This window comes from Rana temporaria, chromosome 8 (assembly GCF_905171775.1).
Source record: "Rana temporaria chromosome 8, aRanTem1.1, whole genome shotgun sequence".
NCBI classification, from domain to species: Eukaryota; Metazoa; Chordata; class Amphibia; order Anura; family Ranidae; genus Rana; species Rana temporaria.
Window position 1 is genome coordinate 176,760,602 of NC_053496.1, and position 278,652 is coordinate 177,039,253.

Here is a 278,652-nt window from a genome sequence, read left to right on the forward strand (position 1 = left end):
CCGAGACCAGGGCCAGGACCAGGAGGAGGAGGAGGAGGAGGAGGATGATGATGAAGAGGAGGAGGAGGTGGTTGCTGGTGTCGTCCCGGAGTCAGGGCCTGGTCAGGAGGGAGAGCCGGTGTTGGGGGCACCGATAGTCCGGGGGTTGGGCATGTCTGAGTTTGACCAGCAGCGCCTCAGGGAAGAAGAGTCGCACCTCATTAACCTGGCCAGCATTGAGGAGTCACAGCGGGCTGTGCTCTTCCCCATGGCTGCCCACATGCTCAGATGCCTCAGGAGGGACCCCCGGGTTAAGACCATCAAGACGAGGGATGATTTCTGGATGGCCACCCTTTTGGATCCCAGGTGCAAGGGGAAACTGGAGCAGTTCATCCCAGCCAGCCGGAGGCAGCACCGGATGGAGGAACTGCAGGCAGCCATTGTCAGACGGTTGGAGCAGGCAACTCCCCGGCCTCCAGTTGTCCCCCCTCATCTCACCCAGCAGGTGGCTGCACCCAGCTGCAGCCGAGCAGGGGACCTAATGGAAGAGATGAGGATGTTCTTCCAAACCGAGCGACCCAGTACCACCACCAGCAGCAGCAGCAGCAGTCACCACCAGCGGCTGGCCCACATGGTGGCAGACTACATGGCGTCCGTCGGTGCTTCTGACAGTATGAGCACCGACGACCCCATGGAGTACTGGGTTGCCAGATTGGACACCTGCCGCGAGCTCGCTCAGTATGCGCTGGAGTTATTGTCTTGCCCCCCCTCCAGCGTACTATCTGAGCGGACATTCAGCGCGGCAGGTGGGGTGGTCACGGACAAGAGGACCCGTCTGTCCACAGAGTCCGTGGACAGACTCACATTCATAAAGATGAATGAGTCCTGGATCGGCGGTGACTTTCTGGCACCCGTCGTCGGTTCAGGGCGCTGAAGGGTCCCTTGCCATGCATTCCCTGATGAAGCCCCGGACCTGATGTATTTACAGTGCTGAATATAACTATTTCAACATCAGAGAAAATCAATGTTAATATTTGGTACAGTAGGCTTTCTTTGCAATTACAGCGGTCAAAAATTTCTTGTAGTTTTACACCAGCTTTGCACACACTGGAGGAGGGATTTTGGCCCACTCCTCCACACAGATCTTCTCTACATCAGTCATGTTTCTGGGCTATCGCTGAGAAACACGGAGTTTGAGCTCCCTCCAAAGATTCTCTATTGGGTTTAGGTCTGGAGACTGGCTAGGCCACGCCAGAACCTTGATATGCTCCTTACAGAGCCAATCCTTGGTTATCCTGGCTGTGTGCTTTGGGTCATTCTCATGTTGGAAGACCCAGCCTCGACCCATCTTCAAAGCTCTAACTCAGGGAAGCAGGTTGTTGCCCAAAATCTTGCAATACATGGCCCCGGTCATCCTCTCCTTAATACAGTGCAGTCACCCTGTCCCATGTGCAGAAAAACACCACCAAAGCATGATGCTACCACCCCCATGCTTCACATTAGGGATGGCGTTCTTGGCATGGTACTCATCATTATTCTTCCTCCGAACACGGTTAGTGAAATTATGATCAAAAAATTATATTATAGTCTCATCTGACCACATGATTTTCTCCCATGACTCCTTTGGATCAGTCAAGACAATTATGTCAGCAGTTATTTCACACCCTATATACTCTTATTAAGACTGCTGTACATCATGGCAACTCCTGCCCATGTGATATGACTCTGTATCAACTACTACTGTTAATACTACTACTGCTGCTTCTGCTGCTGCTGCCCAGTCAAGACACCTATGTCAGCAGTTATTTGACACTCTATATACTCCTATTCCTACTGCTGTTCATCATGGCACCTCCTGCCCATGTGATATGACTCTGTATCAACTACTACTGTTAATACTACTGCTGCTTCTGCTGCTGCTGCCCAGTCAAGACACCTATGTCAGCAGTTATTTGACACTCTATATACTCCTATTCCTACTGCTGTTCATCATGGCACCTCCTGCCCATGTGATATGACTCTGTATCAACTACTACTGTTAATACTACTGCTGCTTCTGCTGCTGCTGCCCAGTCAAGACACCTATGTCAGCAGTTATTTGACACTCTATATACTCCTATTCCTACTGCTGTTCATCATGGCACCTCCTGCCCATGTGATATGACTCTGTATCAACTACTACTGTTAATACTACTGCTGCTTCTGCTGCTGCTGCCCAGTCAAGACACCTATGTCAGCAGTTATTTGACACTCTATATACTCCTATTCCTACTGCTGTTCATCATGGCACCTCCTGCCCATGTGATATGACTCTGTATCAACTACTACTGTTAATACTACTGCTGCTTCTGCTGCTGCTGCCCAGTCAAGACACCTATGTCAGCAGTTATTTGACACTCTATATACTCCTATTCCTACTGCTGTTCATGATGGCACCTCCTGCCCAAGTGATATGACTCTGTATCAACTACTACTGCTAATACTACTACTGCTGCTGCTCAGTCAAGACACCTATGTCAGCAGTTATTTCACACCCTATATACTCTTATTACCACTGCTGTTCATCATGGCACCTCCTGCCCAAGTGATATGACTCTGTATCAACTACTACTGCTAATACTACTACTGCTGCTGCTCAGTCAAGACACCTATGTCAGCAGTTATTTCACACCCTATATACTCTTATTACCACTGCTGTTCATCATGGCACCTCCTGCCCATGTGATATGACTCTGTATCAACTACTACTGTTAATACTACTGCTGCTTCTGCTGCTGCTGCCCAGTCAAGACACCTATGTCAGCAGTTATTTGACACTCTATATACTCCTATTCCTACTGCTGTTCATCATGGCACCTCCTGCCCATGTGATATGACTCTGTATCAACTACTACTGTTAATACTACTGCTGCTTCTGCTGCTGCTGCCCAGTCAATACACCTATGTCAGCAGTTATTTGACACTCTATATACTCCTATTCCTACTGCTGTTCATCATGGCACCTCCTGCCCATGTGATATGACTCTGTATCAACTACTACTGTTAATACTACTGCTGCTTCTGCTGCTGCTGCCCAGTCAAGACACCTATGTCAGCAGTTATTTGACACTCTATATACTCCTATTCCTACTGCTGTTCATCATGGCACCTCCTGCCCATGTGATATGACTCTGTATCAACTACTTCTGTTAATACTACTGCTGCTTCTGCTGCTGCTGCCCAGTCAATACACCTATGTCAGCAGTTATTTGACACTCTATATACTCCTATTCCTACTGCTGTTCATCATGGCACCTCCTGCCCATGTGATATGACTCTGTATCAACTACTACTGTTAATACTACTGCTGCTTCTGCTGCTGCTGCCCAGTCAAGACACCTATGTCAGCAGTTATTTGACACTCTATATACTCCTATTCCTACTGCTGTTCATCATGGCACCTCCTGCCCATGTGATATGACTCTGTATCAACTACTACTGTTAATACTACTGCTGCTTCTGCTGCTGCTGCCCAGTCAAGACACCTATGTCAGCAGTTATTTGACACTCTATATACTCCTATTCCTACTGCTGTTCATGATGGCACCTCCTGCCCAAGTGATATGACTCTGTATCAACTACTACTGCTAATACTACTACTGCTGCTGCTCAGTCAAGACACCTATGTCAGCAGTTATTTCACACCCTATATACTCTTATTACCACTGCTGTTCATCATGGCACCTCCTGCCCAAGTGATATGACTCTGTATCAACTACTACTGCTAATACTACTACTGCTGCTGCTCAGTCAAGACACCTATGTCAGCAGTTATTTCACACCCTATATACTCTTATTACCACTGCTGTTCATCATGGCACCTCCTGCCCAAGTGATATGACTCTGTATCAACTACTACTGCTAATACTACTACTGCTGCTGCTCAGTCAAGACACCTATGTCAGCAGTTATTTCACACCCTATATACTCTTATTACCACTGCTGTTCATCATGGCACCTCCTGCCCAAGTGATATGACTCTGTATCAACTACTACTGCTAATACTACTACTGCTGCTGCTCAGTCAAGACACCTATGTCAGCAGTTATTTCACACCCTATATACTCTTATTACCACTGCTGTTCATCATGGCACCTCCTGCCCAAGTGATATGACTCTGTATCAACTACTACTGCTAATACTACTACTGCTGCTGCTCAGTCAAGACACCTATGTCAGCAGTTATTTCACACCCTATATACTCTTATTACCACTGCTGTTCATCATGGCACCTCCTGCCCAAGTGATATGACTCTGTATCAACTACTACTGCTAATACTACTACTGCTGCTTCTGCTGCTGCTGCTGCCCAGTCAAGACACCTATGTCAGCAGTTATTTCACACCCTATATCTGACTCTGTATCAACTACTACTGCTAATACTACTACTGCTGCTTCTGCTGCTCAGTCAATACACCTATGTCACATTTTTAAGTTTATCAACATAAATTTCATATCGATGCGTTCACAAGGGCCGTGTATTTCAAACGGTGTAGTCGTTGTATCGATCGCATGTACGGTTGAGGATTTATTAAGCTTTGTTTGGAGGCTTAAATCATGTATTTGATCTGTGAATTAAAAGCGTTTGTAATGTTATTTCTTTCCATAAATAACTTTCCTGACCTCAGTGCAATATTCCTCCTCACTGACCTGGGGGGGAGGGGAAACCTCTTGAGGGGGGAGGGGCGACCAGGAAGTCAGCATACTCTATACTTTGCAGATAGAGAAAGAAGCTGTGTGTCCTAAAGATAGTGTAGTGGTTATGGTGAATGTCTTTGGCAAGGGGCTCAGCAATTAAGCTATTCAGCATTCCCACTCGCATTTTCCTCAGGAAATGCATTGTCTAGTTACATTATATTTTAATACTACTGCTGCTGCCTCCATGCTGAGTAAAGCTTCATGACCTCTCTGGCACAGCGGATCCACCAACAGCCTCCGCTACAAGCTACCAGACCGGATCTAAACAGCAAGTGTAACTATAACAATGAACCTTATGTTAAACCCTGTTTTGCGGCATTTATACTGCAACCATTGGGCTGTCTGCAAGAGCTCATCTGCATTCTCTCTCTCTTTCTTGCTCTCTCTCTCTCTCGGTATATATATATATATATATATATATATATATATATATATATATATATATATTGTTGCTTTTGTTATGTTCATTTTTCAACAGTTTATTTTGTGTTCGTCGTGTCTGTGTCCGTGTGCTTTAGTTTGTCCTAGGTTTGTGTTAAATAAATTAATAGTATAAAATGTTGTTGCTTATTATGAAGTTAGATGTGTTGATGTTGATTTGTTCGATGTGAAGTTAGATGTGTTGAAAAACCTAAAAATCTATCTCAAAAAGAAATGAAACATTTCCAAAAAATAATATTTTTTATTATAAAAAAAAAATCAAAGTGATTGGCTCATGCGCTTTTGCAATTTTTCCAATTCACGCATTTCTCTCATTTGTTGCTCCTCCAGTTGCTTGTTTTGATTGGCTAAATAGCACATTTTCCTCTGGTTAGCAATAATTAATTCTTGCCTTTTCGTTATTGCTGCTTGTCTCTGCATAATCTCTTTTACAGCTGTTATGATATAAGAAAAAACAATTTGATTACAAAGACCGTTAACAAATACATAAAATATTTTTTTTGCTTATTAATCAATCATTATCATGTCTATACATTTGTTGTGTGTCTAACACATACAGGGAGTGCAGAATTATTAGGCAAATGAGTAATTGGACCACATCATGCTCTTTATGCATGTTGTCTCACTCCAAGCTGTATAGGCTCGAAAGCCTACTACCAATTAGGCATATTAGGTAATGTACATCTCTGTAATGAGAAGGTGTGTGGTCTAATGACATCAACACCCTATATAAGGTGTGCATAATTATTAGTCAACTTCCTTTCCTTTGGCAAAATGGTCTAAAAGAAGGACTTGAGAGACTCTGAAAAGTCCAAAATAGAGAGATATCTAGCAGAGGGATGCAGCACTCTTAAAATTGCAAATCTTCTGAAGCGTGATCATCGAAAAATCAAGCGTTTCATTCAAAATAGTCAACAGGGTCAAAAGAAGTGTGTGGAAAAAAAAAGGCGCAAAATAACTGACCATGAACTGAGAAAAGTCAAGCGTGCAGCTGCCAAGATGCCACTTGCCACCAGATTGGCCATATTTCAGAGCTGCAACATCACTGGGGTGCCCAAAAGCACAAGGTGTGCAATACCCAGAGACATGGCCAAGGTAAGAAAGGCTGAAAGACGACGACCACTGAACAAGACACACAAGCTGCAACGTCAAGACTGTGCCAATAAATATCTCAAGAAAGATTTTTCTAAGGTTTTATGGACTGCTGAAATGAGAGTGAGTCTTGATGGGCCAGATGGAAGAGCCCGTGGCTGGATTGGTAAAGTGCAGGGAGCTCCAGTCCGACTCAGACGCCAGCAAGGTGGTGGTGGAGTACTGGTTTGGGGTGGTATCATCAAAGATGAGCTTGTGGGGCCTTTTCGGATTGAGGATGGAGTCAAGCTGAACTCCCAGTCCTACTGCCAGATTATGGAAGAGACCTTCTTCAAGCAGTGGTACAGGAAAAAGTCACCATCCTTCAAGAAAAACATGATTTTCATGCAGGACAATGCTCCATCACACGTGTCAAAGTACTCCACAGCGTGGCTGGCAAGAAAGGGTATTAAATAAAAAAAAGTAATGACATGGCCTCCTTGTTCACCTGATCTGAACCCCATTGAGAACCTGTGGTCCATCATCAAATGTGGGATTTACAAGGAGGGAAAACAGTACACCTCTCTGAACAGTGTCTGGGAGGCTGTGGTTGCTGCTGCACGCAATGTTGATGGTGAACAGATCAAAACACTGACAGAATCCATGGATGTCAGGCTTTCGAGTGTCCTTGCAAATAAAGGTGGCTATATTGGTCACTGATTTGTTTTTGTTTTGTTTTTAAATGTCAGAAATGTGTATTTGTGAATGTTGAGATGTTATATTGGTTTCACTGTTAAAAATAAATCATTGAAAAGGGTATCTATTTATTTTTTGGTTAAGTTGCCTAATAATTCTGCACAGTAATAGTAGTCACCTGCACACACAGATATCCCCCGAAAATAACTAACACTAAAAACAAACTAAAAACTACTTCCAAAAAAATTCAGCTTTGATATTAATGAGTTTTTGGGGTTCATTGAGAACATGGTTGTTGTTCAATAATAAAATGAATCCTCAAAAAATACAACTTGCCTAATAATTATGCACTACCTGTATACTTCTAGCATCAATACCATATTATGGTTCTACAATCTGACAGGTGCGCTTTATATGTTGTCCATTTTTATATCTACATTTTGTTGTTGAAATGTTATTAATCATTGTGCACATATTTACCTTCCTGAGCGAGGCTCACAGGAACGCTCTCTTCCTCCTGCTCTTCCGCTTGAGAAGTTGGGGTGGTGGGGGGGGGAATCTCCTCAGCTTGCTCCTCAACAGGAGCTGGGGTTGGGGAGTGGGAGGGCCCTGGCTGCTCCTCCTCATCCATGTCCTCCTCTGCCGCATCCTCCTCTGCCGCATCCTCCTCCTCCTCCTCATCGGCCTGGCGCCTTCTGCGCTTGGCGCGGACAACTGGCATTGGAGCTCCTATAATAACACAATGTTCATATATTATAAAAATGTTTTCTAATGACGTATGCAAATTCTGTGTACTGTGCTGTATTGTATATGAATACAAATTGATTTATATAGACAGTTAACCAATGGGACAATGTTATATTAAAGGGTCTTGTGGGCACTACAGGGGACTGAGCGTGAGCTGGGATGCAACCATGTTAAAATGAGCTGTTTTTGTCTCCTTTGTTTTGTTCAGACCATCTCATGTTAAAAAAAGGGCCTGATGGAGCACACGGGATTACTATAACAACCCCACTCCTAACACAGGAATTTAGTGGTAATCTATATATATAAAACTCAACGTGTGTGTGTGCATAAATGTATGTATGTATGTATGTATGTATGTATGTATGTTCCAGCATCACGTACAAACGGCTAAAGATATTTATATGAAACTTGGCACACAGGTTACTTATATGTCAGCCACAAACATAGGATAGGTGGTTTAAACCTTACCCACCCCCACTTGCCATGGTCGGGGTTTTTCTTTAAAGTCCCATGCAAAGCAATGGGAAAATTATGTTCCCACATAACTTCTGTGTTCCTGTCTGCTGCCCCATGTCTTTTTTCAACAGTACTATGAATACCTTGGCCGGTGGTGATATATGTTAGCACAACATGGCATCTTGGTTAACAACATCTGACCTTACATGAATTACATATGACCTTACATAACTGTCACCAAAGGAGCTGCGGTGGCTCCACGCGATTGCCACTGCACTGACAACTGATTCACCTCTGCAGCTAGGGGTTCGGATCCCGCTCTCGGCTACCTGTGAATTGAGTTTGGTGGTCTCAGCCCCGCCACTGGTGGGTGTGCTATGCGAGGTTGGGTTGGGAGGACCCCCTCACACCCGCCATTGCCAACCGGGGCATGGAGAAAGGTGGCAGATTGCCTCTGGGGGAGGCCTCCCAACTCCTGCAGGCCGGCTCCTCTCTCTTTCGAGTTCACGCACAAAATACACTTTTTTTAAAAAAAACATAACTGTCAACAATAACTTACCTGGATGATATTTAGCCCGAAGACGTCTGACATTACCCATTTGGCGCCTCTTGAGGTCAGACCACTTCTTAACAATGGCCTTGTGGTCATGTTGGCCGCCAAAGTCAGCGATTAGGGCGCTGACCACAGCCCTTTTCTGTGGCTGCCGCCGCAGGTCATCATATCCTGTTTCCAGGAACTTCTGCAAGATGAAGAACAAAGTATATTGTAATACTTCTGTTGACAGCCTTATGGATATATGACGTAAATGTATGCTATTCAACAATTGGAAGCATTCTCGCCTTATTAATCAATGACAGGGGTAACATGAAAGATTTTATATCCTGCCATTTCGGTCGCCACCTTTTTTGCATAAATATAGCAGCCATTATCATTTGCATAATTATGAATATATTATTAACAACACAGGATACACGTATAGGGGAGATATGCGTTGCTAACTCTTTTCCCTGTCAGGAGCCTAACGCCCCGGGGGGTCAGAGACGGGACCTTTTTCGGAGGACCACTGACGTATGTACCAGTCGCAGTTTTTTGTGATGTCACTCTTTAGGTGTGTGCACATTTTTCACTGCATCCGGGTGGAGTTTTTGGGTTGTGTTTTGCACGCCACAGGCTTTTCAACAGGAAAAATACAGCTGGAGGCAGAATGGTTGCAAAACACTACGTGTTTGTTACTTAACTCTGGGTTTCAAGACCAGTCCACCTCCAGCTGTTGCAAAACTACTACTCCCATCAGCCACGGTCTGTCAGTGCATGCTAAGAATTTTACTTTTGCTGCATTTAGGGTGCCACAGTTTAGAGACCCGTGCATAAAGGCCTGAAAAATGGGGGCCTGCAGAACTTACAATACTAGAAGTGCCAGCATTCCCAGGCATGCTGGAAGTTGTAGTTCTGCAACATCTAAAGGGCAATATGTATTCGAACGTCCTTGGGCCTTGAGGACACTGAAGTCAGGACGTTCGCATACGTCCTATGTCCAAAAAATTTTTAAATTCATTATGCTAAATAACAAGGAAAAGTGCCTAAATACACATTTGCCAACCAGGGTGTCTGCAGCTGTCCAGGCATGCTGGGACTTGTAGTTTTGTAAAAGCAGGAGACACATTTTTTGTGAAATACTAATATATGATCATATATACTAACTTTTAAACTAGACTAAAATGCTGGGCTGGGCTGGGACTTGTAGTTTTGTAAAAGCAGGAGACACATTTTTGGTTAAATACTAATATCTGATCATATATACTAACTTTTAAACTAGACTTAAATGCAGTTGAAGATGATGAAATAACAGTGGTCAAAATACTTACACAAATCAGCAACTTTTCCTCAGACTTAGTGAAATTGCTTCCAACCATGTTGCTGTGTGATTGCGCTGCGATCATAAGTTGGAAACTGGCAAGGCTCCAGGAAATGGTCGCGTGTTGTTCGCGTGTTGATTGCGCTGCTTGGACCGAGATGGGTCCATATGGCTTCGGCTGTATGGACCACAGTAACTCTTTTCCCTGTCAGGAGCCTAGGAGCCTAACGCCCCGGGGGGTCAGAGACGGGACCTTTTCGGAGGACCACTGACGTATGCAACCGTCGCAGTTTTTTGTGATGTCACTCTTTAGGTGTGTGCAAATTTTTCCTTGCACCGGGTGGAGTTTTTGGGTTGTGTTTTGCACGCCACAGGCTTTTCAACAGAAAATAACCAGCTGGAGGCAGAATGGTTGCAAAACACTACGGGTTTGTTACCTAACTCTGGGTTTCAAGACCAGTCCACCTCCAGCTGTTGCAAAACTACTACTCCCATCAGCCACGGTCTGTCAGTGCATGCTAAGAATTTTACTTTTGCTGCATCTAGGGTGCCACAGTTTAGAGACCCGTGCATAAAGGCCTGAAAAATGTGGGCCTGCAGAACTTACAATACTAGAAGTGCCAGCATTCCCAGGCATGCTGGAAGTTGTAGTTCTGCAACATCTAAAGGGCAATATGTATTCGAACGTCCTTGGGCCTTGAGGACACTGAAGTCAGGACGTTCGCATACGTCCTATGTCCAAAAAAATTTTAAATTCATTATGCTAAATAACAAGGAAAAGTGCCTAAATACACATTTGCCAACCAGGGTGTCTGCAGCTGTCCAGGCATGCTGGGACTTGTAGTTTTGTAAAAGCAGGAGACACATTTTTGGTTAAATACTAATATCTGATCATATATACTAACTTTTAAACTAGACTTAAATGCAGTTGAAGATGATGAAATAACAGTGGTCAAAATACTTACACAAATCAGCAACTTTTCCTCAGACTTTGAGAAATTGCTTCCCACCATGTTGCTGTAATATTGGGAAACTGGCAAGGCTCCAGGAAATGGTCGCGTGTTGTTCGCGCAATTGCGCATGCGCGATCGAAAAATCGCAATCGCAATATGTATTTTGGTTAAAATATCATACATATTCGATTTCAGAGTGCTGCTACAGCAGTTTTCGAAATATCTGCAATAAATTTCGCATTCGCATGTTGCGATATTTCGATAAAATATCAGGAATATTCTGAGCCAATCAGAGCGCTCCTCCAGCATATCTCGAAATTGCGCAATAAATATCGCATTCGCATGTTGCGATATTTCGATAAAATATCAGGAATATTCTGAGCCAATCAGAGCGCTCCTCCAGCATATCTCGAAATTGCGCAATAAATATCGCAATCGCATGTTGCGATATTTCGATAAAATATCACGAATATTCTGAGCCAATCAGAGCGCTCCTCCAGCATATCTCGAAATTGCGCAATAAATATCGCATTCGCATGTTGCGATATTTCGATAAAATATCACGAATATTCTGAGCCAATCAGAGCGCTCCTCCAGCATATCTCGAAATTGCGCAATAAATATCGCATTCGCATGTTGCGATATTTCGATAAAATATCACGAATATTCTGAGCCAATCAGAGCGCTCCTCCAGCATATCTCGAAATTGCGCAATAAATATCGCATTCGCATGTTGCGATATTTCGATAAAATATCACGAATATTCTAAGCCAATCAGAGCGCTCCTACCGCAGTTATTAAAAAAATCGCAATTATTTTCGCATTCGCAATAGCGAAAAATCGCATTCAATTAATTTCGATAAAATATCACGAATATTCGAATTTAGCGAATATATCTCGAATATTCGAATATATATTCGAGATATATCGCGAAATCGAATATGGCATATTCTGCTCAACACTACTGCCTACATCTGTACATGATCACCTGCGCCCATCTGTCCGTGATCACAAAAAACAATTGTTATATACTTAACAGCAGGGTTTGACAAATTTGCTTGGAATCTAGGAGCCAGCTAAAAAAGTTAGGAGCCAGAAAACGCGCCCGGTCCCGACGAGCTCGCGCGCAGAAGCGAACACATACGTGAGCAGCGCCCGCATATGTAAACGGTGTTCAAACCACACACGTGAGGCATCGCCGCGATCGTTAGAGCGAGAGCAATAATTCTAGCCCTAGGCCTCCTCTGTAACTCAAAACATGCAACCTGTAGAATTTTTTAAACGTCGCCTATGAAGATTTTAAAGGGTAAAAGTTTGTCGGCATTCCACGTGCAGGCGCAATTTTGAAGCGTGACATGTTGGGTATGAATTTACTCGGCGTAACATTATCTTTCATAATATTAAAAACAAATGGGGATAACTTTACTGTTGTCTTATTTTTTAATTAAAAAAAGTGTAATTTTTTCTCCAAAAAGTGCGCTTGTAAGACCGCTGCGCAAATACGGCGTGACAGAAAGTATTGCAATGATCGCCATTTTATTCTCTAGGGTGTTAGGATAAAAAATATATATAATGTTTGGGGGTTCTAATTAGAGGGAAGAAGATGGCAGTGAAAATAGTGAAAAATTACATTAGAATTGCTGTTTAACTTGTAATGCTTAACTTGTAATACCAAGGGCCACCACCAGATGGCGCCAGCTCACACATCTGGTGGTAATAACTTGTAATACCAACAGCTCACCACCAGATGGCGCCAGCTCACAATTTTTTTTTTATTTTTTTTTGCCCCCCTTCCAAGCCAAGTCGCCAGGATGCCATTTCTAGTCGCCATTGGCGACCTGGCGCCCGGTATTTGTCGAGTCCTGCTTAACAGGATTTTTTTTACCAAAGACATGTAGCAGAATAAATGTTGGCTTAAATTTATGACAAAATTGGATCTCTTTTAAAATAGAAAGAAGAAAATATTGTTGTTTTTTTTTCTCCAAATTTACGCTCTTTTTTTCACTTATATCGCAAAAAAAACAACAACAAAAAAAAAGTAGTGAATAAATACCACCAAAAGAAAGCTCTATTTGTGTGCACAAAATGATGAAAATCTCATTTGGATACAGCGTTGCATGACTGCGAAATTGTCATTGAAAATGCGAGAGGGCTGAAAGCTGAAAATTGGCCTGGGAAGCAAGGGGGTGAAAGTGTTCCGGTATTGAAGTGGTTAAATGATAGAGACAGAATATCAAAAATCCCGAAAACACACGATAGAAATGTTATAAATTGAGTTGCAGTTCAGTGAGTAAAATAAGTATTTGATCCCCAAGTACTTGGTGGAGAAACGCTTGTTGGGAAGCACAGAGGTAAGACATTTCTTGTAGTTCGTGTCCAGGGTTCTGCACATCTCAGAGCGATCTTAGTCCACTCTTCTTTACAGATCTTCTCTAAATCTTAAGGTTTCTTGGCTGTCTCTTGGCAAGTCAAATTTTCAGCTCCCTCCGTAAATTTTCTATTTGCTGGATTCACGTAGATGAGCCTAACGTTAGGCAGGCGTAGCGTATCTCATATACGCTACGCCGCCGTAAGTTAGAGAGGCAAGTGCTGTATTCACAAAGCACTTGCGTCCTAAGTTACGGCGGCGTATCGTAAATGTGCCGGCCTAAGCGCGCCTAATTCAAATTGTGATGAGGTGGGCGTGTTTTATGCTAATGAATCGTGACCCGATGTGATGGACGTTTTGAACAAACGGCGCATGCGCCGTCCGTGGACATATCCCAGTGCGCATGCTCCAAATTACGCCGCAAAGACTTATTGGTTTCGACGTGAACGTAAATTACGCCCAGCCCCATTCACGGACGACTTACGCAAACGACGTAAAAATTAAAAAATTAGACGCGGTTCCGACGTCCATACTTAACATTGGCTGCGCCATCTTTTTGGTGGAGTAACTTTATAACTTTAGGCCTGAAAACGCCTTACGTAAACGGCGTATCTTTACTGCGACGGGCAAGCGTACGTTCGTGAATAGGCGTATCTCGCTGATTTACGCATTCTAGGCGTAAATCAGCGTACACGCCCCTAGCGGCCGGCCTAAATAGACAGCTAAGATACAACGGCGCCCGCGGTCTTATCTTAGCTAGATTTAAGTGTATCTCCATTTGAGAATACACTTAAATTTACGACGGCGCAGATTCAGAGTTACGACGGCGTATCTACTGATACGCCGGCCTAACTCTTCCTGAATCTGGCTATATAAGATTAAGGTCTGGAGACTGGCTAGGCCACGCCATGACCATTAATGTGTTTCTTCTTGAGCCACTCCTTTGTTGCCTTGGTGTTTTAAGTCATTATCCTGCTGGAGGACACATCCACAACCCAGTGGCGGCCGGTGCTGTATATTTTCGGGGGGGATGGCAAACATGACACCCATCACCAACACCCCCCGTGATCGGTCCATCCAGCAGTCGCTCGTCCTTCCCCCCCACCTGCCCTGCATTTAGCAACTTTGGCTTCTTCTTGCTTCTCCTCCTCCATGGCGGCGGCTATGTCTTCGGCAGCTTCCCGCCTCCTTCACTCGGCGGCCAATACAATCGCTTCTCTTTTTGGCCAATCGGGTTAACCCAGGCATCATTCAGATATCCATCTTTTCAGCTGGCGATCCTGTGCACCATAAGAACGATCATAGCGGCAGTTCCGCCGCTTGATCGTTCTTATAGGAGGCGGGAGGGGACGTCACCCCCCCTCCTGCCGCCATCCGGTGCTTATCCGGGCTCTCCCTTGCCATCGGAGACCCGGAGAAACGATCTGCCGGCGCCAGAACATGAAAACATGAAAAATGCCAAGGGGGTGAATACTTTTGCAAGGCACTGTATATTTCAAGACAAACTTGTAGGTGAGGTGGGGTATGGCGTGACGGCAATACAATTTTCTTAAAAGAAATATCAGATACTAAAGACTGCACATGACCCGAAACAACAAATAAGAAAGCCTTTGTCGTAGGAGAATTTTCCTACATTTTTTCTATCCTCGGTTCCGCCTTGCTGTGAAACATCATGGAAAACCAACTGGTCGTTCGGCCAATTTTCTCAGAGTGTATACGAGCTGTCACAGTACTGAGATACAACACAGGCTGCAGTTTTTATATTCTCCACAGAGGGTGACCCTACGCATTGTAGGTGGAACGCACAGACAGGAAGTTATGGGAGATGCAGACAGGAAGTGATGTCATCTACAGACAGGAAGTGATGTAGAGGTATAACCAGGAAGTTCTAAGTGATAGATGAGTTTGGAGGAATTAGAGAGGAGACGTTGCTGGAACTGGAGGAGGTAATAAGATATTTTTTTATATTTACACCCATGTCCATCCTATTCCTCCATTTTCTTTTGTCACCAGCAACTGCCAACACATACAAATGTATTCAAGAGAAAGGGTCGGGTGGTTGTGGAACTCGAAAACATCGAGCTACGAAGGTACAAGTTAAGTCGGAGGATGATTATGGCTTTTAGATCATATTTCGGTTGACAAATATCAACATCTGGCTTGTATATACCGACGTCCAACTGCAGTTCATCCATTCGCTCCGGCGTTACCAGATAATAATACTAGTAGTACTCCAACAGACACGCTTTCAATTGCACCCAAAAACCCATCAGATTCGGCATTCACCGGAAATGCCTGACCCGCATTTCTTGTTTTGCAGCCTCCCGATCATCAGTTCTCCAGGTAATCGCTTGTGGTCTTCTTCCTCCTAGACCAGTGGTTATTAACGTTTTTTGAGTCACATACCACTTTTAGAATCTGATGAAAGCGATGACTGTGATACAAATTTAAATGGTAAACATAGGCCAACATCGAGTCAAGAGATGCTTAGCGGTTGACGATATAGACAGAGGCACGGTGTGCTTTCTTTAATTTGGAAAACCATTGATTGAGACAAGGGGAGGGCTGTATAGTGAATGTAAATGTTATGCTTTGTCCGACCCTCACAGGTCCCCTTGAAACCCATAAATGGACTACTTAGGGGTCCATGGACCCCAGGTTAAAAACCTGTGTCCTAGCCTTCTGGTCACTCTTGAGCTCTACAACAGGGATAACAGCTTCAAATCACCTAAGAGTTTCCACCTATCTGGCAGGAATTTTATACAAAGTAATTTTTTATCTGATCCTCATGGACCCCCCTGAAACCCATCCATGGACCACTTAGGAGTCCATGTACCCCAGATTAAAAAACCCCTGTCCTAACCCTCTGGTCACTCTTGAGCTCCACAACAGCACCCCAAAATGCAATTACAACTTCAATACACCTGGGACTTCACCTCTCTGCTTGTATAACAGGCAGGAACTTGATACACAGATTTTTTTTTATCTGACCCTCACGGACCCCCTGAAACCCATTCATGGACCCCAAGTAAAAAAAAAACTGTCCTAAACCTTTGGTCACTCTTGACCTCCACAACAGCACCCCAAAATGGGATCACAGCTTTAAATTACCTAGGACTTTTCACTTATCAGGCAGGAACTTTATACGCAGTTATTTGTTATCACAGACCCCCTGAAACCCATTCATTGACCACTTAGGGGTTCATGGACCCCAGGTCAAAAACCCCATCCCTGGTACTTTGGTCACTATTGAGCTCCAATACAGCACCCCGATAAGGGGAATAGTGTGTAGGAACCTAATACACAGATTTTTTTTTTATCTGACCCTTACAGACCCCCTTAAACCCATACATGGACCACTTTGGTTAGAAATCCATGTTCTAGACCTTTGGTCAATCTTCAGCTCTACAACAGCAGGTGTTTTACGGGATTACAGCTTCAAACCACCTGGGACTTTCCAACCCTCCTCCAGTATATCAGTCAAAAAGATTGCTGCCCTATGCACGCTAGGCGTTTAGGCCCGATGCGTGAGGCTCCTCTGGATTTGGTGCAGGGGGAAGGCATAGGTGCACTATCCAGCCCCACTGCCGGCCTTGCTTTCACCCGAACTTCCTAGAAAACAAATGGAATATAACATTTGATCCTACATAGTTTCATAGTCAGGTTGAAAAAAGACACAAGTCCATCTAGTTCAACCATAAAAAATAAATAAAAATATCGGAAAAAATCCCATATACCCAATTCTACAGACTTGACTCAGATCAGTGCTGGAAAGTTAGGCCATATTTACTCACCTAGACAGTCCCACAGATGGCAGTACAACAACTTACATAAGGATAGGGCTGTGCTCCCCATAAATATTCTCAGTTTTTTTGTTGGGAACCCAACCAGGTTTCCCAGATTTTGTTGTTAGAGTTGTACATTAAAGAGAGTCTCTAATTTTCACTTAGTAAAATTAATAAGTAAGACTATTAATATAATATTAGAAGCAGTCTGAGATGTTAGAATTCTGTGCAGACAATATTCATCCGAGTACAGTCCAGATAATTCTCAGTTTATTATCCGTCTACAGAGAGGAGAGTCCCGTATATGTCACATGACCACATCAATGAAGATGGATGGGGACCAAACCCATGTGACTGAGGGGATATTGAACCTCACCCTGGAGATCATCTACCTGCTGACCGGAGAGGTGAGGAGGATCCTGGGAGGTCACATGACATCACTCTTATCTCTAATAATAAAACACAGACCTGACCGGAGAGGTGAGGAGGATTCTGGGAGATCTGTAGTGATAATTATTACTTTCTCCCTATACACAGGATTATAAAGTAGTTAAGAAAATATCTGGTGGTCCATTAACACCCAGCAACCGTCTTTCCAGGACATCACCCATCACAGTGCCTCCACCTCACTGTCTGACAACAGAGGTAACCAGTGCCAAGAAGATTCTAGAAGTCACTAAGAAGATCATTGAGCTGCTGACAGGAGAGGTGAGCGGTGCCGGGAATTCTGGGACATTATCCAGTAATAGACAAGGGATGTGTCTGGATGGTGACTGTATCATTGTGTGTGTCAGGTTCCTATAAGGTGTCAGGATGTCACTGTCTATTTCTCCATGGAGGAGTGGGAGTATTTAGAAGGACACAAGGATCTCTACAAGGACGTCATGATGGAGAATCGGCCTCCCCTCACATCACCGGGTAAGAGGAGACTTTATTGTAAAGGAGAGAGCAGTACGGAGGCTCCACCTAGATCCCCCATCATCTGATAAACACATAGAAACAATGTATTCAGTCAGTGTGTGTGTTTCCTACAGATGGATCCAGTAATGGGAACCCACCAGAGAAATGTCCCCATCCTCTGTATTCCCGGGATTCCGAACAGGAAGATCACACCATCCCTCGCCATCATCAGGTAGGTGGGACTGAGCATGTAGGCCTAAACATTTCTAAGCTATGAGAGGACATCTGTGTAATCTCTTGCTCTTTTTAGAAATCTATTCTAACATCTTTGGGGTTTAGGGTGAAGAACTAAAAGACATCAAAATTGAGGATACAGAGGAATCAGAGGAGATTTTGGTGAGTGGAGATCAGCAGTCTATGGAGGAGGGCGGTCCTCTTTCCTCTTGGGATTTCCTAAATGAAGATCACAGCTATTTACACCATGATCAGGTAGATTGAGGACTGAGACAAATGAATTATGAAGTAATTCTAAACTTTGCTATTATTCTACAATATGTAATCTTGTATCTTTTTATAAATGTATTCTGTCATCTTTGGGGTTTAGGGTGAAGAACTGAAAGGAATCAAAGCAGAGATTAAAGAGGAAGAAGAAGAGAGGTTGGTGAGTGGAGATCAGCAGTTTAAGGAGGAGGGGGAGAGAATTGTGGAAAACAACCAGGAAGAATATTCTCTACTAATGGACACAAGTAAGTAACATTAAGGACTGTATTTTAAAAAAAAAAAGGGTACAAGGGTTAGAAAATGGTTGGGCAGTGTACAGGGATCATGTTTCCAAAAAAATTAGATGGAGGTCTTGTAGACAATATAGTAAAGAAATCTCTGATATTCATAAAATAATGTAATCAGTGTATTTCCACACTACCCATCAAATGATATCAAAGATACTGTACATCATATGAAAGATCCATCTCCATTCCTCAATATAACGTCATGTTCCCAACAAATGAGGAGGAGATACTGAGATTGCAGGCTTGGCAGGCTTAAATCAGGTTTGGTCTCCACCCAGAGACTGGCCACATTAATCACCTTGCAGGTGGACAGACAGACATGGAGAAGGCCATATGAAAGGTCCATCTCCATTCCTCAATATAGCGTCATGTTCCCAACAAATATGGAGGAGATACTGTACACCATATGAAAGGTCCATCTCCATTCCTCAATATAACATCATGTTCCCAACAAATGAGGAGGAGATACTGTACACCATATGAAAGGTCCATCTCCATTCCTCAATATAATTTTATGTTCCCAACAAATGAGGAGGAGATACTGTACACCATATGAAAGGTCCATCTCCAGTCCTCAATATAACGTCATGTTCCCAACAAATGAGGAGGAGATACTGTACACCATATGAAAGGTCCATCTCCATTCCTCAATATAACGTCATGTTCCCAACAAATGAGGAGGAGATACTGTACACCATATGAAAGATCCATCTCCATTCCTCAATATAATGTCATGTTCCCAACAAATGAGGAGGAGATACTGAGATTGCAGGCTTGGCTGGCATTAATCAGGTTTGGTCTCCACCTAGAGACTGGCCACATTAATCACCTTGCAGGTGGACAGACAGACATGGAGAAGGCCATATGAAAGGCCCATCTCCATTCCTCAATATAACGTCATGTTCCCAACAAATGAGGAGGAGATACTGTACACCATATGAAAGGTCTATCTCCATTCCTCAATATAACGTCATGTTCCCAACAAATGAGGAGGATATACTGTACACCATATGAAAGGTCCATCTTCATCCATTGAACTTACCATGCCAGTCTTTTTAAACTGTTGAGTGCTAAAGCAAATTTTACTGTGTGGCTAAATTAAAAAGAAAAAATACTTACAATTTTTACAAAAAACTTGCTTCCCAACAGATGGACACTATATTCCGAATAGGAAAAGCTCTGATGGACATTTTATTTTATCTTCATATTATAATGCCGAAAACTGCGATATCGCACAATATTCTCAAGAAGTAAATCTCAATACTCAAAGTACACATCACAGACCTTACCCCTTAGAGAGATCAATGGATCCCTCTAATCCTGAGGAATCTTCTGATCAATCGCATACTGTTACTCCGGATATCCTTCTGGGATCTCACAGAACTGGTCCATCTTTTCTCAGTGAATCTTCTTTGGGCCCTGAAGGAGCTCACACAGGAGCGAGCTCATTGTCACCTTTAGAGTGCAAAAAATCTCCTAATGAATGCAGAATATTTGTAAAAAATAAGAGAAATCTGAAGAACGAACATCCTTTCTCGTGTTCAGCATGCGGAAAGTCTTTCACTGTGAAAGCAGACTTCCTCACACACCAGAGAATCCACACGGGCGAGCGTCCTTTTTCTTGTTCAGACTGCGGGAAATGTTTCATTTCGAAAGAACTCCTTCGTAAACACAAGAGAATTCACACCTCTGGAGGTTCTTTTTCGTGTTCGGAGTGTGGAAAATGTTTCAACATGAAAGGATACCTTCTCAAACACCAGAGACTTCACACGGCTGTGCGTCCTTTCTCTTGTTCGGAGTGTGGGAGATCTTTCACCATGAAAGGAGACCTTCAGAAACACTGTATTATTCACACCGGTGAACGTTCTTTCTCATGTTCGGAGTGCAAAAAATGTTTCTATCGCAAAGGAGACCTCTTTGCACACCAGAGAACTCACACAGATGAGCGTCCTTTTTCTTGTACAGAGTGCGGGAAATCTTTCCTTGCCAAGGGACACCTTTATAAACATCAGAGAGTTCACATGGGCGAGCGTCCTTTTTCTTGTTTAGAATGTGGAAAATGTTACAATCGGAAAGGAGACCTTAATACTCATCGGAGAATTCACACCAGTGAACCTTTCTCATGCGCAGTGTGCGGAAAATCTTTCACCGTAAAAGACAGCCTTCTCGCACACCAGAAAATTCACACGGGTGAGCGCCCTTTCTCCTGTTCAGAGTGCAGGAAATGTTTCATTAGAAAAGGAGACCTTCGTAGACACCAGAGAAGTCACACGGGCGAGCGTCCTTATTCATGTTCAGAGTGCGAGAAATCTTTCACTCAACAAGGATCCCTCGTTATCCACCAGAGAATTCACACGGGCGAGCGCCCCTATTCTTGTTCAAAGTGTGGGAGATGTTTTACACATAAAGGAAATTTAACTAAACATGAGAGAACACACGTACATGCCGATAGTGCTGAAAATTGTAGATAGTCTTTTTAACGGGTGGAAATGTTCAGTAGACATGTGCAATTTCGTTTAGTTCCAAATTCTTTTTTTTAACGAATTTTGACAAATTAGTTCATTCGGAAATATCCTAATTAACGAAAACACGTTTCTTTAAAAAATTAAAAACAGTAAAATGCGAGCACTCACAAAGTGCAACTCTCATCAAATGGTAAAACTGACATGTTTTGGGGGCGCACCCACTTCCTTTAGAGCTAAGCTTAGTTCTAAGAAAGTGGGGTGCACCCTGAAAAGCGTCAGCTTTTACCCCTTGGTGTGATACAGCACCTGTGTCCACACTATCCCACACTGTGTGGTTTTATGTCTTATTGAGAGTTGTACGCATTCTTTACTGTTTTTGTTATTTAATAAATGTCATTGGTAATGCACTAGGTGTGCTCACCTAACAAACAGAAAGCCTAACTAACTATATACAAATGGGGAACACAGAAAAGCGGGGGAAAACTGGAGTTGCAGGGAGCATATAGGAAGGGGGAATCAAAAATGGGGTCAGGAACAATGGGGAGCAGGGACAAGGCAGCAGGCTACAGGATACAGCGTACAGGAACAGGATAACTGCTAGTGGTATCTGGCAGTAAGCAAAACACTGGAGCTAGAAACAGTAATAGGGGAGGACCTAAATACCTTCCCAGCAGCCAGCAGATCTCGGTTATCAGTTTCCACCTGATGCTGGCTACTGGAAGGGTATTTAGGTCCTCCCCTATAACTGCTTCTAGCTCCAGTTTTTTGCTTACTGCCAGGTACTGCTAGCCGTTATCCTGTTTCTGTACGCTATGCCCTTCATCTTGATGCCTGGTGGACGCTGGAATTACAACCCTCCTTCATCTGGATGCCTGGTGGACACTGGAATTACAACCCTCCTTCATCTTGATGCCTGGTGGACACTGGAATTACAACCCTCCTTCATTTGGATGCCTGGTGGACACTGGAATTACAACCCACCTGCATCTTGATGCCTGGTGGACACTGGAATTACAACCCTCCTGCATCTGGATGCCTGGTGGACACTGGAATTACAACCCTCCTTCATCTGGATGCCTGGTAGACACTGGAATTACAACCCTCCGCACATCCAGGTCCTGACAATTATAGTGATATGTCCCCTCACGCATGTAAATGACACAACACGATCACACAGGTAACACAAAAGCACTGAACCCACAAAGATGGGTAACCCTGAAAATCGTGACTATCTATAGGGCAACAAAAGAGAAATTGTGACTGCATGAAGATCAACCTTTTCAATATGTGGCCAACAAATAAGCAATGGTAACAGTTTATAGCCAACACAAATACAGGAACATCTCTTGCATCAATGGACCTTTTTATAGGTCGCTATGGCTGCACTACCGCATTGTTCTTTTCATGGTCCAGCCAATGTATAATCCTTAATAAATATACATTTTTTTTTATATAAAAAAGAATGCATTAAACATCTTTTAACAATAATCTGTTATGAGTTCCTTTTTTTTAAGAAATTAGCGTAATTCCTAGATGATTGGGGAAATAATTTCCTTTAAGATTAATAAAGTATTCTGAATATGAATGTAAATCTGAGTAATGAAGGTGGGGACTATGAAGTGGCAACACGTGGATCCGGATCAGTGGGGACGGTGGCCAGGTGTCAGCTGGGACTGTGGAGCAGGAAGCAGTGCCAGGACAAGGTCATATAGAGCAGTGGTTCTCAACTCTGATTTAAAGCACCTTTGCAAGATAAAGAAAAGTCCAGCCCAGGGCAAACATGCCAAACTGCACCCCATCCCCCGCCCCCCAAGATGTATGAGATTTATGTGTCAGTAAAAATCACTATAGTGGGAACTATGGAGTGGCAACACGTTGATCTGGAGCAGTGGGGACGGAAGCCAGAGGTCAGCTGGGACTGTGGAGCAGGAAGCAGTGCCGGGACTAGGTCATATAGAGCAGTGGTTCTCAACTCTGATTTAAAGCACCTTTGCAAGATAAAGAAAAACCTGCAAACATGGCCTGTTGGGGGTACTTGAGGACATGGTTGAGAACCGCTGATCTGGAGCTCAGGTTAACAATGACAAACTGTGCCCTCACCCCCCCCAGGATGTATGAGATGTATGTGTCAGTAAAAAACATAAAGGTAGGAACTATTAAGTACCAACACCTGGATCTAGATCAGTGTGGCTGGTGGCCATGTGTCAGCTGGGACTGTAGAGCGGAAATTAGTGCCGGGATAAAATCTTCTAGAGCCCAGGGCAAACACGCAAGACTACACCCCCCTAAGATGTATGAGATTTATGTGTCAGTAAAAATCATAAAGGTGGGGACTATAGAGTGGCAACACGTGGATCTGGATCAGTGGCCAGGTGTCAACTGGGACTGTGGAGCAGAAAGCAGTGCCAGGATAAGGTCATCTAGAGCCCAGGGCGAACACGCCAAACTGTGCCCGCCCCAAGAGGTATGGTATTTATTGTGGTTGGCTGGGTGTCAGCTGGGACTGTGGAGCAGGATGTAGTGTCAGGACAAGGTTATCTAGAGCCTATGGTGGACAAGCCAAACTGTCCCCGTCCCCCCCCAAGATGTATGAGATTTATGTATCAGTATAAATCATGAAGGTGGGAACTATGGAGCGGCAACACGTAGATCTGGATCAGTGGGGACGTTGGCTGGGCGACAGCTGGGATTGTAGAGCAGGAAACAGTGCCGGGACAATGTCATCTAGAGCCCAGGGCAAACCTTTCAAACTGCCCCCCCCCCAAGAGGTATGAGATCTATGTGTCAGTAAAAATCCCGCCACAAAAAAAACTGAGTACTTATCTGCATGCTTATCCCGTATGCATAAATGCCCCCTCCTTCCAGTACAAATCCACCCCACTGCTGAAATCCCTCCTAGCACAAACGTTTGCCCCGCCATTCCCCAAATCCCCTAGCTTAAATGCCCCCCCTCAACTCCAACCCCCCCCCCCAGCACAAACTCTCTATTTATAAAATATCCCCTCTTAGTACATATTGCCCCCTCCCCACTCCAAATCCCCCTTCCCAGCACAGATTCCACCGTAATTCACCATCCTAGCACAAATCTTCTTCCCCCATCCCCTCTCAGGGATTGGGCTGCTGCCTTTTCTATGCGACCTTAAGGTTGTTTCAGCATGTAGACTTAGCTCAGGGGTCTCCAAACTATTGCCCTCCAGTTATTCAGGAACTATAATTCCCATTGTGCGTAGTCATGTCTGTGAATGTCAAAGGTTTACAATGCCTCATGGGACATGTAGTTCTCCAACAGCTGGAGGGCTGTCGTTTGGAGATCACTGACTTAGCTAGACCGAAAGGTGCACCCGGTGTCCAGAGAAATGTGACTTCCAAAAAATGGTTTGCAGATGTTTATGAAAAAGTAGCAACATGTACATCAAGCCAAAGTGTTTGGGGGGAATAGACTCCTCCTTTCTCAGGTCTGTTGCTGCGTAATATTTGGTGGAAACAATTTGCATGAGTGGTTATGTTGGATCAAGGTTTCAGAAACCAGGATACCGGCTTTAGTTGTATGGGCAGCAACAGGGGCGGACTGACAACTCATGAGGCCCCTGGGCAATAGGAGATTATGGGGCCCCCTGGGCAATAGGAGATTATGGGGCCCCCAGGCAATAGGAGATTATGGGGCCCCCATGCAATAGGAGATTAGGGGGCCCCCAGGCAACAGATTATGGGGCCACACAGACAGTATGCATATACACACAGACACACAATATACAGTATACACATACACTGAAACGGTACTGGAGAGGCGGGGCAGCTATAATCTTGGGATTTTTGTTTTATTTGTATTTAGTGTCACGTAGTTATATATTTTAACAAAAACAGTCAAAAGGTTTTGATGGAGTTCTAACTCTGGTGTAATATATGCAACAAAACTGATATCAAAGTATTGAAAAACAATGTACGTTGCAGTTTTTATATTCCCCACAAGGTGGTGGTGATCTGACTTAGTGGCGGTGGAACGCACACACAGGAAGTGATGTTAGGTAAAAATAGGAAGTGATGTCACACATAAACAGGAAGTTCCGGGTGAGAGGTGAGTTGGGAGGAAGTAGAGAGGAGAGATTGCTGGAACTGAGGGCTGAGGAAGTAATAAGATATTGATAAGACTACAGAAGGCAGGTAAGTCTGCCGGAAAAAAAGTAATTGGTGCTGACCTTCCCACAGCCCGGGAATTGAGAGTCAGGAAACGGGAAGAGGAGGTCCGGGCAGACTTCTCACGTCCCAGACTTTGTCTGTTTCTGCTGCTCCCCTCCGGTAAGCGTTAGAAATCACTTTACGTCAGGAGAACAAACTGACTTAAAACGGAGTTCCACCCAAAAGCGGAACTTCAACTTTTAGGAGTCCTAACCCCCCGGACATGCCAAATTTGGCATGTCATTTTTTATTTTTTTTTGTGGGGGGGGGGGGGGTGTTACCTAGTTTTGACAAGTACCCAGCTCACGCTTCTGCTTGTGCCGCCTAGGCTACTCCTCCTTGCCCCCTCCCTCCCTGCAATCTTCTGGGACACGTCACAGGTCCCAGATGTTTGCCCGGCCATTCAAGATGGTACATATCGGAGAAATCCCCTCTGAGCAAGCGTATTCCACTTAGCAGTGGCACCTGTGTGCAAGGAACCTAAGGTGGCGTGAGTGAGTGAATAACTTATATAGTGCTACAAATGCGAACTGAATCGCCTCAAGGCGCTTGGCATCCATTTTCCTTCTATTTAGCCTTCAGAAAAGATGGGTCTTGAGTTATTTCCTGAAGGCCTGGTGATTCACTTACGTTCGGATATGAGTTGGTAATGAGTTCCACAGTCGAGGTCCTTGAGTTATTGGATCTCCTATCACCCCCACCTTGCTACACTGTCCTTCCCTAGTGAGCCACTGCCCATCACATCAAGCCTAGTACACATGGGCCGAATGCCGGGCAACATCGGCCAGTTGAATAAAAACTGGCCACCATTCAGCCTGTGTGTATGGCAGCCAGTCCGCCAGAAGCTGGCCATTCGGGATGCTGGAAAAAAAATGGCTCCTAACTTTTCTGGCTGGCTCCCAGATTCCAAGAACATTTGTTAAGCCCTGCGCTATAGGAATTCTTCTCCTTCTACTCTCTTCTATTTCCCTCTTTTCCTTCTCTCTTCTTCTTCCCTCTTCTCTTTCCCTCTTCTCCTTCTTCTCTTCTTCCCTCTTTTCCTTCTCTCTTCTTCCCTCTTCTCTTTCCCTCTTCTTCCCTCTTTTCATTCTCTCTTCTTCCTTCTTCTCTTTCCCTCTTCTCCTTCTCTCTTCTTCCCTCTTTTCATTCTCTCTTCTTCCTTCTTCTCTTTCCCTCTTCTCCTTCTTCTCTTCTTCCCTCTTTTCCTTCTCTCTTCTTCCCTCTTCTCTTTCCCTCTTCTTCCCTCTTTTCATTCTCTCTTCTTCCTTCTTCTCTTTCCCTCTTCTCCTTCTCTCTTCTTCCCTCTTTTCATTCTCTCTTCTTCCTTCTTCTCTTTCCCTCTTCTCCTTCTTCTCTTCTTCCCTCTTTTCCTTCTCTCTTCTTCCCTCTTCTCTTTCCCTCTTCTTCCCTCTTTTCATTCTCTCTTCTTCCTTCTTCTCTTTCCCTCTTCTCCTTCTCTCTTCTTCCCTCTTTTCATTCTCTCTTCTTCCTTCTTCTCTTTCCCTCTTCTCCTTCTTCTCTCTTCTTCTCTCTTTTCCGTCTCTCTTCTCTTTCCCTCTTCTCCTTCTTCTCTTTCCCTCTTCTCCTTCTTCTCTCCTCTCTCTTTTCCTTCCCTCTTCTCCATTTCTCTTCTCCTTTCCTCTTCTTCTGTCTTCTCTAACTTTCTTTTTCTTCTCTCTTGTCCTTCTCTCTTCTGCTTCGTCTCTTTTCTCTTCTATGTGTCTCTCTTCTCCTTCTCTTTTCTCTGTCTCTCTTCAATCTTCTTCTTTCTTCTCACTCTCTCTCTTCTCTGTCTCTTTTCTTTGTCTCTCTTTTTCTTCCATCTTTTCCTTTGATCATTGTATTAGCATATGTACACCTACAGTATATACTGAACCTAATGCAAAAGTGGGCAGTTTTTTAATTAATGTACATACAGTAGGCCATTCACATTTAATATGTTGATAAAGTAACAATTATTTTCCTTCTCATGCTCTATTCTTCTTCCTTCTTCTCCTTCTCCTCTCTCTCGTCCTTCCCTCTTCTTCTCCTTCCCTCTTCTTCTCCTTCCCTCTTCTTCTCCTTCCCTCTTCTTCTCTCTTCTCCTTGACTCTTCTCCATCACTCTTCTCCTTGACTCTTCTCCATCACTCTTCTCCTTGTCTCTTCTCCATCACTCTTCTCCTTGTCTCTTCTCCATCACTCTTCTCCTTGTCTCTTCTCCATCACTCTTCTCCTTGACTCTTCTCCATCACTCTTCTCCTTGACTCTTCTCCATCACTCTTCTCCTTGTCTCTTCTCCATCACTCTTCTCCTTGTCTCTTCTCCATCACTCTTCTCCTTGTCTCTTCTCCATCACTCTTCTCCTTGTCTCTTCTCCATCACTCTTCTCCTTGTCTCTTCTCCATCACTCTTCTCCTTGTCTCTTCTCCATCACTCTTCTCCTTGTCTCTTCTCCATCACTCTTCTCCATCACTCTTCTCCTTGTCTCTTCTCCATCACTCTTCTCCTTGTCTCTTCTCCATCACTCTTCTCCTTGTCTCTTCTCCTTGTCTCTTCTCCTTGTCTCTTCTCCATCACTCTTCTCCTTGTCTCTTCTCCATCACTCTTCTCCTTGTCTCTTCTCCATCACTCTTCTCCATCACTCTTCTCCTTGTCTCTTCTCCATCACTCTTCTCCTTGTCTCTTCTCCATCACTCTTCTCCTTGTCTCTTCTCCATCACTCTTCTCCTTGTCTCTTCTCCTCTCTTTGTCTCTCTTCTCTGTCTCTCTTCGCTCTTCTTCTTCTTCTTCTTCTCTCTCTCTATTTTCCTTCTAAGTCTCTCTCTTCTCTGTCTCTCTTCTCAATCTCTCTTCACCGTCTCTCTTCTTCTCCTCCTGTCTTCTCCTCCTATATTCTCCTCTCTTTTACTTCTCTCTTTTACTTCTCTCTTCTATCTCCTTTTCTATCATCTTTTTTTCTCTCTTCTCCATCTCTCTTCTTCGTCTCGCTTCTCCATCTCTCTTCTTCGTCTCGCTTCTCCATCTTCTCTTTTCTCTCTTTTTCCCTACTACTGAGGGCAGATGAATGTCCCTTGCAGTGCTGGGACACTGGATTCACTAGGCTGTAGGTAGCACAATCCCAACTGATTGGAGTGCATGGAAACAAACAGAGGTAGGAAAGAGAAACACAGACTGGGAGTGCACCGGTGGTGGTAACAAGGCTGGCTGGAACTCACAGGGAATCATCCTGGTACAGAGGAGCAGGTAGAAGACTTGAGTACAGAGGGGGACATAGTGGTGAAGGAAGACTGGATGCTGGCAGGATTTCACGGGGGTCACTGTAGCAGTATACAGACTGGGGAACACAAGGGCCAGAGGAGCAGGCTCAGGGTCACATGCACAAGGTACAGGCTCAAGTACACAGGGGTCACAAAGTTGGATTCAAGGTGGAGTACACAGGGATCATTAGGCTGGAATGACTGACGGCACTGGGGATTGCTGGAGTAACTGATGCAATGCCCAAATGCACTAAGGAACACAGGGGGTCTGGCTGCTATTGTGTGGATGTGTTGCTCAAACACAGAGCAACCTGCATGCTATCTCTTAAAGACAGTGCCCCCTCTGTGATCAGCTGTAGTGCCGCAGGAAGCTGGCGCCATGCAATATAGTCTATAATGATAGCTCCTGATGACATGAAAATCGGGTCACCACCCGTCCGTGATTCACCCACCTGGGACAGTCCAGGTTTTGAATCGTGTGTTCGGGTTTCAGACCATCTAAAATCCGGACACAATATTCAGAATGGACTTTGGCTCCCCAATTAACCAAGTACCACAACCGCCAGGTGCATTGGTGTGCACATGGGCCCCATGCCCATACACAGATAGGAGAGGAGAAAGGGCTTGATCTGCTCTTCCTCCTCCCACTCCTACCTCTCTGTCTGCCCACCCACACTACAATCCCTGATGTTTTCTGCCTCACGGGATCTGTGGGCTGGAAGTTTGAAGCTCAGCAACCGGTAGATGCATCGTGAATGAAATATGTCGATGTCTGAGCCTGCATCTTCGGGGGAGTGAGCTCCCCATCCAATGTCTGTGACTAAAGTCTCTCCTCTCCCTCCCTTCTTTCTCCTGCCTCCAAGCGAGTGAGTACACTAAGGTAAGGGTGACTTAGATGTAAGGGGTGCCCTGTAGACTCTGATGTCAGGGGAGCTTTGGGAACCCTAACTTAGGGGGGAATGCTGGGAACTTTGATGTAAGTGGGAGGTTTGGTTAGCAGAAACCCCCTAACATCAGAGTTTCACTTTACACCAGAGTCCACAGTGTTCCCTCTTTAAAATAAAACGTTGCCGTGCGTGGCTAAAGTGTTTGGGTTTGGCTTGAAGAAAAGGTGGCATCCTTAGATGAACAGAAAGTTGAATATACGGTAGTGCTGTGATGGCAAAATGATGCACTGTAGCACAAGAAACTTTCTTGCGAAGGACCATGTGGGACTTCTAATCCAGCCGTTGTAATCTAGTATAGGAAGCAGTCTGAGACTGCGGAGAATCATTATTCATCCTGAGACAGTGCAAATAATTCTAAGTTTACTATCTCTCCACAGAGAGAGGTTCCCTGTATAAATCACATGACCATATCAATGAAGATGGATGGTGACCAAAGTCGTGTGGGTAAGAGGATATTAGACCTCGCCCTGGAGATCGTCTATCTGCTGATAGGAGAGGTGAGGAGGATTCTGGGAGGTCACATAGCATAATTTTTATCTTCCATAGTGATAATTGTTACTGTATCTCTTTGCACAGGATTATGAAGTAGTGAGGAAAACATCCGATAAGCCATTGACACCCAGGAGCCGTCTTCACAGGACATCACCCTACACAGTGCCTTCCTCTCTCTGCCTGACAACAGAGGTAACCAGTGCCAAGAAGATTCTAGAAGTCACCAAGAAGATCGCTGGGCTGCTGACAGGAGAGGTGAGCGGTGCCGGGAATTCTGGAACATTATCCAGTAACAGACAAGGGATGTGTCTGGATGGTGACTGTATCATTGTGTGTGTCAGGTTCCTATAAGGTGTCAGGATGTCACTGTCTATTTCTCCATGGAGGAGTGGGAGTATTTAGACGGACACAAGGATCTCTACAAGGACGTTATGATGGAGAATCAGCCGCCCCTCACATCACCGGGTAAGAGGAGACTTTATTGTAAAGGAGAGAGCAGTACGGAGGGTCCACCTAGATCCCCCATCATCTAATAAACACATAGAAACAATGTATTCAGTCAGTGTGTGTGTTTCCTACAGATGGATCCGGTAATGGGAACTCACCAGAGAGATGTCCTCGTCCTCTGGATTCCCGGGATTCCACACAGAAAGACCACACCATCCCTCACCATCATCAGGTAGATGGATCCAGTAATGGGAACCCACCAGAGAGATGTCCCAGTCCTCTGTATTCCCGGGATTCCACACAGGAAGATCCCACCATCCCTCACCATCATCAGGTAGATTGAGAGTAAACACTTAAAAATGTATTTCAAGCAGTTTGATGACATTCCTCTGGCTCCTAAATATAAATCTTGATATATTATCTTTGGGGTTTAGGCCGTAGAGCTAAAAGACCTCAAAATTGAGATTAAAGAGGAAGAAGAAGAGACGTTGGTGAGTGGAGATCAGCAGTCTATAGAGGAGGGGGCGTCTTCGCTACAAATGGACACATGTAAGTAATAAATGCAGAAACAGTTTCCATTTTCAATTTAAATCTGGATAATATATTTAAAGAGACATATATGCCTAGAGTTCATCAGCCCCCGCAAAAAAAAAAAATTAAAATGCTAATGCATCAAAGAAAGTCAAAAAACCCTAAAAAATGGCTCAATTTGCTCTAGCAAAGATAAAATAATTGCTTCCTGTTGCCAAAAGAGAATAAGATCACTCCCTGGATCAACACATTGTTACAATTTTTTGGGGAACAATTATAGTAATGTATTATTTACAGGTAAGAACTATTTTTATATTTAAAAGTTTTACCTTTTATTCTTGTAATTCTACAGAGTGTGTGCTGTCTTTGAGCAAGATTGAGAACTTCTCATCCTTCAGAAGGGAATTTTAACTGTTGACACTAAAAACATCATCGATATACCTATTACAATTCTCAATGTTCCAAACAAATGAGTTGCAGGTCTTGTACACCATATGAATTTCCATTCCCCTCTATAAGAATATATTTGGTATATTTTCCACACAACCAAAGGTCCCTAGCAAATGAGGGGGAGATACTGTACACCATATGAAAGGTCCATCTCCATTCCTCAATATAACGTCATGTTCCCAACAAATGAGGAGGAGATACTGTACATCATATGAAAAGTCCATCTCCATTCCTCAATATAACGTCATGTTCCCAACAAATGAGGAGGAGATACTGTACACCATATGAAAGGTCTATCTTCATTCCTCAATATAACGTCATGTTCCCAACAAATGAGGAGGAGATACTAAGATTGCAGGCTTGGCTGGCTTGTATCAGGTTTGGTCTCCACCCAGAGACTGGCCACATTAATCACCTTGCAGGTGGACAGACAGACATGGAGAAGGCCATATGAAAGGGCCATCTCTGTTCCTCAATATAACGTCATGTTCCCAACAAATGAGGTGGAGATACTGTACACCATATGAAAGGTCCATCTCCATTCCTCAATATAATGTCATGTTCCCAACAAATGAGGAGGAGATACTGTACACCATATGAAAGGTCCATCTCCGTTTCTCAATATAACGTCATGTTCCCAACAAATGAGGAGGAGATACTGTACACCATATGAAAGGTCCATCTCCATTCCTTAATATAACGTCATGTTCCCAACAAATGAGGAGGAGATACTGAGATTGCAGGCTTTTCTGGCTTAAATCAGGTTTGGTCTCCACCCAGAGACTGGCCACATTAATCACCTTGCAGGTGGACAGACAGACATGGAGAAGGCCATATGAAAGGTCCATCTCTGTTCCTTAATATAATGTCATGTTCCCAACAAATGAGGAGGAGATACTGTACACCATATGAAACTAAATATAAAATTAAATAAATTAAATTAAATGTATTTATAATTTTTTTTAAATTCCTTTACAACAGATGGATCCTTTATTCAGAATAGGAATAGCTCTGAGGAGCTTCTTATTTTATCTGGAGATTGTGATGCAGAGGACAATAGTGTTGCACAATATTTTTCAGAACTGAATCCCATTACTGGAAACGCACATCACCGATTTTACCCCTTGGAGCAATCAATGGATACATCTAATCCTAAGGAATCTTCTTTGGACCACATAGGAATTCACACAAAAGTGGGTTCATTGTCTTCCTTGGGGTGCAATAAATCCCACGCTGTATACAAAACACTCCTAAAAAAGGAGAGAAGTCACAAGAGTGATCGTCCTTTCTCATGTTCAGAGTGCGGGAAATGTTTCAGCAGCAAAGAACAGCTTCATAAACATTGGAGAATTCACACAAGAAAGCGTCCTTTCTCATGTTCAGAGTGTGGGAAATCTTTCCTTTACAATAGGGAGCTCATCAATCACCAAAGAAGTCACACAGGTGAGCGCCCTTTCGCATGTTTAGAGTGCGGGAAAACTTACCTTCAAAAAGGAGATCTTCTTAAACACCAGAGAACTCACACAGGCTCTTTCCCTTTTACATGTTCAGAGTGCGGGAAATGTTTCAATAAGAAAGGGACGCTTCGTGAACACCAGAGAATTCACACGGGTGAGCGTCCTTTCTTGTGTTCCGAGTGTGGGAAGTCTTTCACTATGAAAGGAGACCTTGTTAAACACCTGAGAATTCACACAGGGGAGCGTCCTTTCGCATGTCTAGATTGCGGGAAATGTTTCACGATGAAAAAAGACCTTCTCAGGCACCAGAGAATTCACACGGGCGAGCGTCCTTTTTCATGTTCAGAGTGCGGGAAATGTTTTACACAAAAAGGAAGTCTAATTAGACATGAGAGACTTCACACTGGTGAGTGTCCTTATCCATGTTCGGAGTGCGGGAAATGTTTCATTAGGAAAGCAGAGCTTCTTAAGCATCAGAAAAGCCATGGGCGTGAACCTCCTATTTGACATACAACGTGTGAGAAATGGTTCATTAGGAAAGCAGAGCTTCTCAAGCATAAGAAAAGCCACAAGGTAGAGCCTCCTATTTGACATACAAAGTGTGGGAAATGTTTAATTAGGAAAGAAAAGTCTCTTAGATGTCAGAAGAGCCTCCTATTTGATGTACAAAGTGCGGGAAATGGTTCATTAGGAACGCAGAGCTTCTTAGACATCAGAATAGCCACAGGGTAGAGCTTTCGCAGTCATGTTGGAACAGGAAGGGGCCATCTTCAAACTGTTCCCACAAAGTTGGGAGCATGAAATTGTCCAAAATGTCTTGGTATGCTGATGTCTTAAGAGTTCCCTTCACTGGAACTAAGGGGCCAAACCCAACCCCCACACCATAATTCCCCCCCCCCGTCACTAAATTATTTGGACCAGAGCACAAAGCAAGGTCTATAAAGACATGGATGAGCGAGTTTGGGGTGGAGGAACTTAGCTGGCCTGCACAGAGTCCTGACCTCAACCCGATAGAACACATTTGGGATGAATTAGAGCGGAGACTGCGAGCCAGTATTTCTCGTCCAACATCAGTGCCTGACCTCACAAATGCTCTTCTGGAAGAATGGTCAAACATTCTCATAGACACCCTCCTAAACCTTGTGGACGGCCTTCCCAGAAGAGTTGAAGCCGTTATAGGTGCAAAGGGTGGGCCAACTCAATATTGAACCCTACAGACAAAGACCGGGATGCTATTAAAGTTCATGTGCATGTAAAGGCAGGCGTCCCAATACTTTTGACAAGATAGTGTATGTTCTTAAAAAAAAAAGCAACAACCGGGCAAATTGCACATCTCAGTTCAGGATGGAGCCTGGTGGGCTGAGTCACCTTCTGGAATCTTCTCTTTGGTGGAGCCTCCAGTGGTAAAATCTGCCTGCTACAGATTGTCTCTCTTCTGGCCCACATTTGGGGTCTCCTTTCCTCATCATAGTAAAAAACTAGAAATCCAACGTCGGGGGGCACCTCGTAATAAATATGGCATTAATGTAGAACTAGGAACCCAAAAGATCTAAGCACATCGGAGAAAAATTGTTAGTCCTTCGAACCTCGTTCTCTGGAGAAGGTGGCAGAAACAACACAGCAGCCCTCAACGACCAAGGTGGAGAAATCATGGCAATACAAGGGGCAACGGATGGGCAACAGAAATCATGACAATACATGGGGCAACGGATGGGCAACAGAAATCATGACAATACATGGGGCAACGGATGGGCAACAGAAATCATGACAATACATGGGGCAACAGAACTCATGACAATACATGGGGCAACGGATGGGTAACAGAAATCATGACAATACATTGGGCAACGGATGGGCAACAGAAATCATGAAAATACATGGGGCAACGGATGGGCAACAGAAATCATGACAATACATTGGGCAACGGATGGGCAGCAGAAATCATGACAATACATTGGGCAACGGATGGGCAGCAGAAATCATGACAATACATGGGGCAACGGATGGGCAACAGAAATCATGACAATACATGGGGCAACGGATGGGCAACAGAAATCATGACAATACATGGGGCAACGGATGGGCAACAGAACTCATGACAATACATGGGGCAACAGAACTCATGACAATACATGGGGCAACGGATGGGTAACAGAAATCATGACAATACATTGGGCAACGGATGGGCAACAGAAATCATGAAAATACATGGGGCAACGGATGGGCAACAGAAATCATGACAATACATGGGGCAACAGAACTCATGACAATACATGGGGCAACAGATGGGCAACAGAAATCATGACAACACATTGGGAAACAGAAATCATGACAATACATGGGGCAAAGGATGGGCAACAGAAATCATGACAATACATGTTACAACAGATGGGCAAAAGAAATCGTGACAATACATGGGGCAACGGATGGGCAACAGAAATCATAGCAATACATGGGGCAACGGATGGGCAACAGAAATCATGGCAATACATGGGGCAACGGATGGGCAACAGAAATCATGACAATACATGGGGCAACGAATGGGCAACAGAAATCATGACAATACATGGGGCAACGAATGGGCAACAGAAATCATGACAATACATGGGGCAACGGATGGGCAACAGAAATCATGACAACGGATGGGCAACAAAAATCATGGCAACGGATGGGCAACAAAAAACATGACAATACATGGGGCAACGGATGGGCAACAGAAATCATGGCAATACATGGGGCAACAAATGGGCAACAGAAATCATGACAATACACGAGGCAACGGATGGGCAACAGAAATCATGACAATACATGGGGCAACGGATGGGCAATCGTGAACGTACAAGGAAAACTCTTTCGATATGCGGGCAACAAAGAAGCAACAGATCACAGCTATGGCAAAGACAAGGACGTGCAATCGGTGTTTGGACCTTTTTATAGGTTGCTATTGGCTGCAGCACATTCTTGCTCTTTTATGGGTCTCGCCTATGTATAATTCTTAATAAAAACATTTAATGTCAAAATGACTATTAAACTCAAACCTAGATTTTTTTTGGTGCGTTAAATTTGACATTGTGACTTTCTAAAATAAACAAGAAATCTCGAAATTTCACAATATTCTGTTATGAATCTGCTTTCTTTATCGAATGACGATAATTCTTCGTTGATGGGTGATGCAGGGGAAGCGGAGTCATGAAGGTTGGAGGGACAATGGAGGCAATGCAGGGGCAATGTGTGGATGTGCATCAGTGGAAAGCGTGGACAGGTAGCAGGTGGGACTGTAGAGCGGGACCTATGGTCGGAATGAAGACTTAATTCAGATGGATTCCCCCCTTCTTAAGCTCACATGAATGAAGCCCCCTGCCCTCCTTAAGCTTACATACAATGTAACCCTCTGCCCCCCTTTTTAATCTCACGTACAATGTAACCCCCTGCCCCCCTTCTTAAGCTCACATGCAATGCAGCCCCCTTTCTTAAAGCGGGGGTTCACCCAATTCCTTTTTTCTCTTTTCCCCTTAGATGGATGCTCGTTTTGTCTAGGGGAATCGGCTATTTGTTTTAAAATATGATCCGTACTTACCGCTTTCGAGATGCATCTTCTCCGTCGCTTCCGGGTATGGATCTTCGGGAGCGGGCGTTCCTTCTTGATTGACAGTCTTCCGAGAGGCTTCCGACGGTCGCATCCATCGCGTCACTAGTAGCCGAAAGAAGCCGAACGTCGGTGCGGCTCTATACTGCGCCTGCGTACCGACGTTCGGCTTCTTTCGGAAAATCGTGACGCGATGGATGCGACCGTCGGAAGCCTCTCGGAAGACTGTCAATCAAGAAGGAACGCCCAGTCCCGCAGCCCATACCCAGAAGCGACGGAGAAGATGCATCTCGTAAACGGGTAAGTACGGATCATATTTTAAAACAAATAGCCAATTCCCCTAGAGAAAAACGAGCATGAAGCGAAGGGGAAAATGTGTAAGGTATGGGTGAACCTCCGCTTTAAGCTCACATATAATGCAGCCCCCTCCCCCCTTCTTAAGTGCAGGTACATTGTAGCCCCCTGTCCCCTGTAAACTCACATACAATGCAGCCCCCTGCCCCTTTCTTTGACTCGCATACAATGCAGCCCCTCTCCTTAAATGCACATATAATGCAGCCCACTCCCCCCTTAAGTGCAGGTACATTGTAGCCCCCTGTCCTCCTGGTGACCAGATTTTTAAAATGAAATCCGGGGACATATTATTATTTTTATTGCCAAAATGGTAAACACATTTTTAAGCATGTTTTCCTCAAATGATATATGCAGTGTATGTGCAGAATGATTGTATGATTTATATACGTTATTTCTCAAGTTTCGGCCATAAATAAAGATCTAAAAAAATATACTTTTTCAGATATGACTACCAAATGTAATGAAGATAAGACCGAAAAAAACTGAGTGCAGAATTCTGGAGTGCACTACATAAAGAATGCAACCTCATCAGTGCCCATCTATGCAGCCTCACCAGTGCCCAGCACTGCAGCCTCACCTGTGCCCAGGAAAGCAGCTTTGCGTGTGCAGTAGGGTGACCACATTTCCAAACTACCATTCAGGGACACCCTCGTCCCAAAAATCAGATTGTGCTGTAACGAATCACAGCACAGTGATTGGACACAAGAGGCGGGATTTATGATTTCTCCAATCACAAGCAGGGGGCGGGGATTGTGCTCCTCCAGGCATTCCCGGCCAGGGCAAGTACTGTCAGTGAGTAAAGCAGTGATGTGGCGTTCTTTTTTGGGGGCATCAGATTGGCCTGGAGGGTGGCTGTGTCAGTTTCATTCCGGGGACACTGTATTGTCCTGGAATGAAGGTGCTTGTGACAGACCTGCAAAATGCGGGACTGTCCCGGGCAATCCGAGACACGTGGTCACCCTAGTGCAGGGGATCAGAAAGGAGAGGAGAGCTGATCATCATCACACAGATTCTGGGCGAGTGCTGAGGCAATGGGGGGCGCGGTACGCCCCGGGTCCCACACACTGGGATGGGGGGGGGGGGGGGCTGGCGTCTCCTGCTGTGTCAGCTTTAATTTGAATCGCCGGGTGCCCCTGTCACACAAATCCCGCCTCCCAGACCAGCACTTACCCATGAGAGACAGCACATGTCAATTGGACAAGTGTGCTGTCTGTCAAAGAAGAAAACCAAGAGGTGGGACTTGTATGATGGTGGCTGACACAGCAGGAGATGTCGGCCTGACACACCCCCCAGTGTGTGGCACCCAGGGCAGACCGCACCTGGCGCCACCCCTGCAATCCGGGGACAGACGGGCACTGGGGACAGCGCCCTCAGTCCGGAAACCGGAGACCTCTGGTCACCCTATTTTAGAGAGTTGGGGAAGATGCCAGAAGAGAGGGAGAGGTTGAAGATGAGAGTTAGGGCCCTTTCACACTGGTGTGTTTTTGCCGCGTTTTCACTGTAAAAATAGCGCTATTAAAACGCTCATAAAATGCTCCCCATGCCCCCTCCATTGAAATGAATTAAAAACCGCTGTAAAAACGGAGCGTTAAAATCGTGGTAAAACACCGCGTTTTTACCACATTTTTAATTCATTTCAATGGAGAGGGGCATGGGGAGCGTTTTAATAGCGCTATTTTTACCGCGAAAACGCGGCAAAAATGCACCAGTGTGAATGGGCCCTAAGAGAGTATAAGATAGAGCTAGGGGGAGACTGTAGCATTTGAGAAGGAATAGAGTCCAGGGGGCAGATGGTTAGGTGGGTGTTAGAAAATACACAAAAATACACATTGTAATATACAATCAAATTATTTTCATTGCTTATTTAGTCTTGCATATGTATGAGAATTTTTCATACCTTTTTTATTATTTTTTTAACTTTTTCGAGTAGACAAAACAAGACATCATCTGTAGATACGTAAAAAAAACAATGCTGTCCAGATTTTACATGGGTATGCTTACACATTTAGGAGACACGGTGGGCAGATCATGGCCAACATGGCCAACTATTTTCTTTGCTTTTTTAGTCACATATTTGTTAAAAAAAAGGTTATAACGTTTTTCATCGTTTTTCTTACTTTTTCGAGTAGACAAAACAACATCTGTAAATATATTTTTTTAAAAAGACCAAAAAACAATGCTGTCCATATTTTACATGGGTACATTTACGCATTCAGAAGACACGGTGGGCAGATCATGGAGTATTTAGGAATTTTAATAAACAATCAAATTAATTTCATTGCTTTGGTTTTAACGTTGGTTCAAAATATGCAATATAATAGAAGGGCGCGACAAGAAGTAACTGCCAACGGTATTGAAACACAACGAAGGCTGCAGTTTATATATTTTCCACAAGATGGTGGCATGCAGAGACAGGAAGCGATGTCAGGTAAAGACAGGAAGTGATGTCAAGTATAAATAGGAAGTGATCTAAGGCCGCAGACAGGAAGTTCCAGGCAAGAGGTGAGTTTGAAGGAAGTAGAAAGGAGACATTGCTGGATCTGGCAGCTGAAAATCATCTCATGGTAAGTACAAAAATCCCATTATTCCCTTGAACCCAATATTTACTCGGAGCATCTTCTTCTTTGAGTCCGAGTGTTTTTTTTATCATTGATGAATAAGGCCTCGTACACACGATAGGTTAACCAGAGGACAACGGTCTGAAGGACCGTTTTCATCGGTCAAAACCGATCGTGTGTGGGCCCCATAGGTTAAAAAAAAAAAGCCAACTTGCTTTAAAATTAACCTATGGATTGCTAACCGATAGGTCAAAACTGATCGTTAGTAGGCACAACCATGCTCAGAATCAAGTCGACGCATGCTTGGAAGCATTGTGCTTCGTTTTTTTCAGCACGTCGTTGTGTTTTACGTCACCGCATTCTGACGCGATCGGTTATTTAACCTATGGTGTGTAAGACCATCAGTCAGCTTCATCGGTTAACCTAAGACAACGGTCCTTTAGACCGTTGTCCTCTGGTTAACCTATCGTGTGTACAGGGCTTTAGGGTTAGAACCTCTGTCAGATTAGTATTTGTCTGTGTCCCCAATGAGCTGATGCCTCCTCACGTCCTTTTCTCTTTGACGCTAATCACCCAGACAAAAAGTGAGGGAAAATCTCACCAGCCATGACACAGACAGAAGACTTTCTCACAGTTGGGTTCTCTCTGGCTGGAGAAGGGTAAGAACCTATTATAAAAGGATTTGGCTAGAGTTTAAGGGGAATCTCAGGTGGCAGAACCACGGAGGAACTCTGTGCAGACATTATTCATCCCATTACAGTCCAGATAATTCTTTGTTTATTATTCGTCTTCAGAGAATATGACTAAAGATCACATGACCACATCAAGGAGGATGGAGGAGGACCCGAGTCACATGACTGAGAGGATATTGAACCTCACCCTGGAGATCATCTACCTTCTGACTGGAGAGGTGAGGAGGATTCTGGGAGGTCACATGACATCACTCTTATCTCTTATAATAAAACACAGAGCTGACCGGAGAGGTGAGAAGGATTCTGGGAAGTCTGTAGTGATATTTGTTACTTTTTCTCTTTACACAGGATTATAAAGTAGTGCAGAAAACATCTGGAGATCCAATTACACCCAGCAGCCGTCTTCACGGGACGTCACCCATCACAGCGCCTCCACCTCACTGCCGGACAACAGAGGTAACCAGTGCCAAGAAGATTCTAGAAATCACCAACAAGATCACTGAGCTGCTGACAGGAGAGGTGAGCGGTGCCGGGAATTCTGGGACATTTTACAGTAACAGACAAGGGATGTGTCTGGATGGTGACTGTATCATTGTGTGTGTCAGGTTCCTATAAGGTGTCAGGATGTCACTGTCTATTTCTCCATGGAGGAGTGGGAGTATTTAGAAGGACACAAGGATCTCTACAAGGACGTCATGATGGAGAATCAGCCGCCCCTCACATCACCGGGTAAGAGGAGACTTTATTGTAAAGGAGAGAGCAGTGCGGAGGGTCCACCTAGATCCCCCATCATCTGATAAACACATAGAAACAATGTATTCAGTCAGTGTGTGTGTTTCCTACAGATGGATCCAGTAATGGGAACCCACCAGAGAGATGTCCCCCTCCTCTGTATTCCCAGCTAACAATGGGGCCCAAACTGTAGGGTGGTGCACATATTGTAGAGGATAGAGCAGTATGGAGAGTCCACCTAGATCCTCCATCATCTGATAAACACATAGAAACAATGTATTTAGTCAGTGTGTTTGTTTCCTACAGGTGGATCCAGTAATGGGAACCCACCAGAGAGATGTCCCCGTCCTCTGTATTCCCAGGACTCAACACAGGAAGGTCACACCATCCCTCACCATCATCAGGTAGATGGATCCAGTAACAAAATCCCACCAGAGAGATGTCCCCGTCCTCTGTATTCCACACAGGAAGATCTCACCATCACACTTAAGGTTTACTAGAACATTTATACATAATAATTGATCAATTTTGATAAAAATTATACATTTTCACATGCTCATGTTTTCAGATAATCTCATTTTTATTGAATACTCCAGGGTATAAACCAGAGTGATTGGAAATATGCTGTTAAGGAAGAGATAATAGAGGAGGATAAGGAAGAGATAATAGAGGAGGATAAGGAAGAGATAATAGAGGAGGATGAAGAGGTTGGTGAGATGGAGAAGTTTTCAGAAGGAAAGAAAAAACCCTTCAAGGTTGTCGTGATGGAGCCGTTCAGTGATACAAACTCTCCAGAGAGATGTCTCAGTCCTCTGTACTCCCAGGATTCCACACAGGAAGATCACACCATCCCCCACCATCATCAGGTATGTGGGTTTGAGTTTAAAGAACTCCTAATTTATCTTGTCCACTTCAGGTCTCGTACTTCTATCTTCTACTTCTACATAATCTGCTATTTTTAAAATCCTTAAGTGATTAAACTGTAAGACAACATGTACAGTGGAACCTCGAATGGCGAGATAACGAGCGTTTCGCAATACGAGCGCTGTATTTAACCACTTAAGACCCGGACCAAAATGCAGGTCAAGGACCCAGCCAGTTTTTGCGATTCGGCACTGCGTCGCTTTAACTGACAATTGCGCGGTCGTGCGGCGTGGCTCCCAAACAAAATTGGCGTCCTTTTTTTTTCCCCACAAATAGAGCTTTCTGTTGGTGGTATTTGATCACCTCTGCAGTTTTTATTTTTTGCGCTATAAACAAAAATAGAGCCACAATTTTGAATTTTTTTTTAATATTTTTTACTTTTTGCTATAATAAATATCCCCGAAAAATATATAAAAAACATATTTTTTCCTCCGTTTAGGCCGATACGTATTCTTCTACCTATTTTTGGTAAAAAAAAAATCGCAATAATCGCAATTTATCGATTGGTTTGCGCAAACTTTATAGTGTTTACAAAATAGGAGATAGATTTTTACTACTAATGGCGGCGATCAGCGATTTTTTTTTTTTTTTTTTTTTTTTTTTTCTTGACCTCAACATTATGGCGGACACATCGGACAATTTTGACACATTTTTAGGACAATTGTAATTTTCACAGCAAAAAATGCTATAAAATGCACTGATTACTGTGAAAATTACGATTGCAGTTTGGGAGTTAACCGCTAGGGGGCGCTGAAGGCGTTAAGTGTGACCTCATGTGTTTCCAACTGTAAAGGGGCGGGGCTGGACGTGTGACGCCATTGATCGTGCTTCCCTATATCAGGGAACACACGATCAATGACAGTGCCACAGTGAAGAACGGGGAAGCCGTGTTTACACACAAGGTGAAATGGGTTAAAAAGGGGGGTTTGTACAAATACTCACGCTAATAGAAAAGAGTGAGAACTCATAAAAAAAAATCAATCAGACCAGATTGATACTGTATGGTACCAAAACTAGATAAATATCAGTAAGGTAAACGTGAAATAATAATAAATGGTGATAAGTGTCCCATAAAACAAGTGAAAAATGGGTAGAAGTAAATAACTCAGGAATGTCCCATAAACAAGTGAACAATAGGTTCAATGAAGATGGAAATATGCGATAATTGTCCCATACAAAAAGGAAGGGTGTTGGAGGGTTGAAGTAAATAACATAGCCAAATAATGGGGCTAAAAGTCCACTAAGCCAGGTGTATGTAGATGACAATGATGGTTAAATCCACAAAAGGGCTCCCTGGACTCTCACCTCAAAGACAAGTCTGAAGCATCAAAGATATCCTTCGGTCATCCACCTCCTTACAGCAAAGGAATCTTCCCACCTGTCACACTTCTCTGGCGCCTCTCCAGCTGTTTACATACAGCTCTCCTCGTTCTTCAGCTCCGGGGGCCTATCGCGGGACTCCAGCGGCGATCGGGTCCGCGGGTCCCGCGGCCGCGGAGCTTCGGACCGGGGCGCGCTTGTGCCCAGCCGTGCCATTCTGCCGACGTATATGTGGTTAAAGAAATCCTAACTCAGTTTGCAAAACGGTGTGCAGTACTGCATTTGGCCTGAGGTGGGGGGTGTCGGAGATGAACGGCGCCACTCAGGAATGCTAGGAAAGACTCGGAAAGAGATGAAAACAGGGCCGATCCTAGGGTCACAGGTGCCTGGGTGCAGAAATATTTCTGGCGCCCCCACATGGGCGTCATCATTTTACTAACTCCTCCCCATTACAAATGTTTCTATGGCAATGACTCAACCACAGAGCTGCTCCCCCACAAAGTCTTCATTAACCTGGGATCCTTACATGATCTCTTAACAATAAACAAAATACAGAAAAGAGAAGCAGAGTACTTTATTGGGACCTGGAGAAGGGCCTCTGTGATGGACACAGAGAGGACTTCTGTTAGAGAGTCTGTTAGATGTTTGGCACCCCCACCTCTGCAGGCGCCTGGGTGCAATGCACCCTGTGCACCCTGCCTAGGATCGGCCCTGGACGAAAGTACTCCTGATGTCAGCCGAGCTGTCCTCTGGATTTTCCGAGGCTCTCCAGCGCCCCACCCCCACCTCTGGCTGCATGCAGTATTGCATGCCATTGAAGTCAATGCAGAACAAATTTATTTTCGTTTCCATTGACTTCAATGGGGAAACTCGCTTTGATATGCGAGTGCTTTGGATTACGAGCATTCTCCTGGAACGGATTATGCTCGTAATCCGAGGTTCCACTGTATCCTATAATTGGCACTTATTTATTTCCTAATCATTTTATTCTATCTTCTTTGGGGTTTAGGATGAAGAATTGACATACGTTAAAGCTGAGATTAAAGAGGAAGAAGAAGAGTTGTTGGTTAGTGGAGATCAGCAGTCTATGGAGGAGGAATCTTCTCTACTTATGGACACGGGTAAGTAATAAACACTGAATGCAGAAACAAATTACATTTTTATTTTATTGATAAGTATAAGTATTTAAAAAAAGGCCCATCCATCGTGTTCAACATCCCAGGGTTTCCAGGGAACAGAAACTGGGTAACGAGTTGCCAGAGCCGTACTGTCCGGGTCAATCCCGTACAGGGGGGGGCAACCCTACTGCGAGCCAGGCCTTCTAGTCCAACAAGAGTGCAATTTGCTTCTGAAAGAACGGTCAAACATTCCCATAGACACACTTCTAAACCTTGTGGACGGCCTTCCCAGAAGAGTTGAAGCTGTTATAGCTGCAAAGGGCGGGGCCAACTCAATATTGAACCCTCCGGACTAAGACTGGGATGCCATTAAAGTTCATGTGCGTGTAAAGGCAGGAGTCCCAATACTTTTGTTAATCTAGTGTATGACTAAAAGGGGGGAAAAAAAAAAAAGTATAAACTTAAAAAAGATTCTTTCCAACAGATGGACACTATGTTCAGAATCGGAAAAGCTCTGATGGACTTCGTATTTTACCTCGGAATTGTAAATCAGAAGATGACGGCCTTGCAGGAGGAAGACCCAACACTCAACGTCCTCATCGCAGATCTCACCCTTTAAAGAGAACAATGACTAGGTCTAGATTTCGGGAACCTTCTGATGCCTCGCACACTGTTACTCCCGATATACGTCTGAGATCCGCAGACCTCTATAACCCCATGACCTCTGAAGGCGCTTGCACAGCCCAAAATCCGTTGCCACTTACGGAGTGCGAGAAATCCTTCAACGACTACATATCCCTTCTTAAAAAGCAGAAAAATCCCAAGGCCGAGCGTCCCTTTCCGTGTTCAGAGTGCGGGAAACGTTTCTTAACCAAAGGGACCCTTCAAAAGCACCAGAAAATTCACAGCGGCGAGCGCCCCTTCGCCTGTTCCGAGTGCGGGAGATGCTTCATTTACAACCGGGACCTCCGCAATCACCGGAGAGGTCACACCGGCGAGCGTACCTTCTCCTGTTCAGACTGCGGGAAAACGTACATTCAAAGAGCAGACCTCCTGAAGCACCGGAGGATCCACACAGGCTGTTATCCCTTTTCCTGTCTAGAGTGCGGGAAATGTTTCCACCGGAAAGGGAAACTTCTCGAACACCAGAGGACTCACACAGGGGAGCGTCCTTTCTCATGTTCGGAGTGCGGCAAATCTTTCTTTCGCAAGGCCGACCTTCTGATCCACCAGAAAATTCACACGGGGGAGCGCAATTTCTCGTGTTCGGAGTGCGGCAAATGTTTCATTAAGAGGGGGGACCTTGTTATACACCAGAGAACTCACACGGGCGAGCGTCCTTTTTCGTGTTTGGAGTGCGGGAGGTCGTTTACGCATAAGGGGAACCTGACCAGTCATCAGAAAACGCACGCAGCTGCTGTTGAAAAATGTACGTAGGGCTCTGAAGGGGGGAAGACTGTTCAGTCCGCGGAACAAATGTGTGATAGAAACGAGCTTCTGAGGAGGAACATGCTGGACAAATGGCCTTTTATTTAACCACTTCCTTACCGGGCACTTAAACCCCCCTTCCTGCCAAGACCAATTTTCACCTTTCAACGCTCTCACTCTTCGAATGACAATTGCGCGGTCATACAACACTGAACCCAAATGACATTTTTATCATTTTCCCCCCACAAATAGAGCTTTCTTTTGGTGGTATTTGATCACCTCTGCCGTTTTTTATTTTTTGTAAAAAAAAATACAAATAAAAAAAATACAAATAAAACCGTATTATATTTTGTTATAACATTTTTCAAACGGGTAATTTTTCTCCTTCATTGATGAGGCGGCACTGATGGACACAAGTTGTGTTTTATCCTCTGTGTTGTGAGAGACACAAGACTGTGGTCTGGAACAATGGATGTTTATTTCAGGTCATCTGTACACTGCAACATGCATCTAAGGACAGTACATCTTATCTGCTTCCTACATGTGCTCTCCAAGATGGCTACTATGCCCCTTGACCCTTGTCATCACTGCTGGGTGGAGCCAGCCTTAAAGTGCCAGTACATGTGGAACCCTTCAGGTATAACAAGTTGGCACTGATGGGCTGCACTGGTGGGCACGGATAGGTGGCACTGGTGGGCACAGAGAGGCGACAAAGAGGTGGCACTAATGCCCTGTACACACGACGGGTTTCCCCGTCGGAATAAACTCCTCTGATTTTTTCCGACGGAATTCCGCTCAAGCTGTCTTGCATTGTCTCCTTCATTGATGTACTCTGATGAGGTTGCACTGATGGACAAGTTGGTACTGATGGGCTGCACTGATGGGCTGCACTGGTGGGCAATGATGGGCTGCACTGGTGGGCATAGAGAGGGGACACTGAGAGGTGACACTAATGCCCTGTACACACGACAGGTTTTCCCCGTCGGAATAAACTCCTGATTTTTCAGACGGACTTCCGCTCAAGCCATCTTACATTTTCTCCTTCATTGATGTACGCTGATGAGGTTGCACTGATGGACACAAGTTGGCACTGATGGTCTGCACTGGTGGGCATGGAGAGGTGACACTAAAGTCTGATGGGGCATACACATGGACGGAATATTCGATGAAAAGCTTCTGTCTGACTTTTTCTGTCAGCAATTCCGCTCGTGTGTACAAGGCATGAGAGGTGGCACTGATAAAATTTGACAGTGATGGGCACTGATGGGTGGCAATGATGGGCACTGAGCAGCACTGGTAGCTGAGACTGATGGGCAGCACTGCTAGGTGGCACTAATGAGGCACTGATTGGCACCACCGGTGGGCATTGATAGATTTTGCACTGGCAGGGGGTACTGGTTGGCACTGATGAGGCGGATGTGCCTCTTCCACTCGGGACCGATGTCCCTTACACAGAAGTCGGTGATCGGCTTTTTTTTCCTCCTCACTCTGTTAGCGTGAGGAGGAAAAAAAAACGATTACCGAGCTTTCGTTTACATCACGTGATCAGCTGTCATTGGCTGACAGCTGATCACATGGTAAGGGGCCGGGACCGGGCTCCTTACTCGGATCTGTGATCACCCGAGTCTCAGTGATCACAGCTTGTGCCCTGCAGGAGGAGCGTGCAAAGGGGAGGACGTCTATTGACGGCCTCCCGGCAATTCAGGTCCACGCTGTAGCCGCCATTCGGCTATAGCGTGGGCGCCATGTGGTTAAAGGTGGAGTATGGTGGCCTGGGTCTCCTTTTGACATCTATTTCTTGGACACAGTAGTGGTAAAATTAGCTACAAGGTGTTTCTCTCTTCTGGCCCACATTGCATGGTCCCTATTCATCTCCATAATATATAGCACAAGTGGGGGCCCGATAACTCGAAAGCTCACTAGGGAACACCTGTGACCGCACAAACAAGCGTCTACAAAATAGGGGATATATTTGTGGCATATATATATATATATATATATATATATATATATATATATATATATATATATATATATATATATATATATATATATATATATTTTTATTTTTTTCTAGTAATGGCAGTGATCAGCAATTTTTTGCAACGCAGACAGATCAGACACTTTTTTGGGACCATTGACATTTAAACAGCGATCAGAGCTAGAAAAAGCCACTGATTACTGTATGAATGTCACTGGCAGGGAAGGGGTTAACACTAGGGGGGGCGTTTAAGGGGTTACATGTTCCCTGGGAGGTGTTTCTAACTGTGGGAGTGTACTGACTGGAGGAGAGGGATCGCTGTTCCTGATCCACTAGGAACAGCAAATCTCTCCCTACTTCCCGGACAGAATGGGGATCTGTTTGTTTACATTGACAGATCCCCGTTCTGTCACTCTGAGGAGCGATCGCAGTTCGTCGCCGGCCACGCGCATCGGCTCTGGCGTGCACGCCCCCTATAGCCCTTAAAGCGGCCGCCATACAGCTACGGCGATTCGCACAGGGGAGCCAACCTGCCACCGTATAGCGATGGTGGCTGGTCGGCAAGTTGTTAAAGGAATTGTAAAGGAAAAAAAAATGTTGCCTAAAATGAATGTGTGCAAGGTAGACAGACAGAATAGTGTAATGATTCTGTTAAAAAACGAGTAAATACCTATTAATTTCCTTCATCTATATCACCTCCAGAGTTCTAGTTTCATTTCTCTCATTCACTTCCTGGTTTGCGGCGCTCGTTCATGTAAGAACTACATTTCCCAGTATGAATTGCGGCACGCCCAGTAATTCACACCTCCTTGAAGTCTCTAACATGTAGAGAGCGTCCTGCCGCACAGATGTAGTTCCCAGGAGGGGGTGAGCATGTCACTGACCACCGCAGTAAAGCCTCCCTTCACGGTGGTGAGTAACAATCAGACAAGCAGGAAGTGAACAGAACAGAGAAGAAATAGAGCAACTTCTGAGCAAAAACGAACAATGAGAAGGTGAAAAGAGGAATGTCTGCAGGTAAATGATGCTTATTATAAAAAAAAATGTTTTCCTTTACAACCCCTTTAAGGTCATGCCACAGCATCTCAATCGGATTTAAGTCTGTACTTTGACTAGGCCACTCCAAAACCTTCATTTTTATTATTATTTTTTCCTGTTACAATAGTTTTTATTGAGTTAAACAAAGCCAAATTACAGGCTTGAGGAGAGAAAAAAAAGGCAGAATGGTCCTGCGCAGGGAAACAAAACATCAAATGACTTGTGAATACAAACAAAACACTTTCCCAATGTTTTAAAGCGAATAGTAAAAGCAACCAGCATTAGTGTCGGAGGTGATAATAATTAACTGGGCACAGGGGCCTGAGACCTGGTTGTCCCATGGTGGAGAATAGGGGGAAAGGGAGAAGAGAGAGAGAGAAAAAAAGGGAGGGGTGGAATAGGGAGGTACAGAGAAGCAGGGGGGGGGGGTGAAGGACGAGGAGAAAAGGTGAGATCAGGGGAAGAGAAGGAGATGGTCAAGACAAAAATAGAAAAAGGAGATGTAGGCTTAGACAGGAAGAGAGCCTGGGGGGTTAGATGGTATACTAGCGTGGTCCAGAATATCCAAGGTGGTCGGGGGCAGAGTGGAGAGAGCATAGGACCTCAAGGGTTCCACACTTAGCATGAGAGTCATGAAGTATACTGGTCATCATCTCATGCAGCAGAGGTTAGTCAGAATGCTCTTCACCTCTGCAAACCCAACCAATGGCTTCCTCCAAGTTCTGGCAATAGCACACTTTGCGGCAATGAAGAGGTAGGTGGCCAGCTTTTGTTGGTATGAGAAGAAGCCTGGGAGGGGGCAGTGGAGAAGTGCATGCTGGGCGTCTGTAGAGGAGGCTGTAGACCTTGGACCAGAATCCCACCAAACGTGGGCAAGTCCACCAAATATGGATCTTGTCTCCACGTTGGCCACATCCCCCTGAAGCATCTATCATTTGTATGATGGGTTCGAATGGGATTTGAGGGCCGGGACCCAATACCAGCGGAATTATAGACCGCCTCCGTGGTGACTGTGTTCAAAGAACATTTGGCTTATGATGACCAGGCCCTGTTCCATCTATAGAGACTGCCATGTCTCATTCCCATTTGGAGATGTTTGGGTTGGAACAAGGTGAACCCCCCACGGTCAAGGAGGAGTAAATGGAGAAGGTTCCCCCAGGTTTGAGGTCAGTGAATGACCGATATGTGCAAAGGTCGTCATTTCAAAAAGGGGAAGAGGAATTGCAGAGGGGTTGAAACCCATTGTCGGAGTTGTAGACTTTTGGGCAAATATTCTGTAGACCAATGGCACAACAACTTCAGTTTTTGTGTCATTGGTCCACAGAATATTTGCCCAAAAGTCTTGGGGATCATCAAGGTTTTTTTCGGCAAATGTGAGATGAGCCTTTGTGTTCTTTATGGTCCGCTGTGGCTTTGGCCTTGGAACTCTCCCTTGGATTCCATTTTTACCCAGTCTGTTTATTATTGCTGAATCATGAACACCGATCTTACCTAAAGCAAGTGAGGCCTGCAGTTCTTAAGACATTGTTCTGGGTCCTTTATGACCTCCTAGATGAGTCAATGTTTTGCTTGAGGAGTAATTTTGGTAGGCCGGCCACTCCTGGGAAGGTTCACCACTCTCGAAAGTTTTCACCATTTGTGGATAAGCGCTCTCCCCGTGGTTCACTGGAGTCCCAAAGTCTTTAAATTGGCTTTGTAACCCTTCCCAGACCGATCTATGTCAATTACTTTGGTTCTCACCTGTTGACTTATCTCTTGAATTTCTTTAGATCCTGGCAGGACTTGTTGCTTTTTAAGATCTTTTAGCGTGCTTCACTTCGTTGTCTGTACGATTTTGTTTTGTGTCATCTATGTGAGTGAAATGTAACGAGAATTGAAATTGACGCGCCACACCACTGCGAAATAGTACAATGCAAAATAGTAGACAATGCATTTCAGGGTCTCCGCACCCACTTTTATCATGGCCAAACAAGCTCTTGCTAATGCCTTGTACACACGATCGGAAAAAGTCAGACGGAATATTTTCACCGCCCCATCAGACTTTTTCCGTCGGAAATTCCAATGGAATTAGATGGAGAACATGTTCTCAATTTTTCCCTTGGAAAAAAATTCGATCGGAAATTCTGTATGCTTTTCCGACGGAATAAACACCACGCATGCTCGGAAGCATAGAACGTAATTTTTTCGGCCAGTTGGAGTTTATTACGACGGAAAAAACAGTTGTGTGTACGCGGCATAAGGCCCGTGCTTGTAATTCACACTGGGAAAAAATACCATCAGGGGTCTGGTTCACTTCTGGTTTGTTCACATTGTTGCCAATTAATCCCTGATGAAAGCGCTGAGACTTCCGAAATGCGTTGGATTTTTTTTTTTGAAGCGTACCCCTGACTTTTAATTGGAATAAAGTTGAATTTGGGCTTCTTAGCAGTGGTGTGGTGCTTCAATTTCACATCTTGTTACAATACACTGCAAGCCGAGACATAGACGAGGAAAGTGGATCTCCATGTGAGTGAGGGATCAAATTTTATACAGTAATGTGAAAAAGTATTTGCTCCTTCCTGATTTATTTATTTATTTATTTTGCATATTTGTTACACTTGAATCAAATAAATGTTAATATTACACAAAGATAACTGGAGTAAATACGAAATGCTGTTTTTAAATGATGATTTCATTTATGAAGGTTAAAAAGCTGTCCAAACATGCCTGGCCCGATGTAAAAAAGAAAAAAGTAATTGACCCCCCCCCCCCTTTGCTAAATCATGAATGGATTGTAATTAACCACATTTTTTGGAAAGCTGAGTAAAATTTCACTTGCCACACCCAGGCCCGATGCACGTCTCTGTACATACATATTTGGAGATGTGCCATGAAGACCTGTGTAGTTGTCTAGGCTGTCATTCATTTTAGCAGGCCAGCTACATGGACCACCTGAGCCTCCCAGGTAGATGGGCACGGTTGTACGGATCTATGGGCCCCGTGTGGAAAAACCCGAACACATTCACAATCTTTACAACAAATGGTGCAAGTACAACCATTCCGATGTGCAGAACAAAGAAAAACCCCATTCTTCGGACAAAAAATACATCAATGGAGTCCTCTTGGCTTTGCTTCCATCTTGAAGGAACGGTAGTTTGGTTGCAACTCTTCTATGAAGGCCACTTTATGATAAGACTCCTCCACACTGTGGATGGGTGCACCAGAGTCTCAGAGGGTTTCACCAATTCTGACCTAAGAGCGAAGCCAGACATCTTCCAGTTTCAAAGAAAAGCATCACTGAAGACGATTGTTATTTGAAGTGCCCAGGACTTTCTCCCAGGAATGTGTATATGATGAAATTTTGTGGTTTAATAGGTAGATTCAGTAAGAGTTAGGCCGACTTATCAGTAGATAAGCCGGCCTAACTCAGAATCTACGCCACCGTATGTTTAAGCGTATGCTCAAACAGAGATACGCTTAAACATATCTAAGATAGGACGGCGCAAGCTTTGATTGCAATTTTTCGGGTGGCCGCTAGGTGGCGCTTCCATTGCGGTTGGCGTAGATTATGTAAATGAGTTTGTACGCCGATTCACAAAGTACGCCCGGCCGCCGCAGTCGATTTAAGCCGTTTCCGTAAGGCCTTAGGAGGCCTAAAGTTATTCCACCTATTAGGTGGAATAACAATGTTAAAGTATGGCCGCCGTTCCCGCCGCAAGATTCAAAATGTTAACGTCGTTTGTGTAAGTCGTCCGCGAATCGGGATTTACGTAGTTTACGTCCACGTCGAAATCAATAGGCCCGTGCGGCGTACGTAACCGCAATGCACACTGGGAAATGTAGTCGCCCGGCGCATGCGCAGTGACAAAAAAACTTCAAAAACGTGAGGTCAAGCCTCATTACCATTAAACACGCCCCCCCCCAACCCATTTGAATTAGGCGCCCTTACGCCCGCCGCATTTACACTACGCCGCCCTAAGTAAGGAGGCAAGTACTTTGTGAATCATGTACTTGCCTCTCTTACTTAAGGCGGCGTAGTGTAAACACGCTAGGCTACGCCGACCTAGTTTTGCGCGCCCCTACCTGAATCTACCCATAAGTTTCCAAAATATATTTCCAATGTCAAAATTCAGTCTGTGTTTTTTTTAATTATTTAATTTTAATAAAATAATTGAACTTCATTGTGTTTGTTCATAGTTTCAAAGTCGTTGTCAAACTAATGAAGAAGAAAAAAAAAACATGTAGGGCCAGATCCACAGAAGAATAACGCCGGCGTATCTAGTGATACGCCACGTAATTTCAAATTTCCTGCGTCGTATCTTTGTTTTGTATCCACAAAACAAGATACGACTGCATTTGGGATCGATCCGACAGGCGTACGTCTTAGTACGCCGTCGGATCTAAGGTGCATTTTTCCGCTGGGCGCTAGGTGGCGTTTCCGTCAAAATCCGCGTTGAGTATGCTAGTTAGCTAGATACAGCGATCCACGAACGTACGTCCGGCCGGCTCATTTTTTTTCCGTCGTTTGCGTTTAGCTTTTTCAGGCGTATAGTTAAGCCTGTTATATGAGGCGCAGCCAATGTTGGTATGGCCGTCGTTCCCGCGTCGTATTTTAAAAATGTTACGTCGTTTGCGTAAGTCGTCCGTGAATGGGGCTGGACGTAATTTACGTTCACGTCTAAACCAATACGTCCTTGCGGCGTACTTTGGAGCAATGCACACTGGGATATGTACACGGACGACGCATGCGCAGTTGAAAAAAAACGTCATTTACGTTGGGTCAAGACGTATTTACATAAAACACGCCCCCATCACATCCATTTGAATGGCGCGTCCTTACGCCGCCAAAGATACACTACGCCGCCGTAACTTACGGTGCGAATTCTTTGAGGATTTGAAATAAAAGTAAGTTATGGCGGCGTAGTGTATCTTAGATACGTTATGGCGGCGTAGTGTATCTTAGATACGCTACGCCCGGCGGTAATATGCGCCGCTGTACGTGGATCTGCCCCGTAGGCTGCAGTTGTTCTATTCTCCACAAGGAGATGATCCTACGTATTGTCAATGTAACACACAGACAGGAAGTGATGTCACATATAGATAGGAAGTTTTGAGCAAAGGGTCAGTTTTCAGCAAGTAGAGAGGAGACATTGCTGTAGTTAGCAGCAGAGGAGGTACAGTGAAACCTCAGATTGCGATTAACGAGCATTTTGCAATACGAGTATTTTTTTAAAATCCTGACTCAGTTTGTGAAACGAACAGGATTCAAGCCGCTGTGGTGTGCAGTACCGCATTTGGCCAGAGGTGCGGGGGCGCCGGATCCGATCAGAGCGGAGCCGTTCGGAAACACTTGGAAATTCTCCGTTCCAGAGGGTTTCCGAATTCAGCTGAGCTGTCCCCGAGTATTTCCGAGGCTCTCTGGCACCCCCTACCTCTGGCCACATGCGGTATTGCACGCCATAGAAGTCAATGCCGAACAAATTATTTTAGTTTCCATTGACTTCTATGGGGAAACTCGCTTTGATATGCGAGTGCTTTGGATTACGAGCATTCTCCTGGAACGGATTATGCTCATAATCCAAGGTTCCACTGTATTATTTTACAAGATTTATATAGTACCGACAGTGTACGCAGCGCTTTACAACATGAGGGCAGAAAGTACAGTTTCAATACAGGAGGGCCCTGCTCATTAGAGCTTACAATCCAGTAAGATATTATTTTATCTCTAGTCCTAAAAATTACCTATTTTATCTTTAGCAGATACTGCTACACACATACCGATAGAGATAAAAACTACAAATACATTTATCCAAATTTTACTCCAGAGCCTCTGGTTTATAGACTGGATACATCCTAAATATAGAACCTTTTTATCCAACTGTCCATCCAGAGCCTCTGGTTTATAGACAATATGGGCCAGATTCACAGTGGAGATATGACGGCGTATCTCTGTTTCTATCTATGTGACTGATTCATAGAATCAGTTACGCATAGATATCCCTAAGATCCGACAGGTGTAATTGTTTTACACTGTCGGATCTTAGGATGCAGTACCGCGGCCGCCGCTGGGGGGAGTTTGCGTCGTAAACCAGCATCGGGTATGCAAATTAGGAAGTTAGTCGTCGTTTTTGGTGCCCTAACTTTAGTCAGCAAGCATATTGCTGTCTAAAGTATGGCCGTCGTTCCCGCGTTGAAATTCAAAATTTAACGTCGATTGCCTAAGCCGTCCGGGAATACGGAATTACGCTACGCGGGTCGCCGTTCGAAAAATGCACAACGGGAGTTCGGAAACGGAGCATGCGTGGTAGGTCCGGCGCGGGAAAGCGCCTAATTTAAATGGCACATGCCCATTTAAATTGGCCCGCCTTGCGCCGTAGGTTTTCATCGCAAGTGCTTGGTGAATCAGGCACTTGCGATGAAAAATTGCGGCGGTGTAACGTATCTACGATACATTACGCCGCTGCTCTTCTATGTGAATCTGGCCCTATAAATCTAAATATAGAATCTTTCCATTTTTGTAGACATGAGCTGATGTTGTCTGTTTTGTCACTCCTATTTATGACTGTTTTTAGGCAAGAAATATTTTTTTTTTACGCAAAATGGAAATGTGAAAAACTGATGTTTTGTGATGCAACTGAAGACGGATCATTGAAAGGAATGTTACTCTGCTCCTGCTCTTCTTCTTTTTACCCAGAAACTTAAATATACATGCAAAAATTCTTATAAAAAAGAAAAAAATGTGTATAAGTGTAGAAAAAAATGCCTGCATAAGAGATTTTATAAGCGCTTATTATGCGTGAATAGAGACTAATTGTGAGCAAGACAGGAAGTGATACCAGATAGAGACAGGAAGTAATACTGCTGAACACAGGAAGTGATGTAACACTCCTACAGGAAGTTCCGGGTGAGAGGTGAGTCGGGAGGAAGTAGAGAGGAGACATTGCTGGAACTGGCAGCTAAAGAGGTAATAAGATATTATTTACTATTTACACCCCGTAACCCATCCCCCTCCCCTGTCATGCTCTATTTGCCTCATGCAGATTGCAGCTGTCAAATGGCAGGCGTTCAACTTTCCTTTTTTTTTGTCTTTTCTGCCTCTAAACACCCCTCCATGTTAGCTTATGTGTCCATGTGCACATAGGGTTTAGGGGCAAAAAATATAAACACACCAAAATATCGTTCAGGAGAGGAGCATTTTGGGAGAAAAAAGTGATGGGTGCCTCTAAACACTAACAAAAATAAAGCCAGTGTCTCCTTTAGCTCACACACCCAGTATGCGGACTTCTAGGACCAAGAGGGAGATTTCGGCAACGCACACTCAGTCTCAAGGATCCCTTCAGGGTCCGTACTCACAAAATGTCCAGGGACAGCTGGTAGCCTCCTTCCAACTTCCAAGCAAAACTCTATTCTAGGGTTGTTCCGATACAGAGCATTTGCAGGAGTGCTTGTACCCAATGCCTAGTCCGATACCTGGGGAAAGTTATAATCACTGATCTCCCTGTCTGGCTTTCAATAATGCGGCTGACAGCCGCTTCTCCTACTCTCCCTTCTGTGGCTTTCAGCTGCTTTATTGAAAGCCACACAGGGAGATCGATGATTGTAACTTCCCCCACCGCCGCACCGATCGTTCCTGGGTGTCCCCTCCAGCTCCCCTCTGTGCTCCTCTGCGTGCTTCTCCGGTTTCCCCCATTCTCCTCCTGTCCCCCCTCTGTGGGCTCCTCCCTCCGGTTCCCCCCCATCCTCCGGTCCCCCTCCGTGTGCTCCTCCTACCCCCCCCTTCCAATCCCCCTCTGTGGGCCCCTCCCATCCTCCTCCAGTCCCCCCTCCCCCAGTCCTCCTCTGCTTGCTTCTCCGGTCCCCTCGTTGGCCCCTCCCTCCGGCACCCCCATCCTCCAGTGTCCCCCCTCCTCCGGTCTCCCTCTGTGGGCCCCTCCCTCTGGTCTCCCCCCCCATCCTCCTCCAGTCCCCCCTCCCCCAGTCCTCCTCTGCTTGCTTCTCCGGTCCCCCTGTCCTCCAGGCCCTCTCGTTGGCCCCTCCCCCTGGCACCCCCATCCTCCAGTGTCCCCCCCTCCTCTGCGTACTTCACCAGTCTCCCTCTGTGTGCGTCTTTGGTTGTCCCCCCCATCCTCCTCCAGTCCCCCTCTGTGGGCCCCTCCCTCGTCCCCCTCCACGTGCTTCTCCGACCCCCGACCCCCTCCTCCTCCTGTCGTCCCCCTCTGTCTCCTCTCCATTCATCTCCAGTGCAGCTGGGGCTGCAGAAAAAGAGACTGGGGGATCTCTGTCCTCAGTCCCTTTCCCTGTCTCAAAAGGGAGATGTCAGGGGTCTGTTTAGAAGCCCCCCCCCCCCCGAACAGGGTTATACAGGACACTCATCCATGTCCATAAAGACATGGATCAGTGAGTTTGAAAGATTAGTGCTTTCATTCATGCTTTGTTATTCAAAGTAAAAGATAAACTAACAATAAAAAATCCCTAAACCCAACATGTTTCGCCTCTAATTGAAGCTTGCTCAGGAGTGCAAACTGTAATGTTTTGTAAAACAGAGTGCATGGCAAATGGTCTGTGTATATTCCCATTGGGTGATTTCTCCTCATATCCTGTTCTGTTGACAGGAGGAAGAGAAGTAAATGGAGATTTCCCCAACTGGAACACAGATGTAAGAATGCAAGAACAGTGGATTTAATACATCTCCAATCAAGGAAAACCTAGAATAGGTTAGATCATATTGCACTTTAATAAGAGTCTGGTTTTTACTAGGGTTGTCCCGATACCACTTTTTTAGGACCGAGTACGAGTACCGATACTTTTTTTTATGTACTCGCCGATACCGAATACCGATACTTTTTTTAAAATGTGTCCCCAAATGCAGCCATGTCCCCCACATATGCAGCCATGTCCCCCACATATGCAGCCATTTCCCCCCACATATGCAGCCATGTCCCCCCACATATGCAGCCATGTCCCCAAACACATGCAGCCATGTCCCCAAACATATGCAGCCATGTCCCCAAACATATGCAGCCATGTCCCCAAACATATGCAGCCATGTCCCCCATACGCAGCCATGTCCCCCCATACGCAGCCATGTCCCCCACATATCCAGCCATGTCCCCCCACATATCCAGCCATGTCCCCCCACATATCCAGCCATGTCCCCCATATACGCAGCCATGTCCCCCACATGCAGCCATGTCCCCCCACATGCAGCCATGTCCCCCCCATATCCAGCCATGTCCCCCCCATATCCAGCCATGTCCCCCGTATATCCAGCCATGTCCCCCGTATATCCAGCCATGTCCCCCGTATATCCAGCCATGTCCCCCGTATATCCAGCCATGTCCCCCGTATATCCAGCCATGTCCCTGTACCTACTGTGATGCTGCCGCCGCCGCGTTAAAGCGGTCCTCCACCCTAAAGTGGAGTCCCGCTGATCGGAACCCTCCCCCCCTCCGGTGTCACATTTGACACCTTTCAGGGGGGAGGGGGGTGCAGACACCTGTCTAAAGACAGGTATTTGCACCCACTTCCGGCCACACGCTACGGGCGAAAGACGGGCATTCCGTCACATCCCGTCTGTCGCCCGTTGTGTGCTGGGAACACTCGGCTCCCAGCACACAGCGTGTGAGCCAATCGGCGGGCGCAGCGCGACTCGCGCATGCGCCGTAGGGAACCGGGCAGTGAAGCCGCAGCGCTTCACTTCCTGGTTCCCTCACCGTGGATGGAGGGGGGAGCAGCAGGGTGACGAGCGATCGGCTCATCCTGTGCTGCGATCACCGCTGGACTCCAGGACAGGTAAGTGTCCTTATATTAAAAGTCAGCAGCTGCAGTATTTGTAGCTGCTAGCTTTTAATATATTGTTTTAGTGGCACATCCGCTTTAATCACCGTGCGGGGAACATTACAGCCAGCGTTCGTTTGAATAGCTGTTTTCCCTGCCGCGCTGTGTATAGAGACACTCCCCCTTGCTCGCGATTGGACAGATCCGTCCAAGGGGGAGTGTCTATGCGCAGCGGGGAAAACAGCTATTCAAACGAACGCCGGCTGTAATGTTCCCCGCGCTGCGGTGATTAACGTGGCAGCGGCGGCGGTTGTGGCGGCGGGGGGGGGGGGAGTATTCTATTTTAGTATCGGCGGTATTAGCGGGAGTACGAGTACTCCCGCTAATACTCGGTATCGGTCCCGATACTGGTATCGGGACAACCCTAGTTTTTACTCATAAGATTGATAAGTGAAACCATTAATATAATATAAGAATCCAGTGAGGTGTCAGAACTATGGAGGAACTTTGTGCACACATTATTCCTGGTATCCCAGTACAGTCCAGATAATTCTCAGTTTATTATCCATCTACAGAGAGGAGAGTCCTGTATAGATCACATGATCACATCAATGAAGATGGAGACGGGCCAAAATCACATGACTGAGAGGATATTAGACTTCACCCTGGAGATCATCTACCTGCTGACCGGAGAGGTGAGGAGGATTCTGGGAGGTCACATGACATCACTCTTATCTCTATTAATAAAACACAGACCTGACCGGAGAGGTGATGAAAATTCTGGGAAGTCTGTAGTGATATTTGTTATTTTCTCTCTTTAATCAGGATTATAAAGTAGTGAAGAAAACATCTGGATATCCATTAACACCCAGCAGCCGTCTTCACTGGACATCGCCCATCACAGTGCCTCCACCTCACTGCCTGACAACAAAGGAAACCAGTGCCAAGAAGATTCTAGAAGTCACCAAGAAGATCATTGAGCTGCTGACAGGAGAGGTGAGCGGTGCTGGGAATTCTGGGACATTATCCAGTAACAGATGTGTCTGGATGGTGACTGTATCATTGTGTGTGTCAGGTTCCTATAAGGTGTCAGGATGTCACTGTCTATTTCTCCATGGAGGAGTGGGAGTATGTAGAAGGACACAAGGATCTCTACAAGGACGTCATGATGGAGAATCAGCCGCCCCTCACATCACCGGGTAAGAGGAGACTTTATTGTAAAGGAGAGAGCAGTACGGAAGGCTCCACCTAGATCCCCCATCATCTGATAAACACATAGAAACAATGTATTCAGTCAGTGTGTGTGTTTCCTACAGATGGATCCAGTAATGGGAACCCACCAGAGAGATGTCCCCGTCCTCTGTATTCCCAGGATTCCACACAGGAAGATCCCACCATCCCTCACCATCATCAGGTAGATGGATCTAGTAAAAGAAACCCACAAGAGAGATGTCCTCCTCCTCTGTATTCCCGGGATTCCACACAGGAAGATCAAACCATCTCACAGGTTAAGTAGAAAGCTAATTAATTCCTGATTTTTACATTTTGACCTGTTTAATATCAATGTGGTTACAGCTAAAATTTTTATAAAATATTCAGGTTATAAACCAGAGTGATTCCAATAATGCTGTTAAAAAAGAGATAAAAGAAGAGGATGATGAGGTTGGTGTGATGGAGAGGTTTTCCAAAAGACACAAAGACCCCTTCATGATGGAATCATTCAGTGACACAACCCCACCAGAGAGATATCCCCGTCCTCTGTATTCCCGGGATTCCACACAGGAAGGTCACACCATTCCTCACCATCATCAGGTAGGTGGGATTGAGTGTATAGAACTAAAAAAGTATTTTAGTTAGGCCACAGCGTTGTACCTACCATCATCTAGACAACCAGTCTATGGGTCTTCGGTTCCTCTCCAGGAGATATATAATTTACAATCGGTCGGAGGTTACACCTCTATTAATGTTTTTTCATTATTTATATACTATTTTCGTGTGAATATGATTGTCTACAATTTCCTGGTGGTCCTCTATGACTATCTCAACGCTGTGTAATTTGTTACTGTGCGATTCTGAGTGTACTGAGATCCTCTGTTTTATAACTGTATAGTATTTTTGTAATAAATGTTGTTTTTTAGAAAAATCCCCTTTTTCTCTCGACTATTATCCTTACCAGACCACAGTGCCCTTAAAGTCCATGACTTGCCCCTAGGTCATTTCCTTGTTTAAAAAAGTATTTTGACCACTTCAGGTTTCGTGCTTGAAAATCCCCTATAGACCAGAGCAATTTTTGCAGGCTTGGCTGGCTTAAATCAGGTTTGGTCTCCACCCAGAGACTGGCCACATTAATCACCTTGCAGGTGGACAGACAGACTTGGAGAAGGCCATATGAAAGGTCCATCTCCATTCCTCAATATAACGTCATGTTCCCAACAAATGAGGAGGAGATACTGTACACCATATGAAAGGTCCATCTCCATTCCTCAATATAACGTCATGTTCCCAACAAATGAGGAGGAGATACTGTACATGATATGAAAGGTCCATCTCCATTTCTCAATATAACGTCATGTTCCCAACAAATGAGGAGGAGATACTGTACACCATATAAAAAGGGCCATCTCCATTCCTCAATATAACGTCATGTTCCCAACAAATGAGGAGGAGATACTGTACACCATATGAAAGGTCCATCTCCATTCCTCAATATAACGTCATGTTCCCAACAAATGAGGAGGAGATACTGTACATCATATGAAAGGTCCATCTCCATTTCTCAATATAACGTCATGTTCCCAACAAATGAGGAGGAGATACTGTACACCATATAAAAAGGGCCATCTCCATTCCTCAATATAACGTCATGTTCCCAACAAATGAGGAGGAGATACTGTACACCATATGAAAGGTCCATCTCCATTTCTCAATATAATGTCACGTTCCCAACAAATGAGGAGGAGATACTGTACACCATATGAAAGGTCCATCTCCATTCCTCAATATAATGTCACGTTCCCAACAAATGAGGAGGAGATACTGTACACCATGTGAAAGGTCCATCTCCATTCCTCAATATAACATATAAATCTAACAGTACTATTCCCCTCTCCTCATTATGACGGTCAGTAATTGCAAGCACAAGCAACATGGGGGAGCTCCGGAAGGGGCAGAGAAGCTGCTGTTGAAATTTTTTTAGGCGTCCTACCTTAAAAATCTTCAAGTGGCAAAACTATAGGAGAATATGTTTCTATGTATGTTATTGCCACTCAAGCTTTCCAGATGTTTTTTTGGGGTTTAGGGTGAAGAACGGAAAGACATCAAAGTTGATATTAAAGAGGAAGAAGAAGAAGAGAGGTTGGTGAGTGGAGATCAGCAGTCTATGGAAGAGGAAGGTCCTCTGTACTCCAGGGATTCAACACAGGAAAAACAAAGCACCCCTCACCATGTTGAGGTAGAGGGCACTGAACTCATAAATGTATCTAAACTATGAGATAACATTCTTATATATAATCTTTCAATATTGACAGTTCATTTTTTTTCTTGATATTCTATTATTTTGGGGTTTAGGGTGAGGAACTGAAAGACATCAAAGTTGAGGAAGAAGAAGAGAGGTTGGTGAGTGGAGATCAGCAGTCTATGGAGGAGGGGGAGATGATCATGAAATGTAAACAGGAGGAATCTTCTCTACATATAGACACAAGTAAGTAATAAGTACTAAATGTAGAAAAAGTTCACATTTTTATTTTACTTCTATGAATATAAAGTATGTGCATTTAAAAAGACATGGCCCCCCTAAAAAATTCTAGTGCGACAACTGATACAGAGGAAGGTAGAAAACCCTGATAAAACTTTCACCAGCAAAGAAAATAATTCTTTATTCCAACGTCCTCTGGCAGCAGATACAACTCTTGCACTCAAGAACTGATTCCTCAGCTTTCAACACCCAGCCCAACCTTCTCATGGAATGCCTGCTCAATCTGTAACAAGCTCACCTCTGTCATCTACCTTTCTATCGCCAACTCCTTTAACCTAATAGCTGTTACTAAGATCTTACTTCAGGAATCTAACACTGCCTCTCCAGATGCCCTTTCCCATAGTGATCTCCACTGCACTTTACTCACCCAGAACCAGTGGATGAAAGGGAGGTGGAGTTGGAATCCTTTTGTTCCCACAAAGCACCATTCAAGTCCTTCCCAAACCTTCCTCTATATCCTTCTCTCAATATAACATCATGTTCCCAACAAATGAGGAGGAAATACTGTACACCATATGAAAGGTCCATCTCCATTCCTCAATATAATGTCATGTTCAGGGGCAGACTGACAGCTCATAGGGCCCCCGGGCAAAAGGAGATCATGGGGCCCCCTGTGTCTCTGCCCATGTGTCCCCGCCACGTTCAAGCTGCATCCACACAAATCCTACCTACATATTGCACTGCCCATATTGCATGCATTCAAAGAATTTCTGGATGCTATGTTCCAAATAAATGTTTAATATAGGAATTAAAGAAAAATAAAATGTACATTAAAGTGCAACAATGGTACATTTTCGAAATTAAGGTTTTCATAAATTAGCACAATATTGCCGCATAGCTTTCCAATCGGCTCTTCATTGGTTAGATTGATAGCAGCGCAGCCATTGGCTCCCACTGCTGTCAATCAAATTAATGTCGTTGCACGACAGGGGGTGGGGCTGAGTCATACCCTTATCGGGTATGGCCGCCAAGTGTATCACACAGGAGTGCGCCCGCAAGGTAACCCACTCGGGAGAGAGCTTCCCAGAGGGAGTTAGCTCTTGCGGGGAGGAACCGCGAGAGCCTCCGTGGGACCCCAGAAGATGACGATCGGGGCCACTTTGTGCAAAACAAACTGCACAACTAACATGTTTGTTATTAAAAAAAAAAAAACTGAACCCATACAACCCCTTTAACTATGATATATGGCCCTAGAATTGCTCTCACTCTGATGTTCTGGTGGATACTATACATGTATCCATTATTGTTTACATATATATGCTCATCCTACATAACCCTTTTTATATAGAGTGTGTGAAGGGATTATGGGTGTGTTTTACATTTTTTTTAAATAATTGTATTTACTTTAAATCATTTTCACTGATCACCAATGTAAGGGACATTCTTCCCACTGATCACCAATGTAAGGGACATTCTTCCCACTGATCACCAATGTAAGGAACATTCTTCCCACTGATCACCAATGTAAGGAACATTCTTCCCACTGATCACCAATGTAAGGGACATTCTTCCCACTGATCACCAATGTAAGGGACATTCTTCCCACTGATCACCAATGTAAGGAACATTCTTCCCACTGATCACCAATGTAAGGGACATTCTTCCCACTGATCACCAATGTAAGGGACATTCTTCCCACTGATCACCAATGTAAGGAACATTCTTCCCACTGATCACCAATGTAAGAAACATTATTCTCACTGATCACCAATGTAAGGGACATTCTTCTCACTGATCACCAATGTAAGGGACATTCTTCTCACTGATCACCAATGTAAGGGACATTCTTCCCACTGATCACCAATGTAAGGAGCATTCTTCCCACTGATCACCAATGTAAGGAACATTCTTCCCACTGATCACCAATGTAAGGGACATTCTTCTCACTGATCACCAATGTAAGGAACATTCTTCTCACTGATCACCAATGTAAGGGACATTCTTCCCACTGATCACCAATGTAAGGGACATTCTTCCCACTGATCACCAATGTAAGGGACATTCTTCTCACTGATCACCAATGTAAGGAACATTCTTCCCACTGATCACCAATGTAAGGGACATTCTTCTCACTGATCACCAATGTAAGGAACATTCTTCTCACTGATCACCAATGTAAGGAACATTCTTCTCACTGATCACCAATGTAAGGGACATTCTTCCCACTGATCACCAATGTAAGGGACATTCTTCCCACTGATCACCAATGTAAGGGACATTCTTCTCACTGATCACCAATGTAAGGAACATTCTTCCCACTGATCACCAATGTAAGGGACATTCTTCTCACTGATCACCAATGTAAGGAACATTCTTCTCACTCATCACCAATGTAAGGGACATTCTTCCCACTGATCACCAATGTAAGGGACATTCTTCCCACTGATCACCAATGTAAGGGACATTCTTCTCACTGATCACTAATGTAAGGGACATTCTTCTCACTGATCACCAATGTAAGGGACATTCTTCTCACTGACCACCAATGTAAGGAGCATTCTTCTCACTGACCATCAATGTAAGGGGCCTTCTTCTCACTGATCACCAATGTAAGGGACATTCTTCTCACTGATCACCAATGTAAGGGACATTCTTCCCACTGATCACCAATGTAAGGGACATTCTTCTCACTGATCACCAATGTAAGGGACATTCTTCTCACTGATCACCAATGTAACGGACATTCTTCTCACTGATCACCAATGTAAGGAACATTCTTCTCACTGATCACCAATGTAAGGGACATTCTTCTCACTGATCACCAATGTAAGGGACATTCTTCTCACTGATCACCAATGTAAGGGACATTCTTCCCACTGATCACCAATGTAAGGAACATTCTTCTCACTGATCACCAATGTAAGGGACATTCTTCCCACTGATCACCAATGTAAGGAACATTCTTCCCACTGACCATCAATGTAAGGGGCCTTCTTCTCACTGATCACCAATGTAAGGGACATTCTTCTCACTGATCACCAATGTAAGGGACATTCTTCTCACTGATCACCAATGTAAGGGACATTCTTCTCACTGATCACCAATGTAAGGGACATTCTTCCCACTGATCACCAATGTAAGGAGCATTCTTCTCACTGATCACCAATGTAAGGAACATTCTTCTCACTGATCACCAATGTAAGGGACATTCTTCCCACTGACCACCAATGTAAGGGACATTCTTCTCACTGATCACCAATGTAAGGAACATTCTTCCCACTGATCACCAATGTAAGGAACATTCTTCCCACTGATCACCAATGTAAGGAACATTCTTCTCACTGATCACCAATGTAAGGGACATTCTTCCCACTGATCACCAATGTAAGGAACATTCTTCTCACTGATCACCAATGTAAGGGACATTCTTCCCACTGATCACCAATGTAAGGAACATTCTTCCCACTGATCACCAATGTAAGGGACATTCTTCTCACTGATCACCAATGTAAGGGACATTCTTCCCACTGATCACCAATGTAAGGAACATTCTTCTCACTGATCACCAATGTAAGGAACATTCTTCCCACTGATCACCAATGTAAGGAACATTCTTCCCACTGATCACCAATGTAAGGAACATTCTTCTCACTGATCACCAATGTAAGGAACATTCTTCTCACTGATCACCAATGTAAGGAACATTCTTCCCACTGATCACCAATGTAAGGAACATTCTTCCCACTGATCACCAATGTAAGGAACATTCTTCCCACTGATCACCAATGTAAGGAATGTATATAGGGAATAACACTCACTTAGGCTGGATTCACACATATGGCATGTTTAGTGCTTTTTGTATTTTGCAGATTTGCACTACAGAACGTGTTCCATAGGAAACCATGTTAAATGGACTGTTGTGCAAAATGCAAAAAGCACAAAAAATGCCATAGATGTGAATCGGGCCTTAGTGCAGGTTCACACTGACAGCGGGAATAAAATTGTGTGGGATAGTTCAGCTAAACTTGCACGATTTCATACCCGCATGTCAGTGTGAATTTGGCGGGTGATTTCAGAGACGTCTGTGCGGGTTCCATACACAGATGTCTATGGAAATTGCACCTAGAAGTTGCCAAAAGTTACACAAAAACTACTTTTGGGAATCGGTGCGGCGCCACAAATGGGGCATCGCACCGATTCGGGTAGTGCTATTGCCAAATGATTTGACATGTCAAATCACATGGTATATTGCTTCAATGTAAATCAGGTCTAAGTGCTATTCCCTATATATAACACTGATATCTATACACTGAGTGGCATTCAGTGTACCAGATATCAGTGTGCAGGGCCCGGGCCGGCTCAATCCGCCCCTGGAGGCGCCTGCAGCAGTGGCAGCTTATCATACACAATAAAAAAAAACTAGTCTGTACCCCCGAGAAAGCAGTGCCTTGAACCATTAAATCCTGCTAGCTAGACAGTTCTCCGCGACAGTGACTTACGGCCCCGCCCCCTCAGCTGAATTCCACAGGGGGGAGAGGTGGCCGAAAGCGCCTGCCACTGTAAATCCCCGCACGGCTCACCGCTCTGATGAGCCATCCATCTCCAGCTCACACCTCACGAGCCTCTCATACAACAGCGCAGCCACATCAAACTAGCTAGAGGGATCCAAGGCACTGCTTTCTCTGGGGTTTTTTTTATTGTGTAGAAGCTGACGCTGCTGCGGGCACCTCCATGGGCGGACTGAGCCAGCCCGGGCCCTCCCACCACGGGGCCCTCGGGCAGTGCCCGACTGACCGAATGGTCAGTCCGCCCCTGGTCATGTTCCCAACAAATGAGGAGGAGATACTGGGCCGGATTCAGAAAGAAGATACGACGGCGTATCTCCTGATACGCCGTCGTATCTCTGAGTCCGGCCGTCGTATCTATTCATAGAATCAGGTTACGCATAGATATGCCTAAGATCCGACAGGTGTAAGTGACTTACACCGTCGGATCTTAGGCTGCAATTCCAGGCCGGCCACTAGGTGGCGCTTCCGTATCTTTTACGCGTCGAATATGCAAATGAGCATTTATGCCGATTCAGAAACGAACGACCGCCCGGCGCTTTTTTTTTTTTACGTCGTTTGCGTTTGGCTTTTTCCGGCGGAAAGTTACCCCTGCTATAGGAGGGGTAAGTGCGGCGTATCCTATGTTAAGTATGGCCGTCGTTCCCGCGCCAAGTTTTGAATTTTTTACGTCGTTTGCGTAAGTCGTTTGCGAATACGGCCGGACGTAATTTACGTTAACGTCGAAACCAATGACGTCCTTGCGACATCATTTGGAGCAATGCACGCTGGGATATTTTACGGACGGCGCATGCGTCGTTCAACTAAAACGTCAAAAATGCGGGGTCAACATAAATTTAAATAAAACACGCCCCCTACATCCCCATTTGAATTACGCGGCCTTACGCCGCAACACATACGCTACGCCGCTCTAAAAAAGTTAGAGCGGCGTAACGTATCGGAGATACATTACGCGGGCCGGACAGATACACCAATGTATCTAAATCCGGCCCACCGAGATTGCAGGTTTGGCTGGCTTAACTCAGGTTTGGTCTCCACCCAGAGACTGACCACATTAATCACCTTGCAGGTGGACAGACAGACATCGAGAAGGCCATATGAAAGGTCCATCTCCATTCCTCAATATAACGTCATGTTCCCCACAAATGAGAAGGAGATACTGTACACCATATGAAGGTCCATCTCCATCCCTCAATATAACGTCATGTTCCCAACAAATGAGGAGGAGATACTGTACACAAATATGAAAGGTCCATCTCCATTCCTCAATATAACGTCATGTTCCCAACAAATATGGAGGAGATACTGTACACCATATGAAAGGTCCATTCATTTTCGATTCCAGAGCTTTAAGACCATTCATTGCTAGAGCAAATTGTTTTATATATTTGAGTGAGCGAAATAAAAATTACAAAATGTTTTACAAAAACAATTGCTTTCCAACAGATGGACACTATGTTTGGAATGGGAAAATCGCTGAGGGACATCGTATTTTATCTCCACCTTATAATACAGAAGACAATGGAATTGCACAATATTCTCCAGGATTAAATTCTATTACTGAACATACAAATCACAAACCTTTCCCTTCTGAGGGATCAATGGATCCTTCTAATCCTGAGGGATCTTCTGATACATCACACACTGTTCCTCCAGATGCCCTTCTGAGATTTCACAGTACAGATCCATCAACAGATCCATCTAATCCCACAAAAATGTCTTTAAGCCTTAAAGGAGTTCACACAGGAGAACATTCTTTCCCATGTTTGATGTGTGGGAAATCCTTCACTGAAAATGAAGCCCTTCTTATACACCAGAGAAGTCACACAGAAGAGCGTCCTTTCTCGTGTTCAGAGTGCGGGAAGTGTTATAGTAAGAGAAAAGTACTTCTAATGCACCAAAGAATTCATAAGGGCGAGCGTCCTTTCCAATGTGCCGAGTGCGGGAAGAGCTTCATTACGAACGGAAGGCTTCTTGAACACCTGAGAATTCACACGGGTGAGCGTCCTTTCTCATGTACGGAGTGTGGGAAATCTTTCACTATGAAAAGAGACCTCCTTCAACACCAGAAAATTCACACGAACGTACGTCCTTTCTCATGTTTAGAGTGCGGGAAATGTTACTATCGCAAATCTGAACTCCTCATACATCAAAGAATACACACGGGGGAGCGTCCTTTCTCGTGTCCGGAGTGTGGGAAATGTTTCTATCGCAAATCATGCCTATATCGACACCAGAGAAGTCACACAACTGAACGTTCCTTCTTATGTTCAGAGTGCGGAAAATCCTTCACTGACCATGGTAGCCTTCTTAGACATTGGAAAATTCACACTGGCGAGCGCCCTTTCACATGTTCAGAGTGCGGGAAATCTTTCACCATGAAGGCAGATCTTCTTAAACATGAGAAAATTCACACAGATACGCGCCCCTTCTCATGTTCAGAGTGCGGGAAAGGTTACATTGACCAAAGAGACCTTCTCAATCACCAGAGAAGTCACACGGGCGAGCGTCCTTTCTCATGTTCGGAGTGCGGGAAGACTTATGTTCAAAAAGGAGACCTTCTTAAACACCAGAGAATTCACACAGGTAAGCGTCCGTTCTCGTGTGCAGAGTGCGGGAAAAGTTTCATCGCCAAAAGAGACTTCCTCAGTCACCAGAGAAGTCACACAGGCGAGCGTCCCTTTTCCTGTTCGGAGTGCTTGAAATCTTTCTCTATGAAAGGAGACCTTCTTAAACACCAGAGGATTCACACCGGAGAGCGTCCCTACTTATGTCTAGAGTGCGGGAAAACTTTCACTATAAAAAAAGACCTCCTTGGACACCAAAGAAGTCACACGGGTGAGCGCCCTTATTCGTGTTCAAAGTGCGAGAAATGTTTTATACAAAAAAGAAGCCTAACTAGACATCAGAGAGTCCACATACCTGCTGACTCTGTTGAAACATCTACGTAGGGTTACAACACAATTTTCCAGGCCATAGAACAACCAGGGGAATTTTCCGGGCCACAGAACAACTGGGGGAAATTTCCGGGCCACAGAACAACTGGTGGACTTTTGGACTCTTTTGTCTTGGAGACTCCAGTGCTAAAATCTCTTCCTGCCCACACTGGGGTCTCCTTTCCTTTCCAAAATATAAAATACAAGTCCAGCAGGGAGAGGGCCCCTCGTTTTGGGCGTGGCTTTAACGCAGACCTGGGAACTCGAAAAATCGAACATACTAGAGAACAGTTGTGAGTGAGGGAGCCTCGGGTTCTCCAGGGGTGAGATTGTGTAAGGGCCCATGTAATGCATTGTGCAAGTCAAGATTTTTGCAGGTAATAAAAGTTTTGGGTGTGCGTGCCTCAGATTATAGTAATATAGACCCCCACTCATATAGATAACACAACAGCGCTGACCCCACAAAGGTGGGTAACACACTAGCAATATTGACCATACATAGGGCAACAGTTGGGCAATCGTGACAATAGGTGGGGCAACAGTTGGGAAATCCTGACTATACATGGGGCAACAGTTGAGAAATCTTGACTATACATGGGGCAACAGTTGGGCATCATGACTATACATGGGGCAAAAGTTGAGAAATCTTGACTATACATGGGGCAACAGTTGGGCAATCATGACCATACATGGGGCAACAGTTGAGCAATCTTGACTATACATGGGGCAACAGTTGGGTATTATGACTATACATGGGGTAAAAGTTGAGAAATCTTGACTATACATGGGGCAACAGTTGAGCAATCATGACCATATTTTGGGCAACAGTTGGGCAATCATGGCCATACATGGGGAAACAGTTGGGCAATCATGACCATACATGGGGAAACAGTTGGGAAATCATGACCATACATGGGGAAACAGTTGGAAAATCATGACCATACATGGGGCAACAGTTGGGCAATCATTACCATACATGGGGCAACAGTTGGGCAATCCTGACCAAATACATGGGGCAACAGTTGGGCAGTTATGACCATACGTGAGGCAAAAGTTGGGCAATCATGACCATACATGGGGCAACAGTTGGGCAATCCTGACCATACATGGGGAAACAGTTGGGCAGTTATGACCATACATGGGGAAACAATTGGAGAAATCATGGCCATACGTTAGGCAACAGTTGGCCAATCATGACAGTTCAAGGGGAAACTCTCCTACAATGCAGACAACAAAGAAGCAACGACAACGGTAAATAGCTAAGACCAATAGGGGAACATCCAATCAGAATGTATCTTTCATCAATGGAGTTTTTTATAGGTTGCTGTTGACTGCTATTTTAATGATCCAGCTAATGTAGAATTCTTAATAAATGAATATTTTTTACCTCTGTTTTACAATTTTTTATTTGAATAAATTCAAACTTTGTTGTATCGTAAAGAGCTGGGATCCCCACTCTAGGCTCAAGAGGAGACTTCCTCAGGAAACAGGGCGCCGGCTTCTTAATGTACTTCACCAAAAAGTAACAGACAATGTGGGAAAAGAATAGACGCCGCTCTCCCCCGGCCAGCCCCTATAGGATAGACGTAAAGAGCGCCCTCACCCTTTGCACTCTCCCCGACGCGTTTCACCACACCCACCTTGGCTTAGTCATGCAATCTTATGCATTTCACTCCACCCACCGGGGCTTAGTCCTGACACATGTCGGCGTCGCACCAATGTGGACAGTTCTATTGCAGACAATAGGGGTGCGACTTGTCATGCGACCATAAATGTATAGAAAGTCAAAACTGAATTAATCAACATTGTTGTGTTTATTTCGTCTGATTCCGTGCTCCGCCCCAAAACGTGTAGTGTTCCGCCCCAAAACGTGTAGTGCTCCACCACCGATGGGAATGCTCGCTCACCTTGTCAGTGGACATATAAAAATATACAGTTCACAATGCGCTTTGTACAGTCGTCTGGTGGTATCTTCCATCAACAAAGACTTCAGTATCTTCAATAGGTAATAATAAGGCAAGTCCCCTTTAAATCGCAGTCATCCTTTACTTACGCTATATTGCCAAAAGTATTGGGACGCCTGCCTTTACACGCACACGAACTTTAATAGCATCCCAGTCTTGGTCCGTAGGGTTCAATATTGAGTTGGCCCACCATTTGCAGATACAACAGCTTCAACTCTTCTGGGAAGGCTGTCCACAAGGTTTAGGAGTGTGTCTATGGGAATGTTTGACCATTCTTCCAGAAGCGCGTTTGTGAGGTCAGGCACTGATGGTGTATGAGATGGCCTGGCTCGCCGTCTTTGCTCTAATTCATCCCAAAGGTGTTCTATTGAGTTGAGGTCAGGACTCTGTGCAGACCAGTCAAGTTCCTCCACCCCAAACTCGCTCATCCATGTCTTTAGGGACCTTGCTTTGTGCACTGGTCCAAACCATTTAATGGAGGGGGATTATGGTGTGGGGTTGTTTTTCAGGGGTTGGGCTTGGCCCCTTAGTTCCATTGAAGGGAACTCTTAAAGCTGGGGTTCACCCGTACAATATACTTTTTCCCCTTAGATGGATGCTCGTTTTGTCTAGGGGAATCAGCTAGTTGTTTTAAAATATGAACCGTACTTACCGTTTACGAGATGCATCTTCTCCGCCGCTTCCGGGTATGGGCTGCGGGACTGGGCGTTCCTATTTTGATTGACAGTCTTCCGAGAGGCTTCCGACGGTCGCATTCATCGCGTCACGATTTTCCGAAAGAAGCCGAACGTCGGTGCGCAGGCGCAGTATAGAGCCGCACCGACGTTCGGCTTCTTTCGGCTACGAGTGACGCGATGGATGCGACCGTCGGAAGCCTCTCGGAAGACTGTCAATCAAGAAGGAACGCCCGCTCCCGAAGACCCATACCCGGAAGCGACGGAAGAAGATGCATCTCGAAAACGGTAAGTACGGCTCATATTTTAAAACAACTAGCCGATTCCCCTAGACAAAACGAGCAGGAATCTAAGGGGAAAAATTGTTTTATGGGTGAACTCCCGCTTTAAGGTGTCAGCATACCAAGACATTTTGGGCAATTTCATGCTCCCAACTTTGAGGGAACAGTTTGGGGACGGCCCCTTCCTGTTCCAACATGACTACACACCAGTGCACAAAGCAAGGTCCATAAAGACATGAATTAGCGAGTTTGGGGTGGAGGAACTTGACTGGCCTGCATCCAGCCAGGGAAAGACCAGATCCAGCACTCTGTGTGGTAGGGAGTCAGCACTGGAGCGGGGAGGTGTGCAACGAGGATGTGCGAGGAGGAGACAAGGCTGGTGGTGGTGTTGTTGGGACATGCGGCCTGGTGGCCTGACCACAGCCTTCTCAGTAGGGTGACCACATTTCCAAACTGCCATTCAGGGACACAACCCCTCTCTCACCTTTCCCCAAAAAAGATGGGGGTGGGGGGTATTGTAGTCTCGGGGTTGATGGGGAATTTGGCGGCTGGTTATTTGTCAGGTGAATGTGCCACTTGTCACTAGAAGCAGTGCCGCTTGCCACCCATAGCCTGTCACCAGCTGCAGTGCTGCTGTCACTCCCTCTGCATGAGCCATGTGCGTAGAAGGAAAGGAGTGGCGTCACTGTCTGTAGAGTGAAGATCACACCATTCCCTGCTGGGTGCCAGAGAAGGAGGAGGTGCCGAGGTGGGTGGGGACAGCAGTGCTGCACTAGACGCAGGCCTCGCTCCCGGCCTTACTGTCTGAGAGTAAATTGTCACTGGTTGCAAGATACCAGGCAGTGCTGGTCCTAGCAACCAGTTTCGGAAATGTAGTTGTAAGTAGGGGGTGGCTGTGTCCTCTATTTCATTCTGGGACACTGTATTGTCCCAAAATGAAGGTGCCCGGGACCAGGGACAGACATGTCAATTGCAGGACAATCCCGGGCAAAAACAAAAATGTCCCAGGAGCAAAACAAAAGTGTCCAGGGAGCAATACGAAAGTGTCCAGGGAGCAATACGAAAGTGTCCAGGGAGCAAAACAAAAGTGTCCAGGGAGCAAAACAAAAGTGTCCAGGGAGCAAAACAAAAATGTCCGTGGAGCAAAACAAAAGTGTCCCGGGAGCAAAACAAAAGTGTCCCGGGAGCAAAACAAAAGTGTCCCGGGAGCAAAACAAAAGTGTCCAGGGAGCAAAACAAAAGTGTCCCGGGAGCAAAACGAAAATGTCCCGGGAGCAAAACGTAAGTGTCCAGGGAGCAAAACAAAAGTGTCCAGGGAGCAAAACAAAAGTGTCCAGGGAGCAAAACAAAAGTGTCCCGGGAGCAAAACAAAAATGTCCCGGGAGCAAAATAAAAGTGTCCAGGGAGCAAAACAAAAGTGTCCAGGGAGCAAAACAAAAGTGTCCAGGGAGCAAAACAAAAGTGTCCCGGGAGCAAAACAAAAATGTCCCGGGAGCAAAATAAAAGTGTCCCGGGAGCAAAACAAAAGTGTCCAGGGAGCAAAACAAAAGTGTCCAGGGAGCAAAACAAAAGTGTCCAGGGAGCAAAACAAAAATGTCCGTGGAGCAAAACAAAAGTGTCCCGGGAGCAAAACAAAAGTGTCCCGGGAGCAAAACAAAAGTGTCCCGGGAGCAAAACAAAAGTGTCCAGGGAGCAAAACGAAAGTGTCCCGGGAGCAAAACGAAAATGTCCCGGGAGCAAAACGTAAGTGTCCAGGGAGCAAAACAAAAGTGTCCAGGGAGCAAAACAAAAGTGTCCAGGGAGCAAAACAAAAGTGTCCAGGGAGCAAAACAAAAGTGTCCAGGGAGCAAAACAAAAGTGTCCCGGGAGCAAAACAAAAATGTCCCGGGAGCAAAATAAAAGTGTCCAGGGAGCAAAACAAAAGTGTCCAGGGAGCAAAACAAAAATGTCCCGGGAGCAAAATAAAAGTGTCCCGGGAGCAAAACAAAAGTGTCCCGGGAGCAAAACAAAAGTGTCCGGGGAGCAAAACGAAAATGTCCCGGGAGCAAATCAAAAGTGTCCGGGGAGCAAAACAAAAGTGTCCGGGGAGCAAAACAAAAGTGTCCCGGGAGCAAAACAAAAGTGTCCGGGGAGCAAAACAAAAGTGTCAAGGGAGCAAAACAAAAATGTCCCGGGAGCAAAACAAAAGTGTCCCGGGAGCAAAACAAAAGTGTCCGGGGAGCAAAACGAAAATGTCCCGGGAGCAAAACAAAAGTGTCCGGGGAGCAAAACAAAAGTGTCAAGGGAGCAAAACAAAAGTGTCCAGGGAGCAAAACAAAAGTGTCCAGGGAGCAAAACAAAAGTGTCCAGGGAGCAAAACAAAAGTGTCCGGGGAGCAAAACAAAAGTGTCAAGGGAGCAAAATAAAAGTGTCCCGGGAGCAAAACAAAAGTGTCAAGGGAGCAAAACAAAAATGTCCCGGGAGCAAAACAAAAGTGTCCCGGGAGCAAAACAAAAGTGTCCGGGGAGCAAAACGAAAATGTCCCGGGAGCAAATCAAAAGTGTCCGGGGAGCAAAACAAAAGTGTCCGGGGAGCAAAACAAAAGTGTCCCGGGAGCAAAACAAAAGTGTCCGGGGAGCAAAACAAAAGTGTCAAGGGAGCAAAACAAAAATGTCCCGGGAGCAAAACAAAAGTGTCCCGGGAGCAAAACAAAAGTGTCCGGGGAGCAAAACAAAAATGTCCCGGGAGCAAAACAAAAGTGTCCAGGGAGCAAAACAAAAGTGTCAAGGGAGCAAAACAAAAGTGTCCAGGGAGCAAAACAAAAGTGTCCAGGGAGCAAAACAAAAGTGTCCAGGGAGCAAAACAAAAGTGTCCGGGGAGCAAAACAAAAGTGTCAAGGGAGCAAAACAAAAGTGTCCCGGGAGCAAAACAAAAATGTCCAGGGAGCAAAACAAAAGTGTCCAGGGAGCAAAACAAAGTGTCAAGGGAGCAAAACAAAAGTGTCCGGGGAGCAAAACAAAAGTGTCAAGGGAGCAAAACAAAAGTGTTCAGGGAGCAAAACAAAAGTGTCCAGGGAGCAAAACAAAAGTGTCAAGGGAGCAAAACAAAAGTGTCCAGGGAGCAAAACAAAAGTGTCCAGGGAGCAAAACAAAAGTGTCCCGGGAGCAAAACAAAAGTGTCCCGGGAGCAAAACAAAAGTGTCAAGGGAGCAAAACAAAAGTGTCCAGGGAGCAAAACAAAAGTGTCCAGGGAGCAAAACAAAAGTGTCCAGGGAGCAAAACAAAAGTGTCAAGGGAGCAAAACAAAAGTGTCCGGGGAGCAAAACAAAAGTGTCCGGGGAGCAAAACAAAAGTGTCAAGGGAGCAAAACAAAAGTGTCCCGGGAGCAAAACAAAAGTGTTCAGGGAGCAAAACAAAAGTGTCCAGGGAGCAAAACAAAAGTGTCCAGGGAGCAAAACAAAAGTGTTCAGGGAGCAAAACAAAAGTGTCCAGGGAGCAAAACAAAAGTGTCAAGGGAGCAAAACAAAAGTGTCCAGGGAGCAAAACAAAAGTGTCCAGGGAGCAAAACAAAAGTGTCCAGGGAGCAAAACAAAAGTGTCCAGGGAGCAAAACAAAAGTGTCAAGGGAGCAAAACAAAAGTGTTCAGGGAGCAAAACAAAAGTGTTCAGGGAGCAAAACAAAAGTGTCCAGGGAGCAAAACAAAAGTGTCAAGGGAGCAAAACAAAAGTGTCCAGGGAGCAAAACAAAAGTGTCAAGGGAGCAAAACAAAAATGTCCCGGGAGCAAAACAAAAGTGTCCTGGGAGCAAAACAAAAATGTCCAGGGAGCAAAACAAAAATGTCCAGGGAGCAAAACAAAAGTGTCCCGGGAGCAAAACAAAAGTGTCCAGGGAGCAAAACAAAAGTGTCCAGGGAGCAAAACAAAAGTGTCCAGGGAGCAAAACAAAAGTGTTCCGGGAGCAAAACAAAAGTGTCCGGGGAGCAAAACAAAAATGTCCCGGGAGCAAAACAAAAGTGTCCGGGGAGCAAAACAAAAGTGTCCAGGGAGCAAAACAAAAGTGTCCCGGGAGCAAAACAAAAATGTCCCAGGAGCAAAACAAAAGTGTCCAGGGAGCAAAACAAAAATGTCCAGGGAGCAAAACAAAAGTGTCCCGGGAGCAAAACAAAAGTGTCCAGGGAGCAAAACAAAAGTGTCAAGGGAGCAAAACAAAAGTGTCCGGGGAGCAAAACAAAAGTGTCCCGGGAGCAAAACAAAAGTGTCCAGGGAGCAAAACAAAAGTGTCAAGGGAGCAAAACAAAAATGTCCGGGGAGCAAAACAAAAGTGTCCGGGGAGCAAAACAAAAATGTCAAGGGAGCAAAACAAAAGTGTCCCGGGAGCAAAACAAAAGTGTCCAGGGAGCAAAACAAAAGTGTCCAGGGAGCAAAGCAAAAGTGTCCGGGGAGCAAAACAAAAGTGTCCGGGGAGCAAAACAAAAGTGTCCCGGGAGCAAAACAAAAATGTCCGGGGAGCAAAACAAAAGTGTCCCGGGAGCAAAACAAAAGTGTCCCGGGAGCAAAACAAAAGTGTCCGGGGAGCAAAACAAAAGTGTCCGGGGAGCAAAACAAAAGTGTCCCGGGAGCAAAACAAAAGTGTCCCGGGAGCAAAACAAAAGTGTCCAGGGAGCAAAACAAAAGTGTCCAGGGAGCAAAACAAAAATGTCCAGGGAGCAAAACAAAAGTGTCCCGGGAGCAAAACAAAAATGTCCCGGGAGCAAAACAAAAGTGTCCAGGGAGCAAAACAAAAGTGTCCCGGGAGCAAAACAAAAGTGTCCGGGGAGCAAAACAAAAGTGTCCCGGGAGCAAAACAAAAGTGTCCGGGGAGCAAAACAAAAGTGTCCAGGGAGCAAAACAAAAGTGTCCCGAGAGCAAAACAAAAGTGTCCAGGGAGCAAAACAAAAGTGTCCCGGGAGCAAAACAAAAGTGTCCAGGGAGCAAAACAAAAGTGTCCCGGGAGCAAAACAAAAGTGTCCCGGGAGCAAAACAAAAGTGTCCCGGGAGCAAAACAAAAGTGTCCCGGGAGCAAAACAAAAGTGTCCCGGGAGCAAAACAAAAGTGTCCAGGGAGCAAAACAAAAGTGTCCCGGGAGCAAAACAAAGTGTCCGGGGAGCAAAACAAAAATGTCCGGGGAGCAAAACAAAAGTGTCCGGGGAGCAAAACAAAAATGTCCCGGGAGCAAAACAAAAGTGTCCGGGGAGCAAAACAAAAGTGTCCCGGGAGCAAAACAAAAATGTCCGGGGAGCAAAACAAAAGTGTCCAGGGAGCAAAACAAAAGTGTCCAGGGAGCAAAACAAAAGTGTCCAGGGAGCAAAACAAAAATGTCCAGGGAGCAAAACAAAAGTGTCCAGGGAGCAAAACAAAAGTGTCCAGGGAGCAAAACAAAAATGTCCAGGGAGCAAAACAAAAGTGTCCAGGTAGCAAAACAAAAGTGTCCAGGGAGCAAAACAAAAATGTCCAGGGAGCAAAACAAAAGTGTCCGGGGAGCAAAACAAAAGTGTCAAGGGAGCAAAACAAAAATGTCCCGGGAGCAAAACAAAAGTGTCCCGGGAGCAAAACAAAAGTGTCCGGGGAGCAAAACGAAAATGTCCCGGGAGCAAATCAAAAGTGTCCGGGGAGCAAAACAAAAGTGTCCGGGGAGCAAAACAAAAGTGTCCCGGGAGCAAAACAAAAGTGTCCGGGGAGCAAAACAAAAGTGTCAAGGGAGCAAAACAAAAATGTCCCGGGAGCAAAACAAAAGTGTCCCGGGAGCAAAACAAAAGTGTCCGGGGAGCAAAACAAAAATGTCCCGGGAGCAAAACAAAAGTGTCCGGGGAGCAAAACAAAAGTGTCAAGGGAGCAAAACAAAAGTGTCCAGGGAGCAAAACAAAAGTGTCCAGGGAGCAAAACAAAAGTGTCCAGGGAGCAAAACAAAAGTGTCCGGGGAGCAAAACAAAAGTGTCAAGGGAGCAAAATAAAAGTGTCCCGGGAGCAAAACAAAAGTGTCAAGGGAGCAAAACAAAAATGTCCCGGGAGCAAAACAAAAGTGTCCCGGGAGCAAAACAAAAGTGTCCGGGGAGCAAAACGAAAATGTCCAGGGAGCAAATCAAAAGTGTCCGGGGAGCAAAACAAAAGTGTCCGGGGAGCAAAACAAAAGTGTCCCGGGAGCAAAACAAAAGTGTCCGGGGAGCAAAACAAAAGTGTCAAGGGAGCAAAACAAAAATGTCCCGGGAGCAAAACAAAAGTGTCCCGGGAGCAAAACAAAAGTGTCCGGGGAGCAAAACAAAAGTGTCCCGGGAGCAAAACAAAAGTGTCCGGGGAGCAAAACAAAAGTGTCAAGGGAGCAAAACAAAAGTGTCCAGGGAGCAAAACAAAAGTGTCCAGGGAGCAAAACAAAAGTGTCCAGGGAGCAAAACAAAAGTGTCCGGGGAGCAAAACAAAAGTGTCAAGGGAGCAAAACAAAAGTGTCCCGGGAGCAAAACAAAAGTGTTCAGGGAGCAAAACAAAAGTGTCCAGGGAGCAAAACAAAAGTGTCAAGGGAGCAAAACAAAAGTGTCCGGGGAGCAAAACAAAAGTGTCAAGGGAGCAAAACAAAAGTGTTCAGGGAGCAAAACAAAAGTGTCCAGGGAGCAAAACAAAAGTGTCAAGGGAGCAAAACAAAAGTGTCCAGGGAGCAAAACAAAAGTGTCCAGGGAGCAAAACAAAAGTGTCCCGGGAGCAAAACAAAAGTGTCCCGGGAGCAAAACAAAAGTGTCAAGGGAGCAAAACAAAAGTGTCCAAGGAGCAAAACAAAAGTGTCCAGGGAGCAAAACAAAAGTGTCCAGGGAGCAAAACAAAAGTGTCAAGGGAGCAAAACAAAAGTGTCCGGGGAGCAAAACAAAAGTGTCCGGGGAGCAAAACAAAAGTGTCAAGGGAGCAAAACAAAAGTGTCCCGGGAGCAAAACAAAAGTGTTCAGGGAGCAAAACAAAAGTGTCCAGGGAGCAAAACAAAAGTGTCCAGGGAGCAAAACAAAAGTGTTCAGGGAGCAAAACAAAAGTGTCCAGGGAGCAAAACAAAAGTGTCAAGGGAGCAAAACAAAAGTGTCCAGGGAGCAAAACAAAAGTGTCCAGGGAGCAAAACAAAAGTGTCCAGGGAGCAAAACAAAAGTGTCCAGGGAGCAAAACAAAAGTGTCAAGGGAGCAAAACAAAAGTGTTCAGGGAGCAAAACAAAAGTGTTCAGGGAGCAAAACAAAAGTGTCCAGGGAGCAAAACAAAAGTGTCAAGGGAGCAAAACAAAAGTGTCCAGGGAGCAAAACAAAAGTGTCAAGGGAGCAAAACAAAAATGTCCCGGGAGCAAAACAAAAGTGTCCTGGGAGCAAAACAAAAATGTCCAGGGAGCAAAACAAAAATGTCCAGGGAGCAAAACAAAAGTGTCCCGGGAGCAAAACAAAAGTGTCCAGGGAGCAAAACAAAAGTGTCCAGGGAGCAAAACAAAAGTGCCCAGGGAGCAAAACAAAAGTGTTCCGGGAGCAAAACAAAAGTGTCCGGGGAGCAAAACAAAAATGTCCCGGGAGCAAAACAAAAGTGTCCGGGGAGCAAAACAAAAGTGTCCAGGGAGCAAAACAAAAGTGTCCCGGGAGCAAAACAAAAATGTCCCAGGAGCAAAACAAAAGTGTCCAGGGAGCAAAACAAAAATGTCCAGGGAGCAAAACAAAAGTGTCCCGGGAGCAAAACAAAAGTGTCCAGGGAGCAAAACAAAAGTGTCAAGGGAGCAAAACAAAAGTGTCCGGGGAGCAAAACAAAAGTGTCCCGGGAGCAAAACAAAAGTGTCCAGGGAGCAAAACAAAAGTGTCAAGGGAGCAAAACAAAAATGTCCGGGGAGCAAAACAAAAGTGTCCGGGGAGCAAAACAAAAATGTCAAGGGAGCAAAACAAAAGTGTCCCGGGAGCAAAACAAAAGTGTCCAGGGAGCAAAACAAAAGTGTCCACGGAGCAAAGCAAAAATGTCCGGGGAGCAAAACAAAAGTGTCCGGGGAGCAAAACAAAAGTGTCCCGGGAGCAAAACAAAAATGTCCGGGGAGCAAAACAAAAGTGTCCCGGGAGCAAAACAAAAGTGTCCCGGGAGCAAAACAAAAGTGTCCGGGGAGCAAAACAAAAGTGTCCGGGGAGCAAAACAAAAGTGTCCCGGGAGCAAAACAAAAGTGTCCCGGGAGCAAAACAAAAGTGTCCAGGGAGCAAAACAAAAGTGTCCAGGGAGCAAAACAAAAATGTCCAGGGAGCAAAACAAAAGTGTCCCGGGAGCAAAACAAAAATGTCCCGGGAGCAAAACAAAAGTGTCCAGGGAGCAAAACAAAAGTGTCCCGGGAGCAAAACAAAAGTGTCCGGGGAGCAAAACAAAAGTGTCCCGGGAGCAAAACAAAAGTGTCCGGGGAGCAAAACAAAAGTGTCCAGGGAGCAAAACAAAAGTGTCCCGAGAGCAAAACAAAAGTGTCCAGGGAGCAAAACAAAAGTGTCCCGGGAGCAAAACAAAAGTGTCCAGGGAGCAAAACAAAAGTGTCCCGGGAGCAAAACAAAAGTGTCCCGGGAGCAAAACAAAAGTGTCCCGGGAGCAAAACAAAAGTGTCCCGGGAGCAAAACAAAAGTGTCCCGGGAGCAAAACAAAAGTGTCCAGGGAGCAAAACAAAAGTGTCCCGGGAGCAAAACAAAGTGTCCGGGGAGCAAAACAAAAATGTCCGGGGAGCAAAACAAAAGTGTCCGGGGAGCAAAACAAAAATGTCCCGGGAGCAAAACAAAAGTGTCCGGGGAGCAAAACAAAAGTGTCCCGGGAGCAAAACAAAAATGTCCGGGGAGCAAAACAAAAGTGTCCAGGGAGCAAAACAAAAGTGTCCAGGGAGCAAAACAAAAGTGTCCAGGGAGCAAAACAAAAATGTCCAGGGAGCAAAACAAAAGTGTCCAGGGAGCAAAACAAAAGTGTCCAGGGAGCAAAACAAAAATGTCCAGGGAGCAAAACAAAAGTGTCCAGGTAGCAAAACAAAAGTGTCCAGGGAGCAAAACAAAAATGTCCAGGGAGCAAAACAAAAGTGTCCAGGGAGCAAAACAAAAGTGTCCAGGGAGCAAAACAAAAGTGTCCAGGGAGCAAAACAAAAGTGTCCAGGGAGCAAAACAAAAGTGTCCAGGGAGCAAAACAAAAATGTCCAGGGAGCAAAACAAAAGTGTCAAGGGAGCAAAACAAGTGTCCGGGGAGCAAAACAAAAGTGTCCGGGGAGCAAAACAAAAATGTCCGGGGAGCAAAACAAAAGTGTCCGGGGAGCAAAACAAAAGTGTCCAAGGAGCAAAACAAAAGTGTCCAGGGAGCAAAACAAAAGTGTCCAGGGAGCAAAACAAAAGTGTCCAGGGAGCAAAACAAAAGTGTCAAGGGAGCAAAACAAAAGTGTCCGGGGAGCAAAACAAAAGTGTCAAGGGAGCAAAACAAAAGTGTCCCGGGAGCAAAACAAAAGTGTTCAGGGAGCAAAACAAAAGTGTCCAGGGAGCAAAACAAAAGTGTCCAGGGAGCAAAACAAAAGTGTCCAGGGAGCAAAACAAAAGTGTTCAGGGAGCAAAACAAAAGTGTCCAGGGAGCAAAACAAAAGTGTCAAGGGAGCAAAACAAAAGTGTCCAGGGAGCAAAACAAAAGTGTCCAGGGAGCAAAACAAAAGTGTCCAGGGAGCAAAACAAAAGTGTCCAGGGAGCAAAACAAAAGTGTCAAGGGAGCAAAACAAAAGTGTCCAGGGAGCAAAACAAAAGTGTCCAGGGAGCAAAACAAAAGTGTCCAGGGAGCAAAACAAAAGTGTCCAGGGAGCAAAACAAAAGTGTCAAGGGAGCAAAACAAAAGTGTTCAGGGAGCAAAACAAAAGTGTCCAGGGAGCAAAACAAAAGTGTCAAGGGAGCAAAACAAAAGTGTCCAGGGAGCAAAACAAAAGTGTCAAGGGAGCAAAACAAAAATGTCCCGGGAGCAAAACAAAAGTGTCCCGGGAGCAAAACAAAAATGTCCAGGGAGCAAAACAAAAATGTCCAGGGAGCAAAACAAAAGTGTCCCGGGAGCAAAACAAAAGTGTCCAGGGAGCAAAACAAAAGTGTCCAGGGAGCAAAACAAAAGTGCCCAGGGAGCAAAACAAAAGTGTTCCGGGAGCAAAACAAAAGTGTCCGGGGAGCAAAACAAAAATGTCCCGGGAGCAAAACAAAAGTGTCCGGGGAGCAAAACAAAAGTGTCCAGGGAGCAAAACAAAAGTGTCCCGGGAGCAAAACAAAAATGTCCCGGGAGCAAAACAAAAGTGTCCAGGGAGCAAAACAAAAATGTCCAGGGAGCAAAACAAAAGTGTCCCGGGAGCAAAACAAAAGTGTCCAGGGAGCAAAACAAAAGTGTCAAGGGAGCAAAACAAAAGTGTCCGGGGAGCAAAACAAAAGTGTCCCGGGAGCAAAACAAAAGTGTCCCGGGAGCAAAACAAAAGTGTCCAGGGAGCAAAACAAAAGTGTCAAGGGAGCAAAACAAAAATGTCCAGGGAGCAAAACAAAAGTGTCCGGGGAGCAAAACAAAAGTGTCCCGGGAGCAAAACAAAAGTGTCCAGGGAGCAAAACAAAAGTGTCAAGGGAGCAAAACAAAAATGTCCAGGGAGCAAAACAAAAGTGTCCGGGGAGCAAAACAAAAATGTCAAGGGAGCAAAACAAAAGTGTCCCGGGAGCAAAACAAAAGTGTCCAGGGAGCAAAACAAAAGTGTCCAGGGAGCAAAGCAAAAATGTCCAGGAGCAAAACAAAAGTGTCCAGGGAGCAAAACAAAAGTGTCAAGGGAGCAAAACAAAAGTGTCCAGGGAGCAAAACAAAAATGTCCAGGGAGCAAAACAAAAATGTCCAGGAGCAAAACAAAAGTGTCAAGGGAGCAAAACAATAGTGTCCAGGGAGCAAAACAAAAATGTCCAGGGAACAAAACAAAAATGTCCAGGGAGCAAAACAAAAATGTCCAGGGAGCAAAACAAAAATGTCCGGGGAGCAAAACAAAAGTGTCCGGGGAGCAAAGCAAAAGTGTCCGGGGAGCAAAACAAAAATGTCCCGGGGGCAAAACAAAAATGACCAGGGAGCAAAACAAAAGTGTCCATGGAGCAAAACAAAAGTGTCCATGGAGCAAATCAAAAGTGTCCAGGGAGCAAAACAAAAATGTCCCGGGAGCAAAACAAAAATGTCCAGGAGCAAAACAAAAGTGTCCAGGGAGCAAAACAAAAGTGTCAAGGGAGCAAAACAATAGTGTCCAGGGAGCAAAACAAAAATGTCCAGGGAACAAAACAAAAATGTCCAGGGAGCAAAACAAAAGTGTCAAGGGAGCAAAACAAAAATGTCCAGGGAGCAAAACAAAAATGTCCGGGGAGCAAAACAAAAGTGTCCGGGGAGCAAAACAAAAGTGTCCGGGGAGCAAAGCAAAAGTGTCCCGGGAGCAAAACAAAAATGTCCCGGGGGCAAAACAAAAATGACCAGGGAGCAAAACAAAAGTGTCCATGGAGCAAAACGAAAGTGTCCAGGGAGCAAAACAAAAATGTCCAGGGAGCAAAACAAAAATGTCCAGGGAGCAAAACAAAAATGTGCAGGGAGCAAAACAAAAGTGTCCACGGAGCAAAACAAAAGTGTCCAGGGAGCAAAACAAAAATGTCCAGGGAGCAAAACAAAAGTGTCCAGGGAGCAAAACAAAAGTGTCAAGGGAGCAAAACAAAAGTGTCCCGGGAGCAAAACAAAAATGTCCAGGGAGCAAAACAAAAGTGTCCGGGGAGCAAAACAAAAATGTCAAGGGAGCAAAACAAAAGTGTCCCGGGAGCAAAACAAAAGTGTCCAGGGAGCAAAACAAAAGTGTCCGGGGAGCAAAGCAAAAATGTCCAGGAGCAAAACAAAAGTGTCCAGGGAGCAAAACAAACGTGTCAAGGGAGCAAAACAAAAGTGTCCAGGGAGCAAAACAAAAATGTCCAGGAGCAAAACAAAAGTGTCCAGGGAGCAAAACAAAAGTGTCAAGGGAGCAAAACAATAGTGTCCAGGGAGCAAAACAAAAATGTCCAGGGAACAAAACAAAAATGTCCAGGGAGCAAAACAAAAGTGTCAAGGGAGCAAAACAAAAATGTCCAGGGAGCAAAACAAAAATGTCCGGGGAGCAAAGCAAAAGTGTCCCGGGAGCAAAACAAAAATGTCCCGGGGGCAAAACAAAAATGACCAGGGAGCAAAACAAAAGTGTCCATGGAGCAAAACGAAAGTGTCCAGGGAGCAAAACAAAAATGTCCAGGGAGCAAAACAAAAGTTTCCAGGGAGCAAAACAAATATGTCCAGGGAGCAAAACAAAAATGTCCAGGGAGCAAAACAAAAGTGTCCCGGGAGCAAACAAAAGTGTCCAGGGAGCAAACAAAAATGTCCAGGGAGCAAAACAAAAATGTCCAGGGAGCAAAACAAAAGTGTCCAGGGAGCAAAACAAAAGTGTCCAGGGAGCAAAACAAAAGTGTCCCAGGAGCAAAACAAAAGTGTCCGGGGAGCAAAACAAAAATGTCAAGGGAGCAAAACAAAAGTGTCCCGGGAGCAAAACAAAAGTGTCCCTGGAGCAAAACAAAAATGTCCCGGGAGCAAAACAAAAGTGTCCGGGGAGCAAAACAAAAGTGTCAAGGGAGCAAAACAAAAGTGTCCCGGGAGCAAAACAAAAGTGTCCAGGGAGCAAAACAAAAATGTCCAGGGAGCAAAACAAAAGTGTCCCAGGAGCAAAACAAAAGTGTCCGGGGAGCAAAACAAAAATGTCAAGGGAGCAAAACAAAAGTGTCCCGGGAGCAAAACAAAAGTGTCCAGGGAGCAAAACAAAAGTGTCCAGGGAGCAAAGCAAAAATGTCCAGGAGCAAAAGAAAAGTGTCCAGGGAGCAAAACATAAGTGTCCCAGGAGCAAAACAAAAGTGTCCCGGGAGCAAAACAAAAGTGTCCACGGAGCAAAACAAAAGTGTCCAGGGAGCAAAACAAAAATGTTTTCGGAGCAAAACAAAAGTTTCCAGGGAGCAAAACAAAAATGTTCAGGAAGCAAAACAAAAGTGTCCAGGGAGCAAAACAAAAGTATCCAGGGAGCAAAACAAAAATGTCCAGGGAGCAAAACAAAAATGTCCAGGGAGCAAAACAAAAATGTCCAGGGAGCAAAACTATAATAAGGCATACCTGTAGGTATAAAGAATATCTTCTAAACGTGTACGGTTTAGGAGATATTCCCCTCGCAATGCGCCGCTGATTGCAACGGCACATGCGCAGGAGGGAATCCACGGCGAAAGGACCGGCAGACGCCGACTCTTGCCGATTTTAAATCTCACGCGTGCACGCGCGGGAGTGACGTCTTCGCTGCTCCAGCCAATCACAGCGCTGGAGCGGCGATACCCGGAAGACACGCCGGAGCAAGATGACATCTCGCTCGGCGTGGACCAGGTAAGTGTTCTTCACCTCGTTCCGAGGTAAGTATTTCATAATCAGCTAGTATGCGGTGCATACTAGCTGATTATGCCTTTTGCCTTGCAAGTTTGAAGAAAAAAAAATTGTTTATGCGGTTTACAACCACTTTAATTCTGCTCTCTGGCACATCTACTGTGTAATTTGAGCTTACCTTCACTGTCACACAAATAAATGATTCTTAAAGGCATATTTTTTCTTTTGCCTCTGAACACAACACACAACTATTATATGACATTCAAGCATAAAATCACAGTGAATAACTTTGCTTCTGTCTCTCACATATAAACATGTGCACTACATTTAGGTTCTTAGCAGGTTTAGCTGTATATACATGTATGTTAAATTAGCTACCTAGGACAGGTTCTAGCTGGCCAGCTACACGCTGTGTGAAGGGTTAAGGGAGTGCGCCATGTGCGTCGTGCAGGGTTGAGGGGGTGCGCTGTGTGCGGCGGGCAGGGTTGAGGGGGTGCACTGTTTGCGATGTGCAGAGTTGAGGGGGTGCGCTGTGTGCGACATGCAGAGTTGAGGGGGTGCGCTGTGTGCGACATGCAGAGTTGAGGGGGTCTTTCTTGTGAAAAAAAAGAGTTGAGGGGGTGCGCTGTGTGCGACGTGCAGAGTTGAGGGGGTGCACTGTGTGTGGGGTGTGCTGTATGCGACGTGCAGAGTTGAGGGGGTGCGCTGTGTGTGGGGTGTGCTGTGTGCGGCATGCAGGGTTTAGGGGGTGTGCTGTGTGTGGCGTGCAGGGTTGGGGGGGTGCACTGTGTGGGGGGGGTGCTGTGTGCGGCGTGCAGGGTTAAGGGGGTGCACTGTGTGCGGCGTGCAGGGTTGAGGGGGTGTGCTGTGTGCAGGGTTGAGAGGGTGCACTGTGTGCGACGTACAGAGTTGAGGGGGTGTACTGTGTGCGACGTGCAGAGTTAAGGGGGTGCACTGTGTGTGGGGTGTGCTGTGTGCGGCGTGCAGGGTTAAGGGGGTGCACTGTGTGCAGGGTTGAGGGGGTGTGCTGTGTGCAGGGTTGAGAGGGTGCACTGTGTGCGACGTGCAGAGTTGAGGGGGTGTACTGTGTGCGACGTGCAGAGTTAAGGGGGTGCGCTGTGTGTGGGGGTGTGCTGTGTGCGGCGTGCAGGGTTATGGGCGTGCGCTGTGTGTGGCGTGCAGGGTTGGGGGGGTGCGCTGTGTGCGGTGTGCAAGGCTGAGGGGGTGTGCTGTGTGCAGGGTTGTGGGGGCGCGCTGCGTGCAGCGTGCAGGGTTGAGGGGGGGTTCTGTGTGCGACGTGCAGGTTTGAGGGTGTGTGAGGGGTTGAGGGGGTGCTCTGTGAGGGGTTGAGGGGGTGCGCTGTGTACATCTCCCCCTCCCCCAAATACAAAACTCTCTTCCCCTCAGCTCTCCTCTTAGGCTCGGTTGCCACCATGCAGTACATACAGAGCGAGTACTCACAGTGTCCGTGCAGGCTGACAGTGAGGAGGGGGCCGGGATTCTGTCTCTGTGGATACTGCATCTTTTTCCTCCTGGACTGGGTTTCCTCCAGACAGTCCTGGGGTGGTCGGTGCAGAATGAGAGTGCCGGGGCACCGTAGCAGCACAGTGACAAGCAGGAGTCAGACTCGTCACTCAGGAGAAGCGGCGGCGGAAGTCCGGGCTGTGGGGCGGGCTAAGAGAACGCAGGCAGAGCGAGCGGGGATCCTGGAGGACTCAGAGTCACATGTATGGAGATGGAGGATGCCGCCCTCGACTGCCCTAAATTCCCCCCAGCCCCCACTCTCCGCACGCTGCAAGTGCCGGTCACCTTCCCTGGCAATGCTGGCATCATCGTCTTCACTCACTCTGCACTGTTCAGTCACTCACTGCGGACACCGTAGTGAGTGACTGAACAGTGCAGAGTGAGCGAAGACGATGATCCCGAAGAAGAAGTGTTCAGTGTTACTGCGGGGCTGAAGCCTAAGCCGCACCACATCGCAACTGTTTTCTTATAGCTCACAGCTGCTAATCTTCTGATAAATCTCCTGCCTGTCACTGCGCCCCTCCAAATGTTGCGCCCAGGGCAATGCTCCCCCTGGCCCCCCCCACGCTACGCCACTGCCCCCCAACAACCCAAAGTTCAGTTCACCCATTCCACTCATAGAGTAGTTTTAACCGGAGAAAACAACCCCATTAAATACTAAAGCCTCATACACGCGACCGGTTTTCCCGGCAGGAAAACTGCCAGGAGAGCATTTGGCTGGGAATCCCGGCCGTGTGTATGTTCTGTAGTGGTTTTCCCATCAGGAAAACAGCTGGGGATCTAGATTTGAAAATAGAGAGCCGTCGGGATTTCCGGCAGTGTTTCCTGCCGAGAAAACCGGTCGCCTGTAGAAAAACCGTGCATGCTTGATAACACTTTGACGCGTGCACAGTAGCATACAACGTTAATCTGGGGTGCAGCAAGATGGCGGCGACGGAATCGAATGTAACCAGACACCGGCTCGTCGTAGTCGATGACGTCACCGCGTTCTTGCCATTCAAAAGAACAGCAGGTTTTTGTGTGGCCGTCTGTATTCACGGCGTTTCAGGGCAAGCCTGCCAGGAATCCCGTCGGGAAGACTGACGTTTTTTTTCCCTGACGGGATTCCCGGTCGTGTGTACAGCTCTTAAGACATTGAGTAGCTCCCACCCCTAAAAAAAACAATAAGGGGATGAAATCTTATGCCGCGTACACACAATCGGAAATTCTGACAAGAAAAGATCGATGTGAGCTTTTGGTCGTAAATTCCGACCGTGTGTGGGCTCCATCTGACTTTTTCTGTCGGAATTTCTGCGAGCCAAAGTTTGAGAGCAGGTTCTCAATTTTTCAGACGGGAAAAAAATCCTATCGGAAAATCCGTTCGTCCGTATGGAATTCCGACGGGAAAAAAAGTTACCGGAGAAATTACCGTTTAACATGGGAGTCTATGGAAGGGGTGCCAGATTTTGAAAAATCAGTGCTCCCCGGCTGTTGGCCCTCCGGAAAACAAACTTTGCACACTTATAGAGGAAGAGTGTGTCTATACTGTATGTGTGCCAAGATTGGGGTCCAGGGGACCTACGACCGGCCAGTACCGGGTCCCCAAAATCCAGGAGATCAGGCGCAAAAAGGTGACTCAAGTATAAGCCGAGGGGGGCATTTTCAGCACCAAAAACTGTGCTGAAAAACTCGAGTATATACGGTACTCGGCGTAACTTCATCTTTCACATTATGCAAAAAAATTGGGCTAACTTTACTGCTTTGTTTTTTTAAAGCCCAAAAAAATGCCCTTTGAAAAATTGCTGCGCAAATACCGTGCGAGATAAAAAGCAATGACGGCCATTGTATTGTCTAGGGTCTTTGCTAAAAAACATATATAGTGTTCGGGGGTTCTATGTAATTTTCTAGCAAAAAATGATGATTTTTACATGTAGGAGCGAAGTGTCGTAATTGGCCCGGGCCTGAAGTGGTTAAGTAGATTTCTATGCGCTCGAGATGGAACCACCTCCTCCTCCGGGCCTAGTAAACATACTCTAATTTTTTATGGAATTGCCACTACCAGGACCTTTGCAATTCATGAGGTAACCTCAGTCCAATAGATTTGGATCTGGGGACACCCCCAGAAGACGTGGTCCGCAGCCATCGGTGAAAAGGAACACCTCCAGCAGTCCGCCTGAACAGACGGATAATAAGCCGCTAATCTGGCTGTTGTATAATATATTTTATGCATGTAGCGCCTGGTTACTTTCAGGTACAGGTGCTATTCTAAATTTAAGGGGGGATGAGAGAGTTAGTTCGCTCTCATCCAGTTGATTTGTTCAAATTGGGTCTCTGCTTCGGCTGGGCTGTGGGCTCTCTCTGTTGTTGCTGGGGTGTTGTACCACCCCGGGCTGACAGGTGGCGCCAGTGAAGCCCAGGCTGGGGTGCCTCTTGCCAGCAGCCAATCAGGAGGGGGTTTCTCTTGCGGGGCAAGCTGGGAGAGGGTACTTCTGGAGCAGACGCCATGAGGCGGAGTTCTTGTTCCTGGTGTGGCGCCCACCTTTAGGGTGACCACACATCACGGCTCTAGGGTGACCACATTTTCAAACTGCCATTCAGGGACACACCCCTCTCTCACCTTCCCCCAAAAAAGATGGGGGGGGGGCGGGGGAAATGTAGTCTCTTGGTTGATGGGGAATTTGGCAGTGGGTTATTTGTCAGGTGATTGTGCCACTTGCCACCAGATGCAGTGCCGCTTGCCACCCATAGCCTGCCACCAGATGCAGTGCTGCTGTAACTCCCTCTGCATGAGCCACGTGCGTAAAAGAAAAGGAGTGGCGTCACAATCTGGAGAGTGAAGATCCCTGCTGCTTGCCGATGGGTGCCATAGAAGGAGGAGGTGCCAAGGTGGATGGGGACAGCAGTGCTGCACTAGGCGCAGGCCTCGCTCCCGACCTCACTGTCTGAGAGCAAATTGTCACTGGTTGCAAGATGCCAGGCAGCGCTGGACCTAGCAACCAGTTCTGGAAATGTCGTTATTAGTTAGTAGGGGGTGGCTGTGTCCTCTATTTCATTCCGGGACATTGTATTGTCCCGGAATGAAGGTGCCCGAGACCTGGGACAGACATGTCAATTGCGGGACAGTCCCGGGCAATCCGGGACACGTGGGCACCCTACACGGCTCCCTGGCGAGATGGCCTACCAGGCCGGGGTGTGCGTGCCACGCGGTGTTCCTGGTTCCGGGACCATGTTGGCCCGGAACATTTAAAGCTGTGGCGGGGCTCCAGTAATCGACTGGCCCCCAACTCTGAGGAGATCCCAAGCAAGTGTAGCTATTCGGTGGGGAGTCCGTCTGAGGAGCGCCAATGAGAGGCTGGTGGTCCAACAGGGCCTAGACAATCCACCGGGGATCAAGGTAGCCGGACACTGAGGGGGTGGATGTTGGCCACCTGTCAGTCGATGACCTAATTGGAACTACCTGAGGAAGATCTAGGCAAGAAGAAGTCTATTGAGGAGAATGGTCTCCATAATCTGAGTTCTAAGGCCAGGTCTGTGGCAGAGGCCTGTTCCTCTCAAAGTTCCGAGTGAAATTCTGGCTGCCAGGTCGGTGTGAGAGGCCTGTCCAGGTACACTACACCCCCTCCGGCTGGAGTGGCGACAAAAGCAAAGTGTTATCGGAAACCAGATTGTTTCCGCACCGTTACGCCTGGATCTGCTTTTCCTTATCCTACTACTTCTCCACTCTCGCCGTGTTGGGTAAAATTAAAGCACAAGAAAAGACACCTGCTATGTGGACATTCCATTTGCTAAAGCTCTCATCATCTACCCCTAGACGCTCACAGGGGTAACACGCCATCCCAATCTATAACCAGCGGCTCCTTCGGGGGTGAGTGCTACATGCAAAAATGTTAAATGCATCAGTCTGTCTTTTGTAGATACAAGGTGCTGAAAGGGGTGATCCCACATGTAACCTCATTCCTCCCCTTGGATGTCAGACACCTCAGCCTCCCAACACTTCCTACATTTTGTTACAGCTAATGGTTTCTTCTTAAATCGTTTTTTATACGTCACCGGGAGCATTTTAAGGAGTTCCTCAACCATGAGAAGGTTTTCTAAATCAGAAGGAAGGGACTCAACGCTCCTGTCCCTAAACTGGGCCTGGAAAGCATGACGAAGCTGTAGGAACCTGAAATAATACTGATTTTATTTTTCTTGCTCTTTTGAAAAGCCTGTGGCGTGCATAACACAACCCAAAAACTTCACCCGGGGCAGGAAAAAATGTGCACACACATAAAGAGTGAAACACAAAAAAACTGTGATGGGTGCATCGTCAAGTGGCCCTCCGAAAAGGGCCCAGCTCTGATCCCCCGGGGCGTTAGGCTCCTGGCAGGGAAAAGAGTAAACTGTGGCCCAAGCAGCCGAAGCCACAAGGACCCAACATCCTCAGAGGGTGTGCCAAAACAGAACCATCCTTGGTGAGGCTCCCCCGAAGGGAGACCCCATGAGAGCAGGCGAACTAAGCCAGAAGGCCGTGCCCGCCCACTCCCAAGACTTTCAGAGCAGGCCCGAGGACCAGCACCAACTCATCACACTAAAAGTGCAGTGCACCAAACAAAAAGAAGACAAAACGTGACAAACGGGGGTAAAATAAAAAAGAAAGTGGGGGAAAAGGAAGGTGGGAATGGTGAGTGGAAAGTGGCCACCGTGCAATACGATGGCCGGCCCTCTGGCCAGGAACAAAAATTCCTCTGGTCCTAGCCAAAAATAATACTGACGTAATACTGATAGCTGATCAAAGGTTACCAATACCCCGTCCCTAGTAATATCCTTTAGACCCCTTTCACCCTGGGGCGGTTTGCAGGCGCTATTGCGCTAAACATAGCGCCTGCAAACCGACCTGAAACAGCCGCTGCTGTTTCTCCAGTGTGAAAGCTCCGAGGGCTTTCACACTGGAGCGGTGCGCTGGCAGGATGGAAAAAAAGTCCTGCTAGCCGCGTCTTTGGAGCGGTGTGTATACCACAGCCCGCTCCTCCACCGATCCTGCCCATTGAAATCAATAGGACACGGCGGCTATACCGCCACCAATGCACCTCTGCAGAGGCGCATTGCAGGTGGTTTTAACCTTTTCTCGGCCGCTAGCAGGGGGTACAACCACCCCGCTAGCGGCCGAATAGCACCGCTAAATTAGCGGTAAAGCGCCTTTAGAACTATCCTCAGTATCCTCGCACAGTACTATGGATATAATTTTTTTTAAAAATCTTGATTTACTTTAATTTTCTAAAAAACACTGTATCTCTATTTGACTTTATCTTGCATAATCTGAGCAGCAAAAATTAAGAATGCAATGATAAAAGTTTGATAAACAATGTAGGCTGCAGTTTTTATATTCACCACAAGGAATAGATCTCACTTCTTAGCAGTGGAACGCACAGACAGGAAGTCATTGACAGGAAGTGATACGCTTTCCAAACAGGAAGTGATGTCAGATAAATAGGAACTTCCAGGTCACAGGCAAGTTAAAAGAAAGTGGAGAGGAGACATTGCAGGAACTGGCATCAGAGGAGGTAATAAGATATTTTATATTTACACCCAATAACCCTCCCGTCATGTCCGTCCTCTTCCTCCATAGTCACTGTGACGTCTTTTATCTCCGGCAGATGATGATACACACATAGGGCCAGATTCAGAAAGATCAGCGGATCTTTCTGCTGGCGTAATGTATCCCCGGTACGTTACGCCGCTGTAACTTTGGGCGCAAGTTCTGTATTCAGAATTTGCGCCCTTATTTACGGCGGCATAATGTATGTGTTGCGGTGTAAGGCTGCGTAATTCAAATGGGGATGTTGGGGGCGTGTTTTATTAAAATTTGACTTGACCCTGCGTTTTTTCCTTTTTTTTTGTCTGTAAAATATCCCAGTGTGCATTGCTCCAAATTACGTCACAAGGACGTATTGGATTTGACGTGAACGTAAATGACGTACAGCTGTATTCGCGAACGACTTACGCAAACGACGTAAAAAATTCAAAATTTGACGCGGGAACGACGGCCATACTTAACATTGAGTACGCCTTGTAATAGCAGGGGTAACTATACGCCGGAAAAAGCCAAACGCAAACAACGTAAAAAAATGCGCTGGCCGGACGTACGTTCGTGGATCGCCGTAACTAGCTAATTTGCATACTCGACACGGAATTCGACGGAAACGCAACCTAGCGGCTGGCGTAAAAAATGCATCTACGATCCGACGGCGTACTAAGACGTACGCTTGTTGGATCGATCCGAGATGCAGTCGTATCTTGTTTTGAAAACAAAGATACGACGTGGGAAATTTAAAATTATGCGGCATATCAACAGATACGCCGGCGTAATTCTTTTGTGAATCTGGCCCATAGAGTAAAATAATTTGTACATCAATACACCCTAAATATAGAACCATTTATCCAACTGTCCATCCAGAGCCTCTGGTTTATAGACCAGATACATCCTAAATATAGAACCATTTATCCAACTGTCCATCCAGAGCCTCTGGTTTATAGACCAGATACATCCTAAATATAAAATACTCTTTCAGATTATTATTTATTTTTTTCCCCATTGGGCTGATTTTCCTCACAACTGTCCTTTTTGACAGCAGTCACATGGACAAAAAGTAAGAGGAAATCTCAACAGCTGGGACACAGACAGACAGACCTGACCGGAGAGGTGAGGAGGATTCTGGGAAGTCTGTAGTGATAATTATTACTTTTTCTCTTTACACAGGACTATAAAGTAGTGAGAAAACATCTGGAGATCCATTAACACCCAGCAGCCGTCTTCACAGGACATCACCCATCACAGTGCCTCCACCTCACTGTCTGACAACCGAGGTATTTAGAAGGACACGAGGATCTCTCTACAAGGACGTCATGACGGAGAATCAGCCGCCCCTCACATCACTGGGTAAGAGGAGACTTTATTGTAAAGGAGAGAGCAGTACGGAGGGTCCACCTAGATCCCCCATCATCTGATAAACACATAGAAACAATGTATTCAGTCAGTGTGTGTGTTTCCTACAGATGGATCCAGTAATGGGAACCCACCAGAGAGATGTCCCCGTCCTCTGTATTCCCAGCTAACAGTGGGGCCCAATCTGTAGGGTGGTGCACATTATTGTAAAGGAGACAGCAGTACGGAGGGTCCACCTAGATCCCCCCCATCATCTGATAAACACATAGAAACAATGTATTCAGTCAGTGTGTGTGTTTCCTACAGATGGATCCAGTAATGGGAACCTACCAGAGAAATGTCCCCGTCCTCTGTATTCCCGGGACTCCAAACAGGAAGGTCACACCATCCCCCACCATCATCAGGTAGGTGGGACTGAGCATGTCCATCAAAAAAGTCTTCTGGACAAGCAATCTCTTATTCCATTTTACAAATGTATTTTGTCATCTTTGGGGTTCAGGACACAGAATCGAAGGATATCAAAGTTGAAGTTAAAGAAGAAGAGGAAGAAGAGCAGTCATTTGTGTGGGGAAATCAGCAGTCTAATGAGCAAGGAAGTCCTCTGAACTCCACATGGAAAGATCCCAGCATTGTTCACCATGATGAGGTAGATGGGACTCGGCAATACAACACAAACATTATTCTAAGCTATAAGCTGACATTCGATTGAATCTCTTGCTCTTTTTTATGAATGTATTCTATCATCTTTGGGGTTTAGGGTGAAGAACTGCAATACATCAAAGTTGAGGTTAAAGAAGAAGAAGAAGAAGAGAGGTTGGTGAGTGGGGATCAGCAGTCTATGGAGGAGGGGGAGATGATTATGGAAAGTAAACAGGAGGAATCTTCTCTACATATAGACACAAGTAAGTATAAACACTAAAGGCAGAAACAGTTCAGTTTCATATTTTTTTTATGAGAAGTAGATGTTTGCACCGTTAGGCCTCGTACACACGATAGGTTAACCAGAGGACAATGGTCTGATGGACCGTTTTCATCGGTCAAAACTGATCATGTGTGGGCCCCATAGGTTATTTAACCATCGGTTGAAAAAAAGCCAACTTGCTTTAAATTTAACCTATGGATTGGTAACCGATAGGTCAAAACCGATCGTTAGTAGGCACAACCATCGGTTAAAAACCCATGCATGCTCAGAATCAAGTCGACGCATGCTTGGAAGCATTGAACTTCATTTTTTTTAGCACGTCGTCGTGTTTTACGTCACCGCGTTCTGACACGATCGGTTATTTAACCTATGGTGTGTAGGCACGACGGACCATCAGTCAGCTTCATCGGTTAACCGATGACAACGGTCCTTCAGACCGTTCTCATCGGATGGACAGATCGTGTGTACGAGGCTTTACATGGGCTCATCAAAGACAAAATGGTTCTCCCTAGAAAATGTGTATTATTTGTATTAACATCACAAACCAATGTTCCCAACAAATGAGGAGGAGATACTGTACACCATATGAAAGGTCTATCTCAATCCCTCAATATAACATCATGTTCTCAACAAATGAGGAGGAGATACTGAGATTGCAGGCTTGGCTAACTTAAATCAGGTTTGGTCTCCACCCAGAGACTGGCCACATTAATCACCTTGCAGGTGGACAGACAGACATGGAGAAGGCCATATGAAATGTCCATCTCCATTCCTCAATATAACGTCATGTTCCCAACAATTGAGGAGATACTGTACACCATATGAAAGGTCCATCTCCATTCCCCAATATAATGTCATGTTCCCAACAAATGAGGAGGAGATACTGTACACCATATGAAAGGTCCATCTCCATTCCTCAATATAATGTCATGTTCCCAACAAATGAGGAGAAGATACTGTACACCATATGAAAGGTCCATCTCCATTCCTCAATATAACGTCATGTTCCCAACAAATGAGGAGGAGATACTGTACACCATATGAAAGGTCCATCTCCATTCCTCAATATAACTTCATGTTCCCAACAAATGAGGAGGAGATACTGAGATTGCATGCTTGACTGGCTTAAATCAGGTTTGGTCTCCACCTAGAGACTGGCCACATTAATCACCTTGCAGGTGGACAGACAGACATGGAGAAGGCCATATAAAATGTCCATCTCCATTCCTCAATATAACATGTTCCCAACAAATGAGGAGGAGATACTGTACAGCAGGGGTGCCCAACCAGTGGCCCGCGGAGCACTCTAATGTGGCCCGTGACCTCCTATTCTGGGATGGTGGGTTGGCAAGCACAGATCGCAGGTTGCCATCCCAGAACATCAGCGTTGTAGATTAAGCCGGAGGTAGAGGAAGCAATTGGCTGCGGAGAGGAGCCGCATAAGCCGATGCTGCCTGTATAGAGCCCCGGCTCCTGTCACAGGAGGAGTGATACCAAATACGCTCTGCTTGGGACAGTAACAGCCTGCGATACCTGAATGGAAGACTGTTATTAAAGGTAAGTTTATTACTTAAATCACAGTGTATATTTGGGCATAGCGTTTTTTCAGTGGTGACTGGGCTGCTGAGCCAGACTTCTGTTTTTACCTGGGGGTTTGGTGCACTTTCAGAAAGTCGACTACATCTGCAAGATATAATATAAGTCCATGACAAAGTGCAGCTAACCCACAGGAAAGCCAAAGTGTGTACTGCACTGCACCCATGGTGTAGGTAAAGCCCTAGGCTCCATTCACACGATAAGTTTGAGCCAATCAGACCCTCCATTCACCTCTATGGAGCGGCAGATGTAAATGGACTTGTGCCCATTTACACCCATCTATCTCAAATTGTCCATCATTGGAGAACTTCATATTAAAGGTGTCTGGAACCATGAATCAGACCGAGACAGAAGCACAATTAAATTACAGGTGTTTAATAATAATACAAAAAAGATAAACAGAGTAAATGTAGTCAAAACATAGCCAGAGTTCAGGAACCGGATCGGATAGTCAGCCAGGCCAAATGCCAGACATATACTTAATATAACAGCAAGCAGGATCTGGAGCCAGAAGGAACGTCAGCCAAGCAAGTCTTCAACAGGAATGCAGGAGATAGTCTCTGTGATGTTGACCAAGGCGAAGGCAGAGAGCAACTGAGCTGGAAGGCTTAAGTAGGCAGGACTGATGAGCAGGATCATCAACCTGTGACTCACTGTGGAGAGATAGGAGCTGCCAATTAGCCGACCAAGAAATGAGGTGGAGGAAGGTCCATCTCCAGTTTCCTGGAAACAATGTCATCAATGTACTAATGCTGTTACAGTATATTTTATGTATTTTTAAGCCCTGAAGAAGGGAGATTTTGTGCAACCCCTTGAAACGCATTGACTGTTTTGTGTGTTTCTGCTATGAACCATTATTTATTCATGAAACGTTCTGGAACTCTTGGGATCCCCTATATCATGTCCACACTTGTTTAATAATAATAAAAAGATAAACAAAGTAAGCGTAGTCAAAACATAGCCAGAGTTTAAGAACTGGATCGGATAGTAAGCCAGGTCAAATATAAGAGAGCCATCAGAGAGCCAGAGATAAACGTAGCAGAACAGCAAGCAGGATCTGAAGCCAGAAGGAACGTCAGCCAAGCAAGTCTTCAACAGGAATGAAGGAGATAGTCTCTGTGATGTTGACCAAGGCAGAGAGCAACTGAGCTGGAAGGCTTAAGTAAGCAGGACTGCCGAGCAGGAGAGATAGGAGCTGTCGATAAGCTGACAGCTGAGCGGCCACCTCAGAGAAGGAAGGGCTGACAAAAGGTTTATATCTCTGTTCTTCAGTATGTTGAGGTGTTTCCAAAAAATGAGGTGGAGGAAGGTCCGTCATTTTTTGGGGGGTGGGGGGTGGAATGGGGGGGCTTTTGGGATATCAGGAGTCACACTTGAGGGATCCCTATATCTCCAAAATTGTCCATCATTTGAGAACTTCATATGAAAGGTGTCAGAAACCATGAATCAGACCGAGACAGAAGTACAGTTCAATCACACTTGTTTATTATTAATAATAAAAAGATAAACAGAGTAAGCATAGTCAAAACATAGCCAGAGTTCAAGAACTGGATCGGCTAGTCAGCCAGGACAAATGTCAGAGAGCCAGAGATAAATGTAGTAGAAGAGCAAGCAGGAACGTCAGCCAAGCAAGTCTTCAATAGGAACGAAGGAGATAGTCTCTGTGATGTTGAGCAAGGCGAAGGCAGAGAGCAACTGAGCTGGAAGGCTTAAGTAGGCAGGACTGACGAGCAGATCATCAACCGGTGAGTCACTGTGGATAGATAAGAGCTAGCAATTAGCCGACAGCTGAGTGGCCAGCTCAGAGAAGGAAGGTCTGACAAAAGGTTTATATCTCTGTTCTTCAGTTTGTTGAGGTGTTTCCAAGAAACAAGGTGGAGGAAGGTCCATCTCCAGTTTCCTGGTAAGAATGTCGTCAACGTACCAACACCGTTAAATTTTATAGTTTATATGTCCTTGATGTGGCTTGTATATATATTTTTATGTTGTGACTGCAACCGATTCCATGCCCGATCTCTGAGAAACTGTTGAAAGCTGTATCGGGATTTATGACTTCTGGTGTGAGGAACACTTCTAACACCTACATTTTGGTTTCCAACAGGTGGACACTATGTCTTGGATAATTCATCTTCAGAATATAAAGAAGATGAGAATGCCGCCGAAGAATGTTCTACGGGAGTAAATCCCAGTACACATCACACACCTTCCCATTTGAGGAGACGGATTGGTCCCTCTAATCCTGAGGAACCTTCTCGTAAATCGCATAAGGTTCCTCCAGATACCCATCTGGGTTCTCGTAGTACAGCTACATCAACAAACACATCTAATCCCAAGAAATCCCTTTCTTCGGCGTGTGGGAAAACTGGAATACTTGGACCCCAGAGAAGTCAAAAGAGTGAGTTGGCTTTCTCATGTTCAGAGTGCGGGAAAAGTTTCGCTCAGAAAGCTCATCTTGCTAAACACCAAAGAATTCACACAGGCCAGCGTCCTTACTTATGTGTAGATTGCGGGAAAGGTTTCATTCAGAGATCCGACCTTCTTATACACCAAAGGAGACACACGGGTGAGCGGCCCTTTTCTTGTTCAGAGTGCGGAAAATTTTTCTCCATGAAAAGAACCCTACTTAAGCATCAGAGAATCCACACAGGAGAGTGTCCTTTCACCTGCTCAGAGTGCGGGAAGGCTTTTACTCAGAAAAGATACCTTCTTAATCACCAGAAAAAGCACACAGGTGAGCGGCCCTATTCATGTTCAGAGTGCGGGAAAGGTTTCATCGATAGAAGAAACCTTGATCATCACCAGAGAGTTCACACGGGTGAGCGTCCCTTTTCATGTTCAGAGTGCGATAAATGTTTCACTCGGAAAGCAGGCCTTGTTGCACACCAGCGAGGTCACACAGGTGAGCGTCCTTATAAATGTTCAGTGTGCGGGAAGTGTTTCACTTACAAAAGAGAACTGAATGCACATCAGGTAATTCACACCGGTGAACTTCCTTTTTCATGTTCGGAGTGCGGAAAATGTTTCACTGAAAAAGGGAAACTACTTATACACCAGAAATATCACACGGGAGAACGTCCTTATACATGTTCGGAGTGCGAGAAAAGTTTTGTTCTGAAAGGACACCTTATAATTCACCAGAGAAGTCACACAGGTGAGCGTCCACATGCATGTTCAGAGTGCGGGAAATGTTTTGTTCGGAAAAGAGAACTGATTATACACCAAAGGAGTCACACTAATGAGCGTCCTTATTCCTGTTCAGAGTGCGGGAAATGCTTTGCAGAGAAAGGTAAACTTCAAAAGCACCAGAGGATTCACAAGGGCGATCGTCCCTATGCATGTTCAGAGTGCGGGAAATGTTTCACTCAGAAAGAAACTCTTGTTACACACCAGAAAACTCACACGGGTGAGCGTGCCTTTTCTTGTTTAGAGTGCGGAAAATCTTTCATTTCTAACGCCGTCCTCCTTAAACACCAGAGAAGTCACACGGGGGAGCGTCCTTACTCATGTTCAGAGTGCGAGAAATGTTTTGCCAAGAAATCAAGTCTTGTTAATCACCATAAAATTCACACAGGCTAGCGTCATTCATGTCCAGAGTGCGGGAAGGGTTTTGTTCAGAAATCCAACCTTCTTGCACACCAGAGAAGTCACACGGGTGAGCGTCCTTATTCTTGTTTAGCGTGCGGGAAATCGTTCATTTTGAAAGCAAGCCTTGTTAAACATCAGAGAAAACACACAGGTGAACATCCTTATTCATGTTCAGAGTGCGGGAAATCTTTCATTGACAAAAGATGCCTTCTTAATCACCAGAAAAGCCACACAGGAGAGCGTCCCTATTCATGTTCAGAGTGCGGGAAAAGAAGCCTTCTACATCACCAGAGAATTCACACAGCTGAGGTTCCTGTTTCTGTTGAGGGTGCAGGAAATTTTTCAAGGACACACAAAGGCTTAAGGCTGGGTTCACACTACTACACTACTTTCATCCTACTTTGCTCTGTGTTCAATGTTTCCCTATGAGAGCGTCTTGTAGCGTCCTACACAAGTCCGTCCGACTTTGAAAATGCTCCCTGTACTACTTTTGGTCCTACATTGATCCTACTTCAGGCCCATTGAATATCATTGAAGTCGGACCAAAGTAGTATCCTGTTCATGAAAGTAGGATGGATGTAGGACCAATGTAGGATAAATGTAGGACCAATGTAGCAGAGCAAAGTAGGATGAAAGTAGTGTAGTAGTGTGAACCCAGCCTGAAGCGGGAGTTCACCTGAATTTTTTTTTTTACTCTTAGATTGAGGCTCATTTTGTGAAGGGGAATCGGGTAGTTTTTTTTAAATCGAAGCAGTACTTACCGTTTTAGAGAGAGATCTTCTCCGCCGCTTCCGGGTATGGTCTTCGGGACTGGGCGTTCCTATTTGATTGACAGTCTTCCGACGGTCGCATACATCGCCTCACGAGTAGCCGAAAGAAGCCGAACGTCGGGGCGGCTCTATACGGCGCCTGCGCACCGACATTCGGCTACTTTCGGAAAATCGTGACGCGATAAATGCGACCGTCGGAAGCCTGTCAATCAAATAGGAACGCCCAGTCCTGAAGACCATACCCGGAAGCGGCGGAGAAGATCGCTCTCTAAAACGGTAAGTACAGCTTCGATTTTAAAAAAACTACCCGATTCCCCTTCACAAAATGAGCCTCAATCTAATGTTAAAAATTAACTTTTCGGGTGAACCTCCACTTTAAAGAGAAGGTCCGGGAAAAAAAATTAAAAGCCAGCAGCTACACATACTGCAGCTGCTTGCTTTTAATAAATGGACACTTACCTGTCCTGGAGTCCAGCGTTGTTGGCAGTAGGGTTCCCGGCGTGAAGCCGAAAGGCTACACTACCGCCGCCATTGCAGGTAAGGGAACCCGGCAGTGTAGCCTTTCGGCTTCACGCTGGGAACCCTACTGCGCATGCGTGAGGCCCCGCTCCTCTCTCCTATTAGCCCGGCGGCCAGGGGAGGAGGAGGAGGGAGCCCCGTGGTGACGTCACGGCCGGACTCCTGGAAATGGGAAAGGATACCTGTCTAAGACAGGTATCCTGTCCCCCCTCCCCCCCCGAAAGGTGCCAATTGTGGCCTTGAAGGGGGGGAGGAATCCGATGAGCGGAAGTTCCACTTTAGGGTGGAGCTCCGCTTTAATAATCCCCACAGCACTCGCACAGGTGAGCGTTCTTATTATTGTTCACAGTGTGGGAAACCCTGCGGTCTGAAAGGACACCTTGTTAAAAGACAAAATAATTCACGTGAGCGGGCGTCCATATTAATGTACAAAGTGCGGGAAAGGTTTCATTGATCAAAGAAAACCTTCATCATCGCCAGAGAATTCACACAGGGGAGCGTTCCCTATTCATCTTTGAGTGCGGGAAAGCTTTCAGTCGGAAAAGGAGGCGTTGTTACACACTAGAGCCGCATGATTAATCGTTAAAAGTTTGTGATCCCCCCCACGCGATCTTAATCCAGCGTTTCCACGATTCATGTAACAAATGCAGAGTAGTTCCCGGCTCACAGCTGTCCAAAAAAAACAAACAAACAGCCGGCAATGTTTGAGAGAGAGAGAGAGAGAGAGAGAGAGAGAGATGAAAAGAAACATTGGGCCAGATCCACAAAAAACTTACGGCGGCGTATCCGCGTAAGTTCTACGATGCGCCGTCGTATCTTTGTTTTGTATCCACAAAACAAGATACGACTGAATGTGGGCTAGATCCGACTGACGTATGTCTTAGTACGCCGTCGGATCTCAGGTGCATATTTATGCTGGCCGCTAGGTGGCGCTTCCGCTGATTTCCGCGTAGAGTATGCAAATTTGCTAGATACGCCGATTCTCAAACGTACGTCCGCCCGGAGCATTTTTTTACGTCGTTAACGTAAGGCTTTTTTCGGCGTAACGTTACCCCTGCCTCTATGAGGTGTACGCAATGTTAGGTATGGACGTCGGGACAGCGTCAAATTTTCCGTCGTTTGCGTAAAACATTTGCGAATAGGGCTTTGCGTAAATTAAGTTCACGTCAAAAGCATTGACTATTTGCGACGTGATTTCGAGCATGCGCACTGGGATACCCCCACGGACGGCGCATGCGCCATTAAAAAAAAACGTCATTTAAGTGGGGTCATACCAGATTACCATACAACACGCTCACTCCAAGACTGCTTTGAATTACGCTGGCTTACCCCTGGAGATTTACGTTACGCCGGCCCGCATATGGGAGCAAGTTCTTTGTGGATACCCTAGGAGCCACTCTTATTTACGGCGGCGTAGCGCATATGAGATGCGCTACGCCCGCCTAAATATACGCCCGTTTTTGTGGATCTGGCCCATTGTATCTTCTTATCTCTCCTTCTGTTTATTCATTTACAGATCAAAGGGATGAACTTCGGTCTGCAGATGAGGGCAGTTTAAGGCAACCCTGCTGTAAATAAAGATACCAGCTAGCATAGCAGAGAGGCGCATAAAGGCACATCAAACTAATGACGTGAAAGTGGTTTAAAGCGGGGTTCCGGGCATAATTATTATTTTTTGCAAGCTAAAATGAATCACATTAAATAGTCCGTAAAACATATTAATAGCTCCCTAATCGTTCCAGAAATCATTGCATACACTTGCCTTATATCCTCCGGCTCATGTTGTGGGCGTATCCATTATATGTGTGGGCGTATCCATCATATGTGTGGGCGTATCCATCATATGTGTGGGCATGTGAAGCCCAGTTCCTTTTTCTTCCTGGTTTTCAGGGAGAGGTGCATGCTCAGTAATGCCCAGAGACTCCTGGGAAATGAGTGTCATCATTTCCCAGGAGGCAATGGAGTCTTAGGACAGGAAGTTGAACCACCTGGGATCAGGAACTAGGCAGATTACGAAATCTGCCTAGTAACAGCCAGATAGAAGTAAGTAAAAATAATTATTTTTTTTCATTTTTTTTTTTACATTAAAGGCAAGCTGTTAATAGATCATTTTTAGTGTGGAACTCCGCTTTAAGCAACCTTATCAAGTAAAAATATATATATATATATATATTAGGGTTGTCTCGATACTAGAATCGGGACCGATACTGAGCATTTGGAGTATAGGGTATGGAGGAGAGGAGACCTGCTGCCACCTAGTCCCCAAAGTGAAAGCCAAGCCCCCCCGCCGCTGCCGACATCTAGTTGATTTTGAATAGCTGTGTGTTCCCCGCCGCGTCTCGTCATGTATAGCCCCTCCCCCTTGTCCGGGCACTTTGATAGACATATCACCTTTCCCAGGATTGGACGGTGATCTGTCTATCAAAGTGCCCGAGCAAGGGGAAGTGTCTACATACATGCATACATACATGACGAGGCGCGGCGGGGAACACACAGCTATTCAAATGAAAGCTGTTATGTTCCCCAAGCGCTAATCAACTAGATGTCGGCAGCGGCGGGGGGGCTTGGCTTTCTCTTTGGGGACACAAGGCTGCATTTCGGGAGACACGGCTGCATTTGGGGACACAAGGGTGCATTTGGGGAGACACAGCTGCATTTGGGGACACAAAGCTGCATTTGGAGACACGGCTGCATTTGGGGAGACAAGGCTGCATTTGGGGAGACACGGCTGCATTTGGGGAGACAAGGCTGAATTTGGGGACACAAGGCTGCATTTGGGGAGACACGGCTGCATTTGGGGAGACATGGCTGCATTTGGGGACACACGGCTGCATTTAGGGACACAAGGCTGCATTTGGGGAGACACGGCTGCATTTGGGGACACGGCTGCATTTGGGGAGACATGGCTGCATTTGGGGACACACGGCTGCATTTGGGGACATGGCTGCATTTGGGGACACAAGGCTGCATTTAAAAGAAAAAGTATCGGTATTCGGTATCGGCGAGTACATGAAAACAAGTATCGGTACTTGTACTCGGTCCTAAAAAAGTGGTATCGGGACAACCCTAATGTATATATATATTATTAAAACATTTCTGGGGGTGGGGTTATGCAATTGTTCCTCTGTTTAACTCTTTTCTAACCCTTAATTTACTTGTATCAGCCTTATTAACTCCTTCTTCTCCTTCTCCATTTACAGTAATTAATATTTTCCTGCTGATGTTTTCTTTTTTATTTACTTCTATTTTGTAAACTATTAATACCTGTAATTTTCTCGTTAAAAACTATTAACACCTGTAATTAAAACTTTTTTTTTTTCTCGTTTTCTATGTTCGTTAATATTTTTTACACATTTAACACATATTTACAGAATTTCCATAAAAAAAAAAAATAGAAAATGCAAAAATGTAAAAAATTTCATTTGTAAAAAAACTTCTCAATGCTTTGTACCATTGCTGAAACGTAAACAAAAAAGTTGCGGTTGGTATCGGTAATTGGTATCGGCGAGTACTAAAAAAAAAATTACTTAATTACTTTACACATTACATTATTTTTCATGAAATTTCTTTCAGTTTGATTAAAGCAAAGAGTATTATGTCTTATTTTATTGCCATCTTGTTTGATAACCTAATGTTGTCGGGTTGTAAGTCTTTCAAATAAAAAGTTCTTCAGAATCGTGATCTTTATTCCCAATAAAAATAAATCGTGATCTCATTTTATCCAGAATCGTGTATCTCTATTCACACCGGGGAAGTCACACAGGTGAGCGTCCTTCTTAGAAATGCAGGAAATCTTTCACTGAAATAGGAAACCTTCTTCTTATACAGCGGTGAGCGTGTGTATCCACCTCAATACCGGCCACTTTCACCTTCTTTCTGCTTAGACTCCGCCCCTCGGTTAAGATGTGTCATCCAGTGGCGGTGCGTCCATAGTGGGCGCAGGAGCGCCGCCCCCTCTCTCCTGCACCCGTCACTCAACAATACGTAGATTCATGCATTGCATGAATATATCTATTGTCGCTGCCGCCGCCCCCATTTCAGGCGTCCGGCCCCCTGTTGAGCGCCGGCCACTTGAATAACAGCAGAGGCTCTAATCGGCTTCCAAATGGCTAACCAGAGGGCGCACAGGCTGTGCGTTCTCTGTTTACACAGTGCTGTGTTAGGGAATCGCTTCCCTAACACTGACCTGCCTCTCAGCCAATCAGGTGCACCGGGTCTGGTTACCGGTCACCTGATTGGCTGAAGCGACAGGCGAGCAGAGATGACATCAAGGGAGTGTAGAGGAGGACGGCTGACCCAAGAAAGGTAAGTGCCGGGTGGGGAAGGCAAACTGGCTGCATTTGATGGGGCAAACTGGCGGCATTTGATGGGGCAAACTGGCGGCATTTGAGGGGCAAACAAGCGGCATTTGATGGGAAAACTGGCATCATTTATGGGGGCAAAGTGGCTGTATTTGAGGGGGCAAACTGGTGGCATTTGATGGGGCAAACTGGTTGCATTTAATGGGGAATTGGCATCATTTATGGGGGCAAAGTGGCTATATTTGAGGGAGCAAAGTGGCTGCATTTGATGGGTAAACTGGCATCATTTATGGGGGCAAAGTGGCTGTATTTGAGGGGGCAAACTGGCGGCATTTGAGGGGGCAAACTGGCTACATTTGATGGTGAAACCGTCATCATTTATGGGGGAAAAGTGGCTGTATTTGAGGGGTCAAAGTGGCTACATTTGATGGGTAAACTGGCATCATTTATGGGGGAAAAGTGGCTGTATTTGAGGGGTCAAAGTGGCTACATTTGATGGGTAAACTGGCATCATTTATGGGGGAAAAGTGGCTGTATTTAAGGGGGCAAACTGGCGGCATTTGGGGGGGCAAACTGGCTACATTTGATGGGGAAACTGACATCATTTATGGGGGCAAAGTGGCTGCATTTGATGAGGAAACTGGCATAATTTGAGTGGGCAAACTGGCTGCATTTGATGGGCACAGTGGCGACAATTGATGGGCAGAGTAGCTGCTTTCAATGATGGGCACAGTGAGGCTGCAATTGATGATGTTTTTTGTTTTGTTTTTTCATTTTGTTTGCGCCCCCCCAAAAATTTTGACCACCAGCCGCCACTGGTGTCATCCACCAGGGTGACCTTCTGCTGCATGTATCCAGCTAATCAGTGGAAATCTCTGTACTGCTCTAGCTATTGGTCTCCAAACCTGACCACTGACAGTGACACGTCCATTAGTGTTTTATTAGTGAGACGGAGGGTACAGAAGGCCCAGTTCCACACATGTATATCAGCTGATATTCCAAAGCTACATGGAGCCACCACTAATTCCACACACAATATTCCCATTGCTGCCACCTTGGTTATCCTCCTCGGGGACTCGGTGATAGAGAGGTCTTAGGCTCAGTGGCTTACAGAGTACAGTGGAACCTCCGATTGTGAGTAACGCGGTTAACGAGCGTTTCGCAATACGAGCACTGTATTTTAAAAAATCGCGACTCGGTTTGCGAGTGTTGTCTTGCAAAACGAGCACGATTCAGGCCAAAGCGGTGTGCAGTACCGTGTTTGGCCTGAGGTGGGGGGGGGGGGGTGGATGCCAGAGCCAAAATGTACGGAAAGACCCGAGGACAGCCGGCTGACCTTGGCAAGTCTTTCTGAGGTTTGCCGAGGTCAGCCGAAGTATCCTCGGGCCTTTTGGCCCATTTCCAAGGCTCTCCGGCGCTCCCTGCCTCTGCCCGCATGCGATATTGCATCCCATTGAAGTCAATGCGAAACAAATTATTTTAGTTTTTATTGACTTCAATGGGGGAAACTTGCTTTGATATAAGAGCACTTTGGATTACAAGCATTTTTCTGGAATGGATTATGCTCATATTCCAAGGTTCCACTGTATGTCTATGTAATTGTATTCTTGTCAAGGACACACGACCACGACGAATCACAAGCCGGGACAAGGACCTTGTTGGGTGGAAGAGGAAAGAAGAGAGAGCCTCCTTTGAAAAAGTAAAGCCATGCTACGTCTAAGCACAAAACAGAATACACTACACGTGTAGTACCTTGATGTTTAGGCTGGGTTGCTACCAAATTTAGTCTGCCAGGTAGTAAATGTCCTGGCTAATTGCTAGAAGATCCACTAACTTCTCCCTAAATCTGGGTTTGCTGTGCTTCTCTCTTCTGTCACTGGGTGGCATTGTAGCCAGTGATATTGGATTGACAAGGGCATAGCGAAGTCAAACTATGAGTGGATGGGGTGTCTCAGCCAACTGGCAGGGGTCTCTTTAGCCCTTGGCCCGCTGGGAGAGCCAGGTGATCGGGGTTCTATTTCACCTGGGCGGCTGTCTGGGTGGACATGTGTTGAGATGTTCTGCGTTGTTAGGCCAAAAGCCTGAGGCCTATCCCAGGAGTACCTGGGTGCTAGGCTGCCTGAGGCCTATCCAGGAGTGGGAGGGTTGCGACTTCAGGCTTGGAGTCCAACTGAGTTGCAGAGGTTCAGCTGAACGGGGAACCAGTCGTTGTTATGGGTAAAAGGGAAGCAGTCACCACTAAGGGACCATCCCCCCTATTACCAAAGATTACATTGAGAAAGTTTGAAGTACCAGAGGAGTCTTCTCACCAGCCGTGGAAGTTGAAGAAGGGGGAAAGCTTCAGCAAGTGCCAAGCCTTTGACCCAGTGGGTTAGTGGCGATGACGCTTGAGGAGTTTACAGCAGGTTAGCTGTGGAAGAGCTCAGGGGATCCAGTGATGACTGGGATCTGGAAGTCTAGTGAGAGACTGGGAGCTTGGTGAGTGAAGATCTACCATGGCACACTGAGAAGTGAGAGAAGATCCGTTCTGTGTTGAGTTATGTGTGAAGAGCCCTATTGACTGTTACCATCTGAACCCTGTCCTGGCCCTGGCCCTAACCCTCTCTGAACATGGACAGAGAGGATAGAGGAGGTAGAATGGTGACTGAACAACGACAGGGAAGATATAGGAGTTTGAATGGTGACTGAACATGGACAAAGGGATATAGGAGGTAGAATGGTGACTGAACATGGACGAAGGGATATAGGAGGTAGAATGGTGACTGAACATGGACGAAGGGATATAGGAGGTAGAATAGTGGCTGAACATGGTTGGGGGGATAGAGCAGGTTGAATGGTAACTGAACATGGACGAAGGGATATAAGAGGTAGAATAGTGACTGAACATGGACGAATGGATATAGGAGGTAGAATAGTGACTGAACATGGACGAAGGGATATAGGAGGTAGAATAGTGACTGAACATGGACGAAGGGATATAGGAGGTAGAATAGTGACTGAACATGGTTGGGGGGATAGAGCAGGTTGAATGGTAACTGAACATGGACGAAGGGATATAGGAGGTAGAATGGTGACTGAACATGGACGAAGGGATATAGGAGGTAGAATAGTGACTGAACATGGTTGGGGGGATAGAGCAGGTTGAATGGTAACTGAACATGGATGAAGGGATATAAGAGGTAGAATAGTGACTGAACATGGACGAATGGATATAGGAGGTAGAATAGTGACTGAACATGGACGAAGGGATATAGGAGGTAGAATAGTGACTGAACATGGTTGGGGGGATAGAGCAGGTTGAATGGTAACTGAACATAGACGAAGGGGTATAGGAGGTAGAATGGTGACTGAACATGGACGAATGGATATAGGAGGTAGAATAGTGACTGAACATGGACGAATGGATATAGGAGGTAGAATGGTGACTGAACATGGACGAATGGATATAGGAGTTAGAATCGTGACTGAACATGGACGAATGGATATAGGAGGTAGAATAGTGACTGAACATGGACGAAGGGCTATAGGAGGTAGAATAGTGACTGAACATGGACGAAGGGCTATAGGAGGTAGAATCGTGACTGAACATGGACAAATAGATATAGGAGGTAGAATCGTGACTGAACATGGACGAATGGATATAGGAGGTAGAATAGTGACTGAACATGGACGAATGGATATAGGAGGTAGAATGGTGACTGAACATGGACGAATGGATATAGGAGTTAGAATCGTGACTGAACATGGACGAATGGATATAGGAGGTAGAATAGTGACTGAACATGGACGAAGGGCTATAGGAGGTAGAATCGTGACTGAACATGGACAAATAGATATAGGAGGTAGAATCGTGACTGAACATGGACGAATGGATATAGGAGGTAGAATAGTGACTGAACATGGACGAAGGGATATAGGAGGTAGAATAGTGACTGAACATGGACGAAGGGATATAGGAGGTAGAATAGTGACTGAACATGATTGGGGGGATAAAGGAGGTCGAATGGTGACCGAACATGGATGATGGGATATCATAGGTAGGATGGTGACTGAACATGGATGGGGGGATAGAGGGGGCAGAATGGTGACTGAACATGGATGGCAGAAAAAAGGTGAAGGAATGGTGACTCAACATGGACAGGGGGGGCTAGAGGAGGCAGAATGGTGACTGCATGGAGGAAAGAGGAGGTAGAATGGTGACTAAATATGGACAGCGGGATCAAGGAAGTAGAATAGTGAGTGAAACGTGGACAGGGGGGATAGAGGAGGTAGAATGGTGACTAAATATGGACAGCGGGATCAAGGAAGTAGAATAGTGAGTGAACATGGACAGGGGGATAGAATAGAGGAGGTAGAATGGTGAGTGAACGTGGACAGGGGGGATAGAGGAGGTAGAATGGTGAGTGAACGTGGACAGGGGGGATAGAGGAGGTAGAATGGTGAGTGAACGTGGACAGGGGGGATAGAGGAGGTAGAATGGTGAGTGAACATGGACAGGGGGATAGAATAGAGGAGGTAGAATGGTGAGGGAACATGGACAAAGGGGATAGAATAGAGGAGGTAGAATGGTGAGGGAACATGGACAAAGGGGATAGAGGAGGTTGAATTGTAACTGAACATGGACAGGGGGGATAGAAGACAGAGAATGGTGAGTAAACATGGAGAGGGGGATAGAGGAGGTAGAATGGTGAGTAAACATGGACAAAGGAGATAGAGGCGCTTGAATGGTGAGTGCACAACAAAAAAACAGAATTGCCCTTGGGACTTTTTAAAGAGTAACACCTCAAACAACTGTTGGTCCCCACACGTTTCGCGAGAAGGATCTTGCTTCTTCGGGAGAAACACAGAAACATGCGCTTGGTAAAAAATAGGGGTTCTAGCCTAGTGGCGCCCCATAAGCGAAACAGGAGGTAGATGTATTTGATGGGTGTAACCACGCAATATCAGAAAAGACTTTAAAAGAAAACAAGGATAAAAAATAATAATAAATAAATAAAATGTTTCCAGTTTCACCAGTCTTCCCCCAGGGGCTGTGAGGGGGCAGGGAGATGAGATCCAATGAGACGCACACAAAAGCCGGAGCCTAGGCAATGGATGTTGATCCCACAATATAGAGCCTCTGGTTTATAGACCAGATACATCCTAAATATAGAGCAATTTATCCAACTGTCCATCCAGAGCCTCTGGTTTATAGACCAGATTAGGGATGACCACTTAAGCCCCGGACCATTTCGCTGGTCAAAGACCAGAGCACTTTTGGCGATTCGGCACTGCGTCGCTTTAACTGACAATTGCGCGGTCGTGCGACGTGGCTCCCAAACAAAATTGGCGTCCTTTTTTCCCCACAAATAGAGATTTCTTTTGGTGGTATTTGATCACCTCTGCGGTCTTTATTTTGTTGCGCTATAAACAAAAATAGAGCGACAATTTTGAAAAAAAAATGCAATATTTTTTGCTATAATAAATATCCCCCAAAAATATATAAAAAAAACATATTTTTTCCTCAGTTTAGGCCGATACGTATTCTTCTACATATTTTTGGTAAAAAAAAAAAATCACAATAAGCGTATATTGATTGGTTTGCGCAAAAGTTATAGCGTCTACAAAATAGGGGATCGAATTATGGCATTTTTATTATTATTATTTGTTTTACTAGTAATGGCGGCGATCTGCAATTTTTATCGTGACTGTGACTTTATGGCGGACACATCGGACACTTATGATACGTTTTTGGGACCATTAACATTTTTACAGCAATCAGTGCTATAAAAATGCACTGATTACTGTGAAAATGAAACTGACCGTGAAGGGGTTAACCACTAGGTGGCGCTGAAGGGGTTAAGTGTGCCCTAGGGAGTGCTTCTAACTGTAGGGGGGATCGGCTGTGTGTGACGCGACATTGATCACCGCTTCCGATTATAGGAAGCTGTGATCAGTGTCCTGTCACTAGGAAGACTGAGGAAATGCTTGTTTACATCAGCATTTTCCCGTTATTCCTCAATGTGACACAATTGCGGGTATGCCTGTGGACATCGAGTCCGCGGGACCCGCGGTCGCAGTCACGGAGCTCGCAGCGGCACGTGCGTCCACAATGCCGCTTCTTAAAGGAGACGTATTTATACGTCCTTTTGCGCAGCCGTGCCATTCTGCCGACGTATTTAGTTGTGCGGCGGTCAGCAAGCAGTTAATATCCAAGGACTTTCACATATGACACACCATCACCACCAAGTCAAAAGAATCTTGGAACTGTCCTCAGTGCCTAATGCCGCGTACACACGACGGAAATTCCGACAAGAAAACCAGGGATTTTTTCCTGACGGAATGTTGGCTCAAACTTGTGTTGCATACACACAGTCACACCAAATTCTGACCGTCAAGAACGCGGCGAGAAAAATAAAGTTCAATGATTCCGAGCATGCGTCGAATTGATTCAGACGATCGGAATTTCCTCCAAGAACTTTTCTTGTCCGAAAATTTGAGAACCAGCTCTCAAATTTTTCTTGTCGGAAATTCAGACAGAAAAAGTCAGATGGAGCCTACACACGGTTGGAATTTCCAACCAAAAGCTCACATCGAACTTTTCTTGTCGGAATTTCCGATCGTGTGTACGCGCCATTAGACTATTTTTGCACATCGCTGTGTTTATCATAGATATTTTTTTTAACTGATGTACCGTATTTATCGCGGTATAACGCGCACCCGCGTATACCGCGCACCCCTAAAGTTGCCCGAATCCTGTGGAAAAAAGTTTTTTGTGTACTTACAGTTTTGGTGTCTTGCGCGGCGTCCATCGGCGGCCTCGTCGGGTCCGGTGTCCGTCTGCGGCTTCGGGTGTCCTCTTCGTCGGGTCCGGCGTCCTTATGCGGCTTCGGGTGTCCTCTTCGTCGGGTCCGGGGTCCGTCTGCGGGCTTCGGGTGTCCTCTTCGTCGGGTCCGGCGTTCGTCTGCGGCTTCGGGTGTCCTCTTCGTCGGGTCCGGCGTCCTTCTGCGGCTTCGGGTGTCCTCTTCGTCGGGTCCGGGGTCCGTCTGCGGGCTTCGGGTGTCCTCTTCGTCGGGTCCGGCGTCCGTCTGCGGCTTCGGGTGTCCTCTTCGTCGGGTCCGGCGTCCTTCTGCGGCTTCGGGTGTCCTCTTCGTCGGGTCCGGGGTCCGTCTGCGGGCTTCGGGTGTCCTCTTCGTCGGGTCCGGCGTCCGTCTGCGGCTTCGGGTGTCCTCTTCGTCGGGTCCGGCGTCCTTCTGCGGCTTCGGGTGTCCTCTTCGTCGGGTCCGGGGTCCGTCTGCGGGCTTCGGGTGTCCTCTTCGTCGGGTCCGGCGTCCTTCTGCGGCGCCCTCCCCGCTCGTTTCCCACGCCGAGTTTGAATACTGCGCCGACATATACAGAGCGCAGTACACTCGTGTATTGTCGGGCAGGCTCGGCAACACTCGCGCTCACGTCCTGTACGTCCAGGACGTGAGCGCAGAAGGAGCCGAGACTGGCCGACTATACCCGAGTGTACTGCACTCGGTATATGTCGGCGCAGTATTCAAAACTCGGCGCGGGAAAGCGGGTATCGGCGTATACCGCGCACCCACGATTTTGCCCTGATTTTCAGGGCAAAAAAGTGCGCGGTATACGCCGATAAATACGGTATGTATTATCCTTTCTCATATTACACTGCACTGTATAACGCACTTTATTTTGACATATTTCTGAATTTTCATAAGCAGGTTTTCATCGTTTGACCTATAACCTGCATAATCTGTGCATCAAAAATGAAGAATGCAATGATCAAAGTACAAAAAAACAAGGTAGGCTGCAGTTTTTATCTTCGCCACAAAGAGGTGATCTCACTTATTGTCAGTGGAACGCAAAAAAAAAAAAATGGAAATCATGTGAGATGCAGACAGGAAGTGATGCAGGGTTCCAAAGAGGAAGTGATGTCAGATATAAACAGGAAGTTCCAGGCTAGAGGTTCGTGAACAGGAATTAGACAGAAGACATTGCTGGCACTGGGAATGAAGAAGGTAAAGATGTATTATTTTAGATTTACATCCAGTAACCCCGTCATGTCTGTTCTCTTCCTCTATAGTCACTGTGATGTTTTTCAGTGTCTTCAAATGCTGTTATGCACTGAAAATCCAAATATAAGGATGAGCTCCGGCGTGTTCGCACACCCCACATGCAGAACCTGCCAGGAAGTCGGCACTGCGCTAATCACAGGCAGTGAGACATTTCCCGATCTCTGCAGCCGCACATCGGCACAATGATTCACTGAATGTGATTAGCGCAGCGCAGTGCCGACTTCCTGGCAGGTTCTGCACGTGGGCGGTGCGAACACGCCGGAGCTCATCCTGATCCAAATATAATGAGCTATATTGAAAAATGTACAAATTTTAGAGCAATTTATCCAACCATCCACAAAGAGCCTCTGGTTTATAGACCAGATACATCCTAAATATAGAGCCATTTATCCAACTGTCTATCCAGAGCCTCTGGTTTATAGACCAGATACATCCTAAATATAGAACCATTTATCCAACTGTCCACCCACAGCCTCTGGTTTATAGACCAGATACATCCTAAATTTAGAACCATTTATCCAACTGTCCATCCAGAGCCTCTGGTTTATAGACCAGATACATCCTAAATATAGAGCCATTTATCCAACTGTCTATCCAGAGCCTCTGGTTTATAGACCGGATACATCCTAAATATAGAACCATTTATCCAACTTTCTATCCAGAGCCTCTGCTTTATAGACCGGATACATCCTAAATCTAGAACCATTTATCCAACTGTCTATCCAGAGCCTCTGGTTTATAGACCGGATACATCCTAAATATAGAGCCATTTATCCAACTGTCTATCCAGAGCCTCTGGTTTATAGACCGGATACATCCTAAATATAGAACCATTTATCCAACTGTCCATCCAGAGCCTCTGGTTTATAGACCAGATACATCCTAAATATAGAGCCATTTATCCAACTGTCTATCCAGAGCCTCTGGTTTATAGACCAGATACATCCTAAATATAGAACCACTTATCCAACTGTCCATCCAGAGCCTTTGTTTTTATTTTTTTCTTGATTTTTGCATGGTTTTACCAAAGGGTCTGGTATAGAACTTGTAGGGGACCCCATGCCTTTTATTTCTTTTGTTTATTTTTTGGGGCGCTCCATAAAAATGATAGCAAGCCAGGAGGGCCTGTTATGAATTGGCAGGGACCTCATGACATTTGATTCTTGTGTGTAGGGGCCTCATTACTATCTATTCCACATCCTCATTTAGGATAAGGGTCTGGTATAGATAAGGGGAATCTCTTATGCCTCGTACACACGGACGGAATTTTTTTCTCGGAAAGTCCGGCCCGTGTGTAGCCGCCGTCTGACTTTTTTTTGTCGGAAGTCCAACGGACCTTAGATAGAGAACTTGTTCTCTTTCTTTCCATCGGACTTCCGACGGACTCACATCGGACTTTTGCATGGTCAAAAGTCAAACCGTGTGTACAAGGCATAACCTTGGTTTGTTTATGGGGAGCTGTCATTTTTCCGGCAATTTCAAAGCACTTTGGGGGGCCAGATTCACCAAAGAGTTACGCCGTCGTATCTCCTGATACTCCGTCGTATCTCTGTTTCTATCTATACGACTGATTCATAGAATCAGTTACGCATAGATATCCCTAAGATCCGACAGGTATAATTGTTTTACACTGTCGGATCTTAGGATGCAGTACCGCGGCCGCCGCTGGGGGGAGTTTGCGTCGTAAACCAGCGTCGGGTATGCAAATTAGGAGTTACGGCGGATCCACAACGGATTTTCGCGTTCGCTACGTCGCCACTAGTCTAGTTTCCCGTCGCAAAGTTAGTCGTCGTTTTTGGTGCCCTAACTTTAGTCAGCAAACGTATTGCTGTCTAAAGTATGGCCGTCGTTCCCGCTTCGAAATTTAAAAAATAACGTCGTTTGCGTAAGCCGTCCGGGAATACGGAATTACGCTATGCGCGTCGCCGTTTCGAAAAAATGACGTCACTGCGCGCAAAGCACGGCGGGAGTTAAGAAACGGAGCATGCGCAGTAGGTCCGGCGCGGGAGCGCGCCTAATTTAAATGGCACACGCCCATTTGAATTGGCCCGCCTTGCGCCGGCATAGTTTTCATCGCAAGTGCTTTGTGAATCAGGCACTTGCGATGAAAACTTGCGGCGGTGTAACGTATCTATGATACGCCGCCGCACTTCTACCAGAATCTGGCCCTTTTTTCTTTGTGCGCATGCAGGCATCTGACGTTTCTTTTTTTTCAGCCTGTAAAAACACCTCTGTGTTACCCTACGTGTCTATGCACACTTCGCCATTTCCAGACATATTAGAAGAGGCGTGTTTACAGGATGAAAAAAAAAAAATCCCCAGTGTGTTTAGGAAAGGAGCTTTGGGCAGAAAAAAATGCGTGTAAACGTATCTAAACGCAGACGTGTTTAGCACTGGAACGCTCATTCATTCCAATGACCAAAATAAATGAATATTCCGGCCAATAGACTCCATAAACGCTCAAAATGCTTGACACGCCTAAACATGTTTGCACTACATGGCTTTGGGTGCGTTTTCTAGGCTGCTTTTTCTTTGCCGGAGTAAAAGGCGTTCAGAGGAGAATTTCAAACGCTCAGTGTCCGAAATGTCAGTGTTGCTGTAGTAGGCCGTATACGTCATACCGATGCCCCACTTCACATGGAGGTTAGGGGAACCCCAGGAATGTTTTTTTTTAATGGAGTTTTGCATTTTTAATGTTTTACTTTAACTACCTCCCGCTCGCTGTATAGACAGGTGGCGGAGAATGGGATCCTCTCGCCCCAGTCTCGCTGTACCCGTGGGGGTGCTGTGTCCCGGCGCAACCCCAATATCGGTAAATCGCTGACGACATGGCTCTTTACTCATGTGATCAGCTGTGTCCAAGAGCTGATTGGTGGCATCTCCTCACAGGGAAGACTGTACAGATAATCGGGGCACTAATGCCAATCTGCGCCCAGAAGTGATGCCAATTTGTGCCAATTAGTACTGCAAGTCAGTGCCACCTATAAATGCCACCTATCATTGCTCATCAGTGCTGCCTATCAGTACCACCTATCGGTGCTCATCAGTGATGCCCATCGGTACTGCCTTTCAGTACCCATCAGTGCTGCTGCCTATCAGTACCGATCAGTGTCAAAAATCAGTGCTGCCTATCAGTACTCATCAGTGCCACAAATCGGTGCCATCTATTAGTGCTTATCAGTACCACCTATCAGTGCTACCTATCAGTACCCATTAGTGCCACAAATCAGTGCCCCCTATCAGTTCCCATTAGTGCCACAAATCAGTGCCGCCTATTAGTACCCATCAGTGCCGCATATCAGTTACCATCAGTGCCACAAATCAGTGCCGCCTATCAGTACCCATCAGTGCCACCTATTAGTGCTTATCAGTAGTGCCACCTATCAGTGATGCCTATCAGTGCCACAAATCAGTTCCACCTATCAGTGCCCATTAGTGCGGCATATTAGTGCCACCTCATCAGTGCACATCAGAGAAGGAGAAAAATTACGTATTTACAAAAATTTCTGACAGAAACCACGAAAAACTTTATTTTTTTAGAATTTTCGTTTTTTTATATATATTTTTTTAAAATAAATTAAAACCACAGTGGTGATTAAATACCACCATAAGAAAGCTCTATTTTTGTGAAAAAAAAAGGATAAAAATACCATATGTGTACAGTGTTACATGACCGCGCAATTGTCATTCAAAATGAGACGGCGATGAAAGCTGAAAACTGGTCTGGGCAGGAAAGGGGGTGAAAGTGCCCGGTATTGAAGCGGTTAATCATTACTAAAATCATCGATCCTAGTCAAACGGAGATTTTACAATGTTTATTTTTCTTTGGAATGTTCTACTTTCATTTAAATAATGGGGTTCAGATTTAGAACCCGAAATGTTGTCATATTCACCAAACCCGACAAGAACTTAAGCCAGGAATGTTCCGTTCATCAAAAGTCTGTAATGATAATTGTTACTTTGTCTTGTTGCACAGGAAGAAAATAGAGGAGCCATTATCACCCAGCAGCCGTCTTCAGAGACCCATCACAGTATCTCATTGTACGTCATGATGGAGAATCAGCCGCCCCTCACATCACCGGGTAAGAGGAGACTTTATTGTAAAGAAGAGAGCAGTACGGAGGGTCCACCTAGATCACCCATCATCTGATAAACACATAGAAACAATGTATTCAGTCAGTGTGTGTGTTTCCTACAGATGGATCCAGTAATGGGAACCCACCAGAGAGATGTCCCCGTCCTCTGTATTCCCGGGATTCCACTCAGGAGGATCACACCATCCCTCACCATCATCATCAGGTAGGTGGGACTGAGAATGTAGATCTACAAATGTATTGTAGGCAAGTAATCTGTTACTCCATTTTACAAATGTATTCTATTATCTTTGGGGTTTAGGGTGAAGAACTGAAAGACATCAAAGTTGAAGTTAAAAAAGAAGAAGAGGAGTCGTTTGTGGGCGGAGTTGAGTCTATGGAGGAGGGAGGTCCTCTGCATTCTTTGGATTCCACACAGGAAGATCGCACCATTCGTCATCATGATCTGGTAGATGGGACTGAGCAATCAAACTTTAAAATTATTCGAAGCTAACAAACTACATTCTTGGAATGGAATCTCATGTTTTTTTTAAATAGATATATTCTGTCATCCTTGGGGTTTAGGGGGAAGAACTGAAAGACATCAAAATTGAAGTTAAAAAAGAAGAGTTCTGTGTGATGGACAATCGGCAGTCTATGGAGGAGGGAGGTTCTCTGTATTCCCAGGATTCCACACAGGAAGATCACATCATCCCCCACCATCATCAGGTAATCTGAGTTGAATAGGACTCAAAATATATTCTAAACTATAAAATGGCGTTGCTCTACGTAATCTAATTTTTTTTTTGTTCTATCATCTTTGGGGTTTAGGGTGAAAAATGGATGGAGATCAAATTTGAGGTTAAAAAAGAAGAAGAAACATTTGCAAAAGCAGATCAGCAATCTCTGGAGGATGGTTCTCTGTATTCCCGGGACTCCGCACAGGAAGATCACACCATCCCTCACCATCACCAGGTAGGTGGGAGTGAGCACTTAGAACAGAGGTGCCCAACCAGTGGCCCGCGGAGCCCTCTGTTGTGGCCTGTGACTTCCTACTCTGGGATAGGGGGTCAGCAAGCCCAGAATGCGAGTTGCCGACCCGCCATCCCAGAGCATCATGTTTTGAATAAAGCATGCGGTAGAGGAAGCAAGCGGCTACGGAGCAGAGCCACATAAGCCGATGCTTCCTGTATGATGCCAGCTCCTGTCACAGGCGGAGTGATACCAAATGCTCTTTGGTTGGGACAGCAACACCCGATTATACCGGTATGGAAGACTGTTATTAAAGGTAAGTTTATTTCTAAAATCACAGTGTACAGTATATTTGGGCATATGTGTTCTGGAGTGGTTACTGGGCTGCTTTCAAACTGACCTGCAGGTACAGAGCAGTGTACCTGTGGGTTACCTGCACTGAGCCATAGACTTGGTCCGACCCAATTGGACCCTCCATTCACCTCTATGGAGCGGCAGATATAAACAGACTTTTGTCTGTGTACAACCGCCTACCTCCAATCCGATCCGGAAAAGAAAAAACGAAGGGGATCTGTCCACTTCCATCTGGGTGGATCGGGTGGATCGGAGGGCCCATAGAGTAGAGTTCACTGTGTCCGTGTCTGCTCTGCATAGACAGGATGAACATGGACCTGCTATCCTCCCTGTCTGCTCATTGTGGCCCACGACCGGTTATCGACTCTTGCTTGCGTGGCCCACGCTCTTCAAAAGGTTGGGCACCCCTGACCTAGAAGCTATGAAAGGACATTTTTATATAGAATCTTCTCCTGTTTTTTTATCTTTTACAAATGTATTCTACCATCTTTGGGGTTTAGGGTGAAGAACTGAAAGACATCAAAGTTGAGATTAAAGAGGAAGAAGAAGAGAGGTTGGTGAGTGGAGATCAGCAGTCTATGGAGACAGAAACTTCTCTACATATAGACACAAGTAAGTAACAAATGCTAAATGCAGAAACACTACACTACTTGAGAATGAAGCATACGTTGACACTGTTGCATGGGTTCAATAAAGACATGTGCATCAAATTTGTTTTGAAAAAAATCTAGTCCTTCCTAGAAGAATGTAATCATTGTATTAACATCGCTAACCAGTGTTCCTAACAAATAAGGAGGAGATAGAAATACAAATGAGGAGAAGATACTGTACACCATATGAACGGTCCCTCTCCATTCCTCAATATAATGTCATGTTCCCAACAAATGAGGAGGAGATACTGTACACCATATGAAAGGTTCATCTTCATTCCTCAATATAACGTCATGTTCCCAACAAATGAGGAGGAGATACTGTACACCATATGAAAGGTCCATCTCCATTCCTCAATATAACGTCATGTTCCCAACAAATGAGGAGGAAATACTGAGATTGCAGGCTTGGCTGGCTTAAATCAGGTTTGGTCTCCACCCAGAGACCAATTAATCCCAGGGCCACATTAATCACCTTGCAAGTGGACAGACAGATATGGAGACGGCCATATGAAAGGTCCATCTCTATTCCTCAATATAATGTCAAATGAGGAGGAGATACTGTACACCATATGAAAGGTTCATCTGTGTTCTTTAATGTGTTGTCTTTTTTCAGAAAAAGTAGGTGGAGGAAGGTCCATCTCCTTCTTTTTTTTTTTTTACCACAGCAATGTCATCAATGCACACATTCTGTTACCAATGTTTTTCAGGTATTTTGCATCACCTGAAGAAGGGGTGGAGGAATAGAGACAGAAAGGGAGAGAGATAGGAATAGGAGGAAGATGGGGGGAGAGAGGTGGCCGGTGCGGCTGCCATCATCTCCATGATCATTCTCTTATCCCGATCAATGCCTGAGTCCTTTCCTTTAGCTGCATCAAGTGCCAGCAGGGATGGGCAGACTGAGCCTCTCATGGTGTTCTCTACTGACCCTGGGCCCTCGGGCAGTCCACCCCTGCCCATAGACACACTCCTAAACCTCACGGACAGCCTTCTTCTACTTTTTAGCCTTCCCAGAATAGTTGAAGCTGTTATAACTGCAAAGGGCGGGGCCAACTTAATATTGAACCCTATGGACTAAGACGCCATTAAAGTTCATGTGTGTGTAAAGGCAGGTGTCCCAATACTTTTGACAATATCGTTTTTATATGACTGAATGAAAGAAATAAAAAATACTTATTTAAAAAAAAAAAAATTCCCAACAGATGGACTGTATGTTCAGAATGGCGAAATCTCCGGGGGAACTCTCATTGTATCTCCACACCGTAAGGTAGAAGACAGCGGTATTGCGGAATATTCTTCAGGACTAAATCCCACGACTCAAAGTACACATCACAGATCTCACCGTTTGGACAGATCAATGGATAGATCCAATTCCGTGGAGACACCTGACCAATCGCATACGTTTCCTCCAGATCTCCTCCTGGGATCTCACAGTACAGATCCATCAACAGGTCCACCTAATCCTGAGGGATCTTCTTTGAGCCATGAAGGATCTCACACAGGAGAGCGTTCCTTATCATGTACAGTGTGCGGGAAGTCATTCAAAAACAACACCGAGCTTCTCAAACACCAGAAAAGTCACAACAATAAGCGTCCTTTCTCATGTTCAGAGTGCGGCAAAAGTTTCACCGAAAAAGTAACTTTCATCAGACACCAGAGAATTCACACGGGCGAGCGGCCTTATGCATGTTCGGAATGTGGTAAGGGCTTCATTCAGAAAGCAGACCTCCTCATCCACCAGAGAAATCACACAGGGGAGCGTCCTTTTTCATGTTCACAGTGCGGGAAATGTTACATTACGAAAGGACACCTAACTAAACACCAGAGAGTTCACACTGGGGAACGTTCTTTCTCGTGTTCAGAGTGCGGGAAATGTTTCATTCACAAAGGAGACCTTATTACCCATCAGAGAAGTCACACAGGGGAGCGTCCTTATTCGTGTTCAGAGTGCGGGAAATGTTTCATCGGAAAAGGAGACCTTGTTAAACACCAGAAAAGTCACCTGGGAGAGCGGCCTTATTCATGTGAAGTGTGCGGGAAGTGTTTCTCTACAAAACAAATACTACTTCAACACCAGGGAATTCATACGGGCGAGCGTCCTTTCTCATGTCCAGAGTGCGGGAAATCGTTCATTATGAAAGGAAACCTTCTTAAGCACCAGGTGATTCACACGGGTGAGCGCCCTTTCTCATGCTCAGAGTGTCAAAAGTGTTTCTATCGCAAAATAGATCTTCTTATACACCAGAGAATTCACACTGGAGAGCGTCCTTTCTCGTGTACAGAGTGCGGGAAGTGTTTTTGTCGTAAGGATTCTCTTTATCGACACCAGAGAAGCCACACCAGTGAACGTCCTTTCTCCTGTTCAGAGTGCGGGAAATCTTTCGCTCAGAAAGGAGACCTTGTTAGACATGCAAGACGCCACACGAGTGAACGTCCTTAATCATCCTTACATTTTTCAGAGTGCGGAAAATGTGTCAGTTACAGTAGATCGTCTATTGCACACCAGATAATTCACACAGGGTAACAATATTTTTATGTTCAAAGTGTGGAAAAAGTGAGGTTGGGAGACACCTGCTGGTGGACTCCGAAACTACAACATTACTCTCTTGGAAGAACAGTGCCACCAGCAGGTGATCCCGGTCCTTACACCATCACCACCAGCTTGGTTATCCTCCTCATGGGCACAGGTGGATCCTGCAACTGGGATCTGCTGGGTGACACTCGCTGGTGGACCCCGGAACTACAATCTTCCACTTTGGGAAGCACAGTGCCACCAGCAGGTGGTCCAGGTCTATACACCATCATCTTGGTTATCCTCCTCATGGGCACAGGTGGATTCTGACTACTGGGATCTGCTGGGTGACACCTGCTGGTAGACACCAGAACTACAACCTTCCACTTTGGGAAGCACAGTGCCACCAGCAGGTGGTCCAGGTCCTTCCACCATCACCGCCATCTTGGTTATCCTCCTCATGGGTACAGGTAGAATCTGTAGTTCTGGTGTCTACCAGCAGATCCCAGTAATCAACCTTCCTCTCTGGGAAGCTCCGTGCCACCAGCAGGTGATCCAGGTCCTGATACCATCACCGCCATCCTAGTTATCCTCCTCATGGACACAGGTGGATTCTGACTACTGGGATCTGCTGGGTGACACCTGCTGGTGGACACCAGAACCACAACCTTCCTCTCTAGGAAGCACAGTGCTACTAGCTGGTGGTCCAGGTCCTTACACCATAACCGCCATCTTGGTTATACACCTCACGGGTACAGGTAGGATCTGCTGGGAGGCCCTGGAACTACAACCTTCCACTCTGGGAAGCACAGTGCCACCAGCAAGTGATCCAAGTCCTGACACCATCATTGCCATCCTGGTTATCCTCCTCATGGGCACAGATGGATTCTGACTACTGGGATCTGCTGGTGGACACCAGAACTACAAACTTACATTCTTGGAAGCACAGTGCCACCAGCAGGTGATCCAGGTCCTGGTACCATCACCACCATCTTGGTTATTCTCCTCACGGGCACAGGTGGATTCTGACTACTGGGATCTGCTGGTGGACATCAGAACTACAAACTTCCGTTCTTGGAAGCACAGTGCCACCAGCAGGTGATCCAGGTCCTGATACCATCACCACTATCTTGGTTATCCTCCTCACGGGCACAGGTGGAAACTGATTAACGGGATCTGCTGGCTACTGAGAGACACCTACTGGTGGATGCCAAAACAACAACCTTCCACTCTGGGAAGCACAGTGCCACCAGCAGGAGATTCAGGTCCTGACACCATCACTCCCATCATAGTTATCCTCCAAATGGGCACAGTGAAAGGTTCCATAATTTCACAATTATTATCGTCATCATTAATACAGAGGAAATCCCCAGTACCAGTTTACAGGTATTTAACCCATTATATTAGTAATAAGCAGGACCCCTTAAAATTAGTGGTCAGCGGAGGTGAGTGCTTTTTACATTGTGTATTTTTTTTTGGCTGCATATCCACAACTACTAGGTATCCAACAGCATAGTAACAAAGTATACAGTGTATAGAATTGTATTACATTAAGGGGTCTGTAACGGTCACCACCGTTTACGATTTCTATTCCATCAACCACGACAGCTTATCCGACAATCCACAATCTAGCAGACAAGACCCATTGGATTTTCCCCAGAAATAACGAGACAGACAGCTCTGTTACTGGTTCTAAAATCAATGAATAATTTTTATGGTACCTTAGCTTGTTATATACAGTTTTAGAAACCAAGTGAACAACGAATCAACTCCACCCACAAGGCACTTCAATACACACTCTCTTAGACAATGACATTTAGTTGAGTTAATTATTAGTCATCCCCCAGACGTCCCGTCTCCGCAATAATATATTCAATGCTACATAATGCACATTCCTTTGTAGACGTAATTGACATGCTAATCCATTACACCTGAAAAGAGACGTCTGACCTTTAGACTGCTAACTCACAACACCTCTATCATCAATAGACTTTTCACACAAAACAGTGTCATTAGAATCCACAATGAAAGGTCTTTCAGAAGCCAGACCCAATTAACACCTCAAAGTTAGACATATGACCTTTACAGACTTAATTAGTACAATAGACACAAAACAGTACTAGTGTTGAAGGAGACACTCTTATTGACCGGTTGGGGGTCAGAATGAAATCACCTGTAATATGTCCAGATCTCCTGCAATACATGAATTATCATTTCTCAGCCATCCTATGCCCAAAAGGGGCATATGTTGACCCTAGACCCAAGAGTCATTAGTGACGCTGGCACAGGAGTACCCCACATCCTTCAAAGGTCTCTGGGTGTCACAGGCCATTCCGTTACAGGGTCTATTTATATAACCTATGTATGATTGTGAGTTAGGGACCTTGGATTGTAAGCTGTTAATGTATAATATATGTAAAGAGCTGCCTAAATTGGCAGTGCTATATAAGTACCTATAATAAATAACACTTGTTGCACAAATATCAGAATCATTCAAGCAAGCGGAAGGAAATGCCACTGTAATTTTTCTAAGAGATGAATTCCTTTTGTCATCGGCTCCACCTAGTGGCCATAATGCGATATTGTTTTTCAGAAAACCACTCTGCATTTTGGCCACTAGATGGCGCTGATAATACAGACTATCAATCTGCATCGATGACAAATGCCTCTGACATTCATTCAACGAATGTTATATCAACTACTGTAAGTCTGCATATCAGATACTTCGATCATATTTTTTTTACATGTAAACATGAGTGATGTAAAAAATAAATTATATAATTTCATGAAATATGTAAAGCAGTTCATATATAAGTTAAATGATGGCAATGGGGATTTTTAACAAAAATAATGAAATCATAAAATAAAAATGAAATGAAGAATGAATTATGAAGTTTCTAATTCGGCATGTACTGTATACGTGGCATCAATATCGAATAAATGGATCTATTGTTCCCATACGTGCCTCCAGTTTCTTAATGTTGTATGTTGGAGATTTCATACACTGTGTCCCGATTCCTGATCCATCTAATCCAGACAGTCTCCAATTTTTTTTCAGTGTGAAGGCCGCATTGTATATTTTACAAACATTCATGGGCCAAAAAACAGTTTGTTCATTCATTTATAATAATTAAAAAAAATCTCCAAGAAATAACTTCATATCAGACGTCCTCCCCTTTTTGCCTCTGAAGTTATCACTTTCGCATCAGGAGACCCTTCACATCGGAATCCCCCTTGACATCAGAAGCCTCCTATCACATCAGAGGTCCCCCCTTGACATCAGAAGCCTCCTATCACATCAGAGGTCCCCCCTTGACATCAGAAGCCTCCTATCACATCAGAGGTCCCGCCTTTACATCAGAAGTCTCCTATCACATCAGAGGTCCCGCCTTTACATCAGAAGCCTCCTATCACATCAGAGGTCCCGCCTTTACATCAGAAGCCTCCTATCACATCAGAGTTCCCGCCTTTACATCAGAAGCCTCCTATCACATCAGAGGTCCCGCCTTTACATCAGAATCCTCCTATCACATCAGAGGTCCCGCCTTTACATCAGAAGCTCCCTATCACATCAGAGGTCCCCCATCACATTGGAAGCCCCCTATTTACACCAGAGGACCCCCCCCCTTCATTTTAGAAGCCCCCTGTCACACCAGAGGTCCCTCCCATCCTATTGGAAGTCCCCTGTCCTATAAAATGCCCCCTATCACAGCAGAGGTCCCCCCATCATATTAGAAACCCCTTTTACATCAGAGTCCCCCTTTACTTGAGAAGCCCCTATCACATCAGAGGTCCCAATCACACTAGGAGCCCTCTTCACAAGCAAGGCCCCCTGTCACATCAGAGGTCCCCCCATCACATTGGAAGTCCCCTTCACATCAGAGGTGTCCCCCACCATCACATCAGAGGTCCCCCCCCCCCCCTTCATCACATTGGAAGCCCTCTTCAAATCAGAGACCCCCTTTACATGAGAAGCCCTCTATCACATCAGAGGCTCCCTCATCACATTAAAAGACCATTACCACTTTCCGATCAGAAGTCTACACCACATTTGAGCCCATACCTTACATCAGAACCCTGTTGTACACATCACATCAGAAATTCCCATCACATCAGAGACTCCTCTGAACAACAGAGTCCCCCCTATCACATGAGAGCCACCCACCCCACCACTTTCACATCAGAGCCTCCTCTTCACAACAGAGTACTTCTGTCACATTGTGGAATTTGGATCAGCTTTATTCATATGATTGTAGTACCCTCCTAGTTTAGATGCTAGGATGTGAATAGTTAGATTAGTGTAATTTGCTCTACAGAAGTCTGCCATCTGCATTTAGCGAGGGACTTCACCTACTACTCCATTCTAGATCAGCTAGAGTCCTAAAGTTGTGTATAGTTTTATTCCGAAACATCCTACTAAAATACCCTATCCAAGTTCCTACAAATTAAAACTACAAAACAACACCCCCTAGACTGGTCTTTGACTACATCAAGCCCTGTACACACGATCGGTTTGTCCGCTGAAAACTGACCGATGGACTGTTTTCATCAAACAAACCGATCGTGTGTGGGCCCCATCGGTTTTATTTCCATTGGTGTAAAAAATATATAACAGGTTTTAAATTTTTCCTATGGATAAAAAAACGATAGAAAAATCCGATCGTCTGCATGGAACTCCATCGGTCAAAAATCCACGTATGCTCAGAATCAAGTCGACGCATGGTTGGAAGCATTAAACTTAATTTTTTTTCGGCTCGTCCTAGTGTTGTACGTCACCGCGTTTGGGCACCATCGGAATTTTTGACTGATGGTGTGTAGGCAAGACTGACGAAAGTCAATTTCATCGGATATCCAACGAAAAAATCCATCGGATTAGATTCCATCAGATATCCGATCGTGTGTAGAGATGGCCTGGCGATCGGTTCGCGGCAAACTTTGCACATTTGCGTTTCGCCGAACAGGCGGAGATCTGGCGATATTCGCGCCAGTCCGCAATTTTACATTGAAAAGAACTTTGACACATGACACATCCATCAGGTGGTACAGGACAGCCAATTGAGACATTTTGTTTTTCTATTGAAAAGCCTGTGGTGTGCATAACACAACCCAAAAACTCCACCCGGTGCAGGAAAAATGTGCACACACATAAAAAGGTGCAACAAAAAACTGTGACAGGTGCTGCGTCAATTGGTCCTCCGAAAAAGACCCAACTCTGATCCCCCGGGGTGTTAGGCTCCTGGCAGGGACTCGCGTAAACAGTGGTCCATGCAGCCGAAGCCACATGGACCCAACATCCTTGGAGGGTCTGCCGAAACAGAACCCTCCTCGGTGAGGCTCCCCCGAAGGGAGACCCCATAAGAGAAGGCCATGTCCACCCACTCCCAAGACTTTCAGAGCAGGCCCGAGGACCAGCACCCTACTCATCACACATTAAGTGCAAGTGCACCAACAAAAAAAGATAAAAACGTGACAAACAAGGGGGTAAAATAAAAAAGAAAGTGTGGGAGAAGGAAGGTGAGAGAAGTGAGTGGAAAGTGACCAACGTGCAATACGATGGCCGGCCCTCCGGCCAGGAAACAAAAATTCCCCTGGTCCCAGCCAAAAGGCCCGGCCCTAGAGGCAGGTGTCATAAAGGTTTATGTGGAGATCAGTGCCCTAAGGTGCCACACAATGAGTGCCCCTTTCAAACGCTTGTGCAATGTATGGCACCCCTGGACTGCCACTCCAGGGGCACTATCTCCACAGGCTTTTCAACGCTCCCTGACCCCCGGTCCGGACCAGCAACACCCTTCCTAGCCAGGAAGGTAGAAGTAGAGGTCGGGGTGAGCCCACCTAAGCAGGCTACTACCCACAACCCCCATCCCTCCCACCTAATCACATTCGGGAGATACTAACCGCTCCTCCCGACGAAAAGAGGAGCAAGGGTTCTCTCCCGAACAACTGACTGGGGCAGGCACCACCAAATCCAGGCCAGAGGCCAGGGGCCTAGCCTTCCAGCTTCGACCTCATGCCTCTGTCCAAATCAGAAGGCTTACACCTCCACGACATCAGGCTTAGCGTCTGCCGACCGCCATCCCTTTCCCCCTCGCCAGGTACTAGGGACGGTCAGCATAGCACCACCTATTGGTAACTGATAAGAACAGATATTACACTTGATCTTAGACAAAAGGCCGAGAAGCGATTGAGACATTTCAGCACATGGACATACCCCCTACCTTATAAATAGACCTGATCTGGTGGCCATTTTACATTCTGCTTTTTGTCAGTGTAGGGAGAGGTTGCTGTGTGGAGCAGGGACAGGCTGTATTGAAACAAATCACTAGCTAAAAGGTCCACAAAAGTCTTTTTAAGGACTGGTATAGGTGTACTATTGTTTGGTGTGCAGTATATAGGGGTGTAATACACTTATAATATACTTTCTAACATAGAAAGAATATTATAGTGGATTTGTATTGTGCACCGTGCAGCATTGTGACTGGTGTATTTGGGTACTGCAGATTTTTTTTTTCTGTTTTGCTGCTTTACCTCTTTCTACACACAGTGACAAATGATACTGCTTTAAAAATTTAACATGTAAACAGTCCGTCGGATTTCCAAACAGTTAGGTAGATTCAGAAAGAGTTAGGCCGGCTTATCTACAGATAAGCCGACCTAACTCTGAATCTGCACCGACCTATGTTTAAGTGTATTCTCTAACAGAGATACACCTAAACATATCTAAGATACGACAGCTTGCGCCGTCCTATCTTAGATTGCAATGTTTCTGATGGCCGCTAGATGGCGCTTCCATTGCGGCCGGCGTAGATTATGTAAATGAGGGGATACGCCGATTCACGAACGAACGCCAGGCCGACGCAGTACTTTTACGCCGTTTACATAAGAGATAGGCCGCGTAAAGTTAGTGCTAGGCTCTAGTGGAATAGTAATGTTAAGTATGGCCGCCGTTCCCGCCGCGAAATTCGAAATGTTTACGTCGTTTGCGTAAGTCGTCCGCGAATCGGGATTTACGTTGTTTACCTCCACGTCGAAATCAATAGGCCCGTATGGCGTACTTAGCCGCAATGCACACTGGGAAATGTAGTCGCCCGGCACATGCGCAGTGACAAAAAACGTCAAAAACGTAAGGTCAATCCTCATTAACATGAAACACGCCCCCCCCAACCCATTTGAATTAGGCGCCCTTACGCCCGCTCGTTTTAGGCTACACCGCCGTAAATTAGCAGGTAAGTATATTGAGAATCATTACTAGCCTAGCTAATTTATGGCGGTGTAGCCTAAACAGGCTAGGCTACGCCGCCCTAAAGTTAATCCATTGTACCTGAATCTACCTAACTGTATTTAAGCATATAAGCTCTGTTTTGTCTTGAAAATAACTGTGAAATCCAAAACTCCGGTGGGTGTAATAAGATGTCCGCTTGCCCCCTTCACACTCTATCATTACTGTGCAGGAGTGTAGGGTGTAGCAAGATGGCGGCGACGGAACGTCACTTCCGGAGCAATCTGTAAAGGGGAGCCGAATGTAACAAGACAGCGGTAGGGTAGAGTCATCTATCTGCTCTACTTAGCCCAGGCTGAACAAAATAAATCTACACGCATATGGCCAGCTTAAAGTGATATGAGGTAGAAACAGGAAGTGATGTGGGTTCCCAGCAGGAAATTATATAGAATAAAGACAGGAAGTGATGTCACAAACAAACAGGAAGTTCCGGGTCAGAGGTGAATCAGTAGGAAGTAGAGAGGAGACATTGCTGGAACTGGCAGCAGAGGAGGTAATAAGATATTATTTTATATTTGCACCCAGTAATCCCCGGCATTGCCGTCCTCTTCCTCCATAGTCACTGTGACATATTTTATCTCCAGAAGATGATGATACACACATATATGTACAGTATATATATATATATATATATATATATATATATATATATATATACACACCTCTAACTTTACTAAAATTATAAAAAGGGAACACCTTTTAGCATGCAGATTGTAAACAATGGACACATACTTGCTACGACCCCGGATTACACGGGCCACAAAGGTCTAATATGACTGGATAAACCACACACGTGCTTATTTGGTATTTATTAACACATCACAGACACAGTTGTAAACCTCCCTCACTTTTGGGCAAAGGGTTTAAGACAAATCTCTACTTGTCAATGATTTATAATGATCAGTCGCCTTATTATCTACAGTAGGTTGACCAGACATCCCTGGGTTTCTGGGGACAGTCCCGGATTGAGGACACTGTCCCCGGAGCCCGTCTGTCCCCGGTTTTGTCCCCAGATTCAGAGACGATCTTGGGCAGGTGCATAGCAAACTGGTGCAGAGGGTGTGCGCCCAGGGCCGGCCCTATAACGGGTTCCACTAGGCTGTCTCGGACAGGGAGGGGGCGAGTCCGATTATACAGAGCGGGGATCTCCCGCTTTCTGTGCTGTTGGATGAAGTCTCACCTCCTGGGCCAGCTCCTATGATAGGCAGCACACTGGTGACGTCTATCATATGAGGCGGGACTTAGTCTGAGGACATCGGCCATGCGGGGGTAAACAGGAGATCCCTGCTCTGTATAATCTGTCTCCTCTCCTCGCTCACTCTGCACTGATCACAGGTAAGGCTGGGCTGCTGGGCACTCTTCAACTGTGCTTTAAAATGCATGGTTTTCCCTTTTATGAATGAGAAAATAATGACGCTATGGGGCTGGTATGAAATGACTTTTAGAAATAACGTATATATCATACAATCATTCCATAAACACATACCACATATACTGCATATATCATTTGAGGAAAATATGCTTATAAAATAGTTCTACCATTTGCCATTTAAAAAAAAAAAAAAACGGATTTAATTTTAAAAATCTGGTCACCTTATTCTACAGGGGTCAGAGTCCTATATAGATCACATGATCACATCAGTGATGATGAAGGAGGACCCAAGTCACAAGACTGAGAGGATATTAGACCTCACCCTGGAGATCATCTACCTGCTGACCGGAGAGGTGAGGAGGATTCTGGGAGGTCACATGACATCACTCTTATCTCTATTAATAAAACACAGACCTGACCGGAGAGGTGAGGAGGATTCTGGGAGGTCACATGACATCACTCTTATCTCCTATTAATAAAACAGACCTGACCTAAGAGATGAGGAGGATTCTGGGAGATCACATGACATCACTCTTATCTCCTATTAATAAAACAGATCTGACCGAAGAGGTGAGGAGGATTATGGGAGGTCACATGACATCACTGTTATCTCTGTTAATAAAGCACAGATCTGACCGGAGAGGTGAGGAGGATTCTGGGAGATGACATGACATCACTCTTATCTCTATTAATAAAACAGACCTAACCGGAGAGGTGAGGAGGATTCTGGGAGGTCACATGACATCACTCTTATCTCTATTAATAAAGCACAGATCTGACCGGAGAGGTGAGGAGGATTCTGGGAGGTCACATGACATCACTCCTTCTCTCAAAAAAATAAAACTCAGACATGACCGGAGAGTAGGGTTGCCACCTCATCCCTTTAAACCCGAACACATATGAATTACACGGGTTCTGAGGCTAATTTAATGTAGATAAAGCACCAAGTGAGTTTAATTACCACCGTTATCAGCCACAGAACCTGTGTAAATAATATGTGTTCGAGTTTAAAGGGATGAGATGGCAACCCTACCGGAGAGGTGAGGAGGATTCTGGGAGGTCACATGTCTTTTTGTTGTGCTTTCAATGCAGAGTTTTCCTCCAATGAAGTTTGGTGACAATTTAACCATCACAGTGCCTTCACATCATTCCCTGAAACCCAAAAGAAACTATGAGAAGAAGATTCTAGAAGTCACCAACAAGATCATTGGTTTGCTGACAGGAGAGGTGAGCGGTGCCGGGAATTCTGGGACATTATCCAGTAACAGACAAGGGATGTGTCTGGATGGTGACTGTATCATTGTGTGTGTCAGGTTCCTATAAGGTGTCAGGATGTCACTGTCTATTTCTCCATGGAGGAGTGGGAGTATTTAGAAGGACACAAGGATCTCTACAAGGACGTCATGATGGAGAATCAGCCGCCCCTCACATCACCGGGTAAGAGGAGACTTTATTGTAAAGGAGAGAGCAGTACGGAGGGTCCACCTAGATCCCCCATCATCTGATAAACACATAGAAACAATGTATTCAGTCAGTGTGTGTGTTTCCTACAGATGGATCCAGTAATGGGAACCCACCAGAGAGATGTCCTCGTCCTCTGTATTCCACACAGGAAGGTCACACCATCCCTCACCATCAGGTAGGTGGACTCTGTGTATAGAACACACAAGTGATTCTGAACTTAGTGTTCACTTCCACACCCAAAGTGGAGATTTTGCCCCCCCCCCGCCCCCAAACTCAATTTCCAGCTGCATCTTGAAGCACCCCTAATTGTATTGTTTATTTCTTCTATGAGTCTTGAGTCTAGTCACATGACATCATGGGTCCTCTTCCTGCTTTTTCTACTCCAATGGGGGGGGGGTGCGTGCTTAATGTTGTGTTGCTGATCTCTGCTGATCTCTCTCCTGTGTGTCCAAGCCATTGTGATAATATATCTCCAGAGGGTGGATCTCTTGCCACCTGGATTCACAGGTAATGAGCAGTAGACCTGCTTTATGTCAGTTATGCCGAGTACACACGGCCGTATTTTTCGATCAAAAAAGTCAGACTGGCTTTTTTCATCGGAAATTCCAACCGTGTGTATTGCCCATCGGACTTTTTCCATCTGGAAATCCAACAGACCTAGATAGAGAACATGTTCTCTTTCTATCCGTCGGACTTTTGCCCGTGCAAAAGTCTGGCCGTATGTACTCGGCATAACACCTACCGATCCTGTCCCTCCCCCAGCCTATGACTGGACAGTGAAAAGAGAAGCAGCAGACTGATGAGTTAATCTCTCTTCACATGTCGTGCTATCAGCGACCCCCTTGGTAGCACTTGTGGTCAGAGTCTTCACTGGAAATGCGATGCCCTACCTACCAAGGCCTGAGGTGTGCCTTGGCCTAGCTGGTCAGTATGCCTGAAAGAGGGCATACCCTGTATGAAGAATAATAAATGAACAATATGTATAAGTATATGTGAAAATTGGGGGAAACGGGTGGGTGGGAACCCAGAATACGCGCCGACGCAGGACTAGCCAGAGGAGGAGGGATAAATACCTCTCAGACTCCTCCCACAAAAGCAGGCAGCCTTCTTAATTGTCTCATTGTTCTGCTTTCCCCTCTCCAGTTTGAGCTCTGCTTTACAAGGACTACAAGAGGCTGATATCATGTCACATTCAGCTACCTACACTGCTTATATTTATTAAAAAAACACATTTAATTATGTAGTTGGGAATGCAGAGCTGCTGTAATTTTTGTCTTTTATATCTGACTTTAATGCATGTTTTCCATTATTTTGGGGTTTAGGGTGAGGAACGGATTAATATAAAAGCTGAGGTTAAAGAGGAAAAAGAAGAGATGTATGTGGGGGGTGATCAGCCACCCATGGAGGAGGTTGGGATTATTATGAAAAGTGAACAGGATGGAAATTCTCCACATATCAACACAAGTAAGTATAGGCAATATGGGAAAATTGGGTCACAGTCTCATTTTACTTCTGAGTATAAGGATTGTAGTTTAAACCAAAATGTTAGAAACTTATCAGATCTTCTCATATGCCAACAGTGTCCCCTGGTCTTACCTATGACAAGGAATAGGAAGTAAGTTCCATCTCCATTCCTCAATATAACGTCATGTTCCCAACAAATGAGGAGGAGATACTGAGATTGCAGGCTTTTCTGGCTTAAATCAGGTTTGGTCTCCACCCAGAGACTGGCCACATTAATCACCTTGCAGGTGGACAGACAGACACGGAGAAGGCCATATGAAAGGTCCATCTCCATTCTTCAATATAACGTCATGTTCCCAACAAATGAGGAGGAGATACTGTACACCATATGAAAGGTCCATCTCCATTCCTCAATATAATGTCATGTTCCCAACAAATGAGGAGGAGATACTGTACACCATATGAAAGGTCCATCTCCATTCCTCAATATAACATCATGTTCCCAACAAATGAGGAGGAGATACTGTACACCATATGAAAGGTCCATCTCCATTCCTCAATATAACATCATGTTCCCAACAAATGAGGAGGAGATACTGTACACCATATGAAAGGTCCATCTCCATTCCTCAATATAACATCATGTTCCCAACAAATGAGGAGGAGATACTGTACACCATATGAAAGGTCCATCTCCATTCCTCAATATAACATCATGTTCCCAACAAATGAGGAGGAGATATTGTACACCATATGAAAGGTCCATCTTCATTCCTCAATATAATGTCATGTTCCCAACAAATGAGGAGGAGATACTGTACACCATATGAAAGGTCCATCTCCATTCCTCAATATAACATCATGTTCCCAACAAATGAGGAGGAGATACTGTACACCATATGAAAGGTCCATCTCCATTCCTCAATATAACGTCATGTTCCCAACAAATGAGGAGGAGATACTGTACACCATATGAAAGGTCCTTCTCCATTCCTCAATATAATGTCATGTTCCCAACAAATGAGGAGGAGATACTGAGATTTCAGGCTTGGCTGGCCTAAATCAGGTTTGGTCTCCACCCAGAGACTGGCCACATTAATCACCTTGCAGGTGGACAGACAGACATGGAGAAGGACATATGAAAGGTCCATCTCCATTCCTCAATATAATGTCATATTTCTACAAAATTAGGTGGCACCACCATTACTCCCCATAGCTGGTATTAATGCAGACAGTAATGTTACCCAGTGTCTCATTGTTTTTTTTTTTATGGTTGAACTGGATGGATGTTTTTTTTCCGACCTGAATAAAGATGTAACTGGTTTTGTTTTCATATTTTGGTGTTAAAGTTGTACCCAGGTCCATGTCAGATCTCTGTGAAACTGTTGACTGTTAGACCAACGTGACTTTTTGTATCACTGACGTTTTTAGGAGAGTGTTCACACCGGAGTCCATATATGATCTGCAAACTCTTTGTTATTTAAGAGCCAGGAATATATACAGGCAATCCAAACTAACGCGTTTTGGATAATGAAGCCTTAGTCATAACTATTTATTATTCTAGAATTAGCAGATCATATATGGACTCGGTGTGAAGACTTTTCTGATTGATTTTGGAGGGAGAACATGAGCCCAGCTGTGATATCGGCATTTCCACTTATTCCACCGACGGGGGGGAGGAGATAAAACTCCAGTTATTTGTCATCTACTTAGATTTTTTATATATTTTTTTCCTTCTTTCCAACAGATGGATGTGATGTGAGGAATTCCTCGGAGAGACATCTTCTATTATCTGCTGATTGTAAGTCAGAAGATATTGTCATCACACAGGATCCTCCAGGAGGAAATCCAAATACACAAAATATACATCACAGACCTTCCTGTCCGGAGACATCAATGGATCCCTCTGATCAGGGGGAATCTTCTCATCAATCACATACTATGATTGTAAATATCCATGTAAGATCTCACACTGCAGATAGATCAACAGATCCTTCTAATCCCGAGGAATCTTCCTCACCCCATGAAGGAGATCACAGAGGTGAGAATATATTCACATGTTCAGAGTGCGGGAAATCTTTCACTCAGAAAGGAACACTTGTTGAACACCAGAGAATTCACACGGGTGAGCGTCCTTATTCATGTTCAGTGTGCGGGAAATCTTTCACTCAGAAGGGAACACTTACTAGACACCAGAGAATTCACACAGGTGAGCGTCCTTATTCATGTTCAGAGTGCGGGAAATGTTTCACTCAGCAAGGAGACCTTGTTAAACACCAGATAAGTCACACGGACGAGCGTCCTTATTTATGTGTAGAGTGCGGGAAAGCTTTCAGTCTGAAGGGAAACCTTGTGCAACACCAGAAATTTCACACTGGCGAACGCCCTTATTCATGTTCAGTGTGCGGGAAATCTTTCGCTGAGAAGGGAAAACTTACTAGACACCAGAAAATTCACACAGGTGAGCGTCCTTATTCATGTTCAGAGTGCGGGAAATGTTTCACTCAGCAAGGAGACCTTGTTAGACACCAGATAAGTCACACGGACGAGCGTTGTTATTTATGTGTAGAGTGCGGGAAATCTTTCAGTCTGAAAGGAAGCCTTGTGCAACACCAGAAATTTCACACTGGCGAACGTCCATATTCATGTTCAGAGTGCGGGAAATCTTTCATTTGTAAAGAAGACCTGGTTAAACACCAGAGAATTCATACGGGCGAGCGTCCCTATTCATGTTCAGAGTGCGGGAAATCTTTCATTTGTAAAGGAAGCCTTGTTAAACATCAGAGAATTCATACGGGTGAGCGTCCTTATTTATGTTCAGAGTGCGGGAAATCTTTCACTCAGAAAGGACAACTTGTGAAACACCAGAGAAGTCACACTATTCTCTAATCGGTAGATTCAGGTACATAGGTTTAACTTTAGGTCGGCGTAGCCTAACCTGTTTAGGCTACACCGCCGTAAATTATCTAGGCTAGTAGTGATTTTCAATCTACTTACCTGCTAATCTACGGCGGCGTAGCCTCAAACGAGCGGGCGTAAGGGCGCCTAATTCAAATCGGTTGGAGGGGGGCGTGTTGTATGGAAATGAGGCTTGACCTCACATTTTTTTAAGTTTTTTTACACTGCGCATGCGCCGGGCGCCTACATTTCCCAGGGTGCATTGCGGCTAAGTACGCTGTACGGGCCTATTGATTTCGACGTGGACGTAAACGACGTAACTCCCGATTCGCAGACGACTTACGCAAACGACGTAAAAAAAATTCGAACCTCGCGGCAGGAACGGCGGCCATACTTTAACATTGTTATTTCACCTCATAGGTGGAATAACTTTAGGCCGCCTAAGGCCTTACGGAAACAACGTAATTCGACTGCGGCGGGCTGGCGTACGTTCGGAAGAGGTTTCGGCATGGAGCTGATGGCTACACCACACCACTTGCCATGGTGGCAGTGTCCACCCCTCTGTGGTTACAAGGATGTCTACAAGGTCTTTCCCCTTATTGGCTCCTATTCCTCTGAATGTATTTAAATCTATTAAAGTTTTTATATGCCCGAGATCATGTGCTTCCTAGTCTTCTTTTCTCCAAGTCATACGGGTGAGTTTATTCATGTTCATCTTTCACTCAAAAAAGGAGAGCTTGTTGAAAACCAGAGAATTCCCACTAGAGAGCATCCTTAATCATGATTAGAGTGTGGGAAATGTTTCACACTGAAGGGAACCCTTATTAATCACTTCAGCCCCGGAGGATTTGGCAGCCAAAGGACCGGGCCATTTTTTGCGATCCGGCACTGCGTCGCTTTAACTGACAATTGCGCGGTCGTGCGACGTGGCTCCCAAACAAAATTGGCGTCCTTTTGTTCCCACAAATAGAGATTTCTTTTGGTGGTATTTGATCACCTCCGCGGTTTTAATTTTTTGTGCTATAAACAAAAATAGAGCGACAATTTTGAAAAAAAGGCAATATTTTCAACTTTTTGCTATAATAAATATCCCCCAAAAAATATATAAAAAAACATTATTTTTTCCTCAGTTTAGGCCGATACATATTCTTCTACATATTTTTTGGAAAAAAATCGCAATAAGCGTTTATTGATTGGTTTGCGCAAAAGTTATAGCGTCTACAAAATAGGGGATAGTTTTTATGGCATTTTTATAAATTATTATTTTTTTTACTAGTAATGGCGGCGAACAGCATTTTTTTTCGTGACTGCGACATTAAGGCGGACACTTCGGACACTTAAACAAGCCTAAAACGAGCGGGCGTAAGGGTGCCTAATTCAAATGACTTGGAGGGGGCGTGTTGTATGGAAATGAGGCTTGACCTCACGTTTTTTGCTACTGCGCATGCGCCGGGCGACTACATTTCCCAGTGCGCATTGCGGCTAAGTACGCCGGTCGGGCCTATTGATTTAGACGTGGACGTAAACGACGTAACTCCCGAATCTCGGACGACTTACGCAAACGACGTAAAAAAAATTCGAACCTCGCGGCGGGAACGGCGGCCATACTTTAACATTGTTATTCCACTTCATAGGTGGAATAACTTTAGGCCGCCTAAGGCCTTACGGAAACGACGTACTTCGACTGCGGCGGCCTGGCGTACGTTCGGGAATCGGCGTAAAAGCTCATTTACATAATCTACGCCGGCCGCAATGGAAGCGCCATCTAGCGGCCAGCAGAAAAATTGCAAGCTAAGATAGGACGGCGCAAGCCGTCCTATCTTAGCTTTGTTTAAGCGTATCTCTGTTTGAGCATACGCTTAAACATACGGCGGCGTAGATTCAGAGTTAGGTCAGCTTATCTACTGATAAGCCGGCCTAACTCTTTGTGAATCTACCTAAAATTATCTAGCAGTAAAAAGTGCAAGTGCAAGTATATAAACAAGCGATTGAACTGGATGAGTGAACAAAAATGTACCTGTAAAGATTACTATGTGCAAATAATTAGACATACATGAAAGACAATGACGAACATACAACATATATAGACAAATAGTCCTATAACGTAAAAATAATCACATCTGCTGCAATTTCCAATTGGAAAAAAACGAAATAATTGTATAAATTCAAAAAAAATAAAAATACTATGGAACAAAACAGCAGATGTGACCCCGCGGGGAGGGAAGCAGTAGGGTGGTACAATGGGGAACAAAGAGAAAAATGCCTATGGGTGTAAAATGAAAAATGGACAGGGTTAAGGAGCCCACCCAATGGGGTGAATTATGCTCTAGACTAATGTCCTTATGTCCTATTGATGGCATGTAGATGTTCCCCGATCATTAATTAATGTGACACTACTATAGAAAAAAAGTTTTTTTCAAGAAATCAAGATCATTGAAAAAATAGGTTGGACAATAATTGTCTAATAAGTCTATGTAGTTTCACTAAACGACCACGGCCATGGATGCACACCCTGTACAACCACTTTTACCTACAGGTAAGCCTAGATTAAGGCTTATGCCTCGTACACACGACCGGGTTTCTCTGCAAAAAACAACAAGACGACTGTTTTTTGCCGAGATTCCCGTTCTTGTGTACGAGGTTTTCAGGTTTCTCGTCTGGAAATCTGGCCAGAATTTCGACGAGAAAAAAAGAGAACCTGTTCTCTTTTTTTCTCTTCGAGATTCTCGTTTGCCTGTTTCCAGACGAGAAACCTGAGAGTGTACTTGCCTGTCGCTGTGGAAACCCACGCATGCTCGAAATGACTTTTGACGCATGCGCGGTAGCTTCCACGGTATAGGTAGGATGAAGCAAGATGGTGGCGACGGCATTGAATAAATTAAACCTAGTTGAACACCTGAGAATTCACACGGGTGAGTGTCCTTATTCATGTTCAGAGTGTATCTCAAAAAGAGACCTTACTACTAAAGGAGTTAGATACCTTTCAGATGTAGCACCTTCATCCTAGGATAGGGCTACAGGTAAATGTATTTATGCTGGGTGGTAGCCAGCCTGGCTAATTTGTAGTTTTTAGTCCCTCTTGGCATCGGAAGCCCCCTATTTACATCAGAGCTCCCCCCTTTATTTTAGAAGTTCCCCCATCACATCAGAGGTCCCCCCATCATATTAGAAGCCCTTTTTACATCAGAAGTGCCCCCCCCCCATCACATCAAACGCCCCCACCACATTTGAGACCCCACTTCACATCAAAGCCCTGTTCTACATCAGATCTTCCTCTTCACATCAGATCTTCCTCTTCCTTTCCATTAGAGTCCCCCCTACCTATCAGATTAGAAGCCCCCTTCACATCATAGTCCCCCAAACCCAAACACTGACGGGATAGGAGATAGGGCTCAATCTTCACCCCTTGCTCCCACCCCTACCTCTCTGTGTCTGCTCACTCACACTCCAATCTCAAGGGCTGTGCCTCAGAAAGTAGGGGCCGGAAATTTGAAGTCCAGCAGTCTCAGATACATCTGGATGAGAGGTGCTGACTGCCAAGGGGTAAGTAAGCTCAGAATTCATCCCTGCCTGTGACTGAAGTCTCCTCCTTCTCTCTCCTGCATCTGAGTGTGTACACTAAGGTATTCCAGGATTGTCAGAGCCCCCCCTTACATCAGAGCTCCCCTTTACATCAGAGTTCACCTTTACACCAGAGGCCACAGTGTTCCCCCTTACATCAGAGTATTTCCCATACATCAGAGTTCTCAGAGTTCCCCCTTACATCAGAGTCCTCATCGTAAATCAGAGTTCTCAGTATCCCCTCTTAATTCAGGGTTCCCAGAGCAACCCTTATGTTAGAGTCCCCAGAGCTCACCCTTAGATCAGAGTCTGCAGAGTCCCCCTTTACAGTATAAGGGAACTCTGCGAGTTCAAATGTATAAGGGGAACTCTGTGGACTCTGATGTAAAGGGGGACTCTTGTTATTAACTTCCTATGATTAGAAATGTTACTTATTAGCAAAATATATGTCTAAAAAAAGATCGCTGTGCACCGCTAAAGTGTTTGGGTTTGACTTGAAGAAAAGGTGGCAACCCTATGGTGGAGAAGAGCTGTTGGAGAATGTAGTGTGGATGGTGGAGGAGATCTGTCGGAGAGTGTAGTGTGGATGGTGGAGGAGATCTGTCGGAGAATGTAGTGTGGATGGTGGGAGGAGAGCTGTCGGAAAATGTAGTGTGGATGGTGGGGGAGAGCTGTCGGAGAATGTAGTGTGGATGGTGGGAGGAGATCTGTCGGAGAATGTAGTGTGGATGGTGGGAGGAGAGCTGTCAGAGAATGTAGTGTGGATGGTGGGAGGAGATCTGTCGGAGAATGTAGTGTGGATGGTGGAGGAGATCTGTCGGAGAATGTAGTGTGGATGGTGGAGGAGATCTGTCGGAGAATGTAGTGTGGATGGTGGAGGAGAGCTGTCGAAGAATGTAGTGTGGATGGTGGAGGAGATCTGTCGGAGAATGTAGTGTGGATGGTGGAGGAGATCTGTCGGAGAATGTAGTGTGGATGGTGGAGGAGATCTGTCGGAGAATGTAGTGTGGATGGTGGAGGAGAGGTGTCGGAGAATGTAGTGTGGATGGTGGGAGGAGAGCTGTCGGAGAATGTAGTGTGGATGGTGGGGGGAGATCTGTCGGAGACTGTAGTGTGGATGGTGGGGAGAGCTGTCGGAGACTGTAGTGTGGATGGTGGAGGAGAGCTGTCGGAGAATGTAGTGTGGATGGTGGGAGGAGAGCTGTCGGAGAATGTAGTGTGAATGGTGGGGGGAGAGCTGTCGGAGAATGTAGTGTGGATGGTGGAGGAGAGCTGTCGGAGAATGTAGTGTGAATATTGGAGGAGAGCTGTCGGAGAATGTAGTGTGGATGGTGGGAGGAGAGCTGTCGGAGAATGTAGTGTGGATGGTGGGAGAAGAGCTGTCGGAGAATGTAGTGTGGATGGTGGAGGAGAACTGTCGGAGAATGTAGTGTGGATGGTGGAGGATAGCTGTCTGAGAATGTAGTGTGGACGGTGGAGGAGGGCTGTCAGAGAATGTAGTGTGGATGGTGGAGGAGAGATGTCGGAGAATGTAGTGTGGATGGTGGAGGAGAGCGGTCGGAGAATGTAGTGTGGATGGAGGAGATCTGTCGGAGAATGTAGTGTGGATGGTGGAGGAGATCTGTCGGAGAATGTAGTGTGGATGGTGGAGGAGAGCTGTCGGAGAATGTAGTGTGGATGGTGGGGGAGAGCTGTCTGAGAATGTAGTGTGGATGGTGGAGGAAAACTGTATGAGAATGTAATGAGGATGGTGGAGGAGATCTGTCAGGGTATGTAATATGGATGGTGGAGGAGAGCTGTCGAAGAATGTAGTGTGGATGGTGGGGGAGAGCTGTCGGAGAATGTAGTTTGGATGGTGGGATGTAGTGTAGGTGGTGGGAGGAGAGCTGTTAGAGGTCATGATATTTGTGGAGTAGGAGAGAGGTGCATGTAAAACATTGTCTGAAAAGGATGGAGCTCTTGGGTGGGTCTTTTTAGGCAGCTTAGCCACTAGCTGTCGGCCCAGCCCCCCCCCCCCCCGTACCTCAGGCCAAATGAGGTACTGCAGGCCTATTTTCGGCTCGACATCTGTGCCCCCGTACCTCAGGCCAAATGAGGTACTGCAGGCCTAATTAGCTTGAATTCTGCTCGTCTTGCGAGTTAATACTCGCAAATCAAGTCAGAATTAAAAAAAAGTTGTTTGCAAATCAAAACGCTCTCACATCAAGTTACTCTTAAACCGAGGTTCCCCTGTATAGAGTTTCTGCCCATTTAAAGTGTATAGAGAATACTAGGAGGGGATTGGTTTACTGTCAGCAACATTGAAGATACACATTATTGGAGGCGCAGTAATCACACTGTGCAGTAGCCAGTGATCGCTAGACAGGAAGTGATGTCAGATGCAGACAGGAAGTTCAAAGTTGTGAGGAAGTAGAGAGGATACATTGCTGGAAGTGGCAGCAGAGGAGGCAATAAGATATCATTTTATATTTACACCCAGCAACCCCCGTCATGTCCGTCCTCTTCCTCCATAGTCACTGTGATGCTTTTATCTCCAGCAGATACTACATATAGAGTAGGGTTGCCACCTGTCCGGTTTTCTCCCAGATAGTCCGGTTTTTTAATTATGTGTTCGGGTTTACATCTGCCCCAGACTCAGACACATCATTCACACCGGACTGCACCAAGAGTGACATCTGTTGTCTCCCCTCTCCCTGACAGCAGCTTGGTTTAGCACAGCAGAGTGTCAGTGAGTCAAAGCTTCTCCCCTCCTTCTCCATTCTGTATACACACACAGGAGGAGGGGAGAGCAGGGACGCACTGTGGTTGGCTGATCCACAGAAACCCATCATAGGGTGGGATCAGAGTCACTGGGCAGATTCTACTCTCCACAGAGATTCATCTCAGACCTCCCCACAGTTAATGTGACACTGATATTATTTTACCTTTACCACATTTCCTGTGACAGAAAACAGAACCCATTCCACCGTCATTTCTGTCACCAATGTAAAACAAAATGGAGAATTCAGTCATAAGAGAGCCACTGTCCTGCCGAGATTTGTTCCCTGGCCTTAGTGTGTACACTAAGGTATTCCAGGATTGTCAGAGCCCCCCCTTACATCAGAGCTCCCCTTTACATCAGAGTTCACCTTTACACCAGAGGCCACAGTGTTCCCCCTTACATCAGAGTATTTCCCATACATCAGAGTTCTCAGAGTTCCCCCTTACATCAGAGTCCTCATCGTAAATCAGAGTTCTCAGTATCCCCTCTTAATTCAGGGTTCCCAGAGCAACCCTTATGTTAGAGTCCCCAGAGCTCACCCTTAGATCAGAGTCTGCAGAGTCCCCCTTTACAGTATAAGGGAACTCTGCGAGTTCAAATGTATAAGGGGAACTCTGTGGACTCTGATGTAAAGGGGGACTCTTGTTATTAACTTCCTATGATTAGAAATGTTACTTATTAGCAAAATATATGTCTAAAAAAAGATCGCTGTGCACCGCTAAAGTGTTTGGGTTTGACTTGAAGAAAAGGTGGCAACCCTATGGTGGAGAAGAGCTGTTGGAGAATGTAGTGTGGATGGTGGAGGAGATCTGTCGGAGAATGTAGTGTGGATGGTGGGAGGAGAGCTGTCAGAGAATGTAGTGTGGATGGTGGGAGGAGAGCTGTCGGAGAATGTAGTGTGGATGGTGGAGGAGATCTGTCGGAGAATGTAGTGTGGATGGTGGAGGAGATCTGTCGGAGAATGTAGTGTGGATGGTGGAGGAGAGCTGTCGAAGAATGTAGTGTGGATGGTGGAGGAGATCTGTCGGAGAATGTAGTGTGGATGGTGGAGGAGATCTGTCGGAGAATGTAGTGTGGATGGTGGAGGAGATCTGTCGGAGAATGTAGTGTGGATGGTGGAGGAGAGGTGTCGGAGAATGTAGTGTGGATGGTGGGAGGAGAGCCTATTTTCGGCTCGACATCTGTGCCCCCGTACCTCAGGCCAAATGAGGTACTGCAGGCCTAATTAGCTTGAATTCTGCTCGTCTTGCGAGTTAATACTCGCAAATCAAGTCAGAATTAAAAATAAAGTTGTTTGCAAATCAAAACGCTCTCACATCAAGTTACTCTTAAACCGAGGTTCCCCTGTATAGAGTTTCTGCCCATTTAAAGTGTATAGAGAATACTAGGAGGGGATTGGTTTACTGTCAGCAACATTGAAGATACACATTATTGGAGGCGCAGTAATCACACTGTGCAGTAGCCAGTGATCGCTAGACAGGAAGTGATGTCAGATGCAGACAGGAAGTTCAAAGTTGTGAGGAAGTAGAGAGGATACATTGCTGGAAGTGGCAGCAGAGGAGGCAATAAGATATCATTTTATATTTACACCCAGCAACCCCCGTCATGTCCGTCCTCTTCCTCCATAGTCACTGTGATGCTTTTATCTCCAGCAGATACTACATATAGAGTAGGGTTGCCACCTGTCCGGTTTTCTCCCAGATAGTCCGGTTTTTTAATTATGTGTTCGGGTTTACATCTGCCCCAGACTCAGACACATCATTCACACCGGACTGCACCAAGAGTGACATCTGTTGTCTCCCCTCTCCCTGACAGCAGCTTGGTTTAGCACAGCAGAGTGTCAGTGAGTCAAAGCTTCTCCCCTTCTTCTCCATTCTGTATACACACACAGGAGGAGGGGAGAGCAGGGACGCACTGTGATTGGCTGATCCACAGAAACCCATCATAGGGTGGGATCAGAGTCACTGGGCAGATTCTACTCTCCACAGAGATTCATCTCAGACCTCCCCACAGTTAATGTGACACTGATATTATTTTACCTTTACCACATTTCCTGTGACAGAAAACAGAACCCATTCCACCGTCATTTCTGTCACCAATGTAAAACAAAATGGAGAATTCAGTCATAAGAGAGCCACTGTCCTGCCGAGATTTGTTCCCTGGCCTATTTTGCCCGCTCTGTCCTGCGCAGGCGCAGCGGACCTCCTGCTCTGTCCTGCGCAGGCGCAGTGGATCTCCGAAAATAGCCGAAGCTGAACACAGCTGTGAATCGCCTGGACACGGCTCATGAACACAATATTGTGCCACACGCTGGCGCACTCTCACGATGCTCGCTCCACTCTGCAAGGGGCGTGTATATTACAATTATATCGTGTAGGGTGCGGATGGCACAAACTCGCCCATCAACAGTGCAAAACTCTCCCATCTTTTCATACACCCGCCCCCATTACAGACGATATAATAGTAATACACACGCCACGCCCCCCCGTAACAATGCCCTGTTCATCGCGCAGGCGCAGTCTACAGCTCATGCACAGCTCTTAATGTTCGGTAATTTTCGGAGCTAGAGAGCTGCGCCTGCGCAGTCCAGGGTGGGCATTATGCGCCAGGGGGGACACATCTCGGCAGAACACCGGACACCTCACAGCCATCACCTCACAGTTCCCTCTGCACTCCCTCCACACCAACCAACCACAGTTACCGGGTGGATTCTGCTTTCTATGGAGACTTACCTCAGAGCTCTCCACTGTGATTGGCTGATCCACAGAAACCCATCATAGGGTGGGATCAGAGTCACCGGGCAGATTATACTCGCCACAGAGATTCATCTCAGACCTCCCCACAGTCAATGTGACTCTGATATTATTTTACCTTTACCACATTTCCTGTGACAGAAAACAGAACCAATTCCACCATCACTTCTGTCACCAATGTAAAACAAAATGGAAAATTCAGTAATAGAAGAGCTGAGGAGAGTCGAACACCTCACAGCCATCACCTCAGAGTTCCCGCTTCACACCTCCTCCCCTGTCATTGGCTGCACTCTCTCCACTGCAACCAATCACAGAGCAGGAGCACAGTCACCGGGTGAATTCTGCTCTCCACACAGACTCACCTCAGACCTCTCCACTGTGATTGGCTGCTCCACAGAAACCCATCATAGGGTGAAATCAGAATCACCGGGCAGATTCTACTCTCCATAGAGACTCACCTCAGACCTCCCCACAGTCACACACTATTATTAATATACTGTACATTTATATAGCCCTGACATATACCACAGTGCTGTACAGAGAACACAGAGCCACTGAACACCTCAGTCTCTGTACCAGAGGAGCTTACACTCTAATGTTTTTTTTTTTTTTAAAAGGGACAATTATTTCCAGTGCTATGTGATAATAACAGTCACATGGCTAAAATAAAAATGGCTATACTTGTATTAATGTACATATGTTGTACTTCAAATTGTAGTTTCCATTTCCTCATTTAGTTTCACCTAATACATTTTAAAAAGCTTCAAAATGGTCATTCTCATTTTAGTCTGGATTTTATCTTCGTTATAATCTGTGGCCCAGATTCTCATACATTAGCGCTGCTCCTGGGCAGCGTAATGTATGAGCTCTACGTTACACCGCCGCAGGTCTACAGGTTTAAATCCTGATTCTCAGAACACTTACCTGTAAACTTGCGGCGGTGTATCGTTAGATTGCTCGGCGCAAGCCCGCCCAATTCAAATGGGGCGGGCACCATTTAAATTAGGCACGCTCCCGCGCCGAGCGTACTGCGCATGCTCCGTCGGGTAAATTACCCGACATGCATTGCGCTAAATGACGTCGCCCCGACGTCATTTGCCTAGATGTATACGTAAATGGCATCCAGCGCCATTCACGGTAGTGTTACGCAAACAACGTAATTTTGATTCAATTCGACGCGGGAACGACGGCCATAGTTAACATTGGTTGCCCCTGCTAATAGCAGGGGCAACCTTACGTGTCGGGTACGCTACGCAAACGACGTTAATTCGCTGCGTCGACCTCGCGTATGTTTGGGAATCGCCGTACTTACCTAATTTGCATAGACGACGGGGAAAAGCGACGATGCGACACCTAGCGGCGGGAAAAAAAATTACTTTTAAGATCTGACAGCGTAACAGCCTTACGCTTGTCAGATCTAATGGGTACCTATGCGCAACTGATTCTAAGAATCAGTCGCATAGATACCCGGGGCCAGATGAGGATTTACGACGGCGCTAATGGTGTTGCGCCGTCGTAACGCCTTCGAGAATCTGGGCCTGTGTGTGTAATCATGGATATAACATAATGTGGACTGCAGTACTTATATATTACACAAGGTGGTGATCTCACGTCACAATGCACAGACAGGAAGTTCCGGGTGAGAGGTGAGTCGGGAGGAAGTAGAGAGGAGACATTGCTGGAACTGGCAGCAGAGAAGGTAATAAGATATTGTTTTATATTTACACCCAGTAACCCCCCCCCCCCCATCATGTCTGTCCTCTTCCTCCATAGTCACTGTGTTGTTGTTTTAGCTCCAACAGATGAACACCTAAATATATAAAGTATTGTAAAACATATACATCCTAAATATAGAACCATTTATCCAACTGTCCATTCAGAGCCTCTGGTTTATAGTCCAGAATAAGGATGAGCTCCGGCGTGTTCGCATAGAACACGTGCAGAGCCCGCCAGGAAGTGAGCACGGCGCTGTGCTAATCACAGCCAGGGAGACATATACCGATGCTCGGCTGCAGGGATTGTGAAATGTCTCCCTGGCTGTTATTTGCGCAGCGCCGTGCTCACTTCCTGGTGGGCTCTGCACGTGTTCTATGCGAACATGCCGGAGCTCATCCAGTCCAGATACATCCTAAATATAGAACCATTTATCCAACTGGATGGTGACTGTCATTGTGTGTGTCAGGATGTCACTGTCTATTATTCCACAGAAGAGTGGGAGTATTTAGAAGGACACAAGAATCTCTACAAGGACGTCATGATGGAGAATCTGCCGCCCCTCACATCACCGGGTAAGAGGAGACTTTATTGTAAAGGAGAGAGCAGTACGGAGGCTCCACCTAGATCCCCCATCATCTGATAAACACATAGAAACAATGTATTCAGTCAGTGTGTGTGTTTCCTACAGATGGATCCAGTAATGGGAACCCACCAGAGAGATGTCCCCGTCCTCTGTATTCCCAGGATACCACAGAGGAAGATCACACCATCCCTCACCATCAGGTAGGTGGAACTGAGCATGAAGACCTAAACTTGTGTTATAATCTAAAAGATGCCATTTCCCCAATGTAATCTCCTTTCACTTTTAGGGTGAAGAATTGAAAGACCTAAAAGTTGAGGTTAAAGAGGAAGGGACATTGATAAAGGGTGATCAGCCATCTATGGAGGAAGGAGGTATTTTGTATTCCCGGGATTCTACACAGGAAGGTCACACCATCCCTCACTATCATCAGGTAGGTGGGAGTTAACAACTGAAACTTGATAGAGATTCCAAACTGTATGGAATGACATTCTATGTAATCTTTTGCTTCTTTTTGCAAATGTATTCTATCATCTTTGGGGCTTAGGGTGAAGACATGAAAGTCGAGGAGAAAGAGGAAGAAGAAAAGATGTTTGTGGGGGGAGATCAGCAGTCTGGTGAGAAGTGTAGAAATCTGTATTCCCGGGATTCCACACAGGAAGATCTCAGCATCCCTCACCATCATCAGGTAGGTGGGACTGAGCAATTATATTCTCCTATATAATCTTTAAATATTGGCAATCATTCTTCCAGATGTTATATTTTATTATCTTTGGGGTTTAGGATGAAAAACTGAAAAACATCAAAGCCGAGATTAAAGTGCAAGAAGAAGAGAGGTTGGTGAGTGGAGATCAGCAGTCTATGGTGGAGGGGAAGATGATTATGGAAAGTAAACATGAGAAATCTTCTCTACATATAGACACAAGTAAGTAAATGCAGAAAGGGTTCTTTTTAAATATACCTAAAAGAAGATGTGTGCAACAAAAAGTTATTCCTACAACAATGAACCTTTTGTGTTTTCAACAATAAACCAATGTTCCCGACAATGGAGGAGATACTGTACACCATATGAAAGGTCCATCTTTATTCCTCAATATAACGTCATGTTCCCAACAAATGAGGAGGAGATACTGTACACCATATGAAAGGTCCATCTCCATTCCTCAATATAACGTCATGTTCCCAACAAATGAGGAGGAGATACTGAGATTGCAGGCTTGGTTGACTTAAATCATGTTTGGTCTCCACCCAGAGACTGGTCACATTAATCACCTTGCAGGTGGACAGACAGACATGGAGAAGGCCAAATGAAAGGTCCATCTCCATTCCTCAATATAACGTCATGTTCCCAACAAATGAGGGGGAGATACTGTACACCATATGAAAGGTCCATCTCCATTCCTCAATATAACGTCATGTTCCCAACAAATGAGGAGAGTACACTACTTGAAATTCCATTCCTAGAGTTTCCCCTGGCCCTTATGCTGCATACACACGATCGGAAATTCCAACAAGAAAAGTTCGATGTGAGCTTTTGTTTGGAAATTCCGACCGTGTGTAGGCTCCATCGGACATTTTCTGTCAGAATTTCCGACAACAAATATTTGAGAGCTGGTTCTCAAATTTTCCGACAAGAAAAGTTCTTGTCGGAAAATCCGATCGTCTGAATGCAATTCCGACGCACAAAAATCCTACGCATGCTCGGGATCAATTAGACGCATGCTTGGAATCATTGTACTTAATTTTTGTCGGCTCGTCGTAGTGTTGTACGTCACCGGAATTTCCGACAACATCTGATCGCGTGTACGCGGCATTACTCAGGCCAAAGAAGGGAAAATATAAATATTTACTCCTGAATGTGTGGTATGAAGAATACTTATACATTTTTTTTTTAAAACTTGATTTCCGACAGATGGACACTGGATCTCGCATACCTCGGAGGAACATCTTCTTTTATCCCAAGATCTGAAAGCAGAGGATAATGATATCACACAATGTTCACCAGGAGTAAATCCCATTACTCAAAGAATAGATCGCAGACCTTGCAATTTAAATGGATCAATAAACTCTTCTATTACTGAGGAATCATCTGATAAATCCCATGCTGGTACTTCAGATATTCATCTACGATCTCACAGTAAAGAGACCTCAACAGATCCATCTAATCCCCATGAATCGCCTTTAATCCACGAAGATGTTTACACAGAAGTCAGTTCATTATCATGTACAGTGTGTGGGAAATCTTTCACAGAAAACAGAGCACTTATTTGGCACATAAAAAGTCACAAAACTGAACACCCCTTCTCATGTTCGGAGTGCGAAAAGTGTTTCGCCAATAAAGGAGGTCTTGTTAGACACCAAAGAATTCATACAGGCAAACATCTCTATTCATGTTTAAAATGCGGGAAATGTTTTATTCAGAAGGAAAAACTTCACATACATGAGAGAAGTCACACAGGTGAACGTCCGTATCCATGTTCAGAGTGCGGGAAATGTTTCAGTACAAAAGGAGACCTTATAATACACCAGAGGATTCACACAGGCGAGCGTCCTTATTCATGTTCAGAGTGTGGGAAGTGTTTTACTGAGAAAGGAAAACTACATATACACCAAAGAAGTCATACAGGTGAACGTCCGTATTCATGTTCAGAGTGCGGGAAACGCTTCACTCAGAAAGGAAACCTTCTAACACACCAGAAAATTCACACGGGTGAGCGTCCTTATGAATGCTCAGTGTGTGGGAAATGCTTTATTGAGAAAAGAACACTTTTTATACACCAAAGAAGTCACACGGGTGAGCGTCCCTATTCATGTTCGGAGTGCGGGAAATGTTTTAATCAGAAAGGAAACCTTCTTAAACACCTGAAAAATCACACAGAAGAGCGTCCCTTTTCATGTTCGGAGTGCGGCAAGTGTTTTATTCAGAAAAAACGACTTCTTAAACATCAGATGATTCACACGGGTGAGCGTCCCTATTCTTGTTTAGAGTGTGGGAAATGTTTTATTGAGAAAGGAGGGCTTGATAAACACCAGCAAAGTCACACGGGGGAGTCTCCTTATTCATGTGCAGTTTGTGGGAAATGTTTTACTAGGAATCAAGAACTTCTTAGACATGAAAGAATTCACACAGGTGAGCGTCCCTATTCATGTACAGAGTGTGGGAAATGTTTCATTCAGAAAACAGACCTACGTAAGCACCAGAGAAGTCACACAGGTGAGCGCCCTTACTCGTGCTCAGAGTGTGGGAAATGTTTCATTCAGAAAGGAGACCTTCTTATACATCATAGAATTCACACAGGTGAGCGTCCCTATTCATGTTCCGAGTGCGGGAAAAGCTTCACTCAGAAGCATGCACTTAAAGCACACCAGAGCATTCACACGGGTGAGCGTCCTTATTCGTGCTCAGTGTGCGGGAAATGTTTCAGTTGGAAAAGTGCACTTGCTATTCACCAGAAGATTCACAAGAGTGAGCGTCCTTTTCCATGTTCGGAGTGCGGGAAAAGTTTCATTCAGAAAGGAGAACTTGTTTCACACCAGAGAATTCACACGGGCGAGCGTCCTTATTCGTGTTCAGGGTGCGGGAAAGGTTTCACTCGGAAAAATGCACTTGTTACACATCAGAGAATTCACATGGATGAGCGTGCGTATTCGTGTTCAGAGTGCGGAAAGTTTTTCAGTTACAGAAAAGCATTTATTGCTCACCAGAAAATGCACATGGGCTAGAAACCTTTTCAGGTTCAGACTGGTGTACTGGGGGAGTGGCAAAATTATACTGAAGTCTTTTCATTGGTCCAGCCAATATATAGGTATTTATAAATGTGATTTTTTTTTTTTTTTTTGCATAGTTTAAATGAGCCATTCTGATTTTGCTAAATAAAGTTCTGATCTTTATAATAATCTATCCCTGAGTGCCTTTTTTTCTACAAATGACCAGAAGGTCCAGTTCCACATGGCAGCTAAATGTAGTATTATAAAAAATTGTCAACTAAAATTCTGGTCGCAAAAGCTCCACTGGGTGTGCATCAGTCTATGCCAGAGAGCCAAAGCACCACGCTGGTGTATTAACGTGTGTAACGTTTGTACACCCTGGGACACGCTTTGGACCTTTGGACAGTCGCTTGATACCACCAATATAGGCTCAAACTTTGATGTCCAGCACAGGAACCAGTATACTGGGGACCTGTTATGTGCGGATGGTATCCTATCTTGTTTCTGTTTTTAAGTGAGCTGTTGTCCCAGTTGGCTGCAGGGTTAATTATTATAGTACAGATTATTTGTAACTACACCGGAGACGCCTAACTCAAGCTTGAAACACGTTGTGTCTTGACTTCAGAGTCTGTGCAAGATTCCTTGTCGGTTGTATTATACCGCCTGCTATACGTTCCCGTTGGATGCATCCATCGTGAGACCATCTGTTATAAAACTACCTGTTCTCTGTTACACACTTTTCTATGAAATCCTTGTCATCGTCCTGAAGAAGCCCCACGGCGAAACGTGCGTCGGCGACTTCTAAGGATTTTGTGTACAGTGGTCATTTCTTGCATTTGTATTTTATTATTATGTGCTTTTGTATATTATATTGATGATATTAAATTTATTTTTAAATACACTTCCTTGGCCTCAAAGTCCGACCATCAATATCTACTTGTAGCTATTGTTCTTCTCTCACTATATACACGGATGTGGCCCATGTGAGTGCAACCCCTTTTGTATTCCAACCTCCCCCCTCCCTTTTTCCCCTTCCCTCTTCTCTTTTTTCTTTTAGTCCTTCCTTCTCCTTCCTCTCTATTCCCAATTCTTTCTTTATGCTGGTGTATTAAGGTAACCAGGAAGAGCATCACACAAGGAAGCCAGGACCTCTGTGAAATGCAGACTTGAGAAAGGAGCATGTAGCTCGGAAACGCGTAGCTATGCCCCATGGTGCTTATCGTGCCAAGAAGCTGAATAACCGCCACTTGCTGGGTATAGTATGGTAACAAGGAGCCCCTCACACAGGGAACCCAGGGCCTCGTTGAATGCTGGCTTGAAAAATGAGAGGCGTAGCTCTGAAACACATGGCTATGCCCCCTAGTGCGTACCATGCCAGGAAGCCAAATCAATGCCACTTGCCAAGTATAGTAAGGTAACCAGGAAGCATCTCACACAGGGAAGCAAGGACCTCTTTGAATGCAGGCTTGAAAAAGGAGTAGCTCTGAAACCCATAGCTATGCCCCCTAGTGTGTACCATGCCAGGAAGCCAAATCAATGCCACTTGCCGAGTTTAGTAAGGTAACCAGGAAGCACCTCACACAAGGATGCCAGGACCTCTGTGAAATGCAGTCTTGAGAAAGAAGCAGTGTAGATCTGAAACCCGTAGCCATGCTCCTTTTGTGAGTATGATGTCTGGAAGCTGAATCACTGCTGCTGGCCGGGTATAGTAAGGTAACCAGAAAGCGCCTCACACAAGGAAGCCAGGACCTCTGTGAAATGCAGTTTTGAGAAAAGAGCAGTGTAGCTCTGAAACCTGTAGCCATGCTCCTTTGTGCGTACCATGTCTGGAAGCCAAATCAGTGCTGCTATCCTCAAGAAGCTTACTATCTAAGGTCCCCTAACTCGCATTCATACATACACATACTCGGGCCAATTTAAACAGGATCCAATTAACCTACCAGCATGTCTTTGGAGTGTGGGAGGAAACCAGAGTATCCAGAGGAAACCCGCACAGACACATGGAAAACATGCAAACTCCATGCAGGCAGTGTCAATTTAAATGCTTGACGTGATTGGTATCTATTTACTTCACACAACCTCGTCTTTTATATTTTACCAAAAATTGGGTATTATATTGTTTTTGTTTTCATTAAAATTTGTTTGTGTATTTCTTCCTTAAAATATGCGTTAGATAAATAGCTGTGCAAATATCATGTAACAACTGCCCCTATTTTATTCTCCAGGGTCTCTGCTTTCAGAGAATATAGAATTGTTTAGGGAGTTAATATACTGTATAACGAGTACAAAAATTTAAAAGAATGAACAACAACGTAGACTGCAGTTTTTATACGCTACACAAATAGGTTACGTCACTTATTGTCAGTGGAACGCACAGACAGGGAGTCATTGAGGTACAAACAGTACAGCTGGCTATACACAGGCCAATTTCGAGCGGTTCCTGATAAACTGGCCAAAATGAGGTCAGTGGGTGGCCTTGTCGGCACCACATCCTTCAACTGGCAAATCGAAGGAGCCAGGTTGAAGATTGAGCTAAACAGCACCTGCGTCCCTTCAGATGCGGGAATTGAGAATACAATATCGGGCAGGGGAGATTCGACCATCTGTGTTATCTAGTGCAGGCTGAGCAAAAGACACCAGCTTCATATATTCGTATAGCCAGCTTAAAGCGGGGGTTCACCCTATAAACAAGAAAAAAAAATTATTTTTTTCTTCTAGCATAAAATCAGGCATAGTAGCGCGAGCTACAGTATGCCTGTCTCGAATTTTTTATCCCCGTACTCACTGTGTAATCGTACATAGACGATTCCGACTGCCCACGGGGAATGGGCGTTCCAATCCAGACGGAAGGTGATTGACGGCCGGCTCTGGCGCGTCACGCTTCTCCGGAAATAGCCGAAATAGGCTTGGCTCTTCACGGCGCCTGCGCATAGCCTGTGCGCAGGCGCCGTGAAGAGCCGAGACCTACTCCCGCTGTCTTCGGGGAGCGTGACGTGCCAGAGCCGGCCGTCAATCATCCTCCCTCTCCATAGGCACGCCCATTCCCCGCGGGAGTCGGAATCTATAATGTACCAGTACACTGTGAGTACGGGGATAAAAAATTCGAGACAGGCATACTGTAGCTCGCGCTACAATGCCTGATTTTATGGTACAATGTTGACACTGAGGGTGAACTACCGCTTTAAGTATCTCAATGGTAGGTGAAGACAGGAAGTGATGCAAGATTTCAATCAGGAAGTGAAGGAAAAGACAGGAAGTAATTTCAGGTATAAATAGGAAGTTCCGGGTGAGAGGTGAATCGGGAGGAATTCGAGAGGAGATATTGCTGTGACAGCAGAGGAGGTAATAAGATATTATTTTGTATTTATTATGCCCATTAATCCTCCATCATGTCCGTCCTCTTCCTCCATAGTCACTGTGACATCTTTTATCTCTAGCAGATGACGATACACACATAAATATGTTTACATAGATACATCCTAAATATAGAGCCATTTATCCAACTGTCCATCCAGAGCCTCTGGTTTATAGACCAGATACATCCCAAATATAGAACCATTTATCCAACTGTCCATCCAGAGCCTCTGGTTTATAGACAGATACATCGAAAATAAAGAGCCATTTATCCAACTCTCCATCCAGAGCCTCTGGTTTATAGACCGGATACATCTTAAATATAGAGCCATTTATCCATCCTTCCGTGAAGCTGTCCCGGGGTTGTTGGCTCTCATCACTGTGAGATAATGGACACCATGTCTTCTCTGGATCAGGATATGGGGAGGAAGAAGACTGAACTATGGTACAAGTTCTAATCAATGCATCGGAAAGGAATGAACATCCCTACTGTGCTTTCATGGAAGCGATGCTGCAATTATGTACCTTGCAGTATGCCAGTGGAGGATTGTTGGTTCTCTTTAACTCCTCACCATATCCTAACTGATTTCCCTGTCTCTGTCCTGTGATCCTGAACACCAATCACAGCATAGATGCCCCCAGACCTATTTTGTGTCACTGTGCGCACAGAACAATGTCATGCCTATTATGAATTCTGCTGCTAGACTCATACACCTCACTAACCGATCCGTGATTGCTGCCCCTCTCTGCCAATGCCTTCACTGGCTTCCCCTATCCCACCGTATAAAATTCAAAATACTAACCACAACATACAAGGCCATTCACAACATCGCCCCCACCTACATCACCAACCTCATCTCGCACATATCGCCCAAATCGTCCTCCCAGGACCTTCTGCTCTCTAGCTGCCTTTTTACCTCCTCCCATGCTAGCCTTCAGGACTTCTCCAGAGCCTCTCCCATCCTCTGGAACTCCTTGCCCTGGTATGTCCGATCAGCCCCTACCCTGTCCACCTTAAGGAGATTCCTGAAAATTCACTTATTCAGGGAAGCCTATCCCACACCCACCTAACAACTGTCCCCGATTCTCTGCAGCTATTACCTTTTGTACCCCCTCCCCCTCCCTTAGAATGTAAGCTCCTCGAGCCGGGCCCTCCTGTACCTTCTGTATTGAACTGTACTGTAATTGTGCTGTTCCCCCTTTACATTGTAAAGCGCTGCGTAAACTGTTGGCGCTCTATAATTCATGTATAATAATAATAAATATAACAATGTCTACATATCCTATATCATACATGTTCCATACAATTTAGTAAACATATATTCTCTCCAATCCATTATTTTCCAGGTAATTCTTCTCTTTAAAGCCCAACTTGAGATTTGAGTTCCACTCTCAAACTGTTCCTCTTGATATCGGTCACCTGGACAGAAAATGTAAGGAATTCTCCCCAACCAGAACACAGACACAGACTGGATTCTACAGTCAATCCAAACCTAAAATATCTGGTGATCCATAAGCCCCCAGCAGCTGTCTTCACAGGATATCAGCCATCACAGTGTCCCAGTGTATGCCATGATGGAGAATCAGCCGCTTCTCACATCACCGGGTAAGAGGAGACTTTATTGTAAAGGAGAGAGCAGTATGGAGGGTCCACCTAGATCCCCCATCATCTGATAAACACATAGAAACAATGTATTCAGTCAGTGTGTGTTTCCTACAGATGGATCCAGTAATGGGAACCCACCAGAGAGATGTCCCCGTCCTCTGTATTCCCGGGATTCCACACAGGAAGGTCACACCATCCCTCACCATCATCAGGTAGGTGGGGCTGAGCATGTAAACCTAAAAGAGTAAATTCTTCTACGTAACTTCTTGCTTCTTCTATCATCTTTGGGGTTTAGAAAGAAGAAATGAAAGACACCAAAGAGGAACAAGAAGAGACGTTGGTGGGTAGAGCTCAGCAGTCTATGCAGGAAGATCACACCATCCCTCACCATGACCAGGTAGATGGGACTTGTAGACTTTTAAATTATTCTAAACTCTATGATGTGACTTTCTTCTATATAATCTCTCGTTCTTCCTTAGAAATCTGTTTGTTCATCTTTGGTATTTAGGTTGAAGAACTGAAAGAGCTCAAGGTTGAAATGAAAGAGGAAGAACGGATGTTTATTCTATCCATTGACGGAAACCCACCAGAGAGATGTCCCCGTCCTCTGTATTCTCGGGATTCCGCACAGGAAGGTCACACCATCCCTCACCATCATCAGGTAAATGGGACTGAGCATTTAGACCTAAAATGTATTCTAAACAAGATAAGTCTTATATATAATTCCTTGTCCTTCTTTTTTACAAATCTGTACTATTCTCTTTGGGGTTTAGGATGAAGAACCAAAAGACATAAACGTTGAAGTTAAAACAGAAGAAGAAGAGAGGTTGGTGAGTGGAGATCAGCAGTCTATGGAGGAGGGGAAGATGATTATGGAAAGTAAACAGGAGGGATCCTCCCTATATATTAACACAAGTAAGTAATTAACATTAACTGCAGAAAAATATATCACATTTTTATTTGAGTATAAATATGTATTTATTTACAAGATGGAGATAATGTAAACTGTGTGGAAGGTCCATCTTCATTCCTCAATATGTCATGTTCCCAACAAATGAGGAGGAGATACTGAGATTGCAGGCTTGTCTGGCTTAAATCAGGTTTGTTCTCCACCCAGAGACTGGCCACATCAATCACCTTGCAGGTGGACAGACAGACATGGAGAACACCATATGAAAGGGCCATCTCCATTCCTCAATATAATGTCATGTTCCCAACAAATGAGGAGGAGATACTGTACACCATATGAAAGGTCCATCTCCATTCCTCAATATAACGTCATGTTCCCAACAAATGAGGAGGAGATATAGTGGAACCTTGGATTACGAGTGTGATCCGTTCCAGGAGAATTCTCGTAATCCAAAGCACTCGTATATCAAAGTGAGTTTCCCCATAGAAGTCAATGGAAACGAAAATTATTTGTTCTGCATTGACTTTAATAGCATGCAATACTGCATGTGGCCAGAGGTGGGGGGTGCTGGAGAGCCTCGGAAACACTTGGAAAGGCCCAGGGACAGCTCGGCTGACCTTGGAAACCCTCAAAAACACCCAGGAATGGAGTGTTTCAGAACGGCTCTGATCAGATCTGCTTGGCTCTGCATGGCTCTGGTGCCCCCGCACCTCAGGCCAAATGCGGTACTGCAGGCCCCATTAGCTTGAATTCTGCTTGTTTTGCAAGACAAAACTCACAAACCAAGTCAGAATAAAAAAAAAAAAAAAGTTGCTCGTCTTTAAAAATGCTCGCTAACCGCCTTGCTTGTAAACCAAGGTTCCACTGTACAGTACACCATACGAAAGGTCTATCTCCATTCCTTAATATAATGTCATGTTCCCAACAAATGAGGAGGAGATACTGTACACCATATGAAAGGTCCATCTCCATACCTCAATATAAGGTCATGTTCCCACCAAATGAGGAGAAGATACTGAGATTGCAGGTTTGGCTGGCTTAAATCAGATTTGGTCTCCACCCAGAGACTGGCCACATTAATCACCTTGCAGGTGGACAGACAGACATGGAGAAGGCCATATGAAAGGTCCATCTCCATTCCTCAATATAACGTCATGTTCCCAACCAATGAGGAGGAGATACTGTACACGATATGAAAGGTCCATCTCCATTCTTCAGTTGTCATGTTTCCAAGGAATGAGATAGAGGAACGTCCATCTCCATTCTTAAAGTAACAATATCATCAATGCACAAACCTTGGTAACCAGTGGGATTTGTGTGTATTTTATGTTTTTACTGGTTTGTATTGATATTTTATGTTATGATTGCCCCCAATTCCATGGCATATTGATGAGATACTGTAGAGTGTTAGACCAACATACTGTATATGACTTCTGAATGAAAGGAATGAAGAATTCTTAAAACATTTAAACATTGATATCCAACAGGAGGACACTATGTCCTGAATAACGTATCTTCAGAATGTAAAGCAGAAGAAAATCCCACCACACAACGTTCTCCAGGAGAAAATCCCACCACACAACGTTCTCCAGGAGGAAATCCCACCACACAACGTTCTCCAGGAGAAAATCCCACCACACAACGTTCTCCAGGAGGAAATCCCACCACACAACGTTCTCCAGGAGGAAATCCCACCACACAACGTTCTCCAGGAGAAAATCCCACCACACAACGTTCTCCAGGAGAAAATCCCACCACACAATGTTCTCCAGGAGAAAATCCCACCACACAACGTTCTCCAGGAGAAAATCCCACCACACAACGTTCTCCAGGAGAAAATCTCAATACACAAATAGTACGTCAAATACCTTGTTTAGAGAGATCAATGGATATGTCTCATCCAGGAGAATCTTCTGACCAATCACATACCGTCCCTCCGGATATACATCTGGGATCTCACAGTACAGACACATCAACAGATCCATCTAATCTCAATGGACCTTCTTCAAGCCATGAAGAAGTTCCCACAGGAGAGCGTTCCTGGTCATGTACAGTTTGTGGGAAATCTTTCACAAACAACAGATCGTTTCTTAGACACCAGAGAAGTCACAAAGATGAGCGTCCTTTCTCATGTTCAGAGTGCGGGAAATGTTTCACTGAGAAAGCAAGTCTTGTTAGGCACCAGAGAATCCACACAGGTGAGCGTCCTTATTCATGTTCGGAGTGTGGAAAGGGATTCATTCAGAAGGGAGACCTTCTTAAACACCAAAGATGTCACACAGGTGTGCGCCCTTATTCTTGTTTAGAGTGCGGGAAATGTTTCACTGAGAAAGGAAACTTTCTTATCCATCAGAGGTGTCATACAGGTGAGCGTCTCCATTCATGCTTGGTGTGCGGGAAATGTTTCATTCAGAAAGGAGACCTTCTTAAACACCAAATGATACACACAGGCGAGCATCCTTATTCATGTTCAGAGTGCGGGAAGTGTTTTGTTCACAAAAGAAACCTTCTGGAGCACCAAAGAAATCACAGCGGCGAGCGTCTTTATTCATGTTCGGAGTGCGGGAAATCTTTCAATCAGAAAGGAAACCTTCTCAAACACCGGATGATTCACACGGGTGAGCGACCTTATATATGTTCAGATTGTGGGAAAGGTTTCACGCAGAAGGAACGCCTTCTTATACACCACAGGATTCACACGGGTGAACGCCCTTTTTCGTGTTCAGAGTGCGGGAAAGGTTTCATTCAGAAAGACAAACTTGTCAGGCACCAGAGAAGTCACACAGGCGAACGTCCTTTTTCATGCTCGGTGTGCGGGAAATGTTTCAGTCGTAAAAGCGCACTTGTTCCACACCAGAGACTTCACATGGACCAACAACCTTTAATAAGTTGAGACTGGTATATTGGAAGTGTGGGAGAAATACAAGAGCGTTCGTTCTTAGCTTCAAAATGTTTAAAATATTTTGGCGACGGAAAATCAGTTTTTGCACGCCAGAAAAAGAGTCTTTTCAATGTTCAGTTTGGTGTTTTTTGGGTGATGTATAATAATAGGTATCTAGCTGGTAAGAGGCCAAAGTGAGGGAGAGGGCTTCCCTTACACAAAAAGCCACGACACCTCCTGCGCATGTGCGTGGTCATCTAATGCCAGTACCTGCTGCACATCCGCTTCACAACTGGTACCCTCTCCAGGATGGGGATGTCCCAAAGACACAAGAGAAGAGAGGGCACAACGGCCTAGTGCATTATCACTAAAACCATTTATTAACCACTTGCCGACCGTATAACTTACATATACGGCAGCAAAGTGGCACTGCTGCACGGGATCAGGTACCTAGTACGTGATCCGATACTTCCGGGTTATACACAGCGGGTGCCGCAGACTTGATGTCCGCCAGCACCCACTGTTCATCCGGCACAGGGGTAGAATGCCTGTTTGCCTATGTAAACAAGGCAGATCGCCATTCTGACTAGAGGGAAGGCATGGATACTGGCACTACCTATAGGCAAGATAGGCGCCGGCACCCCCGTCTCCTCTCTCCCCCCCTCCTTCCTCTTTTCTCCTCCTTCTCTCTTCTGTGCATTACACACTCCTGGCCCTTGCATTCTATTCATTACACATTCCTGTCCCCTGCATTCTGTACGTTACACGCTCCTGACCCCTACATTCTGTGCATTACACACTCCTGACCCCTGCATTCTGTACATTAAACACTCCTGTACCCTGCATTCTGTACATTATACACTCCTGTACCCTGCATTATGTACATTATACACTCCTGTACCCTGCATTCTGTACATTATACACTCCTGCACCCTGCATTCTGTGTATTACACACATTTGTCACCTGCATTCTGTGCATTACACACTCCTGACCCCTGCATTCTGTGCATTACACACTTCTGACCCATGCATTCTCTACATTACACACTCCTGACCCATGCATTCTGTGCATTACACACTCCTGACCCCTGCATTCTGTGCATTACACACTCCTGACCCCTGCATGCTGTACATTATACACTCCTGTACCCTGCATTCTGTACATTATACACTCCTGTACCCTGCATTCTGTACATTATACACTCCTGCACCCTGCATTCTGTGTATTACACACATTTGTCCCCTGCATTCTGTGCATTACACACTCCTGACCCCTGCATTCTGTGCATTACACACTCCTGACCCCTGTATTCTGTACATTACACACTTCTAACCCATGCATTCTCTACATTACACACTCCTGACCCCTGCATTCTGTGCATTACACACTCCTGACCCCTGCATTCTGTACATTACACACTCCTGACCCCTGCATTATGTGCATTACACACTCCTGACCCCTGCATTCTGTGCATTGCACATTCCTGACCCCTCCACCGTATACATGGGCAGGGCAAGGGGTGGAGTCATGGACAGAGCCAAGAGAGGGGGAAAAATTAGGTTTTCGCCTAGGGTGTCAAAAATCCTTGCACCAGTCCTGTATAAATAGTGTGTTCCTGCAGAGCAGGGGAATGGATCCAGGTCTTCCCGTAATAAAAGCACCTCCCCCACACAGTACGCTAAAACACAGGCTAGGCCCACGGTTCAGCATTTGATTCTGCACTTCCGCAGAGGGGGGGCCGCCAAGCCGCTGGCAGCCCGCTTTTACTGTGATTAGTCACAGCAGAAGCCGATCTGCAGGTGCCAGCCAATGAATGACCACCTGCACCCGCTGATCGATGAGGAGAGACACAGGACGGAACTCTGCCTATGTAAACAAGGCAGATCACTGTTCTGACGGGCGAAGGGATGGATTTTGTCAGGGAATAAAATCCATCACTTGCCTAAGTAAAAGCAGCTTACATAAAACACTGGCTAGGCACACATTTAACCCTTTGATAGCCCTAGATGTTTAACCCTTTCCCTGACAGTGTCTATAGTACAGTAACAGTGCATATTCTTAGCACTGATCACTGTATTAGAGTCACTGGTCTCCACAAAGTGTCAATTCGTGTCTGACTGTCTACCGCAATGATGTGGTCTATCATGGCTATAAGTCACTGATTGCCTCCATTACTAGTAAAATTAAATAAAAAATATCCCATAGTTTGTAGACGCTATAACATTTGTGTAAACCAATCAATATACGCTTATTGTTTTGTTTTTTTTAACCAAAAATATGTAGCAGAATACATATTGGCCTAAATTGATGAAGACATTTTTTTTTATAGGAGAAACTAAAAATGATTGTTTTTATTTTTCAAAATTGTTGGTCTTCTTTTTGTTTATAACGCAAAAAAAAAAAAAAGCAGAAGTGATCGAAGGGAGCTGCGGTGGCTCAACGCGATTGGCACTGCGCTGACAAGCCATTCACCTCTGCAGCTAGGGGTTCGGATCCCGGTCTCGGCTACATGTGAATTGAGTTTGGTGGTCTCAGCCCGGCTCCCGATGGGTGTGCTATGCGAGGTAAGCCTGCGCTTAGTACGCCCACCCCCCTCCCACAAAAACCACCACACTTACACGCACTCGAAATTGGGTTAACATGCACGCACTTTGATCACGCGGTCTCTAAAAAGAGAGGCGAAGGACTAACGGGACTGGTTGAGTGGGCTAGATCCTCTCACTCCCTGTTGGGCTTCAAAGCGGAGCAGGTAGGGTGGGCTATGTGGGAGGACCCCCTCACACACCCGCCATTGCCACCCGGGGCATGGAGAAAGGTGGCAGATTGCCTCTGGGGGAGGCCTGCCTACTCCCAACTCCTGCAGACCGGCTCCTCTCTCAAGTACACGCACAAAATACACTTAAAAAAAAAAAAGAAGTGATCAAATACCACCAAAAGAAAGTTTGTGGGGAAAAAATGACATCACTTTTATTTGTGTACAGCATGGGTGCTCACCCTGTGGCCCTCCAGCTGTTGCAGAACTACAAGTCCCATCATGCCTCTGCCTTTGGGAGTCACACTTGTAACTGCCAGTGGCTCGCATTGCCTCATGGGACTTGTAGTTCTGCAACAGCTGGAGGGCCAAAGGTTGAGCACCCATGGTGTACAGCATTGCATGACCGCGCAATTGTCAGTAGTAGTGCTGTATCCCAAGAAATGGCCTGATCTGTGGGGCAAATCTTCCGGAGGTTAAGTGGTTAAGAAACAAAAACAAATATGAATTATCAGAAGATCTGGATCCATATAGGAGGAGACAGCTAAGGGCATACCTTCGATCAATCTTGGGGCAGTCGACGGAAATTGCGACATTGTCTGAATTTGAGAAGCTATGTCTAAGGCCCCATACACACGAGAGGATTTATCCGTGGATTTGCGTGGATTTATCCGTGGATTTCCATGCGATGGAGTGTACTCACCATCGAATCGAAATCCTCTGGCGATGACGTGTCGCGCCGTCGCCGCGATTATGACGCGGCGACGTGCGCGCCGCTGTCATATAAGGAATTCCACGCATGCGTCGAATCATTACGACGCATGCGGGGGATCCCTTCGGACGGATGGATCCGGTGAGTCTGTACAGACCAGCGGATCCATCCAGCGGATTGCAGCGGATAGATTTGATAGCATGTCATCAAATATTTATCCGCTGGAAATCCATCGCATGGGATAAATATCCGCGGAAACAGATCCGCTGGATTGTACACACCATAGGATCTATCCGCTGAAACCCATTCGCTGGGATTTTTCAGCGGATGGATTCTATGGTGTGTATGGGGCCTTAAAGAAGACTCGCTGAGACATTCGCAATCTCTGTTTTATACCCTAGTGAACGAACTAAAAGCTCCACAAGAATTAGGTTATATGCAGGCCTGGGAGAGAGATCTAGGGGTAACCTTTTCAGAGAATCAAAAGAACAAAATATTTGAATTTACCCACAAGGCATCATTAACATCTAAATACCAGGAGGGGGGGTACAAGATTTTGAGTAGGTGGTATAGGACCCCGGTAGTTTTGAATCAGATCTTTCCATTGGTGTCGAACCTTTGTTGGCGTTGTCAAAAAGAAGAGGGCACTTTGTTACATATCTTTTGGGAGTGTGAAGGAGTAAAAGACTTTTGGAAAATGGTATCAGAGGTAATTGAAGAAATAACTGAAGTAGCTCTCGGAGAGAATCCGGCGACATATTTGTTGTTTGACATTCCGATTTCATTGGAAAAATATAAAAAATCTTTGGTAAGACATTTGCTCACAACAGCTCAAGCATGTATTCCGGTTCTCTGGAAAAGTAATATCTCACCAAGTAGACCACAATGGTTTGCAAAAATTACTGAAATTCAGCATATGGAAAATCTTACAATGGCCCTAAGGGAACAAGAGGACACGTTTAGGGAAATCTGGGCCCCCTATATTAGATACAAGGAACCAGGGGAATGGGGTAGGGAGGAGGGGTAGGGGGGAAGAAGGAAAATATATATATATTTTTTTTGTTTTGTTTATGCTTCTGCTGGTTGGACATACAGTTTTTAAGCAGGGGGTGGGGGGGTATAACAGGGGGAGACCCCAGGTTACTGACACCTTAAACAGGGAGAGAACACGTTAAGCGTTTAGCTAATGGGAAGTAGTAGAAAGGTGAGGTAAACCTCTACTTGTTTTTTGCTTAATTAGGAATAAGAAAATGTTGTTAAGAGAAAGGTTATTCTCGATTAAGAAAACCTGAATTCTGGCTGAAATGTATGACGTTTAACTGTGATGTGTTATTATCCCTGTGTGAGGGAAAGAAATGGAAAAATAAAGAATTCAAAAAAACAAAAACAAATATTGTATACGGTATTTTCCAGCGTATAAGACGACCTTTTTCGGCTTAAAAACTTGCCTCAAAACCCAGGGGTCATCTTATACGCCGGTACCAGACCTCGGGCATCCAATATTCAAAAGCCGCGCCTCCTCCTTGTGGTGTTCCGTGATAGGTGGAACACTTGGTTTCCCAGCAGAGCCTCTGTTCGGTGTTCCGCCTATCACGGATGTCTTCTCATCCTCGGCTTCGGACGAGAAGACCTCCGTGATAGGCGGAACATGGGCACCTATCACGGAACATATAAAAAGGAAGGATGAGCGAAGCCTCCTCTACCACACTGTGTTAAGGTTATAAGTGTCCCAGTTTTTTACACGTTATCACTTCCTCTAATTAGGGGAACACCGCCGTAGCCAACAACAGGCATATACAAAAGAAAGATTGTTGCCCCGACAGGGAAACCAAGAGGTGGTGACCCCTGGGACAACCGAGAGGCTACTATGGCAGTGACGGACACTCTGTGTAATTAAAAATATTTAGTTTAATAAATAGTAACAAGTTACATGGTATAATTAATACACCTGGGACAGTAGTACAAGTATAACACTATAGGAGCTAAAATAGCTTTAGTGACAACCTATAATCATTGGCCGGCCAAAAAATTCACGTATGAAACTAGTTCATATGACGTGCAACAAACAGCACATAAAAGGACACAGACAATGACAAACATACAGGACAAAAATGACTGTGGCAATCCGGACGACAGATGGATAGCTTTTGCTGTCAATTCTAGTCGGAAATCCGATGTAATGTATGTGGCGATTAGCCTAATATGAAGATGGAGAGAATTGGCAGCAAGAGTACCCCTGCAGTGGATAACTAAGGTTAACGGATCTGAATTTAGTAAGAGTCTTGATCCTGCATATATGAATCTGATGGCAAGATCAAATAAGGTTCATATATTGTGAGGCTTGGGCATGCACTTTGAATAAATTGCAAAATGAAAAAAAGGTTTTGAAAAAAATAATATAACTTGTATGGGCTGCCCTGCCTGCAAGGAGGGTATGTGGTGCTGTTCCTATTTAGACTCCAGAGATTCCGATGTGTGAAGCGGTTAGGTGCAAGATTTGGTTAGAGAGTTTTATATACTAACACCGTAGGTCTGTATTATAGGCTTCCATATTTAAGCAGAGCGTGTGGAAACAGGATAATGGAACGATCTTACCAGTAAGGTTCACAAGTTCACAGAGATCCAGAATCCATTGGCTACTGGCTGCCTCCTTGCTGTTGTGCGAATCCAATCGCTGTAGTTGGCGTCTGTTAACTGTCAGATGCGCCAATATGTATCAGCATGCAGGGAGGATAATACAACCGTGCCGTCCGCTCATGTGATGCTGTTCCCACTGATCCGCTAAGCTGGCAGATCCAGCTGTATGCTTCTGGAGGTAGTCTGTGTGTGGCTTTAGTACGCACCGAGTGTTTAGTGCTCTCTAAAGTTCATCTGGAGCATCACCTCGCTTCTTTTTCCTCGCGTGTTCCCGCGAGTCACCGCTTCGGTTTCCCACTGCTATGGGGCATCGAGAGAGAGGCGTCCGGAGCCGTGATGACGTCTATCACGGAACAGCATGAGGAGGAGGCTTTTGAATAATGGACGCCCGCAGTACAGGACTAAAGGTATGGCACAGTGAGCCATTTGACTGCATATTGAGGCACGGGGTGGCACAGTGAGGCATGTTGATGGCACAGTGAGGCATGTTGATGGGCACAGTGAGGCATGTAATGGCACAGTGAGGTATGTAATGGGCACACTGAGACATGTAATGGCACAGTGAGGCATGTTGATGGCACAGTGAGGCATGTTGATGGCACAGTGAGGCATGTAATGGGCACAGTGAGACATGTAGTGGGCACAGTGAGGCATGTTGATGGCACAGTGAGGCATGTAATGGGCACAGTGAGACATGTAGTGGGCACAGTGAGGCATGTTGATGGCACAGTGAGGCATGTTGATGGCACAGTGAGATTTGAAAAAGCTAAAAAAAGCATGTTCCTGTCAGCGGTTGTTCTGGCAACCACTCAGCTTCCAGACAGACTAGTAGGAAGGGGGTTGTCTCAGGGGGTCGTCCTTTTGTCTTATACGCCGGCAAATACGGTAAATATATCTACTCACAAACAATATGACTGACAAGGCATACAAGACAAATACAAATGGATTATGGGTTTCGAGGGCTGTACCCTCTTTCTCCAAACCAAAACCTGCCTCTAAGGGAGAGGGTACAGCCCTCGAAACACACAAGTCATTTAGATCCTGGGCGATGTCCTCCCAAGTCCAGAAGCACGTGTGGTGGACAGATCGATTATGTTACTTTGATATGCCTTCTCTTGTGGCTTCCCTTACACCTCTGACCATACATCCTTGAAATAGTAACAAGGGCATGAAAGGGGCAAGAGTGGTATGGGTGCTGAGAGCCCAGTTCACAGGTGATCACTTTCAAATTTTTGGTAAGGAGGTGTTCATGTGGACCATAGAGTAGGTCAACGAGGAAGCAGGTGAGGATGTCACCAAGGAGCAGCTGGCAGGAACACTGGAACCTACGACAGGCTGGAAGCATACAAGGAAGACAGAGGTCAGCAACCGGTGAGGTAGACGTATTTCTTTTCTGCTGCACTCAGTTTCCATAGCTGCCCACTGAGTTTATGGTCCTCAACCGTGCTGATTTGTGCTTCTATAAAAGAGCCTGGACATCACAACTGTCTGCTGGCAAATCTGCACTTCGGGAGATGCTGACGATACAAGATGACCCCCTTGAGACTTGTCTCTATGCTCACTTTTCATATAGAAGATTTACCATATCCACCTCAACCGCATCTTCTTTATATGTTGTCTCTTGATGAGTTTTATTTCCTCTACACAACGGCTTCTACTTCTCTCAGCCACATTGGTCCAACTTACACAATACATCATTGGTCATTCATGTCTCTTTGTTATATTTGCTTAAAGGATCACTAAACAAAAAAATGTTTTGGGCTAAATAGCTTGCTTTACCTTATAGCAGTCTTGATTTCATGTCCTCATTGTCCGTTTTTGCTTTGAAGCAGCTGTAATCCTTTGCAATCCTCACTTCCTGGTTCTCTGGCTCCATAGTAAATTTCTCATGGGAGCTTCTCATGGTGGTCTAAGCTGTGTGTCTAAAACTCCTCAGAACCAATCAGATTCATTTTAAAAACAAAACACTGCCCTGGATTTGTTTGTTTTTGTTCTGTGTGTCTCTTTACTTCACATAAACATGAAATCAGTTTAAAAGCGAAAGTGAAACTAGAGGCACATTATATAATAGAATTTAATCTATTTTTCATCATTTTTAAAAGGAATCAGTTAACTTTTATGTCTCTATACCCTGTAAACAGTCATTTCAGCAAAACATTTTTTTTCCTTTAGTGACCCTTTAATCAAACACCGGGCTATTTGGCTACAGAAATCGAAAACATTTTTGCCAGAAAGTTTTCAATGGCAATGTTACTTCATACGATTTTGATTCCTAGAGCAATATTGCCCTTGAAAGTCCCAGTTAGAGAAACACTCTCTCCCTTTGTAAACTTTTCTTCATAAAGAACATTAAAACATTTTAATATATTACCGATGCAATTATAAAACATGTGTATATAAATATATATATATATATATATATATATATATATATATATATATATATATATATATGTGTGTGTGTGTGTGTGTGTGTGTGTGTGTGTAGTATATTAGAGCATTAAAACTAGAATTATTTTAGGTATGAAATATGCAGTAATAATGTAGAAGGCACTTTAGAGATACAGATTTTAATGTACGGAACAAAGTAGGCTGCAGTACTGACATTCTCCACCAGATGGCAATCTCACTCCAGAGCGTGGAACGCAAAGCAGGAAGTGATGTAATGTACAGACAGGAAGTGATGTAGAGTTAAAACAGGAAGCTCCATAGGAGAGCTGACTTGATAGGAAATAACTTGGAGACATTACCAGATTTCGAGACAAATAAGGTTATATCATGCTTTTTATCATTTATCCTACTTTCCATCCAGAGCCTCTGGTTTATAGTCCAGATACATCCTAAATATAGAACCATTTATCCAACTGTCCATCCAGAGCCTCTGGTTTATAGAGCAGATACATCCTAAATATAGAACCATTTATCCAACTGTCCATCCAGAGCCTCTGGTGTATAGACCAGATACATTCTAAATATAAAACCATTTATCCAACTGTCCATCCAGAGCCTCTGCTTTATAGACCAGATACATCCTAAATAAGGATAACCTCTGGCGTGTTCGCATGCTACACGTGCAGAGCCCGCCACGAAAGTGTGGACGGCGCTGTGCTAATCACAGCCAGGGAGACATTTCCCGATCTCTGCAGCCGAGCATCGGGACAATGTCTCCCTGGCTGTGATTAGCGCAGCGCAGTGCCGACTTCCTGGCGGGCTCTGCACGTGTAGCATGCAAACACGCCGGAGCTCATCCTTAATCCTAAATATAGAGCCATTTATCAAATTGTCCATCCAGAGCCTCTGGTTCATAGACCAGATACATCCTAAATATAGAACCATTTATCCAACTGTCCATCCAGAGCCTCTGGTTTATAGACTGGATACATCCTAAATATAGAGCCATTTATTCAACTGTCCATCCAGAGCCTCTGGTTTATAGACCAGATACATCCTAAATATAGAGCCATTTATCCAACTGTCCATCCAGAGCCTCTGGTTTATAGACCAGATACATCCTAAATATAGAGCTATTTATCCAACTGTCCATCCACAGCCTCTGATATAGCATCCAGATTCAATTTTGGTTAGAGTTAAATTTTAAAAGGGAATCTCTGGTTTACTCTTAGTGAGATTAATGAGATTCGTAATTTAGTATAAGAAACCCTCTGAGGTGTCAGAACAATGGAGGAACTATGTGCAGACATTGAAGGGGTTGTAAAGGTAACCCCACCCCCCCAAATAGCCTCCTTTACCTTAGTGCAGTCCTCCTTCACTTACCTCATCCTTCCATTTTGCTTTTAAATGTCCTTATTTCTTCTGAGAAATCCTCACTTCCTGTTCTTCTGTCTGTAACTCCACACAGTAATGCAAGGCTTTCTTACTGGTGTGGAGTGTTGTGCTTGCCCCCTCCCTTGGACTACAGGAGAGTCAGGACGCTCTCTACGTTGCAGATAGAGAAAGGAGCTGTGTGTTAGTGGGTGTCCTGACTCTCCTGTAGTCCAATGGAGGGGGCGAGCACGACATTCCACACCAGGGAGAAAGCCTTGCATTACTGTGTGGAGTTACAGACAGAAGAACAGGAAGTGAGGATTTCTCAGAAGAAAGAAGGACATTTAAAAGCAAAATGGAAGGATGAGGTAAGTGAAGGTGGACTGCACTAAGGTAAAGGAAGCTATTTAGGGAAAACATTTTTTACCTTTACAACCCCTTTAATTCCAGTACAGTCCAGACAATTCTTAGTTTATTATCTGTTTACAGAGAGGAGAGTCCTGTATAGATCAGGAGGAGGAGAGGAGGGTTCTGGGAAATCTGTAATGATAATTGTTATTTTCTCTCTGTACACAGGATTAAAATGTAGTGAAGAAAATATCTGGTAAACATTTATCACCCAATCAGCCGCCCCTCACATCACCGGGTAAGAGGAGACTTTATTGTAAAGGAGAGAGCAGTACGGAGGCTCCACCTAGATCCCCCATCATCTGATAAACACATAGAAACAATGTATTCAGTCAGTGTGTGTGTTTCCTACAGATGGATCCAGTAATGGGAACCCACCAGAGAGATGCCCCCGTCCTCTGTATTCCCAGGATTCCACACAGGAAGGTCACACCATCCCCCACCATCATCAGGTAGGTGGGACTGAGCATGAAGACCTAAAATGTATTCTAAGCAATGAGATGATATTCTATGTAATCTCTTGTTATTTTTTTATAAATGTATTCTATCATCTTTGGGGTTTAGGATGACAAAATGAAAGACATCAAAGTTGCGATTAAAAAGGAAGGAAGGATGTTTGTTAGTGGAGATCAGCAGTCTACAGAGGAGGGAGGTCCTCTGTACCCCAGGGATTCAACACAAGAAAAACAAAGCACCCCTCACCATGTTGAGGTAGAGGGCACTGAACTCATAAATGTATCTAAAATATGAGATAACATTCTTATATATAATCTTTCATTATTGACAGTTCATTTTTTTCCTTGATATTCTATTTTATTATTTTGGGGTTTAAGAACTGAAAGATATCAAAGTTGAGGATAAAGGGGAAGAAGAAGAGAGGTTGGTGAGGGGAGATCAGCAGTATATGGAGGAGGGGGAGATGATTATGGAAAGTAAACAGGAGGAATCTTCTCTACATATAGACACAAGTAAGTAATAAACACTAAATGATGAAACATCTAATTACTGTACTTTTAGGAGTATAAATTATGTATTTAAAGGATTTAAAGGCTGAGATATTGTAAAACCAAGAGGAAGGTCCATCTCCATTCCTCAATGTAACTTCATGTTCCCAACAAATGAGGAGGAGATACGGAGATTGCAGGCTTGGCTGGCTTAAATCAGGTTTGTTCTCCACCCAGGAGACTGGCCACATTAATCACCTTGCAGGTGGACAGACAGACATGGAGAAGGCCATATGAAAGGTCCATCTCCATCCCTCAATATAACGTCATGTTCCCAACAAATGAGGAGGAGATACTGTACACCATATGAAAGGTCCATCTCCATCCCTCAATATAATGTCATGTTCCCAACAAATGAGGAGGAGATACTGTACACCATATGAAAGGTCCATCTCCATTCCTCAATATAATATTTTTCTAACTGATGAGTTGAAGACACTGTTCAGATAAGCACCTATATCATATTTACAGTCTCTTGACAGTTTCCTTCAACATTACATACACTCAATATTATGGGCTGTCAGGAGTCTGTCAAAAAGCATGAAGCAGACCGAGACAGAAGTACAGTTAAATCACACTTGTTTATTAATAATAATAATAATAGAAAGATAAACAGAGTAAGCGTAGTCAAAACATAGCCAGCATTCAGGAACCGGATTGGATACTCAGACAAGCCAAAGGTCAGAGAGCCAGAGATGAACGTAGTAGAACAGCAAGCGGGATCAGGAGCCAGAAGTGATGTCAGCCAAGCAAAGTCTTCAACAGGAATGCAGGAGAAAGTCTCTGTGATGTTGACCAAGGCGAAGGCAGAGAGCAACTGAACTGGAAGGCTTAAGTAGGCAGGATTGACGAGCAGGATCATCAACAGGTGAGTCACTGTGGATAGATAGGAGTTGGCAATTAGCCGACAGCTGTGTGGGAAGCTCAGAGAAGGAAGGGCTGAGCCCAGCCCTGACAGAGTCACAGGTGTATCCACTAAATTGTCCCTCACCGTTGCACACCATATGAAAGGTCAATCTCCATTCTTCAGTATGTTCTCATGTTACCAAGGAATGAGGTGGGGGAAGGTTCATCTCTGTTATCGCAGTAACAATGTCATCAATGCAAAGTTTTTTGTGTATTATTTAGTTTATCTGGTTTGTATTGATATTTTATGTTATGATTGCACCCAGAGCTCTGAGATACTGTAGAGTGTTAGACCAACATACTGTATATGACTTCTGAATAATAGGAATGAAGAATTCTAATAACATTTAAACATTGATATCCAACAGGAGGACACTATGTCCTGAATAACGTATCTTCAGAATATAAAGAAGAAGACCCCACCACACAACGTTCTCCAGGAGAAAATCCCACCACACAACGTTCTCCAGGAGAAAATCCCACCACACAACGTTCTCCAGGAGAAAATCCCACCACACAACGTTCTCCAGGAGAAAATCCCACCACACAACGTTCTCCAGGAGAAAATCCCACCACACAAATAATACATCCCAGACTTTACCACTTGGAGAAACCAATGGATCCCTCTAATCCATCAACAGATCCATCTAATCCCGAGGAATCTTCCTTGAACCATGAAGGATCTCACACAGGAGAACATTCCTTGTCATCTACAGTGTCTAGGAATTCTTCCAAAGAAACCATAGATAAGAGTGAGCGTACTTTCTCATGTTCAGAGTGCAGAAAATGTTTCGATCGGAAAGAAAACGTTCATAATCACCAGGGATTTCACACGGGTGAGCGTCCTTTCTTATGTTCAGACTGCGGTAAATGTTTCGGTAACAAAGCAAATCTTCTTACCCACCTGAGAACTCACACAGGAGAGCGACCCTATTCATGTTCGGAGTGCGGGAAGCGTTTTATTCGGAAAGAAGAACTTATTATTCACCAGAAAATTCACACCGGTGAGCGTCCTTTCTCATGTTCAGAGTGTGGTAAGGGTTTCATACAGAAAGGAAACTTCCTTAATCACCAGAAAACCCTGACAAGTGAGCGTCCTTATTCATGTTTAGAGTGTGGTAAATGCTTCATTAAAAAAAGGCAACTCGTTCTACATCAGAGAATTCATAATGGTGAGCGTCCCTTCTCATGTTCGGAGTGCGGGAAATGTTTCATTCGGAAAGATAAACTTGTAACACACCAGAGAATTCACACAGGCGAGCGTCCCTTCTCGTGTTCGGAGTGCGGAAAATGTTTTAATGAAAAGGAAAACCTTCTTAGTCACCATAGAACTCACACGGGGGAGCGTCCTTTCTCATGTTTGGAGTGCGGGAAATGTTTCATTCAGAAAGAAAAACTACTTCTTCACCAGAGAATTCACACAGGCGAGCGCCCTTTTTCATGTTCAGAGTGTGGGAAATGTTTCATTCGAAAAGATCGACTTGTTGCACATACGAGACTTCACACAGGTGAGCGTCCTGTATAATGTGTGGGAAATGTTTCACTGAAAAAGGCTACCTTCTAATACGCCAGAGAATTTACACTGGAGAGCGTCCCTTTTCGTGTTCAGAGTGCAGGAAATCTTTCTTTCAATCAGAAAGGAAATCTTATTCATATTCAGAGTGTGGGAAATGTTTAATTCAGAAATATATACAGTACTTGTTAAACCCCAAAGAATTCACAGGAAAGAGAGATGGCCGCTCCAGGTGGAGACCTTGGTAATAATCCACCCCACAGATATCCCAGGTGCAGGCAATGCAATCAGCAAGGCAGGAATAATAAGGATGAATTTCTGGACAGCCGCACAAACGTTGCCTTTATTTAAAATAGGAACAGCACTACAAGTCACAGCAATCGAACCTCGGACAGCTGGCGCGTTTCACGCAAACACGTTTACTTTCTGGATGCCAGAGAATTTACAAAGGCCAACAACTTTGATGTTCGGATGAATATGTGTGCGGCAAAAATAACCACCAGAGGACAACATGTGTGTCCTTTATATTTAGAGTGTGGAACATGTTTCAGCAGCAGAAAATCACTTAGTGCACACCAGAATATTCATAAAGGCTAATAATTGTAGTGAAGTCAAAGTATAGTGTAGTCCGATTAGATAATTGATATTTAGATGTTAGTATGATGACTATAAATTTGTTGTTCCGCAGCAACACACCAGGCTCTCCAGAGAATGCATTTTATTTAACTTCCAATAACAAACAAAGTCCAAAGTCCACAGACGATACAAAATCCAACAGAGCATATAATTCAAATCTCTTCCTAGACCTGTGCCTTCATATCAGAGAATACATAGAGAATATATTCTCAGTGACAAGACTGACTGAATGCCAGCTTGAATGTCTCAAATACTGGTTTCACACTGGAGGGAGGGGTTCCCTCAGGTCAACCAAATGTTTCCCTGAATGAATACCCCCTCAAGTCTAATTACCATCAATAAATACTTCCTAAAGTATGTAAACAATATAACCTTTGAGGTTAACGGGCCATACCTCAGGCCCCATACACACCATAGAATCTATCCGCAGATAAATCCCATCAAATGGGTTTCTGCGGATAGATCCTATGGTGTGTACACGCCAACGGATATTTATCCGCAGAGAAATCTCCCCTGGGATGGATTTCCAGCAGATGGATATTTGCTGACATGCACAACAAATCCATCTGCTGGAATCCATTCCAACGGATGGATCCGCTCGTCTGTACAGACTTACCGGATCCATCCGTCTAAAGGGATTCCCCGCACGCGTCGTAATGATTTGACGCATGCGTGGAATTCCTTATATGACAGCGTCGCGCCCGTCGCCGCGTCATAATAGCGGCGACGGCGCGACACGTCATCGGCAGAGGATTTCAGCGCGGATTTCAATGCGATGGTGTGTACACGCCATCGCATAGAAATCCTCTGAAATCCTCGAGAGGATTTATCCGCGGATACGGTCCGCTGGACCGTATCTGTGGATAAATCCTCTCGTGTGTATGGGGCCTTACAAACACCTAGGTAGTCTTGGACAAGATTAACACATCTAAGGGTCTTCAGCTGTCCCTTTGATATGTGTTTGGCCACTAACCCCTTTGGTCAGCAAACACCCTTTGATGTGTAATATTGAATGCCTGTATGTAACACATATATATATATATATATATATCATGCCATACAGATAACACAATATTTTAAATACCTACACATATATATTACAACAATAATTTGCCCCGATGACGTCACGTATGACGAAACACGTAGGAGGAGCCAGTACATGCGCCACTGCACTTGCGCAAAGTAGCTGCGGCTATCTCTTTTTTTGAGGAAACAGACTATACATGTGAATTTAATTGTTTGTACAACTTCTACAGATTGTAAGTGCATCAAATTTTATTACATATCGTTTTATATACGGTTTTAAGCTATGGTGGGTGTCTCTATTTTTTTTATGACATCTGGCCTGTGTAGAGCTTCATTACCCATTGATTGGTGGGATACATCGAAGTGTAATGATCTAAAGCAGGTTGAAGGCTTTGAGGAGAACTATAAGCTTTTTGGACCTTTCCAATTCTGAGGGTCATGATAATCTGGTAAGCCCCCACTTGTCACATACAGAGGTGGTTTCAGTTCTGAAAAGCTTGGATGATCTTTGGGATTCACAATCTTCTATTTCGCTATAAACACTGAAGACCACTCAATCACTTTTTTGTTTCTCCATTGGACTTTTTTCTCAGTTTATATGTATACACTTATGCCTCGTACACACGACCGGTTTTCCCAGCAGGAAAACTGCCATGAGAGCTTTTGGCCAGGAATACCGGCCGTCTGAATGCTCCATCGCATTTTTCCCGACAGGAAAACTGCAGGGGAAAAAAAGAGAACATGTTCTATTTTTTCCCGTCGGGATTCCTGGCGACTTTTTAACACTGGGAAAACCGGTTGTGTGTATGCTTTTCCGAGGGGAAAAAACCTGCATGCTCAGAATCAAGTATAAGACGGGAGCGCTCGTTCTGGTAAAACTAGCGTTCGTAATGGAGATAGCACATTCGTCACGTTGTAACAGACTGAAAAGCACGAGGCTGCAAATCGTCTCTCACCAATCTTTTACTAACACGAGGATCAGCAAAAGCAGCCCAAAGGGTGGCGCCGTCACCGTGTTTAGGACAGGCAGTATTTGGCCTGAACGTGTGTATGCAAGGCAGGCTTGAGAGGAACCCAGTCCCGGAAAAACATAATTTTTTTTCTTGCTGAGAAAAAAGGTTGTGTGTATGAGGCATCATATGTGATTCATTTTGATGTTATATGTTGAACATTTATATGTTATGTTTATGTAATTTTTATATGCACTGCAATATTTTTATGAACACATGGAGCCACTACAAATGCCACATAGAAGATTTCCATTGCTGCCATCTTGGATCCTCGTGGTTACATTGATGGGCTTCACAATTAAGTAATTATCTTCATTAGTGATACGGGGAAGACTATCTTCAGTGTCACGTCTTAAGCATATCTCTTGATATTAGTGGTAATCAGAGGAGGACCATCTTACATCAGCGATGCAGCAATCACGCACAAAAGGGCTGCTGAGAAAGTACCAAGGTTTTCCTTCCTTTCCTAGGACAGAAGCCATAAAGCCCTGTACACCCGGGCAAGAATCTCGTCAGGAAAAAAACGTTGTTTTCCCTGACGAGATTCTTAGCAAGAATCTCTTGCCGCCCGAGTGTACACACTGACCTTTCAAAAGAACCGCGGTTCTTTTGAAAGGAAAGAATGCGGTGACGTCATTGCGTACGACAAGCATGCGCTCGTCACATTCGATGCCGTCGCCGTCATCTTGCTTTACCCTACCTATGCCGTGAAAGCTACCGCGCATGCGTCAAAGTCAGCCTGACGAGTCGCCCCAGTGTGAACCGGCTCTCATGCGCCCTCTGTTTTTGTAATTCTATGGAGGAATCAAAACACCCAGAAACCCTGACTAGACTAAAACAGTAGATCACTGCTTCACTGATTGCAGTGAAGTTAAAAAACAAATTTAACCAAGCAGCCTAGCTAGAGAGGGGGCGCTACAGCAGTAAGTGGCGATTACCCTGTGTACATTATTGGTGAGTGAAGAGGACCTTCCTACATTTAAATTCAATATGAAGAATGTTACTTATATTGATTGTAACGAAACGTCTCACACTCCGCTTGAGTGCTTTCGTCATATACCACTTCCTCCCTGTAACGGTCAGGCGTTAACACCATTTACGATATTCCATTCCACCAACCCAAGACAGCTTATCCGACACTCCAACAATCCAGCAGACACGATCCATAAGAATTCCCCAGAATAAACGAGACACACAGCTCTGTTTCTGGTTCCAAAACGAATGCATGCTTTAATGGTAAACTCTCAGCTTTTTATACAGTTAGAAAGCATGCTGCAGTAATCACAGGGACAATTAAACACTCCACCCAAACATCACACAATGGGCGCTTAACGAGTCCCCCTCAATCCACATCCCAGACAGACATTCTGGCACCGAATCTATATGAATCAATTACTATAGCTGACATGGCAGACATGACTTTTAGAGTGTGTTAACTCACAACACATATTAGCATCAATAGAACTTTCACACAATACAGGGCTAGTTAGCATAGTACAATGAAATATCTTAGGAGCAAGACTTAATTAACACCTCAACAGTCTATGTGTCCCCACATGAATGAGTCACTCTGCTATTCACCTGTTGTGGACAGAATTAACCACCTGTAATATTCCAAGAGATCCTGCAATACATGAATTATGATTATTGTCCCATCTCATGTAATTCATGATATCATTTATCAGTCATCCTATGCCCCTACTGGACATAGGATGACCTTAGACCCAAGAGTCATTAGTGAAGCTGGCACAGGAGTACCCCACATCCTTCAAAAGTCTCTGGGTATCACGGGCCATTCCGTTACACTCCCAGTCTGAATATAGATATCAGATATTCCAACCACTATCAACAACAATCAAGACAATACTCGTTTGCTGAACATGAACTGTTTATTAGAACCAAAATACAAGTCTTATATACAGATGAGGAAGAAGTTCCCGCCTCCTGCTCATAATTCTCTGACAATACACCTGTAACCAGAAACATAAATTAACATGAGCTAATTAACTAATCCCTTAAAGCAGCCGATGTGACTCCGTGCCATCCTGGGCATTGTTATGATAAATCAGGATTTCACTACAGGTCAGACTTGTTGTCACTGAGCTTCACACAGTAGATGATACATTATCATAAGGATAAACACAGGACACCTTCTCACAATAGCAGGAGCTCCAGCAGGAGTCGGCCCGTCTCCTACATTGTACAGAGGCCAATGTGATCAGCTCTCTCAACTAACATGTTGAGTTCAGAATCAAACAAACCAAGAATAGTCTTTACATATATCCTGGGAGATATTGTGGATACATATTACTGTCCCATTTTAAGTATTACAAGATATATTTTCTCAGTCACCTGGATGGTACAGGGTGACTTAAACATAAGAGGTGCATGGGGAGCTGAAACAACGGTCCCGACCTTTCCAAGGGATTCTGGGTTCCACGGGCCCTCCCGTCGCATTGATTTTAGTGGCAAGAATGTCCGCTGACTTTGGGAGGAATGTCCCCTATATTAGTGGTCATTGGGGGAAAAATCCCCTAATCTGGTAGTCATTGGGTGGAATGTCCCATAAATTGGTGGTCATTGGGAGGAATGTCCCCTACATTGGTGGTCATTGGGATGAATGTCCCCTAAATTGGTGGTTATTGTGAGGAATGTCCCCTATATTGGTGGTCATTGGGAAGAATGTCCCCTAAATTGGTGGTTATTGTGAGGAATGTCCCCTATATTGGTGGTTATTGGGGGAATATCCCCTAAATTGGTGGTCATTGGGAGGAGTGTCCCCTAAATTGGTAATTATTGGGAGGAATGTCTCCTAAATTGGTGGTCATTTGGAGGAATGTCCCCTAAATTGGTGGTCAGTGGGAAGAATGTCACTTCATATAAGTGGTCAGTGTAAAGAACCTTCCTTACAAGGTGTGACAATTTAACTCTCGGAATAGACTGTAAAAAAAAAATGTTTGCTTACCTGTAAACTAGCGGCTGTTGTCACCTTCAAAGTAGCCTTCTTGTAAAGTAACACATGTTTCTAGAATACTGTGCCACTGCCGGAAACATCCATGGAATTAGCTTTCTGGATTCATGCACAGTATCTTTGTCGCGGTGCACTGGGTGTCCGGAATGTCATCAAATCATTTTTTTAGTTTTGGAAACAGCAAAAAGTCAGGGGAACAAAGTGGTTGGTCAAGTTTTGGAATGGATTTCTGGGCCAGGAACCTGAGAACACTCAACGCGTCACTTGTGGGAGCATTGTCGTCGTGGAGAATCCACTTGTCAGTCCAGAGTTCCGGTCATTTCCTCCGAACAGATTATTATTATTATTATTATTATACAGGATTTATATAGCGCCAACAGTTTACGCAGCACTTTACAATATAAAAGGGAGACAATACAGTTACAATACAATGATTATGTAACCTTTTCATTTTCCACATTTGTATTCGTACTTTGCGTTTTTGGTGCCCACTTCTTGCATCATGGACATCTTCCAGACCCTCCTTAAACTGCCTACACCATTCAAAAACCCTTGATTTTTATTTATTTTGTTAAATTATTTTTATTGCCGGTTTGGAAGTTAATAGTACATAACAGAGCCTATTGGGCATACCCAGGCTCGACTGCATAGCAAAAAAATTATAAAAAAAACAAAAGAACAGTAAAAAACACAATAAAAACAACCTAACTAAAATCAAGGCACTCTAAACTATCGAAAAGTTGTTACGCTCTACCCGCCTGAGCGAAACATTAAGGATCTTATTGGCCACTCTCAATTTCAAACATCATACAGAGCTAGCTCTGGGATTTATGAAAATACGCGCTCTCAAACACTTGATTTCTTCATGAAATGTTTATCATAAGCTAAAGTTTCACTCTCACTTTTTCCAGTTTTCACACAAAATTTTACATCAATCCGCTGCTCCAGATTCTTGTCATTCATTTTCCGCCAACAGGCCAACCCACACACGTGTCATTTCTTCTTCTACACCAAAAGGACAAGGTTCACTGGTCAAGCAGCTTACGAGAGTGCAAGTTAGAAGATGTCAGAACACGCTCAAGTGACCCACCACCATGTTGCTAGGCATTCCAGGAATTAAATTGTCACACCTTGCACAATTTTCTATTGAAAAAATCTAATAATAAAAAAAAATTATGACTATTGTTTTCTAACAATATACAATGTGTGTGTGTATATATATATATATATATATATATATATATATATATATATATATATATATATATATATATAAAAAATAATGTTTGGGGGTTCCAAGTAATCTTAAGTAATTTTAAGATGTAAACACTGATAGGTAGATTCAGAAAGAGTTAGGCCGGCTTATCAGTAGATAAGCCAACCTAACTCTGAATCTACGCCGCCGTATGTTTAAGCGTATGCTCAGAGATACGCTTAAACAAAGCTAAGATAGGCCGGCTTGCTTTTTCGGATGGCCACTAGGTGGCGCTTCCATTGCGTCCGGCGTAGATTATGTAAATGAGCTTTTACGCTGATTCCCGAACGTACACCAGCCCGCCGCAGTCGAATTACGTCGTTTCCGTAAGGCCATAGGCGGCCTAAAGTTATTCCACCTATGAGGTGGAATAACAATGTTAAAGTATGGCCGCCGTTCCCGCCGCAAGGTTCGAATTTTTTACGTCGTTTGCGTAAGTCGTCCGCGAATCGGGAGTTACGTCGTTTACGTCCACGTCTAAATCAATAGGCCCGTACGGCATACTTAGCCGCAATGCGCACTGGGAAATGTAGGCGCCCGGCACATGCGCAGTAGCCAAAAAACGTCAAAAACGTGAGGTCAAGCCTCATTACCATTAAACACGCGCCCCTCCAACACATTTGAATTAGGCGCCCTTACGCCCGCCGCGTTTACACTACGCCGCCCTAAGTAAGGAGGCAAGTACTTTGTGAATCATGTACTTGCCTCTCTTACTTAAGGCGGCGTAGTGTAAACACGCTAGGCTACGCCGCCGCAAATTAGCGCGCCCCTACCTGAATCTACCCATGAATCTGAAAAATAGGTCTGAGTCTGAAGAAGGCACCGTGATACGGATTTTGACAGATTGACAACAGAAGAATGTAAGCTGCAGTATTTACATTCTCCACAAGATGGTGAGCTCACTTATGAGCGTGGAACGCAAAGAAGGAAGTGATGTAATGTACAGACAGGAAGTGATGTAGGGTACAGGCAGGAAGTGATGTAAGCTACAGACAGGAAGTGATGAGATGTAGGGTAAAGTCAGGAAGTTTCAGATGAGAGGTGACATATTCAGGCTAGGAGATATTATAGGATCACAAAGCCAATAAGGTAATTTTCCTTTTTATTTATGTTTATTTATCCAATTGTTCTCTGCAGGTTCCTCTATCACAGCAGCCCCCCTCCTTCAGTTTCTCCCAACTTTGCCCTCCATAGGACATTGCTCATAGCACAGAACTGGGCTCCTGGTAGTCTCTTTAGCAATCGCTGCCTTGATCATAGCAATGGTCGAGGCAGCAGAAGCTCCTAGTAATGTGCCCAGTCTTTAACCACACTCCCAGAGACACGAATAGGTACCCCTGCAGCATAGGGGGTCACTTCTCCACATCCCTGGGTCACCGACAACTCTTTTTGAACCCCACAAGGGTCTTCTACCGATTTCCCCATGATACTATGAGCAGAAGCCAGCCAACCTGGCCCAGGCAGCCAATCAGAAGTCCTCTCGCCATAAGGCTACTAGGGATAGGTCTTCTTCAGCTGTAGCAACAGCCAATCAGGGCACAATCTAACTTTCTCTCTCCCCGCAGCTGTCAGGAGGGAAGTGAAAAAAACTTCCTTGATGCTTTTTGTACCCAGTACTGCTGGGCAAGATTTAAAGAGCTGTGGCGCTCAGTGCTACACACAGCACAGGTGTCCCCAGACTTATTTTGGTGGAGTTGACTGTCAGGGGGACATCAATGTGCCCAGTACATGCAGTGACACTAATAGGACGGGGCTCACAATATAGACATTTGCACAAAGAACAATGTCATGTGTACATACCATCCATCATACATGGTCGGTTCTATTTATTAAACGTATTTTCTCCAATCTAATATTTACCAGGTAATACTTCCTTTGAAAGCCAACTTGAGATTTGACTCCCACCTTGTTCTTATTGTTGGTCACCTGGAGAGAAAGTGGACACAAGGATCTCTACAAGGACGTCATGATGGAGAATCAGCCGCCCCTCACATCACCGGGTAAGAGGAGACTTTATTGTAAAGGAGAGAGCAGTACGGAGGGTCCACCTAGATCCCCCATCATCTGATAGATACATAGAAACAATGTATTCAGTCAGTGTGTGTGTTTCCTTCAGATGGATCCAGTAATGGGAACCCACCAGAGAGATGTCCCCGTTCTCTGTATTCCCGGGATTCCACACAGGAAGGTTACACCATCCCTCACCAATATCAGGTAGGTGGTGGGGCTGAGCACGCATTCTAAAAATGTATTCTAAACTTTGAGATAAAGTCTTCTATATAATCCCGTTCATTTTTTTTTTTTTTACAACTCTCTACTATCATTTTTGGGATTTAGAGCGAAGAACTGAAAGACATCAAAGTCAAAATTAAAGTGGAAGAACACATGGATGTTAGTGGAGATCGGCAGCCTTTGTGTGACCCTCTGTGTTCTAGAAACTCTACGCAGGAAAGTCACAGCATCCCTCATCATGTTCAGGTAGAAAGGACTGGGCAATAGAACTCAACAATTATTATAAACTTTGAGATAACATTCTTATATTTAAAATATTATTATTGGCAGTTAATTTGTCCAGATATTTTATTTTATTATTTTTCCGGTTCAGGATGAAGAAATAAAAGTCATTAAAGTTGAGATTAAAGAGGAAGAAGAAGAGACGTTGGTGAGTGAAGATCAGCAGTCTATGGAGGAGGGGGAGATGACTATGAAAAGTAAACAGGAGGGATCTTCCCTATATATTGGCACAAGTAAGTCATAAACAATAAATGCAGAAAAAAAATAGATTTTTTTTTCTTTGAGTAAAAATATGTATTTAAATATATTCTTCCATTCTTTAATATCATGTCATGTTCTCCAACAAATGAGGAGGAGATACTGTACACCATATGAAAGGTCCATCTCCATTCCTCAATATAACGTCATGTTCCCAACAAATGAGGAGGAGATACTGTACATCATATGAAAGGTCCATCTCCATTCCTCAATATAACGTCATGTTCCCAACAAATGAGGAGAGATACTGTACACCATATGAAAGGTCCATCTCCATTCCTCAATATAATGTCATGTTCCCAACAAATGAGGAGGAGATACTGAGATTGCAGGCTTGGCTGGCCCAATTTAGGTTTGGTCTTCACCCAGCGACTTGCCACATTAATCACCTTGTAGGTGGACAGACAGACATGGAGAAGGCCATATAAATGGTCCATCTCCATTCCTCAATATAACATCATGTTCCCTACAAATGAGGAGGAGATACTGAGATTGCAGGCTTAAATCAGGTTTGGGCTCCACCCAGAGACTGGCCACAATAATCACCTTGCAGGTGGACAGACAGACATGGAGAAGGTCATATGAAAGGTCCTTCTCCATTCCTCAATATAACGTCATGTTCCCAACAAATGAGGAGGAGGAAGGTCCATCCCCATTCTCACAGTAACAATGTCATTAATGCAAACACTATTACCTAGTATGTTTATTGTATTTTCTATTGTTTATTTGGTTTGTATTCATATTTTGTGTTATGATTACACCCAATGCCATACCGATGCTCTGAGATACTGTAGAGTGTTAGACCAATGTACTGTATATGACTTCTAAATGAAAGACGTGAAGAATTCATATAACGTTTACAAATTAATTTCCAACAGGAGGACACTATGTCCTGAATAAATTATCTTCAGAATATAAAGCAGAAGAAAATCCCACCACACAACGTTCTCCAGGAGTGAATCCCAATGCACAAATGCACCATAGACCTCCTCAATTGGGAAGACCAATGGATCCCTCTAATCCTGAGGAATCTTCTGATGATCCACATACTATTACTGCTGAAACCAATCTGGGATCTCACAGTACAGATCCATCAACAGATCCATCTAATCTCAAAGGATCTTCTTTAAACCATGAAGGATCTCATACAGGAGAGAGCTCATTGTCATCTACAGTGTCTGGGAATTCTTTTAAAGAAACAAAAGAGCTGCTTATACACCATAAAAATCACAAGAATGCACGTCTTTTCTCATGTGTAGAGTGCGGAAAATGTTTTAATCAGAAAGGAAACTTTCTTAATCACCAGAAAATTCACACAGGCGAGCGTCCTTTCTCATGTTCAGAGTGCGGGAAATCTTTCATTCAGAAAGGAAGCCTTCTTATACACCAGAGAATTCACACGGGTGAACGTCCTTTCTCGTGTCCAGAGTGCGACAAATGTTTCAGTTTGAAGGCACAACTTGTTTTACACCTGAAATTTCATGGGGACGAGCGTCCTTTCTCCTGTGAAGAGTGCGGGAAATGTTTCAAAGAAAAAGGAGGCCTTCGTAAACACCAGAAAACTCACACGGGTAACCGCCCGTTTACGTGTTCAGACTGTGGGAAATGTTTCCTTCAGAAAGCAAGCCTAGTTTTACATCAGAAAACTCACACCGGTGAGCGTCCGCATTCATGCTCAGAGTGTGGGAAAAGTTACATTCGGAAAGAAGGACTTATTATTCATCAGAGAATTCACACAGGTGAGCGTCCTTTTTCCTGTTCAGATTGTGGGAAATGCTTCAAGGAGAAAGGATGCCTTGTTCAACACCAGCGAAGTCACACAGGCGAGCGCCCTTTTTCGTGTTCAGAGTGCGAGAAATCTTTCTCCCTTCAGAAAAGCCTTATTATTCACCAGAGGGTTCACACTGGGGAGCGTCCTTTTTCATGTACAGAGTGCGGGAAATGTTTCTCTCAGAAACATATACTTGTGGAACACCAGAGACTTCACACGGGCGAGCGTCCTTATTCGTGTTTGGAGTGCGGGAAAGGTTTCACTCATAAAAGTGCACTTTCTGCACACCAGAAAATTCACACGGGAGAGCGTCCTTTTTCATGTTCGGGGTGCGGGAAATCTTTCTCTCAGAAACATATACTTGCTGAACACTTGAGAGTTAACACAGGGGAGAGTCCTTTTTTATGTTCGGTGTGTGAGAAAGCTTTCACTCAAAAATGTGCACTTGCTGACCACTGGAGAGTTCACCAGGACTAACGGCTTTTATATTGAGATGGATATATGGGGAGTTTGCTTTCTGCACACCAGAAGGTTCACAGTGGGGAGAGTGCTTTTTCATGTTCGGAGTGCCGGAAATCTTTCAGAAGCATATAGTTGCTGAACACCTGAAAGTTAACACAGGGGAGAGTCTTTTTTCATGTTCGGTGTGGGAAATCTTTCTCTCAAAAACATATACTTGCTGAACACCTGAGAATTAACATAGTGGAGAGTCCTTTTTCATGTTCGGTGTGTAGAAAAGCTTTCTCAGAAACATATACTTGCTGAACACCTGAGAGTTAACACAGGAGAGAGTCCTTTTTAATTTTTGGAATGTGGGAAATCTTTCTCTCAGAAACATACTTGCTAAACACCTGAGAGTTAACACAGGGGAGAGTCCTTTTTATGTTCGGTGTGTGGGAAAGCTTTCGCTCAAAAATGTGCACTTGCTGAACACTGGAGAGTTCACCGGGACTAACGCCTTTTATATTGAGATGGATATATGGGGAGTGTGGAAAAAATAACCACCGAAGAACATCACGTGTGTCTTTCCTTATATTTAGAACGTCAAATGTTTTGGTTACAGAAGATCCCATATTGCACCCCAAAATTTTTGCAAAGGCTAATAGTATTTTTATGTTCAAATTGGCTTATTTGGGGCGTAGCAAAAGTATATTGGGATTTTTTGGGTGTGATGTGATAGTTATAGGTGTATAGGAAGTACTGTATTTTATTGTTCTTTTTTGTTTTACTGATAAAGCTGGCTTTTCATTAGACCCGCCCATGTGTAATTATTATTAAATTAGAGTTTTAAATTTTACTTCAGCTGTGCAAGATTTAATTTAGATTATTTTATTGTGTGTTCACTTATTCCGATGTTCTAAAATAATAAATGTAATAAAAAAAACGCTACACTTTACAATATTGTGTTCTGTGTCACTGTTTTTTAAACACTTACCCGAGGTCCCTCTCTGTCCAGCAATGTCCACAAATGTCTAAGCCATCCGAAAATCTCCTTCGTGATTGGTTGAGACACAGCAGGGGCACCATTGGCTCCCACTGCTCTCAATCAAAATCAGCTAGCCAATCAGGGGAAAGAGGGGGCGGGATCGGGTCGGAGGTCTGTGTCTGAATGGACATAGGGAGCTGGGACTCAGCTCGGGTGCCCCCATAGCAAGCTGTTTGCTGTGGGGGCACTGAACAGGATGGAGGGGCCAGGATCACAGAAGTGGGAGCCGAGAAGAGGAGGATCCTAGCTGCTCTGTGCAAATCCACTGCAACAGAGGAGGTAAGTAAAACATGTTTGATATTTTTATATGATAAAAAATAAAGCCCAGATTCACAGAGAGATGGGCGCACATTAGGCCGCCGTAACGCAAACGCCGTACGCCACGCCGACGCAGCGCAGAGAGGCAATCACTTCATTGTGCAAGCTATTGCTCCCAACGCTGCGTGGCGTAGGTTTCGAAAGCGCAGGCCGGCGTAGGTGGAAGTGGGCGTGACCCATGCAAACCCATGCAAATGAGGCGTGAGCCCATGCAAATGATGGGCCGAGCGCCAGACAGATACGTATCACGAACTGCGCATGCGCCGTGATGTGGACGCATCACTCTTTGCCTGCTCATAACCACGTCGGAACAACTGCCTAAACTACGCCGGATCACTGTGTACGGCGTGAACGTAACCTACGCCCAGCCAGACACACGTCTAACGTAAAATACGCCGGCTTGTGTTCCCTGGTGCAGACCTTTGCATGTCTGCTGCTGGGTTGCACCTCCTTTATGGGGCCTAACTTTACGCTGGACGTACAACTTACGCGCACCTCTCGTAGCCTGCGTCAGGCGCACTTACGTTCGTGAATCGCCGTATTTCCCTCATTTGCATGTTTGAATGAGAAATCAATGGGAGCGGCACCATGCACCCAGCCTAAATGTACGCCCACCTTACGCCGGCGTAAGCAAGATACGTCGGCAGGGTGTAGCCTGGTTTTCGGCGCATCTTAGTTTGTGGGTCTAGCGCACACATACGCCGGCGCACATTTGCACTTACGTCGACGTAACTTGTTATACGTCGCCGCAAGTGCTTTGTGAATCCGGGCCTTTAGACTTTACAATTACTTTAATTTCCTAGCAGTAGCTCTCATCACCATGAAATCTATGAAGGAGTGCCAAGGGTCATTTTTTTAGAGCCAGTGACTCTGATACCAGATTGGATTTCCTCTGCATTGATCAAAGACCAGATTCATTTTTGTGTTTTTTTTTCTACTTGTGAGCTTGTTTTGTTTACTGTTCTGTAAAATTATTTCTGTAAATATTTCAACTTTTCTTTAAAATTAAAATAATATTTAAAAATCATTAAGCTGAATCACTAAATGCTCTAAATAAGAAATTAAATAGTATTTGCCTTTTTGAGGGAACAATCAACCACACAAAGAATTTATCTATTGTGTACTTGGTGGAGACTAGAACATTGTTTGGGCTTCTCTTGCACCTCCTGCCCAAATCCTGCAGGCAGAGACATAGAGGGTGAAGGCATGGAAAGGCAGCATGAGACAGAGTAGATAGAGCGAATGTAGGAAGTAGCTCAAGGTCGGTAACAGCTGGGCGACATGAGACTGAGTCTGCAGGTAGAGCAAGTTCAGGAAGTAACAGCAGACTGAGACTGAGTCTGCAGGTAGAGCAAGTTCAGAAAGAAGGACACGTCAGTAACAGCCGAGCAGTGTGTGACACCGAGTCAGTAGGTAAGAGAAAGTCCAGGAAGTAGGCCAAGGTCAGTAACAGCCAGGCAGCATGAGACTGAGCAAGTACAGAAAGTAGTCCAAGGTTGGTAACAGCTAGGCAGCATGAGACCAGGTCAGCAGGTAGAGCAAGTCCAGAAAGTAGGCCATGGTCGGTAACAGCCAGGCAGCATGAGACTGAGTCTGCAGGTAGAGCAAGTTCAGGAAGTAGGCCAAGGGCGCTAACAGCCGTGCAGCATGAAACCGGGTCTACATGTAGAGTAAGTCCAAGAAGTAGGCCAAGGTTGGTAACAGCTGGGTAGCATGAGACTGAGTCAGCAGGTAGAGCCAGTTAGCATGAGATGGAGGCAGCAGGTAGAGAAAGTCCAGGAAGTAGGCCAAGGTCAGTAACAGCCAGGCAGCATGAGACCGAGTCAACAGGTAGAGCAAGTCCAGGAAGTAGGCCACGGTTGGTAGCATGAGACCAAGTCATCGGATAGAGCAAGTCCTGGAAGTAGGCCAAGGTTGGTAACACCCAGGCAACATAAGACAGAGTCAGCAGGTAGAGCAAGTACAGGAAAGAGATATGGAATCAGGAAGCAAAGGCAAGTTCAGTAATCGGGCCAAGGTGAAGGTAACCAGATGAGGCAGAAGGCAGAGGCAAAGTCCAGGGGGATGCCTGGTCATGCACGGGTAGGCAGATGCAACGGATGAGGTCTCGGGGAACATGGGATCAAGCTGAAGACCATTCAGAAACTTCTCTCAGTGACACATTTGTTTAAGGTGCCCAAGTGCATGCCAATTGCTACGTGAATGTGTGGCGACCTGCCACAGGACATCTAGTATTTTCCTTTTGCCTAGAAGCAGGTGCAGCATGATGCTGCTCATACGCTGCAGTGCCTGCTGTCAGAGCAGGGATGAGTCTCTGGTTGTTAGGATGCCAGCGAATGCCACACAAAATGCATGTGCATGCTTTATTGGTGTCATTTCATTGACGTTTATGGGGCACAAAATCACACTGCATCGCACCAACCATGTCCCTTCCCCAAAGTTGCATTTCAGTTGGGTTGCATTGATGTGAATTGGCAGCATTGTAATCAAAGTGATTTCCATCGTCGTGTGATTCTAAGCAACCCAAGTCATATCTGGAATTGCACCAGTGTGTGAACTAGGTCTTAAATCGCACCATTCATCCTCCACCGAAAAAGGCCCTCGTCCGGGTTGGTTGACGTGTGTACTTGACAGGGAAGAGCCAGAGTGGGGGAAGAGAGAAGAAGCCGTGGCATCTGACAGAGAATAGAGGAGGACAAACTTACTCTGATCATGGACCATGGGGAATGAAGGAGCCTCGGCGTGTCTTCCGGGTATCGCTGCTCCAGCGCTGTGATTGGCTGGAGCGGCGGTGACGTCACTCCAGCGCATGCGCGCGGGAGATTTCCTTTCCGGCATGGGTCGGCGGGGCCGGCCATTCAGCCGAGGATCCCCCCTGCGCATGCACCGCTGCAATCAGCGGCGCATTGCGAGGGGAATATCTCCTAAACCGTACAGGTTTAGGAGATATTCTTTATACCTACAGGTAAGCCTTATTATAGGCTTACCTGTAGGCAAAAGTGAAAAAAGTGGGTTTACAACCACTTTAAAACTAGAATTCATTTTATTTAAGAATTGAAATTTTCTTTGCATTATAAAATATGCACTAAAACCGAAAAAAAGCACGGAGATGCTGATTTTAAAGTAAAATAAATAAAACTAAGCTGCAATACTTACATTCTCCACAAGATGGTGGTCTCACTTCTAAGGGTGGAACGCAAAGAAGGAAGTGATGTCTTGGACAGACAGGAAGTGATGTAATGTAAAGACAGGAAGTTCCTGGTGAAAGGTGAGTTGTTAGGAAATAACTTGGAGACATGACTGGATTTCGAGATACATAAGGTAATCTCATAATTTGTGGTTTATCTGACTGTACACACCACATACATCATAAATATAGAAACATTTATCCAATTGTCCATCCAGAGCCTCTGGTATATACACCGAATACATCCTAAATATAGAACCATTTATCCAACTGTCTATCCAGAGCCTCTGGTTTATAGACCGGATATATCCTAAATATAAAACCATTTATCCAACTGTCCATCCAGAGTCAGTCCAGTGATACTAATAGGATAGGCTCGACAATATAGTCCTTTTCTGTGCCACATCCTGTTCTGTTTGACATTCATCCCCTGGACAGGAAGTGACATTATCCAGTAACAGACAAGGGGTGTGTCTGGATGGTGACTGTATCATTGTGTGTGTCAGGTTCCTATAAGGTGTCAGGATGTCACTGTCTATTTCTCCATGGAGGAGTGGGAGTATTTAGAAGGACACAAGGATCTCTACAAGGACGTCATGATGGAGAATCAGCCGCCCCTCACATCACCGGGTAAGAGGAGACTTTATTGTAAAGGAGAGAGCAGTACGGAGGCTCCACCTAGATCCCCCATCATCTGATAAACACATAGAAACAATGTATTCAGTCAGTGTGTGTGTTTCCTACAGATGGATCCAGTAATGGGAACCCACCAGAGAGATGTCCCCGTCCTCTGTATTCCTGGGATTCCACACAGGAAGGTCACACCATCCCCCACCATCATCAGGTAGGTGGGACTGAGCAACCAGAACTGAAAAGGAATTCTAAACTCTGTGATATGACATTCTTCTATGTTCTTTTTTTACGAATGTGGTCTACCATCTCTGGGGTTTAGGGCGAAGAACTGAAATACCTCAAAGCTGAAATTAAAGTGGAAGATCAGATGTTTGCTAGTGGAGATCAGCAGTCTATGGAGGGCAGTTCTTTGTATTGCAGGGATTCAACACAGGATGGGCAAAGCATCCCTCACCATGTTAAGGTAAAGGGGGATATTCCAAATTTTGTGATGACATTCTTGTATATAATTTTTTAATTTTGGTAGATAGGTTTTCAAGACCTTTTATTTGATCATTTTGGGGTTTAGGATGAAGAACTGAAAGTCATCAAAGTTGAGGATAAGGAGGAAGAGGAAGAGAGGTTGGTGAGTGGAGATCAGCAGTCTATGGAGGAGGGGGAGATGATTATGGAAAGTAAACAGGAGGAATCTTCTCTACATATAGACACAAGTAAGTCATAAACATGAAATGCAGAAACAGTTCACATTTTATTTCTAAAAGTAAAAAGTATGTATTTAGATAATTACAGGTGGTGATCTAAATGATGTGGAAGGTTTTATCTAAATCCGCGTACACACGACCATTTTTAATGTCCTAGAAAAAAAATTTTTTTTTACTTGATTCTTGTCAAGCCTGCCTACACACGATCGTGAAAAAAAAATGCTCTAGCAAAGCGCGGTGACGTACAACACTTACGACGGCACTATAAAGGGGAAGTTCCATTCGAATTCCACCCTTGGGACTGCTTTTTGCTGATTTTGTGTTAGTAAAAGTTTGGTGAGAGATGATTTGCGCTTTTCAGTCTTTGTGCTTTTCAGCTTGTTACAGTGTGATGAATGTGCTATCTCCATTACAAACGCTCGTTTTACCAGAACGAGCGCTCCCGTCTCATAACTTGCTTCTGAGCATGCACGTTTTTTCCCTGTCCTTAAAGCATACACACGACCGTTTTTCACGACGTGAAAAACATCGATATGAAAAACAACGTGAAAAATTAGAGCATGTTCTAAATTTTTAATGGCCATTTTTCACGTCGAGAAAAATGCTCTGGAACCCACACACGATCGTTTTTAATGACCAATTAACTACTAGCCGACCGCGCACCGTCATTATACGGCGGCAGGTCGGCTCTCCTGAGCGAGAGCCCGTAGCTATACGGCGGCTCTTTGAGCCGCCACTAGGGTGCCCGTGCGCTCGCCCCCGACTCCTGTGCGTGTGCCCGGCGGGCTCGATCACCGCCGGGCACCCGGGATTGCTCGTTACAGAGCGAGGAACGGGAGCTGTGTGTGTAAACACACAGCTCTCGTTCCTGTCAGCGGGGGAAATGCTGATCTTTTGTTCATACAATGTATGAACAGAAGATCAGTGTTTCCCCTAGTGAGGCCACCCCCCCCCCCCCACAGTTAGAACACACCCAGGGACATACTTAACCCCTTCCCCGCCCCCTAGTGTTAACCCCTTCACTGCCAGTGGCATTTTTATAGTAATCCAATGCATTTTTATAGCACTGATCGCTATAAAAATGCCAATGGTCCCAAAAATGTGTCAAAAGTGTCCGAAGTGTCCGCTATAATGTCGCAGTACCGAAAAAAAAATCGCTGATCGCCGCCATTACTAGTAAAAAAAAATATTAATAAAAATGCCATAAAAATACCCCCTATTTTGTAAACGCTATAACTTTTGCGCAAACCAATCAATAAACGCTTATTGTGATTTTTTTTACGAAAAATATGTAGAAGAATACGTATCGGCCTAAACTGAAAAAAATTATGTTTTTTTATATATTTTTGGGGGATATTTATTACAGCAAAAAATATTCATTTTTTTCAAAATTGTCGCTCTATTTTTGTTTATAGCGCAAAAACTAAAAACCGCAGAGGTGATCAAATACCACCAAAAGAAAGCTCTATTTGTGGGAAAAAAAGGACGCCAATTTTGTTTGGGAGCCACGTCGCACGACCGCGCAATTGTCAGTTAAAGCGGCGCAGTCCCGAATCGCAAAAAGTGCTCTGGTCTTTGGGCAGCAATATGGTCCGGGGGTTAAGTGGTTAAAAAAATTGCATTTTTCTCTTAATAAAAAACGGTCGTTTGTACGCGGCATAAGAGAAATTCCCAAAATATGGCCTGTTGGGGTACTTGAGGACTGAGGTTGAGAACCCCTGCTGTCCACCATATGAAAGGTCCATCTCCACTCCTCAATATATCATCATGTTCCAAACAAATGAGGAGGAGATACTGTACATCATATGAAAGGTCCATCTCCATTCCTCAATATAACGTCATGTTCCCAACAAATGAGGAGGAGATACTGTACACCATATGAAAGGTTCATCCTCCAGTCTTGAGTACATGGTCATGTTTCCAAGAAATGAGGTGGTGGAAGGTCCAGCTCTGTTCTCACGTTAACAATGTTACAAATGCAAACACTGTTGCTTAGTATTGTATCCTTTGGTTTATAGTCATATTTGCTGTTATGATTACACCTCATTCTATGACTTCTGATAGGAAGACATGAAGAATTATTCTAACATTTAAGCATTGGTTTCCAACAGGTGGACATTGTGTCTCGAAAAACATATCTTCAGAATATAAGGAAGAAGAAAATCCCACCACACAACGTTCTCCAGGAGAAAATCCCACCACACAACGTTCTCCAGGAGAAAATCCCACCACACAACGTTCTCCAGGAGAAAATCCCAATACACAAATATTTCATAGACATTATTTTTCAGAAAGACCAATGGATCCCTCTAATCCTGAGGAATCTTCTGGTGATCCACATACTATTATTACTGAAACAAATCTGAGATCTCACAGAACAGATCCATCTAATCCTGAGGGATCTTCTTTAAGCCATAAAGGATTTCATACAGGAGAACGTTCCTTGTCATCTACAGCGTCTGGGAATTCTTTCGAAGAAACAAGAAAGCCTTCTACACACCAGAGAAGTGAGCGTCCTTTCTCATGTTCAGAGTGCGGGAAATGTTTTGTTCGTAAAGATAACTTTCTTAATCACCAGAGAATTCACAAAGGTGACCGCCCGTATTCGTGTTCAGACTGCGGGAAAAGTTTCATTCAAAAAAGCAACCTTCTTAACCACCTGAGACTTCACACAGGCGAGCGTCCCTATTCATGTTCGAAGTGCGGGAAATGTTTTAATCAGAAAGTAGACCTGGCCACCCACCAGAGGTTTCACACGGGTGAACGTCCTTTCTCATGTTCGGAGTGCGGGAAAAGTTTCCGTGACAAAAGAAGCCTTCTTAAACACCAGAAAATTCACACAGGGGAGCGTCCTTTTTCATGTTCAGAGTGCGGGAAATGTTTTTTTCAGAAAGTGGAACTTGTTAATCACCAGAAAATTCACACAGGCGAGCGTCCTTTCTCATGTTCAGAGTGTGGGAAAGGTTTCATTCATAAAGGCAACTTTCTTAAACACCAGAAAACTCACACGGGCGTGCGCCCTTTTTCATGTTTAGAGTGCGGGAAATGTTTCATTCAGAAAAGTAGCCTTGTTTTTCACCAAAGAATTCACACAGGTGAGCGACCTTATTCATGTTCAGAGTGCGGGAAATCTTTCACTCAAAAAAGACACCTCGTGATCCACCAGAGGATTCACAAGAGCGAGCGTCCTTTCTCATGTTCGGAGTGCGGGAAATGTTTCAGCCAGAAAGGAAGCTTTCTTAATCACCAGAGACTTCACACCGGTAACCTTCCTTTTTCGTGTTCAGAGTGCGGGAAATGTTTTAGTCAGAAGGGAAACTTTCTTAGTCACCAGAGATGTCACACAGGCGAGCGTCCTTTCTCATGTCCTGAGTGCGGGAAATGCTTTCGTCATAAAGGAAACTTTTTCAGTCACCAGAGATGTCACACAGGTGAGCGTCCGTTCTCATGTTCTGAGTGCGGGAAATGTTTCAGCGAAAAAGGAAACCTCCTTATACACCAGAGATTTCACACAGGTGAACATCCCTTTTCATGTTCAGAGTGCGGGAAATCCTTCACTAAGAAAGCAGAACTGATTATTCATCAGCGAATTCACACCGGCGAGCGTCCTTATTCATGTGCAGAGTGCGGGAAATGTTTTATTCGGAAAGGAAGGCTTCTTCTACACCAGAGAATTCACACGGGTGAGCGTCCCTATTCGTGTTCAGAGTGCGGGAAATTTTTCAAGGACAAAGGGTACCTTCTTCTGCACCAGAGGATTCACACCGGTGAGCGTCCTTATTCATGTTCGGAGTGTGGGAAAGGTTTCGCTCGGAAAGACAAACTTGTTATACACCAGAGAACTCACACAGGAGAGCGCCCTTATTCGTGTTCGGTGTGCGGGAAAAGTTTCACTCAAAAACGTTCACTTACTGGACACCAGAGGATTCACATGGACCAAAAACCTTGATAGCGTTCTGTTCCTCTAAACTGGGTCCCGCACTCACGCAGACCGCACCATAGGACTAAACTGTGCCAACACAAGGCTTTTGATTGGCCCAGCCCGTGTGTCATTAATTTTTAATTCAGCTGTGATGGATTTCATTTAAATGATTTGATTGTTTGTGAATCATTTATTTTATAAAATAAAAAGGAAATATCCACACTTTACAAAATTCTGCCTCTTTTTTAATTTATTTATTTTCTCCTGCAATACGAGGCGGATGTGCGGAGCGGACAGAGCGATCTCTTCTTCCATCCCCCTCTTCTAAAAATACATAGAAAAATAAAGGGCGGGCGGGTGGGTGGGGTTTATTGTTGTCACTGGACGTCATATGAAGTCCTTCACAAGTGGTGCGTGCCCCGGGGGGGGGGGGTTGTGTGTTTGGATGCACCGCATATCCGATCACATAATGATGGAGGCTCCGTACCATGTGATCAGCTGTGGCCAATCACAGGTGATCACAGTGTAACCAGGAAGTGCCAGTTATCGGCATTCCTCTATCATGCTGACAGCACGGGAGTAGAGGAGAGCCAATAAGAGTCTTTTCTGACAGGGGGGGGTCTACGCTGATTATCGGAGCAGTCCCATCAGTAATGCCAATTAGTGCCCATCAGTGGTGCCAATCAATGCCCAACAGTGCCACCTATAAGTGCCCATTGGTGCTGCATATCAGTGCCACGTATCAGTGCTGCATATCAATACTGCATATTAGTGCCCATCAGTGCTGCGTATCAGTTCTCATCAGTACTGCATACCAGTGCTGCGTATCAGTGCCCATAAGTGCTGCGTATCAGTGCTACATATCGGTGACCATCAGTGCTGCATATTAGTGCCCATCAGTGCTACATATTAGTGTCTATCAGTGCTGCATTTTAGTGCCCATCAGAGCTACATCAGTGCCCATCAATGCTGCATATTAGTGCCCATCAGTGCTACATACCACAGCTGCGTATCAGTTCTCATCAGTGCTGCATACCAGTGCCAAGTATAAGTGCTGCATATCAGTGCCCTGTATCAGTGCTATATATCAGTGCTACATATTGGTGCCCATCAGTGCAAGTTTTTCAGGCAAGTGCTTTATTCACAAAGCACTTGCGTGTAAAGTTGCGGCGGCGTAACGGAATTCAAATTTGGCGGGTAGGTGGCGTGTAGCATTTAAATGAAGCGCGTTCCCGCGCGGAACGAACTGCGCATGCGCCGTCCATAAAATATCCCAGGGTGCATTGCTCCAAATGACGTCGCAAGGACGTCATTGGTTTTGACGTGAACGTAAATGGCGTCCAGCCCCGTTCACGGATGACTTACGCAAACGGCGTAACTTTTCAAATTTCGACGCGGGAACGACGGCCATACTTAACATTGGTTGCGCCTCATTTACCCAGGGACAACTTTACGCCGGGACAAGCCTATTGTAAATGTCGTAACTTTACTGCAACGGCCGCGCGTACGTTCGGGAATTCGCGTATCTAGCTAATTTGCATACTCGACGGGGAAAACGACGGAAGCGCCACCTAGCGGACAAAAAAAAAATTGCATTTAAGATCCAACGGCGTAAGAGACTTACGCCTGTCGGATCTAATGGATATCTATGCGTAACTGATTCTAAGAATCAGTCGCATAGATACGACGGCCCAGATTAGGACTTACGACGGCGTACATGGCGCTGCACCGTCGTAAGTCCTTTGAGAATCTGGGCCAGAGAAACTGTTCTGTGCCTGGCTGCCTTGAACCTTTAGGAAAAATATCCTGAGACAAACAGCGAGACCGGCTTGGGGTCTGCTCTACAGAAGGAAGAAAGGAGCAAAAAAGAACAGAAATAGATGACTCCAATGACATCCAGTTGTAGTAGACCGGTGGTTCTCAACCTGGGGGTCGGAACCAATGATGATTTGCCAGGGGTCACCGAATCCTGGGCTGTTCCTGAAGCCCGTACTGCTCTCCCAGCCCTTTTGCGGCCGCCCAGCAGGTCTGTCCCTGGAGCCTGTGGCCGCCCAGCTGGGCTGTTCCTGGAGCCCAAGGCCACCCACTCTGCCTCTTCGCAGCCGCCCATTCAGTTCACAGCATGTCTGGAGGGGCAGAGACTAGAGGTCAGCTGACTGGTGAGGAATGTAAAGTGGGAGGGGCTGAAGGAGACCCTATCTCCTGATTTCGGCATAGGTGTCACTTCTGCGAGACATCACAGAGCTGGAGAGACAGTGAGTAACACTACCTGTGAGTTTCCATTAAAAGTCCCCACTATAGTTCTCAGATCAGCCGATGACCTGGATCAAGAGCACCTAAGTTGGCTGATCAGAACTCCCCCCCAGCACTGCCACTCATACCAACTCCCCCCCCCCCCCCCATCACTGCCACTCATCCCAACTCCCCCCCATCACTGCCACTCATCCCAACTCCCCCCCATCACTGCCACTCATCCCAACTCCCCCCCAGCACTGCCACTCATCCCATCTCCCCCCCAGCACTGCCACTCATCCCAACTCCCCCCCAGCACTGCCACTCATCCCATCTCCCCCCCAGCACTTCCACTCATCTCAACTCCCCCCCAGCACTGCCACTCATCCCATCTCCCCCCAGCACTGCCACTCATCCCATCTCCCCCCCAGCACTGCCACTCATCCCATCTCCCCCAGCACTGCCACTCATCCCATCTCCCCCCCAGCACTGCCACTCATCTCATCTCCCCCCCAGCACTGCCACTCATCCCATCTCCCCCCCAGCACTGCCACTCATCCCATCTCCCCCCCAGCACTGCCACTCATCCCATCTCCCCCCCAGCACTGCCACTCATCCCATCCCCCCCCCAGCACTGCCACTCATCCCATCCCCCCCCCCCCCCAGCAATGCCACTCATCCCATCCCCCCCCCAGCACTGCCACTCATCCCATCTCCCCCCATCAGCACTGCCACTCATCCCACCCCCCCCAGCACTGCCACTCATCCCATCCCCCCCCCCAGCACTGCCACTCATCCCATCTCCCCCCATCAGCACTGCCACTCATCCCATCCCCCCCCCCAGCAATGCCACTCATGCCATCCCCCCCCAGCACTGCCACTCACCCCAACTCCCCCCCAGCACTGCCACTCATCCCACCCCCCCCAGCACTGCCACTCTTCCCAACTCCCCCCCCCCCCAGCACTGCCAATCATCCCATCCCCCTCCCTCCACTAAGGAGTAAGAGAAGGAATAAAAATAGAGAATACATGGAAGGGAGAGGAAAAGAGCAGGAGGAATAAAGAAAAAGTGAGAGAAAGAACAAGAAAGATGGCGAGAGGGATGTGGGGGGAAAAAAATAGGATAGAAAGAAGATAAAAGGGAAAGAAAGTAGAACAAAGAGAAAGAGGGGTACATCCTAAAAGGTACCACAAGGGGTTTTAATATTGTACAAGTGGAAGGGACTCAGGGAGCGCTAAATGTCCGTAGGTTTTATTGGTGCAAATTACTGGCCTTGGATGCTGACAACCTACCCTACAAAAATGATTTTAATGTTGGGGGTCCCCAGAACTTGGGAAAGTTTATCAAGGGGTCACAGCACTAGAAAGGTTGAGAACCGATGTAGTAGATCAAAAACCAAATAGAATTGATACTGCTTGAATACCCCAATCTGTTATTCCAACCAACTGGCCACAGTGTTTGCAGGTCCTGATCAGGTGGTTGATTGCTGGCTTGTTAGACACATTGGGCCGGATTCAAAGAGATTTGCGCATTATTTACGGAGGCGCAGGGCAACGTTTTTGCCCTGTGCCCCCGCAAATTTGCTCCGCTGCCCTTGATTCACGGAGCAGAAGCTCCGTGAATTGCGCGGGCGCGCCGGCAAAATGCCCGGCGCTAGAGCACGCAATTTAAATGATCCCGTAGGGGGCGGGAATCATTTAAATTAGGCGCGTTCCCGCGCCGATCGTAGAGCGCATGCTCCGTCGGGAAACTTTCCCGACGTGCATTGCGGCAAATGACGTCGCAAGGACGTCATTTGCTTCAAAGTGAACGTGAATGGCGTCCAGCGCCATTCACGATTCACTTACGCAAACGACGTAAAATTCAAATTTCGCGACGCGGGAACGACGGGTATACGTAACATGTAATGACTTACTCTTTAATAAACAGTTATTGTGGAAAAAAATAAAATAAATACGTAACATGGGCTGCCCCTGCTAATAGCAGGGGCAGCCTTGCGCGAAAATCGCCGTACGTAAACGACGTAAATTGCGTACGCAGGGCTCGCGCAACGTTGTGAATCGGTGTTAGTATGCAATTTGCATACTATACACTGAGCACAACGTGAACGCCACCTAGCGTCCACCGCAAGAATGCAGCCTAAGATATGCGGGCATAAGAGCCTTATGCCGCGCAGATCTTAGGCTGCAGTCGGCGTAACGAGGTTCCTGAATCAGGAGCACTCGTTACGCCGGGGCAAGTAAGCAATTGCGCTGTGTAACCTATGGTTACACAGGCGCAATTGCTTCTTGAATCCGGCCCATTGAGGACAAGATGGTGCCTCCCCGCATACTACCTCAGCATATAGTGAGCTCCTCTTCGTAAAAAATGGCTTCAGCTTGGTCTCCAACCCATGGGAGAAGGTGACAAGAATGTGCAGAGCGGTAATGAAGGTGACAAGAATGTGCAGAGCGGTAATGAAGGTGACAAGAATGTGCAGAGCGGTAATGAAGGTGACAAGAATGTTCCACCATGCCAGAAGTCGTCTCAAGCAAGCTTAGTGTTCTCTCTCTTCATACTGTACTGTACTTTGTTTCATATTTTTGTGGTTCAAAAACGAAAAAGAAAAAAGTTCAGAACGGATTAACCTGATTTACATTGAACCCTATGGGAAAATTTGCCTCGGTTTGTGACCAATTCGGTTTACAAAATACGTTTGTGAACTGAGGTATCACTGTAAATGTACCGAAAATTTAAATGTGCCGATTTTAATGTATAAAGAACTTAGTCTGGAGTATTTAAATTCTCCACAAGATGGTGATCTCACTCCTGAGCGTGGAACGCAAAGAAGGAAGTGATGTCATGTACGGACAGGAAGTGATGTAGGGTAAAAGACAGGAAGATCCAGAGGAGAGGTGACTTGATAGGAAATAGCGTACAGACATTACTGGATCTTGAGGTACATTTATTTTATTATTTATTTACTACAGGTACTTGTATAGTCTTGTCAATTTAGGCAGTGCTTTACATTTATATAAAATCACCACATTTCCAAACTACCATTCAGGTACAGTTTTGTTGGGGTTGACGAGCGATTTGTTGGGTGAATGGCTGGTTTTAGCATTTATATCATCCTAATACCATGCTTGGAATGTGTTTATTTTATTACATTGTAATAATAGACCCCTTCCCTCAGTAGGGACCCCCATCTACTAACTATAGACCCCCTCCCTCAGTACAGACCCCCTTCCCTCAGTATGGACCCCCCTCTACTAACTATAGACCCCCTTCCTCAGTACAGACCCCCTTCCCTCAGTATGGACCCCCCCTCTACTAACTATAGACCCCCTCCCTCAGTATAGACCCCCTCCCTCAGTATGGACCCCCCTCTACTAACTATAGACCCCCTCCTTCAGTATAGACCCCCCTCCCTCAGTACAGACCCCCTTCCCTCAGTATGGACCCCCCTCTACTAACTATAGACCCCCTCCTTCAGTATAGACCCCCCTCCCTCAGTACAGACCCCCTTCCCTCAGTATGGACCCCCCTCTACTAACTATAGACCCCCTCCCTCAGTACAGACCCCCTTCCCTCAGTATGGACCCCCCTCTACTAACTATAGACCCCCTCCCTCAGTACAGACCCCCTTCCCTCAGTATGAACCCCCCTCTACTAACTATAGACCCCCTCCCTCAGTACAGACCCCCTTCCCTCAGTATGAACCCCCCTCTACTAACTATAGACCCCCTCCCTCAGTACAGACCCCCTTCCCTCAGTATGGACCCCCCTCTACTAACTATAGACCCCCTTCCCTTCAGTCCTTTTTTTAAACTAAGTCACTTAGTGACAGCGGCGTACTTTGTACATCACTTACTCTGGCAAGTTCACTGCATCTTCTTCATTACTGCCCCCCACTTGTGACACCTTCTCCTTCATTACTGCCCCCCACCTGTGTCACCTTCTCCTTCATTACTGCCCCCCACTTGTGTCACCTCCTTCATTACTGCCCCCCACTTGTGTCACCTTCTCCTTCATTACTGCCCCCCACTTGTGTCACCTCCTTCATTACTGCCCCCCACTTGTGTCACCTTCTCCTTCATTACTGCCCCCCACTTGTGTCACCTTCTCCTTCATTACTGCCCCCCACTTGTGTCACCTTCTCCTTCATTACTGCCCCCCACTTGTGTCACCTCCTTCATTACTGCCCCCCACTTGTGTCACCTTCTCCTTCATTACTGCCCCCCACTTGTGTCACCTCCTTCATTACTGCCCCCCACTTGTGTCACCTTCTCCTTCATTACTGCCCCCCACTTGTGTCACCTTCATTACTGCCCCCCACTTGTGTCACCTTCATTACTGCCCCCCACTTGTGTCACCTTCTCCTTCATTACTGCCCCCCACTTGTGTCACCTTCTCCTTCATTACTGCCCCCCACTTGTGTCATCAGCTTCACTACTGCCCCCCACTTGTGTCACCTTCTCCTTCAAAAAAATTACGTCACGGCGCGCAAAGCACGGCGGGAGTTAGGAAATGGAGCATGCGCAGTAGGTCCGGTGCGGGAGCGCGCCTAATTTAAATGGCACACGCCCATTTGAATTGGCCCGCCTTGCGCCGGAGGCCGTGGGCGTAGTTTTCATCGCAAGTGCTTGGTGAATCAGGCACTTGCGATGAAAAATTGCGGCGGTGTAACTTATCTAGAATACGTTACACCGCCGCGATTCTACGTGAATCTGGCCCACTGTGATTAAGGTAAACACAATTGTTTACACAAGTCACAGAGAGATATTTATTAAAGCGCAGGTCCCACCAAAAAAAAATATTTAAAGCCAGCAGCTACAAATACAGCAGCTGCTGATTTTTAATATATGGACACTTACCTATCCAGGGAGCCCGCGATGTCGGCAGCCGATGCCAATCTGTCGCTCGAGGATCGGCTGCTGCCACCGCCATTCTCAGTAAGGGAATCAAGAAGCGAAGCCTTGCGGCTTCACTTACCGGTTCCCTACTGCGCATGCGCGACCTCACTGGTCCCTGATGTCTTCTGGGACATGTGTCTCCCGGAAGACAGCGGTGGAGGACAGAATAGGCGCTGGCAGTGGCGTAGATCACCGAGGTGATCTATGCCAGGAAGTGGGGGGCAAATACCTGTATTAGACAGGTGTCTGCTCCCCCATCCCCTCCAAAAGGTGCCAAGTGTGACACCGGAGGGGGGGTGGATTCCAAAAAGTGGAAGTTCCATTTTTGGGTGGAACTCCACTTTAACTTACCAAGTCTAAAATGTACAAGTATCATTCAAGAACTGAACTGTGGTATTTTGTAATAAGAGATTGTGTAGAAATGTGAATATTATCTATATCATCATTCATCTTTGATATTTAGAAGTATATCCATTTATTTGTATTATCACAAAATATACCTGATATGAACTTGCACTGTATTTTTAGTTAATAAATATATATTTTTAAGCATATCATTTGTGTCACTTGCTTTCTAAATATCACGGAAAAACAAACTTACATTTCTTGTTGGTATTTATGGAAAAGGGTAAATCTCCCAAAACTAAGATTCGCATAATTTCATAAATACAAAACGGTTTTATTATTTCAGTATAAACATTCTGACAACAGAATTATAAAATATTGACAGAAACATCTGGAGATCCATGAACACCCAGCAGCCGTCTTCTCGGGACATTTCCCATCACAGTGCCTCCACCTCACTGCCTGACAACAGAGGTAACCAGTGCCAAGAAGATCCTAGAAGTCACCAAGAAGATCATTGATCTGCTGACAGGAGAGGTGAGCGATGCCGGGAATTCTGGGACATTATCCAGTAACAGACAAGGGATGTGTCTGGATGGTGACTGTATCATTGTGTGTGTCAGGTTCCTATAAGGTGTCAGGAGGTCACTGTCTATTTCTCCATGGAGGAGTGGGAGTATTTAGAAGGACACAAGGATCTCTACAAGGACGTCATGATGGAGAATCAGCCGCTCCTCACATCACCGGGTAAGAGGAGACTTTATTGTAAAGGAGAGAGCAGTACGGAGGGTCCACCTAGATCCCCCATCATCTGATAAACACATAGAAACAATGTATTCAGTCAGTGTGTGTGTTTCCTACAGATGGATCCAGTAATGGGAACCCACCAGAGAGATGTCCCCGTCCTCTGTATTCCCGGGATTCCACACAGGAAGATTACACCATCCCTCACCATCATCAGGTAGGTGGGAGTGAGGAACTAAAATTTAAAAATAATTCTAAACTACGAGACCACATTTTTCAAAGTAACTTATTGTTCCTTTTTATAAATGTTTTCTGTCATCTTTGGGGTTTAGGGTGAAGAATTGAAAGATACCAAAGCTGAGATTAAAAAGGAAGAAGAGGAGCCGCTGGTGAGTGGAGATCAGCAGTCTATGGAGGGGGAAAGTCTTCAGTATTCCCGGGATTCCACACAGGAAGATCAAAGCCTCCCTCACCGTCATCAGGTAGAAAGAATTGAGCTATAGAACTTTAAAAGTTATTCTAAACTATAAAATAACTTTTTTTTTATAGATATTTTTTTTAATATTGAACTTAATTTTTTCGTATTGGGGTTCAGGATAAATTAGGAAAAGACATCAAACTTGAGGTTAAAGAGGAAGAAGAAGAGACGTTGGTGAGTGGAGATCAGCAGTCTATGGAGGAGATGACCATGAAAAGTGACCAGGAGGAATCTTCTCTTTATATCAGCAGAAGTAAGTAATAATCACTGAATACAGAAATGTTCAAATTTTTTCCTTTTTCTTCTATGAGTATAAAAGATGAAATTAAATAATTGCAATGTGAAGATACTGTACACCATATGAAAGGTCCATCTCCATTCCTCAATATAACATCATGATCCCAACAAATGAGGAGGAGATACTGTACTGTAGCGCCCCCCTCCTGAACCGTACCAGGCCACATGCCCTCAACATTGGGAGGATGCTTTGGGGGTCTGTGACCCCTCCAAAGCACCATGTCCCCATGTTGATGGGGACAAGGGCCTCATCCCCACAACTCTTGCCCGGTGGTTGTGGGGGTCTGCGGGCGGGGGGCTTATTGGAATCTGGAAGACCCCTTTAACAAAGGGGACCCCCAGATCCCAGCCCCCCTATGTGAATTGGTAATGGGGTACATTGTACCCCTACCATTTCACAAAGAAAGTGTAACAAATTTGAAAAAAAACAGACACAGTTAGGAAAGTCCTTTTATTAAAAATAATAAAATAAAAATAAAAAGATTCCAGCGCTGGTAATCCACTCTTGGTCTCCGCTCAATTCATTATAGCCGCGAGTGATTTTTAAATGACTTTTTTTCCTTCAGAAATTACATTTTGTGCAGGGACAGTTCTAAGCACAGGAAACAAGCGCTACTTAACAGGCATACTATACCCCCCCCCCCCCCCCCCCCCCAGGTACAAAATGTAAAGGAATATTTCACTTTTATTGTTTCACTTTAAGCATTATTAAAATCACTTCTCCCGAAAAAACTTCAATTTTTTTTAAAAACTTTTTTTTGCATTGATACATGTCCCCTGGGGCAGGACCCGGGTCCCCAAACACTTTTTAGGACAATAACTTGCATATTAGCCTTTAAGATTTGCACTTTAGATTTTAAACGTTCGAATCCCATAGACTTTAACGGGGTTCTAAAGTTCACACAAACTTTTGGTGTGTTCGCAGGTTCTGGTGAGAACCGAACGGGGGTGTTCGGCTCATCCCTATTCCTCAATATAATGTCATGTTCCCAACCAATGAGGAGGAGATACTGTACACCATATGAAAGGTCCATCTCCATTCCTCAATATAACGTTATGTTCCCAACAAATGAGGAGGAGATGATGTATCTTTATCTGGTTTGTATTGATATTTTATGTTATGATTGCTCCCAATTCCATACCAGAGCTCTGAGATACTGTAGAGTGTTAGACAAACATACTGTAGATGACTTCTGAATGAAAGGAATGAAGAATTCTAATAACATTTAAACATTGATTTCCAACAGGAGGACACTATGTCCTGAATAATGTATCTTCAGAATGTAAAGCAGAAGAAAATCCCACCACACAACGTTCTCCAGGAGAAAATCCCACCACACAACGTTCTCCAGGAGAAAATCCCACCACACAACGTTCTCCAGGAGAAAATCCCACCACACAACGTTCTCCAGGAGAAAATCCCACCACACAACGTTCTCCAGGAGAAAATCCCACCACACAACATTCTCTAGGAAAAAATCCCACCACACAACGTTTTCCAGGAGTGAATCGCATTACACAAATAATACATCATAAAACTTATCATATAGAGAGATCCTGGGATTTTTCTGATCCAGAGGATTCTTCTGATGATCCACATACTATTATTTTTGAATCTCACAGTACAGATAAATCAACAGATCCATCTAATCCCGAGGAATCTTCCTTGAACCATGAAGGATCTCACACAGGAGAACATTTCTTGTCATCTACAGTGTGTGGGAATTCTTCCAAAGAAACCAGAGAGCCTCTTACACACCAGAAAAGTCATAAGATTGTGCGTACTTTCGCATGTGCAGAGTGCGGGAGATGTTTTAATCTGAAAAGAATCTTTCTCAGTCACCAGAGAATTCACACTGGTGAGCGTCCATACTCATGTTCGCACTGTGGTAAAGGTTTCACTCAGAAAGGAAACCTTGTCATACACCAGAGAGTTCACACAGGCGAGCATACTTTCCCATGTTCAGATTGTGGCAAACGTTTTACTTACAAAGGAAACCTTCTTAAACACCACAGAATTCACACGGGTGAACGTCCCTTTTCATGTTCAGAGTGCGGGAGATGTTTTATTCGGAAAGCAGAACTTGTTACTCACCAAAGAATTCACACAGGTGAGCGTCCGTTCTCGTGTTTTTACTGTGGTAAAGGTTTCACTCAGAAAGGAAACCTTCTTAAACACCAGAAAACTCACACAGGTGAGCGTCATTTTTCATGTTCAGAGTGCGGGAAAGGTTTCATTCAGAAATGCGACCTTGTTGTTCACCAAAGAAGTCACACTGGGGAACGTCCTTATGTATGTTCAAAGTGCGGGAAATGCTTCAGTCAAAAAAGTGGCCTTGATCGACACCAGGGAATTCACATGGACTAACCACCTTTTTTATGTTTGGACGGACCAACGGGGAGTGTGAGATTGTGTGTCCTTCCTTATAGTCAGAATGTATAAAATGTTTCTGTTAAAGAAAATCACTTCTTGGACCCCAGAATATTCACAAAGACTAATAACGTTTTTGTGTTCATATTGGCTTATTTGGAGGCGTGGCCAAAATACATACATATATGATGTCATAGTTCTAGATCTGCAGGGATTGAATTATAGTAATACGATCCTCTAAACACTGCTGACTTGGTCCCGCACTCACACAGGCCCCACCATAGAGTACGACAACCCATGGACCATACTTTTTATTGGCTGCTATTAGCCAATATACTGTACATCTTTTTTGCTTTACTGAAGGAACTAACTTTTTATTGGACCGACTAAAGTATAATTATTTTTAAATTGGATTTTTCTTTTATTTCAGCTATGCAAGATGTAATTTAGATTATCTATTGTGTGTCAATAATGTAATTCGATTTTCTAGAATAAACAAGAAAGCTCTACTCTACAATATTCTGTTCTGAGTCTTTTTCTTCAAATAAACCGTCATTTTCTATACATGAACATCATTTTTAGATTATGGGTGATTGGAATGTGCTTAATTCATAGAGAGTCTTCCATTGGTCTTATATTAGTGAGATCAGAGAGTCCAAAAGGTCCAGTTTCAGAGAGTCCAGAATGCGTTTCATAGGACTTTCTGTTCCTGTGTGTTCTGTTTAGTTTGTTCTGACCAGCCGACTGGTTTCTAGCCAAGTTTGAAGTACGTTATCATCGTAGAGCTCGTGCTGCGTATGGGCTTGGTGTTGGGGTTAATACTTTGACCTGAGCTCAGTCCATGAACAGGGTGAGGAGGAGTTCATGGACCAAGAATTGGTTGCTCCAGCGGGACCAATTCTCTCATATGCCTCTGCTGCGGGAAATCCAGGACAAAAATCCTGATGACTGCAGGAATTATCTCCAAACAACGGACCCCATTTTTCATCGTCTGTTGGATTTGCTGTCCCCCTATATCACGAGGCAGGACACTGTGTGGCGGCAAGCCATCACTGCCGGGCAGAGGCTAGTTGCCACGTTGCGATACTTGACGACTAGGAGAAGCCTGCAGGACCTCAAGTTCACAACAGGCACCCCCCCCCCCAGGCTCTGGGGATTATTATACCAGAGACCTGTTCTGCCATAATTCAAGTCCTGCAGAAGGACTATATTAAGGTAAGTTTTCTCAGATGAAGCAGTCTGTTATAGTACCACAGCTTGGGGACATATATGACATCTGCTGCTGCTCCTGATTTCTGAGATTTGGGGGACCAGATTGTGCTCCCTATTCTATGGATTCCTCAAGTTATTTATTTTATTTTCCATACACTTGATGTTTGCCTTGGGGTCCAAAGGCTGCGTAAATTCAACCAATTTCTCCATTGTTGCCCTTCCTCTTTATTTTGTTACCAGAATAAATGGATATTTGATTTAATTTAAATACTTGCCTATGTGTTTTTCTAAAAAAAAAAAAAGGACAGTTTGGTTGTGAGTAGGCAGGTACATTTCATAAATACAATGTGTAATTAACTAGGGACGACAAACAACCTCCTTGAGGTAACAAAATACAACATAATAATGTTATTGTGGTAACTTGATCAGAAAATAAAAATGGAGATCACAAGAAAATATTAAAACCCCACAAAAAATTAGGAGATCTTGATTCAAATCACCAAAAATTAAATAAAAAATTAACATTTTTGAGATCTGGCTTTAAAAATCAAAGACGAATATTCATGAGATCACAAGTAACAATAAGGAAGCAAGTTGGTCAGAACTCTGTGTGAATATCAGCAGCAAAAAAAACATTATTCTATCATTAGAAAGAATGCGCTACATTAAACGATGCAATAATTTGCAGCATGACGAATGTGCTATCTCCATACCGTCTCCTAATTTATTCTGAGCTGACACAGACAATAGGAATTTTCTATCCGATTTTTTTCCATCAGAAAAAAATAACACATTCTATTTCTAGACTCAAATAAAAGTCAGAGGGGGCCCACACACGATCGGAATTTCTGATGAAAAAATTCCATCTGACTTTTTTCATCGGAAATTCCGATCGTGTGTACAAGGCATTTAGTCTTGTGAAGACAATGTCGACATGCTTGAGATGTTCCTCAAAGTTATCAGAAAAAATGAAAATAACATCCAGTCCAAGTTGTTGAGGCCTTCATAGAAGGATCTGAACTCTGCCGCCATATCCGAAAAGTATGAAGCTTCTCCCCTGAGGAGCCCATGATATGGGGGATGTAGGTTTTTGTACACGGACCTTGTAGCGCCAGCGCCAACAACGTACCCAGTTTGTTTGAGAATTTGTACATTGCACATGCCAGTTTTTGCTTTGTTTTGTGATATATGCACGAGCGGAGCGGCTGGCCTTATGGGAGCACTCCAGACTGTGCAGCCGAGCAAAAATTTCTCTCCCTCTTAAGATGGGTTCCGATTCTAATCAATGCACCCTGGACCACTGTCTTGAGAGCCTCCCAGATGACCAGAGGGGGGACTGAATACAAATGCATGCCACACTTTTCACATATTTATTTGCAAAAAGTTTGGAAAACCATTTATCAATTTCCTTCCACTTCACAATTATGTGCCACTTTGTGTTGGTCTATCACATAAAATCCCAATAGAATACATTTCTGTTTTTGGCTGTAACATGACAAAATGTGGAAAATTTCAAGGGGTATGAATACTTTTTCAAGGCACTGTGTATATATAAAATGTTATATATAAGTGTGTGTGTGTGTGTGTGTTTAATAGCACTAAAATTTAAATAAATACATTTTTTTATTATTGTTATTTGGTTTGTACATGAGGATAAAGATAACCAACAAAAAGTAATAAGAGCCGGTTCACACTGGAGCGACTCGTCAGGCGACTCAGCCGCCTGACAAGTTGCGGTCCGCAGTAGTCAATGGAACCGTTCTAATAGGAGCGACGCAAAAGGTTCGCAAAAGGTTCCTGTACGACTTTGGGGGCGATTCGGGGCGACTTGCATTGACTTCAATACAGAAGTCATTTTGCAAGTTGCCTCTCAAGTCGCCTTGAGATCGCCTTGCCGAGTCGCCCCCAAAGTCGTGCCGCCTGTGTGTGAACCGGCTCTTAATGTACAGAAAATGCAAGTGTGCCGAGTTTTAATGTATGAATGAAGACTGCGGTATTTATGAATGAAGGCTGCAGTATTTATGAATGAAGGCTGCAGTAATTAAATTCTCCACAAGACGTGATCTCAATCCTGAGTGTGGAACGCAAAGAAGGAAGTGATGTCATGTACGGACAGGAAGTGATGTAGGGTAAAAGACAGGAAGTTCAGACATTACTGGATCTTAAGGTACATTTGTTTTATTACAGGTACTTGTATAACATTTTCAATTTACGCAGTGCTTTACATAAATATGTATATTGGATACTCACATCAGTCTCTGCCCCCAAGGAGTTTACAATCTAAGGTCCCTAGCTCACATTCATACACACACATACTAGGGGCAATTTAGATCGGAGCCAATAAGCTACCAGCACGTAGGGTTGCCACCTCATCCCTTTAAAACAGAACACATATGAATTACACAGGTTCTGAGGCTAATTGAATGCAGGTAAGGCACCAAATGAGTCCTAATTACCACCTTAATTAGCCACAGAACCTGTGTAATTAATATGTGTTCTGTTTTAAAGGGATGAGGTGGCAACCCTACCAGCACGTCATTGGAGTGTTGGAGGAAAGCGGAGTACAGAGAGGAGGGAGAGCACATCCCGTTCCTCCACCGGTCCCTCTACCACCTTTGTGTTGTTATCTGTACTTTTTCAGAACAAATGAACCATTTAATTGTTAACATGAGGGAGCTAGTGCTGCAACTCAGTTTCAAGATCTTGGCCATCTTCTTATAGCCTAGGCCATCTTTATGTAGAGCAACAATTCTTTTTTCCAGATCCTCAGAGAGTTCTTTGCCATGAGGTGCCATGTTGAACTTCCAGTGACCAGTATGAAAGAGTGAGAGCGATAACACCAAATTTAACACACCTGCTCCCCATTCACACCTGAGACCTTGTAAAACTAACGAGTCACATGACTCGTTGGGCCCAATTTGGATTTTTTTTTACTTAGGGGTGTACTCACTTTTGTTGACAGCGGTTTAGACATTAATGGCTGTGTGTTGAGTTATTTTGAAGGGACAGCAAATTTACACTGGGGTGGACTCAGCAAGCAATTACGCCTGCGTATCCATAGATACGCAGCGTAATTGCTAAGTAGCGCCGGCGTATCTACTTTCTGTATTCAGAAAGCTCTATACGCCGACTGTAGCCTAAGATATGCGTGGCATAAGGCTCTTATGCCGTCGTATCTTAGGCTGCATTCTTACGCTGGCCGCTAGGTGGCGTTCCCGTAGTGGTCAGCGTAGAGTATGCAAATTGCATACTCACGCCGATTCACAAACGTACGCGCCTCCGTAGCAGTGCGCGCCCCTACCTGAATCTACCCCACTGTTATACAAGCTGTACACTCACTACTTTACATTGTAGCAAAGTGTCATTTCTTCAGTGTTGTCACATGAAAAGATACAAGAAAATATTTACAAAAATGTGAGGGGTGTACTCACTTTTGTGAGATACTGTACATGAGGATCTTTTTTTTTATTTTTAACATCTTTATTGAATCAAAGTATCATAATAAACATTTTTACGTTCTATGTCATTTATTGTTCCATTTTGCACATATATTCTATCATCTGTGGGGTTTAGGATGAGGAACTGAAAGACATCAAAGCCGAGACTAAAGAAGAAGAAAAAGAGATGTTGATGAGCGGAGATCAGCAGTATATGGGAGAGGGAGGTCCTCTGTATTCCCAGAATTCCACACAGGAAGATCACACCATCTCACAAAGAGTTAAGTAGAAAACGAATAATTAACGGATGATACTAACAATTTGATGAATGTTGTTACCGCTAATCTCACATTTATTAAATATTCAGGGTGTAAACCAGAACGATTGTAATAATGCTGTTAAAGAAGAGATAAAGGAGGAGGATGAGGAGGTGAATGTTATGGGGGAGTTTTCACAAGGACACAAGGATCTTTTCAAGGCCGTTGTGATGGAGCCATTCAGTGACACAAACCCACCAGAGAGATGTCCCTGTCCTCTGTATTCCCAGGAAGGTCACACCATCCCCCACCATCATCAGGTAGAGGGGACTGAGCAACTAAAATGTAAAAATAATTCTAAACTAGGAGACCACATTCTTCAAAGTAACTTATTGTTCCTTTTTATAAATGTATTCTGTCATCTTTGGGGTTTAGGGTGAAGAATTGAAAGATATCAAAGTTGAGATTAAAAGGGAAGAAGAAGAGAGGTTGGTGAGTGGAGATCAGCAGTCTATGGAGGAGGGAAGTCTTCAGTATTCCCGGGATTCCACACAGGAAGATCAAAGCATCCCTCACCATCATCAGGTAGAAAGAACTGAGCTATAGAACTCAAAAGTTATTCTAAACTATGAAATAACTTTCTTCTAGATATTTTTTTTTAAATATTGAACTTAATTTTTTCATTTTGGGGTTCAGGATAAATTAGGAAAAGACATCAAACTTGAGGTTAAAGAGGAAGAAGAAGAGACGTTGGTGAGTGGAGATCAGCAGTCTATGGAGGAGATGACCATGAAAAGTGACCAGGAGGAATCTTCTCTTTATATCAACAGAAGTAAGTAATAATCACTTGTAGCGCTCACCCCCAAAGGAGCCGCTGGTTATAGATGGTATGGCGTGTTACCTCTAGGGTAGATGATGATGAGAGCCTCAGCAATAATGGAATGTCTTTTTCTTGTGCTTTATTTTACCCAACACGGTAAACAGTAAAACTTGAGGTAGATAGCAAAGATGGATGAGGAGGAGAAATAGCAGATTCAGGTTCAGCAGTACGGAAGCAGTCCTGCATCCAACGCCACTCCAGCCGGAGTGGGTATAGTGTACCTGGACAGGCCTCTCACACCGACCTGGCAGCCAGAGTATCACTCGGAACTTTGAGGAAAACAAGTCTCTGCCACAGACCCTTCCCTAGAACGTAGGTAATGGAGGATAGCCTTTCAGTAGTATTTGTGTCTGAATCTCCCCTCAGGTAGTTCTCAATTGGGTGACCGACTGACAGGTGGCTGACATCCAACCTCTCAGTGTCCGGTTACCTTGATCCCCGATGGATTGTCGAGGCCCTGTTGGATTGCCTGCCTCTCTTGGCTCTCCTCAGGCTGACTCCCCACCGAACAGCTATCTTGCTTGGGATCTTTCCTCAGAACTTGGGGACCCAGTCGATCACTGGGGCCCCGCCACAGCTTTAAATGTTCCCAGGCCAACATGGTCCCGGCACCAGGAACACCGCGTGGCACACGCACCCTGGCCTGGTAGGCCATATCGCCAGGGGCCGTGATTTGTGGTCACCATGAAGGTGGGCGCCACACTAGGAACAAGACCCCCGTCCAATGGCGTCTGCTCCAGAAGTACCCTCTCCCAGCATGCCCCGCGAGGGAAACTCCCTCCTGATTGGCTGCTGGCCAGAGACACCCCAGCCTGGACTCCACTGCTGCCACCTACTGCCCTGGGGTGGAACAACACCCCAGAAGCAACAGAATGAGCCCACAGCACAGCCCAGCTGAAGCAGAGACCCAATTTAGCAAATCAACTGGATGAGAGCTAACTAACTCTCTCATCCCCCTTAAATTTAGAATAGCACCGGTACCTGAAAGTACACAGGCGCTACACACTGAATGCAGAAATGTTCACATTTTCCTTTTTCTTCTATGAGTATTAAAGATGAATTTAAATAATTGCAATGTGAAGATACTGTACATCACATGAAAGGTCCATCTCCATTCCTCAATATAACGTCATGTTCCCAACAAATGAGGAGGAGATACTGTACACCATATGAAAGGTCCATCTCCATTCCTCAATATAACGTCATGTTCCCAACAAATGAGGAGGCGATGATGTATCTTTATCTGGTTTGTATTGATATTTTGGGTTATGATGGCCCCCAATTCCATACCAGAGCTCTGAGATAATGTAGCGTGTTAGACCAACATACTGTATTTGACTTCTGAATAAAGAATTCTAATAACATTTAAACATTGGTTCCCAACAGGAGGACACTATGTCCTGAATAACGTATCTTCAGAATGTAAAGCAGAAGAAAATCCCACCACACAACATTCTCCAGGAGAAAATCCCACCACACAACGTTCTCCAGGAGAAAATTCCACCACACAATGTTCTCCAGGAGAAAATCCCACCACACAACGTTCTCCAGGAGGAAATCCCACCACACAGCGTTCTCCAGGAGAAAATCCCACCACACAACGTTCTCCAGGAGAAAATCTCACCACACAACGTTCTCCAGGAGAAAATCCCACCACACAACGTTCTCCAGGAGAAAATCCCACCACACAACGTTCTCCAGGAGAAAATCCCACCACACAACGTTCCCCAGGAGAAAATCTCACCACACAACGTTCTCTAGGAGAAAATCCCACCACACAACGTTCTCCAGGAGAAAATCCCACCACACAACGTTCTCCAGGAGGAAATCCCACAACACAACGTTCTCCAGGAGAAAATCCTACCACACAACGTTCTGCAGGAGTGACTCGCATTACACAAATAATACATCATAGAACTTATCATATAGAGAGATCCTGGGATTTCTCTGATCCTGAGGATTCTTCTGATGATCCACATACTATTATTTTTGAATCTCACAGTACAGATAAATCAACAGATCCATCTAATCCCGAGGAATCTTCCTTGAACCATGAAGGATCTCACACAGGAGAACATTCCTTGTCATCTACAGTGTGTGGGAATTCTTCCAAAGAAACCAGAGAGCCTCTTACACACCAGAAAAGTCATAAGAGTGTGCATACTTACTCATGTCCAGAGTGCGGGAGATGTTTTCATTTCAAAATGAACTTTCTCAATCACCAAAGAATTCACACTGGCGAGCGTCCATTCTCGTGTTCGCACTGTGGTAAAGGCTTCATTCAGAAAGCAAACCTTCTCACACACCAGAGAGTTCACACAGGCGAGCGTTCTTTCCCATGTTCAGAGTGCGGCAAACGTTTTACTGACAAAGGAAACCTTCTTAAACACTACAGAGTTCACACGGGTGAGCGTCCCTTTTCATGTTCAGAGTGCGGGAAATGTTTTACTGACAAAGGAAACCTTCTTAGACACCACAGAATTCACACGGGTGAGCGTCCCTTTTCGTGTTCAGAGTGCGGGAAAACTTTTGTTCACAAAGGCGAATTTAATAATCACCAGAGAATTCACAATGGCGAGCGTCCCTTTTCATGTTTAGAGTGCGGGAAATGTTTTATTCAGAAAATAGAACTTGTTACTCACCAAAGAATTCACACTGGCGAGCGTCCGTTCTCGTGTTCACACTGTGGTAAAGGTTTCACTCAGAAAGGAAACCTTCTTAAACACCAAAGAACTCACACAGGTGAGCGTCCTTTTTCATGTTCAGAGTGCGGGAAAGGTTTCATTCAGAAATGCGACCTTGTTGTTCACCAGAGCAGTCACATGGGGGAATGTCCTTTTTCATGTTCAGAGTGTGGGAAATCTTTCACTCAGAAAAGACAACTTGTTATCCACCAGAGAAGTCACAAGAGCGAGCGTCCTTATTCTTGTTCAGAGTGTGGGAAAAGTTTCATTCAGAAAGGAAACCTTCTCATACACCAGAGAACTCACACGGGTGAACGTCCTTTTTCATGTTCAGAGTGCGGGAAATCTTTCACTCAGAAAAGACAACTTGTTATCCACCAGAGAGGTCACACGGGCGAGCGTCCCTATTCATGTTTAGAGTGCGGGAAATGTTTCCACGTAAAAGCAAATCTTCTTACTCACCAGAGAATTCACACAGGAAAACGTCCATATTCGTGTTCAGAGTGCCGGAAAACTTTTGTTCGGAAAGACGCACTAAATAATCACCAGAGAATTCACACTGGCGAGCGTCCTTTTTCATGTTCAGAATGCGGGAAATGTTTCCACGAAAAAGGAAGCCTTCTTAAACACCAGAGAATTCACACGGGCAAACGTCCATATTTGTGTTTAGAGTGCGGGAAAACGTTTGTTCAGAAAGGCGTACTCAATAAACACCAGAGAATTCACACCGGCGAGCGTCCTTTTTCATGTTCGAATGTTTCGGAAAGAGCACCTTCTTAAACACCAATGAATTCATACAGGCGATTATCCTCATTCATGTTCTGAGTGTGGGAAATCTTTCATTCAGAAAGAAGGACTTCTTTTACACCAGAGAGTTCACACGGATGAATGTCCCTATCCATGCTCAGAGTCCGGGAAATGTTTCAAGGACAAAGGAAACCTTCTCCTACACTTGAAAATTCACACGGGTGAGCGTCTTTATTATTGTGTAGAATGCAGGAAATCTTTCCCTCAGAGAGAGAAACTTCTTAGACACCAGAGAAGTCTCACGGGGGAACGTCCTTATTCATGTTCAGAGTGCGGGAAATGCTTCAGTCAAAAAAGTGGTTTTGATCGACACTAGGGAATTCACATGGATCAACCACCTTTTTTATGTTTAGACGGACCAATGGGGAGTGTGAGATCGTGTGTCCTTCCTTATAGTCAGAATGTATAAAATGTTTCTGTTAAAGAAAATTACTTCTTGGACCCCAGAATATTCACAAAGACTAATAACGTTTTTGTGTTCATATTGGCTTATTTGGAGGCATGGCCAAAGTACAATGTACTATGATGTCATAGTTATAGATCTGCAGGGATTGAATTATAGTAATACGATCCTCCAAACAATGCTGACTTGGTCCCGCACTCACACAGGCCCCACCATAGAGTACGACAACCCATGGACCATACTTTTTATTGGTTGCTATTAGCCAATATACTGTACATCTTTTTTTGCTTTACTGAAGGAACAAAGGGCCAGATTCACGTAGGGGAGCGGCGGCGTAACGTATCGTATATACGTTACACCGCCGCAATTTTTCATCGCAAGTGCCTGATTCACCAAGCACTTTCGATGAAAACCTATGCCGGCGGCCTCCGGCGCAAGGCGGGCCAATTTAAATGGGCGTGTGCCATTTAAATTAGGCGCGCTCCCAAGCCGGACCTACCGCGCATGCTCCGTTTCCGAACTCCCGCCGTGCTTTGCGCGCCGTGACGTAATTTTTTCGAACGGCGACGCGCGTAGTGTAATTCCGTATTCCCGGACGGCTTACGCAAACGACGTTATTTTTTAAATTTCGACGCGGGAACGTCGGCCATACTTTATACAGCAATATGATTGTTGTGTAAAGTTAAGGCACCTAAAACGACGACTAACTTTGCGACGGGAAACTAAACTAGCGGCGACGTAGCGAACGCGAAAAACCGTCGGGAATTGCCGTAACTCCTAATTTGCATACCCGACGCTGGTTTACGACGCAAACTCCCCCCAGCGGCGGCCGCGGTATTGCATCTTAAGATCCGACAGTGTAAAACAATTACACCTGTCGGATCTTATGGCTATCTATGCGTAACTGATTCAGAATCAGTCGCATAGATAGAAACAGGGATACGACGGCGTATCAGGAGAAACGCCGTCGTATCCCTTTTGTGAATCTGGCCCTAACTTTTTATTGGGACCGACTAAAGTGTAATTATTTTTAAATTGGATTTTTCTTTTACTTCAGCTATGCAAGATTTAATTTAGATTATCTATTGTGTGTTATTAATGTAATCCGATTTTCTAGAATAAACAAGAAACCTCTACTCTACAATATTCTGTTCTGAGTCACAAATGAACATCAATTTCAGATGATTGGTGATTGGAATGTCCTCTGTCCATAGAGAGTCTTCCATTGGTGTTATATTAGTGAGATGTGAGAGTCTAGAACAGCGGTTCTCGATCTTTCAAGTGCCGTGACCCCTTGATAAAATTTCCCAAGTTGTGGGGACCCCCAATGGTAAAATTATTTTCCTATGGTGGGTTGTCGGCGCCCAAGGCAAGACAAGTAATTTGCGGATGTACCACTCTTTCTCTTGGTTCTCCTTTCTTTCTCTTTTATCTGTATCCGAATTTTTTATTTTTTTTTCTCCAGCTGTCTTTCTTGTTCTTTCTCTTATTCTTTCTTTGCCCTTTTCTTTGTTCCTCCTCCTATTTTCCTCTCCATTCAATGCATTCTCTATTTTTATTTCTTCTCTTATTCCTTGGTGGGGGGGGGGGGGGGAATGGGATGTGTGGCAGTGCTGGTGGGGAGTTGGGATGAGTGGCAGTGCTGGGGGAAGTTCTGATCAGCCAACTTAGGTGCTCTTGATCAAGGTCATCTGCTGATCTGAGAACTATAGTGGGGACTTTTAATGGCAACTCTAATCACAGGTTGTGTCCCCGGCTTCCCTGTGTCTCATAGCAGCCGTGACACCTATGCCGAAATCAGGAGATAGGGTCCCTTTCAGCCTCTCCCACTTCACATCCCTCACCAGTCTCTGCCCCCCCCCCCAGCCATGCCGTGAACTGAATGGGCAGCTGCAAAGAGGCTGAGTGGGCGGCCGCGGGATCCAGGGACAGCCCTACTGGGCAGCTGCAAAAAGGCTGGGAGAGCGGCGTGGGCTTCAGGAACAGCCCAGGATTCGGTGACCCCTGGAAAATCATTATTCGACCCTCGAGGTGGTTTCGACCCCCAGGTTGAGAACCACTGGTCTAGAAGGTCCAGTTCCAGAGAGCCCAGGATGTCCAGTTCCAGAGTGTCCGGAAGATCCAGTTCCAGAAGGTCCAGCTCCAGGGAGTCCAGAAGGTCCAGCTTCAGAGAGTCCAGAAGGTCCAGCTCCAGAGAGTCCAGAAGGTCCAGCTCCAGAGAGTCCAGAAGGTCCAGCTCCAGAGAGTCCAGGCGGTCAAGCTCCAGAAGGTCCAGCTCCAGAGAGTCCAGAAGGTCCAGCTCCAGAGAGTCCAGAAGGTCCAGCTCCAGAGAGTCCAGAAGGTCCAGCTCCAGAGAGTCCAGAAGGTCCAGCTCCAGAGAGTCCAGAAGTTCCAGTTCCAGAGAGTCCAGAAGGTCCTGTTCCAAATATGTGCCAGCTAATATTCTAAGGATACATGGAGCCACTACAAATGTCACATAGAATATTTCCATCGCTGCCATCTTGGTTATGCTCCACAGTGATCAGCTCCATTATTTGCCAGTTATTATCTTCATCATCAGTGATACAGAGGTCATACCCGTCAGTGTCATGTTAGCTGTGTATCCCCTTTGTGATATTGGGGTGATTACACTCTTGTGGTAGGTGCTTTTCCAATGAGTTGTGCCAGAGCAAACTGTATTTTAAAGGTGTATCGGCCCATTTTTATTACATAATAGACATCAGTTGCCCACGCAGGGGTATCCAACATCAACTGAAAATACAGAGCTATCTGGCTCCTTTGTCAGCAGCACTGCTGCTCTTCTTACCAGTCCCTCTGACTGTACTGTCCAACTCTCCTGGTTCATTCAGCTCACTTAGCCTTTAGTCACAGTGCCCAGCTGCACAGCCCTCTCCTGGCCTCTGGATAGGGGTTCTCCTGATGCCCCAATAGGAGCCGACCTGCTGGCTGGGGCTCTGACCCCTGGTTGAGACCTTCTGGTCGCAGCCTGCAAACCTGGAAGAAAGAGCAGGTGAAGATGGAAGCCTCTGCAGCAGTGACAGTTCGCCGCTGGAGGGCTTTGTTTCAAAGTAAGTCTTTCATAATATGTTAGGCCCCTTTCACACGGTCGGACCATTCAGGTCCGCCTTTCAGTTTTGTTACCTGAACGGCCGCTGCATACATCTCTATGGAGCGTCGGTAATGCAGGTGACAAGAAAGAGCGGTAATGCAGGTGACAAGAAAGTGCAGAGCGGTAATAAAGGTGACAAGAATGTGCAGAGCAGTAATGAAGGTGACAAGAATGTGCAGAGCGGTAAAGAAGGTGACAAGAATGTGCAGAGCGGTAATGAAGGTGACAAGAATGTGCAGAGCGGTAATGAAGGTGACAAGAATGTGCAGAGCGGTAATGAAGGTGACAAAGTGCAGAGCGGTAATGCAGGTGACAAGAATGTGCAGAGAAATAATGAAGGTGACAAGAATGTGCAGAGTGGTAGTGAAGGTGACAAGAATGTGCAGAGTGGTAGTGAAGGTGACAAGAATGTGCAGAGCGGTAGTGAAGGTGACAAGAATGTGCAGAGCGGTAGTGAAGGTGACAAGAATGTGCAGAGCGGTAGTGAAGGTGACAAGAATGTGCAGAGCAGTAATGAAGGTGACAAGAAAGTGCAGAGCAGTAGTGAAGGTGACAAGAATGTGCAGAGCGGTAGTGAAGGTGACAAGAATGTGCAGAGCGGTAATGAAGGTGACAAGAATGTGCAGAGCGGTAATGAAGGTGACAAGAATGTGCAGAGTGATAATGAAGGTGACAAGAAAGTGCAGAGCGGTAGTGAAGGTGACAAGAATGTTCAGAGCGGTAGTGAAGGTGACAAGAAAGTGCAGAGCGGTAATGAAGGTGACAAGAATGTGCAGAGCGGTAATGAAGGTGACAAGAATGTGCAGAGTGATAATGAAGGTGACAAGAATGTGCAGAGCGGTAATGCAGGTGACAAGAATGTGCAGAGCGGTAATGAAGGTGACAAGAATGTTCCTCCATGCCAGAAGTCGTCTCAAGCAAACATAGTGTTCTCTCTCTTTATACTGTACTGTACTTTGTTTCATATTTTTGTGGTTCAAAAACAAACAAAAAAAAGTTCAGAACGGAATAACCTGATTTACATTGAACCCTATGGGAAAATTTTTCTCGATCCGTGACCAATTCGGTTTGTGGAACAAATTAAGTTTGTGAACCGAGGTATCACTGTAAATGTGCCGATTTTAATGTATGAATGAAGAACTTAGGATTTGGTATTTAAATTCTCCACAAGATGGCGATCTCACTCCTGAGCGTGGAACGCAAAGATGGAAGAGATGTCATGTACGGACAGAAAGTGGTGTAGGGTAAAAGCAGGAAGTGATGTAGGGTAAAAGCAGGAAGTGATGTAGGATAAAGGCAGGAAGTGATGTAGGGTAAAAGCAGGAAGTTTCACAGAAGAAGTGACGTGTTAGGAAATAGCGTACAGACATTACTGGATCTTGAGGTAAATTTATTTTATTACGTGTAGCACTACCCCCCTAGGATCTGCTGGATTAGATTTGGGCCTTGCACGTTACCTTAACATTTGTTGTCTAGGGGAAGAAAGTCTGTAAAGAACTCCAATGTCCACGCAAGTTGTAACCTTTAGCTGTTAGGTTTTATTTTTCTCATAACTTGCACGAAAGTAGAAAGATGGAGGAGCAGGGAAAGGTTCAGGCGCATAGTACAGATCACTGGGGAAAACTTCGAAGTCCCAAAAAGGTCACTCACCACTTCCTCTCGAGTGGGAATTGCTCACCTGGCCAGGTCCCACTCACCTGGCCTAGCAGCCGGTATGATGCACGAACAATGGTCAGTAACAGTCTCTGCCACAGACTGGTTGGAAGCAAAAGTGAACAGTCCGGAATCCTCTGCCACAGGAGTTGGTACCCGAACTTCCAGCCATACAGTTTAAGAGCCTTTAAGCCAACCTGGCGAAACTGTAGGGTAACATGGATTGTAGATCATCCCTTAATAGAGTCACCAGGCCTATCCTGAGACATCAGCCTTCTGCTTGGTCCCATCCTGGGCAGGTCCTCCCCTGGTTTTCTCCATTAAGTAGCTTCCTCTTGTGAGACGGACAGCTCAGGATCACCTGAAATCATAGGCCCCAGTCAGGATGGCTGGGCCTACTTGGTAGAAGTACAGCCTTGGGCCAACAAGGCCCCGAGGCTAAACGATCATCATGGACCTCAAGTTAGGAGGGCCTTGAGGCAGAGCCTCTCGCAACATGGCGTCTGTCACTTAAGTATCCTTCCCCAGCATGCCCAGTGGGGAGACCACACCCACTGGGCTGTTCCCGGGAAAAGACACCCAATGCACCATAGCCTGCCTGAATTCCAACATTGGCAGGTGGTGGTATCGCCACCTACAGGCAACAGTGGGAAAATCCCTCCAAGCACAGCCACAGCCAGAACAGAAGCTGATTTTGTATCAATCATCAAAGGAAGTAAAAAAAAATCCCTTGTACTGATCAACATGGGGATAAGGTGCTTTACCGGAGGGTCCTCCCCTTTGTCAAGGCACTTACTCATGTCAAGAGCATGTGGCCTGGTATGATTCAAAAGGGGGGTGGGGGTGCACGTTTGTCCTCCTCCATTCCTAAGTATTTGTTCCCCCTGGAAGTCCATTTTTGAGGGTCAGGTAGGGAGTTCAGTTCCGGAAGCGTAGGATTAAACCAGAGTGGACTATTGGGGGAGGCGAACCATGAGTCAGAGGCACGCTTAACTGTCACAGTTTTAAACAGAGAGAGGTATGTAAGATAGCCATTCCAGGTCCTGTTGGTGTGCACCTTCTATAAATTATATTATGTAATGTTTCAAACTAGAAAACTATGGCACCTTGGGTAGTTGTGCAGGCATTGTTTGAGTCAGGGTGCAGCCAGTCATGGATATTAACCAGTCGAGATGCCTGGTAATAGAGGTAAAAGTCAGGGAAAGCTAACGTCGCCAAGTGAGACGAAGTGTCTCCAGTGCCACTCTAGGGGGTCTGCTGTTCCAAAGGAACGCAATACAAATGGAATCGATGCTCTTAAAAATAGTTTTAGGGATTTTACAGGGGGAGTTAGACCAACAAGATCACTGATCTGCTGACAGGAGAGGTGAAATGTGCCGGGAATTCTGGGACATTATCCAGTAACAGACAAGGGATGTGTCTGGATGGTGACTGTATCATTGTGTGTGTCAGGTTCCTATAAGGTGTCAGGATGTCACTGTCTATTTCTCCATGGAGGAGTGGGAGTATTTAGAAGGACACAAGGATCTCTACAAGGACGTCATGATGGAGAATCAGCCGCCCCTCACATCACCGGGTAAGAGGAGACTTCATTGTAAAGGAGAGAGCAGTACGGAGGGTCCACCTAGATCCCCCATCATCTGATAAACACATAGAAACAATGTATTCAGTCAGTGTGTGTGTTTCCTACAGATGGATTCAGTAATGGGAACCCACCAGAGAGATGTCCCCATCCTCTTTATTCCCCGGATTCCACACAGGAAGATCCCACCATCCCTCACCATCATCAGGTAGGTGGGAGTGAGGAACTAAAATTTCAAAATAGTTCTAAACCACATTCTTCAAAGTAACTTCTTGTTCCTTTTTTATAAATGTTTTCTGTCATCTTTGGGGTTTAGGGTGAAGAATTGAAAGATATCAAAGCTGAGATTAAAAAGGAAGAAGAAGAGCCGCTGGTGAGTGGAGATCAGCAGTCTATGGAGGGGGGAAGTCTTCAGTATTCCCGGGATTCCACACCGGAAGATCAAAGCATCCCTCACCATCATCAGGTAGAAAAAAATGAGCTATAGAACTCAAAAGTTATTTTAAACTATAGATAACTTTCTTATAAATATTTTTGTAAACCAGAACTATTGCAATAATGCTGTTAAAGAAGAGATAAAGGAGGAGGATGAGGAGGTGAATGTTATGGGGGAGTTTTCAAAAGGACACAAGGACCTTTTCAAGGATGTTGTGATGGAGCCATTCAGTGACACAAACCCACCAGAGAGATGTCCCCGTCCTCTGTATTCACAGGAAGATCACACCATCCCCCACCATCATCAGGTAGGTGGGACGGAGCAACTAAAATGAAAACATTTTTATACTATGAGACCACATTCTTCAAAGTAACTTATTGTTCCTTTTTATAAATGTATTCTGTCATCTTTGGGGTTTAGGGTGAAGAATTGAAAGATATCAAAGTTGAGATTAAAAAGGAAGAAGAAGAAGAAGAGACGTTGGTGAGTGGAGATCAGCAGTCTATGGAGGGGGGAAGTCTTCAGTATTCCCGGGATTCCACACCGGAAGATCAAAGCATCCCTCACCATCATCAGGTAGAAAGAACTGAGCTATAGAACTCAAAAGTTATTCTAAACTATAGATAACTTTCTTATAGATATTTTTTTTATATTGAACTTCATTTTTTTCGTTTTTGGGGTTCAGGATAAATTAGGAAAAGACATCAAACTTGAGGTTAAAGAGGAAGAAGAAGAGACGTTGGTGAGTGGAGATCAGCAGTCTATGGAGGAGATGACCATGAAAAGTGAACAGGAGGAATCTTCTCTTTATATCAGCAGAAGTAAGTAATAATCACTGAATGCAGAAATGTTCACATTTTCCTTTTTCTTCTATGAGTATAAAAGATGAATTTAAATTATTGCAATGTGAAGATACTGTACACCATATGAAAGGCCCATCTCCATTCCTCAATATAACGTCATGTTCCCAACAAAAGAGGAGGAGATACTGTACACCATATGAAAGGTCCATCTTCATTCCTCAATATAACGTCATGTTCCCAACAAATGAGGAGGAGATACTGTACACCATATGAAAGGTCCATCTCCATTCCTCAATATAACGTCATGCTCCCAACAAAAGAGGAGGAGGTACTGTACATCATATGAAAGGTCCATCTCCATTCCTCAATATAACGTCATGTTCCCAACAAATGAGGAGGAGATACTGTACACCAGGGGTGCCCAACCTTTTGAAGAGCGAGGGCCACTTAAGCGACTTAGTAACCGGTCGCGGGCCACAATGAGTGGAGCAGGTGGATGGCAGCCCACTCTACTTTTTTTTTTTTTTTGCTGATCGGATTGGAGGTAGGCGTTTGTAAACGGACACAAGTCCATTTACATCTGCTACTCAGAGGTGAATAGAGGTTCCAATTGGGTCAGACTGACTGTGTGAAAGGGGCCTATGGCTCAGTGCAGATAACCTGCAGGTAAACTGCTCTGCACCTGCGGATCAGTTTGAAAGCAGCCCAGTAACCACTGCAGAACAGAGATGCCATGTGATACACTGTGATTTTAGTAATAAACTTACCTTTAATAACAGTACTGTATTCTATTCCATCCCAAAGCAGGAGGTCGCGGGCCACATCTGAGGGCTCCGCGGGCCACTGGTTGGGCACCCCTGCTGTACACCATATGAAAGGTCCATCTCCATTCCTCAATATAACGTCATGTTCCCAACAAATGAGGAGGAGATACTGTACACCATATGAAAGGTCCATCTCCGTTTCTCAATATAATGTCATGTTCCCAACAAATGAGGAGGAGATGCTGTACACTATATTGTCAGAAATTGGTAAGACCAGACTGTGTGGACTGCACAGAGAGAACCAAAAACGCATGTAAGTGAATATAAACGTTTATTAAGATAATTTATTAAGATAAGTGATAACAATATATAAACACCTCCAATACAAACAGTGACCCACAAACAACAAATAACTATATACAAATGGAAGTACCACAATCTTAAATGTAGACAGGCCAGGGTCATCAACGGGAGATCAGTAGATGGGGACAGGGAACAAACAGGACAGGGAGAGGATGGATCGGGCTACAGGGTAAAGATAAAGGTAACAGCAACACAGGAGGGACAGGATCAGGATTGGATGCAGGATCAGAATCAGGTAACAGGCAAGCAAGGTCAGGGCCCAAGAAGAGATACCAAGGCAACTTGTGTGTGTGAGTTGCCGGGTATTTACACATATCTTTTGCAATCAGGCTCAGGTGACGCCTGACCGCAGGAGATAATGTCGGCTCCACACTGCCAGAAAGCACCAGCTGGTGGCCACTGATATTACGACCCACTGATCCAACTGTGCCACCATCAGGTGAAACCCTTTACTGCAGGTCCTGGCTGTTAGAAGACACCTGCTGGCTGACACCGGTATTTCGATCCATAGAACTGACAGCGCCACCAACAGGTGAACCCTATACTGTACACCATATGAAAGGTCCATATCCATTCCTCAATATAACGTCATGTTCCCAACAAATGAGGTGGAGATGATGTATCTTTATCTGGTTTGTATTGATATTTTATGTTATGATTGCCCCCAATTCCAGAGATACTGTAGAGTGTTAGGCCAACATACTGTATATGACTTCTGAATGAAGAATTCTAATAACATTTAAACATTGATTTTCAACAGGAGGAAACTATGTCCTGAGTAATGTATCTTCAGAATGTAAAGCAGAAGAAAATCCCACCACACAACGTTCTCCAGGAGAAAATCCCACCACACAACGTTCTCCAGGAGAAAATCCCACCACACAACGTTCTCCAGGAGAAAATCCCACCACACAACGTTCTCCAGGAGTGAATCACATTACACAAATAATACATCATAGAACTTATCATATAGAGAGATCCTGGGATTTCTCTGATCCTGAGGATTCTTCTGATGATCCACATACTATTATTATTGAATCTCACAGTACAGATAAATCAACAGATCCATCTAATCCCGAGGAATCTTCCTTAAACCATGAAGGATCTCACACAGGAGAACATTCCTTGTCATCTACAGGGTGTGGGAATTCTTCCAAAGAAACCAGAGAGCCCCTTACACACCAGAAAAGTCATAAGAGTGTGCGTACTTTCTCATGTCCAGAGTGCGGGAGATGTTTTAATGTGAAAAGAAACTTTCTCAATCACCAGAGAACTCACACAGGTGAGCGTCCTTTTTCATGTTCAGAGTGTGGGAAAGGTTTCATTCAGAAATGGGTCCTTCTTGTTCACCAAAGAAGTCACACGGGTGAAAGTCCTTTTTCATGTTCAGAGTGCGGGAAATCTTTCCCTAAGAAAACACAACTTGTTTTCCACCAGAAAATTCACAAGAGCGAGAGTCCTTATTCTTGTTCAGAGTGCGGGAAAAGTTTCAATCTGAAAAGAGGTCTTGTTAATCACCAGAGAATTCATACTGGAGAGCGTCCTTTTTCATGTTCAGAGTGTGGGAAATGTTTCCACGTAAAAGCAAATCTTCTTACTCACCAGAGAATTCACACAGGCAAACGTCCATATTCGTGTTCAGAGTGCGGGAAAACTTTTGTTCGGAAAGACGTACTTAATAATCACCAGAGAATTCACACCGGCGAGCGTCCTTTTTCATGTTCAGAATGCGGGAAATGTTTCCACGAAAAAGGAAGCCTTCTTAAACACCAGAGAATTCACACGGGCAAACGTCCATATTCGTGTTCAGAGTGTGAGAAATGTTTCAGCGAAAAAGGAAACCTTCTTCAACACCAGAGAATTCATACGGGCATACTTCCATATTCGTGTTCAGAGTGCGGGAAATGTTTCCACCAAAAAGGATACCTTCTTAAACACCAGAGAAGTCACACGGGCAAACGTCCATATTCGTGTTCAGAGTGCAGGAAAACTTTTGTTCAGAGAGAAGGACTTCTTCTACACCGGAGAGTTCACATGGATGAACAAAGGAAACCTTCTCCAACACTTGAAAATTAACACGGGTGAGCGTCTTTATTATTGTGTAGAATGCAGGAAATCTTTCCCTATTGTGTAGAATGCAGAGAAATTTCTTATACACCAGAGAAGTCACACGGGGAGCGTCCTTATGCATGTTCAGAGTGCGGGAAATGCTTCAGTCAAAAAAGTGCCCTTGATCGACACCAGGGAATTCACATGGACTAACCACCTTTTTTTTATGTTTAGACGGACCAATGGGGAGTGTGAGATTGTGTGTCCTTCCTTATAGTCAGAATGTATAAAATGTTTCTGTTAAAGAAAATCCCTTCTTGGATCCCAGAATATTCATAAAGACTAATAAAGTTTTTGTGTTCACATTGGCTTATTTGGAGGCGTGGCCAAAGTACATTGTACTATGATGTCATAGTTATAGATCTGCAGGGATTGAATTATAGTAATACGATCCTCTAAACAATGCTGACTTGGTCCCGCACTCACACAGGCCCCACCATAGAGTACGACAACCCATGGACCATACTTTTTATTGGTTGCTATTAGCCAATATACTGTACATCTTTTTTCTTTACTGAAGGAACTAACTTTTTATTGGACCGACTAAAGTCAAATTATTTTTGAATTCAAATTTTCTTTTTCTTCAGCTATGCAAGATTTAATTTAGATTATCTTTTGTGTGTCAATAATGTAATCTGATTTTCTATAATAAACAAGAAAGCTCTACTCTACAATATTCTGTTCTGAGTCATTTTCTACAAATGAACATCATTTTTAGATGATTGGTGATTGGAATGTCCTCTGTCCATAGAGAGTCTTCCATTGGTGTTATATTAGTGAGATGTGAGAGTCTAGAACAGCGGTTCTCGATCTTTCTAGTCCTGTGACCCCTTGATAAAATTTCCCAAGTTGTGGGGACCCCCAATGGTAAAATTATTTTCCTATGGTGGGTTGTCGGCACCCAAGGCAAGACAAGTAATTTGCGCCCCTAACCCACGCACATTTAGCGCTCCCTGAGTCCCTTCCCCTCGTACAGCATTTTAGGATGTACCACTCTTTCTCTTGGTTCTCCTTTCTTTCTCTTTTATCGGTATCCGAATTTCTTGTTTTTTTTTCTCTAGCGGTCTTTCTTGTTCTTTCTCTTATTCTTTCTTTGCCTTTTTCTTTGTTCCTCCTCCTATTTTCCTCTCCCTTCAATGTATTCTCTATTTTTATTCCTTCTCTTATTCCTTGGTGGGGGGGGGGGGGGGGGGGATGGGATAAGCGGCAGAGTTGGGTGAAGTTCTGATCAGCCAACTTAGGTACTCTTGATCAAGGTCATCTGCTGATCTGAGAACTATGGTGGGAACTTTTAATGGCAACTCTAATCACATAGTAAAACTTACAGACAGGCATGCTGTGTAGGGAAGTATAGCGTGGCCCATTGGACCCAGAGGTCCATCGGTAAAGTCACAGAGAGTCACAAAGGTCCAGTTCCAGAGAATCCAGAAGGTCCAGCTCTAGAGAGTCCAGAAGGTCCAGCTCCAGAGCGTCCAGAAGGTCCAGCTCCAGAGCGTCCAGAAGGTCCAGCTCCAGAGCGTCCAGAAGGTCCAGCTCCAGAGAGTCCAGAAGGTCCAGCTCCAGACAGAAGGTCCTGTTCCAAATATGTGCCAGCTAATATTCTAAGGATACATGGAGCCACTACAAATGCCACATAGAAAATTTCCATCGCTGCCATCTTGGTTATGCTCCACAGTGATCAGCTCATACCCGTCAGTGTCATGTCATCTGTGTATCCCCCTTTGTGATATTGGGGCGATTACACTCTTGTGGTAGGTACTTTTCCAATGAGTTGTGCCAGAGCAAACTGTATTTTAAAGGTGTATCAGCCCATTTTTATTACATAAAATGGAGAGTTCATATAGACATCAGTTGCCCACACAGGGGTATCCAACATCAACTGAAAATACCGAGCTATCTGGCCCCATTGTCAGCAGCACTGCTGCTCTCTTTACCAGTCCCTCTGACTGTACTGTCCAACTCTCCTGGTTCATTCGGCTCACTTAGCCTTTAGTCACAGTGCCCAGCTGCAAAACCCTCTCCTGGCCTCTGAATAGGGGTTCTCCTGATGCCCCGATAGGAGCCGACCTGACTCCTGGAACAAGACCGGCTGGCTGGGGCTCTGACCCCTGGTTGAGACCTTCTGATCGCAGCCTGCAAACCTGGAAGAAAGAGCAGGTGAAGATGGAAGCCTCTGCAGCAGTGACAGTTCGCCGCTGAAGGGCTTTGTTTCAAAGTAAGTCTTTCATAATATGTTAGGCACCTTTCACACGGTCGGACCGTTCAGGTCCGCCTGTCAGTTTTGTCGGCGGACCTGAATGGCCGCTGCATACATCTCTATGGAGCGTCGGATGTCAGCGGTGACATGTCTGCTGACATCCGACTCGATCCGATCTGATAAAATTGGACGTATGGCGATACGTCCCCATCCGCCCATGGCGGGTCGGATCGGGTGAGATCAGATGGAAACGGACATGCTCAGTGAGCAGAGAGGGATCTGTCATCTGCCAGCTCAGCAGAGAACAGCGGAGAGATCTCCCGCTGAGCTGGCGGACTCCGTAGAGACGGAGTCCGCCTCGCGTGAATGAAGCCTTAGTATGCAATGCATACTAGCACATTATGCCTTTACCTTGCAGGGAGAGTTTATTTTTTCTCTCTTTGTTCTACGTTTACTGCCACTTTAATATAGGGAGATCAGGAATAAAAACTGATTGGTACCCAGTGTTAAAGAAAAAAGGAGTTTGAGGTGACAAGAAAGTGCAGAGCGGTAATGCAGGTGACAAGAAAGTGCAGAGTGGTAATGCAGGTGACAAGAAACTGCAGAGCGGTAATGCAGGTGACAAAGTGCAGAGCGGTAATGCAAGTGACAAGAATGTGCAGAGCGGTAATGAAGGTAACAAGAATGTGCAGAGCAGTAATGAAGGTGACAAGAAAGTGCAGAGTGGTAATGAAGGTGACAAGAATGTGCAGAGCGGTAATGAAGGTGACAAGAAAGGGCAGAGCGGTAATGAAGGTGACAAGAAAGTGCAGAGTGGTAATGAAGGTGACAAGAATGTGCATAGTGGTAATGAAGGTGACAAGAAAGTGCAGAGCGGTAATGAAGGTGACAAGAAAGTGCAGAGTGGTAATGAAGGTGACAAGAATGTGCAGAGTGGTAATGAAGGTGACAAGAAAGTGCAGAGCGGTAATGAAGGTGACAAGAATGTGCAGAGCGGTAATGAAGGTGACATGAAAGTGCAGAGCGGTAATGAAGGTGACAAGAAAGTGCAGAGCGGTAGTGAAGGTGACAAGAATGTGCAGAGCGGTGATGCAGGTGACAAGAAAGTGCAGAGTGGTAATGCAGGTGACAAAGTGCAGAGCGGTAATGAAGGTGACAAGAAAGTGCAGAGCGGTAATGCAGGTGACAAGAAAGTGCAGAGCGGTAATGCAGGTGACAAGAATGTGCAGACTGATAATGAAGATGACAAGAAAGTGCAGAGCGGTAATGAAGGTGACCAGAAAGTGCAGAGCGGTAATGAAGGTGACAAGAATGTGCAGAGCGGTAATAAAGGTGACAAGAATGTGCAGAGCGGTAATGCAGGTGACAAGAATGTGCAGAGTGGTAATGAAGGTGACAAGAATGTGCAGAGCGGTAATGAAGGTGACAAGAAAGTGCAGAGCGGTAATGAAGGTGACAAGAAAGTGCAGAGCGGTAATGAAGGTGACAAGAAAGTGCAGAGCGGTGGTGAAGGTGACAAGAAAGTGCAGAGTGGTAATGCAGGTGACAAGAATGTGCAGAGCGGTAATGCAGGTGACAAGAATGTTCCTCCATGCCAGAAGTCGTCTCAAGCAAGCTTAGTGTTCTCTCTCTTCATACTGTACTTTGTTTCATATTTTTGTGGTTCCAAAATAAAAAAAAGTTCAGAACGGAATAACCTGATTTACATTGAACCCTATGGGAAAATTTGTCCCGATCCGTGACCAATTCGGTTTGTGGAATAAATTAAGTTTGTGACCCGAGGTGTCACTGTAAATGTACCGATTTTAATGTATGAATGAAGAACTTAGGCTGCAGTATTTATAAATGAAGGATGCAGTATTTAAATTCTCCACAAGTTAGCAATCTCACTCCTGAGCATGGAACGCATAGAAGGAAGTGATGTAGGGTAAAGACAGGAAGTGATGTAGGGTAAAGACAGGAAGTGATGTAGGGTAAAAACCGGAAGTGATGTAGGGTACAGACAGGAAGTGATGTAGGGTAAAGACCGGAAGTGATGTAGGGTACAGACAGGAAGTGATGTAGGGTAAAGACAGGAAGTGATGTAGGATAAAGACAGGAAGTTTCACAGGAAAGGTGACTTGTTAGGAAATAGCGTACAGACACTACTGGATCTTGAGGTACATTTATTTTATTATTTATTTATTACAGGTACTTATATAGTGTTGTCAATTTAGGCAGTGCTTTACATTTATATATATGTATATGTAAAGCACTGCCTAATATACATCAGTCTCTGCCCCCAAGGAGCTTACAATCTAAGGTCCCTAACTCGCATTCATACACACACATACTAGGGGCAATTTAGATCGGAGCCAATAAGCTACCAGCATGTCATTGGAGTGTTGGAGGAAAGCGGAGTATAGAGAGGAGGGAGAGCACATCCCGTTCCTCCACCGGGCTCTCTCACCCCTCTGTACTTTTTTGTGAAACGTGAAAACTGTTGGGGGGGAAGGGGGGTTGGGTTTGTGCCAGAAGGGGGGATTTAGGAATTTAGAAAGGCGGGTATGTGTTAGGAAGGCCGTTTGTGTCTAGCAGGGGGATTTGGTGCTAGGACCATGTATTTTGGTAAGGCTCAATTTAAAAATCATGCCAGCACCTTTTTCGTGAGCATAGAGCAGCCTAATAAACAAAACGGAACGCTCCAAAAGTGCACGGGCTTCGGACGCACCTCCTTGTATCAAGGAGCCCTCAGACTGGTGTGCCTGGAGATTGTGCGCAATTCTAAAGGGTGCCTTGACGGGTTGAAAAGCACCGATCTATATCACTGGGTGAAGTGATCAATGGTGGATGGACATCATGGGGCAATTTTATTTATTTTTTTAACTAAAGGATTGGTAAAAACTGTGGCTCGTTTACGCCTTACTTTTTTTGTGACTGTGGCACTGATAACCAGAAGGAAGGTAGTGGAGGGGATGGGGCAGGGGGTGCATTTAAAGGCCAATGGCTGAGGGATGCTGGAGGAGCAGGGATGGGTGGCCTGGCTCTCTCTGATGATGGTGGTAGCTGGCTGCAGAAGGGGTTATGGCATGGTAGCTGTGCCCCTCCTTGCAGCTGAACCCCCGGATCCCCCCGCCCTGATTGACAGCCCCAGAGAGGGGCAGCCCAGACACTATTTCTCTCCTCCCTCCCCCTTCCATCCGCTCCATATACCACACTGGTGAGGCTTCTTCCTTGGTGGGGCCCTCCTTTTCCCCACTGCAGCTCTGCTTACCAGTCAGAAGCCTCCTCTGGGTGTGCGGGGATCGCTCAGCGAAGCACTCCAGCTGGGGGTGGCGGGGGACGATCTGCGTCTCCGGAGCAGCAGGAATAAGTTTCACTTTGCTCCAGCTACTGGAATGAGTCTCCTCCAACGGACAACACAGTGTCACAGCGGCATTGTTGTCAGCATAGGTGGCTCTTAAATTCTGCGGTCGCGAGGCACCTGTAAGTGTGAGGCCTTAGGCGATCGCCTAATTAGAGAGCCGCCTCTGAGTAGGAGGTGAGGTGGATTCTGGGAGGGTCACATGACTTCATCCATATCTCTATAATTAAAACATTCTTCTATCTAGAGAGGAGAGAAGGATTCATTGATAATTACTTTCTCTCTATACACAGAATTATAAAATGGTGAAGGAAACATCTGGAGATCCATAAACACCCAGCAGCCGTCTTCTCAGGACATCACCCATCACAGTGCCTCCACCTCAATGCCTGTTAACAGAGGTAACCAGTGCCAAGAATATTCTAGAAGTCACCAACAAGATCACTGATCTGCTGACAGGAGAGGTGAGTGGTGCCAGGAATTCTGGGACATTATCCAGTAACAGACAAGGGATGTGTCTGGATGGTGACTGTATCATTGTGTGTTTCAGGTTCCTATAAGGTGTCAGGAGGTCACTGTCTATTTCTCCATGGAGGAGTGGGAGTATTTAGAAGGACACAAGGATCTCTACAAGAACGTCATGATGGAGAATCAGCCGCCCCTCACATCACCGGGTAAGAGGAGACTTTATTGTAAAGGAGAGAGCAGTACGGAGGGTCCACCTAGATCCCCCATCATCTGATAAACACATAGAAACAATGTATTCAGTCAGTGTGTGTTTCCTACAGATGGATCCAGTAATGGGAACCCACCAGAGAGATGTCCCCGTCCTCTGTATTCCCGGGATTCCACACGGGAAGGTCACACCATCCCCCACCATCATCAGGTAGGTGGGACTGAGCAACTAGAACAGAATTCCAAGCTGTGAGAGGAGGTTCTATGTCATTTATTGTTCCATTTTGCACATATCATCTGTGGGGTTTAGGATGAGGAACTGAAAGACATCAAAGCCGAGATTAAAGAAGAAGAAAAAGAGATGTTGATGAGTGGAGATCAGCAGTCTATGGAGGAGGGAGGTCCTCTGTATTCCCAGAATTCCACACAGGAAGATCACACCATCTCACAAAGAGTTAAGTAGAAAACGAATAATTAACGGATGATACTAACAATTTGATGAATGTTGTTACCGCTAATTTCACATTTATTACATATTCAGGGTGTAAACCAGAACGATTTTAATAATGCTGTTAAAGAAGAGATAAAGGAGGAGGATGAGGAGGTGAATGTTATGGGGGAGTTTTCAAAAGGACACAAGGACCTTTTCAAGGCCGTTGTGATGGAGCCATTCAGTGACACAAACCCACCAGAGAGATCTCCCCATCCTCTGTATTCCCAGGAAGGTCACACCATCCCCCACCATCATCAGGTAGGGGGGACTGAGCAACTAAAATGTAAAAATAATTCTAAACTATGAGACCACATTCTTTAAAGTAACTTATTGTTCCTTTTTATAAATGTATTCTGTCATCTTTGGGGTTTAGGGTGAAGAATTGAAAGACATCAAAGTTGAGATTAAAAAGGAAGAAGAAGAGACGTTGGTGAGTGGAGATCAGCAGTCTATGGAGGGGGGAAGTCTTCAGTATTCCTGGGATTCCACACCGGAAGATCAAAGCATCCCTCACCATCATCAGGTAGAAAGAACTGAGCTATAGAACTCAAACGTTATTCTAAACTATAAAATAACTTTCTTATAGATATTTTTTTTAATAATGAACTTAATTTTTTCGTATTGAGGTTCAGGATAAATTAGGAAAAGACATCAAAGTTGAGGTTAAAAAGGAAGAAGAAGAGAGGTTGGTGAGTGGAGATCAGCAGTCTATGGAGGAGATGACCATGAAAAGTGACCAGGAGGAATCTTCTCTTTATATCAGCAGAAGTAAGTAATAATCACTGAATGCAGAAATGTTCACATTTTCCTTTTTCTTCTATGAGTATAAAAGATGAAATTAAATAATTGCAATGAGGAGATACTGTACATCACATGAAAGGTCCATCTCCATTCCTCAATATAACATCATGTTCCCAACAAATGAGGAGGAGATACTGTACATCATATGAAAGGTCCATCTCCATTCCTCAATATAACGTCATGTTCCCAACAAATGAGGAGGAGATGCTGTACACTATATTGTCAGGAATTGGTAAGATCAGACTGTGTGGACTGCACAGAGAGAACCAAAAATGCATGTAAGTGAATTTAGATGTTTAGTAAGATAAGTGATAACAATATATAAACACCTCCAATGCAAACAGTGACCCACAAATAACTATATACAAATGGAAGTACCTCAATCTTAAATGTAGCCAGGCCAGGGTCATCAAGATAAAGGTAACAGCAACACAGGAGGGACAGGATCAGGATTGAATGCAAGATCAGAATCAGGTAACAGGCAAGCAAGGTCAGGGCCCAATGAGAGATACCAAGGCAACTTGTGTGTGTGAGTTGCCGGGTATTTATACAAATCTTTTGCAATCAGGCTCAGGTGGCGCCTGACTGCAGGAGATAATGTCGGCTCCACACTGCCGGTGATCTGCCGATATGGTTCCGGCTAACGAAAAAGTTCCTTTAAGGACTGCGCAGGCGCAATTCTTGCCGACGGAAATCTCCAAACCTCAGCCGGCATTCAGGGCGACGTGAATTTTGAGGAAAGTGGCCAGTCGGCCTCACGTCCTTGCTTCGCGCGGACGGCTTGCTCGGCCTCCTTGCTCTTTTTTTAACATCCTCCAATCCACGGGGATGTTAAAGAATGAGCCTGGATGCCGGCCGAGGTTCGAAGATTTCCGTGGGTAAGGATTGCGCCTGGGGAACCTTAACGACAAGTCACCGGAAAGCACCCGCTGGTGGCCACCGGTACTACGACCCATGGATTCAACAGTGCCACCATCAGGTGAAACCCTTTACTGCAGGTCCTGGCTGTTAGAAGAAACCTGCTGGTGGACACCGGTATTACGATCCATAGAACTGACAGCGCCACCAACAGGTGAACCCTTTCCTGACACATCTCCATTCCTCAATATAACGTCATGTTCCCAACAAATGAGGAGGAGATACTGTACATCATATGAAAGGTCCATCTCCATTACTCAATATAACGTCATGTTCCCAATAAATGAGGAGGAGATACTGTACACCATATGAAAGGTCCATCTCCATTCCTCAATATAACGTCATGTTCCCAACAAATGAGGAGGAGATACTGTACACAATATGAAAGGTCCATCTCCATTCCTCAATATAACGTCATGTTCCCAACAAATGAGGAGATGATGTATCTTTATCTGGTTTGTATTGATATTTTATGTTATGATTGCACCCAGAGCTCTGAGATACTGTAGAATGTTAGACCAACATACTGTATATGACTTCTGAATGAAAGGAATGAAGAATTCTAATAACATTTAAACGTTGATTTCCAACAGGAGGACACTATGTCCTGAATAACGTATCTTCAGAATGTAAAGCAGAAGAAAATCCCACCACACAACGTTCTCCAGGAGAAAATCCCACCACACAACGTTCTCCAGGAGAAAATCCCACCACACAACGTTCTCTAGGAGAAAATCCCACCACACAACGTTCTCCAGGAGTGACTCGCATTACACAAATAATACATCATAGAACTTATCATATGGAGAGATCCTGGGATTTCTCTGATCCTGAGGATTCTTCTGAGGATCCACATACTATTATTTTTGAATCTCACAGTACAGATAAATCAACAGATCCATCTAATCCTGAGGAATCTTCCTTGAACCATGAAGGATCTCACACAGGAGAACATTCCTTGTCATCTACAGTGTGTGGGAATTCTTCCAAAGAAACCAGAGAGCCTCTTACACACCAGAAAAGTCATAAGAGTGTGCGTACTTTCTCATGTCCAGAGTGCGGGAGATGTTTTAATGAGAAAACAAACTTTCTCAATCACCAGAGAATTCACACGGGTGAGCGTCCGTTCTCGTGTTCGCACTGTGGTAAAGGTTTCACTCAGAAAGGAAACCTTCTATTACATCAGAGAACTCACACAGGTGAGCGTCCTTTTTCATGTTCAGAGTGTGGGAAAGGTTTCATTCAGAAATGCGTCCTCCTTGTTCACCAAAGAAGTCACACGGATGAACGTCCTTTTTCATGTTCAGAGTGCGGGAAATCTTTCCCTCAGAAAACACAACTTGTTTTCCACCAGAGAATTCACAAGAGCGAGCGTCTTTTTTCATGTTCAGAGTGCGGGAAAAGTTTCAATCAGAAAGGAAGTCTTGTTAATCATCAGAGAATTCACACTGGAGAGCGTCCTTTTTCATGTTCAGAGTGCGGAAAATGTTTCCACAAAAAAGGAAATCTTCTTAATCACCAGAGAATTCACACGGGCAAACATCCATATTCGTGTTCAGAGTGCGGGAAAACTTTTGTTCGCAAAGGCGTACTTAATAATCACCAGAGAATTCACACCGGCGAGCGTCCTTTTTCATGTTCAGAATGCGGGAAATGTTTCCACGAAAAAGGAAGCCTTCTTAAACACCAGAGAATTCACACAGGCATACGTCCATATTCGTGTTCAGAGTGTGGGAAATGTTTCAGTGAAAAAGGAAACCTTCTTCAACACCAGAGAATTCACACGGGCAAACGTCCATATTCGTGTTCAGAGTGTGGGAAGTGTTTCAACGGAAAAGGAAACCTTCTTAAACACCAGAGAATTCACACAGGCAAACGTCTATATTCGTGTTCAGAGTGCGGGAAAACTTTTGTTCAGAAAGAAGGACTTCTTCTACACCGGAGAGTTCACACGGATGAACAAAGGAAACCTTCTCCAACACTTGAAAATTCACACGGATGAGCTTCCTTATTATTGTGTAGAATACAGGAAATCTTTCCCTCAGAGAGAGAAACTTCTTAGACACCAAAGAAGTCACACGGGGGAGCGTCCTTATGCATGTTCAGAGTGCGGGAAATGCTTCAGTCAAAAAAGTTCCTTTTGATTTACACCAGGGAATTCACATGGACTAACCACCTTTTTTATGTTTAGACGGACCAATGGGGAGTGTGAGATCGTGTGTCCTTCCTTATAGTCAGAATGTATAAAATGTTTCTGTTAAAGAAAATCACTTCTTGGACCCCAGAATATTCACAAAGACTAATAAAGTTTTTGTGTTCATATTGGCTTATTTGGAGGCGTGGCCAAAGTACATTGTACTTGTACTTGTATGATGTCATAGTTATAGATCTGCAGGGATTGAATTATAGTAATACAATCCTCTAAACAATGCTGACTTGGTCCCGCACTCACACAGGCCCCACCATAGAGTACGACAACCCATGGACCATACTTTTTATTGGTTGCTATTAGCCAATATACTGTACATCTATTTGCTTTACTGAAGGAACTAACTTTTTATTGGACCGACTAAAGTATAATTATTTTTAAATTGGATTTTTCTTTTACTTCAGCTATGCAAGATTTAATTTAGATTATTTATTGTGTGTTATTAATGTAATCCTCTACTCTACAATATTCTGTTCTGAGTCATTTTCTACACATGAACATCATTTTTCGATTATGGGTGATTGGAATGTGCTCAGTTCATAGAGAGTCTTCCATTGGTGTTATATTAGTGAGATGTGAGGCCTCGTACACACGACAGAGTTTCTCGGCAGAATTCACCGAGAAACTCGGTCAAAACCCGGATTCTGCCGAGAAACTCTGTCGTCTGTACAGTTTTGGCTCGATGGAGCCGCCGAGGAACTCGACGAGAAAATAGAGAACATGTTCTCTATTTTCTCGTTGTCCTCGTTGTTCTATAGGAGAAGGCGGCCCGCCGAGCTCCTCGGCGGCTTCATCCCAAAACTCGACGAGGAACTCGACGTGCCAAGCACGTCGAGTTCCTCTGTCGTGTGTACGGGGCCTTAGAGTCTAGAAGGTCCAGTTACAGAGAGCCCAGGGGGTCCAGTTCCAGAGGATCCATTAGGTCCAGATCCAGAGGATCCAGAAGGTCCCATTCCAGAGAACCCTGGAGATCCATTTCCAGAGAGTCCAGAAGGTCCAGTTCCAAAGCATCTAGAAAGTCCAGTTCCAGAGGATTCAGAAGGTCCAGTTCAGAGATTTCAGAAGGTCCAGTTCCAGAGGATCCAGAAGGTCCCGTCTCAGAGAACACAGGAGATCCATTTCCAGAGAGTCCGGAAGGTCCAGTTCCAGAGAGTCCAGTTCCAGAGAGTCCAGAAGGTCCAGTTCCAGAGAGTCCAGAAAGTCCAGTCCCAGAGAGTCCAAAGGGTGCAGTTCCAGAGAGTCCAAAAGGTCCAGTTCCAACTGTGTGCCAGCTAATATTCTAAGGATACATGGAGCCACTACAAATGCCACAAAGAATATTTCCAATGCTGCCATCTTGGGTATTATTATGCCCCTCCCTACACGTGACTGAGGTGTATTCGGGCACACTGTTAACTCCTCTCATACCAATGCATTCGGGTAGGCGCAGAATAGGGTTGCCACCTCATCCCTTTAAAACAGAACACATATGAATTACACAGGTTCTGAGGCTAATTAAGGTGGTAATTAGACTCATTTGGTGCCTTACCTGCATTAAATTAGCCTTAGAACCTGTGTAATTCATATGTGTTCTGTTTTAAAGGGATGAGGTGGCAACCCTAGCGCAGAACCAACCTGAAGGCTTCTAACCCAAGCAGATTCAGGTTCATAAAGATGATGCCCTTGTGTCCGAAAGCCATCCTTATAATCAAGGTTAATGTCCTTAGGTGGATGATTGAGAAGTGGGTAATTTATACCCCTCTTATAGAAGATTTAAAAAGATCTTAGACATTGAAAGTTCTTTTGAGGCAAGATCGTACATTCAGAGTGGCTTTCTGGGAGAGGCCCAGAGAACAGGCCTTGCCATTCCTTGACTGATGGCGATACGAAATAACACTGAACCCGGATAAGAATAGGGTCCAACGAGCTTGTCTAGAACAGTGTTTCTCAACTGCAGTCCTCAAGGCACCCAAACAGGTCATGTTTTCAGGATTTCCCTCAGCTGTGGTAATTACTAAGGCAGTCAAACTGATCAAATCACCTGTGCAATATAATGGAAAGCCTGAAAACATGACCTGCTGGGGAGCCTTCGAGGACTGCAGTTGAGAAACACTGGTATAGAAGACATTCTCTTGACATAATAAATACTTTCAAATTTTTTTATGATCAGTGAGGACAGTTACAGGATGCTTAGCCCCTTTCCAGTAGATACCTCCATTTGGAAAATGCTTTCCTAATTGCTAACAATCTCTTAGGGCCAGATTCACAGCGGAGATACGACGGAGTATCTCAGATACTCCGTCGTATCTCTCAGAGTATCTATGCGACTGATTCATAGAATTAGTTACGCATAGATAGCCCTAAGATCCGACAGGTGTAATTGTTTTACACTGTCGGATCTTAGGATGCAGTACCGCGGCCGCCGCTGGGGGGAGTTTGCGTCGTAAACCAGCGTCGGGTATGCAAATTAGGAGTTACGGCGATCCACGACGGATTTTCGCGTTCGCTACGTCGCTGCTAGTCTAGTTTCCCGTCGCAAATTTAGTCGTCGTTTTGGGTGCCCTAACTTTACACAGCACACGTATGTGCTGTATAAAGTATGGCCGTCGTTCCCGCGTCGAAATTTAAAAATTCACGTCGTTTGTGTAAGACGTCCAGGAATACGGAAGTACGCTACACACGTCGCCGTTCGAAAAAATGACGTCACTTCGCGCAAAGCACGGCGGGAATTTCGAAACGGAGCATGCGCAGTAGGTCCGGCGCGGGAGCGCGCCTAATTCAAATGGCACACGCCCATTTAAATTACACGGGCTCACGCCGGAGGCCGCCAGCGTAGGTTTCCATTGCAAGTGCTTTGTGAATCAGGCACTTGCGATGAAAACTTGCGGCGGTGTAACGTATCTACGATACGTTACGCCGCCGCACTTCTACGTGAATCTGGCCCTTATTTCCTATAAGAGAAGAGAGAAAAACGGACATAGAAGGTGCAGCTTTTTCCAGTTCATTGAGAAAGAATAGCTCCCACAGCAGAACTTGAAGCATCAACTTCCATGATTAAAGGTAGTTTGGGATCCAGGTTGTACCAGTATTGGCGCAGAAGTAAAAAGGGTCTTTCGTTTATCGCTCCTCTGTGCGGAACCACACCATCCAAAGACCCCTTAGCTTTCCCATTCACTAGTCATAGCTTAGTGTAGGATAAAACATCAGACAGTTTATTAGAACCAGAATACAAGTCTTATATACAGTTAAAGAGGAGGTAACCAGAAACATAAATCCCCTGAATCCAAAGTAACTCCACCTCAGGGATACAGCTCACAAAGAGCCCCGTTCGTTCCCCCAAATGCCAGGGCCCATGATTGCAAAGGCAAGAGGCTAGCATTCAGTCCCCTCCAAAAGCCTCTGTCCCGGGTGAGTCTGTCACAGTTTACTAAAGGCAACCTTTGTCTTGAGTAAATTTAAAAAGGGCGTTTTCGTCAACTGTATAATTGAAGCAATTACCTTGGAGAGAGTTTGCCAACCTCTGTAAAAGTTGGCAAATCCCAGAAATCGTCGTATTTCCTTAAAGGGGTTGTAAAGGTTTGTTTTTTATTTTCTAAATAGGTTCCTTTAAGCTAGTGCATCGTTGGTTCACTTACCTTTTCCTTCGATTTCCCTTTTAAATGTTTTTTTTTTGTCTGAATTTCTCTCTTCCTGTTCCTCCTCAGTAAGCTTGCCCCCCATCATCCGAGCCGTTCTGGCTGTGTGCTCGCCCCCTCCCTTGAATGCACACTTTTCACATATTTATTTGTAAAAAAATTGGAAAACCATTTATCAATTTCCTTCCACTTCACAATTATGTGCCACTTTGTGTTGGTCTATCACATAAAATCCCAATAAAATGCATTTCCGTTTTTGGTTGTAACATGACAAAATGTTGAAAATTTCAAGGGGATGAATACTTTTTCAAGTCACTGTGTATATATACAATTATATATAGTGCGTGTGTTTTATAGCAGTAAAATGAAAATTTGGCTTGTACATGAGGATAAAGATAAACAACAAAAAATAATAAACGTACAGAAAAGGTAAACGTGCCGAGTTTTAATGTATGGATGAAGACTGCAGTATTTATGAATGAAGGCTGCAGTACTTCAATTCTCCACAAGATGGTGATCTCACTCCTGAGCGTGGAACGCAAAGAAGGAAGTGATGTCATGTACGGACAGGAAGTGATGTAGGGTAAAAGACAGGAAGTTCCAGAGGAGAGGTGACTTGTTAGGAAATAGCGTACAGACATTACTGGATCTTAAGGTACATTTATTTTATTATTTATTACAGGTACTTATATAACCTTTTCAATTTACGCAGTGCTTTACATAAATATGTATATTGTACACTCACATCAGTCTCTGCCTCCAAGGAGCTTACAATCCAAGGTCCCTAACTCACATTCATACACACACACACTAGGGATAATTTACTGTAGATCAGAGCCAATAAGCTACCAGCATGTCATTGGAGTGTTGGAGGAAAGCGGAGTACAGAGAGGAGGGAGAGAACATCCCGTTCCTCCACCGGTCCCTCTACCACCTTTGTGTTGTTATCTGTACTTTTTCGGCAAAAGTGAAAGCCGTCTTAGGCCTCGTACACACGATAGGTTAACCAGAGAACAACGGTCTGATGGACCGTTTTCATCGGTCAAAACCGATCGTGTGTGGGCCCCATAGGTTATTTATCCATAGGTTAAAAAAAAGCTAACTTGCTTTATATTTAACCTATGGATTCCTAACCAATAGGTGAAAACCGATCGTTAGTAGGCACGACCATCGGTTAAAAATCCACGCATGCTCAGAATCAAGTCGACGCATGCTTGGAAGCATTGAACTTCGTTTTTTTCAGCACGTCGTTGTGTTTTACATCACCGTGTTCTGACACGATCGGTTATTTACTCGATGGTGTGTGGGCGTGACTGAGCATCAGTCAGCTTCATCGGTTAACCTATGACAACGGTCCTTCAGACCGTTCTCATCGGATGGACTGATCGTGTGTACGAGGCTTAAGACACCCGCCTGCATCCTACCAACCAATGAAGTCATTGGTTGCTAAGGGCAGTGCGAAGCACAATGTGACACAAAAATTTCTTCCGCCACCTATTGTGGGCAGGCGCTGTGTCGCTGTCACAACAGCTAATCGTGAAGTCAGCTGTTGTGCTGTTCCGTACGGCGCATGCGCAATGTGTCCTGGGCACTTCTCGATAGCGGGCACTATCTGATAGAACACCGGCAAAATTACAGATAACAGCATAAAGGGAGGAGAGAGCCCGAAGGAGGAATGGGATGTGCTCTCCCTCCTCTCAGTGTACAAAACATAACACAGTAACCCTTTCATGGTCAGACTGTGCACAGAGCTTTGTGTCATTTTGCTCTAGCAAGGGCAAAGAAGGGGTATTTGGGGGGTTGGGCTATGCTAGAAGTGGGATATAGGAAGGGACGTTTGTGTTTAGCAGGGGGGATTTGTGCTAGGATGGGGGATTTTGCAGGGGGGGGGGTAGATTATACTAGATAGAGGATTTTTTTGGGGGGAGGGGTTGTGCTAGCAGGGGGGATGGGGGGAGTTACAAGCTACTGACCACTTAACTCTATCATACCGTGTTTCCCCGAAAATAAGACCTAGCGTTATTTTCCAGGAGGGCTGCAATATAAGCCCTACCCCGAAAATAAGCCCTAGTTTAAAATGTTTGTAACATCCTATAATCCACTCTATTACAGTAGTATATAATGTACAATGTGTGTGTTTCTGTAATATAATTGCGGGGAAGAGAGCTCCGGCGGGTCACAGAAGCGCCGAAGGTATTCGGCACAATAACGAAGGTATTCGGCACAATTATATTACAGAAACACACACATTGTACATTATATACTACTGTAATATAGTGGATTATAGGATTTTACAAGCATTTTAACTCAGTTTACACTGTGGATTCCTGTCAGGCAGGGAGAGAGAGGGGGAGAGAAGACAGCACATTACATGGTAAGACCTACCCCGAAAATAAGCCCTACTGTGTCTTTTGTTGCCAAAATTAATATAAGACCCGGGCTTATTTTCGGGGAAACACGGTACAAACTACATTTTCAGGCTTTTTTACACCGGGGGGCAGTGTGGTACGATTTGTGAATTCATGTATTTTTACGCACCTCACAAAAATGCATTGCCTTTGGCAATTGCACACAGACACCATTAATTCCTAAAGGCACCCCCACTCATCCATCTGATGCATGTTTGTTTGCGATCACTTAAACGCACGATACCACGGTACCGTGTATTTTGGTGGGGATGAATTTACAAATCATGCCAGCACGTTTTTCGCATGTTTCATGAGCATAGAGCAGCCTAATAAAAAGCAGAACGTGCAAAAACGCGTTTGGGTTCGGATGCACCTCCTTGTGTCACCGAGCCCTCAGACTGTTGTATCCCGGAGATTGTGCGCAATTCTAAAGGGTGCCTTGACTACCAAAAGGTTGAAAAGCACTGATCTATATCACTGGGTGAAGTGGGCGGATGAACATCATGGGACATTATTTTTTTAAGTGCGGCGGATGGCGGATGGTTGCTACTAGTTACTAACATCCACCATATCACCCTGCTGCCGGACCTCCATCTATCACTTCAGAGACAATGAACAGTCATTTGCGTTGTTTTGTTTTTTGTTTATTGGGAGATATAACTTGGTGGGGGAAAGGAAATATGGGATGCCCAAAGAACATGTTGCTTTGCCATCATACCGTATTTATCGGCGTATACCGCGCACTATTTTGCCCTGAAAATCAGGGCAAAATCGTGGGTGCGCGATATACGCCGATACCCGCTTTCCCGCCACGAGTTTGAATACTGCGCCAGCATATACCGAGCGCAGTACACTCGTGTATCTTCGGGCAGTCTCGGTGCCTCTCGCACTGATGTCCTGAGCGTGAAGGACGTCAGCGCGACAGTTGCCGAGCCTGCCCGACGATACACGAGTGTACTGCGCTCGGTATATGTCGGCGCAGTATTCAAACTTGGCGCGGAAAACGAGCGGGGAGGACGCGAGGGCGCCGCAGAAGGACGCCGGACCCGACGAAGAGGACACCCGAAGCCGCGTAAGTTCTAAGATGCCCCGGCGTATCTTTGTTTTGTATCCACGAAACAAGATACGCCTGAATGGGGGCTAGATCCGACTGGCGTACGTCTTAGTACGCCGTCGGATCTAAGGTGCATATTTACGCTGGCCGCTAGGTGGCGCTTCCGTTGATTTCCGTGTAGAGTATGCAAATTAGCTAGATACACCAATCCACAAACGTACGTCCGCCCAGCGAATTTTTTTATGTCGTTTCCGTAAGGCTTTTTTCGGTGTAACGTTACACCTGGGTCTATGAGGCGTACGCAATGTTAAGTATGGACGTCGGGCCAGCGTCAAATTTTCCGTTGTTTGCGTAAAACGTTCGTGAATAGGGCTTTGCGTAAATTACGTTCACGTCGAAAGCATTGACTATTTGCGACGTGATTTCGAGCATGCGCACTGGGATACCTCCACGGACGGCACATGCAACGTTAAAAAAAAACGTCATTTACGTGGGGTCAAGTAGAATTAACATAAAACACGCCCACATCTTATCCATTTGAGTTGCGCGCCCTTACGCCGACACATTTACGCTACGCCGCCGTAACTTTAGACGCAAGTGCTTTGAGAATACAGCACTTGCCTCTCAAAGTAGCGGCGGCGTAGCGTAACTACGATACGCTAGCTTAAAATTACGCCGATCTACGTGGATCTGGCCCAGTGTGTCCTATGTATCAAAATCCATCCATTCATGCTATCCCTCGCTCAATGTAATGATTGTCCTTTACCCTTTTTTACGTCTTTCATGAAATCTTTAATTTTTGTCTTTTTACTTTTATATAATAAACCTATATTTCATTTTCTATTTTTCAGAATGCCCACTTGTTTTATCAATTCTTGCAGTTCGAATCACAGAACTACGAATGTTAAACTTTATTCATTTCCCCGCAATCAGGAGAGAATCAGAAAATGGCTTCAAAAAATCCAAATTCCAAGACATGATTTAGAATCATTTGTTGAAACAATTTCTATTAATAAAAACTCAAAATTTAAAATTTGTTCCAAACATTTCAATGAAACAGATTTTCAACAAAAAGGTCCTAAAAGACATCTGAAGATAACGGCTTATCCTTCTCTACTCTTGAAAAAACCCCCTATAAAATCTCATCTAGAGTTAGAACACAATTATTCAAAATGTGGAAGAACCGAAACAGATATGTCTTCAGAATCTTCTACCAATGTTTTTGATGACAGCTATGCATCCAATCAGACATCAACGGAATCTGTTCCTGAACTACAGAATAAGTCGGGGGGTTCATCAACTGCAGTTAGTGACATAGAGATGGTAATGCTTGAATGTGTGGACTTTACATTGCTAGACAGTTTAATTTCCACCTCTGTTGATAATGAACCTAGGAATTGCATCGATCTATCAGCTAATGAAGTAGAAATAGAAACTATGGAGAATTTGGACTCTCATTCAAAAGAAATGAAGATCAAACCAAGATATAAAATTGTTCATCGCGGTATCCAAACCAACCCTAAATGGAACGTAAAAAAAAAGGGGATACAGGCATGCATAACTCTGTCTACAGTCTCTGTTGGTTCCCAGTGCTCTTTGGTTGAACTGCCAGAATTGACTCCACTACCAACTTCGCAAAGTCCTATGTTTGAGGTTTCTGATATAGAAGAAAGTGACGAGGATATTTTGCAATCGCCATTTTCTGATAATTTTACGTCACAAGCTATAAGTGCTGTAGAAAATTTCAAAAAAATAGATGTGCCCGCAGTACATCATCATCCAAATGTTTTAGTTCTTGGATCATCGCCAATTAAAAGCACTGTCCAAGAAACACCGATGTTACATGAGATCGAAAACACTGATTTGGACATTTCAATCGCTCCACAAAAAAAAAAAAAGGACAAAGACCATTCTCATCGTCCTTCACCAGAAGAAGAGGATGACATTTTTTCCGACGGATCGAATGAAGAAAACATAAGTTCAGAAGTACGTGAAAAAGATCTTTCATATTTAGGTGTGTACAACTTAAAGGAAGCCGGCAATGTCGCAAATCAAAACAAATTTTTGGTGTTTGAGGAATGCCTTGATCAATTATTGGTCCAATCTCATTGCTCAAAAGTTCCGAATTGTCCCGGTAGGATAATTGGTCTCAAAAAAGTCATCAAAGGCTCGGCTTTAATTGTATATGCGGAGTGCAGTCAACACCATCAATTTGAATTGTGGAGAAGCCAACCCTTTGTCGGAAAAATGCCAGCTGGAAACCTGCTTATTTCTTCAGCAATAGTATCTAGCGGTTCCAATTTTGTACGAGTCAAGAATTTTTTTTCTATTTTAAAAATGCATGGTATTTCTGCTACCACTCATTGCAGCAATCAACGGAATTTCATTTTCCCAACAATTGAACATCATTGGTTGAATGAAAGAACAAAGAACATCCAAAAAATAGCGGAGAAGAGTGTTGCATTGATTGGCGATGGGCAATGCGACTCACCTGGCTTCAATGCAAAGTACTGCACCTACACATTCATGGATGCAGAAACCGATAAGATTATAGATTTCCAAGTGGAACAATTGCAAGCTGGTCGTACCTCTGTTTCGCTTGAAAAAATAGCGTTCGTTAAGGCCTTGGAGCGTGTTTTAAGTGATGGGGTTAATGTAAAAATCATTGCGACGGACAGACATGTATCCATCAGAAAAATAATAAGGGAGAAATACCCCGAAATTAGGCATGAATTTGATGTATGGCATGTGGCAAAATCAATTGAAGGTAAACTAATGGCTGAAAGTAAAAAAAGTACCGGTAGAAAGCTTGCCGGCTGGGTTCCTTTGGTAAAAAATCATTTATGTTGGTCATCCAGTACTTGCCAGCTGAATACTCTTCTACTAAAAGAAAAATGGCTTTCGATTAATTTTCATGCATCAAATTTACATGAATGGCATGGAAATTCCTTATACCATCACTGTTCACATAAGCCAATACCTACTGATGAAGAAAGAGAGTATGAGTGGCTCACACAAGGATCTACAGCTCACCATAAATTAAAATCGATAATTGAAGACCCAAGACTGCTAAAGGACCTTGAGCATCTTTCTGGATTTTACCACACTGGAGAGCTTGAAGTATTTCATAGCATGGTGTTGAAATATAGATCCAAATGGCAACACTTCTCGATGGACGGCATGGTAGCAAGAACACAACTTGCTGCCCTCGACCACAATAGCAACATAAATCGCTTGCAAGCAGTTATTCAGAAACCTAAAAAAAATACCGAAGAGAAGGGGGCTTTACGTTATCGGTATGGTTTTAGTAAGGCCAAAAAAGATTGGAATGTTGGAAAAATGTATGAACCAACCAGTCAAGCTTTCATGCTAGAAATTATCTGTGATGTTGTTGACCATGCTGCCGGAATAAAAGCCTTTGCATGGCATTCGCGACAAGTCAAAGATTTAGAAAACATTGCAGCGTTTCCACGGCCACCAAAACATGAACTGCTATCTAAATAACTGTCTCGTTTTTAAATAATAAAATTAAAAAAGTTTATTTTGGGATATCTTATTATCCAAAAGCATTATGAAACAGTTTAAATTCTTATTGAGTTTGTATCCGTTAAAATTAAATTGATTTATTGTCAATAAAAGTTTATAATATATATATTTTTGAACAAAAACATATATATTTTTTTTTTAGATAATATATTAGTATAGGTTTTATTTGTGTGCATTATTTATGATTGGACCTATGTAAAGAATTATTTAGAATAATCATGCACGATCACCCTACGTCTATAGGGGCAGATCCACAAAAGGATTACGCCGGCGTATCTACTGATACGCCGGCGTAATTTTAAATTTCCCACGTCGTATCTTTGTTTTGTATCCACAAAACAAGATACGACGGCATCTGGGATCGATCCGACAGGCGTACGTCTTAGTACGCCGTCGGATCTCAGGTGCATTTTTTCCGCTGGCCGCTAGGTGGCGTTTCCGTCGAATTCTGCGTCGAGTATGCAAATTAGTTAGTTACGGCGATCCACGAACGTACGTCCGTCCGGCGCATTTTTTTTACGTCGTTTGCGTTCGGCTTTTTCCGGCGTATAGTTAAAGCTGCTATATAATGGCGTACTCAATGTTAAGTATGGCCGTCGTTCCCGCGTCGAAATTTGAATTTTTTTACGTCGTTTGCGTAAGTCGTTGGCGAATAGGGATTTGCGTAGAATGATGTCACCGTCGGAAGCATTGGCTTGTTCCTGGTTTAATTTCGAGCATGCGCACTGGGATACCCCCACGGACGGCGCACGTCGGGTCACGACGTATTTACATAAAAACACTCCTCCATCACAGCCATTTGAATTACTCGCCCTTACGCCGCAAGAGATACACTACGCCGCCGTAACTTATGGCGCGAATTCTTTGAGGATTCGAAAAAAAAAAATTGTTATGGCTGAGTTGTTTATCTTAGATACGCTGCGCCCGGCGGAAAGATGCGCGGAGGTACGTGAATCTGCCCCATAACAAATATACGTCTTCAAGAAATGTTTTATTCGAATGCCATGTCTGAAGCATTGTAGTCTGAAGACCACTTGAAGCCTGTGTATTGTTGGTCGACATCGGGATAGGCATCTCTAATGGTCCGTACCATACACGATGGGATCGGAATCCTTCGACATTTACCGAGGAAACCATGGATCATACGTGTATATATACGGTAGGCCCCTCTTCTCAGACATTTTTTTAAAATAAAAAATATTAAAAGATTATAATTTGACATACAACATAAATATAATAAAATGTTACTGTATATATGATCGTGGCTACAGGTACACTTTGTGTTGGTCTATCACATAAAATCCCAATAAAATGCATTTCCGTTTTTGGCTGTAACATGACAAAATGTGGAAAATTTCAAGGGGTATGTATAAAATAATACTTTTTTTATTATTGTTATTTGGCTTGTACAAAAGGATAAAGATAAACATCAAAAAATAATAAACGTACAGAAAAGGTAAATGTGCCGAGTATGAATGAAGGCTGCAGTATTTCAATTCTCCACAAGATGGTGATCTCACTCCTGAGAGTGGAACGCAAAGAAGGAAGTGATGTCATTTACGGACAGGAAGTGATGTAGGGTAAAAGACAGGAAGTTCTAGAGGAGAGCTGACTTGTTAGGAAATAGCGTACAGATATTACTGGATCTTAAGGTACATTTATTTTATTACTTATTACAGGTACTTATATAACATTTTAAATTTACGCAGTGCTTTACATAAATATGTATATGTACACTCACATCAGTCTCTGCTTCAAAGGAGCTTACAATCCAAGGTCCCTAGCTCACATTCATACACACACATACTAGGGATAATTTAGATCGGAGCCAATAAGCTACCAGCACGTCATTGGAGTGTTGAAGGAAAGCGGAGTATAGAGAGGAGGGAGAGCACATCCCGTCCCTCCACCGGGCTCTCTCCCCCTTTGTGTTGTTATCGGTACTTTTTCGGCAAAAGTGAAAGCCGTCTTAGGCCTCATACACACGATAGGTTAACAGAGAAAAACGGTCTGATGGACCGTATTCATCGGTCAAAACTGATCGTGTGTGGGCCCCATAGGTTATTTATCCATAGGTTAAAAAAAAAGCCAACTTGCTTTAAATTTAACCTATGGATTCCTAACCAATAGGTCAAAACCGATCGTTGGTAGGCACGACCATCGGTTAAAAATCCACGCATGCTCAGAATCAAGTCGACGCATGCTTGGAAGCATTGAACTTCGTTTTTTTCAGCACGTCGTTGTGTTTTACGCCACCGTGTTCTGACAGGATCGGTTATTTAACCGATGGTGTGTGGGCGCGACTGAGCATCAGTCAGCTTCATCGGTTAACCTATGACAACGGTCCTTCAGACCGTTCTCATCGGATGGACTGATTGTGTGTACGAGGCTTAAGACACCCGCCTGCATCCTACCAACCAATGAAGTCATTGGTTGCTAAGGGCAGTGCGAAGCACAATGTGACACAAACATTTCTTCCACCACCTATTGTGCGCAGGCGATGTGTCGCTGTCACAACAGCTAATCGTAAAGTCAGCTGTTGTGCTCTTCCGTACAGCGCATGTGCAATTTGTCCTGAGCACTTCTCGATAGCGGGCACTATCTGAACACCGGCAAAAGTACAGATAACAGCATAAAGGGAGGAGAGAGCCCGAAGGAGGAATGGGATGTGCTCTCCCTCCTCTCAGTGCACAGAACATAACACAGTAACCCTTTCATGGTCAGACTGTGCACAGAGCTTTGTGTCATTTTGCTCTAGCAAGGGCAAAGACTGGGTATTTGGGGGGTTGGGCTATGCTAGAGTGGGGATTTAGGAAGGTGGTGACTGATGGACCGTTTTCATCGGTTAACCGATGAAGCTGACTGATGGTCAGTCGTGCCTACACACCATCGGTTAAAAAAACTATCGTGTCAGAGCGCGGTGACGTAAAACACAACGACGTGCTGAAAGAAATGAAGTTCAATGCTTCCAAGCATGCGTCGACTTGATTCTGAGCATGCATGGATTTTTAACCGATGGTCGTGCCTACTAACGATCGGTTTTGACCTATCGGTTAGGAATCAATCGGTTAAATTTAAAGCAACAAAAAACAAGATAATACAGCTGTATTATCTTGTTTTTTGTTTCTTTGTTTACTATGGTATTTAGTAATTAATACTGGCAGCTTTTTATATTTAATTTTATATTCATTTTTTCACGGTTATTTAACTGATTTCACACGTTAGCGCAGTGTTCTTTTTCTGTTTACACAGAGAAATCCCCTTCCATAAATTTAAAGCAAGTTGGCTTTTTTTAACCGATGGTTAAATAACCGATGGCGCCCACACACGATCGGTTTTGACCGATGAAAACGATCCATCAGACCATTCTCATCTGTTTAACCGATCGTGTGTACGCAGCATTAGGCTCAGAGTTCAATTCCAGTGATCGGAGTTTCAAGAAATTACCTCAGCTAATTATGTGGGGGTATATCTTCTCATATACATATATCTAAGCTAAACGCCAGAATGTCTGGAGGAAACTGACACATGATTGTCAACCATGACACAATTAATGGTGTCTTATTAAGCCGAGGGCAGAAAGTCATGAAAATAATATTATAAGTAATTTCTTATACAACACTGCCCCTAGAGGTGAAAATTGTAATTATTCAAGATGGCCGCATACTTGGTTGTCATGGTAACATCTAAAGCACATCGTCACATTACATCATTCATTACATAGTAATTACACACACATACTTTATGGAGTGGTACAAAAGTAGCTACAGATAGAAGAGAGGGATCTATCTCTGTCCCTTTGGAATTCATAACTGAAGCTTCTCAAAATAACAAAATTCTTAAGTCCTGGTAAAGTATTAGGGGTAGATCCACAAAGCGAGTACGCCGGCGTATCTACTGATATGCCGACGTACTTTCAAATTTCCCGCGTCGTATCTTTGTTTTGAATCCTCAAAACAAGATACGACGGCATCTGGGTTAGATCGGACAGGCGTAAATCTTCGTACGCCTTCGGATCTAAGATGCAATTTTTCGGCATCCGATGGGTGGCGTTCCCGTCGTAATCTGCGTCGAGTATGCAAATTAGCTCTTTCCGACGATCCACGAACGTACGAGCGGCCGTCGCTTTCTTTTACGTCGTCTCTAGTCGGCTTTTTCCGGCGTATAGTTAAAGCTGCTGTTTGGTGGCGTATAGTTAAACCTGCTATGTCTCTGGGCCAGCTCCAGCAGGGCTCTCTTGTTCCTTTCTGAATGGAACAAGAGAGCCCTGCTGGCCCAGAAACCTGGCAATACTGTGTGTGCCGACTGTGGAGCTCCAGGACCTGTATTTTTTGAGCAAGTGAACTCATTCGTGGAAATCTGCCCATTGGAGCCTGACAATCCAGTGTCCTAGTCCGTGGATGGAGTTTATACCTACATGCTTTTCAATCTGGTTGCTCTGGTAAGCGGCTTTCCGTTTGGTGGTGGTTTTTCTCACAAGAAGTCTCTGTCACGGTGGTGCTGCTATGATCTGCTTGTGGGTTTGATGTAATCCACCTACCCATTTGGAACGTTTTGTGTGCCCCCATCTCTGACCATTTAGGGGCTATCAAAGACTTTCTTCTTTTTATTCAGTACTGGCATTTGCCTGCTGTCTTTTTTCTTCGGCGCAATTTATTTATATTATGTTATTTGTGTTTATCCCATTTCATTGCTGCCTTTGATCTTCATTGATTTTAATTTATTATTGCTTAGCGCAGTTTTTTCCTTTATACTGCTGATTTTTTATATATGGACACTTACCTGTCCATGGCGCCCGCGATGTCGACAGCCGAAGCCAATCTGTAGCTCGAGGATCGGCTGCTGCCACCGCCATCCTCAGTAAGGGAATCAGGAAGTGAAGCCTTGAAGCTTCACTTCCCGGTTCCCTACTGCGCATGCGCGAGTCGCGCTGTGCATCCTCCCTGGTTCCTGCTGTCTTCTGGCACATGTGTCTCCCAGAAGACAGCGGTGGAGGACAGAATAGGTGCTGGAAGTGGCGTAGCTCACCGAGGTGATCTATGCCAAGAAGTGGGGGCAAATACCTGTATTAGACAGGTATCTGCTTCCCCATCCCCCCTGAAAGGTGCCAAATGTGTCAACGAGGGGGGGGGGGGGGGATTCCAAAAAGTGGAAGTTTCATTTTTGGGTGGAACTCCACTTTAAGTTACAAAGTCTAAAATGTACAAGTATCATTCAAGAATTGAACTGTGGTATTTTGTAATAAGAGATTGTGTAGAAATGTGAATATTATCTATATCATCATTTTATCTTTGATATTTAGAAGTATATCCATTTGTATTATCACAAAATATACCTGATATTAATTTGCACTGTATCTTTAGTTAATAAATATATATTTTTAAGCATATCATTTGTGTCACTTGCTTTCTAAATAGCACGGATAAACAAACTTACATTTCTTGTTGGTATTTATGTAAACGGGTGAATCTCCCAAAACTAGGATTTGCATAATTTCATAAATACAAAACGGTTTTATTATTTCAGTATAAACATTCTGACAACAGAATTATAAAATATTGACGGAAACATCTGGAGATCCATTAACACCCAGCAGCCATCTTCACAGGACATCACCCATCACAGAGCCTCCACCTCACTGCCTGACAACAGAGGTAACCAGAGCCAAGAAGATTCTAGAAGTCATCAAGAAGATCATTGATCTGCTGACAGGAGAGGTGAGCGGTGCCCGGAATTCTGGGACATTATCCAGTAACAGACAAGGGATGTGTCTGGATGGTGACTGTATCATTGTGTGTGTCAGGTTCCTATAAGGTGTCAGGATGTCACTGTCTATTTCTCCATGGAGGAGTGGGAGTATTTAGAAGGACAAAAGGATCTCTACAAGGACGTCATGATGGAGAATCAGCCGCCCCTCACACCACCGGGTAAGAGGAGACTTTATTGTAAAGAAGAGAGCAGTACGGAGGATCCACCTAGATCCCCCCCATCAGCTGATAAACACATAGAAACAATGTATTCAGTCAGTGTGTGTGTTTCCTACAGATGGATCCAGTAATGGGAACCCACCAGAGAGATGTCCCCATTCTCTGTATTCCCGGGATTGCACACAGGAAGATCACACCATCCCCCACCATCATCAGGTAGGTGGGACTGAGCAACTAAAAATGTAAAAATAATTCTAAACTAGGAGACCACATTCTTCAAAGTAACTTATTGTTCCTTTTTATAAATGTATTCTGTCATCTTTGGGGTTTAGGATGAAGAATTGAAAGATATCAAAGCTGAGATTAAAAAGGAAGAAGAAGAAGAAGAGCCGCTGGTGAGTGGAGATGAGCAGTCTATGGAGGGGGGAAGTCTTCAGTATTCCCAGGATTCCACACTGGAAGATCAAAGCATCCCTCACCATCATCAGGTAGAAAGAACTGAGCTATAGAACTCAAAAGTTATTCTAAACTATGAGATAACTTTCTTTTTTAATATTGAACTTAATTTTTTTGTATTGGGGTTCAGGATAAATTAGGAAAAGACATCAAACTTGAGGTTAAAAAGGAAGAAGAAGAGACGTTGGTGAGTGGAGATCAGCAGTCTATGGAGGAGATGACCATGAAAAGTGACCAGGAGGAATCTTCTCTTTATATCAGCAGAAGTAAGTAATAATCACTGAATGCAGAAATGTTCACATTTTCTTTTTTCTTCTATGAGTATAAAAGATGAATTTAAATAATTGCAATGTGAAGATACTGTACACCATATGAAAGGTCCATCTCCATTCCTCAATATAACGTCATGTTTCCAACAAATGAGGAGGAGATACTGTACACCATATTAAAAAGGTCCATCTCCATTCCTCAATATAATGTCATGTTCCCAACAAATGAGGAGGAGATACTGAGATTGCAGGCTTTTCTGGCTTAAATCAGGTTTGGTCTCCACCCAGAGACTGGTCACATTAATCACCTTGCAGGTGGACAGACAGCCAGAAGGCCATATGAAAGGTTAATCTCCATTCCTCAATATAGCGTCATGTTCCCAACAAATGAGGAGATGATGTATCTTTATCTGGTTTGTATTGATATTTTATGTTATGATTGCCCCCAATTCCATGCCAGAGCTCTGAGATACAGTAGAGTGTTAGACCAACATACTGTATATGACTTCTGAATGAAAGGAATGAAGAATTCTAATAACATTTAAACATTGATTTCCAACAGGAGGACACTATGTCCTGAATAACGTATCTTCACAATGTAAAGCAGAAGAAAATCCCACCACACAACGTTCTCCAGGAGAAAATCCCACCACTCAACGTTCTCCAGGAGAAAATCCCACCACACAACGTTCTCTAGGAGAAAATCCCACCACACAACGTTCTCTAGGAGAAAATCCCACCACACAACGTTCTCCAGGAGAAAATCCCACCACACAACGTTCTCCAGGAGGAAATCCCACCACACAACGTTCTCCAGGAGAAAATCCCACCACACAACGTTCTCCAGGAGAAAATCCCACCACACAATGTTCTCCAGGAGAAAATCCCACCACACAACGTTCTCCAGGAGGAAATCCCACCACACAACGTTCTGCAGGAGGAAATCCCACCACACAACGTTCTCCAGGAGTGACTCGCATTACACAGATAATACATCATAGAACTTATCATATAGAGAGATCCTGGGATTTCTCTGATCCTGAGGATTCTTCTGATGATCCACAAACTATTATTATTGAATCTCACAGTACAGATAAATCAACAGATTCATCTAATCCCGAGGAATCTTCCTTAAACCATGAAGGATCTCACACAGGAGAACATTCCTTGTCATCTACAGTGTGTGGGAATTCTTCCAAAGAAACCAGAGAGCCCCTTACACACCAGAAAAGTCATAAGAGTGTGCGTACTTTCTCATGTCCAGAGTGCGGGAGATGTTTTAAAATGAAAGAAGTCTTTCTCAATCACCAGAAAATTCACACTGGCGAGCGTCCATTCACGTGTTCGCACTGTGGTAAAGGCTTCTTTCAGAAAGGAAACCTTCTCATACACCAGAGAGTTCACACAGGCGAGCGTCCTTTCCCATGTTCAGAGTGCGGAAAACGTTTTAATTACAAAGGAAACCTTCTTAAACACCACAGAATTCACACGGGTGAGCGTCCCTTTTCATGTTCAGAGTGCGGGAGATGTTTTATTCGGAAAGCAGAACTTGTTACTCACCAAAGAATTCACACGGGTGAGCGTCCCTTTTCTTGTTCAGAGTGTGGGAGATGTTTTAATGGGAAAACAAACTTTCTCAATCACCAAAGAATTCACACTGGCGAGCGTCCATTCTCGTGTTCGCACTGTGGTAAAGGCTTCATTCAGAAAGCAAACCTTCTCATACACCAGAGAGTTCACACAGGCGAGCATACTTTTCCATGTTCAGAGTGCGGCAAACGTTTTACTGACAAAGGAAACCTTCTTAAACACCACAGAATTCACACTGGTGAGCGTCCCTTTTCATGTTCAGAGTGCGGGAGATGTTTTAATGGGAAAACAAACTTTCTCAATCACCAAAGAATTCACACTGGCGAGCGTCCATTCTTTTTTTTTTTTTTTTTTTTTTTTTTTAAAGTGTATTTTTGTGCGTGTACTCGAGAGAGGAGCCGGACTGCAGGAGTTGGGAGTAGGCAGGCCTCCCCCAGAGGCAATCTGCCACCTTTCTCCATGCCCCGGGTGGCAATGGCGGGTGTGTGAGGGGGTCCTCCCACACAGCCCGCCCTACCTGCTCCGCTTTGAAGCCCAACGGGGCAGAGGGACTCCCTATAAGGGAGTGAGAGGATTAGCCCGCTCAACCAGCCCCATTAGTCCTTCGCCTCTCTTTTAGAGACCGCGTGGTCAATGTGAGTGTGTTAACCCAATTTAGAGTGCCTGTGTAGGTGTGGTGGTTTTTGTGGGAGGGGGGTGGGCGTACTAAGCACAGGCTTACCTTGCATAGCACACCCACCGGGAGCCGGGCTGAGACCACCAAACTCAATTCACATGAAGCCGAGACCGGGATCCGAACCTCTAGCTGCAGAGGTGAATGGCTTGTCAGCGCAGTGCCAATCGCGTTGAGCCACCACAGCTCCCTCTCGAGCGTCCATTCTCATGTTCGCACTGTGGTAAAGGCTTCATTCAGAAAGCAAACCTTCTCATACACCAGAGAGGCGAGCATACTTTTCCATGTTCAGAGTGCGGCAAACGTTTTACTGACAAAGGAAACCTTCTTAAACACCACAGAATTCACACGGGTGAGCGTCCCTTTTCATGTTCAGAGTGCGGGAAAAGTTTTTTTCGGAAAGCAGAACTTGTTACTCACCAAAGAATTCACACAGGTGAGCGTCCGTTCTCGTGTTCGCACTGTGGTAAAGGTTTCACTCAGAAGGTAAACCTTCTATTACATCAGAGAACTCACACGGGAGAACGTCCTTTTTCATGTTCAGAGTGCGGGAAATCTTTCCCTCAGAAAAGACAACTTGTTTTCCACCAGAGAATTCACAAGAGCGAGCGTCCTTATTCTTGTTAAGAGTGCGGGAAAAGTTTCAATCAGAAAGGAAGTCTTGTTAATCACCAGAGAATTCACACTGGAGAGCGTCCTTTTTCATGTTCAGAGTGCGGGAAATGTTTCCACGAAAAAGGAAACCTTTTTAAACACTAGGGAATTCACACAGGAAAACGTCCATATTCGTGTTCAAAATGCTGAAAAACTTTTGTTCGGAAAGGCGAACTTAATAATCACCAGAGAATTCACACCGGCGAACGTCCTTTTTCATGTTCAGAGTGCAGGAAATGTTTCAACAAAAAAGGAAACCTTCTTAAACACCAGAGAATTCACACGGGCAAACGTCTATATTCGTGTTCAGAGTGCGGGAAAACTTTTGTTCAGAAAGAAGGACTTCTTCTACACCGGAGAGTTCACACGGATGAACAAAGGAAACCTTCTCCAACACTTGAAAATTCACACGGGTGAGCGTCCTTATTATTGTGTAGAATGCAGGAAATCTTTCCCTCAGAGAGAGAAACTTCTTATACACCAGAGAAGTCACACGGGGGAGCGTCCTTATGCATGTTCAGAGTGCGGGAAATGCTTCAGTCAAAAAGTGCCCTTGATCGACACCAGGGAATTCACATGGACTAACCACCTTTTTTATGTTTAGACTAATAAAGTTTTTGTGTTCATATTGGCTTATTTGGAGGCGTGGCCAAAGTACATTGTACTATGATGTCATAGTTATAGATCTGCAGGGATTGAATTATAGTAATACGATCCTCTAAACAATGCTGACTTGGTCCCGCACTCACACAGGCCCCACCATAGAGTACGACAACCCATGGACCATACTTTTTATTGGTTGCTATTAGACAATATACTGTACATCTTTTTTGCTTTACTGAACGAACTAACGTTTTATTGGACCGACTAAAGTATAATTATTTTTAAATTGGATTTTTCTTTTACTTCAGCTATGCAAGATTTAATTTAGATTATTTATTGTGTTTCAATAATGTAATCCGATTTTCTGTAATAAACAAGAAAGCTCTACTCTACAATATTCTGTCCTGAGTCATTTTCTACAAATGAACATCATTTTTAGATGATTGGTGATTGGAATGTGCTCAGTTCATACAGAGTCTTCCATTGGTGTTATATTAGTGAGATGTGAGAATCTAGAAGGTCCAGTTCCAGAGAGCCCAGGAGGTCCAGCTCCAGAGGATCCATTAGGTCCTGATCCAGAGGATCTAGAAGGTCCCATTACAGAGAACCCAGGAAATCCATTTCCAGAGAGTCCAGAAGGTCCATTTCCAGAGAGTCCAGAAGGTCCAGTTCCAGAGAGTCCAGTTCCAGAGAGTCCAGAAGGTCCAGTTCCAGAGAGTCCAGAAGGTCCAGTTCCAGAGAGTCCAGAAGGTCCAGTTCCAGAGAGTCCAGAAGGTCCAGTTCCAGAGAGTCCAGAAGGTCCAGTTCCAAAGGATCTAGAAGGTCCAGTTCAGAGATTTCAGAAGGTCCAGTTCCAGAGGATCCATGAGGATCAATTTCATAGAGTCCAAAAGACTTGTTCCTTCCCAGAAGTTCTAAGTGATGCCCTGGCTGCCAGGCCTGTGAGAGGGACCTGTCCAGGGGCACTACACCCACTCCGGCTAGAGTGGTGACGAAGCAAGAGCCATTATCCTGAAGCAGGACTGCTTCGCTTATCTAAAGGCCTGAATCTGCGAGTTCTCTCCTTTCACCAATCTATTCTATCTACCTCGAGTTGACTGTTGGTCATGTTGGACCAGAAATGAAAGCACAGAAAACGTCACCCTGCTGTCTGGACATTCTGTCATTTTCTCTCATCATCATCCTCTTCTTCATCATCATCCCTAGACACATCACAGAGGTAACATAATCATGCCGTCCCAAATCTAACCAGCGGCTCCTCCGGGGGTAGCGCTACACTTTAATTTCCCTTCTAAATGTTTTTTGTCTTTGTCTTAATTTCTCACTTCCTGTCCCTCCTCAGTAAGCTTGCCCCCCATCATCCAAGCCGTTCTGGCTGCATGCTCGCCCCCTCCCTGGGGACTACATCCCTACGGGGAGACGCTGGATGCTAGAAAATAAAAAAACGAACCTTCACAACCCCTTCAACGTTCCTAGGGGCAGGCCAATCCACCACTGTTTGGATCTTATTGGGATCCATGCTCACTCCTTCTGGAGAAATGATGTATCCTAAAAACGAGACCTGAATTCGTTCAAACGCACATTTCTCCAGTTGGATGTAAAGGTAATTATTTCTTAGTCTTGTAAAGACAATGCCGACATGCTTGAGATGTTCCTCAAAGTTATCAGAAAAAATGAGAATAATATCCAGTCCAAGTTGTAGAGGCCTTCATAAAAGGATCTGAACTCCGCCGCCATATCCGAAGTATGAAGTTCCTGCCCTGAGGAGCCCATGATATGGGGGATGTAGGTTTTTGTACACAGACCTTGTAGCGCCCGCGCCAACAACGTACCCTGTTTGTTAGAGAATTCGTACATTGCACATGCCAGTTTTTGCTTCGTTTTGTGACATAGGAGCGTGCGGAGCTCTTCACAAACCTTAAGAAGATCCTGCTATGTGGTACGAACAAGGCTGGCCTTATGGGAGCACTCCAGACTATGCAGCAGAGCAAAAGGTTCTCTCCCTCTTAAAGGGAAAAAAATAATAATACCTGCAAGACAAAGGCATAATGAGCTAGCATGCATAGCATACTAGCTCATTATATAATACTCACCTGGGATCGAAGCGCATGTTGCGGTGCCCGACACAGCAGCGGCTGGCGACATGACGTCCCGGAGTTATATTCGGGTATGGCGGCTCCGGAGATGTGATTGGCCAGAGCCACAATGACATCACACGACGTAACGGCACACACTGAAAACAACGGCACATGCAAATACAGGGGATATCTCCTAAACCGTTCAGGTTTAGGAGCTATCCAGGTTTGCTACAGCTAATCCTTAGTATAGGCTTACTTGTAGCAAAAAGTGTGTTGTAAGGGTTTACAACCACTTTAAGATGGGCTCCTAATCTGATCAATGCACCCCGGACCACTGTATTGTGAGTCTCCCAGACAACCAGAGGGGGGGGGGGGGGGGCTGAATACAAATGCATACCACACTTTTCACATATTTATTTGTAAAAAATTTGGAAAACCGTTTATCAATTTCATTCCACTTCACAATTATGTGCCACTTTGTGTTGGTCTATCACATAAAATCCCAATAAAATACATTTCCGTTTTTGGCTGTAACATGACAAAATGTGGAAAATTTCAAGGGGTATGAATACTTTTTCAAGTCACTGTGTATATATACACAATTATATATAGCGTGTGTGTTTAATAGCACTAAAATGAAAATAATTATTTTTTTATTGTTATTTGGCTTGTACATGAGGATAAAGATAAACAACAAAAAATAATAAACGTACAGAAAATGTAAATGTGCCGAGTTTTAATGTACGAATGAAGACTGCAGTATTTATGAATGAAGGCTGCAGTATTTCAATTCTCCACAAGATGGTGATTTCACTCCTGAGCGTGGAACGCAAAGAAGGAAGTGATGTCATGTACGGACAGGAAGTGATGTAGGGTAAAAGACAGGAAGTTCCAGAGGAGAGCTGACTTGTTAGGAAATAGCGTACAGTCATGCCTGGATCTTAAGGTACATTTATTTTATTATTTATTTATTACAGGTACTTATACAACGTTTTCAATTTACGCAGTGCTTTACATAAATATGTATATTGTACACTCACATCAGTCTCTGCCCCAAACGAGTTTACAATCTAAGGTCCCTAGCTCACATTCATACACACACATACTAGGGATAATTTAGATCGGAGCCAATAAGCTACCAGCATGTCATTGGAGTGTTGGAGGAAAGCGGAGTACAGAGAGGAGGGAGAGCACATCCCGTTCCTCCACCGGGCTCTCTCCCCCCTTGTGTTGTTGTCTGTACTTTTTCGGCAAAAGTGAAAGCCGTCTAAGACACCCGCCTGCATCCTACCAACCAATGAAGTCATCGGTTGCTAAGGGCAGTGCGAAGCACAATGTGACACAAAAAAAATTCTGAGACCTATTGCGCGCAGGCGCTGTGTCGCTGTCACAACAGCTAATCGTAAAGTCAGCTGTTGTGCTGTTACGTACGGCGCATGCGCAATTTGTCCTGGGCACTTCTCGATAGCGGCCACTATCTGATAGAACACCGGCAAAAGTACAGATAACAGCATAAAGGAAGGAGAGAGCCCGAAGGAGGAATGGGATGTGCTCTCCCTCCTCTCAGTGCACAGAACATAACACAGTAACCCTTTCATGTGCACAGAGCTTTGTGTCATTTTGCTGTAGCAAGGGCAAAGACGGGGTATTTGGGGGGTTGGACTATGCTAGAAGTGGGATTTAGAAAGGGGCGTTTGTGTTTAGCAGGGGGATTTGTGCTAGGATGGGGGATTTTGCAGGGGGATTTATACTAGATGGGGCATTTTTGGGGGGAGGAGTTGTGCTAGCAGGGGGGGTTTGGGGGGAGTTACAAGCTACTGACCACTTAACTCTATCCTACAAACTACATTTTTGGGCTTTTTCACACCGGGGGGCAGTGCCGTACAATTTGTGAATTCATGTATTTTTTCGCACCTCACAAAAATGCATTGCCTTTGGCAATTGCACACAGACGCTCGGGTTCGGACACACCTCCTTGTGTCAACGAGCCCTCAGACTGCTGTAACCCCGGAGATCGTGCGCAATTCTAAAGGGTGCCTTGACTACCAAAAGGTTGATCTATCTAGCACTGATCTATATCACTGGGTGAAGTGGGCGGATGAACATTATGGGACATTTTCTTTTTTTAAGTCTGGCGGATGGTTGCTACTAGTTACGAACATCCACCATATCACCCTGCTGCCAGACCTCCATCTATCACTTCAGAGACAATGAACAGTCATTTGCGTTGTTTTGTTTTTGTTTATTGGGGGAAAGGAAATATGGGATGCCCAAAGAACATTTTGCTTTGCCATCATTTTTAAAGAACTTAGTAGAATAGATTGAGCCTCGAAGAACTGATGAACTCTAACTCTACACACGGTCGTTTTTCGGCATGAAAAAAAATGTAATTTTTTCATCATGAAAAAAAAACAACGTTTTTCCAACTTCATCATTAAAAACGATGTTGCCCACACACCTTCGTTTTTGAAAAATGATGAACAAAGCGCGGTGACGTACAACACATAAGACGGAACTCTAAAGGGGAAGTTCCATTCGCCTTTGGGCTGCTTTTAGCTGATTCCTTGTTAGCAAAAGACGATTTGCGCTTTTTTGTCTGTTACAACGTGATGAATGTGCTTACTCCATTGTGAATGGTAGTTTTACCAGAACGAGCGCTCCCGTCTCATAACTTGCTTCTGGCCATGCGCGGGTTTAAAACGTAATTTTTTGCCCACACACGATCATTTTTTACATCACGAAAAGCGACATTTTAAAAAACGATTTTTCAGAAGATGAAAAACGATGTGAAGCCCACACACGATCATTTTAAATGATGTTTTTAAAAACTTTGTTTTTTTCATGCCGAAAAATGATCGTGTGTACGCGGCATTACACCCACTGCTACACTAACCGCTCTGCCACCCAGATCAAAACAAACAGGCCTAGCCTGAAGCAAAGGCCTGCCTAAGTTTACCTGCGCTGACAGATTACCTCACAAAAATATTCACTCTTTGGTAGGGGGTGCTACATTTGTTTACGCCTTACTTTTTTTGGTGAACGAGTAGGGATACTATGTACCATTTAATTGTTCACATGAGGGAGCAGGTGCTGCAACTCAGTTTTAAGATCTTGGCCATCTTCTTATAGCCTAGGCCATCTTTATGTAGAGCAACCATTCTTTTTTTCAGAGAGTTCTTTGCCAGGAGGTGTCATGTTGAACTTCCACTGACCAGTATGAAAGAGTGAGAGCGATAACACCAAATTTAACACACCTGCTCCCCATTCACACCTGAGACCCAATTTGGACATTTTCACGTAGGGGTGTACTTACTTTTGTTGCCAGCAGTTTAGACATTAATGGCTGTGTGTTGAGTTATTTTGAGGGGACAGAAATTGTACACTGTTATACAAGCTGTACACTCACTACACAACATTGTAGCAAAGTTTCATTTCTTTAGTGTTGTCACATGAGAAGATAATAAAATATTTACAGAAATGTGAGGGGTGTACTTACATTTTGTGAGATACTGTACTCAATGTTCTTTTTTTTAAATATCTTTATTGAATCAAAGTACCAAAATAAATATCTCCAATTGGGAGAACATTAACAAAAATATCAACATATATTCCTTCTTTACTTACACATAGTACAAATTGTAATGTTTATAAGTACTTTGTATTTTATACTATATTTATATACAAATAACAAATAAAATAAAACTACGAAAGTAAAAAAATCAGAAACCCCCCTAGCATTAGACTCTGGGCCTCCTTAGTAAAAGAGAGGATGAAAGGAGAAAGATAGCCATGAGAAGAAGAAACAAATTCACTGTGTTATGCCGCGTACACACCATCACTTTATGTGATGAAAAAAAATGACATTTTCTGTGAAGTAAAAAACTGCGTTTTTGAAACTTCAATTTTCAAAGACGAAGTTGCCTACACTCCATCGTTTTTCTCACAATGTTCTAGCAAAGCGAGGTTACATTCACCACGTTTTTTCATTGAAGCTCGCTTCATAACTAGCTTCTGGGCATGCGCGGGTGTAAAAACGTCGTTTTAAGCGACGTTTTTTGCTACACACGGTCAATTTCTGTGAAGTAAAAAACGACGTTTTAAAAAACGACACATAAAATTTAAGCATGCTTCAATTTTTTTTTGGTCGTTTTTCAGAAGACATAAAACAACGTTTTCCCCCACACACGGTCATTTAAAGTGACGTTTTTAAAAACGTCGTTTTTTTTCAAAGTGATGGTGTGTACGCGGCATTATATTTAAGGATGAACACTGTGGGCTAGAATCACATAGATTTCGGCGGGTGTAGCGTATCTCAGATACACTTCGCCGCCGTAAGTTAGAGCAGCAGGTCCTGTATTCACAAAGAAGTTGCGCTCTAACTTACGGCGGCGTAGTGTAACTGGGCCGGCGTAAGCCCGCCTAATTTAAATGTGTAAGATGTGGGCGTGTTGTTTGTAAAATCATTGTGACCCCACGTAAATTACATTTTTTACTAACGGCGCATGCGCCGTCCGTGGACGTATCCCATGCCTCATTTAAAGTCCCGCCAATCTCCTTGTCTTGTATTATTTTTAACTGCAGTATGAAATAAATATATTCCAAATATTAAGAGACATACACAGTTTTGTCTGTTTTTAAAAAGCTTAAGCTAAAGTCTGTACAATGGTATTATCATGATATATGTGTTAATTGATTCATTCTAAATTCAACATAAGTCTGGATCAAATTATCAAGCTGTGTACAATACGACATTTTGTCTGTGCACGTTTAAAGTTTAAGATAGAAGATCTGTTTGTTTAGAGAAGGAAACGCCGTGATTAAGGTAAACACAATTGTCCGTAAAGTCAGAGAAATATTCATTAAAGCCAAGGTCCCACTAAAAAAAAAAAAATATTAAAAGCCTGCAGCTACAAATACAGCAGCTGTTGACTTAATATATGGACACTTACCTGTCCAGGGCGCCCGCGATGTCGTCATGCCGAAGCCAATCTGTTCGAGGATCGACTGCTGCCACCGCCATCCTCCGTAAGGGAATCAGGAAGTGAAGCCTTGCAGATTCACTTCCCGGTTCCCTACTGCGCATGCGCGAGTCTCGCTGCGCGTCCTCAGTGGTTCCTGCTGTCTTCTGGGACCTGTGTCTCCCAGAAGACAGCGGTGGAGGACAGAATAGGCGCTGGAAGTGGCATAGCTCACGAGGTGATCTATGCCAGGAAGTGGGGGCAAATACCTGTATTAGATGGGTATCTGCTCCCCCATCCCCTCTGAAAGGTGCCAAATGTGTCAACGGGGGGGGGGGATCCAAAATGTGGAAGTTCCATTTTTGGGTGGCACTCCACTAAGTTACCAAGTCTAAAATGTACAAGTATCATTCAAGAATTGAACTGTGGTATTTTGTAATAAGAGATTGTGTAGAAATGTAAATATTATCTATATCATCATTTTATCATTGATATTTAGAAGTATATCCATTTGTATTATCACGAAATATACCTGATATTGATTTGCACTGTATTTTTAGTTAATAAATATATATTTTTAAGCATATCATTTGTGTCACTTGCTTTCTAAATAGCACGGATAAACAAACTTACATTTCTTGTTGGTATTTATGGAAAAGGGTAAATCTCCCAAAACTAAGATTTGCATAATTTCATAAATACAATACTGTTTTATTATTTCAGTATAAACATTCTGACAACAGAATTATAAAATATTGACGGAAACATCTGGAGATCCATTAACACCCAGCAGCCGTCTTCTCAGGACATTTCCCATCACAGTGCCTCCACCTCACTGCCTGACAACCGATGTAACCAGTGCCAAGAAGATTCTAGAAGTCACCAAGAAGATCATTGATCTGCTGACAGGAGAGGTGAGCGGTGCCGGGAATTCTGGGAGATTATCCAGTAACAGACAAGGGATGTGTCTGGATGGTGACTGTATCATTGTGTGTGTCAGGTTCCTATAAGGTGTCAGGATGTCACTGTCTATTTCTCCATGGAGGAGTGGGAGTATTTAGAAGGACACAAGGATCTCTACAAGAACGTCATGATGGAGAATCAGCCGCCCCTCACATCACCGGGTAAGAGGAGACTTTATTGTAAAGGAGAGAGCAGTACGGAGGGTCCACCTAGATCCCCCATCATCTGATAAACACATAGAAACAATGTATTCAGTCAGTGTGTGTGTTTCCTACAGATGGATCCAGTAATGGGAACCCACCAGAGAGATGTCCCCGTCCTCTGTATTCCCGGGATTCCACACAGGAAGGTCACACCATCCCCCACCATCATCAGGTAGGTGGGACTGAGCAACTAAAATTAAAAAATAATTCTAAACTATGAGACCACATTCTTCAAAGTAACTTATTGTTCCTTTTTATAAATGTTTTCTGTCATCTTTGGGGTTTAGGGTAAAGAATTGAAAGATATCAAAGTTGAGATTAAAAAGGAAGAAGAAGAAGAGAGGCTGGTGAGTGGAGATCAGCAGTCTATGGAGGGGGGAAGTCTTCAGTATTCCCGGGATTCCACACCGGAAGATCAAAGCATCCCTCACCATCATCAGGTAGAAAGAACTGAGCTATAGAACTTAAAAGTTATTCTAAACTATAGATAACTTTCTTATAGATATTTTTTTTTAATATTGAACTTAATTTTTTTGTTTTGGGGTTCAGGATAAATTAGGAAAAGACATCAAACTTGAGGTTAAAAAGGAAGAAGAAGAGACGTTGGTGAGTGGAGATCAGCAGTCTATGGAGGAGATGACCATGAAAAGTGATCAGGAGGAATCTTCTCTTTATATCAACAGAAGTAAGTAATAATCACTGAATGCAGAAATGTTCACATTTTCCTTTTTCTTCTATGAGTATAAAAGATGAATTAAATAATTGCAATGTGAAGATACTGTACACCATATGAAAGGTCCATCTCCATTCCTCAATATAACATCATGTTCCCAACAAATGAGGAGGAGATACTGAGATTGCAGGCTTTTCTGACTTAAATCAGGTTTGGTCTCCACCCAGAGACTGGCCACATTAATCACCTTGCAGGTGGACAGACAGACATGGAGAAGGCCATATGCAAGGTTCATCTCCATTCCTCAATATAATGTCATGTTCCCAACCAATGAGGAGGAGATGCTGTACACCATATTGTCAGGAATTGGTAAGACCAGACTGTGTGGACTGCACAGAGAGAACCAAAAACGCATGTAAGTGAATATAAACGTTTATTAAGATAAGTGATAACAATAAATAAACACCTCCAATACAAACAGTGAACAACCAACCAAACAGTGACCCACAAATAACTATATACAAATGAAAGGGAAGTACCGCAATCTTAAACATAGCCATGCCAGGGTCATCAATGGGAGATCAGTAGATGGGGACAGGGAACAAACAGGACAGGGAGAGGATGGATCAGGCTACAGGGTAAAGATAAAGGTAACAGCAACACAGGAGGGACAGGATCAGGATAGGCTCAGGATCAGAATCAGGTAACAGGCAAGCAAGGTCAGGACCCAAGGAGAGATACCAAGGCAACTTGTGTGTGTGAGTTGCCGGGTATTTATACATATCTTTTGCAATCAGGCTCAGGTGACGCCTGACCGCAGGAGATACCAGTAATGTCAGCTCCACGCTGCCGGAAAGAACCCGCTGGTGGCCACCGGTACTACGACCCACGGATCCAACAGTGCCACCATCAGGTGAAACCCTTTACTGCAGGTCCTGGTTGTAAGGCCCCGTACACACGACCGAACATGTTTGCTGAAACTGGTCCACGGACCAGTTTCAGCAGACATGTTCGGCCGTCTGTACAGCCGAGCGGACAGGATTCCAGCGTACATTTGCCTGCCAGACCGTTTTTGAGCGGGCAAATGTTTCTAAACTTGCTTAGAAACATGCCCACTGGAATCCTGTCCGTCGGACATGTTCGGTCGTCTGTACAGACTTACCGTACATGTCCGAGCGGCCGCCATCCCTCGCATGCGTCGAATGACTTTGACGCATGCGTGGAAGCATTGAACTGCCAGGGCCGCGCACGTTGCCGTGGCGACGGCGCGGCCTCGTCGCCGCCTATCGTGTACGCGCGGATTTCTGTATGATGGTGTGTACAGCCATCATACAGAAATCTACGGGCGGGCATGTACGCTGAAAACGGTCCGGCGGACCGTTTTCATCGTACATGTTTGCCCGTCTGTACGAGGCCTTAGAGGACACCTGCCATAGAACTGACAGCGCCACCAACGGGTGAACCCATTCCTGACACATATGAAAGGTCCATCTCCATTCCTCAATATAATGTCATGTTCCCAACAAATGAGGAGGAGATACTGTACATCATATGAAAGGTCCATCTCCATTCCTCAATATAGCGTCATGTTCCCAACAAATGAGGAGGAGATGATGTATCTTTATCTGGTTTGTATGGATATTTTATGTTATGATTGCCCCCAATTCCAGAGATACTGTAGAGTGTTAGACCAACATACTGTATATGACTTCTGAATGAAAGGAATTAAGAATTCTAATAACATTTAAACATTGATTTCCAACAGGAGGACACTATGTCCTGAATAACGTATCTTCAGAATGTAAAGAAGAAGAAAATCCCACCACACAACGTTCTCCAGGAGAAAATCCCACCACACAACGTTCTCCAGGAGAAAATCCCACCACACAAAATTCTCCAAGAGAAAATCCCACCACACAACGTTCTCCAGGAGAAAATCCCACCACACAACGTTCTCCAGGAGAAAATCCCACCACACAAAGTTCTCCAGGAGAAAATCCCACCACACAAAGTTCTCCAAGAGAAAATCCCACCACACAACGTTCTCCAGGAGAAAATCCCACCACACAACGTTCTCCAGGAGTGACTCGCATTACACAAATAATACATCATAGAACTTATCATATGGAGAGATCCTGGGATTTCTCTGATCCTGAGGATTCTTCTGAGGATCCACATACTATTATTTTTGAATCTCACAGTACAGATAAATCAACAGATCAATCTAATCCCGAGGAATCTTCCTTGAACCATGAAGGATCTCACACAGGAGAACATTCCTTGTCATCTACAGTGTGTGGGAATTCTTCCAAAGAAACCAGAGAGCCTCTTACACACCAGAAAAGTCATAAGAGTTTGCGTACTTTCTCATGTCCAGAGTGTGGGAGATGTTTTAATGTGAAAAGAATCTTTCTCAATCACCAGAGAATTCACACTGGCGAGCGTCCATTCACGTGTTCGCTTTGTGGTAAAGGCTTTATTCAGAAAGGAAACCTTCTCATACACCAGAGAGTTCACACAGGCGAGCATACTTTTCCATGTTCTGAGTGCGGCAAACTTTTTACTTACAAAGGAAACCTTCTTAAACACCAGAGAATTCACACTGGTGAGCGTCCCTTTTCATGTTCAGAGTGCGGGAAAAGTTTTTTTCGGAAAGCAGAACTTGTTATTCACCAAAGAATTCACACAGGTGAGCGTCCATTCTTGTGTTCGCACTGTGGTAAAGGTTTCACTCAGAAAGGAAACCTTCTATTACATCAGAGAACTCACACAGGTGAGCGTCCTTTTTCATGTTCAGAGTGTGGGAAAGGTTTCATTCAGAAATGCGTCCTTCTTGTTCACCAAAGAAGTCACACAGGAGAATGTCCTTTTTCATGTTCAGAGTGCGGGAAATCTTTCCCTCAGAAAACACAACTTGTTTTCCATCAGAGAATTCACAAAAGCGGGCGTCCTTATTCTTGTTCAGAGTGCGGTAAAAGTTTTAACCAGAAAGGAAGTCTTGTTAATCACCAGAGAATTCACACTGGAGAGCGTCCTTTTTCATGTTCAGAGTGCGGGAAATGTTTCCACGAAAAAGGAAATCTTCTTAATCACCAGAGAATTCACACAGGCAAACGTCCATATTCGTGTTCAGAGTGCAGGAAAACTTTTGTTCGGAAAGGCGAACTTAATAATCACCACAGAATTCACACTGGCGAACGTCCTTTTTCATGTTCAGAGTGCGGGAAATGTTTCCACGACAAAGGAAACCTTCTTAAACACCAGGGAATTCACACGGGCAAACGTCCATATTCATGTTCAGAGTGCGGGAAATGTTTCCACGAAAAAGGAAACCTTCTTAAACACCAGGGAATTCACACGGGCAATCGTCCATATTCATGTTCAGAGTGCGGGAAAACTTTTGTTCACAAAGGCGTACTTAATAATCACCAAAGAATTCACACCGGCGAGCGTCCTTTTTCATGTTCAGAATGCGGGAAATGTTTCCACGAAAAAGGAAGCCTTCTAAAACACCAGAGAATTCACACGGGCAAACGTCCATATTCGTGTTCAGAGTGTGGGAAATGTTTCAGTGAAAAAGGAAACCTTCTTAAACACCAGAGAATTCACACGGGCAAACGTCCTTTTTCGTGTTCAGAGTGTGGGAAATGTTTCAGTGAAAAAGGAAACCTTCTTAAACACCAGAGAATTCACACGGATGAACAAAGGAAACCTTCTCCAACACTTGAAAATTCACATGGATGAGCGTCTTTATTATTGTGTAGAATGCAGGAAATCTTTCCCTCAGATAGATACAATTCTTATACAACAATGCTTCAGTCAAAAAAATGCCCTTGATCGACACCAGGGAATTCACATGGACTAACCACCTTTTTTATGTTTAGACGGACCAATGGGGAGTGTGAGATCGTGTGTCCTTCCTTATAGTCAGAATGTATAAAAATGTTTCTGTTAAAGAAAATCACTTCTTGGATCCCAGAATATTCATAAAGACTAATAAAGTTTTTGTGTTCATATTGGCTTATTTGGAGGCGTGGCCAAAGTACAATGTACTATGATGTCATAGTTATAGATCTGCAGGGATTGAATTATAGTAATACGATCCTCTAAACAATGCTGACTTGGCCCCGCACTCACACAGGCCCCACCATAGAGTATGACAACCCATGGACCATACTTTTTATTGGTTGCTATTAGCCAATATACTGTACATCTATTTTGCTTTACTGAAGGAACTAACTTTTTATTGGACCGACTAAAGTATAATTATTTTTAAATTGGATTTTTCTTTTACTTCAGCTATGCAAGATTTAATTTAGATTATCTATTGTGTTTCAATAATGTAATCCGATTTTCTAGAATAAACAAGAAAGCTCTACTCTACTGGCTGGTTTGTCTTCAGCTTCCTGTACCTGAGTTCCTGTTTCCTGGTTGATTGATTACCTGCTGTGACCCGGATTGACCCTGACTTACTCTGATCTTCTCCTGGACCCGACCTCGGCTTGTTTTATGGACACATCCTGCTGCACACCATTCAGGCACCGAGAGATTGCATGACGAGTCTGCTCTCACTCCCAGGGCTAGAATTGGTGCCAGTTAGTAATCGGCGCGCGGTCCTAGCAGTAGAACGTGTGGCTCCTGGCTCCAGATAGGCAGGGTTCTCCCAGCTCCCCTGCTACAGCATCCAGGACCAGCGTTCTCTCTTCCCCTTTTAGCCTCCCTCTTCCTCCCACAGGCATCATCTCCCTGGAGCCTCACAAGGTAAGGCCCTGTTTCTCAGGGCTATCCACCTCCCCTGGGACAGTTTGCGGCTGTCCTTTTCAGGACAAGCCGCAGCTGCGGCCCAACATAGCGGAGCAACGGCCAAATCTTTATCCCCCCACACCCCCAGCCGCGATCGAAGTATTTCCCCGCCTCAGCTCCAGCCATCCACAACCCCACCTCGGCCCGCACAATTTCCACGTTTAGTAAAGTCCGCGGCTTCAGCCCCGGCCTAGCGGCACGCCGCACATTCACCGGATTAATCCCCCTCAAACATCACAAAACTCCCCCTTGCCCCAGGAGGATCTCCATTGTCTCCCCTCGGTGCCCCAGAGCCTCCTTCTCCATACGACCGGACTCACCCAGCCGCACAGCCCCCGGCTCGGGCCTGGTCCCAGTCGGCGGCCATCTTGGTACACCCCAGCAACAGGGATATCCCTAGCACTTACCCCCACTCCCCTTCCACAGCCCAAAAGCTGGGAATTGGCTCCCACCTGTTAACTCAGGGGTGAGTATACCCCCCCCCCCCCCCACTCATCAGCTCTAACAGTTATAAATCCAGGGACTACCACCATTTAGCACTTGATCCAGGGCTCGCCCGATCGCCCTTGAGGGATCAGGAAGGAATTTTTTTTCCCTGTCGCTGCAGATTGGCATAGCACGGCTAGGGTTTTTTCGCCTTCCTCTGGATCAAATGGGAAGGGATGGTTTAGCAAGTTGGGCGACCCACTTGGAATCTTCCTTCCCATCGTCATTGAATACCTCCCCGATCAAGATCATCTTCCCTGGCGTTTCTGCGATTAAGGCTAATCTGAGATACTCTGCAGAAACCATTTGGGGTCTAAAGCCATCCGCCTCAATATTACCAGCCGACACCAAAAAAGCTCTAAGAAGTGAGCAACTGTTTAGAATCGATCGACGGACAGTCAAAAATTACACGCATTCACCCCAGCCAAAGCACATATAATGCGCTTTGGTCAACACAAGATCGGCAGTAAGACACTGACAACAAAATCCATGATTTCATCCTCTTTATCACAGAAAGCTGGTTAACAGCCGACTGTAATACCATTGTAGGAGAACTGGTGCCAGAAAATTACCGCATTTTAACAGAAAACAGAGTGGGGCAAAGAGGAGGAGGCCTGGCGGTGATCGACAAGACTCACCTCTCGATCACTAAACCAGACCTTCAGAACTCACTTCCAATTATGGAAACCCTCACTCTGCAACTGCAAATAAATCCCCAGGACACTGTCCATATACTTCTCTGCTATAGACCACCTGGTCCAAAAACGCACCTTCTCACGTCATTGACAGAGTTCATCTCCACCTATACCCTAAACATCAAACACCTCCTGCTGCTCGGGGATTTCAACCTCTGGGCCAACTCCTCACAGGACCCCGTCGCCGACGCCTGCATTGACCATTTGGAAGGATTAGGTCTGCAGCAACTAGTACGTGAGCCCACACATGCTTCAGGTCACACGCTCGATCTCATTTTCAGACAAGATATGGGAATTAACATTCTGGAAAATGAGCCGCAACCATGGACAGATCACTATGCAATTAAATTCATAATTACTAAAAATGCCCCCTCAAAAAAAATGATAAAACCGGTGACAACACACTGGACTAGATCTCAGAAGAAGCTCCACTCGGAACTCTTCAAAACTACATTAGGGAACAAAAGAAAAAATCCAACAACATCAAACAGCCACAGAAACACTTTACGCCATCAACAAGGCTCTACTACAGTCAGCCGACTTAGTAGCGCCAAAACGCAAAACATGCATCCGGAAAAATAACTTCAGCTGGTTTAACGATCAGCTGTCGTTGCTAAAGCAAGAGCGCAGAAGAGCGGAAGCAGCTTGGAAAAGAAGCTCTTCAGAGGAAAACCACATTATAAGATAATAACTAAGAAATACCATAAATCTTTATAGCCCAAAAAAATAATTTTTCCAATATCATCGCTAATGCTCTAAACCGCCCCCGCAAACTCTTCAATCTAGTCACCCAGACCATGAACCCAGTCTGTTTAGAGGCCCCCAATTCGGATTCACAAGAATTTTGCAACGAATTATCGGATTATTTCATTAACAAAATCACAAAACGAATACCCACATAAAACCGCCGCAATCAACAAATTTCACTCTAAAACCCATTTCCATCGATGCCACTAAAAATATCATCGGTGCTCAGCAAAATAGCACAGCGCCTAATGATATCATCCCCACTAAACTGCTGAAAGAATGTGCCGATATTTTGGCACCAGCTATCACGCAGCTCATAAACCAGTCATTCAAGGAGGGCATGGTGCCAACCTTGCCAAAACAAGGCATAATCAAACCAATTCTAACTTCTGTAAAATTTGGCAAATCCCAGAAATCGTTTTATTTCCTTAAAGGGGTTGTAAAAGGTTTTGTTTTTTATTTTCTAAATAGGTTCCTTTAAGCTAGTGCATTGTTGGTTCACTTACCTTTTCCTTCGATTTCAATTCTGAATTTCTCACTTCCTGTTCCTCCTCAGTAAGCTTGCCCCCCATCATCCGAGTCGTTCTGGCTGCGTGCTCGCTCCCTCCCTTGGGACTACATCCCTACGGGGAGACGCTGGATGCTAGAAAATAAAAAACAAACCTTTACAGCCCCTTTAACGTTCCTAGGGACAGGCCAATCCACCACTGTTTGGATCTTATTGGGATCCACGCTCACTCCTTCTAGAGAAATGATGTATCCAAAAAACGAGACCTGAATTCATTCAAACACACATTTCTCCAGTTGGATGTAAAGGTAATTATTTCTTAGTCTTGTGAAGACAATGCCGACATGCTTGAGTTGTTCCTTAAAGTTATCCGAAAAAATGAGAATAACTTCCAGTCCAAGTTGTAGAGGCCTTCATAAAAGGATCTGACCTCCGCTGCCATATCCGAATTAGTATGAAGCTTCTGCCCTGAGAAGCCCATGATATGGGGATGTAGGTTTTTGTATGCGGACCTTGCAGCGCCCACGCCAACAACGTACCCGGTTTGTCAGGGAACTCGTACATTGCACATGCCAGTTTTTGCTTCGTTTTGTGACATAGGAGCATGCAGAGCTCTTCACAAACCTTAAGAAGATCCTGATACGTGGTACGAACAAGGTTGGCCTTATGGGAGCACTCCAGACTATGCAGCCAAGCAAAAAAGTTCTCTCCATCTTAAGATGGGCTCCGATTCTGATCATTGCACCCAGGACCACTGTCTTGAGAGCCTCCCAGACGACCAGAGGGGGGGGGGGGGTGACTACATTTTTCACATATTTATTTGTAAACATTTTGGAAAACCATTTATAATTTTCCTTCCACTTCACAATCATGTGCCACTTTGTGTTGGTCTATCACATAAAATCTCAATAAAATACATTTCCGTTTTTGGCTGTAACATGATAAAAATGTGATATATTCAAGGGGTATGAATACTTTTTCAAGGCACTGTGTATATATATATACAATTATACCTGTATATAGCGTGTGTGTTTTTAATAGCACTAAAATGAAAATAATTATTTTTTTAATATTGTTATTTGGCTTGTACATGAGGATAAAGATAAACAACAAAAAATATTAAATGTACAGAAAATGTAAAGAGTTTTAATGTATGAATGAAGACTGCAGTATTTATGAATGAAGGCTGCAGTATTTCAATTCTCCACAAGATGGTGATCTCACTCCTGAGCGTGGAACGCAAAGAAGGAAGTGATGTCATGTACGGACAGGAAGTGATGTAGGGTAAAAAACAGGAAGTTCCAGAGGAGAGCTGACTTGTTAGGAAATAGCGTACAGTCGTCATTACTGGATCTTAAGGTACATTTATTTTATTATTTATTTATTACAGGTACTACGCAGTGCTTTACATAAATAGTTATATTGTACACTCACATCAGTCTCTTGCACAATCCAAGGCCCCTAGCTCACATTCATACACACACATACTAGGGGCAATTTAGATCGGAGCCAATAAGCTACCAGCATGTCATTGGAGTGTTGGAGGAAAGCGGAGTACAGAGAGGAGGGAGAGCACATCCCGTTCTCCGCCACCGGTCTCTCTACCACCTTTGTGTTGTTATCTGTACTTTTCGGAACAAGTAAAAGCCGTCTAAGACACCCGCCTGCATCCTACCAACTGTTGAAGTCAGCGGTTGCTAAGGGCAGGTCGGACGGCTGCAAAACTTTGCCGGTGTTCTGTCAGATATTGTCCCTGCTGTCGAGAAGGGCCCGGGATGAACTGCAAGGGGGATTTAGAAAGGGGCGTTTGTGTTTAGCAGGGGGGATTTGTGCTAGGATGGGGGATTTTGCAGGTGGGGTATTTATACTAGATGCAGCATTTTTGGGGGGAGGGGTTGTGCTAGAAGGGGGGATGGGGGGAGTTACAAGCTACTGACCACTTGACTCTATTTTACAAACTAAATTTTCAGGCTTTTTCACACCGGGGGGCAGTGCGGTACAATTTGTGAATTCACATATTTTTCCGCACCTCACAAAAATGCGTTGCCACAGACACCATTAATTCCTATAGGCACCCCCACTCATCCATCTGATGCATGTTTGTTTGCGATCACTTAAACGCATGATACCGCAGTACCGTGTATTTTGGTGGGGCTCAATTTACAAATCATGCCAGCACGTTTTTCGCATGTTTCACAAGCATAGAGCAGCCTAATGAAAAACAGAACGTGCAGAACGTGCGCTCGGGTTCGGACGCACCTCCTTGTGTCAGCGAGCCCTCAGACTGGTGTATCCCGGAGATCGTGCGCAATTCTAAAGGGTTCCTTGACTACCAAAAGGTTGAAAAGCACTGATCTATATCACTGGGGGAAGTGATTGATGGTGGATAGACATCATGGGACATTTCTTTTTTTAAGTGCGGCGGATGGTTACTACTAGTTACGAACATCCACCATATCACCCTGCTGCCGGACCTCCATCTATCACTTCAGAGACAATGAACAGTCATTTGCATTGTTTTGTTTATTGGGGGATATAACTTGGTTGGGGGAAAGGGAATATGGGATGCCCAAAGAACATGTTGCTTTGCCATCATATTTAAAGAACTTGGTAGAATAGGTTGAGCCTCGAAGAACTGATGAACTCTAATATTTAGTCACTTCCCCTGCATAACCCATGCAGACTATTGCTCCTCCTCTGCATCGACTCCTGCAGACTCTTGCTCCCAGGACTTCTCTCCTCCTGCAAAAAACTTCCACTGTAAACAATTAGTCTTCCTGTCCCATCATCTTCACTTAACAAAAGAGATGACTCT

At 44.7% G+C, this 278,652-nt stretch overlaps 11 protein-coding genes, 5 long non-coding RNA genes and 2 pseudogenes across 16 annotated transcripts; 17 read left to right on the plus strand and 1 right to left on the minus strand.

Moving 5' to 3' along the window:
- Positions 1-18,279: 18,279 nt before the first annotated feature.
- On the plus strand, positions 18,280-21,828 carry LOC120910083 (zinc finger protein OZF-like). The gene is made up of 3 exons (XM_040321945.1): positions 18,280-18,478; positions 18,594-18,735; positions 19,927-21,828. The coding sequence occupies exons 1-3, from the start codon at positions 18,407-18,409 to the stop codon at positions 21,246-21,248; spliced, it is 1,536 nt and encodes a 511-aa protein (XP_040177879.1). The 5' UTR covers positions 18,280-18,406; the 3' UTR covers positions 21,249-21,828.
- A 3,483-nt stretch (positions 21,829-25,311) lies between these two features.
- On the plus strand, positions 25,312-30,364 carry LOC120910289. Its single transcript, XR_005741495.1, has 3 exons — positions 25,312-25,403; positions 29,981-30,100; positions 30,180-30,364. It is a non-coding gene; the product is annotated as an uncharacterized LOC120910289 (long non-coding RNA).
- Positions 30,365-30,840: 476 nt separating this feature from the next.
- On the plus strand, positions 30,841-33,791 carry LOC120910165 (gastrula zinc finger protein XlCGF7.1-like). Its single transcript, XM_040322047.1, has 3 exons — positions 30,841-30,876; positions 30,977-31,091; positions 32,505-33,791. Exons 2-3 carry the CDS (start codon positions 31,082-31,084, stop codon positions 33,485-33,487), a joined length of 993 nt encoding a protein of 330 aa, XP_040177981.1. The 5' UTR covers positions 30,841-30,876; positions 30,977-31,081; the 3' UTR covers positions 33,488-33,791.
- A 7,508-nt stretch (positions 33,792-41,299) lies between these two features.
- LOC120910174 (gastrula zinc finger protein XlCGF26.1-like) lies at positions 41,300-45,944 on the plus strand. The gene is made up of 4 exons (XM_040322057.1): positions 41,300-41,393; positions 41,499-41,768; positions 44,156-44,267; positions 44,749-45,944. The coding sequence occupies exons 2-4, from the start codon at positions 41,619-41,621 to the stop codon at positions 45,699-45,701; spliced, it is 1,215 nt and encodes a 404-aa protein (XP_040177991.1). The 5' UTR covers positions 41,300-41,393; positions 41,499-41,618; the 3' UTR covers positions 45,702-45,944.
- Positions 45,945-61,481: 15,537 nt separating this feature from the next.
- On the plus strand, positions 61,482-71,048 carry LOC120910052 (gastrula zinc finger protein XlCGF26.1-like). The gene is made up of 3 exons (XM_040321903.1): positions 61,482-61,918; positions 62,035-62,167; positions 68,173-71,048. Exons 1-3 carry the CDS (start codon positions 61,847-61,849, stop codon positions 69,675-69,677), a joined length of 1,710 nt encoding a protein of 569 aa, XP_040177837.1. The 5' UTR covers positions 61,482-61,846; the 3' UTR covers positions 69,678-71,048.
- A 23,748-nt stretch (positions 71,049-94,796) lies between these two features.
- On the plus strand, positions 94,797-100,942 carry LOC120910082 (zinc finger protein OZF-like). The gene is made up of 4 exons (XM_040321944.1): positions 94,797-94,834; positions 94,930-95,076; positions 95,188-95,332; positions 99,050-100,942. The coding sequence occupies exons 3-4, from the start codon at positions 95,269-95,271 to the stop codon at positions 100,522-100,524; spliced, it is 1,539 nt and encodes a 512-aa protein (XP_040177878.1). The 5' UTR covers positions 94,797-94,834; positions 94,930-95,076; positions 95,188-95,268; the 3' UTR covers positions 100,525-100,942.
- Positions 100,943-114,034: 13,092 nt separating this feature from the next.
- Positions 114,035-118,417, plus strand: LOC120910269. Its single transcript, XR_005741475.1, has 3 exons — positions 114,035-114,123; positions 118,157-118,262; positions 118,379-118,417. It is a non-coding gene; the product is annotated as an uncharacterized LOC120910269 (long non-coding RNA).
- Positions 118,418-118,455: 38 nt separating this feature from the next.
- LOC120910528 (gastrula zinc finger protein XlCGF57.1-like) lies at positions 118,456-137,206 on the plus strand. Its single transcript, XM_040322286.1, has 6 exons — positions 118,456-118,479; positions 118,576-118,722; positions 118,839-118,982; positions 119,085-119,228; positions 134,176-134,317; positions 136,065-137,206. Exons 2-6 carry the CDS (start codon positions 118,651-118,653, stop codon positions 137,204-137,206), a joined length of 1,644 nt encoding a protein of 547 aa, XP_040178220.1. The 5' UTR covers positions 118,456-118,479; positions 118,576-118,650.
- Positions 128,767-128,923, minus strand: LOC120912558 (annotated as a pseudogene).
- LOC120910297 lies at positions 130,471-132,068 on the plus strand. Its single transcript, XR_005741503.1, has 3 exons — positions 130,471-130,510; positions 131,623-131,742; positions 131,816-132,068. It is a non-coding gene; the product is annotated as an uncharacterized LOC120910297 (long non-coding RNA).
- Positions 137,207-148,753: 11,547 nt separating the features above from the next.
- LOC120910529 lies at positions 148,754-217,792 on the plus strand. The gene is made up of 27 exons (XM_040322287.1): positions 148,754-148,789; positions 148,876-149,019; positions 149,134-149,274; positions 149,370-149,511; positions 150,499-152,304; positions 153,352-153,407; positions 157,434-157,466; positions 157,550-157,651; positions 157,763-157,915; positions 158,028-158,169; positions 159,652-159,906; positions 173,671-173,796; positions 185,343-186,658; positions 192,128-192,271; positions 192,377-192,429; positions 192,549-192,568; positions 194,621-195,310; positions 195,629-195,940; positions 196,049-196,192; positions 201,005-201,066; positions 204,833-204,865; positions 212,580-212,723; positions 212,811-213,020; positions 213,397-213,532; positions 214,967-215,017; positions 215,228-215,401; positions 215,462-217,792. Exons 2-27 carry the CDS (start codon positions 148,948-148,950, stop codon positions 217,042-217,044), a joined length of 8,100 nt encoding a protein of 2,699 aa, XP_040178221.1. The 5' UTR covers positions 148,754-148,789; positions 148,876-148,947; the 3' UTR covers positions 217,045-217,792.
- LOC120910268 lies at positions 155,540-157,408 on the plus strand. The gene is made up of 3 exons (XR_005741474.1): positions 155,540-155,636; positions 156,996-157,254; positions 157,369-157,408. It is a non-coding gene; the product is annotated as an uncharacterized LOC120910268 (long non-coding RNA).
- LOC120910061 (gastrula zinc finger protein XlCGF26.1-like) lies at positions 194,768-196,663 on the plus strand. Its single transcript, XM_040321911.1, has one exon. It carries the CDS (start codon positions 194,809-194,811, stop codon positions 196,456-196,458), a length of 1,650 nt encoding a protein of 549 aa, XP_040177845.1. The 5' UTR covers positions 194,768-194,808; the 3' UTR covers positions 196,459-196,663.
- LOC120910251 lies at positions 201,449-204,567 on the plus strand. The gene is made up of 3 exons (XR_005741455.1): positions 201,449-201,602; positions 204,251-204,441; positions 204,528-204,567. It is a non-coding gene; the product is annotated as an uncharacterized LOC120910251 (long non-coding RNA).
- A 9,283-nt stretch (positions 217,793-227,075) lies between the features above and the next one.
- LOC120910530 (oocyte zinc finger protein XlCOF6.1-like) lies at positions 227,076-228,964 on the plus strand (the record flags this gene model as incomplete). The annotated part of the gene is made up of 1 exon (XM_040322288.1): positions 227,076-228,964. A coding segment is annotated over one exon (1,185 nt), but the record flags the coding sequence as incomplete, so codon positions are not given.
- A 14,116-nt stretch (positions 228,965-243,080) lies between these two features.
- On the plus strand, positions 243,081-249,657 carry LOC120909984. Its single transcript, XM_040321790.1, has 2 exons — positions 243,081-243,198; positions 246,857-249,657. Exon 2 carries the CDS (start codon positions 246,858-246,860, stop codon positions 249,507-249,509), a length of 2,652 nt encoding a protein of 883 aa, XP_040177724.1. The 5' UTR covers positions 243,081-243,198; position 246,857; the 3' UTR covers positions 249,510-249,657.
- Positions 249,658-256,157: 6,500 nt separating this feature from the next.
- LOC120910531 lies at positions 256,158-260,118 on the plus strand (annotated as a pseudogene).
- A 10,604-nt stretch (positions 260,119-270,722) lies between these two features.
- LOC120910532 (gastrula zinc finger protein XlCGF52.1-like) lies at positions 270,723-272,917 on the plus strand. Its single transcript, XM_040322289.1, has 3 exons — positions 270,723-271,203; positions 271,648-272,154; positions 272,898-272,917. The coding sequence occupies exons 1-3, from the start codon at positions 270,723-270,725 to the stop codon at positions 272,915-272,917; spliced, it is 1,008 nt and encodes a 335-aa protein (XP_040178223.1).
- Positions 272,918-278,652: the final 5,735 nt, after the last annotated feature.

Excerpts from the sequence above, each read along its gene's own strand:
- LOC120910083 (XM_040321945.1), top strand. The coding sequence starts at position 18,407 with ATGGAGGAGGGCGGTCCTCTTTCCTCTTGGGATTTCCTAAATGAAGAT. Across the intron at positions 18,479-18,593 it reads GCTATTTACACCATGATCAG|GGTGAAGAACTGAAAGGAAT; the intron begins GTAGATTGAGGA and ends TTTGGGGTTTAG. Across the intron at positions 18,736-19,926 it reads TTCTCTACTAATGGACACAA|ATGGACACTATATTCCGAAT; the intron begins GTAAGTAACATT and ends GCTTCCCAACAG.
- LOC120910174 (XM_040322057.1), top strand. The coding sequence starts at position 41,619 with ATGGAGAAGTTTTCAGAAGGAAAGAAAAAACCCTTCAAGGTTGTCGTG. Across the intron at positions 41,769-44,155 it reads CCATCCCCCACCATCATCAG|GATGAAGAATTGACATACGT; the intron begins GTATGTGGGTTT and ends TTTGGGGTTTAG. Across the intron at positions 44,268-44,748 it reads TTCTCTACTTATGGACACGG|ATGGACACTATGTTCAGAAT; the intron begins GTAAGTAATAAA and ends TCTTTCCAACAG.
- LOC120910052 (XM_040321903.1), top strand. The coding sequence starts at position 61,847 with ATGGAAGAGGAAGGTCCTCTGTACTCCAGGGATTCAACACAGGAAAAA. Across the intron at positions 61,919-62,034 it reads GCACCCCTCACCATGTTGAG|GGTGAGGAACTGAAAGACAT; the intron begins GTAGAGGGCACT and ends TTTGGGGTTTAG. Across the intron at positions 62,168-68,172 it reads TTCTCTACATATAGACACAA|ATGGACACTATGTTTGGAAT; the intron begins GTAAGTAATAAG and ends GCTTTCCAACAG.
- LOC120910082 (XM_040321944.1), top strand. The coding sequence starts at position 95,269 with ATGGAGGAGGGGGAGATGATTATGGAAAGTAAACAGGAGGAATCTTCT. Across the intron at positions 95,333-99,049 it reads TTCTCTACATATAGACACAA|GTGGACACTATGTCTTGGAT; the intron begins GTAAGTATAAAC and ends GGTTTCCAACAG.
- LOC120910528 (XM_040322286.1), top strand. The coding sequence starts at position 118,651 with ATGGAGGAGGGAGGTCCTCTGCATTCTTTGGATTCCACACAGGAAGAT. Across the intron at positions 118,983-119,084 it reads TCATCCCCCACCATCATCAG|GGTGAAAAATGGATGGAGAT; the intron begins GTAATCTGAGTT and ends TTTGGGGTTTAG. Across the intron at positions 119,229-134,175 it reads CCATCCCTCACCATCACCAG|GGTGAGGAACGGATTAATAT; the intron begins GTAGGTGGGAGT and ends TTTGGGGTTTAG.
- LOC120910529 (XM_040322287.1), top strand. The coding sequence starts at position 148,948 with ATGGAGGAAGGAGGTATTTTGTATTCCCGGGATTCTACACAGGAAGGT. Across the intron at positions 186,659-192,127 it reads ACTGGAGAGTTCACCAGGAC|GGCGAAGAACTGAAATACCT; the intron begins TAACGGCTTTTA and ends TCTGGGGTTTAG. Across the intron at positions 213,021-213,396 it reads CCATCCCCCACCATCATCAG|GATAAATTAGGAAAAGACAT; the intron begins GTAGAGGGGACT and ends TTTGGGGTTCAG.
- LOC120910061 (XM_040321911.1), top strand. The coding sequence starts at position 194,809 with ATGGATCCCTCTAATCCTGAGGAATCTTCTGGTGATCCACATACTATT.
- LOC120909984 (XM_040321790.1), top strand. The coding sequence starts at position 246,858 with ATGCCCACTTGTTTTATCAATTCTTGCAGTTCGAATCACAGAACTACG.
- LOC120910532 (XM_040322289.1), top strand. The coding sequence starts at position 270,723 with ATGGAGAGATCCTGGGATTTCTCTGATCCTGAGGATTCTTCTGAGGAT. Across the intron at positions 271,204-271,647 it reads ACACCAGAGAATTCACACTG|AGTGCGGGAAATGTTTCCAC; the intron begins GTGAGCGTCCCT and ends TTTCATGTTCAG. Across the intron at positions 272,155-272,897 it reads TCCATATTCGTGTTCAGAGT|CTATGCAAGATTTAATTTAG; the intron begins GTGGGAAATGTT and ends CTTTTACTTCAG.